Source organism: Lepisma saccharinum, chromosome 13, assembly GCF_977018435.1.
Source record: "Lepisma saccharinum chromosome 13, izLepSacc3.1, whole genome shotgun sequence".
NCBI lineage: Eukaryota > Metazoa > Arthropoda > Insecta > Zygentoma > Lepismatidae > Lepisma > Lepisma saccharinum.
In genome coordinates, this window is record NC_139241.1 from 11538209 (window position 1) to 11740409 (window position 202201).

The following is a 202201-nucleotide window of genomic DNA, read 5'->3' on the forward strand; positions in this document are numbered from 1 at the left end:
GCCATGGCAATTACGAGTGTCTTTTGTCTTGACTTAGGAGTTCGGGCTTCGAGTTTTAAAGAGTGGTTAAGTTGAATTGTAAGAAGCTGTTATTTCTTTGACTGAAGTGGATTTTATGCACATAAGTATTTATTTTGCTAAGACGTAAAATATATTTCTTTTCTCTTAGCGAAAACTTGACTTTGATTTGTTTTGACCAACGAACGAAGAGAGATATTACCCCATACCCTGAGAGGCATCACGTGTATGCTTTTGAGTCTTTCATGTGAACTTATTATTTGTTCTTTTAGTTAAATCATGTTCTTTTGACTAAAGAACGTGTCAGGATGAAAGTCTATTCCTGCGATTCACCTTTATTTACATACAGCCTCTTTCTTGGTATTCTGCCATGATATCCATGCTTCCACAAGGCACATCGGACAGTTTGATCGGACATCATCTTGCCAGCAACATTTTCTATTAACGGTCGTAACTGAGGAACACTTAGTCAGGAATTTTCTCACACTCTTTTAAAAATAAAGCGTTCATCACGTTTATTCAACCGTCTCTCTTTTGGTTTTCTCGGCATATTCTGTGTTGGATCTTCCTCTCTAAATTTGTTTACTATGTTTTGAACTGTGGAGTGTGATTTATTGACTGTTTGTCCAATTTTTCTTAACGAATAACCTCTAAGGGACAAATTTATAATAACATCCTTCAGATCGGAACTAAGTTCCTTCACCTTTGCCCATTTCGAACACGCTTATAGATAGATGATAGGCCTACAACAATACCTTCACCAGCATTCCGCTTGACGGGGAGCGCGCCTGCATGTTCAAACTTGTTACGAAGTTGCAAACTGCACGAAATCGCCTGAATAGCGATGGCGCTGTATGCGAGGAAGATTGAAACTCTTGCCTGTACGAATAACAATGTTGCATGAAACAGCGTATTTTTCTCTTTTCACACAAATTATATGCTCTGTTTATACACTTTGAACATAAATTTTTATTGACATTTGTTGGTGAAACCTTCATTAACATTAGTTTCCAGGTACATATGAATATGATTATATTTACTAGTAGATATGACATTTTTTCCTCGGAAATTCTGTGTATACGAATAACAATGTTACATACTGTATACAGAACAGCACGTACTCATTATCTAGCTTTCGTGTAGTTAAGATCGCCAAGATTTTCATAAAAACAACTGCCCTGGCAAAGATTTAATGTCAAATAAAAAAATAATTGAATATTTATTGAATAACAAAAAAGGAGTTAGATCTAATTAACGAAAAGTAAAGTTGCTGATCAATATTTTATGGATATTATCAGTAGTACTGTGCATAAACATTTGGAACCATTCAAAGGTGTATGAGCCAATTTCCTTGCCTTCCAATAAGTTCAGCGGAAATAATCATCGATTATATATCTAATGCTAAACAATTACATTTTGATTATTTACTTTTACTACTTGGTAAGTCTTTCGAGTAAGATCCCTTGGAAACCCCCCCCCCCCCAAATACATCCTCTCCTTGTCATGCTTACTATAGAGTGACGTATGCTTTCACACGAACTACACTTTTGTATCACTCCGCGAGATGCTCGGAAATGTTCTCCGTCGCATTCGCGTTGTTGAAGTGGCGGACGAAGCGTTGCGAAACGCTCCTCCTAACAGCTGATCCGAAGAGGGCAAGTGAAGGGGAATCTCGGAATCTTACAGCAGAAAGTCAAACAAATATCGTGTAATGGAAAGCTATTGAATTAATTCACAAATTCGGGGGAAAAAAACATTTCAACTGAATCGTACTTGTTCATAAGAAATCTTTCATTTATAAATATAAACCTAATAGTATTTTTAATAAATAAATAAAAAACAGCAAACTTACCATTATGATGACTGTAACTCCTCTACTCCACTCATAATTTCGTCATCAGAAGTGGCATCACTTGATGTTCCTGATCCAATTTCAATTATGAGTGGGTCCACAGTCTTGTCAATCAAATTATCCAGGTCCCAAAATTTTTGTTCCTCGTTGATTGCGTGCTTAACGTAGCTTTTCCACTTATCAGGTGTCACTAGCTGCAATCCCTCGTGAAATAACGACTCCACTTCGTTCAACTTGAAATGTTTGTTGTTGGAAGCAACGTAACGCTTCACCTCACTCCACACTAATTCAATGGGATTGAATTCGAAGTGATATGGAGGCAACCTAAGAACCGAATGTCCCGCTTCTTAGCTGCTCGGTCCACTCTATATTCACGGTACATTCCTTTCACACCATCCACAACTTGCAGGAGTTCAGCTTTAATCATGCAATCTGTCCATGCGAACTTTTTTTGGTTTTGCTCGGTTTCCTCGCGAGCCTTCTGCGAAAGCCACTGCTGGATATCACCTTTCCGCCATGCATTGGTCGGCACATTCTCGAGGCGAACGGAATGGTAGGGAGCATTATCCATAACAATGATGCTGTTTGGCTGTAATTTCGGTAAAATACTGGCGAACCACTCCTCGAAACGTCGTCCATCCATTTCCTGGTGATAGTCGCCGACACCTTTCTTGGCACGAAACAACAAACAACCGCCATCCACAAAACCTTCGTCGCTTCCGATGTGAACGACAATGAGCCTCCCCCCTTTCCCTGACGGCTGCTTTGATCCAACACTGAGTCCATGAAGGAAAGCCTGTCGGTGCGAAACCACTGTTGTGTCTTCCCAAGTTTTGTTCACAGTATGTCCAGCATTAACCCACGTTTCGTCTAAATAATAAATGGTTCTGTTTTCTTGGCGGTATCGCTTTATTGAACGCAGATATTGGTGCCGCCAGACAACAATGTCATCTCGTTCAATCAGAGCTGAAGATCGCTTTCTTTTCGTAAACAGGAAACCCAGGTCATGTAGCACACGATTCATTGTTCGGGGAGACACGGACGGCAAATCAGGATCACTCGCGATTGCGGCGGTCACTTTCTCAACAGTTGGAATTTCATTTCTCCCGTTGCCCCAGAACATGTGAACTTTCCTACGAATTGCACTCTTCGTGAAGTCATCCATTGTGGCCATCCGAGTTAACTTCCCGATCGCACGAGGTCTTTTCTTCCCAGGCGTTGTCACCCTTCCTGTTTGCCGAAATTCCTTCTTCATTTTAAAAATAGCGCTCTCGCAAACACCTGTCATACACGAAGTTTTTTCAACACTTGCACACACAGACTCACCCGGGCAAGCACGCCGCAAATACGAACAAACATTTAAAATAATTTGCTTCGCCTGACTATTCAAAGGTTTCCCTTTCCGGTGCGCTTTGAAATAACAAGCCGGTGAAACGACCGAACTGCTAGCAGACGACGCCATGTTTCTCTACTGAGTGCTGAAGCAGACAAATATAAGCTTGCTCTTAGCCTCTTTGTGAACTCCCATTTTTGTTGCTGGCTTGGCCAGCGAACCAATGTATTTGACATTCTCTATCTTGCATTTACCATGAAAGAGGTAATAAATAGGCTAGGCTGGGCTCATTGCCAACCCCTCAGTATTAACAGGTTCGATTTTTTAATAAATTAAATTTAAAACCCTAATATACTTTTTGAACCTCAACAAATATTAATATCAGAAATAATATTTCTCTCACAAAAACACACTTCTGGAATGTCCTAACCTAATGAAACTCTTCTCTAATGACTCTCTCCGAAGGCATGCAGTGACAAACAAAAGTTGCAGGGTTGCAATGCTGAAAATACGTCACTGTAAAGTAAGCATGACAAGGAGACGAATGTCCTCTTATTTAATACAAAATTTGCATAAATATATTACTTCTTTGTTTTTTCTTGGAATTTATGTTGTTTTTTTTTGTTTGTTTTAAAATAGATTTTAAAACCTGATAACAATTCTGAAACATATAAAGCTCTGGACCTCGTTCTGGGCTTATTTGGATCTAACGGAACGGAAAATCAGGAGTTTGAAATGTGAAAATTGCGAACAAAGATACATCTATTAATTTTAATGCATGTTGAGATTAAAGGGAGTGAGGAAGATCTTGAGCCACCCCAATCAGGAATAATCATCTCTCACCCACTGGATATAGAAACCACATTATTGAAACTTCAGTTCAGTTCATTCTAATATTAATGTCCCATAGCTACGCATAACAATATCTTTAAACAATTTATGGCAGATGTGTACCACATCCAATGCCCTTTAGAAGCCATGTATTTCGTATTTTCTCAGACATCTATAGGGCGTTGAATTAAAAAAAAAAAAAACTGAGTTGAAATGGTTCCCGATCAACTCGTAAGAAGTCTAACTTTGAAATATTTGTGAAACATTTGCCAAAGCATTTATTTGTTATATATTTAGCTGTACCTAATGACACTCTTCAAGCACTGAAAGTACTATCATTACATATACAAAACCTAAATCCTTCAGATCTCTGAGAAAGCAAGGAAAGCCATACGCTCAAAAGTTTTTGTTTTTTTTTCAATCAATCAATCAATATTTGGTGGACAATATGAAGAGCTGGCCAAGGCTTCTTTTCGTATGGAGTGGTATTAAATGCAGATACATGCGTGTGTTTTAGGGTGACATGTCAATTGCTAGTGCATGTGAAAAGGTAAACTTTAATGTAAACAGAAGCATGCACGTCACAGTTAAAGATTTTTGAATCTACAAGAAAATCCAAAACACATATCTGCCTCGCCGGCCTCCGTGACGGAAGGGTTTGCATAGCGTGCTATGATGCCAGGGGTCCCGGGTTCGAATCCCAGCCTGGGCATGGATGTTATTTCTGAGTGTCCATCTTTTCCATCATATCATCACTCATCTTCATCTTTGCGATTAGCTAAAAGTGGCAGAAATGCGAAGTAAAATGAACCAAATATATCAATCAAACATTCCCATCTCACTCAATGACTTTGTGAATCCAATCCAAAATCTACCAATAAAACCTTAAGTGTCTCATTTATCTTGTGCATTCATCTGACTAATGAAATTTTCTTACAGTTTGACATTGATTACTGAAATCATGTACATTAATTGGAAAATTTGTTATTTACTTTGAACCCGAGAAATTTATATAAATCAGTCCGTATGTTTTAGATACGGGATTCTTGAGACCCTTCCCCTAGAGGGTGAACTGCCCAATGCAGTTGGCTTTCAATCAGGTACAAATCTCAAAATTTGAATAGGGAATCTGTGAAATTTTCTCCTCCGCATTTTTTCAATTTGAACACTGGATACAGACATACACATATTTCATTATTGAATTTAAACTAGGAACACACACACACACGTAATTGTTTTACAAACCTGATTGGTACTCACTTGGTAATTCGCCCACAGTTTCATGCATTTTAGATGATAGGACAGTCCTTCGTGTTCCTTGATTTTTTCACATGCTTTCTTCCAGTTGTGCACCCCTATTTTCCTGAAACTTGGTTCTGCATATGCTGAATCTGTGCCAAATTTACAGCATGGAAAACAAAAGCATGTGTCAAGTTCCACACTACATTCTACATTTCGCTTTTCAAATGTAATATTTGGATAGTCTTGCAAAAGTGGTTGCCTAGGATTATCTACCAAAAGATCAGTAATTGTTTTCACATTAGTACGAGGCTTGTCCGGAAAGTAAAGATACAAACACATTTGCACATTAGGGGAAAAACGTGTACCAAAGTTGGCAACACTGGCAGTAACCGTGATCCATGCGACGAGGATTGGGAGTAAGTCAGCAGTGCTGCGCTGAGTCTTGTGCGAGGAACACGCGTTGGAAATGGCAGCGGTGATACCGAATCCCGCCAAGTGTGAAGTGCGCGCCGTGATCAGTTTTTTGCAGGCACAAGGAAAGCGTCCATCAGAGATCCACCTAGAAATTGTGACTGTACGGGAACGTAATGAATCGTCAAAATGTGGCGAAATGGTGCCACGCCTTCGCACAAGGTTGACGTGATGTTCATGATGAAGAGAGAAGTGGCAGGCCTTCCGTGATCACTGACAACCTTTGCAAACGTATTGAAGCAGAGGTGCGTGCGAATAGGCAGGTGACAATTCGAGAATTATGATTCCTGACAGTTCGAAAACCACTATTCATGAAGTTGTGAGTGGGTTAGGATACAGAAAGTTGTGCACGCTGGGTCCCAAAACATTTGACTGACGAACACAAAACCAAACGACTGGGATATGCACTGGACTTTCTTACAAGCTACGCAGAAGAGGGAGTGCACTGGACTCCATTGTGACAGGTGATGAAACATGGTTGTTCCACCATACAGCTGAATCCAAGCAGCAGTCACTGCAGTGGTGCCACACCAATTCTCCAAAAGCCAAAAAATTCAAAACATCAATTTCAACCCGCAAGCTGATGGCAACCGTTTTCTGGGATCACCACAGCATCCTGCTGGTGGAATTCATGCCGCCTGGAAGAACTATTTATGCTGAAACCTACTGCCAGACTTTGAAACATCTTCGATGTGCAATTCAAAACAAACGGAGAGGCATGTTGTCAAGTGGAATCCGCTTCATTCATGACAACACCCGCCCCATGCAGTGAATGTCACCAAGGATCTGCTTGTACAGTTTCAATGGGAGGTCCATCACCATCTGCCATACAGCCCCGACCTTGCTCCCAGCGACTACCACATGTTCCTGTACAAGAAACATCTTGGTGGAAAACACTTTGCCGATGACAATGAAGTCAGGGAAGAAGTCACAACTTGGTTCCAGATGCAGGCGGCAGATTTCTACGATTCAGGGATAAAAAAACTTGTTCCGCTTCTGAACAAATGTTTGGAGAATAGTGGTACTTATGTGGAGAAATAGCCTCGGTATCAGTGTATCAAGTGTAACTTTAGTTGCGAGCAATACATTTCTTTTATATCTTATTCTTGGTTTGTATCTTTACTTTCCGGACAAGCCTCGTACATTCACTTGTTTTGTCTAACTTTGGAACGTCAGAACTTGGATCAACACCCTCTTCATTGTCATCATGTTCCACATGTTTTGAGATAGCTTTAAAATATCCAGTTTTGATAAATTTATCCATTCAAAATGGAAATGCACGACAACGCTAGAACTCTTCCCACACACAAACAAATACACAGTGAACATAGCAACCCGATAGCAGATCTTGCTCGCAAGCAAGAACACAAAGCTAATCTGTGGCTCTCAAGCTGAAGCAAGGAGAAATTTTAAATCTCAGAACAATGTCAGTACTGGAGAACTCTCTCCATATATCACTCCACTCCCTACTGTTGACCGCTCGGCCTCGACGGAGTCCTTGATTCCATCTGTAAGGTCATTTGCAACAAAAGAGTCGGATCTCTGGTTTCCGGGAACTTAGGGCAAGGGTAATAACCTCAAAGCAGGCAGATTTTATGACTTTGGTTATAAACTGGTAAGCAACGAAAGGGTGGAATTTTGCTGTCCTACATTTGCTTCCAAAGATTTTCTTCGGAATAATAGGTTTGTTTCCCACACAGTGTTTCCAACTCTGCTACAAATTTACCAGAAAATTAGTATGTAGTATTAATTAAGGATAATTTTTAATCGATCAAATCTTTTGTTTGGGGGGTCCTACTAACGACGTCACTGACTTGGCATTACACTAAAAGTATTCTAACTACACTCTACTCAAAGGAGAAATGACACCCACAAGCAGGTTGAATAAAACATAGCAAAGAGCATGATTGGTCCCAAAGGCATAATATGTATATTCTTTAGAAAATAGATTTTACATGAAAATATTTACTACAATCATTACCAGATAATAGACTGAATAATAACAAGTTTCTTTACATGCTCCAAACAAAAGAGAATGGTTTGGGTTATAAGTTTCCCCACAAAAATCACAAGGAAGCTGATGAAGTGATATAAGTTCTTCTTCATGAATTAGGAGATTATGTTTATAGCTGAATGGTTTTCCACAAGTTCCACAACTGTATATCAATCGCCTCAATAAATTCTTCCGAGTTTTGTACAACCACATTTCTGATGCAATGGTTTTCCATAAAGGTTACATCTAAATGGATGAATGCTTTAATGTACCTTTTCAGGTCTAAAAAGTACATTTCTTTTCTATAAAGATTTTCCACAAGTATTGCAACAATATGGGTGATGATCTCACTAGTGTGTCCTTTCATGGTTTGTAAGGTGAACTGACATATTACAATTCAAATAAAAATATATAAATAACATATAATATATAAGGGCATTTCGTCGGAATCCCCTATTACAAGGGGCTTTCCGAAAAGATCGCAAAAACATTGAGAAAATACGGCGTAAAATGCAGGATGAAGGCCCCTAGAAATATTGAAAAGAATTTTACCGGGTACAAAAAAAGGGAGGGGGAACAAGGATAACCCGGAAGAACAATAAGGGGTATGCCGGATCGAATGTGAATGTGGGAATGAATATGTAGGGCAGACGGGGACAAACATGCGCACTAGATGGGACGAACATGATAAAGATACCTAAAACAGGCCTATCCGAACATATCATAATGAGCGGATATAGTTTTATAAAAAGGGAAGTAATTAAGAAAGAGGAGAATAAATTAATGAAGCTGCATTTATATGCACTGGAAAAAGAAAGAAGCTTAACAGAGATGATGGTAATCTGGAGGAAGGGTGGATCGCTTTTCTTAAAAAGTGGGATAAAGCGGTAAATACCGACACTAAAATGGGTTTCCATGTCACTCCCGAGGTTGCGAAGGCCGTCGAAGAAGAAAGGGAGTTCACCTTGGAATGGTGACGTATACGATCGTAAGAGGGTAACACTGGAGGGAAAATTTCACCTTCAATGCTGGATAGGAGCGCTCACAGTCTATGTGTTCTACCCAACACTGACGGAAGTCACTACGGGACTGTAGTAAGACTTCGATTTTTATTTGTCTTAGTTGTGGTTTTTGTTTTTAACATAGGAAATTTTTTAACCAGCGAAGACTTCCTTCGGAGTTTTTATGCTGTCACCGTAAGTTTTTTACCTTTTCTATCCTCAACCTGAATCCTCAACTTACGATTTGACAACGCGGTACCATGTTTGGCACCTAAAGTTTTTTTTCTTCATTTTATTACCTGATGAAGGAAGTAGTACAGACTTCCGAAACGTCATTCTGAATCATTCCTACTCACTTGCCTAAGTTATTTATATATTTTTATTTGAATGTAAGGTGAACTGTTTGTAGAAATAATTTTTCACAAAATACATCAACAAAATGTGTGTATTTTTGACTTGGAAGATCACTTTTTCTTTTAAATTATTTTCCACAAGTTTTTCAACTGTAGGAGCAATCAGGGGTTATAAGAGGAATTACCTGGATAAAAGAATTCACACAAAGGTAACAAGCAAATGGTCGAACACCCACGCATATTCTTTTGTGTACTGAGGCAGTGATTTATCTTAAATTAATTTCCACAGGTACTGCAAATCTAATGTCAAGGTCCCAAATGCATAGTCTCATGATTAGAAAGATCATTTTTGTTCGCAAACGACATTCTGCAAAGAGTCCAGCAAAATGTGTGCACTTAGGTGTGTATCCTAATATGTCTTGCAAGATCACCTTTTCTCTTATATGAATTTCCACAAGTATTGCAGATGTAGGGGCAGTCTTCCGAATGACTTTTTCCATGGTTTGCAAGATGACATTTCTGAATGAATGACTTCCCACAAAGATTGCAAGAAAATAGCCGAACACCCGTGTGTGTTCTTTCATGTACTGTGAGATAACAATTCCTCATAAATGTCTGTCCACAAGTGCTGCACATGTAAGGGCGAGTGTCTGAATGCGTAGTTTGATGTGAAAAAAGCTCATCTTTCCTCAGAAATGACTTTCCACAATGACTACAACAAAATGCACGCACTCCAGTGTGTCTTTTTGTATGTTTTGAACAATCATGTTTTGTCTTGAATGATTTTCCACAAGTATTGCAGCTGTAGGGGCGGTCTTCTGAATGTATTGTTCCATGGACTGCAAGATCACATTTCCGACTAAATGGCTTCAGACAAATATCACAAAGAAATGGTCGAACACACGTGTGTATTTTTGAATGTACTAGGAGAAGAGATTTTTTCTTAAATGTTTTCCCACAAGTGCTACAACTTAAAGGACAAGTTACTTTTTTGGTTTTGATGAAGCAACTGAAGAAATTTCAGTGTTCTTATTGCCAGCACACCTGCAAAAAATACAATATCTTTAGTAAATAAAATTTGCATTTTCAGACACTAGATGCTGTTCCATTGAGATTTGACACACAGAGAAGGTATTCTATGTAGAAATGTCAACAAAAAATAGTGGCTTCACCAGGACTCGAACCCATGGTCTCGGGCATACTGAGACCTTTACTCTATGCTGAGAGAAAACTTTGATGTCAACAGTTTTTCCAAGGCAACAGATCATATTGTGGTAGCACTGACAGAGACAATGATACTGTATGACAGAGAACAGTTTTCAAGTCCTGGTCAAGCCTGCATTTTTTGGTGAAATTTCTACACATTGTTCTAAACCTCTATTTTTCACTCTTCTAATACTGTTTTACTCTCAAGACAATCTCTTTCAAGCATTCATGACCATGTCTATATTTACATTAAAAGATAAAAGTAAATAAATGTTACAATCAAAATTCTTATGCTGAATTACCAGAGAATTACTATTATATTCTGATCATCTTATACATTATGTTTCAATCACTATAGGTTAGTCCAAATGTAGTTAATGATTCGACTTAGATACAGGAATCTTACGACTTATGTCCAAACAGTTCCAGTCAACCCTAAAACAATACACTTAATACTGCAAACAACTCGGACACAGTTTGTGTCAGTCCATGGCCATCTTTAAAGGGAGGCCGGAGCCTTCAATTTGGCAACCCTGTAAACTTTGACATCAGCCGGCCGATGTTGCTCGGAAGAAAACATTAGAGAAAATGTCCAAACGTAAAGAAGTAATAATTTTCTGTAGCCTATTCATCCCGTAATAACTTCATTCGCCCAAATTGTATCAGCGAGTTTATTCAACTTATTTAATTTTTTATTAAAGTACTGTAGTAAGTTGTAAAGTTGTTTGTTAAATATGCATTGGATTTTCTGAGCTGTACCAGGTGTATAAGCTTAAATCTGCTGTTTGCTCATGGATGGTGTTAGTGAGCGTATGAAGCTACCATGGGCATGCAATACCTGGTGTTTTTATGAGTTGGACATCTGCCAACACGAATCAGTGCACATCGTCAGCATGTGCAGACAACAACAGACAGTGTTCCTGTGGTAAGCATGTCTAGTTTTGTGCCAGAAAAAGAGCATATGCGGGAAGCTCTGCGTTTCTGCATCCATTTGAAGAAATCGGCTGCCGAATCGCATTGAATGCTTGTGGAGGCATACGGTGACAGTGCTGTATCGGAAGCAATGTGCAGGGATTGATTTCATTGGTTCAAAGATGGCAATTTTGACCTGAGCGACAAGAAACGTGAAAATCGGCCTAGGAAGGTTGAGGACTATCAATTGCAGGCTCTTTTGGACGAGGACGATACCCAAATGCAAAAGATGTTTGCCGAGCAATTGGGTGTTACTCAAGCAGCCATTTCCATGCGTCTACGTGCCATGGGAAAGGTTCAAAAGATCGGAAAATGGGTGTCCCATGAATTGACCGATCGGCAGCTGGAGAGACGCCAAAACACATGTGAAATCTTGCTTGCCTGACAAAAAAGAAAGTCTTTCCTGCATCGGATTGTGACTGGCGATGAAAAGTGGATATATTTCAAGAATCCTAAACGCAAGAAATCGTGGGTTGATCCTGGACAACCATCAACATCTTCCTCGAGACCAAATCGCTTCGGCCGGAAGACGATGCTGTGTGTTTGGTGGGATCAACAGGGTATCGTCTACTTTGAGCTGTTGAAACCTGGTGAAACTGTCACTGACCACCGCTACCACCAACAACTGATCAAATTGCACCATGCTCTGTGTGACAAAAGGCCGGATTATCAACAAAGACATGACAAGCTGATTTTCCTCCACGACAACGCCCCATCGCATACATCAAGACTGGTCCAAAACTACTTGGAGACACGCAACTGGGAGGTGCTACCCCATCTCGCCTATTCACCAGACCTGGCCCCTTCCGACTATCATCTGTTTTCGTCGATGGGCCACGCCCTCGCTGAGCAGCACTTCGATTCGTATGCAGACGTCCGAAAATGGCTTGATGAGTGGTTTGCCTCGAAAGAGAAGGACTTTTTTTTGGCAGGGTATCCACAAATTGCCCGAGAGGTAGGCAAAATGTGTAGCTCGTGAGGGCAAGTACTTTGAATAAATTTCTTGTTGCTTTCTATGAACAAACCATGTATTTTTCTGACTACAAAACAGCACATTTAAGCTTATACACCTGGTATATCTGCATTTCACGAAGTAGCTTTACTTGCTTTCTACATGTGAATCATTAAATTTAATAAACATCCACTATTGATGGCATTAAGAGTGTTTTAATCATAATGTGCAAAACAATCAGTGATATCCAAAAGCTATAACCATGACAGAGGCAGGATGACATTGATGGTATTTTGACCGAGTTATTAAAGTTTTGCATCCTTGTACGTAACTGATATATTCTGATGCTGCAAAATCTCCAAATATAAACTGTGTTACCTATATATACATAGTTTTATTTGTAAAATGATAGTTATTGCAAGTAGTAATTGAACACTTACTACCTAAGATGCTCAATGTTTGTTATAATCTGCCATTTAGAACAGAACAAATACTCTATCTTTTGTCAGCTTAGGTAATTTTACATGTGTGTTATGTTATTTTCATGCTAACAATTAATTGCCTTTATTAGGTTTGACCGGTTAGATTTTTGTACCTCAGTGAATTTGTAAATTTTGTTGTTTGTTTTTTGGTAGGTTAGACCTGTTAGTAAGTTTGCTACTTCCTCTAGTTTTAGATGTGAACATCTTCATTTTAGGTTTGTTGCTCTTAATTATTTTATGTATTTGTCCTAACACACTTCAGTTTGACATTGAATTTGCATTCATTAGGTTTCAATAATCTACCAGATAATATATGAGGGTTATTTTTTAAGTAAGGTCAGTTTTGGATAAAAACGAAGTAAGTAAATATTGTTTAAAAAAAGTATTTATTTTCTGAATTTACTTACACTTCTCTATTTTTCTACACAATTTCCTTGCCGGTTTAAATATTATATACTTAATATATATTAAATATTATACAAACTACGAGTTCTTGGATACCCTCCTCTAGAACTCTGCCACCTGTGATGATAGCCAGTTACTCACGGTCGTTTTCACTTCTTCATCAACGTCTAAACGCTTGCCACCCAGGAAGGTCTTCAGATGGCGGAAGAGGTGGTAGTCGCTACGTGCAAGTTCTGGACTGTATGGCGTATGATCGAATATCTCCCAGCCAAAAGATTCGATCAGATCTTGAGTTTCAGCCGCAGCATGTGGCCTTGCATTGCCATGAATCAGTACGACAGCGGCTGACAGCATTCCATGCCGTATGTTCTGGATTGCTCGACGAAGTTTTCTTAGGGTCTCACAGTAGGAAGCTGAGGTAATTGTTGTTCCTTGCGGCAAAAAACCTACCAACAAAACATCCTGCCTGTCCCAAAACACAGCTGCCATGATCTTGCGCTTTGAAAGTGTGTTTTGCTTTCACTTTGACCGGCGATGATGTGTTGACCATCCATAGTCTAGACCTTGCACCTAGCGACTACCACCTCTTCCGCAATCTGAACACCTTCCTATCAGCAAGCATTTAGACACTGATGAAGAAGTGTAAACAACCGTGCGTAACTGGCTATCATCACAGGCGGCAGAGTTCTATGAGGAGGGTATCCAAAAACTCATTGTTCGTTACGATAAATGTTTAAAACGGCAAGGAAATTATGTAGAAAAATAGAGTGTATTTAAATTCAGAATATAAATGTTTTTTTGAAGAACATTTACTTACTTCGTTTTTATTGCAAAATGGACCTTACTTAAAAAATAACCCTCGTTTAAACAAGCACGGAAATGGCAGAATGGTAACCTTCTTGTAAAGTGCTATTCTACATGATTTCTTTATCGCCACAATATGACTTGTACTACTAATTGCTTCTGTATGACAAATACCTATCTACGCTGATATGCATTGTCCCAGAAAGTTATTCTATAGGTTAGCCCTTCACTGGTATATGTGTCAACACAGTGCTCACCATAGATTATTAAAATCAAAGTTAAATTCCATATAAAATTATAGAAATTGCTATATTTTCTTGATATTTTGTTTCTAATAATATATAATCAGTAATATTGCAATACAAGAATGTAATTTTGTAATGTAGTAATTGAACACTTACTACATAAGATGATCAATGTTATTCCGGAATTATAGCACATAAAATAATGGAAAACTACACATTTATCTTAAACATTCCATGCCTGATATGATATGTAAAGTTGGCCTAATTTTTACTCCTTATTTCCAGTAATTTAACAGCAAATCTACATTTCCACTGTTACTGCATGTTTTCCACTTACTGCGTAATGTTAAATTTACAAAAACTAGAACATTTTACTTAAGATTCCCTACTTTCCTTTCGAATCAACAAAAATTTCACTATTCCCACCATGATTTCTGCTTTGATTTTCAAGCCAGCGAGACAGCATTGCCACATTTCAGCATCTGGCCTTAATAAAGATGACCGTGGTCAGTCTCTTCTATACGGATGACACCGACATAAAAATGGTGCTGTGCATTGTCCAAAACAACCAAATTTGTAAAAGCACATACATGGGTTGATTAGCATGAATAAATTCTTTCATTTTTTAAAATAATTTTCATACAGAAATAATTTAATATTGACATTTTAAATTTGTATGAAAAGGATACAAATCAGCAATTCATTGCAAATACCTATTCAAAAATGCCAACGTAAGAATGAATGTATGCACCAAGCAATTTTCCCTGAACTACATAGCAATGTAGTACATAACGAACCATGGCCATGTGGTCTAAGGTGCAAGCTTTGGGATCTGGCTATGAGATGCATGGAGTCTCCTGGAGCAAGCGTAACAACTTTTCCAGAGATTTCTCCCAATGTATGAGACTGGTGACCACCTGCCATCACGAGGAAATTGGGGAGCTATGAATGAGTAATGTAACCCGATCATGGAAACCTACAAGAACAACTTGGATTCATTATGATGACCACACGTCACTCCATAATTGGTTGGATGATCTCCCATGTCCACTGAAAAGTGGAAGTGAGGCAGCAGTCAGTAGGGAGGCACTAGTCTTCACAAGTTGTTATGCCACGTGATATTTACAAATGCAATACACTCTCTTAAACATTTACAATAACTAAAATCATTGCAAACAGTTAAAAATAACACACACATGCACAAAGAAAAAATTATTACATGCACAAAGTTCAGTGGTTCCACGTTGAGAATTGAATGTTTAGCATGTTTATTGCATCCAATATGAAACAAAAAAAAAAAACAGTTATAGTGTGACTGCAGCACAGTACACCATGTTCTGTAGTCTTGGAGCCTAACAAGTTTCTAGTGCCTACACTCGGAGCCAGAATAATCATCTGAGGGGAATGTATTGTGGTCCTGTCCATGAGTGATGATGATTGTCCTTTCTTCAATTTCTTATCATCATTCATCCTCATGATACCATCAGCCAAATGTAACAGAAAAGTGACTTAAAATAACCAAATGAAACAATCAATCATTTTGTTCCTTCATTTCTTCCATGTCCTGTATTTCAAACCATGACATCCCATAAAATTTCTTACCTTCACATGAGAATTATAAGAATTGCAGTGTACAGTAATGGACAGTTCTGGGTTGTAATGATTCCATTGAATGTCAATGGTATTGATAAACCACTTCGGAGGTGCTTAAAAATATGGAGTTTTCCCAGGAGACTTATTTTTATGTTTTTCACAAAAAACCTTAACAAATTGTTTTTTTAGTGTGATATCTACATGTCATATTTCCACAGGTTTACAGGTTGTCACTTTAATGGCACGTACGGACCACAGAAACGTACAGAGAACATCAAAACAAACAACTTTTCTTAGTAACACTTCTCTCGGTGTCTAGTTTCGGCGCTACAGTTGTTCAAAAAGTCTGTTTTGCCGCCTGAAAGCTAACGACCACACACAACATTTTATTGCATTTAAGACGTCTTTTCCTGTCGTCAAGCGATGCATTTCAGGGTTGCCAGGAACACACACATTCTGTGAACAATGACATAGGTACCATCAGCCACATTATGTACCGTAAAAGAAAGCGAGAAAACATGTTCTGTAATCCAACAGGAAGTGAACAAACTATACAAAAAATGGTAGAAAAAAAAAAGGAATTCAAATGGAAGTGGTAATATTGAATTTTGTCTCAGTTTACATATCACATATTTGCAAATCTCGCTGCCCAATTGGCATCTACAATTTAGTCTATCCACTTCGTCTTTCTGATACTTGTTGTCTGTGACACACTGAACAGTTGACAAAATAGAAATGAAAGAACTCAAAATTTCAAAGGTAACACGTAATGTAATGTACATGCGGCAAGGGGCAAAAATGGTTGAAAATAATGTGATATAAGTAGTAGTAAAACAAGCTCTCCGACGACTGTGTTTATCTACACATCGGATACACATGAAATAGTTTGCAACATTACTGTGAATACGGCAGTATACTCCATGCTGAATCATGATTAGCTTGTAACAACCTAAAAACCCTTGGTTGTGCATGTTATAGCCATAATGTAAGAACGTGAACCTCAGATACTGCCTCTATTAATACCACAATGCATGTATCAGGACAAATGGATATACAAACCTGTAGATATTAACCTTGCAACAAGATTTACAAATATTTGACAGGTAGCTGGGCGAAAACAGCCAAATGTAAATTGTGTCCAATAAAGTTTGTTCTTATGATGATTATATTTGACATGTAGGCTAAGGAACAAAATCCGATATTGGCACTTTGTTTTGTATACATTGTTTTTCTACCATCTTTCGCATCGTTGGTTCACTTCATCCTTCCCCTGGGATGACTGCTGGTCTTCTGGCTGGTAGGCTGTGTTTACCTAGATGTTCGGTCTACTGGACGCGACCCTATCTTCGTTTTACAGATCATAATGTGGTTGGTAGTCTGTTATTTTCCCCAACATTTGGGTGTTCCTTGCAACACTGCCATGCACTGTTTCGCTGCAGGAAATGATGTCACAGATCCGATCAAATGATGTGTATGGTTGCCAGCATCTGGTAAAACCGGCTTTTTTGAACGACTGTAGTGCCGAAACTAGCACCAACGAGAAAAATGTTACTGAGAAAAGTTGTTTGTTTTGATGTCCTCTGTACGTTTTCGTGGTCCGTGTGTGCCTGTCTAATATGTTACATTTTCAATAAATTTTCTTACCTTTATATCTTTTCTGTAACAATTTTTGGAAAAAAAACATTGATTAAAAGGTACTGACAACATATATTGATAAGGTATTTTAGAATTAATAAATGAAAATAACCTGAAAACCAGTAGGGTAACTAAGACGTTCTGCAAACCCTCCCCCAAAACTTTCGGTTGTGCGCCCCTACTCATTTATAAATAAAAGCTTTCTTTTCTAATAGATTAATTCACACCTCCTACATTTATTTTATGTATATACAAATATGAAAATACATAAGATGTAATTTGAATCAGTGTAAAAAACTGGTATGATATATATATATATATATTATAATTGGAAATAGAAGATACACTTTAATATAAAAATTACAATATTGTTAAATGACCATTACCAGTGCTTTGAGTTTTTTGATGGGAGCAAATTCTTGACCAAACTGCCATTCCACTCAATCTCACTCTTGCCATTGTGCTTCTCAAGTAATTTTTGATCAATTTTAGCTTGGATCAGCTGATCAAGACGTCACAGGTGGATCAAATATATCATATAAGGAATGCAACTAATCAGAATGTTGTTTTATATCAAGAGAAATTATGCAACTTTGCTGATGGTTGATATGTACCTTCTTTTGATTTCAGTTAACACTACATTCCGAAAACTAACAATTTCTGTACCTATAGTGCAAGATACGCCTTCTTCATATTTCTCCCAGAAATTAGAAAAATATTCTAGCAATTGTCAGAGTGCTCCGTTAGGACTGTTAGAATTAAAAAGATGAAGCTTCATTCGAGTTGTTTCATACTCTGAAATCTGTTGTATACTTGATTTACTAGAATATCTAAAGCACAGGGTAAAATCTTTACTTTAAAACAATCCAATGGGGTCAAGAAAGCTAACATCTTATGTCGGCTCGTCAAACAAGTTTTTTACTTTTATTTTCCGTTTGGTAGAAATTGACGTTTCTATTTCCCACCTCCTGGCCATTTTTTAGCTGCATTTTCTAACACCAAAAAATTATTCCGAGGCTCGTTAAGACCATGTAAAGACTGCATGCCTCAAGGAATATGCTGGAACTTTGGAAAGTTTTGGAAACAACATTTACATGTTCCAAGATTTACTTTGGAATTTCTTTCGTAATGCAGATGCTTTCGCTATTTCTGCATTTTGTTTGACATTACAATGACTTTTGACAAACAGTTTAAGATTAAATGGAAATTTACTTGAATTGCCAACAAGGAATCGAATCTAGACAACCATCCAATCTTTCACTTGCTGTCGTCTACCCTCTGGCGACGTAAGCAATGACTTGAACTATTCATCTAATGAAGGTTTTCTTCTAATTTGGCAATTCACTTTCTATATTTCTAGCGAGTAACATTTTCTGTTTGCAGTTGTAGGGGCATAATATGTTTGGTTGAAAATGTAATGTAACACAGGAAAACTTTTGTGAACTATCAGGCCTTCTTAATTTATCATTTTTACTGCACACCCCTGCTCCGTGGGGGTTGCAGGGGTGTTATTTACGCCCCTGCTGAAAACTTTCTGGTGGATGGAATGGCCACTAACTGTGAAATTCCAAATGGAATTCTCGTACAATATTTTTACAATATGCATGTAAATTATTCAATGATATTTTCAAAACTATAAGCAAAAGCAGCATGTAATTAGTGACAAGGACAAGTAAAATTCAGCAATGAAGAAAACATGACATCTAGCAGCTTAAATTTGATAGAGGTGGTGACAACACACTTGATGTGGTCCGATTACAGCCTAACATTCATTAACAATAGAAATTTGTAGTGAACTGCAAACAATGCCATTTGCCAGTTTTATTGGACACAGATTGTAAGATGAGCTATACCCACCCATCCCTAGTCCAGAAAGGGTAAAAACACAGAAGTGTCTGTGACTGAACATGACCGACAGGAAAAAAATAGTTTATACTACAAAAGGAGTAACATTGGGCAAAAGGTATAACTCTACATCTTACTGCCAAAAGAACAGATGACAGTATAGGGCTGTGTCAACAAAAAACAACCAGTAGTAGTATAAGTGGCCCGGTTCTACGCCCGAAAATGAGGCTCGGTGAGGCTCGCAGTGTTGCCAACCCCTTATTCGAAAAAATCACCAAGGTTTTTATCTCGGTCTAACCTAATTTAAAGCAAAAAGCTGGCAATACTGCGAATCTCACCGAGCCTCATTTTCTTGCAGTGTTGCCAGCTCGAGCGAGGCGTAGCCTTTTATGGTGTATGTTAACGGTTTGCTCTCGTAAGGCATGAGCCTTATTTTCTCGCAGTGTTGCTAGCTCACCCCAAGAATATTTCACCATGTGATATTTTACAGGCGAAGCTAACCTACAAATGGGAGTTGGCAACACTGGCAACATCAATTGCGGTTTAGTGTTGCTAACTCACCTCAAGAATATTTTACCATGTGATATTTTACAGGCGAAGCTAACTTACAGAGTAGTAGGATCAAGCCGGTTGACCAACCGAAAATGGCGCTCGGTGGCGCTCGCAGTGTTACCAACTCCTCACTTGAAAAAATCACCAAGGTTTTTGTTTTTGGGTCTAACCTAACCTCAAGCAAGGAGCTGGCAACACTGCTTGAGGCTTTTCTCGCAGTGTGGCCAACTCACCCCAAGAAAATTTCACCATGTGATATTTTACAAGCGAAGCTAACCTACAAATGGGAGTTGCCAACACTGATTAGTGGAGGTGCACGGGTTGAGTGCCATCAATTGGCGATCAGTGTTGCCAACTCACCCTAAGAATATTTCACCACATATTATTTTACAGGCGAAGCTAACCTACAAATGGGAATTGGCAACTCTGGCAACATCAATTGCGATTCAATATTGCCAACTCACCTCAAAAATATTTCACCATGTGATATTTTACAGGCGAAGCTAACCTACAAATAGAAGTTGACAACACTGGTAACATCAATTGCGATTCAATGTTGCCAACTCACCTGAAGAATATTTCACCATGTGATATTTTGCAGGCGAAGCTAACCTACAAATAGAAGTTGACAACACTGGTAACATCAATTGCGGTTCAATGTTGCCAACTTACCTGAAGAATATTTCATCATGTGATATTTTACAGGCGAAGCTAACCTACACTGACTAATAGAAGTGGCCGGGGTTGCGTCCGAATCAGCAGCAGATGTCACCTAGAGCGCTGTTCCATCCGGGACTCAGCCAATCTCTGTTGTCTGAATTTGCGGTAGACGTGGAGTCGGAGGGAGGCGCGACAGATGCACGCTTGGCAGCCATATTCTAACTTTCACTTTGTACAGACAATATTTACTGATTAGAGGATGTAAAACTTAGTTATATTTTAATATTTTATCGATAATGAATGCAGAAAACGTAAATGATGAAATAGCGTGTTATATTTTTTAATGTGAGTAGTTAGGTGGAAATCATTGTCATGTTTGTTTGCGCCCCAGAGCGCGGTGGGTGAAGTTCGGGCTGACACCTGGCGGGAAAAGTGACAGGCGTACTACAAGGGGACATGCAGATTCGGACGACTTGGACGCGACTTCGAGTGCACGCGAGAGCAACGGGGGGAGAACGGGATGGAGCGCTTGCCAATCCGGACACGGCTTTTGTAAACCTCTCTCGGGAACGATGTGCCACACACGCGCGCGCGCGCCTATCGGTAGATTACGTTTCGCGTATTTATTCGTTGTGCTGGCACAGCGTGATGAGTAAATAATGCATTTTCTCATTTTTGAAGTACGAATGCACTTTATCGTAATCTTCCAAGTCCCGGGGACACTAATGTTTGTATATCGTGACTTTTGTAAACCTCTCTCGGGAACGATGTGCCACACACACACACACGTGCACGCGCTGGCGCCTCTTATTATTTCTGTATTATGGCGCAAACACATCTAGAAAAACTACAATTTTGCTCCCTCTCCTCTCTGCGTGTGCTATCAACAATACGTAAGCCTTGGGACGACGAAAATTACACAACGGTGAGCCTCGTCAATACACCTACCCCGCAACATCTGGAGCGTGCAAATACATAAATAGCGGGTCGCTTGGGTGTATACAATTTGTTTTATTTATATTTTGTTTCAAAGCAAGCGAGATAACCGGAGCATGCAGGCACACAACAGCGAGCTGGGATGGAAGATCATCAGCATATCCGGAGCGTGCAGGTACATAATAGCGAGCTGCTTGGGCGTTAGCGTGGCTTCGCCGGATGCAATACACACGATGCTTAGATTACAACAGGTTGTTAACATTAGCTTTGGGGAAGAATATTCTAGAGAAGATTGTCTCAGAATATTTTCATAGTTTCACACTTCTATTAAATTGGTAGAAAAAATATATTAGTGGGCAATAAAATCTGAAGAAGATTTGTGTCTAGCAAAAAATAAGCTAAATAGAATTACACATGCATACAATATTTATTTTTTTCTATCTACAATCATATTTTTCTTATATATTTTTTCAATTTTTTTATAGGGTTGATTAAAGCACATATTTGAAGAAGACAACGCTCCACCACCAACCGATCACATATAAATAAACATACCCAAAAAAAAATGCGCTCCATGAAAAGTTGCCCTGTGTGCAAAACAGCCATATCAAGCAAAAATTTTGCAAGACATTGTCGCACCTGCGTGCCAAGCAAGCATTTGGCTGCCACCGAATTGTGTTCCGGATGCAATAAATACATTACAATTGCGTATGTCAAGAAGCATAAGCTTACTTGTCTAAGCAAAAATACATCTGGGGCTCAACCGTCGACCAGCTCAACCAAGAGGAAGGCAGAAGCAGCCTCCATCAATGCACCACCTGCTAAACGCGTCAAGCCTGCGATAAAAGCAGACCGGTCTGCTTTCGGGGGAATATTAGGAGATTACATTCAATTGTCGGATGGCTCATGCGACGTGCGTAGCTTTTTAGAGGAGAAGCAAGCAGAAATAGTTTCTATTTTTAGTAATGCACTGGCTACGCACTCCTCCACTAAATTCTACGCATCGCTTTGTTGCTGGTACAAGAAGCCGTCTGATGAAATTTACAGCTTCTGCCACAACACCAAGGCGAAGACGCTGCATTTGGCGGATGTCGACAACCTCGAGGACATCTACAACAAGTTTGTCGAGGAGCTGCAGGCAAAGCAAGAAGAACATGAAGCTAAGGGCTCGGGGGGTTCGCTGTGTGGTGAGCCTCACGAGCTGCGCGTCAAACTTTCCAAGTTTGTGCCTCTCTCCGCCTCCAGCTACGTCCGCTTACCAGAAGCGATTGAGGATAAAAAGGCCGTCCTGAACATTCAAAACAGTGACGCCAAGTGCTTTCTCTGGTCTGTGCTTGCAGCATTGCACCCTGTCGACTGGAAAAACCATCCATACCGAGTTAACCACTACCTACCCTACGAGCCTGAGCTGGAAGATGCCATTGCTGGGATTGACTATCCGGTGGCGCTTTCGGACATTCGCAAGTTTGAGGCCCGTACACACAACCCTCGGTTGGCCATCAACGTTTATGGCCTCATCGACGAAAATGTGGTGTACCCCATTCGGGTGAGCGACGTAGACGACGACGGTGCGCAGGAAATTCACCTTCTGCTCATCAAGAATGAAACTCACCATCACTACACCCTCATCCGTTCTCTCTCTAGACTTGTTTCGAGCCAGCTGAGCAAAGACGAACACCACATAGAAGTTTGTCCCAGGTGCTTGTCTAAATTTCGTAATCGAGAATGGCAGGATTACCAGCGCATCAGAGGCCGCAACATCGCTGCCGAGAAGCTTGCTAACCACAAGCTCTACTGCAATGCCAACGAACCTGGGCTGGCAGACTTGCCCGAACCTGGCACCGTGGAACGTTTCCACATGCACGGTGCCATGGTAGAGCACCCCGCCATCATCATCGCGGATTTCGAGGCCTTCCTCAAACCCCTGTCCACTTGCGATCCCGATCCTGAAGTTTCTTCCACCACCCCTTACCAACTCCACGAGGCATCCAGTTTCGCATACGTTGTCGTGCGACGAGACCAACACATCGCCCCCGAGCCCTACGTGTACCGTGGTCCCGACGCTGCCAAACACTTCCTCGAGAGGATGGTTGTCGAGGCTATCGAGATAGGGAAGGTGCTGTTGACCCCCAAGTCTATGCTCCCACTGACCCCCGACGATCAACGTAGACACGACGAGGCCATTGCTTGCCCTGTCTGCGTCAAGGAGTACACCGCCAACAACTGTAAAGTCCGACACCACGATCACTTTAACGGTAGGTACGTTGGTTCTTGGTGCAACGATTGCAACCGCTTGGCCCGGGACCCGCGCTTCATCCCTGTGTTTTTTCACAACGGCTCGGGGTACGATTTTCACCACCTGATCAAGCATCTTGGGTACGACAACGAGCGAATCAACGTCCTGGCGCAGAACGAGGAGCGTTACATCAGTGTGAGCAAACGAGTGCCAATCCCAGAATCCGACTCTACCGTCGAACTTCGCTTCCTCGACTCCCTGAGGTTTCTCCCAGCCAGCCTCGATGCTCTTGCGGGGAAGCTTAGCGACGAGAAAATGCTTATCACCTCTGCGAATTTTCCGAACTTGGACGCCGGTCTCTTCAGGCGTAAGGGGGTCTACCCCTACGAATACATCACAGACCCTACCAAGTTTGCGGAGACGTCGCTTCCTCCTCGAGCAAACTTCTATAGCAAACTGCAAGGCTCGGGCATCTCTGAGGATGACTATAACCATGCTCAGTCCATGTGGTGTGAGCTGGATTGCCAAAATCTCGGAGACTACCACGACGCCTACCTCAGACTTGATGTGACGCTCCTCGCCGACGTGATCCAGGCGTTTCGTGCAACTGCGAAGACCATCTACCACCTGGATCCCGCCTACTTCTATAGTCTCCCCGGACTGGCATGGTCAGCCATGTTTCTGGTGACGAAAATTGAGCTGGAGCTTCTTTCGGACGTGGACATGATGCTGTTTGTGGAACGTGCCGTGCGGGGTGGAATGGTCCAGGTGTCGCAGCGACACTCGCACGCCAACAACCATCACATGGCTACTGGCTACGACTCCACCCAACCGTCCAGCTACATCATGCACACGGACGTGAATAACTTGTATGGGCACTCCATGATGCAGCCACTCCCCTTTAGAGGGTTCGAGTGGGCTGACCCTTCCAACTTCAACATTAAAGGTTTTCGACGATTCGAAACATGGGTTCTTCGCCGAGGTGGACCTTGAGTTCTCCGAGAAGCTGCAGGATTCGTTCTGCGATCTTCCCCCTGCACCCGAGTTCAAGTGTCCACCCGATTCCAACCAGAAGAAGCTCGTCATGGATTTCGAACCCAAAAAGAATTACGTCCTTCACTACCAGAATCTCCGGTGGTTGATGCAGCAAGGGGTCACAGTCCACGTAGTTCACCGTATCCTCAAGTTCGAGCATTCTCCGTGGTTGCGTCCATATATCGAAGTCAACACCGAACACCGCACCGCAGCCACGTCCGAGCTTGATAAGGATTTCTTCAAGCTCATGAATAATGCGGTGTTTGGCAAGACCATGGAGAATGTACGGAATCGCGTGGACATAAAATTGGTGACGAGGAAAGAGCGATGTCGTCAGCTTGTTGCAAGTCCATTGTTCAAGTCTCGAACAATCTACAACGAGCAGCTGGCTCTGATTCACATGAGGCAAGGTGTGGTGAAACTCACCAAGCCCATCTACGTTGGAGCCACTGTTCTGGATCTGAGCAAGCTCCACATGTTCGAGACGTACTACGACATATTACGTCCACACTACGGCCACAACATCTCGCTTCTCTACACAGACACAGATAGTTTGATGTACCACGTTCGCACAGCCGACGCATACGGGGATATAGCCACAGTTCCAGCTCTTGAAGAGCTCTTCGACACCTCGGGCTATCCCCAGCCGAACCAGTACGACATCCTAGCCCGCAACAAAAAAGTGCCCGGCAAACTCAAAGACGAGAAGGACGGAGATGTGATTCTCGAGTTTGCAGGTCTTCGCGCCAAGGCCTATACCATCAAAGCCGAGGGTGGCGTTACCAAGAAGGCCAAGGGTGTCGGCAGACAGGTGGTTCGGGAGCATCTCACATTCGAGGACTTCGTGGATTGCCTCAAGACCAGGTCGCCGGTTCTAAGAGCAGAACAGCGCATCCAGAGCGTCGACCATGTGTTGACCACCAACAAAGTGAGGAAGATTGCCCTGGATCCCAACGACGACAAGAGGTGTGTTCTCCAATGTGGAATCCACACACTGCCGTGGGGGCACTATCGCTTAGCAGAAAGCAAAACCTGCAACATATGTCCATCTTCAACAGAAGATTCATAAAACAAAACAAAAAAAAAGAAAACAAAAAAAAACAACACTGACTGTTATTACAAAAAACTTTGACCGTATTTTAAATAACCGGCATAATATGAATCTCTTTGGTTTCCGAAAACAAACCAACATGGAGACTGTACACCGCGCGACGACAGATCATGAATTTCTACCTTCCATGTTAACTAAACTCAACGGTCTACTGATTGTTCACCTTAACAGCATTTGGACGAAATTGGATGACGATGTGGGCAAGATGTTTTACGTCTTCAACAACAATTTACATTTTTACAAAATTCCGATCGATGGAAAACTTCAAATTACCGTGAATCCGGAAAACGTAGGCGAAATCAAAATATCTACCGGCAAGAACATTTTTCGAATCAAGCATGACAAGATGCTTTCTAACATTACGTACGATGTTTCCGCAGGAGATTGTTTATACGTGGAACTCCTAGGAGATTACGACAAACTTATTCCTCTCTTCGTAGAATTACGAATCGTCTATCCTATTATAAATAACCGTTAACCAAAATGCCTAACGATATTTTCGGCAACACCAAGCGTGTAGACCACGCAGAAGAGATTCTCATGTTGGACGTCCGAATTAAAAAGTTGAGGAGCGATTTGATCGCTTTGCAGGAGACCTTAAACAAAAGTTTAGAGTCGGAGATCGCTACGCTCCAAACGCAATGTCTCGACCCCATTCTGAAAATCGATTCCGAACTGAAAACGCTCATAAAAAATTATGTCGACGTACCTTCTTACGACAACGTTCAAAATATACAGTTGAGCGTGGATAAGCTTCAAAATGATTTGGCCAAATTGCAGCAATTTCAATCGAAAAATGAAGATTTGGAAAAATTGAAACTCGAAATCGAAGAACGAACTTCGGCAATCGAAAAGAATTTCTCTGAACTTCAAACCGTCGTGAAAGATATTGATGTAGAACGCTTGCACGTTGTTGTTTCCAAATTACAAGAAGAATTCGCCAGCACGTTGGAAGAAATTAAATCCAAGTTACAGACTTTGGAAGATACCATGACCAACCTACCATCGTCAGACGAACTGCAAGTCATCAGCAAAAGCGTCGCGAACATAAAAATTCAATTGGAGGCTTATCAAGATTTCGAACACATTCAAACCACCATCGCTACGCTTCAGGCATCTCTGGAGTTGATCAACGAAGAAATTAAAAATATTCACGCTGAAGCGAGCGCGTTGACGAGCATACAAGACACGTTGAGCACGGTTCAGCAGAAGATCGAATATTTAGAAAATTTGAACGTCGAAACGAACCTTGCTCATTTTCATCACGTACTGGACAACATACAGGGTGACTTGGAATCGTTACGGACGAGCGTACCTTCGAGCGAAGATTTGGAAAAATTGAAAACGGCGGTGACGGCACTATCCGATTCGAGCGACATCAAAAATTCATTGAGCGATCTCGAGAGTAGGGTGGCCAATCTCCCCACCTCCAAAGAATTACACGCTTTGAAAAGGAGCATATCACGTATGCTGAAACGACTGGAAACGGAAACGGCGAACGTGGAACAGATTCGAGACGAACTTACTTCGCTGGTGTCGACGCTGCCCACTTCGCAGAGCGTCGCCGACCTTCACACACAGTTTACCGAGATGCGAAGCATCGTGAACGATCTTACCGAGAAGAGCTCGAAATTGAATCAAGTCGAGAACCTTCAGAATATCGTCGTCAACATCAGAGATCAAGTTGGAGTGCTGGAATCCACGCAGGAATCGACGCTGGCCTCTTTCGGTGCCAAATTACAAGAACTCAACGAAAACTTCAAGCAGTTGAACGTGGAAGTGAAAATCAAACCGTCATTTTCTACAGTAACGGATACCATCGTCGAACATTTGTTGCCCGTACAAAATACACTGGGACAGCTTCACAGCAACCTCGTTAGCGTCGATACTAAATTCGCCAAACTGCATTCTCTGCAAGCTATCGAAATCAACAGCGTACCCAATCAACAGAGAATCTCCACGTTCGTCGAAGGTAACAAACTGTACATGTTACATCCTTATCATCCGTACTACAAGTTTCTCCTCGATGGCACGATTCAGATAAACGAATTTTCGTACTGGTCTCACGGCAGAAAAGCTAGCGTTCCCACCATGACCTTGATATCGAATCGTGGTGTCCAGAAAGCAGGAAACATTCCTCTGGCACGTTGGAACGAAACGCGCAACATATATGAAATACACGAAGACGAAGATCTTACCGTTTTTGACGTGAGTGCCGGCGATAAGCTGATCATTCAAAACACTGGTGAGGTGCCACCCTCTTTGAATCCCATCACGCTGGTGCTTCTCTTCAAACGTAATCTCTAAAAAATGTCTAGGCAAGCCATCGTCGAAGAATTGCATAAACCTGCACGTCGCAACTACGAACGTTTGGCGGTGGTGACCAAGGGAATCGACGACCTCTGGCAAAGTGACCTCGTGGAGATGAGTAGCGGCAATCTAAAAAATGTGCATAAATTGAACAAGGGCAACAAGTACCTCCTCACCGTCATAGACACGTTTTCGAAATTCGCATGGGCTCTACCTTTGAAAGCCAAAACGGGGACATGCGTCACGGAAGCATTCAAGACAATTTTTCGCGAAAGCGACAGACGGCCTCGGTTTTTGCAAACGGACAGGGGGAAGGAATTTTACAATGCCGTATTCCAAAAGTTTATTCAAAAACATGACATTCGACATTATTCGACCTTCAGTCACATCAAAGCCAGCATCGTGGAAAGATTTAATCGAACCTTGAAAACACACATGTGGAAACGATTCACGCTTCGAGGAAATTACAAATGGGTCGACATACTGCCGGAACTCGTCGACACCTATAATAATACGGTACACAGAACGATAGGCATGAAGCCAGCTGACGTTACGAAATCTGACGAGCAGCGTTTAATTTCTACAGTTTACTGTCCAAAGTACACTCCCACGACTACCAAAAAATCAAAATTCAAAATTGGAGACCAGGTGAGGATCAGCAAATTCAAACGCACCTTCGAGAAGGGATTCACAAAAAATTGGAGCACGGAACTTTTTACGGTGGTTCGAGTTTTACCCGGAAACCGACACACGTATATAATAAAAGATAGTAGCGGCGAGATTTTGAAAGGAAGATTTTACGAAGAGGAACTCTCTAAAACAAAACATCCCGACACGTACCTCATCGAGAAAGTATTGCGTAGGAAAGGCGACAAACTGTTTGTCAAATGGCTGGGACTTCCGGAAAAAAGTTGGATCGACGCGAACGAAGTGATCTTGTGAGTACGTGGAACGTGGTCAAGCGTCTACCGGATTCGGAAAGTCAAACGAAAAAAAAGAACGGTGAGTTGCTTCCCGACAGCATCCGCTGTCTGATCGTAGGTCCTTCAGAGTGTGGAAAAACAACACTGCTCGTGGACAATTTTCTCCTCGCACCGAATTGGTTAGATTGGAAGAACAGGCACCTCTACGTATTTTCGAAAAGTCTCGAACAAGCGAAATACCAGCAACTGATAAAACTGTACGATGGTCTGGACATTGCAACGTTCTCTTCGGAAATAAAACCACTCGACGATTGTCGTGAAAATTCAGTCGTTGTGTTCGACGATGTCATCCTGGAAAATCAAAATGAAATTCGCAACTTTTTCACGCAAGGTCGTCACAAAGGAATAGATTGCTTCTTCCTAGCTCAAACGTTTTCCAAAATTCCAAAACAGTTAGTACGCGACAACGCTAATTTCATATGTTTGTTTCGTCAAGATCACACCAACCTCAAGCACGCGTACGATGACTACGTAGGCGGAGACATGAACTACAATCAATTTTCGGAACGCTGCTGCTCCCACTGTTGGAACAGTGACGATTTCGGATTCGCGACGATCGACATGACAAGAAAACCCAACGACGGAAAATACAGAAACAAAATCAACGACTTTCTAAACGTTGCAACGTTGTGAGCAACAACGTGTATAAATAACGTTATGGCGAAACGAAAAATCGAAGACGAAAATCTCAAGTTGCGAAACTACCTCGCGAAACGCTTCAAAGGTTGGAAATCCGAGAATCGCGGATTCTACGAAGAGAAGAAACGTCAAGATCAACCTGTGATCGATGCCATCAGCGATCTAGGTAAAGAAATTAAAGGCGTCACAGAACAAAATAAAAATTTGATCAACGAACTCGTACCACTTGCAGCTAAAAATTACACCGTACCCACGCCTATTTCGAGCATTCCTTCAACGCCGTTCGAACTGAAGGACGTACCGCCAGGACGTCGAGCCATAAGCAGCACGTCGTCGTCTTTGGATAAGATCGAGTTGGGACCTTTGGCACGAGACTACCTGAGCACGGCGAAATTCGACAAGGATGAAGTTTTCGGATTGTATCCGAGCATGGAGAGCAACGAAGGCGGCGGTGTGGTTTGGAAGATTGGAAAATCGAAAGTTACCTTCGAAGGCAACGACATTAAAGTCAATTTAGGCGATAAGAATAGCTGGAACAGGTATCCGGGTACGGTGGGACTGTGGGAACTTGTTGCCAAAAAGCAGCCGAAAGATTACACCGACGAAGATTACCAGAGTTACAAGGAAATTCTGATCATGACGGACGCCTTATACCAAAACAACGACGCTACGCAGAATAGGGTGAAATCGAGCAGCGGCGAAAAATACAGGAATCTCATCAAGCCGATATGGAACCAGGTGAAAACAGGCAGCGGCGTCAAACTCTACAACACCCTGCCCAAAGAATTCGTTTGGGTGGACGACGTGCGCAAGCTCATAGACAGGTTGTTGGTTATTGCAGGAGAGGAGAATGCAGGCAATCGTAATTTCTACAACGAGAAGGTTGGCATCGTGGACATGATCAGCACAAAACTTTCCAACTTCATCGTGAACGACGACAAGGGCATAGGGTACCTCATTAAAATCATCAACACGCTGCCTCCGAGATTCTGGAACGTGGCCGAAGGAAAGGGTCTCGTGAACGACATCATCAACAAGTTACCTTTCGAGATGCATTTACCTGGCTACCAGTACTGCGGACCAGGTACCAAACTCGAGAAAAGATTGGAGAGAGGAGACAAGGGTGTGAATCTGTTGGACGCCGCATGCAAAGATCACGACATCGCTTACAACACCACTCGCTCCGATCTGGATGCACGTCACGAAGCAGACAGAAAGTTAGAGCACGCAGCTTTCGAAAGATTCGTTAGCAGAGACGCTTCGCTGGGAGAAAGAGTTGCAGCACTGGGCACCACCATCGCCATGAACACGAAACAAAAACTTGGATGGGGTGTGTAGAAATAAAAGAATTTCTCGAACCGTGAAAAAAATTTCTTCGGTATATAAATAACACTACGTAAAAAAAAAAACTCCAATTGTGTTTGCCATTTATAAAATGAGTAAACAATCACTAGACGCCCAAGCATTAAAACAAATGCTAAATTCATCAGTCGAATATGTAAAAATTCAGGAATTAGAAGTGGACAAACCTTACACGATAACTTCCGGTTCAATTGTTTCTACCCAGTATGGCCCCAAGGCGCGTCTGTTGCTCAACGCACAATACAGTCTATTTTTACCAGATCGATACGCTAACATGTTATCCGACGAGAAGCTAGCTATTTTAATCGAGAACAAAACTCAAATCGTGTACAAGGGTACAAAGGAACTTCTTGGTAAGAAAACAAAGCACGTAATAGAATTTGTGTAAGAGCTCTGCGCGGAGTATATCCTTGAAAAAAAAAATTACACAAAAAAAATCTCAGAACATTTATATATAAATAACATACCGAAAAAAAATTACACAAAACAAAAAAAATCTCAGAACATATATATAAATAACATACCGTGAAGATAGCATATAGAGCATCATCATGAAGCCCAAGGGTGTCGTGTACCAGATACCATACTCCAATCTGAAAAATCTAGGTGCCCTCGATGGGTTACTCACCAAGAAACAACGCGAGAAGAAACGTTCTTGCTTGACGAAAGGACACGGAATGAAATTACTTCTCAGCACACCTCAATTGAGACGCTTGCAGCGTTCGCGGAAACAGCAAAAGATCGGAGGTTTCATATTCAGCATCCCAGCCATCCTGGCAGCATTGGGGGCCGTTGGAAGTTTGGCCGGCGGTAGCGCCGCCATCGCGAAAACCGTCATCGACTCGAAGAAGAACAAAGCCGAGTTGGAAGAACAGAAACGTCACAACCTGGCTATGGAGAAGAAGGGGAAAGGTGTGACCAAAAAGCGAAAAAGCAACCTCGATGCTTTGAAGAAATATAAAAAAAAGAAGAAGCCCTGTCCAACTTCGATATTGAATCTCTGATCGAACCGTTGGGAATAAAAAACTTCAGGGGTGTTTTCATGTCCGATTCTCTACCCTCTGCTGTGAAGAAAAAGGAGTATGGCGTGGTCAACCTGGACAGTTACAAAAATCCTGGTACACATTGGATATGCTACCTCAAAATTGACGATAACAATGCATTTGTTTTCGATTCGTTCGGTGGCACACCACCTGCCAGGTTGGTGAAGTATCTCAGTGTTGCCAACCTCTACTACAATGACAAACGCATCCAGGGTTTCACCGATGTTAACTGCGGCCACCTATGCCTTTCTGTTCTCGCATACATGTCTAAAATAAATAACCTGTCGGTGGAACATTTTCAGAAAGCATTGTGGAATCTTAAATACGATGGGCGTGTTCCATCTCACGAGCGAATCTTCGATCTTGAAACTCACGCTGCACGACGACATCGTCTATCCTAAATCCGTAGCTCTGCGTGCATTCTACAGCATGTACCTCATACCTAACGTCACGCAGCACAACAACAAAATTAGCGTCGGAAGCGAACACATCGTCGTCACGCCAGGCCAATACAATCTTTCCACTTTGCAAGCTCAATTACCCAAAGGTACGTACCTTTCTCAAAATTCGGTCACGCACAGAGTGGAAATCCTATCGGCGACGGAGACCGTTGACCTGGGTACCATAGGAGAACTTTTAGGTTTCGAGAACAACACCAAACTCGAAGCTGGCATCAAGCACACGGCAGTCAATATTCCTAAATTTCTAGCCATCGAAACTCTGAACGTTCACTGCAACGTGGCGGAAGGCATGATCACTAAATCTTCGGACGGATTACTGGGAAGTCACAAGCAGACGGGAATCATAGCCACATTCAAACCAAGTTCCGAATTCATGGAACCGATCATCTACACACCCTCTTCGCCGATCTATTTTCCAGTATGTCGCAACCGCATAGACGACATAGAGTTGGTAGTGACGAACGAGAAAGGAGAGGTGGTGGATTTCGCAGGTGCCACTACGACGGCCATCGTGGAGATCAACGTATAATAAATAACCATACATAGTAAAAATGGAACAAATCGAAAGTTACGAATTGCAATCTTTCCCTCCCAACCGTCGCACGTTCGCCAATCTCAACGAAGCGAACAGGGAGATCGAATACGACGTGGACGTAGGCGATGGGTTCGTTCATCCTCACAGAGCGGACCTCTACCTTCAATTCGACGTGGTGAAGAAGGAAAGCGGAGACGCGTTTCCCGCAACAGCAAATTTGATACTCGTGGACAACTTCGTGCCTCACCTGTTCTCGCAGGTGGAGGTGAGGAAACACAACACCGTCATAGACAGAATAGATTATCCAGGCATCACGTCGACGGCAGTGGGAACATTGAAATTATCCAAAACTGACGCAGCATACTACCAGGCGGGAGGATTCGAAGCGGGGACCAAAATATCGACTAAAAGTCACACGGTACTCTTTCCCATGCGTCTGCTACCGGGATTCTTCTCCGACTACAAAGAAATCATGTGGAAGGGGGGATTGCGCGTCACTTTTCGAAGAGCAGCCAACGACAACGACGCACTGATGCGATACACCAACTTGAACGCCGACGGCACGCCGATAGCCAACACATTACCTGAAGCGGCCAAGTGCGTCATCCGGAGCATGGAATTGAGAATGCCGATCGTGGAATACGAGACGAACTACGCCCTCAAGTACAAAGCAGAGATCTTGAAGAATCCGCAGGTGCCGATTCACTTTCACGGTTACCAGTGCGTGCAGAAGATGGCGTCGGGAAGTCACATGGAATTCGACGTGACGACGCAGTTCAACAACATACAGTTCGACATGCCAGATTTCGTCGTAGTGTTCTTTCAAACCGGGCGCGATAACAACCAGGAAAAAGATTCCAGCAAATTCGACGACTGCAAGATCAAAAACATTTATCTCAAAAATGGACGCAACGAAGTGTTCCCGCGCGAGAATTACAACCTCGACATGACCAAAGACGATTATCTCAAACTTTACGAAGCTTACACGGCTTTCAAACGCGTGACCGAGGGAAGCATGGACATGTACTACACCCCCAGTGAATTCAAAACCCGCAGGCCGATGTTCGTCATCAACACATCTAAGAGGAAGCAGGTGGTGGTCAACGATCGAACCAACATCAAGATCGTCTGCGAGTTCAACAGTCCGTTGCCCGAGGACACCGTATGCAGTGTCATCCTGGTCGCCGAGAAGTCCTTCGTCCACGACGTGAAGAACGAGAGGGTCACAGAGCAGTTTTAACATGTTTAACATCTTTTTTCTTGCACAAATAATAAGAGGCGCCAGCGCGTGCACGTGTGTGTGTGTGTGGCACATCGTTCCCGAGAGAGGTTTACAAAAGTCACGATATACAAACATTAGTGTCCCCGGGACTTGGAAGATTACGATAAAGTGCATTCGTACTTCAAAAATGAGAAAATGCATTATTTACTCATCACGCTGTGCCAGCACAACGAATAAATACGCGAAACGTAATCTACCGATAGGCGCGCGCGCGCGTGTGTGGCACATCGTTCCCGAGAGAGGTTTACAAAAGCCGTGTCCGGATTGGCAAGCGCTCCATCCCGTTCTCCCCCGTTGCTCTCGCGTGCACTCGAAGTCGCGTCCAAGTCGTCCGAATCTGCATGTCCCCTTGTAGTACGCCTGTCACTTTTCCCGCCAGGTGTCAGCCCGAACTTCACCCACCGCGCTCTGGGGCGCAAACAAACATGACAATGATTTCCACCTAACTACTCACATTAAAAAATATAACACGCTATTTCATCATTTACGTTTTCTGCATTCATTATCGATAAAATATTAAAATATAACTGAGTTTTACATCCTCTAATCAGTAAATATTGTCTGTACAAAGTGAAAGTTAGAATATGGCTGCCAAGCGTGCATCTGTCGCGCCTCTCTGCTCTTCCCTCCGACTCCACGTCTACCGCAAATTCGGACAACAGAGATTGGCTGAGTCCCGGATGGAACAGCGCTCTAGGTGACATCTGCTGCTGATTCGGACGCAACCCCGGCCACTTCTATTAGTCAGTGTTGCCCATTCGTAGGTTAGCTTCGCCTGTAAAATATCACATGATGAAATATTCTTCAGGTAAGTTGGCAACATTGAACCGCAATTGATGTTACCAGTGTTGTCAACTTCTATTTTGTAGGTTAGCTTCGCCTGTAAAATATCACATGGTGAAATATTCTTCAGGTGAGTTGGCAACATTGAACCGCAATTGATGTTACCAGTGTTGTCATCTTCTATTTGTAGGTTAGCTTCGCCTGTAAAATATCACATGGTGAAATATTCTTGAGGTGAGTTGGCAACACTGGCAACATCAATTGATGGCACTCAACTCGTGCACCTCCACTAGTCAGTGTTGCCAACTCCCATTTGTAGGTTATCTTTGCTTGTAAAATATCACATGGTGAAATATTCTTGGGGTGAGTTGGCAACACTGAATCGCAATTGATGGCGCTCAACTAAGCTGATTACACTAATCAGTATTGCTAACTCTTATTCGTAGGTTAGCTTCGCTTGTAAAATATCACATGGTGAAATATTCTTGGGGTGAGTTGGCTACACTGAATCGCAAATAATAGCGCAGAACCCGCGCACCTTCACTAATCAGTGTTGGCAACTCCCATTTGTAGGTTAGCTTCGCCTGTGAAATATCACATGGTGAAATTTTCTTGGGGTGAGTTGGCCACACTGCGAGAAAAGCCTCAAGCAGTGTTGCCAGCTCCTTGCTTGAGGTTAGGTTAGACCCAAAAACAAAAACCTTGGTGATTTTTTCAAGTGAGGAGTTAGCAACACTGCGAGCGCCACCGAGCGCCATTTTCGGTTGGTGAACCGGCTTGATCCTACTACTCTGTAAGTTAGCTTCGCCTGTAAAATATCACATGGTAAAATATTCTTGAGGTGAGTTAGCAACACTAAACCGCAATTGATGTTGCCAGTGTTGCCAACTCCCATTTGTAGGTTAGCTTCGCCTGTAAAATATCACATGGTGAAATATTCTTGGGGTGAGCTAGCAACACTGCGAGAAAATAAGGCTCATGCCTTACGAGAGCAAACCGTTAACATACACCATAAAAGGCTACGCCTCGCTCGAGCTGGCAACACTGCAAGAAAATGAGGCTCGGTGAGATTCGCAGTATTGCCAGCTTTTTGCTTTAAATTAGGTTAGACCGAGATAAAAACCTTGGTGATTTTTTCGAATAAGGGGTTGGCAACACTGCGAGCCTCACCGAGCCTCATTTTCGGGCGTAGAACCGGGCCACTTATACTACTACCAGTCATCGAACTGGCCACTGCCATTGCCAAAGCTTGTCATCCTGCTATTGACAAAGTCAAAGGCTTCTGCATGTTACAGTTCATTTCATGCTGGTGTCCCCGAGATTTCTTGTGCTTTCAGCAATGAAGCAGATGACACAAGAATATTGGCAACAGAATTCATGTGACTCAGCACAGATTAGCCGAAAGCCAGTATGGTTATAGCTTCTGACCCATAACCCATGTACAGAGTGGTTACAAAGTTGGCATAGCCCTTTAAATTTCGATACTATGATAGTGATGGTTGAATGTTTGATGTGAATACAAACCGGATAGTTTAAGAGTCCGAAACATCAGCATGGAGCCCATCATTTTGTAGCACAGCTGAATTCTGTGCCATGTTCTGGCAGGCTTTATGGAGATAAATCAGAATCCCATACATGAATGCAGTTTCCACAGCTGATCGTATTTCTTGGATTGTGGAATACAGGTCATTTCTGACTCTGTCATTGGAGAACCACTCATGGGACTTCTCAGAGGTCCTTCAGAACCTCTTCCAATCCAGCACCTGGGAAAAGTCTTGTTCAGATATTGACACAGTTGCAAATGCAAAGTGTGACAGAACATGGTGAGAATTCTGCTGCGCTTTGAAAATGATGATGTTCCTGACTTTTAAACTATGTATGTGTTCATATCATATCAAGCAGAGGGAGGGTAGGCTCCCTTTTTGACCACTCGGTACAAATTCAATCTACACACAATAAGACAATAGCAAATAATTACAAACCTTGTACTATCTGGAACCATTTCACATTCTGGAAGCAAATTTCCATGTGGTGAAAGTCTCTCATTAACGTATACTTCCTCCATGTTAGCATCATATGCACCCACGCACGAGTCTTCAATCTTAACTTCCACCTTGGCATCATTGACAAGTGGTGCACTACAACTGTAGGTTTCCTCTACAAATTCAAATTTCTTTTTCATTCCTTTTGGGATTCTGTCACTGTCAAAATCAACAAGTGGATCTGTTGAGTCCTCAGTTTCTGAAGGAAAAACACTCTTCATATCACCAATCATATTTAAATATTCCTTATCTGCTATAGAACACATTTCAGGTGTGGAGGATTCTGCTACATCTGGTAATGTTGAAAAGATGGTGGCATCTCTCCCAACATTATCATTATATGATCCATTCAAGCCTCTGGTGTGGTCGCTTACACTCAACCTGTAAATGTCACAACACAGGAAAACACTTTTAATAACAATAAACACCAGTGGAGTATTCTGAAAATTTGATCCAGTTAACTACAATAATTCTAATTTATTACGTATGTTTATTATACACCCCATCTACATGTAAAGGAAATGAAACACCAGTGCAGTCAGCATGCTAAACAAAAGTCTGACAACTTCAAATATTCTGGCAATTTCTATATTTTCATAAAAATCTTTGTTTCTTTTCCTCAAATTGGACCAAGATTTTCCTGCACTAAGGGAAATTTCCCTTCATGTAGAAACACTGCCTCTGCCATGCAGGTTCAGAAAGCAGGAAGAAACAAGCAGTGTTCTCCCGCCAACTATTTGCAATGGTGAAACCGGTGATGGACACTGCATTTTTTTCTTTAACTAGTCACTTGCTCACTTTTTCTTCAGCTCTCTTGCCTCCCTCTAAACATTCCGGGAGGAAACCCCGTCATCTGAAGAGTGCTATTGGAGAACAATCAGTGGTGTACATAAACCAATCTTTTAAGTTTGAAATAATTTAGTTAAATTCTCGTTTAGAGGCTTGTTTTAATAGTAGCTTGCATCATATAAAATAATAATATGGATATCCAGATAATCCAAATATCGAGATAACATGACAAATAGGCTGTAAAATGGATAAACGATCAATCTGTCTGGATAGTGCACACATTCGGATACTCCGAACATCTGCATAATCCATATATCAGAATTTCTGATATCCAGATAATATTTGACCACGCCTCTTTCAAGAAGATTTTTCCATATACTGACGTTCCTCAAGGAATCCCATGTAACTAGTAACTTGTTTCTTTATTTAATGATTGCTAGCTACGTTTATGCCATACTTTTAGAAATAACTTGAGTCATACAGACAGGAGGTTGTCTTTATTTTTTGGTGCAACAGATCCAGTCAGTTGACATTTCCTCACCAAATCTTAAATGGTGCTTTTTCCTGGTACAGAATGGTGTGGAAATTTGTCTCTGAATAATTTCAGTGTTTTCTGGATAGAACTGGTATGTGTGTATTCATCCACTATGACAATATTCTCTGGTGTTGAATATAACATCTTTTCAAGACTCTCATTCACAATGTGGATCACAGTTGCCTTGATATACAAGAACAGGTGTTGATATGGTGGGGAGGGAGGGAAGGGACATGTGATGTGGCTGGAGGAGGATGGGAGTGGGATGGCTGAGAACCAATAGTTTCAGACCAAGTGAGTGAGGTCTGTTAGGTTGAACCAGGCCAGATTCCATGCACTGAAAAATTTCACCACATTTCCCGAATTTACACCACACTTAGAATCCAACGTAACCAAGTTAAAAGTAATAACAAGAAGGGAAACCACAGAGAAATTGATAGTTTATTAGGGGCATCAGGGGTGAGATTTTACATAATGATTCCCACTTATTAACTAAATGCTAAACAAATAATTGTTTACATAAAAATCACAACAATTACAGCATAACACATAATGGTAGTAAAATTTAATAATATTTCTATTAATTCTAATATCAACCAAGCACAACTCAAAAACTGGAACAAGAAAGTGGTAAATGCCAATAGCTACTTAGTATAGTTGATTTGTATTTGAAACTTGCTTAACGTCGTTCATCACCTTTAAAATTGTTTAAACATGACCTCTTTTCCCAAAGTAGTAAATATGCCATTTTTCTGTAACTACCAGCAGTATATCAAATTGAAGTATTAAACATTTGCCTGTTCTTATTTACTTGGTTCAAAAACCTTCTTTTAATCCACTACTATAAAAATGTGAATTTTTCAGAAACACAGTAAATTTCCCCAACTTTTACAGGACTTTTCCAGAAGAAGTAAATTACATGACTTTTCCACGGTTTCCAGACTTCTAGTCACCCTGTATGGTGGAAAACTTAAAAGATGCAGATATACTCTGGTTACAAAGACCTGTATCAAGATTTGGTACGAATACAAATGTTGACTTGGCACAGGGATGTACCTAGGTTGATCAGTTCGGGGGAAACAAATCTGAAATTTGTTCCTATGTAAATATTACCAGAGAGTAAAGGTAAAACGCTTAGGAGATGATTCTACAAGTGAAAATAAACACAGAAGTTCATGTGACGAAATGTCGAAAACGGCACCCATTCGGAGTTATTGAAGTGGGAAAAATTGCGAAAATTATGTTTACAAGGAAATAGTTGCACAACAGCCAATCATATGACCGTGGCAAAGAACCTTCCACAAAGAAATGCGGCATGCTCTATTCAAAAAAAGCACATGGCAGATGTGTGAAGTTGATGCACAAGCGATTCCCCAAAGGAAGCAAAGGGGTCTGTTGAAGTCATGGGGGTAGGGAAGGGTTTAGCGAGATGTGTTATCCACGGAAAGTGATATGTGGAGACTGACAACTAAGAAGAAAGCGAATATCCGTAGTGGACATCATCATTACGTAGAAAAAACAAAGATGGTGGTGGTACTGTGCTAGGTTGCATATGTGTCGACATGTTCACTGTGTGCAGAGTGGAGGTGCCAAGGGAGCCACATCACAGATGATGTTCAAACTGTCTGCCATTAACTTCCACACAGAGATAACAATGCCGAATTAACGATTGTCTAGTGCAACTAAACCCCGCAGTGTCTGCTATCGTCGCTGCGGCAACATTAAAGCGTGCAACAAGATCCTCGGCCCACATGACAGGTGTTTCCTATATGAGGCGTTTCATCTCTCCCTATAGAAAAAAGTCCAGGGGAGTGATGTCCGGCAATCTTGCTGGCCACGGCACAGGCCCACCCCTACCAATACAACGACTGTGGAACAAGCCATTGAGGAAGTGACGCACATTTTGGTCGAAATGTGGTGGTGCACCATCATGTTGGAACCATAGTCCTTGCCTCAGTGCCAAGGGCACGTCCTCCAACAGTTCAGGCAAAACATCATGAAGAAATGCATGATATGTGCCACCACACAGGATAGCAGGGAAAATGTACGGCCCAATCAAATGGTCATGCACTATCCCACACCAGACTTGAACCACAAACCTGTGCTGATGGTGTGCCACGAGAATTGCATGTGGATTTGCAAAATCCCAAACGTAACTGTTTTTACTATTGAACATGCTAATTTTGGTGAACATTGCTTCATCGGTCCACAACACCCTGTTCACAAAATTTGGGATAGTTTCCATGTCATGCAAAAACCATTGGCAAAACACCACACATGGGTCAAAGTCCTGAGGTAAAAGGTCTTGTACCTTTTGGAGTTTGAAAGGGTACATTCCCTCTTCGGTTAGGACGTGCCACACATTAACATAGGAGGTGTTGTGGGCAGTGGCTATAGCGAGCGTACTGGTGTCAGGATGATCCCTGACAGCATTTAACATCGTAACTTCACATATCTGCCATGTGCTTTTTTGAATAGAGCATGCCACATTTCTTTGCAGAATGCCCTTCACCAGCAAGATTGCCGGACATCACTCCCCCCAGACTTCTTTCTGTGGGGAGAGATGAAACGCCTCGTATACGAAACACCTGTCGTGTCAGCCGAGGATCTCGTTGCATGCATTAATGTCGCTGCAGCGACGATAGCAGACACCATGGGGTTGTTTGGTTGCACTAGACAATCATTGATTTGGCGTTGTCATCTCTGTGTGGAAGTTAATGGCAGACAGTTTGAACATCGTCTGTGATGTGGCTCCCTCGGCACCTTCACTCTGCACACAGTGAACATGTCGACACATATGCAACCTAGCGTAGTACCACCACCATCTTTGTTTTTCTACATAATGGTGATGTCCACTACGGATATTCGCTTTCTTCTTAGTTGTCAGTCTCCACATTATATTACATTATAATATTGCTACATCAGGCGCGTATATTCTAGGCTACCTAGGCTATCGCCGAAGCCCATATTAAAATACAGGAAATAATAGACTAGCAAATTTAACCGATGCTTCACTCTCACGTAACGACCACGGTGGAAAGTGCTAGTGTAAGGTCGTCTTTATTTATCGCTAGGCTTCTTCGTCTGAGGGAAAAGTCTTTGAACCAGCAGGCGGTCCTTTCAACCCATGACGTATTTGTGCTGGCAGGGACGACCTTGGTGGTCCCTGGTTCTGGCTTCCAACCCCAAGCGCTGGAGAGTGAAGACTTCTCTGCATCCTGGCGATGTTGTAGTGTTGCCAACAATGGAAATACGAAATTCGCTAAATCGCTGGGGGAAAAAATATAGGCAGGGGTGCCAATGCAAATTATTCAAGCTAGGGGGATGCCTCATGAAAATTACATCACCTCCCCCCCCCTCTCCATCCCTTCGAGCATTGCCCGTCTCTCTTCCAGTTCCATGAATTTCGTCACATACAAGCATTATAAATCTGCCAAATTTAGTGATTTTCCCCTGAAGGTGGCACTCTGCTTTTCCATGAAATTCGACTGTGGTCGCAGCCGGTCGCAGCTATATGGGACATTCTGATGACGTCAGCCATGTTGCCATCCTGTTTACTTCTGTTTCAAGCAAACCCCCTCCCACCTCCCCCCGCTGTCAAAATGTCAAAACCTTCGCCCTCGCGGTGGGGGTTTTGGCCCGAGTCATCCCAATGAAATACGTTTGGCAACATAAACAATCCAGGTTGTCATAGCAACCATTCACGCACGTGTTTTCAACCACACGGGTCGGTGGTGGTTTCCGCAAAAGGAAGGGATATATGGTCAAACTTGTTGTGTCCGAGATCCGAGTTCTTTGTGTCGCCCGCGTATCGTGTTCATGGGTGGGAATCCTTTTGTTGTGCTGTGTTTTTGTTCCGTGAGCATGTGAAAATGGATTTAATCACCGAACTTGTCTCGAAGACGCCATTCTCACGGCTTCCTTACGAGGATAGGATGCAAATAATAGAGACAGGTAGGCCTCTTCCACCTCTTCCGGACCTTACAGTCGTGCAGAAAGACAAAAATAAGGTATATATTACTTTTTTCTACCGACAAAAGTCCTTAGAATACAACAGGATTTAGTAATTTAAACTATTTGGTAACTGCTTGCGATAAACACCAAAAATCACTAAGTCATATACGTGCGTTCAGTAACTTACAGACATTCGGTTCTCAAAGAATTGATCATTCCTTGAATTTGCAAGAGAAGATTGCTGACAGTTTGCATAATGAAAAAGTGAAGGAAAACAGAATTATTATAAGATTAATTGATGCAATAGCATTTCTGGGGAAGCAAGAATGTGCATTTAGGGGCCACAATGAGCAACACAGGGACAAGCGCGGCTTAGCAATTTAGCTATAATGTCTATTGAGAAAGGGGTTCTAATCAACATCAGAAATTCATGTGAGGACACATTCTTCGATAAAGTGACAAAAAAATTCACGGAAAAGGAGAGAAGAATGGAGTTTACCTTCAAGTAAGGTAAGAAGTTAATTATTATTTTATACTCGCATGAAGGTCCTACATGTTATAGACCGCTCCTCTTTATAAATAAGCATGAAATAGTTTATGTCCATTGCCTACTATTGTTGTTTTTAATGGCAAGATATCGATGTAAACAAAAAAATCCAAAATGAATGAGGAAGAGCCCCCCCCCCCTCTTTTTTTGCCGGACACATTTTCATTTAAAATTCAAACACTACTATATTTGGAGATAGCCCTGATCTTGGTCTCAGCATACGCCACTGTGCTACATGTATAGTGCATTGGTATATAAAACTACTACGAAGTGTATATAATATATATGTGAATACTGGAGGTCAAATACAAATTCGAGTTCAACAATTTTCAGGAAGCAAATCAATTTATATAATTACTATTAAACTATTACTTTACAGCTTTTCTCAATGTATTTTATTTTCTGCCTGTCTTGATGACAAGCTCTTCTTTTTTATTGAAACTATATCCCGTGGAAGTGCTAAACTGATTTAGTGACATCTAATAAATTTTTTCTGTGTAGGAATTTTCCTATTTATTCTGGAGAATCCTCCTGTGGATTGCATTTTTGTCTGTCAAGAATGACAAAACTCCTACATTTATGTTTCAACACAGTTACAAATGCAACCATCACAAGGATTCTTCCAAACCTATTGGTGAAAGGGCCTCCCCGATGGTGTAGTGGTAACGTCGTCACCTTGTAATCAAGGAGTCCCGGGTTCGATATCCGGTGGAGGTAATAGCACAGTTGTTCGGATCCCACTTTAAACTGTAGGTCCAGTCCCGATTAGCCTTACTGTGCATAAAGTTGACTTAAAACACCAAGCCAATCAATCAATCAACAGTATATACTGCTGGACAAAAAAAAACGGACACCTTAATATTTGACATCTGAATTGCAATTACTTATGAATTACGCTTTCAGTTAAGTATTGAACAATTGAACATTCATTATTGAACATTTTCCATCCATAGTTTTTCCATTTATTATTTATCTATTTGTTTATTTATTTACTCGTATTTACTTATTTGGAACACCTAGTAGGGTCAAAATTAATTTCATGCAATTCTGTTTTAATTTACTGATTTTCAATTCCTGTTGATGTTATTTTGTTTAATGTCTAGAGAGGCATGAATTTTGGTTCATGGTAACCATAGTAACAGATATTATTGACATTGTCATTGCTGGTGTTTTTCTTGCAAGTGTATTGTAAGTTTGCTAGCTTGAAAATGAGACGTGAAGAAATAGTAAAAGCAGTAGCTCTTGGTGATCATGGTCGTAGTGTGCGCTACAGGTCCCAGGATGTTAGCATGTCATCGGAGGCGAAGACTGGAATTTGCTACACAACACTTACATTGGAATGTGGAGCATTGGGAAAAGGTTTTATTCTCCGATGAGTCAAAATTCAACCTACGTTCATCAGATGGGCATGAACATGTGTATAGAAGACCTAATGAGCATTATGCACAATGTTGTTTCATTGAAATAACACCCTTTGGAGGCGGTGGTGTCATGGTCTGGGGAGGTATTTCTTTACAAGGACGTACAGAGTTGGTTCTTGTAGAGAATGGGGCAATGACAGCTTGCAGGTATATTACAGAATGTTTGGCAGATCATGTAGTACCATATGCACCATTCATAGGCCCGGATTTTGTTTTTATGCATGACAATGTGCATCCTCACATTGAGAATATTGTCACGGAGTACCTAGACAAAGTTCGGATTATGCGATTAGAATGGCCACCACAAAGTCCAGATCTAAATCAGATAGAGCACGTCTGGGATCAACAAACGACATATCAGAAACCGCGCAATAGTTCCAGAAGCAATTGAAGAGCTAAGACGTGCTATTCAAGAAGAATGGGAGCAATTGGACCAAGAAGTGATTGCCAACCTTATTCGAAGTACGCCACGGCGGTTACAAGCTGTAATTGATGGCAGGGGAGGTAACACCCGCTACTAGACAGCTTATATACCCCACCAGTACCAGTTAACAATATTAAAAAAAATATTCCTAAGATTTTTTTTTTATTTTTTTTTTTGGTAGTTTTCTGTAACTTTCGTTTATGTTCTAATTTAACTTATTAACAATAAATTTTAATTTGCTTTCTGTTGAATATATTCAGGTTTTCTTATTTCCAATAATTTCTGCAACATTTAATTAGCCTTCGAATCAGAATTTATGCATTATCACAAAAATGCAAGTGTCTGGTATTTTCTGTCCAGCAGTGTATATATAATTATCCCCCAATCAGTCCGGAATAACGAGGTTTTACTGTAATTTTGTTATTTAAGTTGCTATTCTTCCACTTTTGGCTGATCGCGACGATGAGGATGAATAATGATCAGATAAAATTGATGAAAGGACACTTATTAAGAACATGCATGTCCAAGTGGTGCAGTAAAGGGGAGGGGGAGTAAGAAGATGCTGGAGGCCAACCGAAACCACACAGTGCAAGTATTTGCGTCGTGCGTGAATTTCGGCTTCTAATGCACGAATGTGATGTTCCAATAATATTTGGAAATATTCAACCTGTTGCAGGAGTACGATCCATTTCTTAAAGACTTCAAGGCTCCTGGAAATGCCTCCTATATGCCGCCGGAGTCGCAGAATCAACTGATAGTATGTTGCGGTGAAGAAATTAAGAATGTGTATATCATGTGTAAGAAATTAGATCAGAGCATGTCACCTCAGCAACTGAAAGGTAACGATGCTCATGATTGGTATTAGGGTGATGCTTCCCCTGTTTCCTGCTACTTTACAAAAAATTAAATTGCAATATTTTGTGATATATTTCCGAGAAGAATCTAGACTTGCCCCATAAATACACCTACAATACATTTTAGAACAATTGTAAACACCTATAAGAGAATGACAGCTTCTAATTGTTATTAAACTTGTTTCCAATTATGGTTCTTTGTGGAAATCAAGAATTATTAAAAAATCAAAAATATTGAGAAGTAATTTGTTTGATATCCCAGTATGAATTTGTGGCATGAAAATTCTCCGGAATCGACTGGGAGATTGATACAATGTCCAAATAATAATAAATAAATTTTAAAAAAAGAACACTTCTGGCTCGAGCAATAATATGAAGAAAAGATACAGCTAGGTGTAGACAAGCTACTTTTGCAGTGAATTTGCACAACCACAAATCTGCACTGAATAGCATACTACTTTTTACTATAAAATCACTGGGAAAAAAACCGGTTATACCTGTTCTTTAATTGTAATACAATTCCACAAGGAAATATTTTCATAATTAGCATTGTTAATTAAAACTGAGAATAATATCTATGCGTCAATAAGCACAACACATTTTCAGATTTTAACTATTTAGGATTTTAAAAACACTCCACATATAGTTTTAGTCATTATTTGGTGTCCTAGAGCTCAGTCATTAGGACATCTGACTGCCATGCGAAAGGCTCAGGTTCGATCCTCGGTGGGGCCCCAGGTTTATCCATCTGTTTGAGCAGCTCCGGTACCCACCCAGTGCCGTTTAAAGTGGGTACATGGAGGAAACTCTGGCGGGTAAAGGCAGCCAGGGGCGTGGTGCTGATTGCATCACACCCATCTTCGGCTATGATCAAGAAAGTGTGGAGCCCTAACTCCACATCCCCTATATGCCTTCATGGTGTGGTGAAAAGCACAGGGGAGCACTTTACTTTACTTTTTACATTATTTGGTATCCAGCATGACATCATTAACAAATCATTCTTTACAGTTTTTATTTCAAAATTTTGCTTTTCTCAAAGTTTCGGGAGTGTTGCAGCCTCATCAGCTCCCCCATGTGTACACCAATGCCTCGAGATGTAAGAGAAAAAATAAGGAGTGTGCCACTTTTTTTGCGGCAATTTCAAAAATTGTGCACCTCCTAAACTTACACCCGGCATTCTCGCAAAACGATGTCAGTATTTGGAACACCTAGTAGGCTCAAAATTAATTTCATGCAATTTTGTTTTAATTTATTGATTTTCAATTCCTGTTGATGTTATTTTGTTTAATGTCTAGAGAGGCATGAATTTTGGTTCATGGTAACCATAGTAACAGATATTATTGACATTGTCATTGCTGGTGTTTTTCTTGCAAGTGTATTATAAGTTTGCTAGCTTGAAAATGAGACGTGAAGAGGTAGCAAAAGCAGTAGTTCTTCGCGATGATGGTCGTAGTGTACACTATATTGCTAGGGTGCTAAATATAGCACGAAGTACTATCCATGAAGCTCTCAGATGGTATGATTCAACTGGTTTCTATGGTAGAAGACAGGGTTCTGATCGGAAATGATGCACAACAGCACGGGAAGATAGTTTCATGCGTATCATAGTCTTAAGAGACCGTCGTATGACTTCAAATATTGTGGCATTGCGTTTGAGAAATGTTCATAGAGCTGTGGTTTCTTCACGAACAGTTCGTAGAAAACTGAATGAAAGTGGTTTATCATCTCGGAGGCCGGCTACAGGTCCCAGGTTGTTAGCACGTCACCGGAAGCGAAGACTGGAATTTGCTACACAACACTTACATTGGAATGTGGAGCATTGGGAAAAGGTTTTTATCTACGATGAGTCAAAATTCAACCTACGTTCATCAGATGGGCATGGACATGTGTATAGAAGACCTAATGAGCATTATGCACAATGTTGTTTCGTTGAAATAACACCCTTTGGAGGCGGTGGTGTCATGGTCTGGGGAGGTATTTCTTTACAAGGACGTACAGAGTTGGTTCTTGTAGAGAATGGGGCAATGACAGCTTGCAGGTATATTACAGAATGTTTGGCAGATCATGTAGTACCATATGCACCATTCATAGGCCCGGATTTTGTTTTTATGCATGACAATGTGCATCCTCACATTGAGAATATTGTCACGGAGTACCTAGACAAAGTTCGGATTATGCGATTAGAATGGCCACCACAAAGTCCAGATCTAAATCAGATAGAGCACGTCTGGGATCAACAAACGACATATCAGAAACCGCGCAATAGTTCCAGAAGCAATTGAAGAGCTAAGACGTGCTATTCAAGAAGAATGGGAGCAATTGGACCAAGAAGTGATTGCCAACCTTATTCGAAGTACGCCACGGCGGTTACAAGCTGTAATTGATGGCAGGGGAGGTAACACCCGCTACTAGACAGCTTATATACCCCCACCAGTACCAGTTAACAATATTAAAAAAAAATATTCCTAAGATTTTTTTTTCTATTTTTTTTTTGGTAGTTTTCTGTAACTTTCGTTTATGTTCTAATTTAACTTATTAACAATAAATTTTAATTTGCTTTCTGTTGAATATATTCAGCTTTTCTTATTTCCAATAATTTCTGCAACATTTAATTAGCCTTTGAATCAGAATTTATGCGTTATCACAAAAATGCAAGTGTCTGGTATTTTCTGTCCAGCAGTGTATATATAATTATCCCCCCATCAGTCCGGAATAACGAGGTTTTACTGTAATTTTGTTATTTAAGTTGCTATTCTTCCACTTTTGGCTGATCGCGACGATGAGGATGAATAATGATCAGATAAAATTGATGAAAGGACACTTATTAAGAACATGCATGTCCAAGTGGTGCAGTAAAGGGGAGGGGGAGTAAGAAGATGCTGGAGGCCAACCGAAACCACACAGTGCAAGTATTTGCGTCGTGCGTGAATTTCGGCTTCTAATGCACGAATGTGATGTTCCAATAATATTTGGAAATATTCAACCTGTTGCAGGAGTACGATCCATTTCTTAAAGACTTCAAGGCTCCTGGAAATGCCTCCTATATGCCGCCGGAGTCGCAGAATCAACTGATAGTATGTTGCGGTGAAGAAATTAAGAATGTGTATATCATGTGTAAGAAATTAGATCAGAGCATGTCACCTCAGCAACTGAAAGGTAACGATGCTCATGATTGGTATTAGGGTGATGCTTCCCCTGTTTCCTGCTACTTTACAAAAAATTAAATTGCAATATTTTGTGATATATTTCCGAGAAGAATCTAGACTTGCCCCATAAATACACCTACAATACATTTTAGAACAATTGTAAACACCTATAAGAGAATGACAGCTTCTAATTGTTATTAAACTTGTTTCCAATTATGGTTCTTTGTGGAAATCAAGAATTATTAAAAAATCAAAAATATTGAGAAGTAATTTGTTTGATATCCCAGTATGAATTTGTGGCATGAAAATTCTCCGGAATCGACTGGGAGATTGATACAATGTCCAAATAATAATAAATAAATTTTAAAAAAAGAACACTTCTGGCTCGAGCAATAATATGAAGAAAAGATACAGCTAGGTGTAGACAAGCTACTTTTGCAGTGAATTTGCACAACCACAAATCTGCACTGAATAGCATACTACTTTTTACTATAAAATCACTGGGAAAAAAACCGGTTATACCTGTTCTTTAATTGTAATACAATTCCACAAGGAAATATTTTCATAATTAGCATTGTTAATTAAAACTGAGAATAATATCTATGCGTCAATAAGCACAACACATTTTCAGATTTTAACTATTTAGGATTTTAAAAACACTCCACATATAGTTTTAGTCATTATTTGGTGTCCTAGAGCTCAGTCATTAGGACATCTGACTGCCATGCGAAAGGCTCAGGTTCGATCCTCGGTGGGGCCCCAGGTTTATCCATCTGTTTGAGCAGCTCCGGTACCCACCCAGTGCCGTTTAAAGTGGGTACATGGAGGAAACTCTGGCGGGTAAAGGCAGCCAGGGGCGTGGTGCTGATTGCATCACACCCATCTTCGGCTATGATCAAGAAAGTGTGGAGCCCTAACTCCACATCCCCTATATGCCTTCATGGTGTGGTGAAAAGCACAGGGGAGCACTTTACTTTACTTTTTACATTATTTGGTATCCAGCATGACATCATTAACAAATCATTCTTTACAGTTTTTATTTCAAAATTTTGCTTTTCTCAAAGTTTCGGGAGTGTTGCAGCCTCATCAGCTCCCCCATGTGTACACCAATGCCTCGAGATGTAAGAGAAAAAATAAGGAGTGTGCCACTTTTTTTGCGGCAATTTCAAAAATTGTGCACCTCCTAAACTTACACCCGGCATTCTCGCAAAACGATGTCAGTATTTGGAACACCTAGTAGGCTCAAAATTAATTTCATGCAATTTTGTTTTAATTTATTGATTTTCAATTCCTGTTGATGTTATTTTGTTTAATGTCTAGAGAGGCATGAATTTTGGTTCATGGTAACCATAGTAACAGATATTATTGATATTGTCATTGCTGGTGTTTTTCTTGCAAGTGTATTATAAGTTTGCTAGCTTGAAAATGAGACGTGAAGAGGTAGCAAAAGCAGTAGTTCTTCGCGATGATGGTCGTAGTGTACACTATATTGCTAGGGTGCTAAATATAGCACGAAGTACTATCCATGAAGCTCTCAGATGGTATGATTCAACTGGTTTCTATGGTAGAAGACAGGGTTCTGATCGGAAATGATGCACAACAGCACGGGAAGATAGTTTCATGCGTATCATAGTCTTAAGAGACCGTCGTATGACTTCAAATATTGTGGCATTGCGTTTGAGAAATGTTCATAGAGCTGTGGTTTCTTCACGAACAGTTCGTAGAAAACTGAATGAAAGTGGTTTATCATCTCGGAGGCCGGCTACAGGTCCCAGGTTGTTAGCACGTCACCGGAAGCGAAGACTGGAATTTGCTACACAACACTTACATTGGAATGTGGAGCATTGGGAAAAGGTTTTTATCTACGATGAGTCAAAATTCAACCTACGTTCATCAGATGGGCATGGACATGTGTAGAGAAGACCTAATGAGCATTATGCACAATGTTGTTTCGTTGAAATAACACCCTTTGGAGGCGGTGGTGTTATGGTCTGGGGAGGTATTTCTTTACAAGGACGTACAAAGTTGGTTCTTGTAGAGAATGGGGCAATGACAGCTCGCAGGTATATTACAGAATGTTTGGCAGATCATGTAGTACCATATGCACCATTCATAGGCCCGGATTTTGTTTATATGCATGACAATGTGCATCCTCACATTGAGAATATTGTCACGGAGTACCTAGATAAAGTTCGGATTATGCAATTAGAATGGCCACCACAAAGTCCAGATCTAAATCAGATAGAGCACGTCTGGGATCAACAAATGACATATCAGAAACCGCGCAATAGTTCCAGAAGCAATTGAAGAGCTAAGACGTGCTATTCAAGAAGAATGGGAGCAATTGGACCAAGAAGTGATTGCCAACCTTATTCGAAGTACGCCACGGCGGTTACAAGCTGTAATTGATGGCAGGGGAGGTAACACCCGCTACTAGACAGCTTATATACCCCCACCAGTACCAGTTAACAATATTAAAAAAAAATATTCCTAAGATTTTTTTTTCTATTTTTTTTTTGGTAGTTTTCTGTAACTTTCGTTTATGTTCTAATTTAACTTATTAACAATAAATTTTAATTTGCTTTCTGTTGAATATATTCAGCTTTTCTTATTTCCAATAATTTCTGCAACATTTAATTAGCCTTCGAATCAGAATTTATGCGTTATCACAAAAATGCAAGTGTCTGGTATTTTCTGTCCAGCAGTGTATATATAATTATCCCCCCATCAGTCCGGAATAACGAGGTTTTACTGTAATTTTGTTATTTAAGTTGCTATTCTTCCACTTTTGGCTGATCGCGACGATGAGGATGAATAATGATCAGATAAAATTGATGAAAGGACACTTATTAAGAACATGTATGTCCAAGTGGTGCAGTAAAGGGGAGGGGGAGTAAGAAGATGCTGGAGGCCAACCGAAACCACACAGTGCAAGTATTTGCGTCGTGCGTGAATTTCGGCTTCTAATGCACGAATGTGATGTTCCAATAATATTTGGAAATATTCAACCTGTTGCAGGAGTACGATCCATTTCTTAAAGACTTCAAGGCTCCTGGAAATGCCTCCTATATGCCGCCGGAGTCGCAGAATCAACTGATAGTATGTTGCGGTGAAGAAATTAAGAATGTGTATATCATGTGTAAGAAATTAGATCAGAGCATGTCACCTCAGCAACTGAAAGGTAACGATGCTCATGATTGGTATTAGGGTGATGCTTCCCCTGTTTCCTGCTACTTTACAAAAAATTAAATTGCAATATTTTGTGATATATTTCCGAGAAGAATCTAGACTTGCCCCATAAATACACCTACAATACATTTTAGAACAATTGTAAACACCTATAAGAGAATGACAGCTTCTAATTGTTATTAAACTTGTTTCCAATTATGGTTCTTTGTGGAAATCAAGAATTATTAAAAAATCAAAAATATTGAGAAGTAATTTGTTTGATATCCCAGTATGAATTTGTGGCATGAAAATTCTCCGGAATCGACTGGGAGATTGATACTATGTCCAAATAATAATAAATAAATTTTAAAAAGAACACTTCTGGCTCGAGCAATAATAACATGAAGAAAGGATACAGCTAGGTGTAGACATGCTACTTTTGCGGTTATCAGTGAATTTGCACAACCACAAAGCTGCGCTGATTAGCATACTATTTTTACTATAAAATCACTGAAAAAAAGGTTATACCTGTTCTTTAATTGTAATACAATTCCACAACGAAAATATTATCATAATTAGCATTGTTAATTAAAACTGAGAATAATATCTATGCGTCAATAAGCACAACACATTTTCAGATTTTAACTATTTAGGATTTTAAAAATGCTCTCGCATATAGGTTTAGTCATTATTCGGTGTCCTAGAGCTCAGTCATTTGGGCATCTGACTGCCATGAGAAAGGCCCGGGTTCAATCCCCGGCGGGGCCTTGGATTTATCCATCTGTTTGAGCAGCTTTGGCACCCACCCTGCGCTGTATAAAGTTGGTTGGATGAGGCTAAGCAGATAGGAAGGGAGAAGAGAATACTAGTGAGAAAATGGAAAGAGACCAAGGAAGTAGAGAAGAAAGGTGAAGAAGACACAATGAACTGGAATGGGGGACTGAAGGTAAACAAAGAATGGAAGAAGGTGTTAGAAAGAGTTGAAAGGACAAGAGAGAAAGAGGAGAGGAGAAGGAAGAAAAATGAAGGAAAAAGAGTGCGAGATAAAAAGTTCAACCACATTCTATATGGAAGTAAATATGTTTAGCCTTCTAGGTGAAAGTGCAGTTGACAAGGGAAAGCCACCTGCTAGAAAGTTCCAGAACAACTTTCTAATAGTCTGGAGGGAGTAATGTTTCTGTATATATAATGCCCTGTTTTTGTATCTTGTTACATTTGTACTTGATATAGAGTCTGAAGAAGACCTTGCTAGAAGGTTGAAACGTTACGTTTAGTTTATGTTTTTAATGAAATAAATTACTGCCTTGGTCAGCATATTTAGTTTTTCATATCATGGAAACAAGGTTTAATGGTGTTATTATATTGAGAACGAAGCGAACAGGAGAAATATTACTAATTTCATATCTTTCATTCTTTCAAGCAGGCAATAACAAATTTACTTTTACGAGACATCATGTAAGTAACTATTACATTTTCTTCATCCTCTTGCATCTGCCCCTCCTCCCTCCCCCAAGCTCTCCTACCTCGTCACACTAAAGTTATTACTTGCTCGAGGGCAGCAAGATTATTGGACCATTCTGGTACTTGGCACCCTGGATAGAAGCAAAATCTAGCAGAATGAACAAAATTAATCTGAAACAAAGGTTTACTGGGGAAGGAAAAATTTAACCGTATTTGAGCATTGCCTTACAGAAACGGTGCACTCAAACAGCAGGGGTACAATAACTCAACCCAGGGATAAGTCTTGTTCTCTACCATTTAATTGTCATTTCCTTCCCTTTATCTTTTCCATCTTTCCCTTGATCCCTTAAAGCAAGACAGCTCCCTGCAATTTGTCAGGTTCGACACAAAGGGGCCATACAGTGATGGCTGTCCTCACGCAGGATCATTTTATGACATGCAGTTCAGAGAGTATTTGGGATGAAGTGCCGCCTTTGGTTGTCCGTAACATTCGTGCCAACATTTGAAGCTTGTTGTATTGTCTTTATTCAAGCTTTGTGCTGGTCTTAGGGCCACCTTGTGCCTTGTCAAGATGTTGCTTTCCTGAAGAAAGAAGATTGCATTTTATTTGTATTTCTGGGCCTCCCCGATGGCGCAGTGGTAGCATCGTTGCCTTGTAATTAAGGGGTCCCAGGTTCGATACCCGGTGGAGGCACATAGTTGTTCGAATCCCACTTTAAACTGTAGGTCCAGTCCCGATTAGACTTACTGTGCATAAAGTGGACTTAAAACAATAACTCAATCAATCAATCGTATTTCTGGCTGCGAATTTAGGCAGGGACGTAATGATAACAATAATAGGGTTATAAAATCATTATTAAAAATAGTAATAATGATGAAGCCTTTAACACTGAAATTATTGTCAAATTTAAATTCTAGCAGTATTCCAGCGCAAGCAGCACTTCAAATTACGCAAGTGATTTGAAATTCTCCTCCAGACACTATCGTACGCAGGATTTTTTTTAGAGGGGAGGGGGGGAGAGACAATATAAAACATTTTGTAAGTACCACTTTTAAGCTTCCTTTTGAAAGTTGTTAAAAGACAGAAATGTTATCTAGGGTCATTTTAGAGGGTGTGGGGGTTGCACTTACCAATTTGCCCCCCCCTCCCCCGATTTCTTTACAGTTTTTATTTCAAAATTTTGCTTTTCTCAAAGTTTCGGGAGAGTTGTAGCCTCATCAGCTCCCACATGTGTACACCAGTGCCTCGAGAAGTAATACAGGGTGTCTGGAATGGGACTGACGGTTTTTAAAAGTGTGTGGTTTTAATATGGTTAGAGATAGGGAAGAAAGAAAACATGCATTTTGAAGGAAAACTCAAAAAGTTTTATTGGTATTACTTACAAGTCATTGTAACTCAGTATAACTCCACGTGAGCTCCATTTGTGACTCTGAGAATATCCAGCCTGAATTCAATCTCGCTCCACGTATTCTGTAACATCTGAGGTGTGACAGAAGCAATCGCATTCCAAATGCGGGTCATCAGTTCATCAAGGTTACAAACCTTTTCACTGGAATACACAATGTCTTTCACATACCCCCAAAAGAAAAAGCCCAGATGGGTTACATCAGGGGAGCATGGTGGCCACCTAATTGGCCCATCACGGCCTATCCAACGTTCTGGAAATTCCGTATCAAGATACTCCCTCACTTGTAGGCTCCAATGTGGTGGGGCACCATCCAATTGGAAAATCACTTGAGGTGGCAAATGTTGTAATTGGGGAACGAACTGCAAAGTTTTGAAGCATGTCTAGAAACACATTTCCTGTTATGGTTTGCTCAATGAAAAAGAAGGGACCTATAACTTCATTAAGTGTTAAAGCGCACCAAACATTCAATTTTGGACTATCTCGGGAATGTTCCACATACGCATGCGGATTCTCAGATCCCCATATCCTAACATTGTCTGTTAACACAGCCAGACAAGTGAAAAGTTGCTTCATCTAAGAAAACAATGTTCGATAGAAAATTATGGTCATTATCAATCTTGTGTAGAATGTCATTGGCAAATTCTAATTTTTTTGGCTTGTCGTTAGGCTTAATTTCGTGCAACAATTGCAACTTATACGCACGCAAACGTAATCGTTTATGTACCACATCGTGCACAGTTGACCTTGGAATTCCCAGCTGGCAGCTCACTGCGCGAATTGACTTCCTCGGACTACGGTCTGACACACGTGATTTACCACCACTGTGAGGTTTCACTACACTCCCTGTCGATAAAAATTGTTCCTTCCACGCCTGGATACTGTTGCATGATGGAGGATCCTTGTGGTAAACACGTTCGGAAGTTTAGTTGCACTTGAACAACACTTTTTGTCTCTGCAAACCACCACACGCATTGCGCCTTTTCGAGTACCAACGCCATTTTTTTGAAGAACAAAACTTTTTGAGTTTTCTTTCTTCCCTATCTCTGCCCATATTAAAACCACAAACTTTTTAAAAACCGTAAGTCCCATTCCGGACACGCTGTAGAAAAAATAGGAAGCATGCCACTTTTTTTGCGGCAATTTCGAAAATTGTGCGCCTCACCCTGCATTCTCGCAAAACGACGTTGGTGGTTTGTACAAGTGTCATGAAGACAATGAAGTAGGTATTTTCACACTTTGTTTATTTCTGTCTCAGTTTGTGTTATTAGTAGGGAGCACGTTTATAATAGCCACAAAGCATGCTAAATAGACAGGTAAATTGGCGCTAAAAATGACAAAATTTAACAACTTCAAAAAGCACAAAAAATAGTAAGTACAGTAAATGTCAACTTGTTATTACCTTTCTTTTCAGTTTCACACCTATTGATTTTATTTTTTTAATTTTGTACCGCTTTTCTGTTACTTTTAGTTAATCGCAATGTTGATGGTTATGAATGGCAATTAATAAAGGAAAAGTCACAAATGGCCATCCCAATTATGATATGTAATATGCAGAATATAATTGGCCACTCAATGTTCAGTTTATTGTTGTTGTTGTTCTTTTGTTTAACATTCTCAAGAATAAATGCAAGTTTTCACTTTATATTGCATATTTAGTATAACGACACGTTTACCATGGCAGGACTCCCCGGTGTGGTTTTCCATGCTCCCTTGTAACCAAAGAGTGTCGATGGAGACACTGCACAATGGGTCCGAGTACAATTTAAATTATAAATCCAGTCCCAATTAATCTATTTGAGCATAAACTGGACTTTACACTATTTTTGATTGCGACACCAATGGGATCAGTTATTGTAATAATGAAAGAAAATAATATCTCCTTCAGGATTCAAACCTAGGACTCAGTTTTAGACAAATTGTAATCTCTAGAGCAGTGGTTCCCGAAGTGTGCACCGCAAGACCTTGGTAGGCTCATGAGGCCGCTGCGAGATGGTCCAATGTTTTCACTGAAATTCAGTAATTGATATGATTGTTCCAAATACATGTTCTTATTTAGTACTTTTTACATAAAAAATGTTTCTGAATTTAAAATATATGTTTATTTTTTAACTTAAGGCAAGCAGCCTAAGCACACTAACAGAGCGTTACAAGTGTTAGATAGGGCATCCCCGGTGGCATAGTGTTAGAGTTGCCACCTTGTAATAAAGGGGGCACGGGTTCGTTACCCGGTGGAGGCACATAGTAGTTCGGATCCCACTTTAAACTGTAGGTCCAGTCCTGATTAGTCTTACTATTGACTTCAAACATCAATTCAATCAATCAATCAATCAAAGCAAGTATTAGATAGGCCTACATTCTGACTTGTGCAATGTGGAAAAATCTTGAAACACTAAGGGTGCCGTGTAACGAAAAAGTTTGGTAACCCCTGCTCTAGACCATGGAGATTAGCTTTGTTCCTTCATTCGTCAGTGCTATATTTAAAAAAAACAAAAAACATTGCAAATATAGGTAAAAAATTTTCTCCGTTCTGTGAGGTATCGGCAGACCCGTTAACATCTGCTAGCAAAGCCAACAAATCATTAGTGTGCATTGTTATTATTAGCTAGGCTTCCACTCTCCCCGACATCTATTCTAAACAATGGCACTACTTATATAATTTATTCCAGTGTTCGTGGCGGAGTGGCTATGAAATCAGAGATCCCATGTTCGAACCTCCACCAGCCATTGGTGACTCATTCTCTTTGTCCTATGCTCCCATCACCTTTCCATCCGTCCATCATTCATCTATCCACATCGACTTGTAAAAATTAACCTACGAGGTAGGAAAAAAGGCAAAATAGCAAAATGAAAAACTATTTGAATTTTTGCTGGCTCAGTGGCTGAGCACGTTAGCTCCCGAATTACGATTTTGTCCCCAAATGTTGTAAGTTCGAGTCCGTGAGTTTTTGTTTCAAGTCCTCTTCATGCACAGACAGGAGACCAATCGGAACTGGACGTGCAGTTTAAAGTTGGATCCGAATCACTATGTGCATCCACTAGATATCGAGCCAAGGACCTCTTAATTATATGGTGATGACATTACCACTACGCGATGTCCTCGTCTGGACAGGCAGGCGTGTCTTTTGTTACTGTCTATTCATTAATTTCTTGTATCACTGTTGCATATCTTTGACATTAGCCACAAGTGTCAGTAAAGTAATGTAAAATCAAGAAAAGAAAATCAAAGTACATCCAGTGTTCGAATTAAAATGGGGGAAGAAGTTTTAATTTAACTCCTGGCCAGGTAAAGAATTTTCTCTCATACAAGGTGCATTCAATAAATAACTGGAAAAGTAGTATAAAAAATCTAAAATACGACTGTGATTGTTATAAGTTCGTTATTTTGTGAATGCATCTGGAAGCTATTCATAGCTGGGGCTGCCACACCTGCCTCGTGCACGGGATGCTGGGAAACAGATACACAAGATGGCGGCACCCTTACAGGAGTGCTCCAAGCTGGAGCAGCGAAGTGTCGTGAGATTTTTGTTGAGTGAAGGCGTGAAACTGATAGAAATTCATCGCCGCATGACAGTTCAGTACAGTCTTGAACATTCCATGCCCAGAGGTCATAATTTAAACAGTACCATATACTCCAACCTTTTGCGCGAGAAACTGAAACCAGGCACTCTGCAAAGAGGACGTGGCCTGATATCCACTGGTGTGCTTTTGCTCCATGACAATGCGAGACCACACACTGCCATCGAGGACCTAAAGTTTTAGTCCTTACTCCACCCTCCATGTTAGCCTGATCTCACGCCTTCTGATTTCCACACCTTTGGCCCACTGAAAGATACACTAAGTGGATCGAGGTTCCAGAATGACGAGAAGTCCAATAGCGGTGCATGAGTGGTTGCACACGTGTCCAAAAATTTTTTTTTCCTGTGGGATCAGTGCCCTTATCAAGCGCTGGTGTAGGTGCATTGAACTGGGGGGGGGGGGGCTATATTGAAACATAGTACTGTACTTCTTTTGGTGCTTATAACATATTTTGTTTACAACACTTTTCCGGTTATTTATCGAATGCACCTTGTATATTCTCGATCATATTTTGCCATTGCTAAGAATTTGACGTAATCATTTCTTTCAATTTCAAGTAAATGTTACATTAATATCAGCATATAAATTGTCAGTATGTACTAAATTTTACATTAAAATTAATACTACTGTTGGTTTGCAAATTCCAATATATATTCAATGAGAAAATATTTTTTGATTAATTTGCCTTCCTCTAAGAAAAATAATTCTGATATTTAATAAACGTCCACTGAGACAAGATCATTGATTACTGAAATCATGTACATTAATTGGAAAATTTGTTATTTACTTTGAACCCGAGAAATTTATATAAATCAGTCCGTATGTTTTAGATACGGGATTCTTGAGACCCTTCCCCTAGAGGGTGAACTGCCCAATGCAGTTGGCTTTCAATCAGGTACAAATCTCAAAATTTCAATAGGGAATCTGTGAAATTTTCTCCTCCGCATTTTTTCAATTTGAACACTGGATACAGACATACACATATTTCATTATTGAATTTAAACTAGGAACACACACACACACGTAATTGTTTTACAAAACTGATTGGTACTCACTTGGTAATTCGCCCACAGTTTCATGCATTTTAGATGATAGGACAGTCCTTCGTGTTCCTTGATTTTTTCACATGCTTTCTTCCAGTTGTGCACCCCTATTTTCCTGAAACTTGGTTCTGCATATGCTGAATCTGTGCCAAATTTACAGCATGGAAAACAAAAGCATGTGTCAAGTTCCACACTACATTCTAGCCATGGCACAGATGCAAACCAGTGTTTTTAAAATGATCCCTTTCGCTTTTCGAATGTAATATTTGGATAGTCTTGCAAAAGTGGTTGCCTAGGATTATCTAACAAAAGATCAGTAATTGTTTTCACATTAGTACGAGGCTTGTCCGGAAAGTAAAGATACAAACACATTTGCACATTAGGGGAAAAACGTGTACCAAAGTTACCAAAGTTGGCAACACTGGCAGTAACCGTGATCCATGCGACGAGGATTGGGAGTAAGTCAGCAGTGCTGCGCTGAGTCTTGTGCGAGGAACACGCGTTGGAAATGGCAGCGGTGATACCGAATTCCGCCAAGTGTGAAGTGCGCGCCGTGATCAGTTTTTTGCAGGCACAAGGAAAGCGTCCATCAGAGATCCACCTAGAAATTGTGACTGTACGGGAACGTAATGAATCGTCAAAATGTGGCGAAATGGTGCCACGCCTTCGCACAAGGTTGACGTGATGTTCATGATGAAGAGAGAAGTGGCAGGCCTTCCGTGATCACTGACAACCTTTGCAAACATATTGAAGCAGAGGTGCGTGCGAATAGGCAGGTGACAATTCGAGAATTATGTTTCCTGACAGTTCGAAAACCACTATTCATGAAATTGTGAGTGGGTTAGGGTACAGAAAGTTGTGCATGCTGGGTCCCAACACATTTGACTGACGAACACAAAACCAAACGACTGGGATATGCACTGGACTTTCTTACAAGCTACGCAGAAGAGGGAGTGCACTGGACTCCATTGCGACAGGTGATGAAACATGGTAGTTCCACCATACAGCTGAATCCAAGCAGCAGTCACTGCAGTGGTGCCACACCAATTCTCCAAAAGCCAAAAAATTCAAAACATCAATTTCAACCCGCAAGCTGATGGCAACCGTTTTCTGGGATCACCACAGCATCCTGCTGGTGGAATTCATGCCGCCTGGAAGAACTATTTATGCTGAAACCTACTGCCAGACTTTGAAACATCTTCGATGTGCAATTCAAAACAAACGGAGAGGCATGTTGTCAAGTGGAATCCGCTTCATTCATGACAACACCCGCCCCATGCAGTGAATGTCACCAAGGATCTGCTTGTACAGTTTCAATGGGAGGTCCATCACCATCTGCCATACAGCCCCGACCTTGCTCCCAGCGACTACCACATGTTCCTGTACAAGAAACATCTTGGTGGAAAACACTTTGCCGATGACAATGAAGTCAGGGAAGAAGTCACAACTTGGTTCCAGATGCAGGCGGCAGATTTCTACAATTCAGGGATAAAAAAACTTGTTCCGCTTCTGAACAAATGTTTGGAGAATAGTGGTACTTATGTGGAGAAATAGCCTCGGTATCAGTGTATCAAGTGTAACTTTAGTTGCGAGCAATACATTTCTTTTATATCTTATTCTTGGTTTGTATCTTTACTTTCCGGACAAGCCTCGTACATTCACTTGTTTTGTCTAACTTTGGAACGTCAGAACTTGGATCAACACCCTCTTCATTGTCATCATGTTCCACATGTTTTGAGATAGCTTTAAAATATCCAGTTTTGATAAATTTATCCATTCAAAATGGAAATGCACGACAACGCTAGAACTCTTCCCACACACAAACAAATACACAGTGAACATAGCAACCCGATAGCAGATCTTGCTCGCAAGCAAGAACACAAAGCTAATCTGTGGCTCTCAAGCTGAAGCAAGGAGAAATTTTAAATCTCAGAACAATGTCAGTACTGGAGAACTCTCTCCATATATCACTCCACTCCCTACTGTTGACCGCTCGGCCTCGACGGAGTCCTTGATTCCATCTGTAAGGTCATTTGCAACAAAAGAGTCGGATCTCTGGTTTCCAGGAACTTAGGGCAAGGGTAATAACCTCAAAGCAGGCAGACTTTATGACTTTGGTTATAAACTGGTAAGCAACGAAAGGGTGGAATTTTGCTGTCCTACATTTGCTTCCAAAGATTTTCTTCGGAATAATAGGTTTGTTTCCCACACAGTGTTTCCAACTCTGCTACAAATTTACCAGAAAATAGTATGTAGTATTAATTAAGGATAATTTTTAATCGATCAAATCTTTTGTTTGGGGGGTCCTACTAACGACGTCACTGACTTGGCATTACACTAAAAGTATTCTAACTACACTCTACTCAAAGGAGAAATGACACACACAAGCAGGTTGAATAAAACATAGCAAAGAGCATGATTGGTCCCAAAGGCATAATATGTATATTCTTTAGAAAATAGATTTTACATGAAAATATTTACTACAATCATTACCAGATAATAGACTGAATAATAACAAGTTTCTTTACATGCTCCAAACAAAAGAGAATGGTTTGGGTTATAAGTTTCCCCACAAAAATCACAAGGAAGCTGATGAAGTGATATAAGTTCTTCTTCATGAATTAGGAGATTATGTTTATAGCTGAATGGTTTTCCACAAGTTCCACAACTGTATATCAATCGCCTCAATAAATTCTTCCGAGTTTTGTACAACCACATTTCTGATGCAATGGTTTTCCATAAAGGTTACATCTAAATGGATGAATGCTTTAACGTACCTTTTCAGGTCTAAAAAGTACATTTCTTTTCTATAAAGCTTTTCCACAAGTATTGCAAAAATATGGGTGATCTCACTAGTGTGTCCTTTCATGGTTTGTAAGGTGAACTGACATATTACAATGGTGCGTTTTACTCACTATAAATTCAAATAAAAATATATAAATAACATATAATATTTAAGGGCATTTCGTCGGAATCCCCTATTACAAGGGGCTTTCCGAAAAGATCGCAAAAACAATGAGAAAAAACGGCGTAAAATGCAGGATGAAGGCCCCTAGAAATATTGAAAAGAATTTTACCGGGTACAAAAAAAGGGAGGGGGAACAAGGATAACCCGGAAGAACAATAAGGGGTATGCCGGATCGAATGTGAATGCGGGAATGAATATGTAGGGCAGACGGGGACAAACATGCGCACTAGATGGGATGAACATGATAAAGATACCTAAAACAGGCCTATCCGAACATATCATAATGAGCGGATATAGTTTTATAAAAAGGGAAGTAATTAAGAAAGAGGAGAATAAATTAATGAAGCTGCATTTATATGCACTGGAAAAAGAAAGAAGCTTAACAGAGATGATGGTAATCTGGAGGAAGGGTGGATCGCTTTTCTTAAAAAGTGGGATAAAGCGGTAAATACCGACACTAAAATGGGTTTCCATGTCACTCCCGAGGTTGCGAAGGCCGTCGAAGAAGAAAGGGAGTTCACCTTGGAATGGTGACGTATACGATCGTAAGAGGGTAACACTGGAGGGAAAATTTCACCTTCAATGCTGGATAGGAGCGCTCACAGTCTATGTGTTCTACCCAACACTGACGGAAGTCACTACGGGACTGTAGTAAGACTTCGATTTTTATTTGTCTTAGTTGTGGTTTTTGTTTTTAACATAGGAAATTTTTTAACCAGCGAAGACTTCCTTCGGAGTTTTTATGCTGTCACCGTAAGTTTTTTACCTTTTCTATCCTCAACCTGAATCCTCAACTTACGATTTGACAACGCGGTACCATGTTTGGCACCTAAAGTTTTTTTTCTTCATTTTATTACCTGATGAAGGAAGTAGTACAGACTTCCGAAACGTCATTCTGAATCATTCCTACTCACTTGCCTAAGTTATTTATATATTTTTATTTGAATGTAAGGTGAACTGTTTGTAGAAATAATTTTTCACAAAATACATCAACAAAATGTGTGTATTTTTGACTTGGAAGATCACTTTTTCTTTTAAATTATTTTCCACAAGTTTTTCAACTGTAGGAGCAATCAGGGGTTATAAGAGGAATTACCTGGATAAAATAATTCACACAAAGGTAACAAGCAAATGGTCGAACACCCACGCATATTCTTTTGTGTACTGAGGCAGTGATTTCTCTTAAATTAATTTCCACAGGTACTGCAAATCTAATGTCAAGGTCCCAAATGCATAGTCTCATGATTAGAAAGATCATTTTTGTTCGCAAACGACATTCTGCAAAGAGTCCAGCAAAATGTGTGCACTTAGGTGTGTATCCTAATATGTCTTGCAAGATCACCTTTTCTCTTATATGAATTTCCACAAGTATTGCAGCTGTAGGGGCAGTCTTCCGAATGACTTTTTCCATGGTTTGCAAGATGACATTTCTGAATGAATGACTTCCCACAAAGATTGCAAGAAAATAGCCGAACACCCGTGTGTGTTCTTTCATGTACTGTGAGATAACAATTCCTCATAAATGTCTGTCCACAAGTGCTGCACATGTAAGGGCGAGTGTCTGAATGCGTAGTTTGATGAGAAAAAAGCTCATCTTTCCTCAGAAATGACTTTCCACAATGACTACAACAAAATGCACGCACTCCAGTGTGTCTTTTTGTATGTTTTGAACAATCATGTTTTGTCTTGAATGATTTTCCACAAGTATTGCAGCTGTAGGGGCGGTCTTCTGAATGTATTGTTCCATGGACTGCAAGATCACATTTCCGACTAAATGGCTTCCGACAAATATCACAAAGAAATGGTCGAACACCCGTGTGTATTTTTGAATGTACTAGGAGAAGAGATTTTTTCTTAAATGTTTTCCCACAAGTTCTACAACTTAAAGGACAAGTTACTTTTTTGGTCTTTGATGAAGCAACTGAAGAAATTTCAGTGTTCTTATTGCCAGCACACCTGCAAAAAATACAATATCTTTAGTAAATAAAATTTGCATTTTCAGACACTAGATGCTGTTCCATTAAGATTTGACACACAGAGAAGGTATTCTATGTAGAAATGTCAACAAAAAATAGTGGCTTCACCAGGACTCGAACCCACGGTCTCGGGCATACTGAGACCTTTACTCTATGCTGAGAGAAAACTTTGATGTCAACAGTTTTTCCAAGGCAACAGATCATATTGTGGTAGCACTGACAGAGACAATGATACTGTATGACAGAGAACAGTTTTCAAGTCCTGGTCAAGCCTGCATTTTTTGGTGAAATTTCTACACATTGTTCTAAACCTCTATTTTTCACTCTTCTAATACTGTTTTACTCTCAAGACAATCTCTTTCAAGCATTCATGACCATGTCTATATTTACATTAAAAGATAAAAGTAAATAAATGTTACAATCAAAATTCTTATGCTGAATTACCAGAGAATTACTATTATATTCTGATCATCTTATACATTATGTTTCAATCACTATAGGTTAGTCCAAATGTAGTTAATGATTCGACTTAGATACAGGAATCTTACGACTTATGTCCAAACAGTTCCAGTCAACCCTAAAACAATACACTTAATACTGCAAACAACTCGGACACAGTTTGTGTCAGTCCATGGCCATCTTTAAAGGGAGGCCGGAGCCTTCAATTTGGCAACCCTGTAAACTTTGACATCAGCCGGCCGATGTTGCTCGGAAGAAAACATTAGAGAAAATGTCCAAACGTAAAGAAGTAATAATTTTCTGTAGCCTATTCATCCCGTAATAACTTCATTCGCCCAAATTGTATCAGCGAGTTTATTCAACTTATTTAATTTTTTATTAAAGTACTGTAGTAAGTTGTAAAGTTGTTTGTTAAATATGCATTGGATTTTCTGAGCTGTACCAGGTGTATAAGCTTAAATCTGTTTGCTCATGGATGGTGTTAGTGAGCGTATGAAGCTACCATGGGCATGCAATACCTGGTGTTTTTATGAGTTGGACATCTGCCAACACGAATCAGTGCACATCGTCAGCATGTGCAGACAACAACAGACAGTGTTCCTGTGGTAAGCATGTCTAGTTTTGTGCCAGAAAAAGAGCATATGCGGGAAGCTCTGCGTTTCTGCATCCATTTGAAGAAATCGGCTGCCGAATCACATTGAATGCTTGTGGAGGCATATGGTGACAGTGCTGTATCGGAAGCAATGTGCAGGGATTGATTTCATTGGTTCAAAGATGGCAATTTTGACCTGAGCGACAAGAAACGTGAAAATCGGCCTAGGAAGGTTGAGGACTATCAATTGCAGGCTCTTTTGGACGAGGACGATACCCAAATGCAAAAGATGTTTGCCGAGCAATTGGGTGTTACTCAAGCAGCCATTTCCATGCGTCTACGTGCCATGGGAAAGGTTCAAAAGATCGGAAAATGGGTGTCGCATGAATTGACCGATCGGCAGCTGGAGAGACGCCAAAACACATGCGAAATCTTGCTTGCCTGACAAAAAAGAAAGTCTTTCCTGCATCGGATTGTGACTGGCGATGAAAAGTGGATATATTTCAAGAATCCTAAACGCAAGAAATCGTGGGTTGATCCTGGACAACCATCAACATCTTCCTCGAGACCAAATCGCTTCGGCCGGAAGACGATGCTGTGTGTTTGGTGGGATCAACAGGGTATCGTCTACTTTGAGCTGTTGAAACCTGGTGAAACTGTCACTGACCACCGCTACCACCAACAACTGATCAAATTGCACCATGCTCTGTGTGACAAAAGGCCGGATTATCAACAAAGACATGACAAGCTGATTTTCCTCCACGACAACGCCCCATCGCATACATCAAGACTGGTCCAAAACTACTTGGAGACACGCAACTGGGAGGTGCTACCCCATTTCGCCTATTCACCAGACCTGGCCCCTTCCGACTATCATCTGTTTTCGTCGATGGGCCACGCCCTCGCTGAGCAGCACTTCGATTCGTATGCAGACGTCCGAAAATGGCTTGATGAGTGGTTTGCCTCAAAAGAGAAGGACTTTTTTTGGCAGGGTATCCACAAATTGCCCGAGAGGTAGGCAAAATGTGTAGCTCGTGAGGGCAAGTACTTTGAATAAATTTCTTGTTGCTTTCTATGAACAAACCATGTATTTTTCTGACTACAAAACAGCACATTTAAGCTTATACACCTGGTATATCTGCATTTCACGAAGTAGCTTTACTTGCTTTCTACATGTGAATCATTAAATTTAATAAACATCCACTATTGATGGCATTAAGAGTTTTTTAATCATGATGTGCAAAACAATCAGTGATATCCAAAAGCTATAACCATGACAGAGGCAGGATGACATTGATGGTATTTTGACCGAGTTATTAAAGTTTTGCATCCTTGTACGTAACTGATATATTCTGACGCTGCAAAATCTCCAAATATAAACTGTGTTACCTATATATACATAGTTTTATTTGTAAAATGATAGTTATTGCAAGTAGTAATTGAACACTTACTACCTAAGATGCTCAATGTTTGTTATAATCTGCCATTTAGAACAGAACAAATACTCTATCTTTTGTCAGCTTAGGTAATTTTACATGTGTGTTATGTTATTTTCATGCTAACAATTAATTGCCTTTATTAGGTTTGACCGGTTAGATTTTTGTACCTCAGTGAATTTGTAAATTTTGTTTTTTGTTTTTTGGTAGGTTAGACCTGTTAGTAAGTTTGCTACTTCCTCTAGTTTTAGATGTGAACATCTTCATTTTAGGTTTGTTGCTCTTAATTATTTTATGTATTTGTCCTAACACACTTCAGTTTGACATTGAATTTGCATTCATTAGGTTTCAATAATCTACCAGATAATATATGAGGGTTATTTTTTAAGTAAGGTCAGTTTTGGATAAAAACGAAGTAAGTAAATATTGTTTAAAAAAAGTATTTATTTTCTGAATTTACTTACACTTCTCTATTTTTCTACACAATTTCCTTGCCGGTTTAAATATTATATACTTAATATATATTAAATATTATACAAACTACGAGTTCTTGGATACCCTCCTCTAGAACTCTGCCGCCTGTGATGATAGCCAGTTACTCACGGTCGTTTTCACTTCTTCATCAACGTCTAACCGCTTGCCACCCAGGAAGGTCTTCAGATGGCGGAAGAGGTGGTAGTCGCTACGTGCAAGTTCTGGACTGTATGGCGTATGATCGAATATCTCCCAGCCAAAAGATTCGATCAGATCTTGAGTTTCAGCCGCAGCATGTGGCCTTGCATTGCCATGAATCAGTACGACAGCGGCTGACAGCATTCCATGCCGTGTTCTGGATTGCTCGACGAAGTTTTCTTAGGGTCTCATAGTAGGAAGCTGAGGTAATTGTTGTTCCTTGCGGCAAAAAACCTACCAACAAAACATCCTGCCTGTCCCAAAACACAGCTGCCATGATCTTGCGCTTTGAAAGTGTGTTTTGCTTTCACTTTGACCGGCGATGATGTGTTGACCATCCATAGTCTAGACCTTGCACCTAGCGACTACCACCTCTTCCGCAATCTGAACACCTTCCTATCAGCAAGCATTTAGACACTGATGAAGAAGTGTAAACAACCGTGCGTAACTGGCTATCATCACAGGCGGCAGAGTTCTATGAGGAGGGTATCCAAAAACTCATTGTTCGTTACGATAAATGTTTAAAACGGCAAGGAAATTATGTAGAAAAATAGAGTGTATTTAAATTCAGAATATAAATGTTTTTTTGAAGAACATTTACTTACTTCGTTTTTATTGCAAAATGGACCTTACTTAAAAAATAACCCTCGTTTAAACAAGCACGGAAATGGCAGAATGGTAACCTTCTTGTAAAGTGCTATTCTACATGATTTCTTTATCGCCACAATATGACTTGTACTACTAATTGCTTCTGTATGACAAATACCTATCTACGCTGATATGCATTGTCCCAGAAAGTTATTCTATAGGTTAGCCCTTCACTGGTATATGTGTCAACGCAGTGCTCACCATAGATAATTAAAATCAAAGTTAAATTCCATATAAAATTATAGAAATTGCTATATTTTCTTGATATTTTGTTTCTAATAATATATAATCAGTAATATTGCAATACAAGAATGTAATTTTGTAATGTAGTAATTGAACACTTACTACATAAGATGCTCAATGTTATTCCGGAATTATAGCACATAAAATAATGGAAAACTACTCATTTATCTTAAACATTCCATGCCTGATATGATATGTAAAGTTGGCCTAATTTTTACTCCTTATTTCCAGTAATTTAACAGCAAATCTACATTTCCACTGTTACTGCATGTTTTCCACTTACTGCGTAATGTTAAATTTACAAAAACTAGAACATTTTACTTAAGATTCCCTACTTTCCTTTCGAATCAACAAAAATTTCACTATTCCCACCATGATTTCTGCTTTGATTTTCAAGCCAGCGAGACAGCATTGCCACATTTCAGCATCTGGCCTTAATAAAGATGGCCATGGTCAGTCTCTTCTATACGGATGACACCGACATAAAAATGGTGCTGTGCATTGTCCAAAACAACCAAATTTGTAAAAGCACATACATGGGTTGATTAGCATGAATAAATTCTTTCATTTTTTAAAATAATTTTCATACAGAAATAATTTAATGTTGACATTTTAAATTTGTATGAAAAGGATACAGATCAGCAATTCATTTCCAATACATATTCAAAAATGGCAATGTAAGAATGAATGTATGCACCAAGCAATTTTCCCTGAACTAGCAATGTAGTACATCCCGAACCATGGCCATGTGGTCTAAGGTGCAAGCTTTGGAATCTGGCTATGAGATGCATGGAGTCTCCTGGAGCAAGCGTAACAACTTTTCCAGAGATTTCTCCCAATGTATGAGACTGGTGACCAACCGCCATCAGGAGGAAATTGGGGAGCTATGAATGAGTAGTGTAACACGATCATGGAAACCTACAAGAACAACTTGGATTCATTATGATGACCACACGTCACTCCATAATTGGTTGGATGATCTCCCATGTCCACTGAAAAGTGGAAGTGAGGCAGCAGTCAGTAGGGAGGCACTAGTCTTCACAAGTTGTTATGCCACGTGATATTTACAAATGCAATACACTCTCTTAAACATTTACAATAACTAAAATCATTGCAAACAGTTAAAAATAACACACACATGCACAAAGAAAAAATTATTACATGCATAAAGTTCAGTGGTTCCACGTTGAGAATTGAATGTTTAGCATGTTTATTGCATCCAATATGAAACAAAAAAAAACAGTTATAGTGTGACTGCAGCACAGTACACCATGTTCTGCACTCTTGCAGCCAAACAAGTTTCTAGTTTCTAAACTCTGAGCCAGAATAATCATCTGAGGGGAATGTATTGTGGTCCTGTCCATGAGTGATGATGATTGTCCTTTCTTCAATTTCTTATCATCATTCATCCTCATGATACCATCAGCCAAAAGTAACAGAAAAGTGACTTAAAATAACCAAATGAAACAATCAATCATTTTGTTCCTTCATTTCTTCCATGTCCTGTATTTCAAACCATGACATCCCATAAAATTTCTTACCTTCACATGAGAATTATAAGAATTGCAGTGTACAGTAATGGACAGTTCTGGGTTGTAATGATTCCATTGAATGTCAATGGTATTGATAAACCACTTCGGAGGTGCTTAAAAATATGGAGTTTTCCCAGGAGACTTATTTTTATGTTTTTCACAAAAAACCTTAACAAATTGTTTTTTTAGTGTGATATCTACATGTCATATTTCCACAAGTTTACAGGTTGTCACTTTAATGGCACGTACGGACCACAGAAACATACAGAGAACATCAAAACAAACAACTTTTCTTAGTAACACTTCTCTTGGTGTCTAGTTTTGGCGCTACAGTTGTTCAAAAAGTCTGTTTTGCCGCCTGAAAGCTAACGACCACACACAACATTTTATTGCATTTAAGACGTCTTTTCCTGTCGTCAAGCGATGCATTTCAGGGTTGCCAGGAACACACACATTCTGTGAACAATGACATAGGTACCATCAGCCACATTATGTACCGTAAAAGAAAGCGAGAAAACATGTTCTGTAATCCAACAGGAAGTGAACAAACTATACAAAAAATGGTAGAAAAAAAAAAAGGAATTCAAATGGAAGTGGTAATATTGAATTTTGTCTCAGCTTACATATCACATATTTGCAAATCTCGCTGCCCAATTGGCATCTACAATTTAGTCTATCCACTTCGTCTTTCTGATACTTGTTGTCTGTGACACACTGAACAGTTGACAAAATAGAAATGAAAGAACTCAAAATTTCAAAGGTAACACGTAATGTAATGTACATGCGGCAAGGGGCAAAAATGGTTGAAAATAATGTGATATAAGTAGTAGTAAAACAAGCTCTCCGACGACTGTGTTTATCTACACACCGGATACACATGAAATAGTTTGCAACATTACTGTGAATACGGCAGTATACTCCATGCTGAATCATCATTAGCTTGTAACAACCTAAAAACCCTTGGTTGTGCATGTTATAGCCATAATGTAAGAACGTGAACCTCAGATACTGCCTCTATTAATACCACAATGCATGTATCAGGACAAATGGATATACAAACCTGTAGATATTAACCTTGCAACAAGATTTACAAATATTTGACAGGTAGCTGGGTGAAAACAGCCAAATGTAAATTGTGTCCAATAAAGTTTGTTCTTATGATGATTATATTTGACATGTAGGCTAAGGAACAAAATACGATATTGGCACTTTGTTTTGTATACATTGTTTTTCTACCATCTTTCGCATCGTTGGTTCACTTCCTCCTTCCCCTGGGATGACTGCTGGTCTTCTGGCTGGTAGGCTGTGTTTACCTAGATGTTCGGTCTACTGGACGCGACCCTATCTTCGTTTTACAGATCATAATGTGGTTGGTAGTCTGTTATTTTCCCCAACATTTGGGTGTTCCTTGCAACACTGCCATGCACTGTTTCGCTGCAGGAAATGACGTCACAGATCCGATCAAATGATGTGTATGGTTGCCAGCATCTGGTAAAACCGGCTTTTTTGAACGACTGTAGTGCCGAAACTAGCACCAACGAGAAAAATGTTACTGAGAAAAGTTGTTTGTTTTGATGTCCTCTGTACGTTTTCGTGGTCCGTGGGTGCCTGTTTAATATGTTACATTTTCAATAAATTTTCTTACCTTTATATCTTTTCTGTAACAATTTTTGGAAAAAAAAACATTGATTAAAAGGTACTGACAACATATATTGATAAGGTATTTTAGAATTAATAAATGAAAATAACCTGAAAACCAGTAGGGTAACTAAGACGTTCTGCAAACCCTCCCCCAAAACTTTCGGTTGTGCGCCCCTACTCATTTATAAATAAAAGCTTTCTTTTCTAATAGATTAATTCACGCCTCCTACATTTATTTTATGTATATACAAATATGAAAATACATAAGATGTAATTTGAATCAGGAATGTAAAAAACTGGTATGAAAGGTATATATATATATATATATATATATATATATATATATATATATATATATATATTATAATTGGAAATAGAAGATACACTTTAATATAAAAATTACAATATTGTTAAATGACCATTACCAGTGCTTTGAGTTTTTTGATGGGAGCAAATTCTTGACCAAACTGCCATTCATTCCACTCAATCTCACTCTTGCCATTGTGCTTCTCAAGTAATTTTTGATCAATTTTAGCTTGGATCAGCTGATCAAGACATCACAGGTGGATCAAATACATCATATAAGGAATGCAACTAATCAGAATGTTGTTTTATATCAAGAGAAATTATGCAACTTCGCTGATGGTTGATATGTACCTTCTTTTGATTTCAGTTAACACTACATTCCGAAAACTAACAATTTCTGTACCTATAGTGCAAGATACGCCTTCTTCATATTTCTCCCAGAAATTAGAAACATATTCTAGCAATTGTCAGAGTGCTCCATTAGGACTGTTAGAATTAAAAAGATGAAGCTTCATTCGAGTTGTTTCATACTCTGAAATCTGTTGTATACTTGATTTACTAGAATATCTAAAGCACAGGGTAAAATCTTTACTTTAAAACAATCCAATGGGGTCAAGAAAGCTAACATCTTATGTCGGCTCGTCAAACAAGTTTTTTACTTTTATTTTCCGTTTGGTAGAAATTGACGTTTCTATTTCCCACCTCCTGGCCATTTTTTAGCTGCATTTTCTAACACCAAAAAATTATTCCGAGGCTCGTTAACACCATGTAAAGACTGCATGCCTCAAGGAATATGCTGGAACTTTGGAAAGTTTTGGAAACAACATTTACATGTTCCAAGATTTACTTTGGAATTTCTTTCGTAATGCAGATGCTTTCGCTATTTCTGCATTTTGTTTGACATTACAATGACTTTTGACAAACAGTTTAAGATTAAATGGAAATTTACTTGAATTGCCAACAAGGAATCAAATCTAGACAACCATCCAATCTTTGACTTGCTGTCGTCTACCCTCTGGCGACGTAAGCAATGACTTGAACTATTCATCTAATGAAGGTTTTCTTCTAATTTGGCAATTCACTTTCTATATTTCTAGCGAGTAACATTTTCTGTTTGCAGTTGTAGGGGCATAATATGTTTGGTTGAAAATGTAATGTAACACAGGAAAACTTTTGTGAACTATCAGGCCTTCTTAATTTATCATTTTTACTGCACACCCCTGCTCTGTGGGGGTTGCAGGGGTGTTATTTACGCCCCTGCTGAAAACTTTCTGGTGGATGGAATGGCCACTAACTGTGAAATTCCAAATGGAATTCTCGTACAATACTTTTACAATATGCATGTAAATTACTCAATGATATTTTCAAAACTATAAGCAAAAGCAGCATGTAATTAGTGACAAGGACAAGTAAAATTCAGCAATGAAGAAAACATGACATCTAGCAGCTTAAATTTGATAGAGGTGGTGACAACACACTTGATGTGGTCCGATTACAGCCTAACATTCATTAACAATAGAAATTTGTAGTGAACTGCAAACAATGCCATTTGCCAGTTTTATTGGACACAGATTGTAAGATGAGCTATACCCATCCCTAGTCCAGAAAGGGTAAAAACACAGAAGTGTCTGTGACTGCACATGACCGACAGCAAAAAATAGTTTATACTACAAAAGGAGTAACATTGGGCAAAAGGTATAACTCTACATCTTACTGCCAAAAGAACAGATGACAGTATAGGGCTGTGTCAACAAAAAACAACCAGTCATCGAACTGGCCACTGACATTGCCAAAGCTTGTCATCCTGCTATTGACAAAGTCAAAGGCTTCTGCATGTTACAGTTCATTTCATGCTGGTGTCCCCGAGATTTCTTGTGCTTTCAGCAATGAAGCAGATGACACAAGAATATTGGCAACAGAATTCAAGTGACTCAGCACAGATTAGCTGAAAGCCAGTATGGTTATAGCTTCTGACCCATAATCAATGTACAGAGTGGTTACAAAGTTGGCATAGCCCTTTAAATTTCGATACTATGATAGTGATGGTTGAATGTTTGATGTGAATACAAACCGGATAGTTTAAGAGTCCGAAACATCAGCATGGAGCCCATCATTTTGTAGCACAGCTGAATTCTGTGCCATGTTCTGGCAGGCTTTATGGAGATAAATCGGAATCCCATACATGAATGCAGTTTCCACAGCTGATCGTATTTCTTGGATTGTGGAATACAGGTCATTTCTGACTCTGTCATTGGAGAACCACTCCTGGGACTTCTCAGAGGTCCTTCAGAACCTCTTCCAATCCAGCACCTGGGAAAAGTCTTGTTCAGATATTGACACAGTTGCAAATGCAAAGTGTGACAGAACATGGTGAGAATTCTGCTGTGCTTTGAAAATGATGATGTTCCTGACTTTTAAACTATGTATGTGTTCATATCATATCAAGCAGAGGGAGGGTAGGCTCCCTTTTTGACCACTCGGTACAAATTCAATCTACACACAATAAGACAATAGCAAATAATTACAAACCTTGTACTATCTGGAACCATTTCACATTCTGGAAGCAAATTTCCATGTGGTGAAAGTCTCTCATTAACGTATACTTCCTCCATGTTAGCATCATATGCACCCACGCACGAGTCTTCAATCTTAACTTCCACCTTGGCATCATTGACAAGTGGTGCACTACAACTGTAGGTTTCCTCTACAAATTCAAATTTCTTTTTCATTCCTTTTGGGATTCTGTCACTGTCAAAATCAACAAGTGGATCTGTTGAGTCCTCAGTTTCTGAAGGAAAAACACTCTTCATATCACCAATCATATTTAAATATTCCTTATCTGCTATAGAACACATTTCAGGTGTGGAGGATTCTGCTACATCTGGTAATGTTGAAAAGATGGTGGCATCTCTCCCAACATTATCCTTATATGATCCATTCAAGCCTCTGGTGTGGTCGCTTACACTCAACCTGTAAATGTCACAACACAGGAAAACACTTTTAATAACAATAAACACCAGTGGAGTATTCTGAAAATTTGATCAAGTTAACTACAATAATTCTATTTTATTACGTATGTTTATTATACACCCCATCTACATGTAAAGGAAATGAAACACCAGTGCAGTTAGCATGGTAAACAAAAGTCTGACAACTTCAAATATTCTGGCAATTTTTATATTTTCATAAAAATCTTTGTTTCTTTTCCTCAAATTGGACCAAGATTTTCCTGCACTAAGGGAAATTTTCCTTCATGTAGAAACACTGCCTCTGCCATGCAGGTTCAGAAAGCAGGAAGAAACAAGCAGTGTTCTCCCGCCAACTATTTGCAATGGTGAAACTGGTGATGGACACTGCATTTTTTTCTTTAACTAGTCACTTGCTCACTTTTTCTTCAGCTCTCTTGCCTCCCTCTAAACATTCCGGGAGGAAACCCCGTCATCTGAAGAGTGCTATTGGAGAACAATCAGTGGTGTACATAAACCAATCTTTTAAGTTTGAAATAATTTAGTTAAATTCTCATTTAGAGGCTTGTTTTAATAGTAGCTTGCATCATATAAAATAATAATATGGATATCCAGATAATCCAAATATCGAGATAACATGACAAATAGCCTGTAAAATGGATAAACGATCAATCTGTCTGGATAGTGCACACATTCGGATACTCCGAACATCTGCATAATCCATATATCAGAATTTCTGATATCCAGATAATATTTGACCATGCCTCTTTCAAGAAGATTTTTCCATATACTGATGTTCCTCAAGGAATCCCATGTAACTAGTAATTTGTTTCTTTATTTAATGATTGCAAGCTACGTTTATGCCATACTTTTAGAAATAACTTGAGTTATCCAGACAGGAGGTTCTCTTTATTCTTTGGTGCAACAGATCCAGTCAGTTGCCATTTCCTCACCAAATCTTAAATTGTGCTTTTTCCTGGTACTGGATGGTGTGGAAATTTGTCTCTGATTAATTTCAGGCGTTTTCTGGATAGAACTGGTATGTGTGTATTCATCCACTATCACAATATTCTCTGGTGTTGAATATAACATCTTTTCAAGACTCTCATTCACAATGTGGATCACAGTTGCCTTGATATACAAGAACAAGTATTGATATGGTGGGGAGGGAGGGAAGGGACATGTGATGTGGCTGGAGGAGGATGGGAGTGGGATGGCCGAGAACCAATAGTTTCAGACCAAGTGAGTGAGGTCTGTTAGGATGAACTAGGCCAGATTCCATGCCCTGAAAAATTTCACCACATTTCCTGAATTTAATAATCTCTTTATCTAATGATATGGATAGGTGTCTTCAATTTCATAAAAACAAAATTCCCCAACCACGTTATAATGGCAATTCATGTATTTACGGATATGTGTAAGGTCACTACATTTTAGTTAAACACCACACTTAGAATCCAACTTAATCAAGTTGAAAGTAATAACAAGAAGGGAAACCGCAGAGAAATTGATAGTTTATCAGGGGCATCAGGGGTGAGATTTTACATAATGCTTCCCACTTATTAACTAAATGCTAAACAAATAATTGTTTACATAAAAATCACAACAATTACAGCATAACACATAATGGTAGTAAAACTTCATATTTCTATGAATTCTAATATCAACCAAGCACAACTCAAAAACTGGAACAAGAAAGTGGTAAATGCCAATAGCTACTTAGTATAGTTGATTTGTACTTGAAAATTGTTTAAAGTCATTCATCACCATTACAATTATTTAAACATGACCTCTTTTCCCAGAGTAGTAAATATGCCATTTTTCTGTAACTACCACCAGTATATCAAATTGAAGTATTAAACATTTGACTGTTCTTATTTACTTGGTTCAAAAACCTTCTTTTAATCCACTACTATAAAAGTGTGAATTTTTCAGAAACACAGTAAATTTCCCCAACTTTTACAGGACTTTTCCAGAAGAAGTAAATTCCATGACTTTTCCACGGTTTCCAGACTTCTAGTCACCCTGTATGGTGGAAAACTTAAAAGATGCAGATATACTCTGGTTACAAAGACCTGTATCAAGATTTGGTACGAATACAAATGTTGACTTGGCACAGGGATGTAGCTAGGTTGATCAGTTCGGGGGGAACAAATCTGAAATCTGAAATTTGTTCCTATGTAAATATTACCAGAGAGTAAAGGTAAAACGCTTAGGAGATGATTCTACAAGTGAAAATAAACACAGAAGTTCATGTGACGAAATGTCGAAAACGGCACCCATTCGGAGTTATTGAAGTGGGAAAAATTGCAAAAATTATGTTTACAAGGAAATAGTGGCACAACAGCCAATCATATGACCGTGGCAAAGAGCCTTCCACAAAGAAATGTGGCATGCTCTATTCAAAAAAAGCACATGGCAGATGTGTGAAGTTGATGCACAAGCGATTCCCCAAAGGAAGCAAAGGGGTCTGTTGAAGTCATGGGGGTAGGGAAGGGTTTAGCGAGATGTGTTATCCACGGAAAGTGATATGTGGAGACTGACAACTAAGAAGAAAGCGAATATCCGTAGTGGACATCATCATTATGTAGAAAAACAAAGATGGTGGTGGTACTGTGCTAGGTTGCATATGTGTCGACATGTTCACTGTGTGCAGAGTGGAGGTGCCAAGGGAGCCACATCACAGATGATGTTCAAACTGTCTGCCATTAACTTCCACACAGAGATAACAACGCCGAATTAACGATTGTCTAGTGCAACTAAACCCCGCAGTGTCTGCTATCGTCGCTGCGGCAACATTAAAGCGTGCAACAAGATCCTCGGCCCACATGACAGGTGTTTCCTATATGAGGCGTTTCATCTCTCCCTATAGAAAAAAGTCCAGGGGAGTGATGTCCGGCAATCTTGCTGGCCACGGCACAGGCCCACCCCTACCAATACAACGACTGTGGAACAAGCCATTGAGGAAGTGACGCACATTTTGGTCGAAATGTGGTGGTGCACCATCATGTTGGAACCATAGTCCTTGCCTCAGTGCCAAGGGCACGTCCTCCAACAGTTCAGGCAAAACATCATGAAGAAATGCATGATATGTGCCACCACACAGGATAGCAGGGAAAATGTACGGCCCAATCAAATGGTCATGCACTATCCCACACCAGACTTGAACCACAAACCTGTGCTGATGGTGTGCCACGAGAATTGCATGTGGATTTGCAAAATTCCAAACGTAACTGTTTTTACTATTGAACACGCTAATTTTGGTGAACATTGCTTCATCGGTCCACAACACCCTGTTCACAAAATTTGGGATAGTTTCCATGTCATGCAAAAACCATTGGCAAAACACCACACGTGGGTCAAAGTCCTGAGGTAAAAGGTCTTGTACCTTTTGGAGTTTGAAAGGGTACATTCCCTCTTCGGTTAGGATGTGCCACACATTAACATAGGAGGTGTTGTGGGCAGTGGCTATAGCGAGCGTACTGGTGTCAGGATGATCCCTGACAGCATTTAACATCGTAACTTCACATATCTGCCATGTGCTTTTTTGAATAGAGCATGCCACATTTCTTTGCAGAATGCCCTTCACCAGCAAGATTGCCGGACATCACTCCCCCCAGACTTCTTTCTGTGGGGAGAGATGAAACGCCTCGTATACGAAACACCTGTCGTGTCAGCCGAGGATCTCGTTGCATGCATTAATGTCACTGCAGCGACGATAGCAGACACCATGGGGTTGTTTGGTTGCACTAGACAATAATTGATTTGGCGTTGTCATCTCTGTGTGGAAGTTAATGGCAGACAGTTTGAACATCGTCTGTGATGTGGCTCCCTCGGCACCTTCACTCTGCACACAGTGAACATGTCGACACATATGCAACCTAGCGTAGTACCACCACCATCTTTGTTTTTCTACATAATGGTGATGTCCACTACGGATATTCGCTTTCTTCTTAGTTGTCAGTCTCCACATTATATTACATTATAATATTGCTACATGTATAGTGCATTGGTATATAAAACTACTACGAAGTGTATATAATATATATGTGAATACTGGAGGTCAAATACAAATTCGAGTTCAACAATTTTCAGGAAGCAAATCAATTTATATAATTACTATTAAACTATTACTTTACAGCTTTTCTCAATGTATTTTATTTTCTGCCTGTCTTGATGACAAGCTCTTCTTTTTTATTGAAACTATATCCCCTGTGGAAGTGCTAAACTGATTTCGTGACATCTAATAAATTTTTCTGTGTAGGAATTTTCCTATTTATTCTGGAGAATCCTCCTGTGGATTGCATTTTTGTCTGTCAAGAATGACAAAACTCCTACATTTATGTTTCAACACAGTTACAAATGCAACCATCACAAGGATTCTTCCAAACCTATTGGTGAAAGGGCCTCCCCGATGGTGTAGTGGTAACGTCGTCACCTTGTAATCAAGGAGTCCCGGGTTCGATATCCGGTGGAGGTAATAGCACAGTTGTTCGGATCCCACTTTAAACTGTAGGTCCAGTCCCGATTAGCCTTACTGTGCATAAAGTTGACTTAAAACACCAAGCCAATCAATCAATCAACAGTATATACTGCTGGACAAAAAAAACGGACACCTTAATATTTGACATCTGAATTGCAATTACTTATGAATTACGCTTTCAGTTAAGTATTGAACAATTGAACATTCATTATTGAACATTTTCCATCCATAGTTTTTCCATTTATTATTTATCTATTTGTTTATTTATTTACTCGTATTTACTTATTTGGAACACCTAGTAGGGTCAAAATTAATTTCATGCAATTTTGTTTTAATTTATTGATTTTCAATTCCTGTTGATGTTATTTTGTTTAATGTCTAGAGAGGCATGAATTTTGGTTCATGGTAACCATAGTAACAGATATTATTGACATTGTCATTGCTGGTGTTTTTCTTGCAAGTGTATTGTAAGTTTGCTAGCTTGAAAATGAGACGTGAAGAAATAGTAAAAGCAGTAGCTCTTGGTGATGATGGTCGTAGTGTGCGCTACAGGTCCCAGGATGTTAGCATGTCATCGGAGGCGAAGACTGGAATTTGCTACACAACACTTACATTGGAATGTGGAGCATTGGGAAAAGGTTTTATTCTCCAATGAGTCAAAATTCAACCTACGTTCATCAGATGGGCATGAACATGTGTATAGAAGACCTAATGAGCATTATGCACAATGTTGTTTCATTGAAATAACACCCTTTGGAGGCGGTGGTGGCATGGTCTGGGGAGGTATTTCTTTACAAGGACGTACAGAGTTGGTTCTTGTAGAGAATAGGGCAATGACAGCTCGCAGGTATATTACAGAATGTTTGGCAGATCATGTAGTACCATATGCACCATTCATAGACCCAGATTTTGTATTTATGCATGACAATGCGCATCCTCACATTGCGATATTGTCACGGAGTACCTAGACGAAGTTCGGATTATGCGATTAGAATGGCCACCACAAAGTCCAGACCTAAATCAGATAGAGCACGTCCGGGATCAACAAACGACATATCAGAAACCGCGCAATAGTTCCAGAAACAATTGAAGAGCTAAGACGTACTATTCAAGAAGAATGGGAGCAATTGGACCAAGAAGTGATTGCCAACCTTATTCGAAGTATGCCACGGCGGTTACAAGCTGTAATTGATGGCAGGGGAGGTAACACCCGCTACTAGACAGCTTATATGTCTAGTATGTCCAGTACCAGTTAACAATATTAAAAAAAATATTCCTAAGATTTTTTTTCTATTTTTTTTGGTAGTGTTCTGTAACTTTCGTTTATGTTCTAATTTAACTTATTAACAATACATTTTAATTTGCTTACTGTTGAATATACTCAGATTTTCTTATTTCCAATAATTTCTGCAACATTTAGTTAGCCTTCGAATCAGAATTTATGCGTTATCACAAAAATGCAAGTGTCTGGTATTTTCTGTCCAGCAGTGTATATATAATTATCCCCCATCAGTCCGGATAAACGAGGTTTTACTGTAATTTTGTTATTTAAGTTGCTCTTCTTCCACTTTTGGCTGATCGCGACGTTGAGGATGAATAATGATCAGATAAAATTGATGAAAGGACACTTATTAAGAACACGCATGTCCAAGTGGTGCAGTAAAGGGGAGGGGGAGTAAGAAGATGCTGGAGGCCAACCAAAACCACACAGTGCAAGTATTTGCGTCGTGCGTGAATTTCGGCTTCTAATGCACGAATGTGATGTTCCAATAATATTTGGAAATATTCAACCTGTTGCAGGAGTACGATCCATTTCTTAAAGACTTCAAGGCTCCTGGAAATGCCTCCTATATGCCGCCGGAGTCGCAGAATCAACTGATAGTATGTTGCGGTGAAGAAATTAAGAATGTGTATATCATGTGTAAGAAATTAGATCAGAGCATGTCACCTCAGCAACTGAAAGGTAACGATGCTCATGATTGGTATTAGGGTGATGCTTCCCCTGTTTCCTGCTACTTTACAAAAAATTAAATTGCAATATTTTGTGATATATTTCCGAGAAGAATCTAGACTTGCCCCATAAATACACCTACAATACATTTTAGAACAATTGTAAACACCTATAAGAGAATGACAGCTTCTAATTGTTATTAAACTTGTTTCCAATTATGGTTCTTTGTGGAAATCAAGAATTATTAAAACATCAAAAATATTGAGAAGTAATTTGTTTGATATCCCAGTATGAATTTGTGGCATGAAAATTCTCCGGAATCGACTGGGAGATTGATACTATGTCCAAATAATAATAAATAAATTTTAAAAAGAACACTTCTGGCTCGAGCAATAATAACATGAAGAAAGGATACAGCTAGGTGTAGACAAGCTACTTTTGCGGTTATCAGTGAATTTGCACAACCACAAAGCTGCGCTGATTAGCATACTATTTTTACTATAAAATCACTGAAAAAAAGGTTATACCTGTTCTTTAATTGTAATACAATTCCACAACGAAAATATTATCATAATTAGCATTGTTAATTAAAACTGAGAATAATATCTATGCGTCAATAAGCACAACACATTTTCAGATTTTAACTATTTAGGATTTTAAAAATGCTCTCGCATATAGGTTTAGTCATTATTCGGTGTCCTAGAGCTCAGTCTTTTGGGCATCTGACTGCCATGAGAAAGGCCCGGGTTCAATCCCCGGCGGGGCCTTGGATTTATCCATCTGTTTGAGCAGCTTTGGCACCCACCCTGCGCTGTATAAAGTTGGTTGGATGAGGCTAAGCAGATAGGAAGGGAGAAGAGAATACTAGTGAGAAAATGGAAAGAGACCAAGGAAATAGAGAAGAAAGGTGAAGAAGACACAATGAACTGGAATGGGGGACTGAAGGTAAACAAAGAATGGAAGAAGGTGTTAGAAAGAGTTGAAAGGACAAGAGAGAAAGAGGAGAGGAGAAGGAAGAAAAATGAAGGAAAAAGAGTGTGAGATAAAAAGTTCAACCACATTCTATATGGAAGTAAATATGTTTAGCCTTCTAGGTGAAAGTACAGTTGACAAGGGAAAGCCACCTGCTAGAAAGTTCCAGAACAACTTTCTAATAGTCTGGAGGGAGTAATGTTTCTGTATATATAATGCCCTGTTTTTGTATCTTGTTACATTTGTACTTGATATAGAGTCTGAAGAAGACCTTGCTAGAAGGTTGAAACGTTACGTTTAGTTTATGTTTTTAATGAAATAAATTACTGCCTTGGTCAGCATATTTAGTTTTTCATATCATGGAAACAAGGTTTAATGGTGTTATTATATTGAGAACGAAGCGAACAAGAGAAATATTACTAATTTCATATCTTTCATTCTTTCAAGCAGGCAATAACAAATTTACTTTTACGAGACATCATGTAAGTAACTGTTACATTTTCTTCATCCTCTTGCATCTGCCCCTCCTCCCTCCCCCAAGCTCTCCTACCTCCTCACACTAAAGTTATTACTTGCTCGAGGGCAGCAAGATTATTGGACCATTCTGGTACTTGGCACCCTGGATAGAAGCAAAATCTAGCAGAATGAACAAAATTAATCTGAAACAAAGGTTTACTGGGGAAGGAAAAATTTAACCGTATTTGCATATTGCCTTACAGAAACGGTGCACTCAAACAGCAGGGGTACAATAACTCAACCCAGGGATAAGTCTTGTTCTCTACCATTTGATTGTCATTTCCTTCCCTTTATCTTTTCCATCTTTCCCTTGATCCCTTAAAGCAAGACAGCTCCCTGCAATTTGTCAGGTTCGACACAAAGGGGCCATACAGTGATGGCTGTCCTCACGCAGGATCATTTTATGACATGCAGTTCAGAGAGTATTTGGGATGAAGTGCCGCCTTTGGTTGTCCGTAACATTCGTGCCAACATTTGAAGCTTGTTGTATTGTCTTTATTCAAGCTTTGTGCTGGTCTTAGGGCCACCTTGTGCCTTGTCAAGATGTTGCTTTCCTGAAGAAAGAAGATTGCATTTTATTTGTATTTCTGGGCCTCCCCGATGGCGCAGTGGTAGCATCGTTGCCTTGTAATTAAGGGGTCCCAGGTTCGATACCCGGTGGAGGCACATAGTTGTTCGAATCCCACTTTAAACTGTAGGTCCAGTCCCGATTAGACTTACTGTGCATAAAGTGGACTTAAAACAATAACTCAATCAATCAATCGTATTTCTGGCTGCGAATTTAGGCAGGGACGTAATGATAACAATAATAGGGTTATAAAATCATTATTAAAAATAGTAATAATGATGAAGCCTTTAACACTGAAATTATTGTCAAATTTAAATTCTAGCAGTATTCCAGCACAAGCAGCACTTCAAATTACGAAAGTGATTTGAAATTCTCCTCCAGACACTATCGTACGCAGGATTTTTTTTAGAGGGGAGGGGGGGAGAGACAATATAAAACATTTTGTAAGTACCACTTTTAAGCTTCCTTTTGAAAGTTGTTAAAAGACAGAAATGTTATCTAGGGTCATTTTAGGGGGTGTGGGGGTTGCACTTACCAATTTGCCCCCCCTCCCCCGAGTTCTTTACAGTTTTTATTTCAAAATTTTGCTTTTCTCAAAGTTTCGGGAGAGTTGTAGCCTCATCAGCTCCCCCATGTGTACACCAGTGCCTCGAGAAGTAATACAGGGTGTCTGGAATGGGACTGACGGTTTTTAAAAGTGTGTGGTTTTAATATGGTTAGAGATAGGGAAGAAAGAAAACATGCATTTTGAAGGAAAACTCAAAAAGTTTTATTGGTATTACTTACAAGTCATTGTAACTCAGTATAACTCCACGTGAGCTCCATTTGTGACTCTGAGAATATCCAGCCTGAATTCAATCTCTCTCCACGTATTCTGTAACATCTGAGGTGTGATAGAAGCAATCGCATTCCAAATGCGGGTCATCAGTTCATTAAGGTTACAAACCTTTTCACTGGAATACACAATGTCTTTCACATACCCCCAAAAGAAAAAGCCCAGATGGGTTACATCAGGGGAGCATGGTGGCCACCTAATTGGCCCATCACGGCCTATCCAACGTTCTGGAAATTCCGTATCAAGATACTCCCTCACTTGTAGGCTCCAATGTGGTGGGGCACCATCCAATTGGAAAATCACTTGAGGTGGCAAATGTTGTAATTGGGGAACGAACTGCAAAGTTTTGAAGCATGTCTAGAAACACATTTCCTGTTATGGTTTGCTCAATGAAAAAGAAGGGACCTATAACTTCATTAAGTGTTAAAGCGCACCAAACATTCAATTTTGGACTATCTCGGGAATGTTCCACATACGCATGCGGATTCTCAGATCCCCATATCCAAACATTGTCTGTTAACACAGCCAGACAAGTGAAAAGTTGCTTCATCTAAGAAAACAATGTTCGATAGAAAATTATAGTCATTATCAATCTTGTGTAGAATGTCATTGGCAAATTCTAATCTTTTTGGCTTGTCGTTAGGCTTAATTTCGTGCAACAATTGCAACTTATACGCACGCAAATGTAATCGTTTATGTACCACATCGTGCACAGTTGACCTTGGAATTCCCAGCTGGCTGCTCACTGCGCGAATTGACTTCCTCGGACTACGGTCTGACACACGTGATTTACCACCACTGTGAGGTTTCACTACACTCCCTGTCGATAAAAATTGTTCCTTCCACACCTGGATACTGTTGCATGATGGAGGATCCTTGTGGTAAACACGTTCGGAAGTTTAGTTGCACTTGAACAACACTTTTTGTCTCTGCAAACCACCACACGCATTGCGCCTTTTCGAGTACCAACGCCATTTTTTTGAAGAACAAAACTTTTTGAGTTTTCTTTCTTCCCTATCTCTGCCCATATTAAAACCACAAACTTTTTAAAAACCGTCAGTCCCATTCCGGACACGCTGTAGAAAAAATAGGAAACATGCCACTTTTTTTTGCGGCAATTTCGAAAATTGTGCGCCTCTAAACTTACACCCTGCATTCTCGCAAAACGACGTTGGTGGTTTGTACAAGTGTCATGAAGACAATGAAGTAGGTATTTTCACACTTTGTTTATTTCTGTCTCAGTTTGTGTTATCAGTAGGGAGCACGTTTATAATAGCCACAAAGCATGCTAAATAGACAGGTAAATTGGCGCTAAAAATGACAAAATTTAACAACTTCAAAAAGCACAAAAAATAGTAAGTACAGTAAATATCAACTTGTTATTACCTTTCTTTTCAGTTTCACACCTATTGATTTTATTTTTTTAATTTTGTACCGCTTGTCTGTTACTTTTAGTTAATCGCAATGTTGATGGTTATGAATGGCAATTAATAAAGGAAAAGTCACAAATGGCCATCACAATTATGATATGTAATATGCAGAATATAATTGGCCACTCAATGTTCAGTTTTTTGTTGTTGTTGTTGTTGTTCTTTTGTTTAACATTCTCAAGAATAAATGCAAGTTTTCACTTTATATTGCATATTTAGTATAACGACACGTTTACCATGGCAGGACTCCCCGGTGTGGTTTACCATGCTCCCTTGTAACCAAAGAGTGTCGATGGAGACACTGCACAATGGGTCCGAGTACAATTTAAATTATAAATCCAGTCCCAATTAATCTATTTGAGCATAAACTGGACTTTACACTATTTTTGATTGCGACGACAATGGGATCAGTTATTGTAATAATGAAAGAAAATAATATCTCCTTCAGGATTCAAATCTAGGACTCAGTTTTAGACAAATTGTAATCTCTAGACCAGTGGTTCCCGAAGTGTGCACCGCAAGACCCTGGTAGGCTCATGAGGCCGCTGCGAGATGGTCCAATGTTTTCACTGAAATTCAGTCATTGATATGATTGTTCCAAATACATGTTTATTTTTTAACTTAAGGCAAGCAATCTAAGCACACTAACAGAGCGTTACAAGTGTTAGATAGGGCATCCCCGGTGGCATAGTGTTAGAGTTGCCACCTTGTAATAAAGGGGGCACGGGTTCGTTACCCGGTGGAGGCACATAGTAGTTCGGATCCCACTTTAAACTGTAGGTCCAGTCCTGATTAGTCTTACTATTGACTTCAAACATCAATTCAATCAATCAATCAATCAAAGCAAGTATTAGATAGGCCTACATTCTGACTTGTGCAATGTGGAAAAATCTTGAAACACTAAGGGTGCCGTGTAACGAAAAAGTTTGGTAACCCCTGCTCTAGACCATGGAGATTAGCTTTGTTCCTTCATTCGTCAGTGCTATATTTAAAAAAAAAAAAAAAAACATTGCAAATATAGGTAAAAAATTTTCTCCGTTCTGTGAGGTATCGGCAGACCCGTTAACATCTGCTAGCAAAGCCAACAAATCATTAGTGTGCATTGTTATTATTAGCTAGGCTTCCACTCTCCCAGACATCTATTCTAAACAATGGCACTACTTATATAATTTATTCCAGTGTTCGTGGCGGAGTGGCTATGAAATCAGAGATCCCATGTTCGAACCTCCACCAGCCATTGGTGACTCATTCTCTTTGTCCTATGCTCCCATCACCTTTCCATCCGTCCATCATTCATCTATCCACATCGGCTTGTAAAAATTAACCTACGAGGTAGGAAAAAGGCAAAATAGCAAAATGAAAAACTATTTGAATTTTTGCTGCCTCAGTGGCTGAGCACGTTAGCTCCCGAATTACGATTTTGTCCCCAAATGTTGTAAGTTCGAGTCCGTGAGTTTTTGTTTCAAGTCCTCTTCATGCACAGACAGGAGACCAATCGGAACTGGACGTGCAGTTTAAAGTTGGATCCGAATCACTATGTGCATCCACTAGATATCGAGCCAAGGACCTCTTAATTATATGGTGATGACATTACCACTACGCGATGTCCTCGTCTGGACAGGCAGGCGTGTCTTTTGTTACTGTCTATTCATTAATTTCTTGTATCACTGTTGCATATCTTTGACATTAGCCACAAGTGTCAGTAAAGTAATGTAAAATCAAGAAAAGAAAATCAAAGTACATCCAGTGTTCGAATTAAAATGGGGGAAGAAGTTTTAGTTTAACTCCTGGCCAGGTAAAGAATTTTCTCTCATACAAGGTGCATTCAATAAATAACTGGAAAAGTAGTATAAAAAATCTAAAATACGACCATGATTGTTATAAGTTCGTTATTTTGTGAATGCATCTGGAAGCTATTCATAGCTGGGGCTGCCACACCTGCCTCGTGCACGGGATGCTGGGAAACAGATACACAAAATGGCGGCACCCTTACAGGAGTGCTCCAAGCTGGAGCAGCGAAGTGTCGTGAGATTTTTGTTGAGTGAAGGCGTGAAACTGATAGAAATTCATCGCCGCATGACAGTTCAGTACAGTCTTGAACATTCCATGCCCAGAGGTCATAATTTAAACAGTACCATATACTCCAACCTTTTGCGCGAGAAACTGAAACCAGGCACTCTGCAAAGAGGACGTGGCCTGATATCCACTGGTGTGCTTTTGCTCCATGACAATGCGAGACCACACACTGCCATCGAGGACCTAAAGTTTTAGTCCTTACTCCACCCTCCATGTTAGCCTGATCTCACACCTACTGATTTCCACACCTTTGGCCCACTGAAAGATACACTAAGTGGATCGAGGTTCCAGAATGACGAGAAGTCCAATAGCGGTGCATGAGTGGTTACACACGTGTCCAAAAATTTTTTTTTCCTGTGGGATCAGTGCCCTTATCAAGCGCTGGTGTAGGTGCATTGAACTGGGGGGGGGGGGGGTAGAGCTATGTTGAAACATAGTACTGTAGTTCTTTTGATGCTTATAACATATTTCCGTTTACAACACTTTTCCGGTTATTTATTGAATGCACCTTGTATATTCTCGATCATATTTTGCCATTGCTAAGAATTTGACGTAATCATTTCTTTCAATAATGTAACATTTACATTAATATCAGCATATAAATTGTCAGTATGTACTAAATTTTACAGTAAAATTAATACTACTGTTGGTTTGCAAATTCCAACATATATTCAATGAGAAAATATTTTTTGATTAATTTGCCTTCCTCTAAGAAAAATAATTCTGATATTTAATAAACATCCACCGAGACAAGATCAGTGATTACTGAAATCATGTACATTAATTGGAAAATTTGTGTTATTTACTTTGAACCCGAGAAATTTATATAAATCAGTCCGTATGTTTTAGATACGGGATTCTTGAGACCCTTCCCCTAGAGGGTGAACTGCCCAACGCAGTTGGCTTTCTATCAGGTACAAATCTCAAAATTTGAATAGGGAATCTGCGAAATTTTTTCCTCTGCATTTTTTCAATTTGAACACTGGATACATACACATATTTCATTATTGAATTTAAACTAGGAACACACACGCACACACACACATAATTATTTTACAAAACTGATTGGTACTCACTTTGTAATTCCCCCACAGTTTCATGCATTTTAGATGATAGGACAGTCCTTCGTGTTCCTTGATTTTTTCACATGCTTTCTTCCAGTTGTGCACCCCTATTTTCCTGAAACTTGGTTCTGCATATCCTGAATCTGTGTCAAATTTACGGCATGGAAAACAAAAGCATGTGTCAAGTTCCACACTATATTCTAGCCACGGCACAGATGCAAACCAGTGTTTTTAAAATGATCGCTTTCGCTTTTCGGAACGTAGTATTTGGATAGTCTTGCAAAAGTGGTTGTCTAGGATTATCTACCCCAAGATCAGTAATTGTTTTCACATTAGTAGGAGGCTTGTCTGGAAAGTAAAGATACAAACACATTTGCACGTTAGGGGAAAACTGTGTACCAAAGTTGGCAACACTGGCAGTAACCGTGATCCATGCGACGAGGATTGGGAGTAAGTCAGCAGTGCTGCGCTGAGTCTTGTGCGAGGAACACGCGTTGGAAATGGCAGCGGTGATACCGAATCCCGCCAAGTGTGAAGTGCGCGCCGTGATCAGTTTTTTGCAGGCACAAGGAAAGCGTCCATCAGAGATCCACCTAGAAATTGTGACTGTACGGGAACGTAATGAATCGTCAAAATGTGGCGAAATGGTGCCACGCCTTCGCACAAGGTCGACGTGATGTTCATGATGAAAAGAGAAGTAGCAGGCCTTCCATGATCACTGACATCCTTCACAAACATATTGAAGCAGAGGTGCGTGTGAATAGGCAGGTGACAATTCGAGAATTATGTTTCCTGACAGTTCGAAAACCACTATTCATGAAGTTGTGAGTGGGTTAGGGTACAGAAAGTTGTGCACACTGGGTCTCAAAACATTTGACTGATGAAGACAAAACCAAACAACTGGGACATGCACTGGAGTTTCTTACAAGCTACGCACAAGAGGGAGATGCATTCCTGGATGCACAAGAGGGAGATGCATTCCTGGACTCCATTGTGACAGGTGATGAAACATGGGTGTTCCACCATACGGCTGAATCCAAGCAGCAGTCACTGCAGTGGCACCATACCCATTCTCCAAAAGCCAAAACATTCAAAAAGTCAATTTCAACCCGCAAGCTGATGGCAACCGTTTTCTGGGATCACCACAGCATCCTGCTGGTGGAATTCATGCCACCTGGAAGAACAATTAATGCTGAAACCTACTGCCAACTTTGAAACATCTTCGACGTGCAATTCAAAACAAACGGAGAGGCATGTTGTCAAGTGGAATCCGCTTTATTCATGACAACACCCGCCCCATGCAGCGAATGTCACCAAGGATCTGCTTGCACAGTTTCAATAGGAGGTCCTTCACCATCTGCCATACAGCCCCGACCTTGCTCCCAGCGAGTACCACCTGTTCCTCTACAAGAAACATCTTGGTGGAAAACACTTTGCCGATGACGAAGTCAGGGAAGAAGTCACAACTTGGTTCCAGATGCAGGCAGCAGAGTTCTACGATTCGGGGATACAAAAACTTGTTCCGCGTCTGAACAAATGTTTGGACAATAGTGGTACTTATGTGGAGAAATAGCCTCGGTATCAGTGTATCAAGTGTAACTTTAGTTGAGAGCAATACATTTCTTTTATATTTTATTTTTGGTTTGTATCTTTACTTTCCGGACAAGCCTCGTACATTCACTTGTTTTGTCTAACTTTGGAACGTCAGAACTTGGATCAACACCCTCTTCATTGTCATCATGTTCCACATGTTTTGAGATAGATTTAAAATATCCAGTTTTTATAAATTTATCCATTCAAAATGGAAATGCACAACAATGCTAGAACTCTTCCCACACACAAACAAATACACAGTGAACACAGCAACCCGATAGCAGATCTTTCTCGCAAGCAAGAACACAAAGCTAATCTGTGGCTCTGAAGCTGAAGCAAGGAGAAATTTTAAATCTCAGAACAATGTCAGTACTGGACAACTCTCTCCATATATCACTCCACCCCCTACTGTTGACCGCTCGGCCTTGACGGAGTCCTTGTTTCCATCTGTAAGATCATTGGCAAAAAATGAGTTGGATCTCTGGTTTCCAGGAACTTAGGGCAAGGGTAATAACCTCAAAGCAGCTAGATTTTATGCCTTTGGTTATAAACTGGCAAGCAACGAAAGGGTGGAATTTTGCTGTCCTACATTTCCTTCCAAAGATTTTCTTCAGAATACCAGGTTTGTATTCGGAATACCAAATTTACCAGAAAATAGTATGTAGTATTAATTAAGGATAATTTTTCATTGATCAAATCTTTTGTTTGCGGGGGCTCCCTAACGACGTCACTGACTTGGCATTACACTAAAAGTATTCTAACTACACTCTACTCAAAGGAGAAATGACACACACAAGCAGGTTGAATAAAACATAGCAAGGAGCATGATTGGTCCCAAAGGCATAATATGTATATTCTTTAGAAAATAGATTTTACATGAAAATATTTACTACAATCATTACCAGATAATAGACTGAATAAGAACAAGTTTCTTCACATGCTCCAAACAAAAGAGAATGGTTTGGGTTATAAGTTTCCCCACAAAAATCACAAGGAAGCTGATGAAGTGATATAAGTTCTTCTTCATGAATTAGGAGATTATGTTTATAGCTGAATGGTTTTCCACAAGTTCCACAACTGTATATCAATCGCCTCAATAAATTCTTCCGAGTTTTGTACAACCACATTTCTGATGCAATGGTTTTCCATAAAGGTTACATCTAAATGGATGAATGCTTTAATGTACCTTTTCAGGTCTAAAAAGTACATTTCTTTTCTATAAAGCTTTTCACACAAGTATTGCAAAAATATGGGTGATCTCACTAGTGTGTCCTTTCATGGTTTGTAAGGTGAACTGACATATTACAATGGTGCGTTTTACTCACTATAAATTCAAATAAAAATATATAAATAACATATAATATATAAGGGCATTTCGTCGGAATCCCCTATTACAAGGGGCTTTCCGAAAAGATCGCAAAAACAATGAGAAAATATGGCGTAAAATGCAGGATGAAGGCCCCTAGAAATATTGAAAAGAATTTTACCGGGTACAAAAAAAGGGAGGGGGAACAAGGATAACCCGGAAGAACTATAAGGGGTATGCCGGATCGAATGTGAATGCGGGAATGAATATGTAGGGCAGACGGGGACAAACATGCGCACTAGATGGGATGAACATGATAAAGATACCTAAAACAGGCCTATCCGAACATATCATAATGAGCGGATATAGTTTTATAAAAAGGGAAGTAATTAAGAAAGAGGAGAATAAATTAATGAAGCTGCATTTATATGCACTGGAAAAAGAAAGAAGCTTAACAGAGATGATGGTAATCTGGAGGAAGGGTGGATCGCTTTTCTTAAAAAGTGGGATAAAGCGGTAAATACCGACACTAAAATGGGTTTCCATGTCACTCCCGAGGTTGCGAAGGCCGTCGAAGAAGAAAGGGAGTTCACCTTGGAATGGTGACGTATACGATTGTAAGAGGGTAACACTGGAGGGAAAATTTCACCTTCAATGCTGGATAGGAGCGCTCACAGTCTATGTGTTCTACCCAACACTGACGGAAGTCACTAGGGGACTGTAGTAAGACTTCGATTTTTATTTGTTTTAGTTGTGGTTTTTGTTTTTAACATAGGAAATTTTTTAACCAGCGAAGACTTCCTTCGGAGTTTTTATGCTGTCACCGTAAGTTTTTTACCTTTTCTATCCTCAACCTGAATCCTCAACTTACGATTTGACAACGCGGTACCATGTTTGGCACCTAAAGTTTTTTTTCTTCATTTTATTACCTGATGAAGGAAGTAGTACAGACTTCCGAAACGTCATTCTGAATCATTCCTACTCACTTGCCTAAGTTATTTATATATTTTTATTTGAATGTAAGGTGAACTGTTTGTAGAAATAATTTTTCACAAAATACATCAACAAAATGTGTGTATTTTTGACTTGGAAGATCACTTTTTCTTTTAAATTATTTTCCACAAGTTTTTCAACTGTAGGAGCAATCAGGGGTTATAAGAGGAATTACCTGGATAAAAGAATTCACACAAAGGTCACAAGCAAATGGTCGAACACCCAAGTGTATTCGTTTGTGTACTGAGGCAGTGATTTCTCTTAAATTAATTTCCACAGGTACTGCAAATCTAATGTCAAGGTCCCAAATGCATAGTCTCATGATTAGAAAGATCATTTTTGTTCGCAAACGACATTCTGCAAAGAGTCCAGCAAAATGTGTGCACTTAGGTGTGTATCCTAATATGTCTTGCAAGATCACCTTTTCTCTTATATGAATTTCCACAAGTATTGCAGCTGTAGGGGCAGTCTTCCGAATGACTTTTTCCATGGTTTGCAAGATGACATTTCTGAATGAATGACTTCCCACAAAGATTGCAAGAAAATAGCCGAACACCCGTGTGTGTTCTTTCATGTACTGTGAGATAACAATTCCTCATAAATGTCTGTCCACAAGTGCTGCACATGTAAGGGCGAGTGTCTGAATGCGTAGTTTGATGAGTAAAAAGCTCATCTTTCCTCAGAAATGACTTTCCACAATGACTACAACAAAATGCACGCACTCCAGTGTGTCTTTTTGTATGTTTTGAACAATCATGTTTTGTCTTGAATGATTTTCCACAAGTATTGCAGCTGTAGGGGCGGTCTTCTGAATGTATTGTTCCATGGACTGCAAGATCACATTTCCGACTAAATGGCTTCCGACAAATATCACAAAGAAATGGTAGAACACCCGTGTGTATTTTTGAATGTACTAGGAGAAGAGATTTTTTCTTAAATGTTTTCCCACAAGTGCTACAACTTAAAGGACAAGCTACTTTTTTGGTCTTTGATGAAGCAACTGAAGAAATTTCAGTTTTCATATTGCCAGCACACCTGCAAAAAATACAATATCTTTAGTAAATAAAATTTGCATTTTCAGACACTAGATGCTGTTCCATTAAGATTTGACACACAGAGAAGGTATTCTATGTAGAAATGTCAACACAAAATAGTGGCTTCACCAGGACTCGAACCCAGGGTCTCGGGCATAATGAGAACATTACTCTAAGCTGGGAGAAAACTTTGATATCAACAGTTTTTCCAAGGCAACAGATCATATTGTGGTATCACTGACAGAGACAATGATACTGTATGACAGAGAACAGTTTTCAAGTCCTGGTCACGCCTGCATTTTTTGGTGAAATTTCTACACATTGTTCTAAACCTCTATTTTTCACTCTTCTAATACTGTTTTACTCTCAAGACAATCTCTTTCAAGCATTCATGACCATGTCTATATTTACATTAAAAGATAAAAGTAAATAAATGTTACAATCAAAATTCTTATTCTGAATTACCAGAGAATTACTATTATATTCTGATCATCTTATACATTATGTTTCAATCACTATAGGTTAGTCCAAATTTAGTTAATGATTCGACTTAGATACAGGAATCTTACGACTTATGTCCAAACAGTTCCAGTCAACCCTAAAACAATACACTTAATACTGCAAACAACTCGGACACAGTTTGTGTCAGTCCATGGCCATCTTTAAAGGGAGGCCGGAGCCTTCAATTTGGCAACCCTGTAAACTTTGACATCAGCCGGCCGATGTTGCTCGGAAGAAAACATTAGAGAAAATGTCCAAACGTAAAGAAGTAATAATTTTCTGTAGCCTATTCATCCCGTAATAACTTCATTAGCCCAAATTGTATCAGCGAGTTTATTCAACTTATTTAATTTTTTATTAAAGTAGGGTAGTAAGTTGTAAAGTTGTTTGTTAAATATGCATTGGATTTTCTGAGCTGTACCAGGTGTATAAGCTTAAATCTGCTGTTTGCTCATGGATGGTGTTAGTGAGCGTATGAAGCTACCATGGGCATGCAATACCTGGTGTTTTTATGAGTTGGACATCTGCCAACACGAATCAGTGCACATCGTCAGCATGTGCAGACAACAACAGACAGTGTTCCTGTGGTAAGCATGTCTAGTTTTGTGCCAGAAAAAGAGCATATGCGGGAAGCTCTGCGTTTCTGCATCCATTTGAAGAAATCGGCTGCCGAATCGCATTGAATGCTTGTGGAGGCATATGGTGACAGTGCTGTATCAGAAGCAATGTGCAGGGATTGATTTCATTGGTTCAAAGATGGCAATTTTGACCTGAGCGACAAGAAACGTGAAAATCGGCCCAGGAAGGTTGAGGACTATCAATTGCAGGCTCTTTTGGACGAGGACGATACCCAAATGCAAAAGATGTTTGCCGAGCAATTGGGTGTTACTCAAGCAGCCATTTCCATGCGTCTACGTGTCATGGGAAAGGTTCAAAAGATCGGAAAATGGGTGTCGCATGAATTGACCGATCGGCAGTTGGAGAGACGCCAAAACACATGCGAAATCTTGCTTGCCTGACAAAAAAGAAAGTCTTTCCTGCATCGGATTGTGACTGGCGATGAAAAGTGGATATATTTCAAGAATCCTAAACGCAAGAAATCGTGGGTTGATCCTGGACAACCATCAACATCTTCCTCGAGACCAAATCGCTTCGGCCGGAAGACGATGCTGAGTGTTTGGTGGGATCAACAGGGTATCGTCTACTTTGAGCTGTTGAAACCTGGTGAAACTGTCACTGACCACCGCTACCACCAACAACTGATCAAATTGCACCATGCTCTGTGTGACAAAAGGCCGGATTATCAACAAAGACATGACAAGCTGATTTTCCTCCACGACAACGCCCCATCGCATACATCAAGACTGGTCCAAAACTACTTGGAGACACGCAACTGGGAGGTGCTACCCATCTCGCCTATTCACCAGACCTGGCCCCTTCCGACTATCATCTGTTTTCGTCGATGGGCCACACCCTCGCTGAGCAGCACTTCGATTCGTATGCAGACGTCCGAAAATGAGTGGTTTGCCTCGAAAGAGGACTTTTTTTGGCGGGGTATCCACAAATTGCCCGAGAGGTAGGCAAAATGTGTAGCTCATGAGGGCAAGTACTTTGAATAAATTTCTTGTTGCTTTCTATGAACAAACCATGTATTTTTCTGACTACAAAACAGCACATTTAAGCTTATACACCTGGTATATCTGCATTTCACGAAGTAGCTTTACTTGCTTTCTACATGTGAATCATTAAATTTAATAAACATCCACTATTGATGGCATTAAGAGTTTTTTAATCATGATGTGCAAAACAATCAGTGATATCGAAAAGCCATAACCATGACAGAGGCAGGATGACATTGATGGTATTTTGACCGAGTTATTAAAGTTTTGCAGCCTTGTACGTAACTGATATATTCTGACGCTGCAAAATCTCCAAATATAAACTGTGTTACCTATATATACACATAGCTTTATTTGTAAAATGATAGTTATTGCAAGTAGTAATTGAACACTTACTACATAAGATGCTCAATGTTTGTTATAATCTGCCATTTAGAACAGAACAAATACTCTATCTTTTGTCAGCTTAGGTAATTTTACATGTGTGTTATGTTATTTTCATGCTAACAATTAATTGCCTTTATTAGGTTTGACCGGTTAGATTTTTGTACCTCAGTGAATTTGTAAATTTTGTTTTTTGTTTTTTGGTAGGTTAGACCTGTTAGTAAGTTTGCTACTTCCTCTAGTTTTAGATGTGAACATCTTCATTTTAGGTTTGTTGCTCTTAATTATTTTATGTATTTGTCCTAACACACTTCAGTTTGACATTGAATTTGCATTCATTAGGTTTCAATAATCTACCAGATAATATATGAGGGTTATTTTTTAAGTAAGGTCAGTTTTGGATAAAAACGAAGTAAGTAAATATTGTTTAAAAAAAGCATTTATTTTCTGAATTTACTTACACTTCTCTATTTTTCTACACAATTTCCTTGCCGGTTTAAATATTATATACTTAATATATATTAAATATTATACAAACTACGAGTTCTTGGATACCCTCCTCTAGAACTCTGCCGCCTGTGATGATAGCCAGTTACTCACGGTCGTTTTCACTTCTTCATCAACGTCTAAACGCTTGCCACCCAGGAAGGTCTTCAGATGGCGGAAGAGGTGGTAGTCGCTACGTGCAAGTTCTGGACTGTATGGCGTATGATCGAATATCTCCCAGCCAAAAGATTCGATCAGATCTTGAGTTTCAGCCGCAGCATGTGGCCTTGCATTGCCATGAATCAGTACGACAGCGGCTGACAGCATTCCATGCCGTATGTTCTGGATTGCTCGACGAAGTTTTCTTAGGGTCTCACAGTAGGAAGCTGAGGTAATTGTTGTTCCTTGCGGCAAAAAACCTACCAACAAAACATCCTGCCTGTCCCAAAACACAGCTGCCATGATCTTGCGCTTTGAAAGTGTGTTTTGCTTTCACTTTGACCGGCGATGATGTGTTGACCATCCATAGTCTAGACCTTGCACCTAGCGACTACCACCTCTTCCGCAATCTGAAGACCTTCCTATCAGGAAGCATTTAGACACTGATGAAGAAGTGTAAACAACCGTGAGTAACTGGCTATCATCACAGGCGGCAGAGTTCTATGAGGAGGGTATCCAAAAACTCATTGTTCGTTACGATAAATGTTTAAAACGGCAAGGAAATTATGTAGAAAAATAGAGTGTATTTAAATTCAGAATATAAATGTTTTTTTGAAGAACATTTACTTACTTCGTTTTTATTGCAAAATGGACCTTACTTAAAAAATAACCCTCGTTTAAACAAGCATGGAAATGGCAGAATGGTAACCTTCTTGTAAAGTGCTATTCTACATGATTTCTTTATCGCCACAATATGACTTGTACTACTAATTGCTTCTGTATGACAAATACCTATCTACGCTGATATGCATTGTCCCAGAAAGTTATTCTATAGGTTAGCCCTTCACTGGTATATGTGTCAACGCAGTGCTCACCATAGATTATTAAAATCAAAGTTAAATTCCATATAAAATTATAGAAATTGCTATATTTTCTTGATATTTTGTTTCTAATAATATATAATCAGTAATATTGCAATACAAGAATGTAATTTTGTAATGTAGTAATTGAACACTTACTACATAAGATGCTCAATGTTATTCCGGAATTATAGCACATAAAATAATGGAAAACTACACATTTATCTTAAACGTTCCATGCCTGATATGATATGTAAAGTTGGCCTAATTTTTACTCCTTATTTCCAGTAATTTAACAGCAAATCTACATTTCCACTGTTACTGCATGTTTTCCACTTACTGCGTAATGTTAAATTTACAAAAACTAGAACATTTTACTTAAGATTCCCTACTTTCCTTTCGAATCAACAAAAATTTCACTATTCCCACCATGATTTCTGCTTTGATTTTCAAGCCAGCGAGACAGCATTGCCACATTTCAGCATCTGGCCTTAATAAAGATGACCGTGGTCAGTCTCTTCTATACGGATGACACCGACATAAAAATGGTGCTGTGCATTGTCCAAAACAACCAAATTTGTAAAAGCACATACATGGGTTGATTAGCATGAATAAATTCTTTCATTTTTTAAAATAATTTTCATACAGAAATAATTTAATGTTGACATTTTAAATTTGTATGAAAAGGATACAAATCAGCAATTCATTGCAAATACATATTCAAAAATGCCAATATAAGAATGAATGTATGCACCAAGCAATTTTCCCTGAACTAGCAATGTAGTACATCCCGAACCATGGCCATGTGGTCTAAGGTGCAAGCTTTGGAATCTGGCTATGAGATGCATGGAGTCTCCTGGAGCAAGCGTAACAACTTTTCCAGAGATTTCTCCCAATGTATGAGACTGGTGACCACCTGCCATCACGAGGAAATTGGGGAGCTATGAATGAGTAATGTAACCCGATCATGGAAACCTACAAGAACAACTTGGATTCGTTATGATGACCACACGTCACTCCATAATTGTTTGGATGATCTCCCATGTCCACTGAAAAGTGGAAGTGAGGCAGCAGTCAGTAGGGAGGCACTAGTCTTCACAAATTGTTATGCCACGTGATATTTACAAATGCAATACACTCTCTTAAACATTTACAATAACTAAAATCATTGCAAACAGTTAAAAATAACACACACATGCACAAAGAAAAAATTATTACATGCACAAAGTTCAGTGGTTCCACGTTGAGAATTGAATGTTTAGCATGTTTATTGCATCCAATATGAAACAAAAAAAACCAGTTATAATGTGACTGCAGCACAGTACACCATGTTCTGTAGTCTTGGAGCCTAACAAGTTTCTAGTGCCTACACTCTGAGCCAGAATAATCATCTGAGGGGAATGTATTGTGGTCCTGTCCATGAGTGATGATGATTGTCCTTTCTTCAATTTCTTATCATCATTCATCCTCATGATACCATCAGCCAAATGTAACAGAAAAGTGACTTAAAATAACCAAATGAAACAATCAATCATTTTGTTCCTTCATTTCTTCCATGTCCTGTATTTCAAACCATGACATCCCATAAAATTTCTTACCTTCACATGAGAATTATAAGAATTGCAGTGTACAGTAATGGACAGTTCTGGGTTGTAATGATTCCATTGAATGTCAATGGTATTGATAAACCACTTCGGAGGTGCTTAAAAATATGGAGTTTTCCCAGGAGACTTATTTTTATGTTTTTCACAAAAAACCTTAACAAATTGTTTTTTTAGTGTGATATCTACATGTCATATTTCCACAAGTTTACAGGTTGTCACTTTAATGGCACGTACGGACCACAGAAACGTACAGAGAACATCAAAACAAACAACTTTTCTTAGTAACACTTCTCTCGGTGTCTAGTTTCGGTGCTACAGTTGTTCAAAAAGTCTGTTTTGCCGCCTGAAAGCTAACGACCACACACAACATTTTATTGCATTTAAGACGTCTTTTCCTGTCTTGAAGCGATGCATTTCAGGGTTGCCAGGAACACACACATTCTGTGAACAATGACATAGGTACCATCAGCCACATTATGTACCGTAAAAGAAAGCGAGAAAACATGTTCTGTAATCCAACAGGAAGTGAACAAACTATACAAAAAATGGTAGAAAAAAAAAGGAATTCAAATGGAAGTGGTAATATTGAATTTTCTCAGCTTACATATCACATATTTGCAAATCTCGCTGCCCAATTGGCATCTACAATTTAGTCTATCCACTTCGTCTTTCTGATACTTGTTGTCTGTGACACACTGAACAGTTGACAAAATAGAAATGAAAGAACTAAAAATTTCAAAGGTAACACGTAATGTAATGTACATGCGGCAAGGCACAAAAATGGTTGAAAATAATGTGATATAAGTAGTAGTAAAACAAGCTCTCCAACGACTGTGTTTATCTACACACCGGATACACATGAAATAGTTTGCAACATTACTGTGAATACGGCAGTATACTCCATGCTGAATCATGATTAGCTTGTAACAACCTAAAAACCCTTGGTTGTGCATGTTATAGCCATAATGTAAGAACGTGAACCTCAGATACTGCTTCTATTAATACCACAATGCATGTATCAGGACAAATGGATATACAAACCTGTAGATATTAACCTTGCAACAAGATTTACAAATATTTGACAGGTAGCTGGGCGAAAACAGCCAAATGTAAATTGTGTCCAATAAAGTTTGTTCTTATGATGATTATATTTGACATGTAGGCTAAGGAACAAAATCCGATATTGGCACTTTGTTTTGTATACATTGTTTTTCTACCATCTTTCGCATCGTTGGTTCACTTCCTCCTTCCCCTGGGATGACTGCTGGTCTTCTGGCTGGTAGGCTGTGTTTACCTAGATGTTCGGTCTACTGGATGCGACCCTATCTTCATTTTACAGATCATAATGTGGTTGGTAGTCTGTTATTTTCCCCAACATTTGGGTGTTCCTTGCAACACTGCCATGCACTGTTTCGCTGCAGGAAATGACGTCACAGATCCGATCAAATGATGTGTATGGTTGCCAGCATCTGGTAAAACCGGCTTTTTTGAACGACTGTAGTGCCGAAACTAGCACCAACGAGAAAAATGTTACTGAGAAAAGTTGTTTGTTTTGATGTCCTCTGTACGTTTTCGTGGTCCGTGGGTGCCTGTCTAATATGTTACATTTTCAATAAGTTTTCTTACCTTTATATCTTTTCTGTAACAAATTTTGGAAAAAAAAACATTGATTAAAAGGTACTGACAACATATATTGATAAGGTATTTTAGAATTAATAAATGAAAATAACCTGAAAACCAGTAGGGTAACTAAGACGTTCTGCAAACCCTCCTCCAAAACTTTCGGTTGTGCGCCCCTACTCATTTATAAATAAAAGCTTTCTTTTCTAATAGATTAATTCACGCCTCCTACATATATTTTATGTATATACAAATATGAAAATAAATAAGATGTAATTTGAATCAGTGTAAAAAACTGGTATGAAAGGTGTGTGTATATATATATATATATATATATATATATATATATATATATATATATATATATATATATAAATCTTGCCCCTTTTGGCCCTCCTTGCTTTTATCCATTATATATATATATATATATATATATATATAATTGGAAATAGAAGATACACTTTAATATAAAAATTACAATATTGTTAAATGACCATTACCAGTGCTATGAGTTTTTTGATGGGAACAAATTCTTGACCAAACTGCCATTCCACTCAATCTCACTCTTGCCATTGTGCTTCTCAAGTAATTTTTGATCAATTTTAGCTTGGATCAGCTGATCAAGACGTCACAGGTGGATCAAATACATCATATAAGGAATGCAACTAATCAGAATGTTGTTTTATATCAAGAGAAATTATGCAACTTCGCTGATGGTTGATATGTACCTTCTTTTGATTTCAGTTAACACTACATTCCGAAAACTAACAATTTCTGTACCTATAGTGCAAGATACGCCTTCTTCATATTTCTCCCAGAAATTAGAAACATATTCTAGCAATTGTCAGAGTGCTCCGTTAGGACTGTTAGAATTAAAAAGATGAAGCTTCATTCGAGTTGTTTCATACTCTGAAATCTGTTGTATACTTGATTTACTAGAATATCTAAAGCACAGGGTAAAATCTTTACTTTAAAACAATCCAATGGGGTCAAGAAAGCTAACATCTTATGTCGGCTCGTCAAACAAGTTTTTTACTTTTATTTTCCGTTTGGTAGAAATTGACGTTTCTATTTCCCACCTCCTGGCCATTTTTTAGCTGCATTTTCTAACACCAAAAAATTATTCCGAGGCTCGTTAAGACCATGTAAAGACTGCATGCCTCAAGGAATATGCTGGAACTTTGGAAAGTTTTGGAAACAACATTTACATGTTCCAAGATTTACTTTGGAATTTCTTTCGTAATGCAGATGCTTTCGCTATTTCTGCATTTTGTTTGACATTACAATGACTTTTGACAAACAGTTTAAGATTAAATGGAAATTTACTTGAATTGCCAACAAGGAATCAAATCTAGACAACCATCCAATCTTTCACTTGCTGTCGTCTACCCTCTGGCGACGTAAGCAATGACTTGAACTATTCATCTAATGAAGGTTTTCTTCTAATTTGGCAATTCACTTTCTATATTTCTAGCGAGTAACATTTTCTGTTTGCAGTTGTAGGGGCATAATATGTTTGGTTGAAAATGTAATGTAACACAGGAAAACTTTTGTGAACTATCAGGCCTTCTTAATTTATCATTTTTACTGCACACCCCTGCTCCGTGGGGGTTGCAGGGGTGTTATTTACGCCCCTGCTGAAAACTTTCTGGTGGATGGAATGGCCACTAACTGTGAAATTCCAAATGGAATTCTCGTACAATATTTTTACAATATGCATGTAAATTATTCAATGATATTTTCAAAACTATAAGCAAAAGCAGCATGTAATTAGTGACAAGGACAAGTAAAATTCAGCAATGAAGAAAACATGACATCTAGCAGCTTAAATTTGATAGAGGTGGTGACAACACACTTGATGTGGTCCGATTACAGCCTAACATTCATTAACAATAGAAATTTGTAGTGAACTGCAAACAATGCCATTTGCCAGTTTTATTGGACACAGATTGTAAGATGAGCTATACCCATCCCTAGTCCAGAAAGGGTAAAAACACAGAAGTGTCTGTGACTGCACATGACCGACAGGAAAAAAATAGTTTATACTACAAAAGGAGTAACATTGGGCAAAAGGTATAACTCTACATCTTACTGCCAAAAGAACAGATGACAGTATAGGGCTGTGTCAACAAAAAACAACCAGTCATCGAACTGGCCACTGCCATTGCCAAAGCTTGTCATCCTGCTATTGACAAAGTCAAAGGCTTCTGCATGTTACAGTTCATTTCATGCTGGTTTCCCCGAGATTTCTTGTGCTTTCAGCAATGAAGCAGATGACACAAGAATATTGGCAACAGAATTCATGTGACTCAGCACAGATTAGCCGAAAGCCAGTATGGTTATAGCTTCTGACCCATAATCAATGTACAGAGTGGTTACAAAGTTGGCATAGCCCTTTAAATTTCGATACTATGATAGTGATGGTTGAATGTTTGATGTGAATACAAACCGGATAGTTTAAGAATCCGAAACATCAGCATGGAGCCCATCATTTTGTAGCACAGCTGAATTCTGTGCCATGTTCTGGCAGGCTTTATGGAGATAAATCGGAATCCCATACATCAATGCAGTTTCCACAGCTGATCGTATTTCTTGGATTGTGGAATACAGGTCATTTCTGACTCTGTCATTGGAGAACCACTCATGGGACTTCTCAGAGGTCCTTCAGAACCTCTTCCAATCCAGCACCTGGGAAAAGTCTTGTTCAGATAATGACACAGTTGCAAATGCAAAGTGTGACAGAACATGGTGAGAATTCTGCTGTGCTTTGAAAATGATGATGTTCCTGACTTTTAAACTATGTATGTGTTCATATCATATCAAGCAGAGGGAGGGTAGGCTCCCTTTTTGACCACTCGGTACAAATTCAATCTACACACAATAAGACAATAGCAAATAATTACAAACCTTGTACTATCTGGAACCATTTCACATTCTGGAAGCAAATTTCCATGTGGTGAAAGTCTCTCATTAACGTATACTTCCTCCATGTGAGCATCATATGCACCCACGCACGAGTCTTCAATCTTAACTTCCACCTTGGCATCATTGACAAGTGGTGCACTACAACTGTAGGTTTCCTCTACAAATTCAAATTTCTTTTTCATTCCTTTTGGGATTCTGTCACTGTCAAAATCAACAAGTGGATCTGTTGAGTCCTCAGTTTCTGAAGGAAAAACACTCTTCATATCACCAATCATATTTAAATATTCCTTATCTGCTATAGAACACATTTCAGGTGTGGAGGATTCTGCTACATCTGGTAATGTTGAAAAGATGGTGGCATCTCTCCCAACATTATCCTTATATGATCCATTCAAGCCTCTGGTGTGGTCGCTTACACTCAACCTGTAAATGTCACAACACAGGAAAACACTTTTAATAACAATAAACACCAGTGGAGTATTCTGAAAATTTGATCCAGTTAACTACAATAATTCTAATTTATTACGTATGTTTATTATACACCCCATCTACATGTAAAGGAAATGAAACACCAGTGCAGTTAGCATGGTAAACAAAAGTCTGACAACTTGAAATATTCTGGCAATTTCTATATTTTCATAAAAATCTTTCTTTCTTTTCCTCAAATTGGACCAAGATTTTCCTGCACTAAGGGAAATTTCCCTTCATGTAGAAACACTGCCTCTGCCATGCAGGTTCAGAAAGCAGGAAGAAACAAGCAGTGTTCTCCCGCCAACTATTTGCAATGGTGAAACCGGTGATGGACACTGCATTTTTTTCTTTAACTAGTCACTTGCTCACTTTTTCTTCAGCTCTCTTGCCTCCCTCTAAACATTCCGGGAGGAAACCCCGTCATCTGAAGAGTGCTATTGGAGAACAATCAGTGGTGTACATAAACCAATCTTTTAAGTTTGAAATAATTTAGTTAAATTCTCGTTTAGAGGCTTGTTTTAATAGTAGCTTGCATCATATAAAATAATAATATGGATATCCAGATAATCCAAATATCGAGATAACATGACAAATAGCCTGTAAAATGGATAAACGATCAATCTGTCTGGATAGTGCACACATTCGGATACTCCGAACATCTGGATAATACAAATATCAGATATTCGAATATCTGCATAATCCATATATCAGAATTTCTGATATCCAGATAATATTTGACCACGCCTCTTTCAAGAAGATTTTTCCATATACTGATGTTCCTCAAGGAATCCCATGTAACTAGTAACTTGTTTCTTTATTTAATGATTGCAAGCTACGTTTATGCAATACTTTTAGAAATAACTTGAGTCATACAGACAGGAGGTTCTCTTTATTTTTTGGTGCAACAGATCCAGTCAGTTGCCATTTCCTCACCAAATCTTAAATTGTGCTTTTTCCTGGTACTGGATGGTGTGGAAATTTGTCTCTGAATAATTTCAGTGTTTTCTGGATAGAACTGGTATGTGTGTATTCATCCACTATCACAATATTCTCTGGTGTTGAATATAACATCTTTTCAAGACTCTCATTCACAATGTGGATCACAGTTGCCTTGATATACAAGAACAGGTGTTGATATGGTGGGGAGGGAGGGAAGGGACATGTGATGTGGCTGGAGGAGGATGGGAGTGGGATGGCTGAGAACCAATAGTTTCAGACCAAGTGAGTGAGGTCTGTTAGGATGAACCAGGCCAGATTCCATGCACTGAAAAATTTCACCACATTTCCCGAATTTACACCACACTTAGAATCCAACGTAACCAAGTTAAAAGTAATAACAAGAAGGGAAACCACAGAGAAATTGATAGTTTATTAGGGGCATCAGGGGTGAGATTTTACATAATGATTCCCACTTATTAACTAAATGCTAAACAAATAATTGTTTACATAAAAATCACAACAATTACAGCATAACACATAATCGTAGTAAAATTTAATAATATTTCTATTAATTCTAATATCAACCAAGCACAACTCAAAAACTGGAACAAGAAAGTGGTAAATGCCAATAGCTACTTAGTATAGTTGATTTGTATTTGAAACTTGTGTAACGTCGTTCATCACCTTTAAAATTGTTTAAACATGACCTCTTTTCCCAGAGTAGTAAATATGCCATTTTTCTGTAACTACCACCAGTATATCAAATTGAAGTATTAAACATTTGCTTGTTCTTATTTACTTGGTTCAAAAACCTTCTTTTAATCCACTACTATAAAAATGTGAATTTTTCAGAAACACAGTAAATTTCCCCAAGTTTTACAGGACTTTTCCAGAAGAAGTAAATTACATGACTTTTCCACGGTTTCCAGACTTCTAGTCACCCTGTATGGTGGAAAACTTAAAAGATGCAGATATACTCTGGTTACAAAGACCTGTATCAAGATTTGGTACGAATACAAATGTTGACTTGGCACAGGGATGTACCTAGGTTGATCAGTTCGGGGGAAACAAATCTGGAATTTGTTCCTATGTAAATATTACCAGAGAGTAAAGGTAAAACGCTTAGGAGATGATTCTACAAGTGAAAATAAACACAGAAGTTCATGTGACGAAATGTCGAAAACGGCACCCATTTGGAGTTATTGAAGAGGGAAAAATTGCGAAAATTATGTTTACAAGGAAATAGTGGCACAACAGCCAATCATATGACCGTGGCAAAGAGCCTTCCACAAAGAAATGCGGCATGCTCTATTCAAAAAAAGCACATGGCAGATGTGTGAAGTTGATGCACAAGCGATTCCCCAAAGGAAGCAAAGGGGTCTGTTGAAGTCATGGGGGTAGGGAAGGGTTTAGCGAGATGTGTTATCCACGGAAAGTGATATGTGGAGACTGACAACTAAGAAGAAAGCGAATATCCGTAGTGGACATCATCATTACGTAGAAAAAACAAAGATGGTGGTGGTACTGTGCTAGGTTGCATATGTGTCGACATGTTCACTGTGTGCAGAGTGGAGGTGCCAAGGGAGCCACATCACAGATGATGTTCAAACTGTCTGCCATTAACTTCCACACAGAGATAACAATGCCGAATTAACGATTGTCTAGTGCAACTAAACCCCGCAGTGTCTGCTATCGTCGCTGCGGCAACATTAAAGCGTGCAACAAGATCCTCGGCCCACATGACAGGTGTTTCCTATACGAGGCGTTTCATCTCTCCCTATAGAAAAAAGTCCAGGGGAGTGATGTCCGGCAATCTTGCTGGCCACGGCACAGGCCCACCCCTACCAATACAACGACTGTGGAACAAGCCATTGAGGAAGGGACGCACATTTTGGTCGAAATGTGGTGGTGCACCATCATTTTGGAACCATAGTCCTTGCCTCAGTGCCAAGGGCACGTCCTCCAACAGTTCAGGCAAAACATCATGAAGAAATGCATGATATGTGCCACCACATAGGATAGCAGGGAAAATGTACGGCCCAATCAAATGGTCATGCACTATCCCACACCAGACTTGAACCACAAACCTGTGCTGATGGTGTGCCACGAGAATTGCATGTGGATTTGCAAAATCCCAAACGTAACTGTTTTTACTATTGAACACGCTAATTTTGGTGAACATTGCTTCATCGGTCCACAACACCCTGTTCACAAAATTCGGGATAGTTTCCATGTCATGCAAAAACCATTGGCAAAACACCACATGTGGGTCAAAGTCCTGAGGTAAAAGGTCTTGTACCTTTTGGGAGTTTGAAAGGGTACATTCCCTCTTCGGTTAGGACGTGCCACACATTAACATAGGAGGTGTTGTGGGCAGTGGCTATAGCGAGCATACTGGTGTCAGGTTGATCCCTGACAGCATTTAACATCGTAACTTCACATATCTGCCATGTGCTTTTTTGAATGGAGCATGCCACATTTCTTTGCAGAATGCCCTTCACCAGCAAGATTGCCGGACATCACTCCCCCCAGACTTCTTTCTGTGGGGAGAGATGAAACGCCTCGTATACGAAACACCTGTCGTGTCAGCCGAGGATCTCGTTGCACGCATTAATGTCGCTGCAGCGACGATAGCAGACACCATGGGGTTGTTTGGTTGCACTAGACAATCATTGATTTGGCGTTGTCATCTCTGCGTGGAAGTTAATGGCAGACAGTTTGAACATCGTCTGTGATGTGGCTCCCTCGGCACCTTCACTCTGCACACAGTGAACATGTCGACACATATGCAACCTAGCGTAGTACCACCACTATCTTTGTTTTTCTACATAATGGTGATGTCCACTATGGATATTCGCTTTCTTCTTAGTTGTCAGTCTCCACATTATATTACATTATAATATTGCTACATGTATAGTGCATTGGTATATAAAACTACTACGAAGTGTATATAATATATATGTGAATACTGGAGGTCAAATACAAATTCGAGTTCAACAATTTTCTGGAAGCAAATCAATTTATATAATTACTATTAAACTATTACTTTACAGCTTTTCTCAATGTATTTTATTTTCTGCCTGTCTTGATGACAAGCTCTTCTTTTTTATTGAAACTATATCCCCTGTGGAAGTGCTAAACTGATTTCGTGACATCTAATAAATTTTTCTGTGTAGGAATTTTCCTATTTATTCTAGAGAATCCTCCTGTGGATTGCATTTTTGTCTGTCAAGAATGACAAAACTCCTACATTTATGTTTCAACACAGTTACAAATGCAACCATCACAAGGATTCTTCCAAACCTATTGGTGAAAGGGCCTCCCCGATGGTGTAGTGGTAACGTCGTCACCTTGTAATCAAGGAGTCCCGGGTTCGATATCCGGTGGAGGTAATAGCACAGTTGTTCGGATCCCACTTTAAACTGTAGGTCCAGTCCCGATTAGCCTTACTGTGCATAAAGTTGACTTAAAACACCAAGCCAATCAATCAATCAACAGTATATACTGCTGGACAAAAAAAAACCGGACACCTTAATATTTGACATCTGAATTGCAATTACTTATGAATTACGCTTTCAGTTAAGTATTGAACAATTGAACATTCATTATTGAACATTTTCCATCCATAGTTTTTCCATTTATTATTTATCTATTTGTTTATTTATTTACTCGTATTTACTTATTTGGAACACCTAGTAGGCTCAAAATTAATTTCATGCAATTTTGTTTTAATTTATTGATTTTCAATTCCTGTTGATGTTATTTTGTTTAATGTCTAGAGAGGCATGAATTTTGGTTCATGGTAACCATAGTAACAGATATTATTGACATTGTCATTGCTGGTGTTTTTCTTGCAAGTGTATTGTAAGTTTGCTAGCTTTAAAATGAGACGTGAAGAAATAGTAAAAGCAGTAGCTCTTGGTGATGATGGTCGTAGTGTGCGCTACAGGTCCCAGGATGTTAGCATGTCACCGGAGGCAAAGACTGGAATTTGCTACACAACACTTACATTGGAATGTGGAGCATTGGGAAAAGGTTTTATTCTCCGATGAGTCAAAATTCAACCTACGTTCATCAGATGGGCATGAACATGTGTATAGAAGACCTAATGAGCATTATGCACAATGTTGTTTCATTGAAATAACACCCTTTGGAGGCGGTGGTGTCATGGTCTGGGGAGGTATTTCTTTACAAGGACGTACAGAGTTGGTTCTTGTAGAGAATAGGGCAATGACAGCTTGCAGGTATATTACAGAATGTTTGGCAGATCATGTAGTACCATATGCACCATTCATAGCCCCAGATTTTGTATTTATGCATGACAATGCGCATCCTCACATTGCGATATTGTCATGGAGTACCTAGACGAAGTTCGGATTATGCGATTAGAATGGCCACCACAAAGTCCAGACCTAAATCAGATAGAGCACGTCCGGGATCAACAAACGACATATCAGAAACCGCGCAATAGTTCCAGAAACAATTGAAGAGCTAAGACGTACTATTCAAGAAGAATGGGAGCAATTGGACCAAGAAGTGATTGCCAACCTTATTCGAAGTACGCCACGGCGGTTACAAGCTGTAATTGATGGCAGGGGAGGTAACACCCGCTACTAGACAGCTTATATACCCCACCAGTACCAGTTAACAATATTAGAAAAAATATTCCTAAGATTTTTTTTCTATTTTTTTTTGGTAGTTTTCTGTAACTTTCGTTTATGTTCTAATTTAACTTATTAACAATACATTTTAATTTGCTTACTGTTGAATATATTCAGATTTTCTTATTTCCAATAATTTCTGCAACATTTAGTTAGCCTTCGAATCAGAATTTATGCGTTATCACAAAAATGCAAGTGTCTGGTATTTTCTGTCCAGCAGTGTATATATAATTATCCCCCATCAGTCCGGATAAACAAGGTTTTACTGTAATTTTGTTATTTAAGTTGCTCTTCTTCCACTTTTGGCTGATCGCGATGATGACGATGAACAATGATCAGATAAAATTGATGAAAGGACACTTATTAAGAACACGCATGTCCAGGTGGTGCAGTAAAGGGGAGGGGGAGTAAGAAGATGCTGGAGGCCAACCAAAACCACACAGTGCAAGTATTTGCGTCGTGCGTGAATTTTGGCTTCTAATGCATGAATGTGTTCCAATAATTTTTGGAAATATTCAACCTGTTGCAGGAGTACGATCCATTTCTTAAAGACTTGAAGGCTCCTGGAAATGCCTCCTATATGCTGCCGGAATCGCAGAATCAACTGATAGTATGTTGCGGTGAAGAAATTAAGAATGTGTATATCATTTGTAAGAAATTAGAGCACAGCATGTCACCTCAGCAACTGAAAGGTAACGATGCTCATGATTGGTATTAGGGTGATGCTTCCCCTGTTTCCTGCTACTTTACAAAAAATTAAATTGCAATATTTTGTGATATATTTCCGAGAAGAATCTAGACTTGCCCCATAAATACACCTACAATACATTTTAGAACAATTGTAAACACCTATAAGAGAATGACAGCTTCTAATTGTTATTAAACTTGTTTCCAATTAAGGTTCTTTGTGGAAATCAAGAATTATTAAAAATCAAAAATATTGAGAAGTAATTTGTTTGATATCCCAGTATGAATTTGTGGCATGAAAATTCTCTGGAATCGACTGGGAGATAGATACTATGTCCAAATAATAATAAATAAATTTTAAAAAAGAACACTTCTGGCTCGAGCAAATAATAACATGAAGAAAGGATACAGCTAGGTGTAGACAAGCTACTTTTGCGGTTATCAGTGAATTTGCACAAGCACAAAGCTGCGCTGATTTGCATACTATTTTTACTATAAAATCACTGAAAAAAAAAGATTATACCTGTTCTTTAATTGTAATACAATTCCACAATGAAAATATTATCATAATTAGCATTCTTAATTAAAACTGAGAATAATATCTATGCGTCAATAAGCACAACACATTTTCAGATTTTAACTATTTAGAACTTTAAAAACACTCCGCATATAGTTTTAGTCATTATTTGGTGTCCTAGAGCTCAGTCATTAGGGCATCTTACTGCCATGCGAAAGGTCCGGGTTCGATCCCCGGCGGGGCCTGGGATTTATCCATCTGTTTGAGCAGCTCCGGCACCCACCCAGCACCGTATAAAGTGGGTACATGGAGGAAACTCTGGCGGGTAAAGGCAGCCAGGCATGCGGTGCTGATTACATCATCCCCACCTTCGGCCATGATCAAGAAAGTGTGGAGCCCTAACTCCACATCCCCTATACGCCTTCATGGTGTGGTGAAAAGCACAGGGGAGCAATTTATTTTACTTTTTACATTATTTGGTATCCAGTATGTCATCATTAACAAATCATATTACATACATGCACACACACATACACACACACACACAGTTTTTTGGGATAACAATTATAACTTGTTACTTATTAGAAACGCTTATATTGAGAACTAAATATGCTGACCAAGGCAGTAATTTATTTTATTAAAAACAAACTAAATGTAATGTTTCAACCTTCTAGCATGGTCTTCTTCAGACTCTGTATCAAGTACAAATGTAACAAGATACAAAAACAGGGCATTATATATACACAAACATTGCTCCCTCCAGACTATTAGAAAGTTCTTCTGGAACTTTCTAGCAGGTGGCTTTCCCTTGTCAACTGCACTTTCATCTAGAAGGCTAAACATATTTACTTCCATATAGAATGTGTTTGGACTTTTTATCTCACTCTCGTTTTCCTTCATTTTTCTCCCCTCTCCTCTCCTCTTTCTCTCTTGTCCTTTCCACTCTTTCTAACACCTTCTTCCATTCTTTGTTTAATTTCAGTCCCCCATTCCAGTTCACTGTGTCTTCTTCACCTTTCTTCTCTATTTCCTTGGCTTCCTTCCATTTTCTCACTAGCATTCTCTTCTCCCTTCCTATCTGCTTAGCCTCATCCCACTCTATGTCATGTCCTGTTTCTCTCGTGTGTTTAAATATTGCATTTCTCTCTCTCTTAAGTCATACATCATCCCTATGTTGTTTCAACCTGTCTTTCAGCATATTTTTCGTTTCTCCTATGTACACACTCTGACATTCTTTACATTTCACTTCGTAGATAATCCCTTCCTCTTCTCTGTTTTCCTTTTTCTTGTTTGCATTCTTCATTATTCCTAAGATGCTTCTCCCTCCCTTCCTGTAAGTTTTAATGCCCGCTTTCCTAAGCACCTTGCATATCTTTTCTGTGGTCTTCCCCGTACTCCTTATTCCAATCCTTCTCTCTTTTTCTTTCTCATCCTCTTATTTTAAACACACAAGAGAAACAGGACATGACATAGAGTGGGATGAGGCTAAGCAGATAGGAAGGGAGAAGAGAATGCTAGTGAGAAAATGGAAGGAGGCCAAGGAAATAGAAAAGAAAGGTGAAGAAGACACAATGAACTGGAATGGGGGACTGAAGTTAAACAAAGAATGGAAGAAGGTGTTAGAAAGTGGAAAGGACATGAGAGAAAGAGGAGAGGAGAAGGAAGAAAAATGAAGGAAAAAGAGCACGAGATAAAAAAGTCCAACCACATTCTATATGGAAGTAAATATGTTTAGCCTTTTAGGTGAAAGTACAGTTGACAAGGGAAAGCTACCTGCTAGAAAGTTCCAGAACTTTCTAATAGTCTGGAGGGAGTAATGTTTCTGTATATATAATGCCCTGTTTTTGTATCTTGTTACATTTGTACTTGATATAGAGTCTGAAGGAAATCTTGCTAGAAGGTTGAAACGTTACGTTTAGTTTATGTTTTTAATAAAATAAATTACTGCCTTGGTCAGCATATTTAGTTTTTCATATCATGGAAACAAGGCTTAATGGTGGTATTATATTGAGAACGAAGCGAACAAGAGAAATATTACTAATATTTTTCATTCTTTCAAGCAGGCAATAACAAATTTACTTTTACGAGTCATTATGTAAGTAACTGTTAGAATTTCTTCATCCCCTTGCATCTGCCCCTTCTCCCTCCCCCAAGCTCTCCTACCTCCTCACACTAAAGTTATTACTTGCTGGAGGGCAGCAAGATTATTGGACCATTCTGGTACTTGGCACCCTAGATAGAAGCAAAATCTAGCAGAATGAACAAAATTAATCTGAAACAAAGGTTTACTGGGGAAGGAAAAATTTAACCGTATTTGCATATTGCCTTACAGAAATGGTGCACTCAAACAGCAGGGGTACAATAACTCAACCCAGGGATAAGTCTTGTTCTCTACCATTTGATTGTCATTTCCTTCCCTGTATCTTTTCCATCCTTCCCTTGATCCCTTAAAGCAAGAAAGACAGCTCCCTGCAATTTGTCAGCTTCGACACAAAGGGGCCATACAGTGATGGCTGTCCTCTCGCAGGATTATTTTATGACATGCAGTTCAGAGAGTTTTTGGGATGCAGTGCCGCCTTTGGTTGTCCGTAACATTCGTGCCACCATTTGAAGCTTGTTGTATTGTCTTTATTCAAGCTTTGTGCTGGTCTTAGGGCCACCTTGTGCCTTGTCAAGATGTTGCTTTCATGAAGAAAGAAGACTGCATTTTATTTGTATTTCTGGGCCTCCCCGATGGCGCAGTGTTAGCATTGTTGCCTTGTAATTAAGGAGTCCCAGGTTCGATACCCGGTGGAGAAACATAGTTGTACGAATCCCACTTTAAACTGTAGGTCCAGTCCCGATTAGACTTACTGTGCATAAAGTGGACTTAAAACAATAACTCAATCAATCAATCGTATTTCTGGCTGCGAATTTAGGCAGGGACGTAATGATAACAATAGTAGGGTTATAAAATCATTATTAAAAATAGTAATAATGATGACGCCTTTAACACTGAAATTATTGTCAAATTTAAATTCTAGCAGTATTCCAGCGCAAGCAGCACTTGAAATTACGCAAGTGATTTGAAAGTCTCCTCCAGACACTATCGTACGCAAGATTTTTTTTCAGAGGGGAGGGGGAGAGACAATATAAAACATTTTGTAATTACCACTTTTAAGCTTCCTTTTGAAAGTTGTTAAAAGACAGAAATGGTATGTAGGGCCATCTTAGGGGGTGTGGGGGTTGCACTTACCCCCCCCCCGAGTGTTCCAGTGTTCTTGGCGGAGTGGTAATCGTAAAGGGCTACGAAATCAGAGATGCCATGTTCGAACCTCCACCAGCCATAGGTGACTCATTCTGTTTGTCCTATGCTTCCATCACCTTTCCATCCATCCAGCATTCATCTATCCACATCGACTTGTAAAAAATAACCTACGAGGTAGGAAAAAAGGCAAAATAGCAAAATGAAAAACTATTTGAAAATTTTTGCTGGCTCAGTGGCTGAGCACGTTAGCTCCCGAATTACGATTCTGTCCCCAAATGTTCTAAGTTCGAGTCCGTTAGTTTTTGTTTCAAGTCCTCTTCATGCACGGATAAGAGACCAGTCGGAACTGGACGTACAGTTTAAAGTTAGATCCGAACCACTATATGCATCCACTATATATCGAGCCAAGGACCTCTTAATTATATGGTGACGACATTATCACTACGTGATGTCCTCATCTGGACAGGCAGGCATGTCTTTTGTTACTGTCCACTCATTAATTTGTGTATCACTGTTGCATATCTTTGACATTAGCCAGAAGTGTCAGTAAAGTAATGTAAAATTAGAAAAAGAAAATCAAAGTAACATCCAGTAATGGATGTTCGAATTAAAATGGGGGAAAAATTACACCCACTGTTCGAATTAAAATGGGGGAAGCACTTTTTAATTTAACTCCTGGCCAGGTAAAGAATTTTCCCCTCATATATTCTCGATCATATTTTGCCATTGCTAAGAATTTGACGTAATCATTGTGTTATTTACTTTGAACCCAAGATATTTATATAAATAATTCCGTATGTTTTAGATACAGGATTCTTGAGACCCTTCACCTAGAGGGTGAACTGCCCAACGCAGTTGGCTTTCTATCAGGTACAAATCTCAAAATTTGAATAGGGAAGCTGTGAAATTTTCTCCTTTGCATTTCTTCAATTTGAACACTGGATACAGACATACACATATTTCATTATTGAATTTAAACTACGAACACACACACATAATTGTTTTACGAAACTGATCGTTACTCACTTTGTAATTCACCCACAGTTCCATGCATTTTAGATGATAGGAGATTCCTTCGTGTTCCTTGATTTTTTCACATGCGTTCTTGCAGTTGTGCACCCCTATTTTCCTGAAACTTGGTTCTGCATATCCTGAATCTGTGCCAAATTTACGGCATGTAAAGCAAAAGCATGCGTCAAGTTCCACACTATATTCTAGCCATGGCACAGATGCAAACCAGTGTTTTTAAAATGATCTCTTTCACTTTTCGAACGTAGTATTTGGATAGTCTTGCAAAAGTGGTTGCCTAGGATTATTTACCCCAAGATCAGTAATTGTTTTCACATTAGTACATTCACTTGTTTTGTCTAACTTTAGAACGTCAGAACTTGGATCAACACCCTCTTAATTTTGAGATAGCTTTAAAATATCCAGTTTTGATAAATTTATCCATTCAAAATGGAAATGCACAACAATGCTAGAACTCTTCCCACACACAAACAAATACACAGTGAACGCAGCAACCCAATAGCAGATCATGCTCGCAAGCAAGAACACAAAGCTAATCTGTGGCTCTCAAGCTGAAGCAAGGAGAAATTTTAAATCTCAGAACAATGTCAGTACTGGAGAACTCTCTCCATATATCACTCCACTCCCTACTGTTGACCGCTCGGCCTCGACGGAGTCCTTGATTCCATCTGTAAGGTCATTTGCAACAAAAGAGTCGGATCTCTGGTTTCCAGGAACTTAGGGCAAGGGTAATAACCTCAAAGCAGGCAGGTTTTATGACTTTGGTTATAAACTGGTAAGCAACGAAAGGGTGGAATTTTGCTGTCCTACATTTGCTTCCAAAGATTTTCTTCTGAATAATAGGTTTGTTTCCCACACAGTGTTTCCAACTCTGCTACAAATTTACCAGAAAATAGTATGTAGTATTAATTAAGGATAATTTTTAATCGATCAAATCTTTTGTTTGGGGGGTCCTACTAACGACGTCACTGACTTGGCATTACACTAAAAGTATTCTAACTACACTCTACTCAAAGGAGAAATGACACACACAAGCAGGTTGAATAAAACATAGCAAAGAGCATGATTGGTCCCAAAGGCATAATATGTATATTCTTTAGAAAATAGATTTTACATGAAAATATTTACTACAATCATTACCAGATAATAGACTGAATAATAACAAGTTTCTTTACATGCTCCAAACAAAAGAGAATGGTTTGGGTTATAAGTTTCCCCACAAAAATCACAAGGAAGCTGATGAAGTGATATAAGTTCTTCTTCATGAATTAGGAGATTATGTTTATAGCTGAATGGTTTTCCACAAGTTCCACAACTGTATATCAATCGCCTCAATAAATTCTTCCGAGTTTTGTACAACCACATTTCTGATGCAATGGTTTTCCATAAAGGTTACATCTAAATGGATGAATGCTTTAATGTACCTTTTCAGGTCTAAAAAGTACATTTCTTTTCTATAAAGCTTTTCACACAAGTATTTCAAAAATATGGGTGATCTCACTAGTGTGTCCTTTCATGGTTTGTAAGGTGAACTGACATATTACAATGGTGCGTTTACTCACTATAAATTCAAATAAAAATATATAAATAACATATAATATATAAGGGCATTTCGTCGGAATCCCCTATTACAAGGGGCTTTCCGAAAAGATCGCAAAAACAATGAGAAAATATGGCGTAAAATGCAGGATGAAGGCCCCTAGAAATATTGAAAAGAATTTTACCGGGTACAAAAAAAGGGAGGGGGAACAAGGATAACCCGGAAGAACTATAAGGGGTATGCCGGATCGAATGTGAATGCGGGAATGAATATGTAGGGCAGACGGGGACAAACATGCGCACTAGATGGGATGAACATGATAAAGATACCTAAAACAGGCCTATCCGAACATATCATAATGAGCGGATATAGTTTTATAAAAAGGGAAGTAATTAAGAAAGAGGAGAATAAATTAATGAAGCTGCATTTATATGCACTGGAAAAAGAAAGAAGCTTAACAGAGATGATGGTAATCTGGAGGAAGGGTGGATCGCTTTTCTTAAAAAGTGGGATAAAGCGGTAAATACCGACACTAAAATGGGTTTCCATGTCACTCCCGAGGTTGCGAAGGCCGTCGAAGAAGAAAGGGAGTTCACCTTGGAATGGTGACGTATACGATCGTAAGAGGGTAACACTGGAGGGAAAATTTCACCTTCAATGCTGGATAGGAGCGCTCACAGTCTATGTGTTCTACCCAACACTGACGGAAGTCACTAGGGGACTGTAGTAAGACTTCGATTTTTATTTGTTTTAGTTGTGGTTTTTGTTTTTAACATAGGAAATTTTTTAACCAGCAAAGACTTCCTTCGGAGTTTTTATGCTGTCACCGTAAGTTTTTTACCTTTTCTATCCTCAACCTGAATCCTCAACTTACGATTTGACAACGCGGTACCATGTTTGGCACCTAAAGTTTTTTTTCTTCATTTTATTACCTGATGAAGGAAGTAGTACAGACTTCCGAAACGTCATTCTGAATCATTCCTACTCTCTTGCATAAGTTATTTATATATTTTTATTTGAATGTAAGGTGAACTGTTTGTAGAAATAATTTTTCGCAAAATACCTCAACAAAATGTGTGTATTTTTGACATGGAAGATCACTTTTTCTTTTAAATTATTTTCCACAAGTTTTTCAACTGTAGGAGCAATCAGGGGTTATAAGAGGAATTACCTGGATAAAATAATTCACACAAAGGTCACAAGCAAATGGTTGAACACCCAAGTGTATTCTTTTGTGTACTGAGGCAGTGATTTCTCTTAAATTAATTTCCACAGGTGCTGCAAATGAAATGTCGATGTCCCAAATGCATAGTCTCATGCTTAGAAAGATCATTCTTGTTCGCAAACGACTTTCTACAAAGAGTCCATCAAAATGAATGCACTTAGGTGTGTACCTTAATGTGTCTTGCAAGATCACCTTTTCTCTTATATGAATTTCCACAAGTATTGCAGCTGTAGGGGCGGTCTTCCGAATGACTTTTTCTATGGTCTGCAAGTTGACATTTCTGAATGAATGACTTCCCACAAAGATTGCAAGAAAATGGCCGAACACCCGTGTGTGTTCTTTCATGTACTGTGAGAGAAGAATTCCTCATAAATGTCTGTCCACAAGTGCTGCACATGTAAGGGCGAGTGTCTGAATGCAAAGTTTGATGCCATAAAAGCTCATCATTCCTCAGAAATGACTTGCCACAATGACTACAACAAAATGCACGCACTCCAGTGTGTCTTTTTGTATGTTTTGAACAATCATGTTTTGTCTTGAATGATTTTCCACAAGTATTGCAGCTGTAGGGATGGTCTTCTGAATGACATTTTCCATGGGCTGCAAGAACACTTTTCTGAATGAATGAATTTCCACAAAGATTGCAAGAAAATGGCCGAATACCCGTGTGCATTCTTTCATGTACTGTGAGAGAAGAATTCCTCATAAATGTGTGTCCACAAGTGCTGCACATGTAAGGGCGAGTGTCTGAATGCAAAGTTTGATGCCGAAAAAGCTCATCTTTCCTGAAAAATGACTTTCCACAATGACTACAACAAAATGCACGCACTCCAGTGTGTCTTTTTGCATGTTTTGAACAATCACGTTTTGTCTTGAATGATTTTCCACAAGTATTGCAGCTGTAGGGGCGGTCTTCTGAATGTATTCTTTCATGGAGTGCAAGATCATATTTCTGATTAAATGACTTCCCACAAATATCACAAAGAAATGGTCGAACACACGTGTGTATTTTTGAATGTACTAGGAGAAGAGATTTTTTCTTAAATGTTTTCCCACAAGTGCTACAACTTAAGGGACAAGTTACTTTTTTGGTCTTTGATGAAGCAACTGAAGAAATTTCAGTGTTCTTATTGCCAGCACACCTGCAAAAAATACAATATCTTTAGTAAATAAAATTTGCATTTTCAGACACTAGATGCTGTTCCATTAAGATTTGACACACAGAGAATGTATTCCATGTAGAAATGTCAACACAAAATAGTGGCTTCACCAGGACCCAAACCCATGGTCTCGGGCATACTGAGACCATTACTCTATGCTGGGAGAAAACTTTGATGTCAACAGTTTTTACAAGGCAACAGATCATATTGTGGTAGCACTGACAGAGACAATGATACTCTATGACAGAGAATAGTTTTCAAGTCCTGGTCAAGCCTGCATTTTTTTTTGGTGAAATTTCTACACATTGTTCTAAACCTCTATTTTTCACTCTTCTAATACTGTTTTACTCTCAAGACAATCTCTTTCAAGGATTCATGACCATGTCTATATTTACATAAAAGTAAATAAGTGTTACACTCAAAATTCTTATGCTGAATTACCAGAGAATTAATATTATATTCTGATCATCTTATACATTATGTTTCAATCACTATAGGTTAGTCCAAATGTAGTTAATGATTCGACTTAGATAAAAGGAATCTTACGACTTATGTCCAAACAGTTCCAGTCAACCCTAAAACAATACACATAATACTGCAAACAACTCGGACACAGTTTGTGTCAGTCCATGGCCATCTTTAAAGGGAGGCCGGAGTCTTCAATTTGACAACCCTGTAAACTTTGACATCAGCTGGCCGATGTTGCTCGGAAGAAAACATTAGAGAAAATGTCCAAACGTAAAAAGTAATAATCTGTAGCCTATTCATCCCGTAATAACTTCATTTGCCCAAAGTGTATCAGCGAGTTTATTCAACTTATTTTATTTTTTATTAAAGTAGGGTAGTAAGTTGTAAGTTGTTTGTTAAATATGCATTGGATTTTCTGAGCTGTATATCTGCATTTCACGAAGGAGCTTTACTTGCTTTTTACATGTGAATCATTAAATTTAATACACATCCAATATTGATGGCATTAAGAGTTTTTTAATCATAATGTGCAAAACAATCAGTGATATCGAAAAGCTATAACCATGACAGAGGCAGGATGACATTGATGTTATTTTGACCAAGTTATTTAATTTTTGCGTCCTCGTACGTATCTAATTCTGACGCTGCAAAATCTCCAAATATGAACTGTCTTACCTATATATACACATAGTTCTATTTGTAAAATGACAGAACATGTTAGATTAGGTAATTTTACATGTGTGTTATGTTATTTTCATCCTAACAATTACCTGCCTTTATTAGGTTTGACCGGTTAGATTTTTGTACCTCATTTAATTTGTAAATTTTGTTGTTTGTTTTTTGGTAGGTTAGACCTGTTAGTAAGTTTGCTACTTCCTCTAGTTTTAGACGTAAACATCTTCATTTTAGGTTTGTTGCTCTTAATTATTTTATGTATTTGTCCTAACACACTTCAGTTTGACATTGAATTTGCATTCATTAGGTTTCAATATTTTTTAAGTAAGGTCAGTTTTGGATAAAAACGAAGTAAGTAAATATTGTTTAAAAAAGCATTTATTTTCTGAATTTACATACACTTCTCTATTTTACTACATAATTTCCTTGCTGGTTTAAATATTATATACTTAATATATATTAAATATTATACAAACTACGAGTTCTTGGATACCCTCCTCTAGAACTCTGCCGCCTGTGATGATAGCCAGTTACTCACGGTCGTTTTCACTTCATCAACGTCTAAACGCTTGCCACCCAGGAAGGTCTTCAGATGGCGGAAGAGGTGTTAGTCGCTAGGTGCAAGGTCTGAACTGTATGGCGTATGATCGAATATCTCCAAGCCAAAAGATTCGATCAGATCTTGAGTTTGAGCCGCAGCATGTGGCCTTGCATTGTCATGAACCAGTATGACACCGGCTGACAGCATTCCACGCCGTTTGTTCTGGATTGCTCGACAAACTTTTCTTAGAGTCTGACAGTAGGAAGCTAAGTTAATTGTCGTTCCTTGCGGCAAGAAGCCCACTAACAAAACACCGTGCCTGTCCCAAAACACAGTTGCCATGATCTTGCGCTTTGAAAGTGTCTGTTTTGCTTTCACTTTGACCGGCGATGATGTGTTGACCATCCATAGTCCAGACCTTGCACCAGCGACTACCACCTCTTCCGCAATCTGAAGACCTTCCTGGGCGGCAAGCACTTAGACACTGATGAAGTGAAAACGACCGTGAGTAACTGGCTATTATCACAGGCGGCAGAGTTCTATAAGGAGGTTATCCAAAAACTCGTAGTTCGTTATGATAAATGTTTAAAACGGCAAGAAAAATACGTAGAAAAATAGAGAAGTGTATGTAAATTCAGAAAATAAAAATGTTTTTTTGAAGAACATTTACTTACTTCCTTTTTACTGCAAAACAGACCTTACTTCAAAAATAACCCTCGTATAAACAAGCATGGAAATGGCAGAATGGTAACCTTCCTGTAAAGTGCTGTTCTACATGATTTCTTTATCCCCACAATATGACTTGTACTACTAATTGCTTCTGTATGACAAATACCTATCTACGCCGATATGCATTGTCCCAGAAAGTTATTCTATAGGTTAACCCTTCACTGGTATATGTGCGAACGCATTGCTCACCATAGATTATTAAAATCAAAGTTAAATTCCATATAAAATTATAGAAATTGCTATATTTTCTTGATATTTTGTTTCTAATAATATATAATCAGTATTATTTCAATACAAGAATGTAATTTTGTTATGTAGTAATTGAACACTTACTACATAAGATGCTCAATGTTATTCCGAAATTATAGCACATAAAATAATGGCAAACTACATAATTATCTTAAACATTCCATGCTCGATATAATATGTAAAGTTGGCCTAATTTTTACTCCTTATTTCCAGTAATTTAAGAGCAAATCTATATTTCCATTGTTACTGCATGTTTTCCACTTACAGAGTAATGTGAAATTTACAAAAACTTGAACATTTTACTTAAGATTCCCTAGTTTTCTTTGGAATCAATGAAAATTTCACTATTCCCACCATGGTTTCTGCCCAGATTTTCAAGACGGGAAGACAGCGTTGCCACATTTCAGCATCTAGCCTTAACCCGCGATCGCTCGCGCCTTCATGTGTCATGCGATAACTCGCATGTTAGATTTTTCTAACAACTTGTTTTTTTTTTCAGTTATCACTTAATATTTGCAAAATATATTTTATCAAACATGTTTTATTAAACATTGAAATCATTTTACATTGTTACAGCATTCTTCTTTATGAATATTTAAAACATCAATGCAAATAAGCACATTAAAATACAATTTATTATTGATATAAATTCAAATTCAAAATGTTTTATAATTGAGGATGTTTCTAATCAGATTCAGAGTCAACTTCTTTTGCAGCACATTCACGGCAAACATAAACAGTTGTTTCTGTATGTTCTTTACATATTGGGGAGGAACACTTACTACATGAATGATATGTGAATCGATTCTTTCTTTTGGGACAATAGGCACATCGGGACTTTTCCTCTGATTCAAGAGTTCTCTCAGTTTTCGGCAGACTTTCAATGCTTACAATACTTTTTATTTTCTCCTTCAGACGAAGTGATACATTTGGAACTGACATCCGTCTCATCATATGTGGTTTTGTAAGCATCATACTAGGTTACGTAACAAATTTTCTACGAGCCAACAAGTCGCCTGTATTTGTTTTGTAAATTATCTGAGCATTTATTACTCCAATGTTGAGATGGCTGAAAAATATTGTGAGGCCAGCAATTGCTTATTCTTGAAACAGAATATTCAGATTTCAGACGATCTACAACATCCACTCCTCCTTTTGTGAGATTGTAGAAAGTAATCACTTCTGGCTTTTTTGCCTCTCCAGTCAGGATCAATGCCATCGTCATTATGCATGGTGGAAATCATCATAACATTTTTTTTCTGTTTCTTCTTTGGCACATAAGAGCAGAGGAGACAATTATTAGATGGTTTCTCTCCAAACGCAAACATACTGCTGTTTCCAAGCCTTTCCTTGACAGATAAAAATTCCGGCGGAATTTCTCTTTTATTCAATCGAAGAGTTCCTACTAGTGTCAACCTGTGGTTGGTGAACAGTTCATTAGCTAGAGGTATGGAGGTAAAATAATTGTCCATGGTCACATTCATTTCAAAATCTTGTCCCCACCTATCACACCTGGTAACTGTGTGACAATATTCTGTCTGGCGATTTTACTTGGTGGGGCTTTTTGCTTGAACCATATTGTTGAACCATCTTTGCCTCGATATGTATCACGATTCACATGTCTTGAAACTGTCACAGAATCATCAGAATCACTAACTGACTGTTCTGTCTCGGTATGCACTTCCTCATGTTCTGATGGACCGTCTGTATCGGTTTCCCAACCTGTGTCTTGAGGTCCAATGTCCACTTCATCTGTGTCTTCTTCTTCCAGCCACATCATGTACTGTTTAGTTTGTTTGTCAGACATTTTACTGCTATTCTCTTCAATAACACAATGCCAAAAAGAACAATCATCAGATTGGAAGAACCAATGCACCTTTCCACTACACTGTACACAGACGGAATAATAAACGAAAGCGGTATTTCCCAAAGGAAAACTGTTGTACAATCATTCGCTGGAAATGTGACGCGATAACTCGCATGTTAGAAAAAATCTAACAATGCACTCGGACAGGATCAAAGCCGCTAGTATAAGGTTTCGCTTTCAATTTCAATAACATTTGATACAGTGTTGACAAGTAGAGACATGGAAGGAGGCATTTTAGCCTTAACGCATTGTTACCTCCAGTAACAATCTAGAAATAACAAAAGTTTTGCAATTGTTAGATTTTATCTAATAGCGCGAGTGATCGCGGGCTAATAAAGATGGCCGTGGTCAGTCTCTTCTATACTGATGACACTGACATAAAAATGGTGCTGTGCATTGTCCAAAACAACCAAATTTGTAAAAGCACCTAGATGGGTTGATTAGCATGAATAAATTCTTTCATTTTTTAAAACAATTTTCATACAGAAATAATTTAATGTCGACATTTAAAATTTGTATGAAAAGGATACAAATCAGCAATTCATTTCCAATACATATTCAAAAATGCCAACAATAGAATGAATGTATGCACCAAGCAATTTTCCCTGAACTAGCAATGTAGTGCATAACGAACCATGGCCATGTAGTCTAAGGTGCAAGCTTTGGGATCTGGCTATGCTGTCACCGTAAGTTTTTTACCTTTTCTATTCTCAACCTGAATCCTCAACTTATGATTTGACAATGCGGTACCATGTTTGGCACCTAAAGTTTTTTTTTATTTTATTACCTGATGAAGGAAATAGTACAGACTTCCGAAACGTCGTTCTGAAACATTCCTACTCACTTACGTAAGTTATTAATATATTTTTATTTGAATGTAAGGTGAACTGTTTGTAGAAATAATTTTTCGCAAAATAGCTCAACAAAACGTGTGTATTTTTGACATGGAAGATCACTTTTTCTTTTAAATTATTTTCCACAAGTTTTTCAACTGTAGGAGCAATCAGGGGTTATAAGAGGAATTGCCTGGATAAAATAATTCACACAAAGGTCACAAGCAAATGGTCGAACACCCATGTGTATTCTTTTGTGTACTGAAGCAGTGATTTCTCTTAAATTAATTTCCACAGGTGCTGCAAATGAAATGTCGAGGTCCCAAATGCATAGTCTTATGCTTAGAAAGATCATTCTTGTTCGCAAACGACTTACTGCAAAGAGTCCAGCAAAATGTATGCACTTAGGTGTGTATCCTAATGTGTCTTGCAATATCACCTTTTCTCTTATATGAATTTCCACAAGTATTGCAGCTGTAGGGGCGGTCTTCCGAATGACTTTTTCTATGGTCTGCAAGTTGACATTTCTGAATGAATGACTTCCCACAAAGATTGCAAGAAAATGGCCGAACACCCGTGTGTGTTCTTTCATGTACTGTGAGAGAAGAATTCCTCATAAATGTCTGTCCACAAGTGCTGCACATGTAAGGGCGAGTGTCTGAATGCAAAGTTTGATGCCATAAAAGCTCATCATTCCTCAGAAATGACTTGCCACAATGACTACAACAAAATGCACGCACTCCAGTGTGTCTTTTTGTATGTTTTGAACAATCATGTTTTGTCTTGAATGATTTTCCACAAGTATTGCAGCTGTAGGGATGGTCTTCTGAATGACATTTTCCATGGGCTGCAAGATCACTTTTCTGAATGAATGACTTTCCACAAAGATTGCAAGAAAATGGCCGAATACCCGTGTGCATTCTTTCATGTACTGTGAGAGAAGAATTCTTCATAAATGTGTGTCCACAAGTGCTGCACATGTAAGGGCGAGTGTCTGAATGCGTAGTTTGATGAGAAAAAAGCTCATCTTTCCTCAGAAATGACTTTCCACAATGACTACAACAAAATGCACGCACTCCAGTGTGTCTTTTTGTATGTTTTGAACAATCATGTTTTGTCTTGAATGATTTTCCACAAGTATTGCAGCTGTAGGGGCGGTCTTCTGAATGTATTGTTCCATGGACTGCAAGATCATATTTCCGATTAAATGACTTCCCACAAATATCACAAAGAAATGGTCGAACACACGTGTGTATTTTTGAATGTACTAGGAGAAGAGATTTTTTCTTAAATGTTTTCCCACAAGTGCTACAACTTAAAGGACAAGCTACTTTTTTGGTCTTTGATGAAGCAACTGAAGAAATTTCAGTTTTCATATTGCCAGCACACCTGCAAAAAATACAATATCTTTAGTAAATAAAATTTGCATTTTCAGACAATAGATGCTGTTCCATTAAGATTTGACACACAGAGAAGGTATTCCATGTAGAAATGTCAACAAAAAATAGTGGCTTCACCAGGACTCGAACCCAGGGTCTCGGGCATACTGAGACCATTACTCTATGCTGAGAAAAAACTTTGATGTCAACAGTTTTTCCAAGGCAACAGATCATATTGTGGTAGCACTGACAGAGAACAGTTTTCAAGTCCTGGTCAAGCCTGCATTTTTTTGGAGAAATTTCTACACATTGTTCTAAACCTCTATTTTTCACTCTTCTAAGACAATCTCTTTCAAGCATTCATGACCATGTCTATATTTCCATTAAAAGATAAAACTAAATAAGTGTTACACTCAAAATTCTTATGCTGAATTACCAGAGAATTAATATTATATTCTGATCATCTTATACATTATGTTTCAATCACTATAGGTTAGTCCAAATGTAGTTAATGATTCGACTTAGATACAGGAATCTTACGACTTACGTCCAAACAGTTCCAGTCAACCCTAAAACAATACACTTAATACTGCAAACAACTCGGACACAATTTGTGTCAGTCCATGGCCATCTTTAAAGGGAGGCCGGAGCCTTCAATTTGGCACACCCTGTAAACTTTGACATCAGCCGGCCGATGTTGCTCGGAAGAAAACATTAGAGAAAATGTCCAAACGTAAAGAAGTAATAATTTTCTGTAGCCTATTCACCCCGTAATAACTTCATTCCCCCAAATTGTATCGGCGAGTTTATTCAACTTATTTTATTTTTTATTAAAGTAGGGTAGTAAGTTGTAAAGTTGTTTGTTAAATATGCATTGGATTTTCTGAGCTGTATATCTGCATTTCACGAAGGAGCTTTACTTGCTTTTTACATGTGAATCATTAAATTTAATACACATCCAATATTGATGGCATTAAGAGTTTTTTAATCATGATGTGCAAAACAATCAGTGATATCGAAAAGCTATAACCATGACAGAGGCAGGATGACATTGATGGTATTTTGACCAAGTTATTTAAGTTTTGCATCCTTGTACATATATTCTGACGATGCAAAATGTCCAAATATGAACTGTGTTACCTATATATACATAGTTATATTTGTAAAATGATAGTTATTGCAAGTAGTAATTGAACACTTCCTACATAAGATGCTCAATGTTTGTTATAATCTTGAATTTAGAACAGAACAAATAGTCAATCTTTTGTTAGATTAGGTAATTTTACATGTGTGTCTGTATTGCTTTCACTTTGACCAGTGATGATGTGTTGATCATCCAGACTTTGCACCTAGCGACTACCACCTCTTCCGCAATCTGAATACCTTCCTAGGCGGCAAGCATTTAGACACTGATGAAGTGAAAACAACCGTGAGTAACTGGCTATTATCACAGGCAGCAGAGTTCTATGAGGAGAGTATCTAAAAACTCGTAGTTCGTTACGATAAATGTTTAAAACGACAAAGAAATTATGTAGAAAAATAGAGAAGTGTATGGAAATTCGGAAAAGAAATGTTTTTTTGAAGAACACTTACTTACTTCCTTTTTACTGCAAAACAGACCTTACTTACAAGCATGGAAATGGCAGAATGGTAACCTTCCTGTAAAGTGCTATTCTACATGATTTCTTTATCCCCACAATATGACTTGTACTACTAATTGCTTCTGTATGACAAATACCTATCTACGCCGATATGCATTGTCCCAGAAAGTTATTCTATAGGTTAACCCTTCACTGGTATATGTGCGAACGCATTGCTCACCATAGATTATTAAAATCAAAGTTAAATTCCATACAAAATTAGAGAAATTGCTATACACTAGACTCTCGCTAATCTGGCCATTCCTTGCACATATGGGTGCTGGATTGGCGGAAGTGCTGGATTATTGAGAGGGTCGGAAATTATGTACTACTATGTAGTTTAAACACATAGGGACTATACAGGCTGTACTTTATGTGTTTCCTTTTAGAAGCCATAGTATGCACTGGACTTTACTGTAAGAAAGTCACAATTTCAAATACTGTGCGTATGTATAGCATTGTTTAACATTTTTAACTAACATCATTGTTGAACACGATAATTCATTGTTGTGCGCGTCATTTCTGCTTGAGTGACTACAGGCCGGATGTGGGCCGGACTACTGAGAGGGCAGACTATTGAGGGCCGGATTAGCGAGAGTCTAGTGTATTTTCTTGATATTTTGTTTCTAATAATATATAATCAGTAATACTGCAATACAAGAATGTAATTTTGTTATGTAGTAATTGAACACTTACTATATAAGATGCTCAATGTTATTCCGAAATTATAGCACATAAAATAATGGCAAACTACACAATTATCTTAAACATTCCATGCTTGATATAATATGTAAAGTTGGCCTAATTTTTACTCCTTATTTCCAGTAATTTAAGAGCAAATCTATATTTACACTGTTGCTGCATGTTTTCCACTTACTTCGTAATGTGAAATTTACAAAAACTAGAACATTTTACTTAAGATTCCCTAGTTTTCTTTGGAATCAACGAAAATTTCACTATTCCCACATTTCAGCATCCGGCTTTAAAAAAGATGGCCGTGGTCAGTCTCTTCTATACTGATGACACTGACATAAAAATGGTGCTGTGCATTGTCCAAAACAACAAAATTTGTAAAAGCACCTAGATGGGTTGATTAGCCTGAATAAATTCTTTCATTTTTTAAAACAATTTTCATACAGAAATAATTTAATGTCGACATTTTAAATTTGTATGAAAAGGATACAAATCAGCAATTCATTTCCAATACATATTCAAAAATGGCAATGTAAGAATGAATGTATGCACCAAGCAATTTTCCCTGAACTAGCAATGTAGTACATAACGAACCATGGCCATGTAGTCTAAGGTGCAAGCTTTGGGATCTGGGTATGGGATGCATGGAGTCTCCTGGAGCAAGCGTAACAATTTTTCCAGAGATTTCTACCAATGTATGAGACTGGTGACCACCTGCCATCATGAGGAAATTGGGGAGCTATGAATGAGTAGTGTTACCCGATCATGGAAACCTACAAAAACTACTTGGATTCGTTATGATGACCACACGTCACTCCATAATTGGTTGGATGATCTCCCTTGTCCACTGAATAAAGTGGAAGTGAGGCAGCAGTCGGTAGGGAGGCACTAGTCTTCACAAGTTGTCATGCCACGTGATATTTACACATGCAATATACTCACTTAAACATTTACAAGAACTGAAATCATTGCAAACAGTTAAAAATAACACACATATTCACAAAGAAAAAAAATATTACATGCATAAAGTTCAATGTTCCCACGTTGAGAATTGAATGTTTAGCACGTTTATTGCATCCAATATGAAACAAAAAGTTATACCTTTCAGTACAATTTCTTTGTGTTTTTCTGGAATACAAGTGTGACTGCAGCACAGTACACCATGTTCTGCACTCTTGCAGCCTAACAAGTTTCTAGTGTCTAAACTCTGAGCCACAATAATCGTCTGAGGGGAATGTATTGTGGTCCTGTCCATGAGTGATTATTTTTGTCCTTTCTTCAATTTCTTATCATAATTCATCCTCATCAGGGAAAAGTAACAGAAAAGTGACTTAAAATAACCAAATGAAACAATCCATCATTTTGTTCTTTCATCTCCTGTATTTCAAACCATGACATCCCTTAAAATTTCTTACCTTCACATGAGAATTATAAGAATTGCAGTGTACAGTAATGGACAGTTGTGGGTTGTATGATTCCATTGAAAGTCAATGGTATGGATGAACCACTTTGGAGGTGCTTAAAAATATGGAGTGTTCCAAGGAGACTTTTTTGTTTTTCACAAAAAATCTTAAGAAATGTTCTTTTTAGTGTGATATCAAAAAAAGGAGAGAGAGAGAGAGAGGGGGGGAGGGGGGGTCACTTTAAGGTTGTCACTTTAACGGCACGTACGGACCACGGAAACATACAGAGAACATCAAAACAAACAACTTTTCTTAGTAACATTTATCTCGGTGTCTTGTTTCGGCGCTACAGTTGTTCAAAAAGTCTGTTTTGCCGCCTGAAAGCTAACGACCACACACAACATTTTATTGCATTTAAGACGTCTTTTCCTGTCGTCAAGCGATGCATTTCAGGGTTGCCAGGAACACACACATTCTGTGAACAATGACATAGGTACCATCAGCCACATTATGTACCGTAAAAGAAAGCGAGAAAACATGTTCTGTAATCCAACAGGAAGTGAACAAACTATACAAAAAATGGTAGAAAAAAAAAAGGAATTCAAATGGAAGTGGTAATATTGAATTTTGTCTCAGCTTACATATCACATATTTGCAAATCTCGCTGCCCAATTGGCATCTACAATTTAGTCTATCCACTTCGTCTTTCTGATACTTGTTGTCTGTGACACACTGAACAGTTGACAAAATAGAAATGAAAGAACTCAAAATTTCAAAGGTAACACGTAATGTAATGTACATGCGGCAAGGGGCAAAAATGGTTGAAAATAATGTGATATAAGTAGTAGTAAAACAAGCTCTCCGACGACTGTGTTTATCTATGCACCAGATACACATGAAATAGTTTGCAACATTACTGTGAATACGGCAGTATATTGCATGCTGAATCATGATTAGGTTGTAACAATATAAAAACCCTTGGTTGTGCATGTTATAGCCATAATGTAAGAACGTGAACCTCGGATACTGCCGCTATCAGCACCACAATATCACAATTCTTGTATCAGGACAAATGGATATACAAACCTGTAGATATCAACCTTGCAACAAGATTTGCAAATATTTGACAGGTAGCTGGGCGAAAACAGCCAAACGTAAACTGCGTGTCCAATAAAGTTTGTTGTTATGATGATTATATTTGACATGTAGGCTAAGGAACAAAATCCGATATTGGCACTTTATTTTGTATACGTTGTTTTTCTACCATTTTTTGCATCGTTGTTTCACTCCCTCCTTCCGCTGGGCTGACTGCTGGTCTTCTGACTGGCAGGCTGTGTTTACCTAGATGTTCGGTCTTCTGGATGTGACCCTATCTTCATTTTACAGATCATAATGTGGTTGGTAGTCTGTCATTTTCCCCAAAATTTGGGTGTTCCTTACAACACTGCCGTGCACTGTTTCGCTGCAGGAAATGATGTCACAGATCCGATCAAATGATGTGTGTGGTTGTCAGCATGCGGCAAAACCGGCTTTTTTGAACAACTGTAACGACGAAACTAGCACCAACGAGAATAATGTTATTGAGAAAAGTTGTTTGTTTTGATGTCCTCTGTACGTTTTCGTGGTCCGTGGGTGCCTGTGTAATATGTTACATTTTCAATAAATTTTCTTACCTTTATATCTTTTCTGTAACAATTTTTTGAAAAAAAAAAAAAAAAATTGAATAAAAGGTACTGACAACATATATTGATAAGGTATTTTTAGAATTAATAAATGAAAATAACCTGAAAACCAGTATTCATCTAATGAAGGTTTTCTTCTAATTTGGCAATTCACTTTCTATATTTCTAGTGATTAACATTTTCTGGTTGCAATTGTAGGGGCATAATATGTTTGGTTGAAAATGTAATGTAACACAGGAAAACTTTTGTGAACTATCAGGCCTTCTTAATTTATCATTCTTACTCTTCCACGGGGGTTGCAGGGGCGTTATTTACGCCCCCTGCTGAAAACTTTCTCTTAGGATGAAATGGTCACTAACTGTGAAATTACAAATGGAATTCTCGTACAATATTTTTACAATGTGCATGTAAATTATTCAATGCTATTTTCAAGACTATAAGCAAAAGCAGCATGTAATTAGTGACAAGGACAAGTAAAATTCAGCAGTGAAGAAAACATGACATCTAGCAGCTGAAATTTGATACAGGTGGTGACAACACACTTGACGTGGTCCGTCAACATTCATTCACAATAGAATTTTGTAGTGAACTTCAAGCTATGCCATTTGCCGGTTTTATTGGACAAAAATTGTAAGATGAGCTATACCCATCCCTAGTCCAGAAAGGGTAAAAACACAGAAGTGTCTGTGACTGTACATGCCCAACAGGAAAAAAGGTATGACTTGAGATGACCGGACCCCTCTCCGAGTTTCTTCATATTTGACATACTCACTAATTGAGGCCTCCTAATCACGAAGCTGAAGTTAAAATTTGTCTCAAACGTCTAGAAATTGCGAACCATTGGCACGTGGTTAGGTTAGGCAAACATAGTTAAAATTTGGTGTCGTGGTAGTATCAGGAATATATATATTTGGTTGTGAAACAAAAAAATTTCACGAAAATAGACAGTTTCCATTCCGAAAACTAACACCTTATTTTCAATTATTTTGCAATTTCTAGACATTTCCGACAAATTTTAACTTCAGAATCGTGATTAGGAGGCCTCAATTAGTGAGTATGTCAAATATGAAGAAAATCGGAGAGGAGTCCGGTCATCTCTAGTCGTTACGGAAAAAATAGTTTATACTACAAAAGGAGTAACATGGGGCAAAAGGTATAACTCTACATCTTACTGCCAAAAGAACAGATGACAGTATAGGGCTGTGTCAACAAAAAACAACCAGTCATCGAACTGGCCACTGACATTGCCAAAGCTTGTCATCCTGCTATTGACAAAGTCAAAGGCTTCTGCATGTTACAGTTCATTTCATGCTGGTGTCCCCGAGATTTCTTGTGCTTTCAGCAATGAAGCAGATGACACAAGAATATTGGCAACAGAATTCATGTGACTCAGCACAGATTAGCTGAAAGCCAGTATGGTTATAGCTTCTGACCCATAATCAATGTACAGAGTGGTTACAAAGTTGGCATAGCCCTTTAAATTTCGATACTATGATAGTGATGGTTGAATGTTTGATGTGAATACAAACCGGATAGTTTAAGAGTCCGAAACATCAGCATGGAGCCCATCATTTTGTAGCACAGCTGAATTCTGTGCCATGTTCTGGCAGGCTTTATGGAGATAAATCGGAATCCCATACATGAATGCAGTTTCCACAGCTGATCGTATTTCTTGGATTGTGGAATACAGGTCATTTCTGACTCTGTCATTGGAGAACCACACCTGCGACTTCTCAGAGGTCGTTCAGAACCTCTTCCAATCCAGCACCTGGGAAAAGTCTTGTTCAGATATTGATACAGTTGCAAATGCAAAGTGTGACAGAACATGGAGGAGAATTCAGATGTGCTTTGAAAATGATGATGTTCCTGACTTTTAAACTATGTATGTGTTCATATCAAGCAGTGGGGTGCTCCCTTTTTGACCACTCGGTACAAATCAATAAGACAATAGCAAATAATTACAAACCTTGTACTATCTGGAACCATTTCACTTTCTGGAAGCAAATTTCCATCTGGTGAAAGTCTCTCCTTAACATATACTTCGTCCATGTGAGCATCATATGCACCCACGCACGAGTCTTCAATCTTAACTTCCACCTTGGCATCATTGACAAGTGGTGCACTACAACTGTAGGTTTCCTCTACAAATTCAAATTCCTTTTTGATTCCTTCTGGGATTCTGTCACTGTCAAAATCAACAAGTGGATCTGTTGAGTCCTCAGTTTCTGAAGGAAAAACACTCTTCATATCATCAATCATATCTAAATCCTCCTTATCTTCTATAGAACACATTTCAGGTGTGGAGGTTTCTGCTACTTCTGACACTGTTGACAATATGGTGGCATCTCTCCCAACATTGTCCTCATATGATCCATCCGAGCTTGTGGTGTAGTTGCTTACACTCAACCTGTAAATGCCACACCACATGAAAACACTTTTAATAACAATAAACACGAGTGGGGTATTTTGAAAATTTGATCCAGTTTACCACAATAATTCTTATTTATTGTGTATGTTTATTATACACCCCATCACATGTAAAAGAAATAAAACACCAATTCAGTTAGAATGGAAAACAAAATAAAAAAATCCGACAACTTTAAATTTTCTGATAATTTCTATATTTTTCATAAAAAATCTTCATTTATTCTCCTAAAATTGGACCAAGATTTTCCTGCACTAAGGGGAATTTCACTTCATATAGCAACATTGCCTCTGCCAAGCACCATAAATGATTGAATGATTTGCTGTTTTAAGTCCACTTTATGCACACTAAGGCTAATCGGGACTGGTCCTACAGTTTAAAGTGAAATCCAAAGCACTATGTGCATCCATCAGGTATCGAACCTGGGCCAAGCACCATAAAGAAAGCATGAAAGGACAAGCAGTATTATCTCGCCAACACTATTTGCAATGGTGGAACTGGTGATGGAGACTGCATTTTCTCTGTAAGTAGCCACTCGCTTCTTATCCATAAGCTCCCTTGCCCTCCCTGCATACAATCGGGGGGGGGGGGAACCCCGTCATTCGAAGGGTGCTATGGAGAATAATTAGTGGTGTACATAAACCAATTTTTAACGGCTATTTTGACAAAATCCTGTTTCCCTGCTGGCTGGTTCGGGGAGGAGGGATGGGAAACCTAAGAATTGGTATGCCTAATTGTCTGTTAACAGCGGGTGACTGCCATAAAGGCGGTGCGACGCCAGTTCCTGATGCGGAAGCAGCTATAAGTACAGTGTTTTCAAAGTTTGGAGTCCTTTTCTGTCGCATCAAAGTACTACATACTACTTAATTCTTCAAATTTCTGGCCTTCTTTTTTTTTTTTTTTTTTAGAACACAACCATTTATACACAATTGCATAAAAAACAGACATAAAAAAAGGTGTAGCTCAACTGCGTAAGACCAGTTCTTTAGGGTATCTGTGCAACTTCTTTTAAAAATTTAGCTTGTAATGGAGGATCTTTTCCTGTTATTTGGAAATAAGTATCAGCATCTAGTCATTATTTTCGGCTTTCTAAACAATCTTTATACATAAAACTACAAATTACATAAATTAAATACTTTTAAATTATCCACGTTGAGCAATTATATTAGACAATTACCTGTGTTTATGGATGCGAATTACTTCAAATCTTGGTGTGATGTGGCAGTGGCATGCTCCCTGGGAAGTGGGAAGGCAATGGTGCAGTCTTAAAGAATGTATAGATCGTATTGCACAATTCTTAGAGGGCATTTTTTAAATTTATAGTGCATATTTTGCCCGTTTTTAATGCACATTTTGCATGCATACTTTGTATTTTTTATTGCACATAAATCTGTCCCCTACATATGACACTGACATAAAAAAGGTGCCGTGCATTGTCCAAAACAAACCTCATTTGTAAAAGCACCTACATGGGTTGGTTAGCATGAATAAACTCTCTTGTTCTTTAAAATAATTTTCATACAGAAATAATATAATATTGACATTTTTAATTTGCACCAATATTATATTCTTATCTGCAATTCATTGCAAATGCATATTTTGGAATGCCAACATAAGAGTGAACACCAAACTGATCATCCTAACACGTTACGAAGCCAGGTGACCTAATTATGGCCATGTCAATGTTTCTTGATCCTCTCTAATTCATCAAGTCCATCCTCCATACATTCTCATCGTCACGATTAACCTAGAGCAGAACAAATGAGACGAAAATAACCAAAATTTAAATTATGTTTATTTGCACATACAGGTGCCAGAAATTCATTTATCTGCAAAGCCAAGGCTGAATTTAATTACAACCATTCCTTTGGTTAGAAAACAGATAACAATGGTGTTTTCCTCGGTGCAAAGAGTCTTGCTCCTAAAAGCTAAGTTGGCAACTGTAGTTCGAACCAAACAGACAGTAACTGAAAGTGCAACATCCTGTCGTCTGCTCACGGCACATACCGACCCAAAAATGATGGGGTTCTTCTTCCCCTGTTCACCTAAATTGCAAAATAAATAAATAAATTTAGAAGAAAAGTGATGAAAAATTGACAAGAGGGTTCAACCACTATTCGTTGGATTTTTGCAATGTCTCATGATTGGTAATTCCTTGTAGAGGTGTGTGCATAAATCAGTCAGGGGTTAAAAAAAAATTACGGAAATGAACAAAAATCTATATTGATGTAATCTGGTGGGTGGGAGGAGATAATGTCTAACAGACATAGAAAATTGTCAACACTTTTGAAAAACGTCACGCCACTCTCAAGTAAAGAAGCGACTTGGAGACACATTGAACCACTCTCCATGACATACCCCCCTCCCCTCCCTTTACACATTCAAGCAACTAATGGATATTATTGCACTTTTGTGCCTACCCTGCTAGCAACTCTATGCTTCGCCACTGTATACAGGCAATACTATGTTTGAGCTCCAATAGAGCACCAATAGCTAAGCATAGTACTAAGTTATCTAATTTTCCTGAAAACTGTCTTGAATGGAGTTATGCAACTTCTGCTCTGAACCCCTCATATATATACAGAGGTGTGGTGAAACAGATTTAAAATTTTGAGGCTTTGAAAATCACATTAATCTTGCAATGTGGAGGGCACATCAGCATGTGTAATACTACTTTCATTCTTGTGGGGCACTACAGTGAGATGAAAATAGCAATGTCATGTGGTCCTCGATTCATGTTATATTATAGGTACATCCAAAGTGCAATCAGTATGCTGTCTCTACACAATCTGCAATGTTCTTACACAGCTATTTTTGGTGTTAGGAATATTTACACAGCAACCGGTTCTTTCCACTGATATAGTTTATCACAGCAAAGTCCTTGTTATTATTACACAAACCACATACTGTAAACTGCAGGTTTATTGTTACTATCATCTATTAATATTCTTCATTGGAGCACACAGTGTTACAATAATTATGTACCAACACACACGAGATGAGTGAATATATACATAACAATTTGGCATGCAAACAGTTTGCAATGTTGCCAAATTAGGGGTACCCCAGAATTCAGTGGTGTAAAGGTTACCCCTGTTATGTCATATATGGTGTCATGCATATCTCAAAAGTCATATGTGATGAAGAAAGTGGGTGGGAAATTTGAAATCAGTATGCCGAAATTAGTTAAGAACATACAGGGTGTCCCAAAAGGTACTTTACAACTTCAATGTCATATAACAAGACTTGTAATTCACTTAGAGAAACAAAGTAAGTTTTATGTGATACACCAACTCAAAAAGTTTTGTTCTGTTAGGTAATTAATAACTTCCTTGTCTGTCCAGGTGGCAGGAGCAACATAATTTGAGAAATGGAATCTGCACAGAAAAAGGTGCAGTGTGTGGCTTGGTTTATTGAAACCAAGTCAGACACCCAAGTCCAGAGAAATTTCAGAACGCTATACGGCCATTCATAAGAAAATGGTACAGCAACTTCATGCACACAGGCAGTGTGGATTTGAAGCACCATGTAGGCAGGCCAAGAACAAGCGAAGAAGATACGGAAAGAATTCGACGGGCTTTCCAGCGTTCACCGAAGAAGTCTATTTGGAAGGCATCACAGGAGCTGCAAATCCCTAGCACGACAGTACACAGGGTACTCTCTGGACTTGGGTGTCTAAAGCCACATACTGCACCTTTTCCTGTGCAGACTCCATTTCTCAAACTATGTTTCTCCTGCCACATGGAACGACAAGGAAGTTATTCATTACCTAACAGAACAAAACTTTTTGAGTTTGTGCATCACATAAAACTCACTTTGGCCCAAGTTCCTTTTGTTTTATTGCGATTTTATCATGCTACGAATGTAATTTTTACATGGTTCAATTTCGATGTACGTCTGTTAACATATACTGCGGAGTTTTAGCGATTACTTAAGATTTTGTTCAATATATGCTTTTGTGGTTAGGTTAGGCAGGTTAGGTTTGGTTCCCTTAGCATTAAAATAAAGTCCCTAAATGCATTCTACTAAGGTTCCGATTTACTTCTACATTCATTCCCACGTTTCTACGATATTTACTGTTGCTGGTCGACGGAGAATATCTTGTCCATGAGAAGTGCGTAAGGTAATTTTCAAGTTGTTTTCTTCAACATAAATAACTTTTTCGAGTCCAAACAGTGCCCATTACTTTGAGGAAGGTTCAAATTTCATGAGTGATTTCCAAAATTCTACGATAATTAGTCTTTGTGCTAGGAGAAATCATAGAACAATCTGAACCGTTACCCTTACTTTGTTTCTCTAAGAGAATTAAAAGTCTTGTTATATGACATTGAAGTTGCAAAGTACCTTTTGGGACACCCTGTGTATTTCACTATGAGGATACGAAATGACTGTTTCCTAGTGTAACTTCATTGGGTCACAATTTTTATTATTTTTTCTTGCTTGAGTATTCACTAGCAATATGAAAGTCTGTGTTATTGTCACTAATTTAGACATCAAAATCCTCATAACGAGAACATGAGTTGTGCCTTAAAGGGCAATGTTTTGGTGAACTTCAGAAAGGATAGCATGCATAGTGTGAAAAATAACAGTAGCAGAAAAGCATGAGAACAAGTTACAGGTTAATGTGTGGCATCTGACTAGATAGGTGCATAAGAGAAGGGGAGGGGGTATCAAGAATTATGAACACAAAAGAGGGGGGAGGGTCATTTAATAGATTACTTCATTTAAAGCAAATTCCATTAGGAAATGTTTTCTTTCTACAGGCAAACATTTTCATATGGGGATCAAATAAACTAAATTTTCCTCATGTGCATTTAGTTTCAAGGCAAACACATATATACAGTTAATACAATTGTAAAAAACGTAAACAGGAAATCAGAAAAAACATATCACATGCAAAAAAACAAACAAAAAAAAAACGTTCTTACTTGTTTTCTGAAGAAGAATCGCATTCAGACGTTTCCAAATAGTTAGGAGGTTCTATTTTGGTATCTTCCATCTTATTATTCCAAGAGTTCCTAGTAGGAAACTTCATACAATATTCAAGAGTTCTCAAATGCTACCAAAGTTTGTAAGTTCCTTAAACTTCACCCATCTCGGAATGTGTGAAGTAGAGTATTGGAGTTCATTCCTGAACCTAGAATAGGAAGAAAATGGAAACTTTAGTACATTACAAAGCATAGCGACTAAGCTTCCACTTTTCCAATTATAAAAATCTAGAAATCTATTAGTAGAAACTGAACTGTTATTGACTATTTTTAATAAAATAATAGGTAATAAACAGCTCAATCTACCTTACACTTTTTTATTTTTACATTTATTTTTGTTTGATGTGGTTTAGCTTATTTTGTCAAAAGGTGCAGATAGCAAAGTAAAATAAACCAAATCAATCAATCATAATTCTTCAGAGGGTGAGGTCTGTCCTCCAGAGGGTGACCCCAATGCCACAAAATTTGAGAGAATTGAAGCAAAGAATTACAGATGAAATCAATGCTATTCCTCGTGCAATGCTTCGGTGAGTGATCGAAAACTTTAGTTCAAGAATAATTGAATGTGAAAACATGAACGGTCACCATTTGTCCAATACTCTTTTCCACAAATAAAAATTTAAAGTTTAAGCTTTATTTTGGTAATAAATTTATCTTTATACAAAAAATGGTATGACTTAAGATGACCGGACCCCTCTCCGATTTTCTTCATATTTGACATACTTACTAATTGAGGCCTGCTAATGACGAATCTGAAGTTAAAATTTGTCTGAAACATCTAGAAATTGTAAAATAATTGCGAACCATTGACGCTAGCCCCACGAACCATTGACATGTGGTTAGGTTAGGTAAACATACTCAAATATGAAGAAAATCGGAGATGGGTCCGGTCATCTTAAGTAGTTCCCAAAAAATTTAAGTATTGATTTTAATAGTTTTAAAAACGAAAATATTTCTGAGGCACACTTTACTTCTGTTTGTAGTTCTGAAAAATGCAATTTATAGGTGAAAAAAGACGTAAAAAAAGTACCTTATGCAAGCATTTGCATTTGCCATCGACAAGGCATTGTTCGTTCACCGAAAAAAGACATAATATCACAGAATAGTAGAAATGATTGTGAAAGTAAATTTGAATCTTTCTGAAAGTAATTAACACTGTTTTCAGTTCCGAAAAAGTCCATTTTATCAGCAAAAAGAAGATGTAAAAGGTACCTTGCAAAAATATCCTTGCTTTCCATTGACTACTGCTAACTCGAAGCTCGAAGGGGTGTCGTGCTTGAGACCAGCATCATGATGAGATGAAAGTATTTAAGGAAATTATTGTAATGCTAAGGGTTCTAAACCTGGACTGCCTAACCTAGCCATGAAAGCATTTAGATTTTTTTGGCACAGGTTTCTTTTGTTTTATTGCGCGGATGCAATTTTAACATCGTTTGTATTAGATTGACTTCTGTTAACACACACTGTGGCATTTTAGCGATTACTTAAGTGTTTGTTCAATATATGCTTTCGTAGTTAGGTTCTCTTATTAAAATAAAGTCCCTAAATGCACTCTACTAAGATTCCGATTTACTTCTACATTAATTCCCACTAGTCTACGATACTTACAGTCACTTGTCAATGGAAAATACGTTGTCCATAGGAAGCACGCATGCTTGTGTAAGGTAATTTTTAAGTTGTTTTTTTCAACATAAATAACTTTTCTTTCAAAATCCAAACAGTGCTCAATACTTTAAGGAAGGTTCAAATTTCATGTACACAATGATTTCCAAAACTCTACGATAATTAGTCTTCCTGCTAGGAAGTTACCAAGTGACCTGATGACATGCACACCCTAACTATGAAACCCCTTTGCACAACATACATATGAACTAGATGGCAGCAGCAGTTCGTAAACAAGACGACAGTTGCAAGAGAATAACCATGTAGGATTACAAGGAAAAAAAAAAAAACATTCTCAACCAAACATGAAGGGTTCGAATCCTGGCCTGGGAATGGATGTTTGTGGGTGTTCATTCATCATTTTGGTAACAGTATGGTATAGTGAAAACACATTTCTTCAAATTTACAGGAGAAACTACTTACGGAACTGAGTTTCTGTAGACTTTTCGAAGTTTGTGGAAGTGTTTTCTCCTTTCATTCAACTTATTCGGCCAGTAAATCATGTATTTTCGACATTAATGTATCTCTGATGCACGATAGCTCTTGCCACCATTACCGTTGACTACGTTAATCAAATGTTCCATGCGTTCGATTATGTAATCCCCTGTAAGTGTAGCAACCACGCGGTAGTTTTACAAGATTACGTGTGAGCGTTCTTTTTTTTCCAATTTAATTTTCTGTTGCCTAACATAACTAAACCTAACCTTCCGTGAATAGGTTGTGGATCAATTTTCACTTAAAAAGGTAAGGCTCTAGTTTACGTCCTTTTCCTAAGGAATACATGTCATATATCGTTGGAAAGCTTACTTTATAAGGAATGGTAAAAATTTACTATCCTTCGGACACCTCTAATTTTTTCGTTTCGTCAATTTTTGACATTCGTACTTACGTATCTGCTTCGCGGAACATTCCTGAAGGTGTAGAACATCTAGAAATTGCAAAATAAGCGAAAATAAGGCGTTAGTTTTCGGAATGGTAACTGTCGATTTTCACGATTTTTTTTGTTTCACAACCAAATATATATATTCCTGATACTACCACGACACCAAATTTTAACTATGTTTGCCTAACCTAACCGAACTAACCTAACCACGTGCCAATGGTTCGTGGGTCTAGCGCCAATGGTTTGTGGGGCTAGCGTCAATGGTTCGCAATTATTTCCAATTTCTAGATCCTGATACTAACACGACACCAAATTTTAACTATGTATGCCTAACCTAACCACGCGCCAATGGTTCGTGGGGCTAACAAAACACAATCACAACGCGTCATGTTACAGTCACGATGCGTGATGGTGTATGAAGGTGTACGCGCCAAACGCTATTCTCCGTCGGAGAATTAATTTTCAATGAACAACATGAATTTCAGCTATGAAACATTCCCACATCACACAAAACGGTAACACTTTACTATACCTGAGACAGATTTCTTCAAATTTACAGGAGAAAGTACTTATGCAAATCATTTTCTGTAGCGTTGTTTATGTTCGGGAATGTAATTTTGATTCATTTTAATGCGATTGCATGTGGTTTTCTACGAAAATCTATTTCCGACGCGCTATTGCTGCTGCCGCCATTTGCTTCCTGCATGAGAGCACAATACGCTCTCGTATTGTCCGTATATGCTAAATTGAACGAAAGGAGTGCTAATGGAACCAAACCTTACAGGCCTAACCTAACCTAGTAGGCATACCTCGTCCCCGTGATGGTTTGTGGGGCTATCGTGAATTTTTGGGCTAACGTCAATGGTTTTTCTGGCTGCCATGTTGTGTGTGGAAATAAACAAGAACAGTAAGTACTCGTAAATGTAAGAAATATACATTACTTTCCTAACAAATTAAATTATTTCACCTAAATAAGTGTTCCGGAATGCAGAATAGTACGTTAGCAATGTAAAAAAGTGCGAAAGAAATGATTCCCAGGTGTCTCAGGTATAGTAAAGTAGTACCAATAAATGTGTCCGAAGGATAGTAAACTAGTACCAACAGATGTTGTCCGGATATGCGTAATTGAACGTACTGAGGAATTTTTTCGATGATGAAGCACATATTTAGGGGTGAAATGAGTGCTAATGGAACCTAAGATGACATGTGAGCGGGTTTTTTTTTGTTTTCCAATTTAATTTTCTATGTTTGCCTAACCTAACTGGGGTCGGGTACCCTATTCTACACCCTCGAATGTAGATCTAAAAAATTACTTTCCGTGATATTTAGAAACATCGTTTATTATGAAGAACTAATTTTTGTAACGAGAATATTTGAAATGTGCGAAAAATCGAGGGTGTAGAAAAGGGTACCGGAGCCCCTAACTGAACCTAACCTAACCTTCCGTGAATGGTTTGTGGATCAATTTTCGCTTAAAAACCTTCTGTGAATAGTTTGTGTGGCATTTTCCAGTTAATAAGTTTGGAAACTGCATATCAGCTGACGAAAGACTATGTGAGTCAAGATTTGTGTAACGAAAGAGAATTAACAACGAACAATAAATACTTGTAATGTGAAAAATTACGCTTTTTTAGTGAAAAAGCAAAATCCCACGTTCAAAAATGTTCCGCTACGCATAACAGGTAAGTACAAATGTAAATAAATAGGAAATAAACGAGTGAAATGTGTTTTCACTATATCATACTGTTACCTCGATTTCATCATTACTCATCCCATTTTTGCAAATTAGCCAAACAATTGACAATGGGGTTGACTGACTGACTAGTCTAAGTTCACTTCATGTAAAAAAAAAAAAAAGGTTAATCGGGACTGGACCTACAGGTTCAAGTGGAATCCGAACCATCATGTCCTGTGCATCCACAAGGGTCAAATCTGGGACACCTTGATTACAAGACGACGCGTTGGCTAACGAAAAATGCATGGGGCGGGTAAACTCGGCATTGACTTAAACCATTTTTCGACTCACAAACAGATGTAATCGAGACAAAATAGTGCTATATATTAAGATACCTTGCTATTTAGTCCGGAAGAATAGTTCTTACGGTTCCACAAACGCTCGCAAATTTGTTCGAAATCACAATTCCACAGCGTTGCCAGGCCAGATTTTTAAAAATCGGGAGATCGTCCCCTGAAATATCAGTAGATCTGCTTATAAAATCAGAACTAATAACCAGCCCTGGCCCAAAACCATGGTAACGGTTGAAGTTTTTGCGTGCGATGACGTGTGACCGGCCAAGTGAATGCATCACTTCAATGTGAAGTCACGTGAAATGACAAAACGACAGTGTTGCAGTATGCAGATATTAAACACCAGAACAAGAACAATGTCTAGATGAGGATGTGTACTACAGGCTATGGAAAAGGAGATGCGATAACCACTAACGCCGTCAAACGGTTGGGCGGGAACTTTACGTCAGAAACCATGAAGAAGTAATAGGATCTGAGCTGATTATGTCCTTTGCGATTAGTCCACTCAGAATTAGTTCACTTCATCAAATGATTTACTAAATCTCATCAATTTACATTATCGAATTCATTATTTCAGTTTTTTTTTGGTTTAGGTACATCATCTCCACCGAAGAGAAAATTATGCTCATTCCTTTGTTTTCCTTGACCCTGTACATCCAGGGTCAAGGAAGTCAGTAATAAGGTGTGTTATATACAGTGTACGTACAACTATAGATTGAATTGTATCTTCTCCAAATATGATGTATAAAGAAACAAACTGCCGGAGAACTAAGTGAGGTGAGTGTACAATTTTATATTACTATTATAGTGGAACCACAAGCAAAGAAACCTGCGCAGACTCGCGACTCCTGTGCACCGTACTCCAGTGTGGAGGGGAGGGTGAGAGTGGAGCATGCTCTCTTATAGTCCGAGTTGAACGGAAGAGGAGGAAGGTTCTTTTTCTTGTGGTCGCTCTTGTAAGTAAGGCCATTCATATATTTTATCACTTCTTCATAATCTCAATTGACTTAAATGGCCGGAAGAGCAAAGTAAATTTATCAAATATAAATACAAACACGTACCGTTTAATAAATAACCAAAATGGAATGAAAAGTTAGCAGTTTGTATTTTTATTGCTTTATGTGAATATGTAGGGAAAAAGCGAGAGAGAATTGTACACCAATGGCAAAGAAATGGTAGGCGAAGTATTTACCAGGATTATACTCCCTACATTCCTGCTCATAATAAGGAGTCGAGGTATCTTGCTTAGGGATCTTTCTTCGATGTAAACCTAAAAGTTGACTTTTCAGATTACGTACATAATCTTCTGGGCAGAAATGCGTACTGCAGATTCTAGCATTAGCATGATTCACGTTAGCGTTTCCACACGAATCCAAAGCTCTGTTACCGAAGAATCCTTTTGAAAAACGTATATATTATGTTCAACGTACTTGGAAGATGTATCTTGTGCTGAACTAAAATAAATAATAATAACAAGTGGTGTGCGGTATCTCGAAAAGTCGGGACCGGGATAGGAAAGAAAAATTCCGTCCCTATCACGACTTCAGCAAATGACTTCCCTAAATTTCTGGATCCCGAGCAGTCCGGAAATACCGAATGGTCATTTTAAAACGGTATTAATTCTTGACGTTTTCTACATTGCAAGTGTCTGGAACTTATCGGAAATTGTTAGTTTTCATTCCAGAAATGCAAAGAAAATCACTTAAGGTGAAAATGAGAATTTGAGATTTCCCGACTAGTCGAGAAATTGCGAATATTTCCCGTCCCGAATGTCGGGATTTAAAAAAAATTCCCGTTCCGATCAAAAATATTCTGTCCCGCATAACAATAAGTATCTATCTATATTTATTTTCAATTTGTCTGTAGCCACAAAATGTAAATGGGTGAAACTCGATTTCGTGTGTCCAGTTTCTGGCATGGTTTCCTATCTGCATAGTGCAACACTAGCGCATAGATTTGGAATTCATTTCATGGATAAATTCACCTCTTACCGTCGTTTCGTCATTACGAGTAAACAACGGATTGGCCCAACCTATACTTCTAATAACCTTGCTAATAACATGGTAATGCAAACCAACAAGAAACAATTAAACACATAAACAAAAGGCAATCATTAATAACATATTTATATACTTCTAATAACCTTGATATTTACCTTTTGTGCCAGGGTAAGTGCAATCAGTTGGAACCCAAGAGATTGCATAGGGTAGAACAAATGGACATTTCCACTTTGACATGAAAAACGTTTTAAATCCATTCATTTTACAGATAATGACACAAACATGAGATGTGCAAAATATCTCGGCGATATTTGTTTCGGTTCTCGAGAAACACGCCTTCAAACACCGCTGAAATTCACCTACTACGTCACGGATTTCAAAACGTCCTCTCCACAGACAGGAGGTCCTCTGACGTCATCACTTAGAAATGCGTGCAGGCGGGGCTTCTGCTCGTCCCGTCAATTTAGCATGAGCCGCGAAAGCGACAGAAAATTAACTTGTTACTGTGTAAAACGAAAAACAAGTATCTTCTAACTTCCAGTGCAAAAATCTGCGCTCCATTTCTTGGAGATGAATTATGCCCTAGCAGTTTAGCAGTATTTACTATAATTCAGCCACTTGGTAGAGGGTTTTCCCATTAGGGTGACAAAGCAAAACTTGTAACAGTGAATGGCTGAACACGTGAACAGCCTTGTTCATTGCGAATACATAGGTTGGTTCTGACTGGCAAGAACTTAATGTTATAGGAATGGCTTTTCTGGAATTACAATTATTTTCGTCATAATATTTTCTTCACAAATGTTAAGATAATACTTTTAGAACACACTGGTTTAACACGCCAATTTCTGCAATATAAGAGGTGATACGGTATAAAAAGGTACGGTGAGTTTTTTAATTTCCTGCAGTAAATGACAGTTTCCTGCAGTAAATGACAGTTTTCTTCAGTTAATATATATATTGCAAATTTTTGTATTTAGCCTACTTTTACGTCGCTTTTCCGTTCACTTTGTTTAACCGCAACGATGAGAACGAACGCATGGTTAATTTATTATGTATCATCTCTAACATCACATTTCTTCCCACTTTTGGCTAATCGCTACAATGAAGATGAATAACTACAAGCTGTATTCGCAGTCGGGGTGCAGGAGTACACCCCCCCCCCACACACACACACTACCACCAACTGCACAATCTAAGTATCACCCAACCTGCCATGATAAAGAGACGAAATTTTTCTTCTGTCCCATCTCATTTCGAAAACATTCACTTGTCCCCCAGATGGAACATGCCTCGTCTCGTGAGCAACACTAACATTAACAATAGAAGCATCCCCCTAGCTGTCTCCAAAGTCTCGAGCAAACATCCTCCCATGTAACAATTTCCAGTTCAATGAAATGTCACTCACAAGGAAACAGTCATGCCCAGGTCGAGAGTCAAACCTGGAACATGTGACTTCCTCAGATAAATCATGAATTTTGTGAATAATAATTACAACGCCAGTTCATTCCTGGTAATTCTGAATCTGCAGTTTAGTTTGCATATATAAGCAGGATAATATTTAGTTTTCGAGGGCTGTACCGTCGAAACGAGGAGTCATATAAAAATAATAATAATAAAAAATATTAAGAAAGTTTTTTTTCGTATTTATGATGATAAGTCTCTGCATACGTTGTTAATTCTATATTTTTCTAGACTTGAGACGAGAACGAGAATTGCCCTCCCAAACCGAGACGGATGTTTATAAATTGAGACGAGACTGTTAATGAGACATTTTCAAATCAACACGAGACAGACATTTACAACTCTCAACGAGAACGAGACCAAGGCTGCCATGTCTCGTCTCGATATGATCCTTAGTGGTGAAGTTGTGAACCAACCAATTAATGCGTTCGGGGTAACGACATGAGGCTCCTTTTTTCGCAGTACAAAATTCAAAATAATTATATCGTACCATTTCACTATGGGATATTGTTATACACATGGGCGTGTATATATAGTTCACGGGGGGAGGGATGGATCAACTTTTGGTATGATTAGGGTTGCTTTATTTCGTGAAAATCCAGGACACTGTTGGCCGGAAGCTTGTTGGGGAGCATGGGGGGAGGGGATGTTGGACCCAACAAAGTTGTGTGTTTGTAGTCACGAAGTATTGATACTTTTCTGTTCATCTTGTGTCACTACGTTTTTAAGAACCAAATTTCTTTAATATGATTCGAGGGAGAAAAAAAACAACTGATTTGATAGTCTCAATGCAGTTTCTTATCGCAGAAATTCCGAAACTATCAGGAAATTGGAGATATTGGTCTGCAGTCCCATCTGGTGTGTGGAATTACCGAAATTTCCTTCCCATCCGTATCCCGTCCTATACGTCTCTAATTTAAGAGAATGAAATAAGTCCGAAGAATTTTTTTATGAACAAGCGGATAGAACAAGGAAACTGGTAATTTTAGTGAACCAAAAAAAGAGGGGGGTTGGAACCGTTGAATCCCCCTTAAATGCGCCAATGGTTATACACATTATTTCCTTGTAATAATTATACATAAACTAAATATAGATATGTACTGTACCGTGTAATCTTCCCAGTGTATTTTCTCTTATCTGCACGAAAATATTTGATCATAATTTGCGCAACAGAAATGGAACACAAACTGAAATTGCTTTATAGAAAAGAAAGTTAAATAGGCTTTATAAAGTGAAGAATGTGAAAATTCCTATTTTGCAGTACATAGGTTACGGTAAATATCAATAAATATAAGTTTAAAAAATATTTTTGAGTGTCTTGTCAGCAACCAATTTTATAAGCAATATTTTTCGCATGGCCTGAGAACACACGCAGCTGAACCCTTTCATTTATCTTGCACGTGAGCAGCACGGATATTTCATAGAAGAATGATCATTACAAAGCATAGCTTTCTCCTTTCTCCTATCGCCCCTTCTTCCAGTATTTAAATCGGTACAGATTTGTAAAACTGTTGCACGTGTTCGCTCACCGTGGGCTACCCATCCGGAACTGAACGCTCGAAGCAGACGACAAACGAGCTCTCCCTAAGGAGTGACGTAGTAACATGGCGGCGGCGTGTTTTCAGCGCAACGCTAGCCTCGCAACTTTGGAAGTCTCGTTTCTGCCTTAAACTGGACGCAGAGAAACGCGAGAACTTGCAGGGGTAATTTTTCCAGGGTGTAGTATTTAAATATGCTGTAAAAAAAATTGAGTGGAAATGTCCATTACACACCACAGGCATAGAAACAGGGTTAGTTTACTGTATATGATGTAATTGCTATATAATGCTGTTATAATTGAATGTTAAGTACTTTGTCTAAATGAATAACTGAAAGTTATTTACATGATAAAATTATCGTTGGTACGATTTAATCACCGTAATAAGCAATGTCACTTGGTAATTTTTACGTAATTAAGCGAGTTCATTAGGTGTTACGATGGGGCGAACGAAGCTTATCCATTTTCACTTTCCACTCATGGCTTACCTTTGTCGGCTCTGATTGAAGTAATCGTGCTGGAGATGTAGATACTTGGCGGCGTGATGAATTAGATGGCTTCTGTGCGATGATAAGGTTGGATCTCAGCATCTTCAAGGGAGGCAGGTAGGTCGGACGCCCCCTCCCCCCAGCGGGGCTTTCGCTGTCTCTACTCCATCGTGTTGATGAACAATCCCGTGTGAACTATACACAACACGGATCGGTCCGACACACGAGGCGGTTACTTTTACGCCGGTGGTTCCCGAGAGGATGTCAAAGATAAACTGTGTTTTCTGCTCCTCCGCTTGTCTATTTATCTGTTATTCAAAATGTTCGTTAAGATACCCTCTCTGTCTAAGCCTTGTTAACTCGTCCTCAAATCGTGGCATCTTATCCTTCTATCTTCGCCCGTGTAATTCGAGTTCCTTGACCCTTCTCCAGCGGCTCCTCGAAGGGAGGCTACCCTTCCGCGGGACCCATTGTATCCTGCACGGTCGCTCCGAAGAGAGGGCCGGGATGTCTGTACTTATTGTTATCAACTCTCGTTGTTTAACCTTTAATATCTCCGTTAAATAACCTCCTATCAAATTGTGCTTTTGTGATTTTGCCGATCCGAATCTGATACTGGGCTGTCTTAAATTTCAATCGAATCCGATCATTGGTTCCAAAGTTGTAATTTTATGTTTTTTACCCGAGGATCGGCCTCTTCGCTCGGGAAACCGGCTTGTCCTCTGTATTCCACAGTCCAAATCTCGGGGAACAGCCACAATCCAATGCTTGTTATTGCTTATTACGGCGATTAATCTATTTAACTGGCAGTTAGCAAGATTTGCTAGTTATAACTTTCTCTATCTCCTGCTGAGAAGTGAGGCAGATTTGTTCCATACTAGCACTAAGACCTTCTAATTCAGTTCTTTGCTGGGAAAATATTGCCTGTAGCTCATTTTCACGCTTCTCTTCTTCCTCTTTCTCTCACAATCTTTTGGCTTCTTCTTCTTTCTCTGTCTCTCTTTTGGCTGCTTCTTCCTCGTTCTCTCTCCTTCTCTTTTCTTCTTTGCTCTCAATTTAAGCTCGGAAAGTTTCAAATTATTTTTCTCTCTTCTCTTCAATTTCTTTTTTCTTTAGTTCTCTTCTTCTCCTGAGACTCTATCATTGATCTGTTCTAATAGCTCCTTTTCTTTCTGAGCTTTTCTGCATGGGCTACCTCTCTTTTGCAAAGATTCTCATCTTCCTGCTTCACTTTCTATCTGCACTCTTCTCCTCCTTCTTTCTCCCTTTCTTATCTTTCATAAGCCATTCCAATAACCAATGGTCTAATGGAAGGTTGGTCAGTGGACTTGGTTCTTGTATTACAGTGTTCATTATACGTGGGTCGTTCAATATATAAGTTTCGTATGCTGTAAAAAAAATATTTTTAAGATACATTAGAAAACTATACATACGTGTGTAGGAGGATCATTCCTCGCTTCTTCACATAATCCCCATAGAGATTCTGGCATTTGTCCCACCGTTGCACCAATTTGTCCATACACTTTGCAAGAAAATCAGGGCTCTGGCTATAGCCCAGATAGCACGTAAGTTAAGTGCAAGTTTGCACTTGATTTGCATTTGTCTTGCGAGACTTGCTTGGCACTTCAAGTTGAATGCAAGTTCACTGTAAGTGTGCAGGAACCATGAGTTTGCATTTTAAGTGAATGTAAGTTTGCAGCAGGTGTATAAGTGACAATTTGCCTGATAGTTGCGTATCACACTTGCAGCAAGCCTGTAGTTCAAGTCGTCATTAGAACGTATTGCGTACTCCGAAGGGTGCAACATTTTTACATTTTAGCTATCATTGATGCTTCTTGGCTCAACGCAGAGGTATCTCTCAGCAAGGGGGCCGACAGAAGGGGACCATAGGGGCACTTACCCCTTTGAGATATCTGGAAAAATTTCATGGAATTCGAATGGTTAAATTGAAGCGATATTTAATCAAAATAATTTTATTTTCTGTGATTTACAGGCTGTAAAGTTTCAGCAATTTGCTACCATGTCCTACAAAATCTGGGGAGACTGTTTTCAGCTGTTATTAGAATCATGTTCACTGCTGTAATGGCATTGGGAAGGGATTTTTTTTTTATATAATTCTGATTTCCGGTATTGAGAAAATCTCCATTTCCCCGACTAGGTAATAAATTTTTCGAAATTTCCCAACACTGTGAAAATCTAGAATTGAACTTCCCCCCAAAGTGATTGATTTTGCACATCTGCAATAAAAATTGGCCATTTAAAGAAATTCCATACCTTTTAAGTGCAGAAACTACGCAAGATTTGGTCACTGTTATATATGATAATTTGGAATTTCTCGACTGTTCGGAATCCCGAACACAGATTCTCGATCTCGCCCCCTCGTTTTGAGGGTGCTGTGATCAGCACCATGCTCCGACCGCCTTTACTCCCTCTCCCAGGGTTGCTCGTTTACCCCGTTACCCATTTATTGTTATTTAACATTTACTCGGCCAATGGGTCACATGTAACCCATAGAAAATATAGGCGTAGTTGGCCGATGGGTCACTGGTGCAGGAATCAAAACACAAAAGGCAATAAGAGGGGTTGGGTGGGCCGCGGCCCCAACTTTCAATGAAAAAATCATAAAAATAAGGAAGCTTGCCCCCTCTTCCCCGCTATTTTTGGAAGGGGACGCAAACTTTAACCTTATTTTCAAAGAATCGTCCTTTCTCAACCGAAAGAAAGTCATTTCATGTTCCTGGGTGAATTACATTATAGAATATGTGTAAAGAGTTCCCATTTTTATGATTTTTTCATTGAAAGTTGGGGGCCGCGGCCCACTCAACCCCTCTTATTGGCTTTGGCGTTTTGATTTCTCCACGGTTGAATGCCCTGTTGTTCTAGCTACAAAGCAAAAGTTACCCGAAGTAGATTGGTCAAATAGTCTACGAGTTATAACATTTTTTGTCAAATAAGTGCACGAATTTAAAATTCGCGCCAATGGGCCTCGGCGAAACCGAAAAAAATGTTATAACTCGTAGATTATTTGACCAATCTACTTCGGGTAACTTTTGTTTTGCAGCTAAAACATCAGGGCATGCAACCGTGCAGGAATCAAAACGCCAAGGCCAATAAGAGGGGTTGGATGGGCCGCGGCCCACAACTTCCAATGAAAAATTCATACAAATGGGGAGTTTGCCCCTCTTTCCCCGCTATTTTGGGAAGAAGACGTAAACTTTAGCCTTATTTTCAAAGAATGGTCCTTTTTAAACCGAATGAAAGTCATTTCATGTTCCTGGGTGCATTACATTATCGAATATGTGAAAAAACTCCCCATTTTTATGATTTTTTTCATTAAAAGTTGGGGGCCGCGGCCCACTTAACCCCTCTTATTGGCTTTGGCGTTTTGATTCCTGCACGACGGCACAGATGATTGGAGTATTATTTTTATATATACTATTCAGGCTGTGTCCGAAAGCTGCAAGACCATACTTGAAGCGAGCATACTTCGAGAGCATACTCGCAGTGCGGTCTTGAAGCCTGGAAGCGGAAAGCTTTCGAACTGCACTTCGACTGCAGCGCCAACACAAGTGAGGAATGCAACAAAAGTTGCTTCGAAACTAAAATTATCAAACATCGACTGTATGTGCCACTCTTGTTTTCCGTGAACAACACACACATGACTCGGCGTGCAGTTTATATAACACAGCACGTTATTAATTATAGAAATATGAAAGAAATTTGCTCTTTCAAATTAATTTTCACACATTCCGCAACATGGTTTACGATCGCGGGAAAAGAAATTGTTTTCTCACTTTTAAACACCTTCTCACTATAGAAGAAAGAAACCACGCATATATGAATAAAACCAATAAATAAAATTACGTAGTATTTTAAAAACTTGTTTACTTACATTTCCACACAATGGAAGAACTACAACTACCAGCTGATTGACTTCAGACGTCCATTTTTTTAACAAATGAAAAGCAAGCACAGATCGCAAGTGTGCACCGCTCGTGTGCTGCGTCCTCTGGTCTTGTACAATCAACAGCAAATGAATTCGGAGAAAAAAAAATTCTCGACAAACAATGAGTTGGCAATGCTGCCAACACCGAGGCATTTGTGATAAGACGCTTGAGGAGCCTCAAGCAAAGTTTTCTCAACGCACAACTTCAGTACCGAAGGTCATGTCGATTGGCAACTTTCGGGAGCATGTTGTCTGTCTACCTCTACACAGTTTTCCCCAAATGCCTGTTTGAAAATGATCTGGTGTTCACTTTTCTTTGCCAACGTAGTTCTGACATTGCAGTAACGTTACAATATTTTTTTCTTGTTTTGCTTTTTTTTTACCATGACACATTTATAATTTATCGCAACTATGAGGATGGATGATAATTACATTAAATTGATAAGGAAACACTGCAGAGATAGAACTCCATGCGGAGACCAGGCCTCGAACTCGGAAGCAAGAGCGGGGAAGTTTAGTCACATCGTTCTAACTCTGGGCCACGAGTTAGCTTATAATTATTTGTAATGGCTAAGGAGTATTTCATCGTATATTCATACGTAATATCTGTTTGTGGACACTTAATTTATGAGTGGTATTAGATCCAAAATGTGTTCGTTGGGAAGAATCCGCTTTTTGTTTGACGGGGCGTTTGGGGAGGCACATCTCGTTCATATCCGAGAAACAATTAGAGTAAAAATTGACATGTGTGAAAGTTTAAGAAATGTGTGAATGAAGGGGGATACTACCGAATAGGTGTATTCCTTTTTTAAAAAAAATACCTGCCTGGGCATTGTTTTTTGTGTGCTTTTATCATATCATGACTCATCCTCATCGTCGTGATTCTTTAACCAGATGTGTTCACCCTCGTGAGGGCAGACCTCACCCTCCGGAAGACTTGTGAGGGTGAGGGCGACTGCGATCTCGGGGGGTGAGGGAGTTTGATTCCAAATGAACACCTCTGCTTTCAACACGTCTAGTATCCGCATATTCTGCAACAATGCAACTTGCGATCAGTAACTAACTGTCACAAATGTTGACTAAGTAATTTTTTCAATCCACGTTTTACATAGAAAGGCTAATCGGGACTTGACATACGTTGTAAAGTGAGATCCGAACCACTATGTGCTTCCACCGGGTATAGAACCTCGGACCGAAAAAAAACAATAAAAAAATGTGGCTATACAGCCCTGGAAGGTCCTTGGCTTATCTCCCGGCTGCCAGTCTCCCTCCCACAATGAAAGAAGTAAATAGATGAATAAATAGTTCAAAATTGAAATTATATACACAAGTGTTGCTTTCAGTTATCTTCACATGCTCTAGAGCAAATTATGGATCTGCATTACAGGGAAGATTCACGAAGACCCACACTCATTTGATATGCAATGATCGAGATGGAAATTGCTGTGAGGTGGATGCTGTATCGATCCTTGAAAAACAGGTCGGGGGGAGAGTAGACACAATAAGACAGTTCTGAATAATCTTTTGAGGCTCGAATCATCATTTGAGGCTCGTCGTAGCCTTTTATGATGTATATTTTGAGGGCACAGAGTTGGCAACACTGTGGGCCCTTACTGTAGCCTTTTATGAGGGGGGCCTATTGCCCCCTGTTTACATCTGGCAACACCGCCGTAGATCCTTTGACAGTGTTGTTAACCTACTGGGTTTTTCACTGTAAACTTTCATCAAGGGCCTGAGGGGTCTATGTACTCTTTATGTCTGGCAATACTGTTGGGGGCCTAGTGTTGGCGACTTGTGGGCTTTTACTGTAGCTTTTTATGAGGGGGACCTATTGTCCCCTTTTTATATTTGGCAACTCTATTGGATGTTCCTTCTTTGAGGCTTGGGTTTTACCAACCCATCCGAAGAAAATTCCACTATATGATTTTTCACTGACTAAGCTAACCTACAAATAGGAATTGGCAACACTGACGAGGCTCGAATTATCATTTGAGGCTCGAATCATCATTTGAGGCTCGAAATCATCATTTGAGGCTCGAAATCATCATTTGATGCTTGTTGGTGTTGCCAACTCACTCTACAAAAATTCCACTATATGATATTTCACAGGCTAAGCTAACCTACAAATAGGAGTTGGCAGCACTGACTTATAAACCCACTGGGTTCTTTTGGCATGTTTTTTCATGATGTGTTGCTAGGCTATTGGGCATCTTGGCGTATACAATGTATATATTTTGAGGGGGGGTTATGGCTTTTTATGCTGTACGAATACTGGGAGCTTGACAGTGACAACCAACAGAGTAGGTAAACCTACATCCAGGAACTGGCAACACTAGTTTCTGACAGTGAATTTGAAATAAAATATTAAACAAAATACATGAGTAAGCACTGTGGGTACAAATAGTACCAGTGTTGTGCCCCCAACTCCAACTGGGCAACTGGGGGAAATAATTGTACAACAATTTGTACCTAATTGTACAATACTTGTACCTAATTGTACAACATACATATACACAGACATAAAAGAGAGAGCCTTCCCGCAACTTACTTCATGTACAATTTATATGATTTTACAACTGTGGAAAGAAAGCATATGTGTTCTGTATGCACACATTTATTCTTATTTTTCGAAGTTGAATGAAAGCACATGTTTTTACGTTCTCGTAATACTAACCTTGCTCCACTGATTTTAAATTGCTTCCATCCGCTTTTTTTTCTGTGTTATTTCCGTATGCACGCAATATTCGCTTTCAATAGTATAATGAAACACAGAAGGAATGTTAGTATAGCAGGCTCCGAGTTTACAATTTATTAAATTAAACAATAATTTATGTAAGAATATACTTGTACTTACCGAACACAAAATAATAAAAGCACATGTGAATGTTTGCGTGTGTTCATGTTATTTGACGACTGAGTAAAAAAATAATGTTGACTCCCCGAAAGATAAAGTTCCTAGTTCGACATCAGATGCATGCAAATTTTATGTTTTGCTCTCCAAAATCTTGATTTTATGTTTGTGCTATTTGTCATACAGCAGAGGAGGAGGAGGAGGGAGAGGGAGGGGAGGGGGTACTATCAGCGCCATCTATTAGCAAACAATAGAAATAAAAAGTAGGTCAAACTTTTTCAACACACAAACATTTTGAATGTTTTCGCTTAGTAATACGATCTAGCTGAAGACGTTTAAAAGAGTACTCTTAGTCGACGAAGCTAATTGCTAGGGCCCTTATATTACTAAAATATTCTTTAATTTGCATATTTCTCATACCGCCATATGTTGTTCTAGTTGACTTCTTCCAAAAAAATGCTAATTAGCGAGAGTTAATTAAGCAAGGCAAGTAAAAGAAGCAAAATAGAACAACATATGTGCCGGCGTGAGAATATGTAAAAAAATCGATTCAGAGGTGGATCGAATTAAAATTGGGGGATATTTTGCATTTTTTCCCTATAATGTACAAAACATTTACCGTACATAATCCTTTCCATTTACAACAGTATAAAATAAGAGGAATGTGTGACAATATCCATATTAATTAGGAAGGTATGTTGTATGCTAGGTTAGCTAATTGTGTCTTCTACAGCTTCACTGTATAGAGGGAAGATGGAAAAAGAGAGCTCTACAAAAACTGACGCTCTTAACAATATTGTACGCCCGTGAAAATTATATATATAAATAAGACTTAAGCGTATTATCTGCTTTCATATCAGATTTTGCCAACCTGTAAGCTGTAGTGTTTAGGTGACAAGCGACCTGCTCAAATATGATACTGTTGACAATATTGTACGCCCGTGAAAATTATATATAAATAAGACTTAAGCGTATTATCTGCTTTCATATCAGATTTTGCCAACCTGTAAGCTGTAGTGTTTAGGTGACAAGCGACCTGCTCAAATATGATACTGTTGACAATATTGTACGCCCGTGAAAATTATATATAAATAAGACTTAAGCGTATTATCTGCTTTCATATCAGATTTTGCCAACCTGTAAGCTGTAGTGTTTAGGTGACAAGCGACCTGCTCAAATATGATACTGTTGACAATATTGTACGCCCGTGAAAATTATATATAAATAAGACTTAAGCGTATTATCTGCTTTCATATCAGATTTTGCCAATCTGTAAGCTGTAGTGTGTAGCAACAAGTTATTACGTAATATAATGATGTCATATCAGTCGTGTTGTTTTCTGATTGGCTTAGTGTCTCGAGTAAAAAACAGAGATTTTGATTGGCTAATAATTTATACGTGGTGTTTTCTGATTGGTTTAAGTAAGCAAGATTTCTATTGGCTGTCTAAATCTATATAAGCCGGAGCACAGCGCTGATTTCTCACCTTTGCTGGATTGGCAGAGGAACCCACATGGCGGGGGATAGAACCTGAACGGGCTCCACCAAAGTATAGGAGACTAGAAGCATATAATTTGGCGGAAAAACCCAAGTAAGGTCATAGAGAATATTTCAAAAATAGATTTTTTTTTTAAAAAAGTTAACAATTATATTTTGCATTGCACAGCATTGGGTATTAAATAACATACCCCCAAAAAATCTCTGCATTATGCGTTCTGTAAAAAATTGCCCTACGTGCCAAACTGCTGTGTCAAGTAAACATTTTCAAAGGCACTGTCGTACTTGTGTGCCGGGAAAGCGAATATGTGCGACCAAACTGTGCTCTAAGTGTGGAAAAAATATTACTATTGCCAACTTCAAGCGACACCAGCTTACTTGCAAGAGCACTGGAACATCTCTACCGCAACCTTCCAAGCGAAAGGTAGAAGTAACCTCCCTCGATGCATCGCCACCTGCCAAACGCGTCAAGCTGGCGAAGAAAGCAGACCGGTTTGCGTTTGAGCATTTATTAGAAGACTTTGACATAACATCAGACAGCTTCTGCGATGTGCGTAGTTTTCTGGAGAGCGAGCGAGCTAAGATAATATCCATCCTCAACGATGCATTGGCCACACACTCCACTAAATTCTATGCTGTGCTATGCTGCAAGTATAAGAAACCGTCTGATGAAATATATAAATTCTTCCATGCCACAAAAGCAAAAACACTGCATCAGGCAGATGTCACTGACCTCGACAGCATCTACGACAAGTTTGTTGAGGAGCTTGTGGCAAAGCACGAGGAGCATCAGGCTGAAGGCTCGGGCGGTTCGCTGTGTGGCGACCCCCACGAACTTTGTCTGACACTTAACAAGTTCCTGCCACTGGCAGGGTCTAGCTATATTGCCCTGCCACCCGAGGTTGAAGCAAGGAAAGCTGTTCTCAATATTCAGAACAAAGACACCAAATGCTTCCTCTGGTCGGTTCTGGCAGCATTGCACCCTATACCTCGGGAAAACAGTCCACGTTATGTTGCACACTACAAGCAGTATGAGTCGGAACTGGAGGATGCAATGGCCGGGATTGCCTACCCTGTAGAAGTCTCGCATATTCGGAAGTTTGAGGTTCGTGCTCGTGACTTGTTGGGCCTGCAATTAGCCATCAATGTTTACGGTCTCACCGAGGCAAACATCGTCTACCCTATTCGGGTAAGTGATGTAGATGATGATAGTGCACAGCAAATTGACCTTCTTCTTATCAAGAATAACACCTGCCACCATTATACGCTTATTCGCTCTCTTTCCAGACTTGTTTCAAATCAGAAAAATAGACATGATGGTCACATCGTGGTGTGTCGCAGGTGCCTGTCCACTTTCGACAACCAAAACCATTATAAATTCAAACACTCTCGAGGACCCAACATTGCTGCTGAGAAGCTAGCTCGCCACATGCTCTACTGTGGTACCAACAAGCCTGCACGAACTATCCTGCCCGAACCTGGTGCAGTAGAGTGTTTTCGCATGCACAGTGCTATGGTGAAGCATCCTGCCTATATTGTAGCAGACTTCGAGGCCTTTCTTCAACCTCTGTCTAACTGCCATCCCAACCCCGAAACATCCTCTACTATTCCTTTCCAAATCCACGAGGCCTCGAGTTACTCCTATGTTGTGGTGTGGCGAGACCAACATATTGCCTCCGAGCCCTATGTGTATCGCGGTCCCGACCCGGTCAAACACTTCCTGGAGAGAATGCAACAGGAAGGCATCAAGATAGGGAAGGTGCTGTTGGCCCCCAAGCCCATGCTGCCTCTGTCTCCGGAAGACAAGCATCAGCACGAAATGGCTCTAAATTGTCCTGTTTGCAACTCAGTCTTCAATGACGATAACAAAAAGGTCCACCACCATGACCATTATGGGACCGGAAGCTACATTGGCCCGTGGTGCAACAGGTGTAACTTGAGAGCCAGGGACCCGCGCTTCATACCGGTCTTTTTTCACAATGGCTCGGGATATGATTTCCATCACTTGGTCACACATCTAGGGTACGACAATGCAAGAATCAATGTTCTGGCACAAAACGAGGAGCGTTATATTAGCGTCAGCAAGTGGGTGCCGATCCCCGACTCAAAAAGCAGGAGCATCGAGCTTCGGTTCCTCGACTCTCTGAGGTTCCTCCAGGCAAGCCTGGATGCTCTTGCTGGGAAGCTCAGAGACGACCAACTAGCCATTACCACATCAAGTTTCCCGAACTTAGATGTCGCACTCATCAGACGTAAAGGGGTCTACCCCTACGAATACGTCACCGACCCTTCCAAGTTCGAAGAAGAGTTGCTGCCTCCCCAGGATAAGTTCTACAGCCAGCTGAGAGGTTCAGGTATTACCGACGAGGAGTACAAGCATGCTCAGTCTATGTGGGTCAAGTTGGGTTGCCGAACTTTTGGTGATTACCACGATGCATACCTGAAGCTTGATGTGACGCTTCTTGCTGATGTGTTCCAGGCGTTTCGGGCGACTGCGATAAACATTTACAACCTGGACCCTGTATATTTTTACAGCCTTCCTGGACTGGCATGGTCGGCCATGCTCCTGCTGACTAAAATTAAACTTTCACTTATCTCCGATATTGATATCATGCTTTTCATCGAGAGAGCTATCCGGGGCGGCATGGTCCAAGTGTCGCAACGCTTCGCACACGCCAACAATCACCACATGGCCACTGGTTACGACCCCTCCCAACCATCAAGCTACATCATGTACACTGATGTGAATAATCTTTACGGGCACTCCATGATGCAGCCACTCCCAACAGGACAGTTTGAGTGGGTTGATCCTTTATACCACGACATCGAAAAAGAGTGCGACGAGTTTGGGTTTTTTGCCGAGGTGGACCTTGACTTCCCCGAGAAGCTGCAGGATACATTCTGTGACCTTTCGCCTGCTCCGGAATTCAAGTGTCCACCTGGCTCGGATCAACCGAAGCTCGTCATGGACTTGGAGCCCAAAAAGCGTTATGTGCTACACTACCGGAACCTCCAGTGGTTAATGCAGCAAGGGGTCTCGGTCAAAGCAGTTTACCGCGTGCTCTTGTTCAGGCAGTCTCCATGGTTGAAGCCGTACATCAAACTGAACACCAAACATCGCACTGCTGCCACTTCGGAACTTGATCGCGATTTTTTCAAATTAATGAACAATGCGGTATTTGGGAAGACCATGGAGAATGTGCGAAATCGCGTTGATGTGAGGTTGGTGACGAAGAAAACACAGTGTCGTCGACTTGTTGCAAGCCCGCTGTTCAGGTCTCGAACAATTTACAACGAACAGATGTCTCTGATTCACATGAACCGGGGCGAGGTGCTACTCAACAAGCCCATCTATGTGGGAGCTGCAGTTTTGGATCTGAGCAAGTTGTGCATGTTCGAGACATATTACGACATACTACGTGCACACTACAACCACAATATCTCGCTCCTCTACACAGACACAGACAGCTTGGTGTACCATGTTCGCACGGCCGATGCATATAAGGATATAGCGTCGATTCCACCTTTCATCGAGCTTTTCGACACATCAGGCTATCCCCAGCCGAACCAGTACGGCATCCTGCCCCGAAACAAAAAAGAGCCCGGCAAACTCAAGGACGAGAAAGACGGGGATGTGATTGTGGAGTTTGCTGGACTTCGTGCCAAAGCCTATGCGATCCGGGCTGAGGGTTCTGTAACAAAAAAGGCAAAGGGTGTAAGCAGGCAAGTGGTTCGGGAGCACCTCAAGTTTGAGGATTACCTCGAGTGCCTCAGAACAAAATCGCCTATTCTACAAAAAGAGCATCGTATCCAAAGCGTCGATCATGTGCTTACAACTAATATTGTCAGGAAAGTTGCTCTGGATGCACACGACGACAAGAGGTGTATTCTTGAATGTGGGGTCCATACACTTCCGTGGGGCCACTATCGCCTCCAAACTAGTAAGGCCTGCCCAGAGTGTAACAAAAAGTAATAGGCAATGCGAAAAGAAAAAAAAAACAATTTTAATTTACTTCCACTTCCTCGATAACATGCATGCATGGCACAGCAAAATTAAACTTCTGGAAACTGCTAATTGCAATTTGTACTTATATATATAAAATTCCACATTTCTTATTGTGTGCTATTTTTTTTTTATTTATTTAAAACTGTTCAGTCACTCTTTCATTCTTGACGTCATACACAAATGTTTTCTCTGCAATAAGAATGACACTGCACAGAGTATCTGCAGGCAAGGCGTCGTGGAACTCGCATACAATCTTGATGTTGGTACGATCGTTAACAACCACCTGTTTTCTTTTAGATGTGTTGATGACAAACATGGGTCTGCGAGCTATGAACTCGTTGGGGTTGTAGTACACGTCCATATTGCCGGAGGTCACTCTCTTGTAAGCTGTGTACGCCTCGTAAAGTTTCAGGTAATCGTTGTTCGTAATGTTTAAGTTATAATTCTCGCGTGGAAAAACTTCATTCCTTCCATTTTTGAGGTAAACATTCTTAATTTTGCAATTATCAAACTGGCTAGAATCTTTCTCTTGGTTATTATCTTTCCCCGTCTGGAAGAGCACGACCGCAAACTCAGGCATATCGTACCGGATGCTGTTGAACTGCGTAGTAACATCAAATTCAAAATGGCTGCCAGAAGCAGGTTTCTGCACACACTGGTAACCATAAAATTGGATGGGTACTTGGGGGTTCTTCAAAATGTCAGCTTTGTACTTGAGACCGTAGTTAGATTCGTATTCCACCACAGGCATGCGCAGCTCCATGAACTGGATGACGCACTTGGCTGCGTCGGGTAGTGTGTTGGCAAGTGCTGCACCGTCTGCACCCAAGGTGCTGTAACGCATCAGCACATCGTTGTCGTTGGCGCTTCTGCGAAAAGTGACGCGTAAACCACCCTTCCACATAATCTCCGTGTAGTCGGAGAAGAAGCCTGGAAGCAAGCGCATGGGAAACAGTACTGTGTGGCTTCGAGTTTTGATTTTTGTATCTGCTTCGAATCCCCCTGCCTGGTAGTATGCTGCATCGGTCTTGGAGAGTTTCAGTGTTCCCACAGCTGTAGAAGTAATCCCAGGGTAGTCAACCCTATCGATGACGGTGCCATGCTTTCTAACTTCCACTTGCGAGAACAGATGCGGCACAAAATTGTCCACAAGTCTTAAATTTGCATTGGCGTGGAATGCTTCGCCGTTGTCTCTCTTCACCACATCAAACTTGATATACAAATCAGCTCTGTGAGGGTGAATGAACCCATCCCCAACGTCCACATCGTATTCGATCTCCCTGTTCGGCTCGTTCAAATTGGCGAACGTGCGGCGATTGGGTGGGAAAGATTGCAACTCGTAACTTTCGATTTGCTCCATGATTGTTATTTATTATACGTTAATCTCCACGACGGCGGTGGTAGTAGCTCCGGCAAAATTCACCACCTCATCTTTTTCGTTTGTCACTGCCAATTCTATGTTGTCTATGCGATTACGAGATATAGGGAAGTATATCGGTGGTGAGGGTGTGTAGATAATCGGTTCCATGAATTCAGAGTTTGGTTTGAACGTAGCGATGATACCTGTTTGCTTGTGGCTGCCTGGGATACCATCCGAGGATTTGGTGATCATGCCTTCTGCCACATTGCAATGTATGTTCAGAGTCTCGATGGCTAGAAATTTAGGAATGTTGGCACCGATGTGCTTGATGCCAGGTTCGAGCTTTGTGTTGTTCTCGAATCCCAGAAGCTCTCCAACAGTGCCTAGGTCTACTGTTTCCGTAGCAGACACAATTTCAACTCTGTGAGTTACAGAATTTTGAGATAGCAGTACATTTCTTGGCAATTGGGCTTGCAAGGTAGACAGATTGTACTGTCCTGGCGTGATAAGTATTTTTTCATTTCCAACAGTAATTTTGTTATTGTGCTCCGTGACATTGGGTATTAGGTACATGCTGTAGAATGCACGAAGAGCAATAGATTTAGGATAGATGATGTCGTCATGCAACGCGAGTTTCAAGACCGAAGTCTCGCTGGTGAGATGGAACACTCCCATGGTGTTTTAGGTACCACAATGCTTTCTGAAAATGTTCCACCGACGGGTTATTTATTTTAGACATGTATGCGAGAACAGAAAGGCATAGGTGGCCGCAATTAACATCGGTGAAACCCTGGATGCGTTTGTCATTGTAGTAGAGGTTGGCAACACTGAGATACTTCACCAACCTGGCAGGCGGTGTGCCACCGAACGAATCGAAAACAAATGCATTGTTATCGTCAATTTTGAGGTAGCATATCCAATGTGTACCAGGATTTTTGTAACTGTCCAGGTTGACCACGCCATACTCCTTTTTCTTTACAGCAGAGGGTAGAGAATCGGACATGAAAACACCCCTGAAGTTCCTTATTCCCAACGGTTCGATCAGAGATTCAATATCGAAGTTGGACAGGGCTTTTTCTTTTTTTTATATTTCTTCAAAGCATCGAGGTTGCTTTTTTGCTTTTTGGTCACACCTTTCCCCTTCTTCTCCATAGCCAGGTTGTGACGTTTCTGTTCTTCCAGCTCGGCCTTGTTCTTTTTTGCATCGATGACGGTTTTGGCGATAGCGGCACTGCCTCCAGCCAAGCTGCCCACTGCACCCAAAGCTGCCAAGATGGCCGGAATGCTGAATATGAAACCTCCAATCTTCTGCTGCTTCCGCGAATGCTGCAACTTTTTCAATTGTGGAGTGCTGAGCAGCAATTTCATTCCGTGTCCTTTGGACAAGCATGAACGTTTCTTCTCGAGTTGTTTTTTGGTGAGTAACCCATCGAGGGCACCCAGCGTTTTCAGATTCGAATATGGTATCTGGTACACGACGCCCTTGGGCTTCATGATGTATTTTTTTTTTTACGATATGTTATTTTATACATGTTCCGAGATTTTTTGTTTCCCTCTCGTATAATTTTTTTACGGCATATTATTTATATATACTACGCAACTGTTAAACAAATTCTATTATGTGCTTTGTTTTCTTACCAAGAAGTTCTTTTGTCCCCTTGTACACGATTCGAGTTTTACTCTCGATTAAAATAGATAGCTTCTCGTCGGATAACATGCTAGCGTATCGATCTGGTAAAAATAGACTGTATTGTCCGTTGAGCAACAGACGTACTTTGGGACCATACTGGGTTGCAACAATTGAACCGGAAGTTATTGCGTAAGGTTTGTCCACTTCCAATTCCTGAATTTTTATATATTCGACTGACAAATTTAGCATTTGTTTTAATGCCTGGACGTCACTAATTTTTTCACTCATATTGAAGAAATATTTTTTTTGGTCTCGTAGATTTTTTTACATTGTGTTATTTATAGAAAAAAGTTTCGGCATTGCCTAATGCGATGAGGTGATCGATGATCCTACTGGTTTCTGCATTTGAAGCGTACCAGTCGTCTGTATATCGTCTCCTCCCCTGTCTCCACTCGTGAAGTTCGTCCATCTTATCAGCCAATTTTTCATCAGCAGCCCGAAAAAGAGCATAGGGAGAAGAAGAAAATTTCACACCGCTTATTTTTCTCAGATGATCCAGAAGTAGCATTTCACAGGGCAAGCGAAATTGTGGTGTTATTTTAACTAAATCAATAAGCTTTTTAACATCCTCGTGACTATCGTCGAAGGTAAATATAAATATTTTGCATAACACTTCAGTTGGTAAGTCTGTTATATGCGTAGACATTTTTTTTGCTAAATTTTTCTCTCTGTAATCCGTGTGTTATTTAATTACAGCCCCCACCCCAATTTTCGTTTTGTGTTCATGGCAATAGTCGTACCCAATGCTGCAACCCGTTCACCCAGCGAGGCGTCTCTGCTAACAAGTCTCCCGAACGCGGCATGCTCCAACATTCTGTCTGCATCGTGACGCGCGTCGAGATCAGTGTGAGTATTGTAAGCAATGTCGTGATCCTTGCATGCTGCGTCCAATGGGTTCACTCCCTTGTCTCCTCTCTCCAGTCGTCGTTCGAGTTTGGTACCCGGTCCGCAGTACTGGTAACCTGGCAGGTGCATCTCGAAGGGTAGCTTGTTGATGATGTCGTTCACGAGACCTCGACCCTCGGCCACATTCCAGAATTTGGGAGGCAGGGTGTTGATGATTTTGATAAGGTAACCTATACCTTTGTTGTCGTTGACAATGAAGTTGCTAAGCTTGGTGCTAATCATGTCCATGATGCCCACCTTCTCGTTGTGAAAGTTGCGATTACCTGCATTCTCTTCACCTGCGATAACCAGCAATCGATCTACAAGTTTTCTTACGTCGTCTACCCAAACAAACTCTTTAGGTAGGGTATTGTAGAGTTTGACACCGCTGCCAGTTTTAATTTGGTTCCATATTGGCTTGATGAGGTTCCTGTATTTTTCTCCACTGCTTGATTTTACGCGATTCTGTGTTGCATCGTTGTTTTGGTACAGGGCATCCGTCATGATTAAAATTTCTGTGTAACTTTGGTAATCCTCGTCTGTATAATCTTTAGGTTGCTTTTTGGTGATAAGTTCCCACAGGCCCACAGTGCCAGGATACCTAGTCCAGCTGTTCTTCTCGCCCAAATTAATTTTCACGTCGTCACCTTCGAACGTGACTTTCGATTTCCCAATTTTCCAAACCACACCCTCGTTAGGTTCCACAGAGGGGTACAATCCAAACACCTCGTCTTTTTCAAATTTCCCGGTGCTCAGGTAATCTCTCGCCAACAAACCTAATTCAACTACCTTGTCCGAAGAGGTACTGCCTAGAACCTGACGTCTCAGAGGTGCAGCTCCAAGTTCAAACGGGGTAGTGTGAATACTGGATATCGGTGTAGGCACAGCATAATTTCGAGCAGCAAGTGGCACGAGCTCGTTGATTAAATCTTTGTTTTGCTCGGTAACATCTTTGATGTCTTTACCTAGTCCACTTATAGCATCGATGATAGGTTGGTCCTGTCGCTTTTTCTCTTCGTAAGTTCCGCGATTCTCTGATTTCCAACCCCTGAAGCGTTTGGCCAGGTAGTCGCGCAGCTTCAGGTTGTCGTCTGCGAGTTTGCGTTTCATCATTTGTTATTTATAATACGTCAAGACGTTTCTTGTAACGTCGCAACGTTTAGAAAATTGTTAATTTTGTTTCTGTACTTTCCGTCATTAGGTTTCCTCGTCATGTCTATCGTGCCAAATCCGAAATCATCTTGGTTCCAGCATGAAGAGCAAAATTTAGAAAACTGATTGAAGTTCATGTCCCCGCCTACATAATCATCGTAGGCGTGTTTTAAATTGGTGTGGTCTTGACGAAACAAGCAAATAAAATTAGCATTGTCTCGGAGAAGCTGCTTGGGAATTTTGGAGAAGGTCTGAGCAAGGTAGAAGCAGTCTATGCCTCTGTGCCGCCCCTGAGTAAAAAAATTGCGAATCTCGTTCTGGTTCTCCAAAATCACATCGTCGAAGACCACCACCGAATTTTCATGGCAGCAGTCTAGTGGCATTACTTCGGAGGCAAAGGTAGCTATGCTCAGCCCTTCGTACAGTTTTGTCAGCTGTTGATATTTTGCTTAGTCCAAACTTTTGGAAAAAACATACAAGTGCCTGTTCTTCCAATCTAACCAGTCGGGAGCAAGAAGAAAATTATCAATAAGTAAAGTTGTTTTCCCACACCCTGAAGGTCCGACAAGAAGGCTGCGAATGTTGTCCGGCAACAATTCGCCGTTTTTCCTAGCCTGACACTCCGAGGGAAAATCTGGCAGTCGTCTCACCACATCCCAAGCACCTGTTACACAATCACTTCGTTTGCGTCGATCCAACTTTTTTCCTCGAGTCCCAACCATTTCACCAACAGTTTGTCACCTTTTCTACGTAATACTTTTTCGATAAGATACGTATTGGGGTATTTTGTTTTGGAGAGTTCCTCCTCATAGAATCGCCCTTTCAAAATTTCGTCGCGATTATCTTTTATTATATACGTGTGACGGTTACCGGGTAACAATCGAGCAACGGTGAAAAGTTCTGTACTCCAGTTTTTGGTAAAGCCTTTTTCAAACATGCGCTTAAATTTACTAATTCTTACTTGGTCTCCAATTTTGAATTTCGGTTTTTTGTTAGTGGGCCGGTACTTGGGGCAATAAACAGTAGAGATCAGTCGTGCCTCATCAGACTTGCTGACATCGGCAGGCTTCATGCGTATCGTGCTATGCAAACTGTGATTATAGTCGTTTACGAGTTCCGGAAGTACGTCTACCCACTTGTGGTTACCTTGAAGCGTAAATCGTTTCCACATGCGTGTTTTGAGAGTACGGTTAAAACGTTCTACTACGCTGGCTTTGATGTGACTGAAAGTCGAGTAATGTTGAATATTTTGCTTCTGAACAAACTGTTGAAATATCGAGTTGTAAAATTCTTTTCCGTTATCCGTTTGAAGAAATCGAGGTCGCCTGCCACTTTCATTGAAAATAGTTTTGAATGCTTCCATTACGCACACACCTGTTTTAGCCTTGAGGGGCAAAGCCCACGCAAATTTTGAAAATGTATCTATAACAGTAAGAAGATACTTGTATCCTTTATTGATTTTATGTAAATTTTTTAGGTTGCCGCTACTCATTTCCACAAGGTCAGCCTGCCAAAGGTCATCCACGCCTTTGGTCACCACCGCCAGTCGTTTGTAGTTTCGTCGTGCAGGTTTATGAAGCTCGTTTACGATACCCTGCCTAGACATGGCGCGAAAATAAGAATATAGCCTGGATGGGATTTCTGGCTGCAGACAATGCTGGGTTTTCTATGTACAGCTTGTCACCTATTTCTATGTCGATAATTTGAGTGGCATCTTCGGCATAGGCAGTCTCGCGACTTTCGGGGTGTGTGAAATCGACCAGCTCAACTCCTCTTATTTTAGGCTCATCGCCAATGTTCGTCACGGTCATGGTTGGGTAGTGGGTTGCGTGAGGCAAAGACCAGTAGGAAACCTTGACGAACTGAAGTGTGCCAGCGAGGAAAAATTGATGATAGGCTTTTGCAGGAGTCAACATGTAGAGTTTGTAACCTGGATTGAAAGGGGAGGAGAACTCTCTGTTTGGTATGCTGTACAGTTCGATGACAATCGTAGACTTGAGATTGTCGATGCTGGCATTTAGAGTGTTTACGTTGGTTCGAACCTCAGTCTCCACATCCTCCAATCTGCCATTCACCGATTCCAGGTGTTCCTCGATAGCATGAACAACAGTGTCGTAGTTTGGTTTGATCTTTACATCGACAATAAGGCTCTTGAATTTTTCATTTAAGTCATGTAGTTGGGTGCTGAAATTAGCTATAGTTGATTCCTGACTTGCCTCGATACTCCCAATTTGCTCTTTCACGCTGGCAATAATCTGCTGCAGGCTTTCTACAAGCGTCAACTTGGAGCTCTGTATTACAAGGTCGTGGACCTGGGTTCTAATTTCCTCAAACAATTCATGCAGCTCGGTGATGTTCTGGTTGGTAGGTAAAATCGCGACAGACCCCCGTATCGATTCAATTTCGGATTGGATGTTTTTGATGTCGTCGGATTTGAGTATTCGGTTGAGAGTTCTCTTCACGCTTTTCAGTTCCTGAGAGGTAGGCAGGGTGGCCACCGTGTTTTGGAGCGATTCCAAAGCTTTTTTCACCGCGTCCAACTCGGAGGCATCGGCAGCAGCACGTATGCCTTCTTGCAGTTGCGTTATGTCATCCTGGGTGGGGGTAGATTGTTGCAGGGTTTCCAACTTAGTCTGTATGTCGTCGATCAAGTGATGGAAATGAGACAACTCGGATTCTGCATTCAGATTTTCCAGTTTGGCGATTTGCTGTTGGACGTTGGCCAGTGTATCCCTGATGCCCGGCAGTTTGGTTTCCAGCTCATCGTGAACGTTCGCCAGATCATTTCTAATGGCAGCAAGAGCATCCTCAATATGGGTTATGGTGCCTTGCAGCTTCCCGAAATCCTCGTAGGTCTCAAGTTGGAGTTTGATGTTGGCCACGCTACGGGCAATGGCGTTCAGTTCGCTGGACGACGGTAGATTGTTGATAAAATCCTCCAGCGTTTGGAGTTTATTTTTTACTTCGTTGATGGCCGCATGCAAAGCATCCGTTTGAAGCTCAGCCTTGATGCTTTCCAACGTAGGGATTTCGAAAGATTGAAACTGTTCGCGCAATTTAGCAATACTAGCGTTCACGCGATCGTAGTCGCCTTGTGTTTTAATGCTTTGGATGATAGTTTGCAGTTCGGTCTGGATGTTGCTTGTTTGATCCTGCAAGCGTTGTTTCAGATGTTCAACGTCTGAGGTTTGCGTTTGTTGCAGCTTCAGAAGTTCGTTCTGCAGATTGCCCACACTCAGTGCCAGCTTGTCAAGATTGTCTATCGACGCGAGGTCGGTGTATTTTTGCAGCAGCGATTTTAGCTCTGCATCAATCTTGAGTACAGGGTCCAAGCACTGAGACTGCAAGCTGGCTATCTCGGACTGGAGGCTGGAGTTGAGCGTGGACTGGAGGGCCTGCAGATCGCTTCGCAGCTTCTTGACCCTGACGTCGAGCATGAGAAGCTCGTCGCCATGGTCGTCGCGTTTCGTATGGCCAAAAATATCGTTAGGCATTATTGTTATTTATTATAGGATAGCTAATTTTCATTTCTATGAAAAGAGGGATGAGTTTGTCGTAGTCGTCCAAGAGCTCTATGTACAGGCGATCGCCAGCAGATACATCGTACGTGGTGGTACTGTTCATCCTATCGTGTTTGATGCGATAGATGTTCTTGCCGGAGGAAATTTTGGCCTCTCCTTTATTCTCGGGATTCATGTCAAACTGCAGTTTGCCGGAGATGGGGAATTGGTAATAATTCAAGTTGTTGTTGAATATGTAGAAAGTCTTGCCCACATCCTCGTCGTACTGGGTCAGGATGCTATTCAAGTGTATAATCAACAAACCGTTGAGTTTAGATAATAGGGAGGGTAACAGGTCCCAGCTTGCAGGTGGCGACGGTGCGCTTTGGGCGAATGCCTCCATAGCCTGCTTCCTGAAGCCAAACAGGTTCATAGGCATTGTTATTTTATTTTATATTTAGCGATTCGTTTCGAGCAAGCCAATTTCAGCGTTGGTAAAACAAAGCCCTTTTTCTTTACCCCCTACGCAAACATAAAGCATGCCGGGGAAGAAGGGAGTGGGATATGTTTGCTTCGTACAAAAAAAAAAATTAGGTTAAATTAACCTCTCTCCGAGAACTGACCCCGAGCGCCCATTTTCAGCGAGCGCCATTTCAGCGAGCGCCATTTCAGCGAGTTTAGTGTTTTGTAGAGCGAGTTGGCAACACTGCCAGTGAGGTTAACATACATTATCAAAGGCACATCGTGAAAAGCTACGTTTTGTTCGGGCACACGTACACTCACACACACACAAAAAGCTAAAAAAATTATACACCGTGAAAGGCTACGACGAGTTGGAAACACTGCTAGTAGGAAACACTGCTAGTGAGGTTAACATACACCGTGAAAGGCTACGCCTCGCCCGGGCACATGTACACACACACACACACACACACACAAAAAAAGCTAAAAATTATACACCGTGAAAGGCTACGACGAGTTGGAAACACTGCTGGTGGGGTTAACATACACCATAAAAGGCTACGCCTCGACCCGAGTTGGCAACACTGCTTGTGAGGTTAACATACACCGTGAAAGGCTTCAAAATATCATATAGTGGAATTTTTGTAGAGTGAGTTGGCAACACCGACGAGCATCAAATGATGATTTCGAGCCTCAAATGATGATTTCGAGCCTCAAATGATGATTCGAGCCTCAAATGATAATTCGAGCCTCGTCAGTGTTGCCAATTCCTATTTGTAGGTTAGCTTAGTCAGTGAAAAATCATATAGTGGAATTTTCTTCGGATGGGTTGGTAAAACCCAAGCCTCAAAGAAGGAACATCCAATAGAGTTGCCAAATATAAAAAGGGGACAATAGGTCCCCCTCATAAAAAGCTACAGTAAAAGCCCACAAGTCGCCAACACTAGGCCCCCAACAGTATTGCCAGACATAAAGAGTGCATAGACCCCTCAGGCCCTTTGATGAAAGTTTACAGTGAAAAACCCAGTAGGTTAACAACACTGTCAAAGGATCTACGGCGGTGTTGCCAGATGTAAACAGGGGGCAATAGGCCCCCCTCATAAAAGGCTACAGTAAGGGCCCACAGTGTTGCCAACTCTGTGCCCTCAAAATATACATCATAAAAGGCTACGACGAGCCTCAAATGATGATTCGAGCCTCAAAAGATTATTCAGAACTGTCTTATTGTGTCTACTGGGGAGGGGATGTTTAGTGTATTGTTTCGCATATTTTGTAGGTAATTACAAGAGATCTGAGATACAAAAGTAAGTAAGTAATCTCAATAGGTATAAAATACAAATCTATCATAGTCAAACTTTACGATATCACGTGTATCATCAGAAAACCAAACATAACAAATTTTGGAAAGTAGGAGCTAGTAAGTGAAATATATTTCAAGTTGATGATTGATATTTGATAGAAATTATATTAAGATGTCAAACCTGAAGCCAATAGTCAAGTTGTATGATGAAAGGATAGAGGACAAGCTTCAATCAAACTTAGTATATGCTCACAAACAAAAATGGCGACTGAGTGACCTGGAGCAACGCAAAGCAAAGAAAGCACTCGATAATTGGAAGAAACAATGAGTTAGAAGAGCGAAAAAAATGTATTTGCTTTTGCAAACTCGACTGTAGTTTGCCTGTTCCAAACTGAAATGCCATATTTTGAGACCATTGTGTCACATGCTAAATTAATGCAGCCTTGTAAAAATCAGAGTTCAAAATGTTTCAAAGAAAATAAATATATTGTCTCTAGGGAAAACAGAAAGAAAGAAAGGACACGCTCATTCAAACAAATAAAAAATAAACTTGATTTTCAATGTTTCAAATAATGTTGACGTGCGTTCAGTAATGAGTCCACCAGCCATTGTTGTCAATTACCTCACGTAATCTTCTGGGCATAGATTCAACAAGTCTATGACAAATACTTGGCCTGTTCTGTATAGTTCTCCATACGTCATACACATGGCCACGTAATTGTTTTCTTGTTCTTTCGTAGCCAGGTTCCCATTCTCTCACCATAATGGACCATAAGTTTTCAATTGGATTGAGGTCTGGTGATTTTGCTGGTCATTCGAATGGCTGAATGTCAGGGTGATGTGCAAGCCATTGCTTCGTTGTTTTGGACGTATGGATACTGCAATTATCATGAACGAAGTTGATGATGGGCATTTCCTCCCGAGGATAAATAACGCGAACTGTCGGTAGCATATGTTCTTCAAGCACTTTAATATATTCTTCGGAATCCATCCTCGAGGATACTTCTACGATATCTCCTGCACCAGCTGCACTGATCCACGCCCAAAATGCCACTGAAATTCTTCCACTTCTTCGATTGCCACGAACATATCTTGGATCATAACGAGTTCTGTCCGGTCGCCACAAATTAATTTGGCCATCTTCATCCGAACAAAACACTTTCTCGTCAGTCCAAATTACTGTTTCCCAAAAGTAATTTGTCATGGGTAGATATTGTAAAGCGAACCCAAGACGAGCATCTACGTGTTGCGCTGTGAGTTGCACTTTCTTCGCTGGTGTTCTGTGCCGCATCCCCGCAGCTTGTAGACGCCTTCGTATTGTATCACTTGAACACTGCAGTTGTAAATGTCTGGCAACAATACTGGCTGGAGAAAATGGATGATTTGCAATGTGTTCCACAATAGCAGCATCTTGCTCTCCCGATGTCACTCTGCGGCGCCCTGTTTTCCTTCTTGTTTTCAGGCCCTCTTCTCCTTCATGTTGAAAACGCTCTATCCAATGACGAACAACATTTTCATGCCTTCCATTGGTTATTGCGATATCGGAAATTGTGCGGCCACATTCGAACATGCCAATTATACGGCCACGAGTAGCTTCAGACGTGTATGGCATCTTGACTCCGTAGCTCCAATGAACGATTGCTCGTCCTGGCCAGGTTTCAGACTACCTCATCGCAAGTCATTCACTTGGTCTTCAATTAAGGGTTGCTAACCCTATTTTCAAAAAAAATATCGTTGATATGCAAGGAAAATATCAGGGATGGTCACGACATTACGATCCAACAATTCAAAAACGGAATTTTTTATATCTTGCGAAAGTTAAGGTAAACTAATGCTACTGAATTTCTACTTACGAAATTTCATCGCCGATTCTTGTCATCCGAAGTGAAATGTGTATTTGTTTCGGAAAACTTACAGATGTAAATTATCTTCCCAGGAGAGTAATCAGAGTGCTAGACGATAATTGTCATTATTATTGTTTATACTGTATAACTAATAGCATAGTTACGTAAGTTTCAATGAATGATGTAACCCCTTATCACCTTACCAATAATCATAACCAATATTAACACTCGAATCTAAGTTAATCGAATATACATCTTAGCGACGGGGGGGGGCGGAAATGACAATGTTTCCATCCCATGAATAAGCTGTAGCGTCCCTGGGCTAGTGTGCTGCATAATTTCTACATTTAATTTGAGAAATCATTTTAAAAGATCTATATTTTTGTTCCTCAGGTCCCAGGAGCTTAACAAAAATATCCTTAACTAGTAAATGTTAACAAACCTGAAACTTTTGGGGGCAAGTGTCCCTCTTTCAGATGCCAGAATTTGAACCCTAAAATAATAATTCTGAATTTACGAATAGTAGCGCGTTGAATGGCAGTGGGTAATTAGAGGTGCTGTGCGTATTATTGCTTTATGAATTCATTTTCGTTCTGAAGAAAGTTGCCATTCCGATACAGACAGAATATTTCGAAAAGTCTTTAATCATTCTGAGTCTGAGTTTTATGCACAAATAGGCAAACCGGGACGAGATCTACAGTTTAAACTAGAATCCGAATCACTATGTGCCTCCACCGGGCATCGAACCGAGAACTCCTTGATTACAATACGGCGACGATTTCCTTACGCCATAGTGGAGGCTCTCTTAATCAGTTGCATATGCATAAATTAGTATAAATTAATTTACAGTATATTTCTCATACTACATAGAATTCATTATCACCACACTCGGGGAAAATAGTTTTAGAGAAAATTGAAAATAGAGGAATATCTATCGCTCTTCTCGTTTTACTATTTCATATAAACTAAGAAGCATTTCACATCACTGTCACAATCTAGAGCCGCTATTGAATGCAGAAACAGCAATACTTCAAACTTTGAAATCGACACCGAGGGTGATCTTATTTCACGTCACTGTTCTACCAGTCTCGGATAATCGCAATGATGAAGGTTCAAGATGTGATAGATGGAAGTGGGATGCAGACAATGACACATCCTCACCTTACTTCGAAGCGCGTGCGCTAACCAATTAGCCACGGGGTTGGCTTTTTTGTGTTTATCAGTTCACCAAATTAATTTATTCGTCATTCAAGATCCAGAGGTAGAAAAGCAACATAAAATAACGAAAACAGAAAAAATACCATTCACTTATTATCACCCAACAATTTCATGGTGACCAAATCCACACACGAACCTCTTTTGGCATTCGTTTTGCAGAATGGCCTTGGGTTTTACTGGTTCAGCTCGAGACAATCCAGGTGACCATGTTATCGAAGCTTATCTTCAATCCTTCATATAACTTCGCTATTTGTTTCTTACAGGTTTGACATCTTAACAGAACTTCTATGGAACATCGTTCATAGAGTTTTTTTTACCTATCAGCTCTTAATTAACCTTCTAATTTTCACATATATTTTTTATTTTTATTTAGCGTCGCTTTTCTTCCACTTTTGGGCAATCGCGACGACGAAGATGAGTGAAGATAAAATAAATAGAACATTCAGAAACAACACCAATACCCAGACCGGTATTCGAACCTAGGATCCCTGACGTAAAATCGTCTAGTGCTACCACTCAGTCAATTTTCACATAGAAACGTACACTTACAAACCTCTTCCTTACATATGTGTTTTGTTTTACCTGCTGCACTTCTCTTATGGTGAATTCTAACCCCTCATTTCAGGTTTATCTCATGTTTATAGCTATTGCTTTGTAGTGAATGATAATCCTATTACGCCATGTGAATCTTACTCCAACAAAAACCCTGTTAGAGGATGGAAACGTTACGTGTGTAATGTTGTTAAAAGTCTGCTTTGGTTAGCTTTTTTAGTGTATTGAATAAATATTGCATTTTCATTTCGTGTTGAGGCATATTTTCGACACCTAGATTTTGCATTTAAAATATGTAGGTCCAGTATATATTGGTCATTGTAAATTCGAGTCAATTAAAACATTTTGCGTTGTTTCGAGATTATCTATTAGGCATAATGAATAAGTACAGAAAATGCAACTTGTATATCAAGATTGCCATGTCCAACTGATCTCCGAAAGTATTGTTTAGCACGTCACATTTCAAGTATAGTCCATGATTGTATCTAGTATATGAACGAGATGTGTCCCTCCTCTCAAACAATAAGTTGCTTGTTCCCACCGAACAAAGTGTGTCACTTATAAGTTAAGTGTCCGAAAGCAGGTATTAGTCATGAACAGAACAAAAAATACTCCTGAGCAATTACAAATTTTATACTCCAGTTCATGGCCGGGAGTTGTTGTCGGTCTCCCCACCTTATCCGCTTTAGGTTCCGGGTTCAAGTCCTGGTCTGGCAATCTCTTTTTTTAAGTGTCTCTTCATCAATTTAATCTCATTATCATCCATCTTGATAGTTTCGATTAATTATAAAAGTGACATAAAAGCAAAGCAAAATAAGAACAAATACAAATAATTGTAAAATGACTACAACGTCAGAACTACATTTGAAAAATAAAATGCGAGCTGAAGGTTCATCTTGAAACAGGCATTTGAGGAGAATTGTGTAGACAGACAGCATGCTCCCGAAAGTTGCCAATCCACGTGTAGCATGACCTTCGATACTGGAGTTGTGCTTTTCAGGAAAGTTTGCTCGACGCTCCTCAAGCGTCTTATCAAGATTGCCTCGGTGCTCGCAGCATTGCCAACTCATTTTTCGTCGAGAAAATCTTTTTTCTCCTAATTCATTTGCTTTTGATTGTACACTCGTTTGCTTGGCGCTTTCGAACTGCACTAGGTGACGTCACTTCCGTCAAGACTGTACTTCAAGTATGTACTTTGTACCTTTTGGACACAGCCTGAGATTCTCGTTAAAAGAATATATGTTAACCCATGATGAAATTAATATGTTAAAGAGAGGGCCTCCCCGATGGCGCAGTGGTTCGATACCCGGTGGAGGCACAAGTGGCTCGGATCCCACCTTAAACTGTAGGTCCAGTCCCGATTAGCTTTACTGTGCATAAAGTGGACTTAAAACACTAACCAAAAATATGCTAAAGATTTATTTGTCATGTAAAATTGGTCATTACTGAAACAAGAATGTATTTGTCATGTAGAATTGCTCATTAATGAAAGATGAATGCACAAGTACGCACACGATTTCTTTTGTTTTGTGATGGTGACATGATCACAAGTACTTCAAACAAAAATTTTTCGTCTGGTTTATCAAGCCGATTAAACGAGAAAGAGAATAATTTTGTGACCACTAAGGTAAGTAAATAATTATACAATTCATAAGTAATAATTAAAACTGGTTTAAAACAATTCAGTAAAAACGCACACCTATGTGAGATACGAAACAATATCGTATATATTTTCACAATACTGTTAGCATTGTGTGGGAAAATGACAGAAATGATAATAAAAAATAATATTGCATTTATTTAGCGGGCGAGGTTCTTTTATGGCTTTTTTTGTTAAGTCAAGTAGTTAGATTAGATTGCTCTTAAAAAGAAAAGAAAAAATGAGCTGGATTTGTACGCATGGCTTAGATCATGCAGTTAAAATCTGAGACTTTTTAAATTTCAACGGTGTTCATGATATATAAAGTGGTGATTTCATTCGAGATTAATGATGGTAAGAATTGGGTGTCACTGCAGAACATGTTCCTCTACGTAGACGAACAAAATTTATATTCCCTGAAAGTACGTACATTTTGCTTCCATTTTCCGGTTATTTTTCCGATTAGTATTATATTTTTGTGCGAAAAAATGTTTTTCCTGCTACTAAAAGCAATGCATTTCTCGGCTCATTTCTCCATTCGTTCGTGTCCATATTGTTTACGCATAGTTTCTTTCATTATTTGAGACGAGGAATGCCTACAAGGTTAGGTTAGGCCTGTTAGTTAGGTTCCAATAGCATAAATACAATGAAAAATGTTTTTCATGCTACTAAAAGCTATGCATTTCTCCATTCATTCGCGTCCATATTGTTTACACACAGTTTTTTTCATTATTTCGACGAGGAATGCCTACAACGTTAGGTTAGGTTTTGTTAGCATAAATACAATGACAAATTATTATTTAGGCTAAGAGAATTAAACCTAGCTACCTAACAACGTAGGCATTTTTTTGCTTTCACTACATTTGTGCAGTGCCACGATTTCAAGAGCGCCCATCCTGAACTCTTATTTCTTGTTGTTTTTTTTTCGAAAATTACACATTTCCGCACCTTGAAAGTTACTTTTCCTGATTAATAACTTCAAACCATTACCATAGAATTAGGAATCGCTTTCCTCCTAAGCAGCCCATATTCTGCAGTCTTACCTTTTTTTTACACAATTGGATTCCTATTTATGTCTGGTAACACTTGCTTTGGAATATGAGTGATAACTTATTCCATGCTTTCTGGAGAACGATTTTTTGGTAAATGTATGTTATATCGGAGACACACTTCTTCATTTTTACAGAAGAAACCACTTACGGAAATGAGTTTCTGTAGCATTTTGAAAGTTCTTGGGGCTAGAGTCTAGTTTACATCCTTCTTGTCCACTCCTTCTTACACGTTTACGTCTTTCTTTGCGCACTCCTTCTTGCCCGTTTACAAAACCGTGCTAGTAAACAGTCGGCACTCCGGCATCCGTAGAGTAAGTAAGTTTTTCTTTTTACACTTTCTGTCACTAACCATTCACGGGAACGAAGTATGCCTACGAGGTTAGGTTAGGCCTGTTAGGTTAGGTTCCATTAGCACTCATTTCACCCCTAAATATGTGCTTCATCATCGAAAAATGTCCTCAGTACGTTCAATCACGCATATCCGGACAACATCGGTTTTTCTCGATTTTCTCCTCCAAGAAATTTTTCCTCGCCTTGGGATTTACTTTGTTGAATTCCTTATAAAATAACCTTTCCAACGATATATGACATGTATTTATTAGGAAAAGGACGTAAACTAGACTTACCGTTCTTGAAGGTATTTTCTCACCGTAGAATGCTACACAACAAGAAATAAGCACTTTTGATATAATAAACTTGCATTTTGTGCAAAGCAACAACATTATGCCATTGTTTCCATTATGTACCTGCAGATGGCCGAGTGTCGGAAGTCATGCAGTCTTGCCAGTGTTTCCTTTTTTTTACGAGAATTTTTTTTAACTATGCTTACCTAACCCAACCTAACCTAACCTTGCTTGAAATGGTCCGTGGGGCTATCCGTCAATAGTTCGTGGGGCTATCGTGAACGGTTTTTGGGGCTATCCATCAATGGTTCTTGGGGCTAGCCGTCAACGGTTTGTGTGGCTATCGTGAATGATTTTTGGGGCTATCCGTCAATGGTTTGTGATGACATAATGAACACGAAAGTTAAGAAGGTGGAAACACTGCATACCCACTCCAAATCGACAAAACACAAGCCCGACGCGCAATGATCCACAGCTGTGTGAGCCATATTGTATGTTCTGCAACGGAAGAAAGGAACCAAAAGAATTACTCGTATTGTGAAAATCGTAGTTATTTTCGTGTAATAAGCATAATGGCACCTTCAACTATGGTACGCAATACACAATTGGTAAGTACGAACCATCCGAAACGCAAAATATCTGATTTTAATGTGTCTCCAATATAACAGACATTTACCCAATTTTTTTTGCTTCCGTATACTCCTATGTGATTGTTTGTGAACAGATATTCACTTAATGTAAGCTTGGATATGGGCTACCACTACCATTTACTTCACATGCGTTGGGGACAGAGCTATGATGCTTTCGTTGCTAAGTTAGGCATGTTAAGTTTAGGGCTCTAACATTCACAAACCATCTCTAAATGCTTTCTTTGTTAGGCTAGGTGAATCAGGTTTATGGCTTTTAGAATTAAAATGACATCACTAAATGCTTCCAATGCATGCTCATGTGACATCTGGTCTCAAGCACGAACCCCCTTTGAGCCTCACATGGAAATCAGCCACAAATGTGCCCAGTATTTTAAGGCACTTCTTAATACTTCTATAAAATTTGGGAACATCGTTAAACATTTGGTACCGTTACCAAATTACTTTACAAGTTCGTTGTGAGAAAAACTTAACTATTTCAGAATTCATTTTAACCCCCAAACTCCATTATTTCCATGCACCAGAAACTTCATATTTTTTTTTGAAACCAATCAAATTTTATGCGAGAAATAAATTCAAATGTTATAGAAGGAGCTGGTGACCAAATGTCCACTCTCGAAAATTACATCTCTTATTATTTTAATAGGTCCATTTTTATGCTTTACACAACATACATTTAGTGACATGTCTGTTTTGTGTATATTTTGTCTTAACATTAAAGTTGTGTACAGAGGCCTAATTTTTATCTTGATGGATTTAATGCCACTATTGAAATGAGGAACGGACAAATATTGAGCTTCAAAAATAATTGTTTGATGTGAATCTCACTGCATCACTTCCATCGGGATTCTAAGTCTAGACTCTTTGATTACAAGATAATAGTCACAACCAAGTTTTTTCTAACTGTCACTGTTTGGTAATATAAGAGTAACTGTACCTCATTATATTTAATCTGTACTAACTAATTCTTGATTCTTTTGCAGGTGACAGATAGCTTTCCACTGGAAATGAAATTAGTCAACCTTTTTCCTGTGAGTATAATAGTTTTTGTCCTTTGCTTTAACCTTATATTTCTGGTGATACATGAAATATTTTGGCTTTCTAATATCTGTGCAACCATTTGCAATGACAGTAGCCTTCATGATCACAAGAATTATCCAGATTTACTGTGAAAACCATATTTTCAAAATTAACTCAAACTGATTCCATGTCATGCACTTTCCATGCAAATGGAAAATGGTTAATATTGACAGTAAAAAAAATGTTTTTGATCTTTGTCAGTTTTTTGCAAAGCTGGTCTGTAAAGTCAGATTTTTTTTGTGTTTTTCACTGCAATTTGTAATATGCGATATCGCCCGAACGGATTTCTTCAAATATACAGGAGAAACTACGTACTGAAATCAGTTTCTGTAGCATTGTCGAAGTTCTTCGAGGTATTTTCTTTCACGGAAACTGAAAAGTTCACCATAGAATGCTGTAGAACAAGAAATAATCACTTTTTATGTAAAGAACTTGCATTTTCTGTAAAGCGACATTATGCTGTTGTTTCCATTATGTACCTGCAGATTGCGCAAGCATCTCGCCAGTGTTTCCAAACGTGCCTTTTTTTTTTTCCGAGAATTTTTTTTCTTTTCTTAACTACGCTTACCTAACCTAACCTAGCCGGAAATGAATGGTCCGTGGGGTTATCGTGAATGGTTTTTGGGGCTATCCATCAATGGTTCGTGGGGCTCTCTGTCAATGGCCAGGAAAATGACATATTTTTGAGTATCATTGAAATAAAATTTTATTCATCCTAACCTATTTATGGTATATTGTATATTCAGTCACGGACACTTCTGGGTTATAACAATTCCATTAACTTTCAATGGAATCGTTACAACCCACAAGTGTCCATGACTGTGCAAAGTAACCTTGTTATAGAGACAATTTAGGGCATTGACCTGTTGTAACTGCTAAAAAAAATTGAATATAATTTATGTGCAATGTTTTCTTTCTTCTTCTTTTTCATACCAAGTAACTTTTAAGTACTGTTGTGTCAGGGCTGAAGTGTACTGAAGTGTCCCTAAATAATTTAGGTTTCATTTTGTTCGTAAAGTATTGAGTATTTTTTTCAAGAAACACAAAATGTTATTGTTCCAGGTGCATGCAGGACACTAGCAGTAGTATTGCAAGGGATGAGAACGTGTGGAGAAACCAGGCCAAAACGCACCAAAATAGTGAGTAAGTAGATTTACATTTCTTTTCTGATTTTATATTCAATAAATACAGAATGTTGAATACATTGTTTTTGACAAACGTGAAATGTTAAATTTAAAAATCGGCTTGGCAATCACTGGCCTTCCGAGCACTGGACACTAATTAGTGTAATTCAAATTGTTAAGTATTGTCTGAGTTCTTATCTTGGCAGGAACTGATAGAAGTTATGCAGAGAAACTGTTATCTTTTCATACATATACAGGAGTCCCGGGTTCGAATCCTGGCCTGGGCATGGATATTTGTGAATGTCCATTCATCAATTTCATCATTCATCTCCATGTAAATTTTCTGCACAAAATTCTACAAGACACCAATGAAGGTAGAGAACCTTATGGTTTTAAAAGCAATTTTAGATTTTAACACCCAAATAGCATTTTATATTTGATTTTGATAAAAACTATGTTTAGTTTTTTTTTTAAAAAAAATATTTATTATTAACCCACAAGTACTATGGATGTCAATAATCACACAACTAGTATGGAGGGGTCTGTCAGACTGCTGTTTTGATTTTGATCTGTAAATTACCTGTTTTACTATTCTTAATTTCTGACGTGTTTTACATTACTTTACATGGTTACAGAAGACTATTTTAAAGCAGCTTTCATTTATTATTTTATAGTTAAAGAAATATAAGTTAATTTATGCAATGAGGAAGAAAATGGGCCAAAAATTGTAACAGTTGTGTTGGGGAAGGGGAGGGGGAAATTCCAAATTCTTAAAATGTCTATATTTTATCTTGTCAGAAAAGCAGGAGTTCAAAGTTATATGTAATATTTTGCTGAAATTAAAAATTAGTAACGAGTCATTAGAAGGAGAACGTTAAAAAAAAACAACTACTATGGTATGTCTGTCAGACAGTTCACCCAAAATATAATTCAATAAGATTTCGACAGACAAAGGCAAGTGTTCATTTATAGTTGGAGGGGTGTGAGAAATAAGCTAAAAGAGAAATTCAGAGCACTGTGCGAGACGGTAGGTAATAGTCTTCATTAACATGCTTTATTCCAACTGTGGTGCTCAGAAATGTTACTATTATTTTAATTCGTGGATTCTAGCTACCAAAGAAATTATTCTGATAGAAAACAATTTTTGATAAAAATATGTTGTAGTTTACAAACAGAAGTAACAATTATACGCTCATGCTTGTATGTGTATGTATTGGGGTCTCTAGTATCCAAGTATATTGTTTCAATGATAATATTATCACTCTATGAAGCCAGAGAACCTGGGTTCTAATCTCAGCCGGGACATGGATGTTCGTTGTGAGTGTCTCTTAACCAATTTTATCATATCATCAACATTCTCATCTTCATGATTAGCCAAAACTGGCAGAAATGTGAAGTAAAAAAAAAAAAAAAAAATATTAACACCGCCTAGTAAAAAAAGGTTCAAGGTTGGATTCGTTGAGAGGATGCATGGTAGTTGAGATATAACTTTAAATTGAAGGTTTAGTATCATTTGCTCTATGTGTGTGTGTGTAAAATCAGCTTAAAAGAACAAAGAATATGTCGCATTTTATAATGCATTGAAAACTGTCACATGTAATCAAAAAAATTAGGAATTCTTGCAATGTTGAAGTAATGAAGTATTGATAATGTCACACCTCTGGAGTACACTGTAAATTCAGCAGTACCCAGAAAGGTACTTTTGTGTGTGTTTTTGTTAAAGAAAATAGTTTTGGAGTAATGGAACTTGAATTGATGCCACGAATCTTATTTTTTCCACCATTTTTTATTTCAGAGAAATAAAGCTGGAAGCCCACATAGACACAACAGGAAGTGATGGAAGAGCTTGACTAAGGACCCCTTACAAGACTGAATGAATACATGATCTGTAAAAACATGAGAAATATAAATAATGAGTTGAAACTACACATGTGGTATTTTTCTGTTATGCCTACTTACAAGCTACAGGTGAAATTTATTAACTGCAATTTTATTATAAAATGAACAAATGCCACATCTATAACACTACATCCACTTTCACTTTGATCAAATTACAATAATCTGTTTACAACCGCAGGCTGCAAATGTAGTAAAGTCTTGTCCAATATAATTTTGGGGGAAGCGCATTGCTGGATTTGGGTGTAAACTCAAAATGAATATATTTAACTAGAAATTCACTTTCCCTTTGATAAGAGATTTATTCATACTTCTCCGACTAATTAGTCCATATTTTTTGTTTCTTTTTTTTAAAAAAATAGTTCAAGTATTTTCCACGTGTTTAGCTATTTTATTTTCTGCAGCAAATTTATGTATTTTTATTGGAGACTATTAATTAGTTTGATGTGTGCATAAGAATTACAAAATAGTTCGTATATGCTTCATGTACATTTAATGGCACTGAATTTAGTTTTACACAATTTTTTTTTGTCTTTTTTGCATTTTTCTTCATGTTACTCATTTTATCAATTAGTAGTTAGTGTCAATTTTACATATCATTCGTCCTTAGATTTGGAAATATTGGTTAAAAATGTGACTACTTGGTTCTGTGGTGGGAATATTTACCCTACTGCATGTAGTGGGTCTGAATTAGATGAAGGGCTAGTAGGAAAAAATATAGTAGTAGAGAAAATTATATCAATAGTTACACACACTCATTAGAACCACATTTTCTAATAAGTATGTGTAACTATTGGTTTAATTTTCTCTGATACACCATTTTTCCCTACTATTTCTTTATCTTATTCAGACCCACCACCTCTGGTGTTAATTGCCCAGCAAGATTGTGGTCAACTTGCTGCAAGTTTGAACACCTGCCTTGCAAGTTTCAGGTTAACTTCCAGCACGCCTCAGATCTTTAACACCTACTTTGCAAGTTTCAGGTTAACTTGTAGCAAGCCTTTGAGACTTTAACACCTGCCTTACAAGTTTCATGTTAACTTGCAGCAAGCCTTGAGACTTATCGTGCAAGTTAGTTGCAGGTTACAGTTAGAACTTACTGCAATTTCAAATGTTGGTAATTAGTACCTTTGCTTTCAATTTGCTGCAAATTTACAGACTTGCTCTGAAATTTTCCTGCAAGTTCCTGTTACTTGCATTGCAAACTTAATGTGGATTTGAGGTGTAAGTCTACCTTGCTATCTGGGAGAGCACTATTCTCACAGTCAGCTTCACTTCTTCATCTGTTTCGAAACGGTAACCCTTCAATTCAGACTTTAATAGATGGAAATCACTCGGCGCTAAATCAGGGCTGTATGGAGGGTGGGGCAGCCGTTCCCACCCCAATTTTTCAATTTTGTGTTGTGTTTGCACTGCTGAGTGTAGGCGAGCGTCATCGTCAAGAAGAATGACACCAGCTGACAGGAGACCTGGTCGCTTATGTCGAATTGCGTTTTTCAGTTTATCCAATGTTTGACAATAACGGTCAGCATTAATTGTTCATCCTCGTTGCAAAAAGTCCATCAGCAGAGCGCCCTTAGCATCCATGCTTCTGAACTCCTTATGACGCGAGCCCGCGTTTTCCGAACAAGCATTTACTTTTCGCCCTTGAGCGCATGCACCTTCACGTCTGATAACGAATCGATTGTTGTTCCTTGTAGATGAAGGATGGCACTTGTCAACCATGTGCTTCTTTTTAATGGCATTGCTTTATACAATATTTTATAGCACAGGGAAACTTATATATTGAACGTCCCTAGTATGAGGCTACAGTGCAGATTCGCACGTCTGACACTTAACCCCTGGCCCTATAGCTGGAAAAGTAGCCACATCTTTTCCCTCACAGCTCCAACGAACTTGGCATATGCATTATACTTGGGCTGAAGCAAAGTATCAGACTTCGGAAGGTAAAACCTTGTGGCAGAGAGGAAATGCCAGTACAGACAACTAAGGAAGGTTAAGGAGCCCAAGGTGCACTCACATAAAACATGTGTATTGAACCAAAAATAATAATAATAATTCCTATGACCATACACATGAGTTGCATTTCATGATAGGGAACTGTCAAAACATTATAAGTAATGTTTCTATTAATCATTCAATATTTTTACATTTGGTAGTTATAGTGTTTTTGATATTTTCATCTATTAAGTCATTTTTCTACCTCTCTAGGTTAATTGTGATGATTATTTATTATGGTTTTGGTAACTTGTTAAAATTAACAAAAATGCAAAACACACCCCATATGTTATAGTTAATTCGAACCTATGACCCTAAGAGAGCTACACTCTACCACAAGAGCTGATACATTAACAAAGTAATTACTATGCTTTGTAAATATCATATTTTATATTTGGTAATACAATGTGTAGCCTTAACTCTCTTTTTAATGTACAGAATGTTTTAAAAGTCTTGCAGGATTCTACAAAGCTATAACTTTGAAGTAATAGGTTTATTACAACGATTTTTTTTAATCCGAGGAAAATTAAAATTCTGTTCTGCCCACACTGCTGAATGACGTATGTGCAGAGGATCATGCGATTCCAAGATGGCGTTGATGCCGCTAAGTGTGTGTGTTATCGCTTGCGGAGTTAAAATCTTGTGTTTTGTTGCAGAGAAGGTTCCACCTCCAGCGGAGACAAGTATCCAGAGATGGCACGGAAAGTTTAAGGCTGTGGGAACTGTAGCAGATTTGCTACATAGTGGGAGGCCAATAACGAGTGACGATGTGGTGGATGCAGTGCAGAAGAGCGTGCAACAGAGTCCAATAAAATCTCTTAAACAAAGATCCTTGAAACTGGGAATGGTGAGGTCTATGTTACACAGTATCTTGTGCAAGAAAGTGAAAGCCAGGCCCTACAAGGCACAATATGAGAGAAGAGGACCGTGACATGAGGAAGGAATTCTGTGAATTAATGTTAACCTGATTAAATGATGATGGTGGTGATGCCCTTCAGTCTCTCATTATTTTCTCTCATGAGGCCATGTTCCATGTTTCAGGAAAAGTGAATAGACGCAATTGCCGAATTTAGGAGACTCAGAATCCACATGAGTTCAAGACACATAGGATAGCCCCAAGTTCAATGTGTGGTGTGCAGTTTCCATGGACCACCTCATTGATCCATTCATCTTCGAGGACAACACGGTGAACGGCGGCAGCTACCTGAACATCTTACACACATTCCTCATTCCGGAACTTCAGAAGGCATCATCAATGAGGTCCACTAAAAAGGACACTCAACACAAATCAGGACAACACAGGACACAGAATTATACTGGCCATGGGGCCAATGCCAGAGCCTCGTTAGTTTGTAGTCCAGGGTGTACTATGTGGAAGTGAGGTTGACTATTGGTTGCACTATGTGGAAGGAGCATCTGTTACACCCCAAATTCACGAAGAAGTTTATGTTCAATGCTTAGTAAACAAAGATTGGATAAGCGATCCTGTCGAATGGCAGCACGAAGCCTGTTTTTCACTAATTTTCATTTTTGATGTTATTAACGAAAGAAAGTTATGTACTTCGTAGGATCATTTATTATCTTAATCGTATCTGAGAATTGATTGTTTGAATAAATGTGCCTTTTCCACACCACAACCAAATCAATCCACAGTATAAAATATACTGAGCTTCAGATAACTACAAATAGATCGACTGAGAGCTGTCTACAATTGGATCCAGAAGAGTGTAGACATATGACAATATTGAAGTTTTTTCATTTTTAAAATACATCTTGTTATGTAATATTTCACAAGCATAGCCAGCTGGTTAAAATATTTTTTGGTGGAGGCCCTTCACAGCTTCCTTTTGGTGGGGGCAGCGGGGCAATTGCTCCAGTTGCCCTTAGATTAATATCAAGGAGTTATAGTACTCTCCATCTTGTTCCACCAGGCCATCTCCATATAGCAGAAGAAGTACAGCATCTTTGCATGGTTTTCAGGCAGAACGGATACTCAGAACACAAAATCAACAACCATTAAACCCAGTACCAGTGTGCAAATTAACGGGGGGGGGGGGATGCTGGGATCCCTCCCCACAAACTCCCCCTGCGAGGGATGTTTTTATCTCCCTCAATGAAAATGGAATTGAAACCATTTCTTAACTATCTAACAAACAAACTGAAAAATCATTGGTCCAGTGATCAAAGATTTCCCTGCCGAAAAGGGTGCAGCCATGCGGAATCAAGGACACCATTCTGCAACTGATCCAATCTCACCGAGCCAAGACAACAGCAGGCTATTTTCCACTTAAGTTTTCATCGCATAGTGCTGATAGTTTACATTCAAGTGTTCAGAAGAAACTTGTAAGTTCTAGGGCAAATCAAATGTAAGTTACACCCCCTGTATAAAAGAAACAAAACACATTAGAAAGAAAATAATTATTGGATAAGAATGGAGGAACATTTAACTTCTTTCGACATAGTCACTAAAGTATTCCAAGCACTTTTCGATTCGTGTGACCAGTTTTTTCTATCTTGTGTGTAAAAATTCCATCCAATTTCAATTGCGTTGACTTTTGTGCTCATCGGTTAGCAATCGCAGCACCCAGTGAGAGCCAGTTTACGATGCACCCAACTGGTCATGAATCAGCATACACACACTATCGTAGGATATGTTCAGTTCACTTGCAATTTCTTTTAATTTTCACGTGGCAGTTGGCAAGGATAATTGCATTCACATGCTCCATTTTGTCGATAGCGTTCACAGATGCAGGCTGCCCAACACGCTGTTCGTCGTTCATGTTCGTTCTTTCCTCTTCGAACATCTGGCACCATTTTCTGATCAGGGGGTGTGACATTGCATTCTCACCATACACCTCGACAATTTGGCAATGGATTTCACTCTGATTATGTCTTCATGCCCACAAAAATCGGATGTCAGAGTGCACCTCAATGTTGGATGCCACCTCAATACGACGTGCCATATTCACACGGTGACTACTCGCATACTAAACCAGATGCAACATGGCTGCTTTGGGTATGGGAAGAATACATTCTGGACAGTGTTGCCACCAAGCATAATTATTTTATCTCTTTTAGTACAGGAACACGGCTTGGGCGTAAGTTATTTTTTGATTCGCCCACGTAGGTTATAAAAACATTAAGTTTGAGCCTGCCAAAAGAAATTTCATCAAGTTTTTGCTGTTACTACAGGGTGGTGCATATTGTATCTACCAATATAAGTTGGCAACCCTGGGTCCTGGGTCCCATTCAGAAGATGCAGGAGACACTGCGACGAAGGCCCAATGAGGGTCACCATCAACCAGTGCCAGAGCATCACAACATGATACGATGGGTCAGACAATAGAGAGCCAATGGCAACGTGCAGAAACAGAAGTATTCAGGTCGAAGGAGGCAGATTTTCTGGCACCCTGATGCTTCCCAGTGCAGTACCTACTGCATCTCCTGAATGGCAAAGTAAGTATATATATAGTTGAGAAAGTAGCGCAGTCTTCCCTCCCGAAGCTGAAAAAAGAGGGTCGTGGGCGTTCCCAACCCTGACGTCACTCACGGGACAGAACTGACGCTGTCACAGACCTTTCCGCTTGTTATAGGATCTGCATTTGTGTGAAAGTGCCTTGTGTTTTCTTTTTCTGTAACTCTTGTGTGACAGTGGAGAATTTTTTTCAACAACAATAACATTTCAGGAAAATGCCGCGCAATTGTGCTGTTGCTTTGTGCCCGAACAACGCAAGAAATACAGTAGGACAGGCACGTATCTAAGCAAAAGTTTTCGGTTTAAACTAGATAAAATGAGGATTTTGGTTTCTTGTTGTGTGAAATAAGATAATGTGACGATAATTTAAGGAGAGAAATAATTATCAAGGCAAGACTGAGAATGTTCTGTAACCCTGTTATTGATAATAGCACGCATCCAAAGTGGGGTTTAGGGGGCTTGACCCCCCCCCTCTCCAGGAAAAGTTTTCAGTTTACATTAGATAAAATTAGGCTTTCGGCTTCGTCAATAATATGACTGACAATGTTCTATAATCCTGTTATTGTTACTAGCGCGTACCCAAGATGGGGATCAGGTGGCTCGAGTCTCTTCAGGTAATTTTTCAGTTTACACTACATAAAATTAGGTTTTTATCTTCTTGAATAATGTGACGATAATTTAAGGAGATAAATACTTATGAAAGCAAGACGGAGAATTACCCTGTTGTTGATAATATTGCACGTAAACTTTACTTGAGCTATCAGTGTCGTCGCAGTGAACTTGAGCATTATGTAGAGACTTGTCAGTATTTGGCAGCTGTAAACACAGGTAGCTCCACACGTAGGGCGATTTGTTGTAATTTTTAATCTCTGGAAGACGCGAGAGGGAATGTTCTTGAATAAGAGGAGTCGAACTACTGGCAATATCTATGAATCGTTTATCTGCGGAACATTTTAGAATATAATGAGGATAAATATGCGTTAATTAGAACCATTCCTAAATAGATATACTATGACCGGACCTTGGATCCAATGAGAAAAATTGCGTTGTCTCTGACGTCATTTCCTTTTAAGCGTTCAATTCAAGGACTTGTTCATGATGTATTTGATCGTGTACAAGGCTCTTTACTTCAGTCTCCAATATGAAATCATAAAAACTTCTGGGGACTTGATTTCAAAAAATGTGTCCGAGATAACGAGTGGCGTTCCCAGGATTTTCGGAAGGGAAAGTGGTTACGTATACTATTTTTGGTGGTCAGTCCTCATTTTGCCATCTTTTCCTGTCTTTGACGTTCAAATGGGGCTATGACCCCACCAATCCTCCGTTGGGCACATCACTGGAGATAAATAAGTAAGCATTTAACCATATTGGGAGACGAAACATTAGATGTGTTGGGAACGGAAGGGTTTTCACTGTGCATTAATTGTTTCGCGATCCAACTGTATTCTAGAAGACGATTTAAGGGGTAGTTGCTCCCCATTTTCTTGTCTCCACACTATGTCCTCCTAATGTTAAGCTTTGTCTATCAAGAGAAAGTAAACTTTCCTTGCAAACCCCCCAGTTTTAGAACCAAATTGCCACCACTGGCCTTAAACATACAATATCCCTTAAAAAATGATGTTCACCCACATCGCCGAAAGGAATTCCTGGATAAGTGCCTGGGTGTAAGCTATTTTTCGTTTCTAAAGGATCCGATTACGTGCAAGATGTGGGTTTCAAAGTGAAGAGATTAGATCCTGTTAACACCAAAACCCGGACAGTGTGCTCATCGCATTTTCTGTATGCCGATTACGAACCGAACTTAAAAGCAGAACTGCTGAGTATTATTACCTGTAGACCGCAGCTTAATAGAAACGCTGTATCATGTTTAAATTTGCGTGGTTGTGTGGTGAATTGTAGTAGTGTTCAATAGCCAAATGGCATAATTGATCGGAGTTTACGTGCCAATAAACGTCAGATTCGAAAGCGAGCAGCGGACACACTTGAAGAGTTGTCTCCTCGCAAAAGAATTTGCATGGCACATAATTCAGAGACTTTGAGTACTGGAAATATACCCAATCTCCAACAAGATAGTGTGTTGGAAACTCTGAAAAAGAAAATAAAATGTGCTGAAGAACAAATAAAGAAACTGCAAACACTGCAGGATGAAAGTGCTAAAAAAGTAACTTTTGGATTATAAACATGAAGTTGTAATATCTCGGCCCCAGTGATTTATCCAACAACTTCGCCCTAACACCCCACACAATGTTTTACAAAGGACAACTTTGTGGTCATTTTGGCTCTAATTATAACTTTCCACTCCCATAAACACGAATTTACACCACTCAAATAGAAAATTCTGAACAAACTTCTGCTCCGCCTCCGAGCCGGCTTTCCCGCTTTTCATTACATGTAATTCTATTGATAGTTAACTTTCAGCGACATAGTTTACTAGATATAGTCTGCTCTATACATATCCATTTATTTATATACACACACTAGAACATTCATTCGATTTTAAAACAAATTTATTTCCGAAAACACGGAAGAAGTGTGATTTCCTATACCGTTGCTGGTGCTCGTCTTTGACATGTCCCGTGGCTGACGTCATCCGTGGAGGTTTACGAATGGTTCCGAACTTTTCCGAACGCCAGACTGCACCTCCCTGCTGAATGGGGCCCGTTCAGATGAACGCCCCTACTGCCACGACTCGTGTCTGAACCGGCCAACGTTCCATGGCAGACTAAGTGCGAAACTTGCAGTTGCCTAAGCATGGGAAACTTCTGCGCATGCGCACCTGGGTTTTGACAGGGTTGCCAACTTATATTGGTAGACACAATATGCACCACCCTGTAGTTCAATTACTCTTTTTATGTATGAGTTTAAGTTTTCTTAGGATGTAAATATACTACTGAGTCTGCATGCATATATACGCTCCACAAAATTATTGATCTCGCAGATGTCTGTCCCGATGCCTCCAATCACCCGTATGACTTCCGCCTGTTCCAAAAGGGTTCGTGATTTGTTGACATACAACTGTGATTTCACAAACCTCCATAAGAAGAAATCACAGGGTGTAAGATCACATGACCTTGCCGGCCAATCCTGGTCACCATGCAAAGAGATCTCGTTGCGGGAATTTTTCATGGAGTTCCATATCATAACCACAACAAACGAGTCAAAACAATTGAGGCTACATTAATCGGCATGACAACACCAGCGGCGTGCATTTAGGATACGCAAGGTACGCACTGTGTACCCACAACACAGTAAGAAAAAATAAACATTTTTTCGTCTTCCCCGAACATGAAAATTCAACAATTATCGCTCCGAAAGCAGTTCCACTGCAAGAAATTCCGATTTCCGCACGAACACGCTGCTGCCTTCCTGAAGGCAGTCCCGAATGATCCCGATTGTGACTTCGGCAACCACCCGATCTGCGTCCCTGCCGATTTCCGCAGAAAGACGCTGTTTCTTCTGCTTGGTACCCTAGAAATTCGGAAGGTAACCCCATTGGCTCATATCAGCCCCGGTCATGTGTTTGGGTCTGCCCGCGCTTCCCTCTCTCTCACTTCTTTCCCGGTTCTAAGCTTTGAGGGTACCCAAGATTTTGACAGCGTATGCAGTGTTGACAGTAGTCAACATATTTTTTTTCTGGAATGCTTAGCTTACTAGCATTTAGCAGCCACGCGTAGATAGATCACTGTTCGGTTGCAATAAAAATACATTATAAAAAGTGATGCAGGAATCAGACAGGAGGGCAAGAATATGTAGTGGTGGAAGATCATATTTAATATAAATGTAAACTATCACATATAAAATATTTATGTGAGGTTAAAGTTACGCTAGCAAGTTTTTTTTTTTGTTTTTTTTCGTATAGGGAGGTGAGGACCAGAATGGACTGCCACTGTGTCGAGAGTAAAATATGTGAACAATTTTCAAGTTTCGCACAATTCTCAGAGTATGAAAGTATCTGTTTATCTCCTTTCGGGATCAACATTTCCTTTGAGTTCCATAGCATGGGTGTTGATTGTTGACCCGACGATATGAATGAATGATAAAAGAAAAACATAATAAAACACAATGCTTACAATGGGATTAGAATGAGCCCCTCCCCTCCCGCCAGACATTGCAAAGTGATGTACGGTAGTTTAGCTTTTGAAATATTCTGGGATGTATGCTGACGTATTTTCTACTTGTCCTTAATTATCTCCCTTCTACAAAATACTTTGTCGACTGGCAACTCCGATTCATTCGTCCACAAGAACGTGTGGTTTTCGGGCATAGCGGGACCGGACACAACGTACCGTGGGAGGTTGACTTTTGCTTTCTTCTGTCGTTTGAAATTTGCAGCGAGTGTTTCGTTCATATTATTTACATTACAGGATCTCTATTGTTTGTCGGTGCTGTGAAGTGATAAAATAGGGGGACCGGGAGTTACTGATGACATACTGGAGAAGGGATTTTCGGAATTTACGAAAAAAGTGTAAACAATCCGAAATGGAAGGTCTGTTCCTGATTTGGAAAAATTGTTTCAGGCAGGAGTTGTGAAGGATGGTAAGCAGTATATTAGGCATTTTGATTTTTGAGAAGAAAAAATATCTCTACAGAGTGATTGACTGGGTAGAAAAACAGTGAAGCTTTATTGTTGGCCTTATTCGTGGGTTTCCTCTGTGAAAGGTGTTGTGAAATAGTAGACGATACCGAGATTTATCAAATTTATTACATGAATATATTTGCGAATATAAAATATCATACATATATTTTACCTCGTTACATTTGAATATTGATACAAGGATGAGAAATTTACCATTATAAAATTGTAGAAAAAAGTTATTTTCTGAATATCATGATGGCCACAGAAGGGGGGGGGGGGGTTGGCCCATAATTCATTTCGGTTGGCCCATGTTGCGTACCCTAGTTTAAATGTCACCGCACGCCACTGGACGACACATATAGCAACATTGGTAAGAACAAGTCTGCCAATCTTGAAACAAAGCAATAGCACTCGATTCAAATTTGGCATCCTATACGGAAAACCCTTTATAATGCATAAACTGAATAGAAACGTTAAACTCGGATGTTATTCATGCAATTTGTGGGTTTATAAAAATGTATGAATGAGTGTGTGACATGAGAGGTACATGTGAAAAAGTTGCTGTTTTCTAGGTTAGTTTCCATCAGCTCTCTTACATGTAACCAAGGTCTGCTTTATGAAATTTTTGTATGCAATATAACACATAAAGAGATGACACAATTTATGGCATTGAGGCCCAGTCCAAGCAACATGTGCAGCTTATCATATTGCTTCAGTTCAAAAGGTTGTATCTATTCCTGATGGTTGGTTTCCAAACAGTGGCGTAGCAGCTGCCCCCGCAACTCCTGCAATGTGGGGAGAGGTGTATGAACCCCGCAATGTGCTCCTGAAATTTTATATAATCACAGAAATTCCACAGATAGTGTCGCTTATAAAAAAATCGATTTACAAAAGGAAACAGAAATCTGGTTCCCAGTAACATCATATGACGACGTCTACGATAATAAGCAGTGGCGTATTGTCTCAGCCAGAGGGGCCCGGATCCCCTCCGAATTGTAGAATTAACTTACCTGCTCCGCAGATAAAAATCGATAATGTGTCAATTGTCTAGTTATAAATCCAGTAGAAAGATTCAGGTACTCAACCAGTCGATGTCTTATTACTACACAGTAAACATCAAACTTGGTAATTCATGACCTTTTATTATATTATATAATATTAGTTTTATACGTGATATTTATAATGTAACCTAATGCTAAGTATTTTCAAGGGGGGGCCCCAAGCCATTTCATATAATGAATGAATTTCCCACATTATCTACACCCGTTACGTTTTACATCATAGGGGCCAACAAACTCAGTAGGAGGTGGAGCCCAGGGGCAATTACCCCTTTGCCCTAAGGGCCATCCCCTCCTCTGCTATGCAGAGTACACCTTATGAGTTAATGGCCTCCCTCATGGCGCAGTGGTAGCGTCATTGCCTTGTAATCAAGGAGTCCCGGGTTCGATTCCCGGTGGAGGCACAAGTGGTTCGGATCCCACTTTAAACTGTAGGTCCAGTCCCGATTAGCCTTACTGTGCATAAAGTGGACTTAAAACACCAACTCAAACCAAACCTTATGAGTTAAAAGTGGTCATTATTTTGTGTAACTTTGTAAGTTTATTTTTCTTACATATTTAAATTTTGTGGACTAGCTAACTATTGTACGTCCATCCCACTCTGGCAATTTTTTTTTGTCACTAACCCCTAATATTTTACTTGCAGGGGGGGCCCCATAGAACTGCACTACGCCACTCTATCCAAACGACACATGTCTCTTTCTGCTTCAGTCTGCGACCTCCCTAAGTCACATCAAGTTCTCAATTTTCTTGACTGAAAGCAGTAAGCGTACAACTTCATAGGCCATTTTAAAATTGTTTCCCAGAAACATTTTCACCATTCAAGATCTATAGATTTGAAGTTCTTCCCCCTGAAAGTTTTAATACTCAGCCATATTGCTCAGGGTTTGTGTATTCATATTTCTATTTTTAGTAGTTAGTACTATCATGATAATACAAAGTTGTCACAAAAAATGGGTCCGCCTCATCTCACAAGTATACATCTGTGTTGACTATGGAGTTGAAGAATAGTGGACCAACAATGTGCGTGGCAGACACACCACACCAGTGGTGGCTGGTGGTCTGAACTTCCATGTGCGCACCCAAAGTGTATTCTCACTTATAGATACCAATGGTGTTAAACAATTATCATGCAAAAGATACAACTATGAAGTAAGAAACTAACAAACATTAATAACATTACTGTAATTTACATAAATTTAATATCTATATTAAAACTAGATGTGTGTCTTTGGTGTGATTCTCCTTTAACCCTTTCGAGGCGGAGCCTCCAGATGACAAAAGTGACTGAAGGATGGATGAAGAATATATCGGCAAACACATATATCTGTTCATAATAAATGTTCAATAAACAAGAAACCGAATAAAAAAAAAACACGGAATCTTTTTGTCTTTAATCTTCAACCATCCACCTCACATCTGCCATCATTGCTGGGTAGACTCTGACGTCATTGTCGTGTCGCCAGGCTGATTGTTGTGCTATCGTATTCGCCTTTATATAACTTGGACTATCAGTAACCACTCACGTTTCCCCTGATCGATGGGCGCCTGTCTGATGACGTCTCTGCGGCCAGTTGTGATGAAAATTTTCCTTGATTATTAATTTTTTCTTTCTTTTAAATTTACTATTTGTATTATCGTTTATTCGCCTTTATATAACTTGGGTCAATCAGCAACCAGTGGTGGTTTGCCCAGAATGATGGGCGCTACCGGATGGGCTTGATTTTCAGTTCTTTCTTTCTTTTTTATAAAATTTACTATTTGTACTATTGTATTCGCCTTTATATTACTTGGGCAATCACCAAATAGTGGCGATTTGCGCTGATCGCATTTCTGATGACGTCTCTGCGGCCAGTTGTGATAGCAATTCTGCTTGATTTTGAGCTATTCTCTTCTTCTTCTTTTTAAAAATGTAGTATTTGTATTATTATTTTGATACTTTGTATTCGCCTTTATATAACTTGGGGCAATCAGCGACTAGTGGCGGTTTGCCAAGATCAATGGGTGCTAGCAAATGGGAGCTAGCCAAATTTTGAAAAAAAAAAAATTAAAAAAAACCCAAAATTTGGAAATTTCTCTGTCCGTTTCTTCCGAAAATAGGTACACATCGCCATACTTACCTTACAGAACGAAAGGCTTGGAAATTCTGAATAAAACGAGCCCTCATTTGCATGTTTCATGTTATTACAATATTTTTAACAAAACATTTTCCAAAATGTTACATTTTGCTTCAAATGAGCCCCATCCTTGGGGGATTTCCATGCAGGACGAATATTTCATCATCCGCCTCGAAAGGGTTAAGGCTAGGCTGGACTTATGAAGCCTGAAACTATATCCCTGCAACAGAGAAGGCAAATCACACGTTGATTCAAGTAAATGCTCTAGAAAAAATTGTAAGCAGATACAATTTTTAAGATTTTGGAATATCCTAGCGGTTTTTTGAAAGATGAATATTTGAAAACAGCTGCCCTAGCATTGGCCAAAGGTCCAGCCAAGCCTTAACTATGAAGGATGAAGGGATGTAGTTTTGAGTGGTCAATGAAGATTTGTCCCCACTGGATAAGTTCATAATGTAATAACAATTGATGATGCACAATATAACTTAGCATAGCATAATCTTTAATATGTATACAGTATATGTTTTTATGACTAATGTATAAAATTAATGTATATCATTACATTACAATTATACAAAAAAATATGCTTGATGCTTTTGAACAATGTCACTTGTTACAAAATTCTTACATTACAATTTTACACAATATTTTGATACACAAAGTCCATTCTGCATTCAATTTTATTACAGAATTTCTCCCTTACGTTGTTAAAATTGTCTATATTTCTTATGAATTGCTTTTCAGTGGACAACATGGCGCTATGTAGAAATATTTTGTTGTGTTTGATGTTGAAAAAACACCCTGCAGCCTCAAACATAGTCATCAGAATTTTAAATAATTCACTAACTTGAATATTTCACTAAATGTCCTATGGAAATTCTTCTCGAAGACCTTATTTGTCCACCCTGAAAAAATTCAAAGTCCTGAATTCGTTAATTTGGCAACATAGCACTTTAGAGTCAACATGCAGTAGCAAACTTTGCAACAGTTCTTCTATCTAAATGAAAAAGCTCTTGTGAATTTCTTTCATTCTTTCACAATCCATGATGTTAGAAACCTTAAACTAGTAATACAACACATAATTATAAACAAAACTCGTAAGTATAAATGCGAGTATTGAATTTCTGTTTACGATTCTTCATTCTGAAATTGAAAGTAGGGAAAATCATGTAGAGTTTGAAACACTGAACAGGTTCTCCTCCACTTGGAGAGAATTGCGGTGACATTTTAATGCACAGAGGCAAATTTCTCAGTATTTTAAGGCCAAATTTCAATAAAGATACCTTGCATAATACCGGACGATTCTGCTAAGTGCATCTTTTCCTTGATCTGTGGCGAAAAATGGTTTGGAAGTCTGGCGCAAGGCTGGTTTCGAGATCAACGTATTTTATGGAACTTATCATTAACGATCTCATGGAGCAGTTGGTTAGACGGTCGCCCTGTTATACTTTTTCGTCAAGAAAGATTATAATTTTTCACCGATAATAATAATTACCGGTAATAATGTAATATAAGATTGTATTAAACCAGTGTGCATTCCTCAAGGGATCCTTCTGGTCAGCTTGCATGATTTTTTTCTGGTGTAGTACTAATCATAAGTTCAACGACATTCAAAACCTTTCTTTTTCATTCGGCTGTCATAAATTATGTTAACACACATTAAGAATTCATGTCATAATTATCTGTTCTTAAACAGGATGTTGTAATCAAGGAGTCCCAGGTTCGATAACCGGTGGAGGCACATTGCATAGTGGTTTGGATTTCAGTTTAAACCAGGGTTGATAAAAGTCCATGAATTTTTAATAAATTCTATTCCGGCCCAGGAGAGACAATCAGTAAGTGTTAATGGGTTCTAGACCGCAAAAAACTTTTTGTTTAAAATATTTCAACTCCGTCCAGGACCTTTTTCCGGATGAATTTAAAATACTGTCCAGGAACCTTTTTCAGATCAATTTAAATACTGTCCCGGAACCAACTTTCCGGGTCAATTTAAATACGGTCCAGGTACATTTCTTCAATGAAACAATACGCAACTTAGATCGAATTTAAATTGTGCGAGAAAAAAGGTTCTGGTCTTGCAGCGGAACTCAATATAACCCATTGGAATTTATGGGTTTCTGGACCTCTAACAACATTGGTTTAAATTGCAAGTCCAGTCCTGATTAGCCTATCTGTGCGTTAAATTGGACATGAAACAACAATACAAATACATACACACATAGGATGTTCTTTGCTTTTTTTGTGCCCTTCAATAGGGACCTAAAATATACACGTCGGATTTTCCATGATTCAAACACTAAGTTTCTTGCTATATTAAATGTTTGGAACTGCCCACCTCAGAATTTACTTCACATGTTTCTGCGCATTCCACGTTGCATCCTGCATACTAAGATTCAAACGTCTTCCTGGTATGTTATATGTGAATTGCTTAAATATCAATGGAAATTCCCTAGAAATGATAAGCATTCTTGTCAAAGCTTTTTACTTTCCGAAAAAGTTTCTACAAAGAAGGAGCTTTGAACCCACGACCTTCCATTCTGCAAGATAACGTGATCCCTTTACACCACATTGCTCACGTTTTTCCCCAAGCACTTTGTTTGAGGGTTGAGACTGAGACATACACATTTCTGTAGTGTAGTGTCAATTGGAAAGTCTTACATGCGGGTTGTTTGCTCAAGCCTTTAGGATAACTGGGGAATACTTATAGGATTAAACATGACCATTGAATACCGTATTTACTCATGTATAATGCACACTTTTTTCCAAACTTTTTGCCCCTAAAAACTGTGGTGTGTATTATGCATGGAGTAATTCAGACACCCAATATGAAACCGTACAGGGTCATTCCATGATTTTGGACACTTGCATTGATTTTTCATGTTTACGGAACCCTATCATGTTATATATCATTGTAAAGCTTGAATCCTGCAGTTTCTGAATATGGAAACAGTATTCCATACAAGATAACGACACTAATGTGAAATGCAGTTAAAATAAGTTCATCAAAAAAATCAGAACGTTCTGATTTTTATGGTACTTTGGTTATTTGGTACTGGCCAAATAACATGACATACATGGAGTGTGTAAATTCCTTAATGGAAGAAATCTTGTGCTGCTAACTGCTACTTGGAAGGTCCTGAATGTGCCTCGTATAAATGTTACATTAGTCACGGAAAGAAAAAGTATATATTTTGAAAAAGAAGGAATGAGCAATTGAATGGTTATGACGTCATTCACTCTTGATCAGCATAGCAACAGATTTACAACCTACAACTAAGAAAGCCATTTCTTGAAACTGGATTGTTCTGCGCATTATTACGAGATATAATTTTTTGTCACTTTTACCCATCCAAAACCAGAGTGCGCATTATACACGCGTAAATACGGTAAGTTGGTGGGAAAGAAGCTGCTTACATAAATTTTCCTTGCTGGGGGGGGGGGGGGGGGGTAGTATATAGTCCCATACCTCCACTTTACAACACAGAAAAATCAGGTTGACATATTGAAAATGACCAAGACCAATGACATTTTCTGAGATTTTCCACCAAGAAAATAGATTTTTCATAGTTTCTAATTTGTAAATATGCACTTATAACATTTTCCATTTTTTAATTTCACCCATATTTCATGTATTTCAGAAGTTGAATAACCCTGTGCAAAAAAGTTTGTTCTTTGGCAACCAAGGTGTGCTTCAACTGCCTCCTTTTTGCTTTCCAGATTCTACTTTCAACAAACAAGGAGAAAAAACTTCCTAGCTAAACAATTGCTTGTTCAAAACACAAAATGTGACAAAACATCAATAGAAATATTCATCATTCTTCCCAATTGGAGTTTCGCTGAATACTTTTCTACTTTGGGATTTCTGTAATTTCCCAATTCCCATGAGGAAATTATTGACATGACATCATGTTGCATTGTCTTTTGGGTCATTCCATGCCATTTCAACGAGGTCATGACACCCACCAACTCAGATTTCGATGAAATTTGGTATACACCCTTCCTTTATGGTTGAAAGAAACCCCTACATTTTTTTCACTCTATCTCAAACGGTTTTCATTTTACAGCACTTTGAAATGTCATCAAATCAGTGTTGTCTGTTGCTCTTGAGACCCTCAACACAAGATACCCTTGCTTACATTTTAATTCTTTTCTCCTTAACTAATCATCAGATCTCTTTGAAATTTTACACAAAGTTCAATGAAATAATGAGGATTTCAGAAAAAAATACATCAGCACTCAAAAAATTTTACAAATGCCTATAAAAAGACTAATAATGGATTTGTAGCCTAATTTTTGTGGTGGGAAAACTAGATTATGAAAATCTGAATTTTCATCATGTGGGTATGATGGAACCAAAAACTTTTGATGTTGAAAATCATTGCAAAGACATGCTCTTCCTCAACAAAAAAAAAATATTTTTTTTTTGTTTTCTTATTACTTCTAACGAAAATTTTACGTTTTTTGGAAATTGCCTAAAATTTCAGGTATCTTGTGTTGAGGGTGTCAAGAGCGACAGACAACACTGATTTGATGACATTTCAAAGTGCTGTAAAATGAAAACCGTTTGAGATAGTGAAAAAAAATTTAGGCGGTTTCTTTCAACCATAAAGGAAGGGTGTATACCAAATTTCATCGAAATCAGAATTTATGGGTGTCAAAATCTTAGTTTTTTGTGTTGATTTGATGTGGAATGACCCTTTTTCAAACTGGTAGCTAAGTTTAACGTGAGCTACTTGGAGTAGAGGTAGCATGCTTGATCCTAAAGAGAGTGGTCATACGTTCAATGCTCCATGGAGGCATGACTTTTTTTCAATGTTGGGCGTAAAGTTTATCCACCATGCTTGGAAATTAACATTGGTCTGTGTATTTCATGAGGTGAAAGGAAAGAGTAAAAGGTGCAGCATTTCTGGAAGCTATTTAGATGGTAGAAGAAGACAATCTTGTGTCACGTGGAATGTGCAGAACCAAGATAGGTAGAGCTAAGTCTGATGGTGGTTGTTCTGAATATTGCGAATTTAGTGGAAAGATTGATAATTCAAATGCTTTCCATTGAAATAAGACAAGTATTTTGGATACAAAGCAGTGGTGAATTAACGATCATTCTCTGCTTTGCATTTTTTAGATGTCACTCACTAGCGACAGTTATTAGTAGATTTTATCACCTCGGTCGCAATAGCCATTTCCTTATACAAATTGGTGATTTACTATTAGTTTTAGAAGCATTAGAAGATGGAGGTGAGGGTATTAACATCAGTCTGTACGAAGGAACAGACATATCATAACAAATTTTAGCAAGTTAAACTTATTAAACTCTACCCTTCATTACAGTGCTGCACTACATTACTGTTTAACATAATGCTCTCAGTCTGTGTGTGTGTGAGGTAGTATATCGAACAATCAATACTTTAGGTGTGCAGTGAAGAGCATTAACAACAATAATAATAATAAATAACATTATATACAGAATCCTGAATACATGCAATATGTGAATTGTTCATAATGTGTGTGTTAACACAACTTATGAACAAAAGCTTAAGCTTCCAAGGAAAAATGCGCAGAAGGAGCATCCCTCGAAGTGTGCATCGGATTAACATTTTAC

At 39.2% G+C, this 202201-nt stretch overlaps 2 protein-coding genes and 1 long non-coding RNA gene across 8 annotated transcripts; 1 reads left to right on the forward strand and 2 right to left on the reverse strand.

Moving 5' to 3' along the window:
* Positions 1-2153: 2153 nt before the first annotated feature.
* On the reverse strand, positions 2154-3125 carry LOC145996699 (uncharacterized). Its single transcript, XM_083133217.1, has one exon. The coding sequence runs from the start codon at positions 3123-3125 to the stop codon at positions 2154-2156; it is 972 nt and encodes a 323-aa protein (XP_082989343.1).
* A 12839-nt stretch (positions 3126-15964) lies between these two features.
* On the reverse strand, positions 15965-143630 carry LOC145997173 (uncharacterized). 6 transcript variants are annotated; one of them, XM_083133863.1, is made up of 7 exons: positions 143421-143467; positions 138937-139145; positions 133550-133990; positions 103931-104371; positions 74533-74973; positions 37144-37584; positions 15965-16209 (listed from the first exon to the last, which is right to left on the reverse strand). In XM_083133863.1, the coding sequence occupies exons 2-7, from the start codon at positions 139041-139043 to the stop codon at positions 16170-16172; spliced, it is 1911 nt and encodes a 636-aa protein (XP_082989989.1). In that variant the 5' UTR covers positions 139044-139145; positions 143421-143467; the 3' UTR covers positions 15965-16169. The 6 variants fall into 6 exon arrangements, with proteins under 6 accessions (XP_082989989.1, XP_082989988.1, XP_082989987.1 ...); XM_083133862.1 differs by lacking the exons at positions 15965-16209; positions 37144-37584; positions 143421-143467 and adding exons at positions 61942-64454; positions 143612-143630; XM_083133861.1 differs by lacking the exons at positions 15965-16209; positions 37144-37584 and adding an exon at positions 61942-64454.
* A 33247-nt stretch (positions 143631-176877) lies between these two features.
* Positions 176878-181548, forward strand: LOC145996874 (uncharacterized). Its single transcript, XR_014442822.1, has 3 exons — positions 176878-176944; positions 180262-180309; positions 181421-181548. It is a non-coding gene; the product is annotated as an uncharacterized LOC145996874 (long non-coding RNA).
* The last annotated feature ends 20653 nt before the right edge of the window (positions 181549-202201 follow it).

Bases quoted from the DNA above. Each gene is read 5' to 3' on its own strand.
- LOC145997173 (XM_083133862.1), bottom strand. From the start codon at position 139,043: ATGAAGTTTCCTACTAGGAACTCTTGGAATAATAAGATGGAAGATACC. The intron at 133,991-138,936 runs GTAAGAACGTTT...TGGCATTTACAG, and splicing joins GATTCTTCTTCAGAAAACAA to GTTGAGTGTAAGCAACTACA. The intron at 104,372-133,549 runs GTTTGTAATTAT...TGACATTTACAG, and splicing joins ATGGTTCCAGATAGTACAAG to GTTGAGTGTAAGCGACCACA.
- LOC145996699 (XM_083133217.1), bottom strand. From the start codon at position 3,125: ATGAAGAAGGAATTTCGGCAAACAGGAAGGGTGACAACGCCTGGGAAG.